Below are 278,860 nucleotides of genomic sequence, written 5' to 3'. Positions count from 1 at the left end.
CGGCTTGTGACAATGAAAAGTGATAAGAAAAATATAAAATAAAGTTTTAAAATAGAAGCATTTTGCAAGAACTCTATAATATAGGTACTTACCTTATTTCAGTAAGATATTATTTCCATAGCATAAAAAGAGTTATTCCAGAATTAGTACAGCTACATAGCATCGGTGTCGGTGGTCTTAGCAATTCGTCATCGTTCGATTGTGTGTGTTTGTTTGCACATCCCGACACTAATGGCTAGTTGTTGGACAGTCATTATGCAGCTGCACTCCGCTAAAACCACTTTCTGCAACGTATGATTATAGCCTGAGATTTTTCAATGGACATTTGTGTTGAGACGTGAGAAGATTTCAAAACTAATATAATAATATTTATAATATAATATTATTAGGATTTTTTTAGTCTAAGATTTACTAAATTTACCTAAAAATATCTAGAAATTAAGTATTTCTAATAACTAATTTCTAGATATTTTAATACCTATGAAATGAATTAATATGTAGGAATAGTCTTCATTAACACTACATATTTAAGCAAAACTTAATATTACACAAAATTTTCTAATCAAAATCCTAATTATAATGTAATCAAGTTAAAGCTTAAGGCTTAAAGTTCCCTTTCCTATCAAGTCAGATTGCTGAACAAATTGGATCTACATATCCTTGATTTGTTGAAAATCGTCCTGCGGAATGCGAAGTAAATTACTATTTATCTGATATCGGCATCCAATCGAGATATGCTTGCAAATTTTTAATCGTTATTAACTTCTTTGGAACGAGTCGGATGACATTTGAATATTTCTCGCATTGCGGCGCGCATTAAAATGCATGAGATGACGTTTGTTGTGCCGATATCAGACTCTAATGACCGAAAGTAATCGAAAAGTGATTTTTATTAATTTGCCCAGCATCTGCCGTGCCACCCAAGCGGCCACTCCGGCTAAAGTAAACTACTGTTTTGCGAAAACTAAGCTGTAATTTAACATCGATGGAGCCTAATTTTCAGTTATTATTGAGCCCCTGGCGTGGACGAGATTGAGAAATTTTGAACGTTGTTGTCTCAATACTGCTATGGTAGACACTATGATTTAAAAGCAATAGATATCTGCAGGATGACATGGCAATTTCTATAGCAATTATAATTCTTAATTCCCCAGATTGACAAATTATGAATTAATATGGCCGCTGTAGAAGGTCGATGTAGGCTAATTTCATGCGTGCTGTTCTAATTCTGTATCTGACATACTGGTACTTTGATAGGCAAATATCCCAGAACATTTTTATTATTATTGTTTCGCCACAAGACAAGAATAAGTGAAAAGCATCGTCATAAATTGTTGAAGCGGCCATTGTGGCTTTATTAGTTATCAATACCGGGGCGGAGGCTTCGACTTGCATATAAATTGATGTCGGATCCCACCAGTTCGGATTCTGAGTGACGGCTCCTCGTTACCGAAAGGTCGATGCTTGTAAGGCTTTTTATTATCATGGGGTTCCTTCGCAGGGAAAACCTACTGTTAGTTTGCAAAACAGGAAAATTTATATACATATAGGTGATATTTAGAGTTAACTATGATGTCGACATTTATGATTGACATTATCAATATTAATTAACTCGAAATTTAATTATTTCGGGAATACAAGATAAGCATAGAAAACGTATCTATTTTGTATCCTGCCAGTTGCGAAATAATTCAAATAAGTCGCACAAGTAAACTTCTTTAAAATATATTTTATATATTTCACAATATATATCAAAATAAAATGAAATTGATAACTGTCATAGCAGTCGAGAAAGTGGCGAAAGTGTTTAAAGAGTACGGAACCATCGTAGAAAACGCGCTCAGGCCGTGCTACATATTTACTTTTTGCTTTATTTCTATATGTATCAGTAATGCCGTCCAATTAATCAGTCTTATGACGTGACACGACACGACGTAATGAGAGTCCGGTGATCGGCGCAGGCGCATGCTAATGTTTGCGAAAAAGTATTATAAGCGCAAATATCACAAGGTATTAATGTTTTTACTTACTTACTCGTACTTACATGGTCATTGTAACCTGGTGGTGACAGGAATTTTCCAAGCTAATATTAAAACTAATTAAATATTTTAAAGATGTTAATGCAATTTGAACACAATTTTGGTTTTTGACAGTTATTGGTTTGTTTATCCTAATAAATTATTAGGGTAGTTTTAAATAATTTTCATCTTCATAGGATAATTTGTTTCTGATATTTACTAGACGGTAAGATTATTTATATAATTACATAATGAATCAAAATAATATGATTTCTTTTGCATATAGTTCCGGGATTATTTTTAATATTTAATTTCAAAAATAACATAATTTTGTTTAAGCTGCGTGTTTCCCAATTCCTCCTACGTGTACCTAATTTAATTAAGCAATCGAGGTGGTCTTTGCCTGGGTAGCAATTTAAACCAGGCCGAAACCAAAACAACGATCTTCTGGGCGTATAAGTACAGATAATTTTCTTGACAAACTTCATTATCAGCGCTTACATACTTACATATAGGTCCTTCAAGTTTTGGGACATACGTTTGTTATTAAGTCTTTAACTCTTTACCTCTTTACTTAATATGAAGTATATGCTAAAACAAGTTAATTTCATGACCACATCATGGAATTAACTTGTTTTATTAATATAAACTAAAGATACGAAATAATTACTATACAAAAAATAAAACTAGAATAAAAAATACTAAATTAATTCAAATAAAAAAATACTTGTTTTAAATATTATAAAAATATGCTATTTAATTTAAATGTATAATTGTATAGAATGGGCAGGCCGAGTGGATTTCAAAGGCAATTAAATTAGACAACAACAATATTAAATTAAGTAAGTAGGTCGTATTAGTAATTAGTATGCACAAAAAGGTTTTATTTTTATTTTATTTTATATTTAAAACCACGTGCCTTTTGATATCTTTTTAAATAATGAATATACTCATGCTTTCATATTTTTTTCTTCTGCACGCGGTCGTCGACATCATTAGTATGCATATCTAGATGTTAAAGTTCGGATGTATTTATTTTTGACCTGAAATAATATGTTTTAAGTTAAGCCACCCACGATGGATCCCTAAACTAAACAACACGTGTGGTCAAGACGAATATGCGGCTTCGCAAATCCGTTTTAGAGAGAAAGTACCAGTTTTGAAGGGAAGTCAAGAACTGTTTAAGACATGTTTGTTTCTTTTTTAAAATAATTTTCTCGACACTATTCACACGAAGGTGTCATAAACACTCTCTCTGCATTTATTGCCACAGCACGCTGTGTGTTGAAAATAGGCAGCAATAATTAAGTATATAAATGATGGTAATAATAGTACATAACAATTGTTTTTGAATACGAAAATTGTATTCAGAGTTAGCATTTTATGAAAACAAATATTGGAACACATTCTGACCTATGCGGGAATCCTATTGGCTTAATTAGGTTTCCAGCAATATTAAAAAGAAAAACGAACATCTTCCGCCTCTCAAAAATGGTACAAAGAATAAGCCTTAGAAATTACAATGGTTTACAAAGTAAGACAGACAAAGTAAAATATATAATATTAAGTTATAAACTTATAAAATAATAGGATTGCTAAGTATACAGTCGGGGATATAATTAGCTAACCATGTAATTATTACGTCCAAAATAATCAGAAAATTACTTATTACAATTAACAATATATAATTAATTTTAATTATTCGATAAGAAAATAACTCCCGGTTTAAATAGTCCATTGATTTAGCGCATGTATGTTTAATTACAAGCACGCTTGTCCGCGAGCCAGCTCATATCGATATTATCGCGATTCCATGAGGAGGTTAGTTACCGAATCGATTTATTTCGAACACATTTATCTATTTATATAAGTTGTCTTTGTAATGTACAATGGTCTATAAGAAAATTATAATAAAATATTTCCCCACTTCTATAACAATAAACGTCACTTCAGCTTTTAGGTATACTTAGGTCACTTGGTCAAACTACACCTTAACAGTTATTACATAAAATTGCCCTTTAAAGTATCCAATTACACCGTCGAAGAAAGCTGGTATCATCGGATCAAATTAACTGAATTGATTAACCAATTGAGTTAAGCGCAATTCAGTTTTTGTTTGAATCGCGCCGCGAGACAACTAAAGAACATCTTCGAGGACACCACAAATGGGCAAATAAATTTATTTCGTTGTAAACTGTAACTTATTATGTACGTGTCGGCATCTTTTCATCTCTGATCTGTGGTTTCCAATGTTTCTGCATTTACTAGGTTGTAGGTACCTGCTTACCGTGACATCACTTTCTTTCTAAACGGTTAGATAAATTTAATTAATACTACACTATTTTTAGAAATAAGTAGCTTTTACAATTCGAATAGAGAAAGCTCCTGCTTTTTTTCATGATGTTTTTAATGTTTAAGGTTATCTCGGTGTGAAATACGTAACTGTTAAACCACAACCTGAATTCGGTAATCACACGTTGTTTGTGCGTTGCTTTGTAATATATTGCATGGAGTTTCGCGTTAATCGCCGCTCGGGCCATTACTTAAGGCGACGCCTCTCTACAGAATGGCGGCGACATTTCGATGCTTAATTACCATCGCTGTTAATGCGCGTGCGACTTAAAATAAAACGGCCAGGAATTTTATCGTGCCGTCTCGAGTCCATAGGCTTCGACTGAGTGCCTGTGACGCTCAAACTCTTTGTTGATTGTCTGTTGTTAACAGTCTATAACCTGAAATTGCAACTCAACATTAAAAATATATTTTTTTTAAATCCTCTTATCAGCACATATTGACACGACACAATATAGTATAACGAGTGCCGTTTATTATGATAATGAATGAAAATACTTAGTTCAGGATAAAATGTTATAAGTGGTAATGGCGAATAGTCCATATCACGCTGCTACACCAAGATTACTTGATGTACTAAAAGAGACACTAAAATAAAGCATAGTTATTAAATGATAACTATAAGTCATATTGAATAAAAAATACTATAAAATTAAATACTTTTGGAGAGAAGTTTGACAATAATTTGCAGTCGTTTACGACATTGTATAGACAAAACAAGTATACTATGTGAGGTAATTAATTGTCGCATAATAAAATGTAAAAATGTTATAAATATAGTTATTTCTCGTAAAATTGGCCGGTATAAAAATAGTAACGATGTTCTGAAAGTCATGCGAGCTGTTAAGGTCACTAGGATTTACTATAATAGTAATTTAATGTTTATGACTATTTTACGAGTGAATAAAATCTAAATTTATAACTGGCCAATTATTGACAGGATGCTGGCAAATTATTTCAATCTCATCGTATACCATTGTCGCTTATCCGAATTACGTACACGAATCCTCAGTAGTAAGGATCCCTAATAGTAATCCAGTAGTAGTACTGAAAGTATTGTATAATCTGTGCTACTACTTATATTGTAATCTGAATTTTTATCGAGGGTATGAACAACACAGTCAATAGAAATAAAAACCAATTAACAGTAGCGCACAGCATAAATCGCCGCTTCTAATACCTTCATTAGTTCTGCCCTACTTTCATACTATATATATTTATTTATTTTGTATTTCATACTATAACTTTTATTTGACTCCTGAAAACGCACGTTGCCGCTGCTGCTTGTTTTGGTTCTTAGGAAAATGTAAGCATTCCGAATTGGCAGATGTCAATATGATAAGGAACCCATTCGATGCCATCTGTAAATAAATCCTCAATTGCACGTGAGCATTTTCAATGAAAATATTTATTTTATGCACTTAAAAAATACGAATCTAGAGCACACACCTCCGGCATTTCCCTATGTGCGATTAGCCATGAATTCTCATTTTCTTTTCAAATACTTGAAACAACTCATTTTATATGCATTTTCATATCTAATTCATATAATACATTTAACAATTCAAACAATTTAACTAAGTATTTTCTTTTAAAGTAATATATGGGTACTAAATGAAATAGCGTAAGAAAATAGGTATGTAATTAATTTACTTTATTAATATATTCACTCAAAATGTACTTACCTAGGTTGCCTAAACGCCCGACGTATAGGTATGGGATAAATTACTGAAAAGCGCATAAACCAACTTATTAAGGTCTCAATGTGGTGTCTTATTTTCTTCTATCGATTTATATATATATATAGGGTGCTAGATTCGTTCCCATCACACGAACATGATTACAAATAAAGGAAATCGAAATCTTTTTTCAGTGCAAACGATACACACATACTGCAAGTGGCTGATTCCGTGAACCTCGAATGGGCCGTTCTTGTCACGATCTCAATGAATGCTACATACAATAAGCATACAATATGATTTCCAAACTCGGAATTGCTGGATAATTTTCTTCCAATTATTGTTTCATTTCCTGGATAGTCAGTTTGGCAAATTTCTCTCTTCATTTCTTAAATATTTTTATAAATATAATTTTTCGATATTGACAAAGTAGTTAGTTACTGATAGAAACTAGAAAAGTTTTTAGACATTTCATTTTCAGTATATAAGTACTTTATACGAAATTAACTCCTATAATTTCAAGAAGATTAGTTAAGTAGATTAAGCCTGAAGAGGTAACAAATATACTTTCGCATTTATAATATTAGTTACGATTATGATAATTATTGAAAGTCTCACACATTTTACATCACTCAGTTGAAGATAAGGTCTACGTGAGTGCCCGAAGGTGCACCACAATGTTAACTCACTAGTTGATTTTGTGAGAGAAAGGAAATTTTAAACAACTCAACAGATGGACATGCAAAAGACTATATTTATTTATTTACTTATAAAGTCATTCACTGCACTAACAGTTGCCCAAGGCGTGCAGTGAGCCAAAAATATACATTAATTATTATTATATGACAAATAATTTATATACGCACACAAAAATCGTCTCAAATTGACACTTATAAAAAGTAACGGGTAGTATGAGATAATGATTGATATGCTAACTTCACATAAAATATATGCAACTCAACGTTGGCGTGAAGGATGCACTCAACATGCTCTTAGATAACATCCGTGCTTGTCTATACTGTATGATCCGTGCCATTTTACAGATGATACATCTTCTGATAATAAAATACAAAATATATTTCGTACAATATTTTTTTAAAATGAGTCATGTTCTCGATCATTTCTCAATCGTTTGTATAAAACCTGGCAGCCTGATCGAATCGTTTATGACGATTCCTTTGGATTGCTAAGAGATTACATACACGAAGCGTCAGTTTAAGCCATTTGCGGTCTATTTTAGACCAGTAGGCTGTAAATAAGTAGAGGTCGTGGTGGCGTAGGTGCTATTTAGCCCTCAAGGTGGTAGGGTCCGCTTCGTGACTTACCGCCGCGCGCGCGCAAAAAGGAACAAGATGGCGCGGCCGCCTTAAAAATGTTAAAATAAATAAAATGCACACGTCTCGGCTTATCTGGCAGAACGGCGAGGACAGTGAGGCTCTCTGGAGATTCCAATGATTTTGGTTAAGTTATTTAAACAATAAAGAACAAGCAGAAAGATATGTGAACGAACATATTATATACTATAGAATATAGATTTTTTTTAAGTTTGTATTTTCTGTGACAGTTAAAAAAAAACAAAAAGTAATACTTTTTGAAAAATAAGTTATAACATAAATACCATGGATTTTAATAAGTACTTCGTACAAAATACCTACTAATTCCATGCTAATTACACAGACATAGACTAAGGTTTTTTATTAATGATTACAAACAATATTTTAATTAATACCATGCATATAGCACGTATATGATTTACACCAGACCAAAACCATCTGCCATCAGCCCTCTCTAGTCAGATACCATTTAATTGGCTAACAGGAAAACGACGGATTGGACTGGTACAAACTTTAGGTAATAATAAAAATAGAAAGGTATAACATATCTAAAAGTGGGTTAATGTATGGGCTGATAATTATGATCATGAATAAAAAATTGTTGTTGTATGATTGTTGTAAGCATCCATAGCTAGAAGAGATGCTAAATTCTAAAAACGTTTTGTTGCATTTTTTACTTCATACCTATCTATTTTGGTTCACTTTATTATTGTATATAGCAATAAAAACTGAAATACAAATAAACACCACCGAATAGAACAAAACTGCTTTCTATAAAATAATAAATGCAAAAAAGCCTTCAGCCAGCATTCGTGGCGTGTGCCCGAGGCAGGTGTACGACCGGTCTCCGGACTCTCAGGGCTGCCAGGGACCACAGATAAATATTAATACCTACTTGTGCTAGATAACTCATCATATTTTCGTCTAGCGGTCCGTCCCGGCTACGCTCACCTCCATAATAAATTAGACCTATTCAGGAATCACATCTATCTATAGATGAAAACTTTACAAAAATCCGCTGGCAATTTTTGAGTTTATCGCGTTCTTACCAACAGACACGACAGGGGATTTCTTTTTATAATATGTAAGGATATTACATTGTATTGGGTGTAGAGAAAGTATTATTACAAATGGAATTTTACCACAGTTTTATGTTCATTTGAATAAAGCAGACTATTTGAAAGCAAATGTTAAAAATTGTATTTTGTCGCTGTTTTTCGCCTTTTTCAGTGTCTGTAAGATCAGTCAAAAAGTTATAAATAAGTTAGGTACATTTGAATTACTTTATTAACTGACAGATTCTACTATTGTTATTAGACATCATTTAAACTAAGTAGTAGAGTACATATATAGAAAGCTGTTGTAGTTATTACTTGTATTTCGAGATTATAGCATACATTTACCATTGAAGAAAATCCAATATAGGAAATTAATTAAAAGTTAAAACGCAATCTTGCAGTTGGTGATAACTTTGAGTCATATTTACCTTTACTTCAGCATCGTCAGCACAGCCCTGAATAAGAGAATATTGTACACAGCGCAGTCTAGGAGTCCTGCCCAACGCCGCCCATCTGACAGCTGTAACCCCGAGCTCGACTTAAATTAAATGTCATAATTAAAATAATGGCCAGAGAAACCCTAAGAACAGATTACAGGAGGTTCAGTGATTAAGGAGGTACCGGATTAAGTAACAATTTTATAGTTACTTTTGGGATGAGATTTGTTCTGATTTGTTCCGATATTGTTTAATCCAGCCATTAGGCCATACTGCTCTGAAATAGAATCGCCTTTTTGAAACATGAGTTTACATAAATAGTCAAATATACTATTTACTAGTTTCCTAGCAACAACTTAGTTAAACATTTTGAATTATTTAAGTATTAAAATCTACAACCATTTAATACATATATGTTTAGTAAACTACTCTCGAAACTAGACTCGATGACTGGCGTTAGCGTTTGCGCAAAGCTCTTTACCGAGTGCAGATAAAGTAGACAAGCTTTCAACTGACGCACATCATGTTGTCGCGGGCGGCGTCAAGTGCAAATTATAAGATAAAACATCGTTTAATTTAATTTTAGCATATTCTTTTCAAGTTTTTCTTACAAACTAACAAACATCTCGCCTCTTCCGTTCCGCCTTGGATAACAATTCCACTCATTCAGCATAGCAACTTTATAAGTACTATTTTTATATTCATTTTCGACTCTAATTAGCCACTGTCAAAGATAATAAGGAGTAATTAAATTACGATTATTAGTGTCACTCTTTAAGGGTTAATTAAAAATAAAAAGTGGCATAAAGTGCAAGCTAAGCCGCCAGAGAGGCGCTTGACTTTGCAAATCCGGTTTTGCGCAACGTCGACCTTTCTACCGCTCTCCATTTGTTTTTTCTTTCTCAAAACTGTCTTATTTAAGTTAATTAAGTGAAGTATAAGATCGTGACTAGCTCTGTGGGAGACTCTGCCCGAGATCGCGAAACGTGACGAGAACCTATGAAGCCCGCTATTCTTTATGTCACATTTGCTATAATTTTTACACGATCATGTTTTTTATAGAAACATGGTCATTATATGAACGTCCTGGCATAGAAAGAAAAAACAAAAATAAACATAAAAAGCAACTCTTTCAGTATTTTAATGGTCATAGGAACCAATTATAACAAAAAGTTGAAAGCCTATAACTAGATATGAACACTGTGTGAACATAATAGTGTGGCAGTACTTACAGTTTATGTGTCAGTTTTAGGACTCAAAGCAAAAAAATGCAAAAAAGCTATGCAAATATGCATTTGTCAGGGCCGTATCCTCAGAAAAGTACATGGGCAGTGAGCACACAATTTTAATCTGTGCTGTTAATCCAGGGCCGTAATGAGAGCACAGTTTTACTGCGGGCCCAGTGACTTATGGCCATCGTAGTACGTCTTATTACAGTTATTATCCGCTCGAGGCTTTTCGAATTATAGAATAACAGGTCTGAGAAATGTTTTTTATCGGTCTTCAGCCCAAGGGGAGGAGAAACGTGTTATACTGTTCGCGACCAATACCTTTAAAAAATATTCTGCGTTTAAAAAAAATATGTAAAAGTGTACGATGCACAATGTTGATATCATTGTTATGACAAGCTGCGCTGAGCAGTATAGGCCTACTTTCTTCATTTTTGCATTAATTTTATAATAATAAATTTAAAAATAGCATTGTTCATTAAAATACTTGCTAAACTAAAGCTTGATGCCGCCTTTAATGGTAATATGCTAATAAACAGGATTTTTTTTCAATATTCTTGAGATGTGTAAAAATTGCACTATCATCGCAAATGGAACATTTTATTGCTGTTATCATCCAGTTTGACACAAAGCCGAGTACTTACCGCCTCGTCTTGCCTCGATCAAGGGCTTTTTATTTTTTACAAGGCATAAAATGGCTAGTTCTATATTTATGAGTACATTATCTCCTGTCGTTTAATTTATCAAGGTTATTTAGTTGTATATATTCCCTTTAAATTAATAAACGTTCGTAATAAATGACTATTTTTATGTCAATATAAGTAAGTACCTATATAATTTATTGAAATATGTCAATTACATTCCGAACATGTTTACTTTATGCGGCGCGCTGTATTAGTATATATAGTTTTTTTAATTATAGCTCAAAGTAGATAATTTTATTATATATTTTATGCATTAATATTACCTTTATAATTATAATATTATAATAAGCTCATTTTCATAACATTACGTAAAAGGATACAAAATGACAGTGAAAATACAAATATTATCAAGAAATAAAACTCGAGTGCTTGTCAATCTCGTCGTGAATCAGTTACGCCATTCCGAGAGTCTTCGAGCCCTGCCTTCCCGAAGCGAATCAATTTACGAATGATAGGCAAATGACTCTTAGCGAAAGTCTACGCTCAGTTAAACCATTTAGTTCCATAAAGTTATTTTATATCAACTTCGGTAAATGTCACATTATTATCAAAGGTTTAGCTTATTTTGATTACTAAGGGTGAGTTGCGCGCTGGCAAAATTTGACGTTAAATTTTAATTGACGCTCCGCTGACGTTGAGACAAAATGGCGTATTTTGCGCTTTTCTGCGCACTGTAAAGTTAACGTCAAACTTGACAGTGCAACGCACCCTAAAGCAGTTACAGAACCTACATAAGATAAAGATGTATTCATTGCCTCAAATCAAAAACAAACGTTATGCAACGTAATTATTTATTTCCGGCCCTTTAGCTTTAAGAATTAGAATTATGAAAGAATAATTATAAAACTGCAAAAGTGCCTGTAAAGGTAATTTCAGAATTTGTTTGATATTTGGTATTGATATTAGATTAAAAAAATCTAAAATAATCCAAAATAATCTAAACCTTCACATGTAATTCATCAACGTCACGGAAAATAACAAGAGTTGTCATTATCCAGATGAAGATAATGTTGGTCGTATGCGCATGCAATCAAATCGCTGCATAATCTCGCAGTAATCACTGGCTGCAGCTTTGTTCCGATGCCCGATGCTGCAAATGCAACCGCAGACGCTACTGGAATTACCTCCGCAGATTTAATGGTAGAATCCACTGAAAATTGATCCTTTGGAAATGGATTCGTTCATGAAGATCGTACATATCATAAGTAACTTATCTCAATTTTCTTAGCTAATATGACTGTTTCTGTTATGTTACTTGATTTCGGTCATATAATTGCGTGACTGTATGTTGTTATATTGTGATTTATGCTTTCTAATTTAGATTTCAAAAGCAAATTGCTGTTTCTACTTTGTGACAATGATAGGACGGCGATCTGATGATTTTGCTTAAATTTCTGTAGATTTATTAATTATTACCTTTACAATAATTATAGTACTCATTATTCATTAGCAAGAGTAAAACATACATTAAATATGCTTGCTGCTGCCTCAGTCAAGAAAAAGGGCAATCTGGAGATTTTTCTAAGGCCTATCTAAGCCCTTATGACATTGGGCTTAAAACCTATAACTATTTGATATGATTTGATCCAATTTTTATTCGAATACGAGTATTTGTCCGTAAACACAAATAAACGTAGTCCGAGTTTCGATCCATGGAGTCGAACAATTTCGCGTATCAACTGAATAGAAACGCTGCATAAGAAGTTATTTCTGAATAGACAAATCAATCACTGATGACGTTCATGCCTTAGACAATCACCGCTTTATTTGCACTCCGTGACTGAAGAGTCCTCACGCACCACGCGTAAGTATACCTTCACAACGACCACTGTACGCTGACCCGCGATGTTTTTAGATTGTTTTGCATGTGCTCAATGTAGAGGGGTCTATGTTGTGTGGATGTTGTGTCAATTGAGTCGCTGTTAGATCTAATTCTCAGTTGGTTCAGACCGTCACGACATGATCAAGGACAGAACAGAGTAGGTAAGGTTCTACGAATATGAATTTATTTTTTTGTAATTTTACTACTTTTGACAAAAGTGTGATTTGGTTTAGTCCTCTTCTTGATTCTGAATAAAGTCAGTAATTGTGTCACACTAGTGTAACATTCTCTTTTTAAACCCCGACACAAAAAGAGGGATGTTAAAAGTTTGACCGCTAAGTATCTCTGTCTGTCTGTCTGAGTACGTGGCACTGTAGCTCATCAACAGGTGAACCGATTTGGATGCGATGTTTTTTATTTGATAGCTAATTTTATTTTTATGCGGTGTTTCTTAGATATGTTTGATCAAAATCGGTTCTGTCGTTCAAAAGTTGTAGCGAAATTAATATTGAAAATCGGGGGTTTTTTAATTTGTCTAATTAATATTGAAAGTCGAGGGTTTTCAATTTGTCTAAGACATAAACTTGTCATAATACATGGTGTATTATGACAAGTTTATTAGTAACAGCTTACAGTCGTCGACTTATTTTTCGGGAAGTTGATTTTTTTTCCATGATTCTAATCTAAAAAGAGCAATTGATTGAGGACGACTTATTGAATTTATGAAAGCGAGACGAACAACATCCGTTCTCACTTTAATTTGTGAGTCGACCTATGGGGTCTGCGAAGACGGCGGCGGTAGGCGCGGAGAACACGAGCGCGCATAAATTATAATGACGCCTGTCGCCGCTCCGGAGTCTGAGAGCAACTGACGGAACTAGAATGTATACGATGGCAGCTGAAGAAGCAAGAATGACAGACAAATCAGAGTGGGCGTTAGATCAAGTCAAAACTCATATAGGCACAGTCAATGTGCGTCAAACAGACATAGTTGGTGGTTGATGTTGACACTATTTATACAGAAGGCTTCTTGTTTGCAATGTTTAAGTATGTTCTTTGTCAGGCATAGTTGATTGTCATACTTACTGCTGCACAAACATCGAATAGATGAGTATGCTGATTACCTATTTGTTGATTTATTTGAAACGGAAATGTATTAGTATGTCTGTAAAGAGGGTCGTCGTTATAACTATGTACGATATTTGCTGTTCACTGTTAAGACTGATTAGAGCATCATGACTTCACTAGGCATTTTAAAAGTAAGATTGTATGTGATGTATGTGTAGGACCTTATAAATTGTGTGGTTTAAATATATTTCCAAGAAATCCAAAATTGACTTCGAGTATAATCTGATATGAGCATAGCGAGGAGAAATCACAACACAACAATATAAACCGGCAATCACCTTTTATTCATCGACGATCGTAAACATGAGTCAAGCGAGATGCTCTTCGTCGAGGTCAAGCAAGAAAGCCTTCCGATTAGATTACGTGGTGCGGGCGTGCGCAGGCGCAGCGGCGCGGGCGGCGCGTGGCTGGGAACCGGCGGCGCGCGCGCGTTCTCACGGCCTCGCTGACCCGCGCCGCGCCCCCCCGTCTTCCTCACACCCCTCTAACAAACTAACCATTGTACAGAAAGATGGGTTAGCCATAGTACATTCTGGTCTACCTTTGTCGCTTTGCCGTGGAATGTTTTCAGCCGAAGCACTAACAGCGTAAAATAACTATCAGGTCTCTGATAGCTCTTTGTTAAAGCACAAAGCTCGCAGAATAACGTGAAATCTCATATCTCAAGATTTCGATCAAAAAGCTGAATGCTAAGAGGAGAGATCAGTTGACAAAGAATGTCCAGATGTAGATATCTATCACTACTAGACACAACTGGAGTCAGTCAAACATGATTAGCAAACACAATGATCAGGTCTTTTCAATCTTCTCATTCACAAACCTAACTGTGAAATCGGACTGAACTTGTCTGTAAATTTTAAACACGATATTTTTTAAACAGCTTCTAGACTAAGTAGGAAGGGCGTAGTGATTGTTATTTACATAAAACTTACATAGGAAATGTTACCTGTTTGCTTCATTGATTTGTATTTTAACCGCGTGCCGCGCCGCATGGAAACCTCGCCTCGCGCCTCTCACGTCGGTATTGTTACACTCTTCCTAATGCCGCCGCTCCATACTCAACTCAACTCAAGTGAGTAGCTTTAGTCAACTGCCTCAAAAATATGGCATTTATTAGATGCAGGTGCGATTACTGTTAATAGCACTCTTAATATTGGTGTGAACATCATAATATAAGAAGCGGATTTTGCATAAATATGCAACATTTATACAATGTGCTCCGTCTCTTTGTTATGGCCGTCATTACGGGTTAATGGGCGCTGCAGTTAAACACTGATGGAACTTGAGAAATTCATACGCACTTCAACAAAGATACTTTCACATAATCAACCGCTATCAAGCGTACACGGCTTGCCCGTGTTCCTTAGTAATAACTCAGGCATTTCATATTTTTTTACACTTAAATACTGGACGGCATCCTCCGCACTCCAAAAAGAATTTACCAAGTCAGACGGTTTCCCACGACGTTACTCCTACACTTATTACTCTGGTAATCACTACACGGCCGAGCTGGTTACATTTTAGCTTTTTGTGCGTCATTTCTATTGCAATTTAAAAACTTCTTGGGTTCATAAAATTTTTATTTAAAATATTATTTAATTTATCGTAATGCCTTCCCAACGTCAACATTGTTACAATACGTTAGGTTTATCATTGATTTCACTCATGAATGTGAATATTTATGTACAAAAAATTTGCATGCATTGCTTATGAGCAAAATGTTATCCGCTATGTCTGAGCTCGAGAGCATGCGTTCTCGAGATTATCGTCATAACGGATAAAATTTTGGTGTAAAAAAATTTAATGTAGTGTAATACGCAAAGATAGTATTAACATTTTACTACAATCGGAATGTGGTTTAGTATCATAATGACTGAGTCTACACAGAGAACCTAGCTTCTTACATGCTCCAAGAAAGTAAAAATTGAGCCTTAAAGGAGTTAAACGTTCATTATTTAGGTATTATACTGGATATAATAAATACATACCATCTACAATCAAATCGCATTATCTTAAGAACGATAATCATTGATTTAAAACATAAATCGAATATGTAATAGGTAATTTTAATAATTTTCACTCAGCTTGGCAGTTCTTGCGGGTCTGACCTCGGCTGCATCTTATTTAAAGTTGCATCCACTTGCGCCGGCGCACGTACCGAGCGAGACAAGATGCAATCTCTCTGCTTTATGCGCAAGCCGACGCAGTTTATAGCCAACCCTAATAGAATTATAAATATAAACTCTTATCTTGAATTTCTCTTTGTTATATAATTAGCTTGCACTTGGATTAAGGTAAGCTATTGCCAAGAGATGGAGATGTATATTTTTATTAACTATCGCATTACATAATATTATTAAACACCTACCTCCTGTCTATATAATTATGTGAGTATTTCACCATTTGTAAAATTACACACCTAACAATTTACTTATGCGATACAATTTACTTACTAAGTATAAGTATATAATACTAAGTATAAGTGTTGAACAGAACATTTTAATGTAACTAAAACTAATTTAGCTTCATTACTTACTTGTTGTCGGCACTCGACTCCATAAAGACATTCAAATTTGAGTCCTATGACAGCAGGATGAACCGATACATTCGAGATGAGAGCGACAGAGTCAGATGTATTGTTTTCATACTATTTGATATCTGTCATAGGAGTATAGGAGTTTAACTTTCGAAAAACATTAAATTACCTGTTCGTTTGTTATTTATTTATATCTAGCGAATAAATAAATGTAAAGTGGCACGGTGCCATCTGCAAAATACATATTCACACGAAATCGAAATTAGCTGTCTTCGCGAATGGACAATCCGAGTCGAGCACATTAAACGATTCCATATTTGGGTTTACCTTAACCATTACGGTTAAACGTCTGATCTTAAAAATGCAACGTTAAGGACATTCGAGGCACATTTACATAAACAAGGATCGTGACACCGCGAGATGCAAGAACAATATCCCGGCATAAACGAGTGGCGAACTGAGCCAAGTCCACGCACGGACCGCATCTTCATCTACATGCTGTATGGTTACATGTACTGCGCCCTGCATCTCGGTTAATTTAGCTGCGATCGTTGTAAAATGTATATTACATACGCCACTTAAAAGTATCTTTAATTTATCTTACTTTTGCGTATATTTATTTAACATATACTTAACTTGAGGTTTCACTAAATATATAATTTAAAGATCAATCATATTGTAAAATATTGTACAAATTTGAGAAAGATGTTCTCAAATTTAGTCGTGTTGTTTCTCGCAGCGTTGCCCATAGATAAAAGAATAGCAGTCCGATACGCACATCAGCCTCCATACAAAAGACCTCAACGATTGTGTAGTGGCGTAAACCCGTGACCTCACGCATCCTCCCTCCAATCACGCGTGTCAGACTCGTGCGGGGTAGCAACATAGTTCGTAAACTCGTAAATAAACAAAACAAGCTCGACCCGAAATTAAGTGAGTCGCAGCAAAAACTCGCCTACCTACCTGAGTGTCCTGAGACCGCGCATCGCGTTGTTTTGGGACCCGGCCTTCTTCATTGATGCTAAACGCTATCTATAACGCTGGATAGAACAGACAATAAGTGCATTTACTTTACTTTGAGGAAATATCTAGGACATGTGTCTTTGAAGCAAGATTGTAAATGGATATTAAGCTTACATTGTGAGAATTACTTCTATCGTTATTATGATAAGAATACTATCAAATCGTAACTAAATGTAACTAAATCAGTACTTAAACTAAATCAGTAGGTTCGTACATTTTACTCCCTTCACATAGCTTTGACAATTGGGAGCTTTTTATTTTTACCCAGCAGCAGCAATAAAGTTATCCATAAAGTCTAGGATATTTGTTTATTAATATTCGTCAGCGGCTCCACGTTGTAAAGGAGCCGCCTACTGCGTCTAAACAAGATGACGCCGAAAGCGTCAATATAGGACGGCGACAGAGATAAATGATACAGGGCCTGCGAGATGAACAGAAAGGTACAATCCCTTCTATGCTAAGGGTTATGTCAAAGGCGGCGGTAGCTCAAACAAGTTATTTAAATTCGGTGGTCGGGTCCTACGCCTACGTGCCGCCAACAAAATCTTGGGTTCTTTAGATTTTTTGCTTGTTTTGGAAAAAAATCTGCCTGATTATGAGCTGCCAACACGCCAACTCACATGCTATTTTCTGAAACTAAAATATTGGTACAAGTAGTTACAAAAACATTAATATTTACGTAGTGTCGAAAAATCACGACTCAGGAAAAGAAAGAAATCTTATATCACCGATCAAATCAACGTGGTTTGGAAAATGAGGAGCATATTTAGTTAGATCTAAACTATTACATACATAGATTAGGTAGATGGGTATCGACCCGCAACATAGTCCGTTTGTGCGCAGAGAAAGTCGTGGGCTCGCAGCTACTTATCAATAAAGCAATCATCGGGACAGAGTGACCAATTACGCGTGTGTCGACTCATTCGTGCGTTCGAAAATTAAAATTTAATTGATGGCGCACCGCGGCCATAACTCGCGCGCGCGCCACCCGGTGGCATGCCATTTATGCAAAATAGATTGTAATTCAATTTGCGCCTTTGTAGTCTATACTCGTATGAAATAAGGCAGACAGCAATTCTGTTTTAGAAGGTTTTATTCCACTTCAGCCAGGTGTATAATAATATATATAATCTAAGAGGCATTATGCCTCCTACACATTGACCAAAGATTTATTTATATATTGGCCAAAGTCTATGGATATTAAAGCAAACATTTTTATTCCGTCGTAAAGTAGAGGTGTGAAACGTTCATACAGTATGAAATATAATACTGCAAGTATTATATTTCTAGTGTAAGTGTTATATTTTTTATATATTTTTTTTTATATTTAATAATAAATAGTTCTTTATTCTCAGCTGCCACATGCTACGAAAATCTCGTAAAAATACAATTGACATCCAAGTACCTCCGCCAGTTACAAACTGAACGGATTCCTCTTAGCGTAGGACAATTTTACGGTGACTATTAGCTACCTTTTCATTTTACCACATATCCTTCCATCACTCACTCATGTACAGCAGGAGTCTGACAGAGCCCTCACATTGTTCGCCAAGACTCGTAGGCCTTTAACGTGGCAGGGCAGGGCAGCTAGCCGTCTCGTCGACGTTTGTTTGTGTTCCGCATAAAAGGTCTCCCATATAACGACACGCTAAGTGGCTGAAAACGTGCATCCTCTATAAGGCTGCGTAAATGGATCTTGCCGAACGGACTGCTTACGACAATGATTGACTTTTAAATGGATATAAACACAGGCAAATGAACGTTTACTGCAGTGTTCCTTACCTCTGGTGTAGATAGGGAGCGAAGCGAGTATAGTTTTACTGTTTTATTCTCAATTAGTATCGATATGTCTTGGTATATTTAAAAGTTTTGATGTTGAAAAACGGTGATCGGTCGCATTCCATTGCCACAGAGGTTAGCTTGGCGGCGAGGCCGGTTAAGGCAATTTGTTCGGGATTGTTTGCCGGCGCGAGCGCAGATCAATGGTCCAGCGCAGCCTCTCTCGCATACAGATGAACCGCCGAATACCGCTCGTCCTCCCGTGCTCCGCACTGACGTAGGCTTTCTATTATCTTATTTTAGTATGCTTATTGCTTTATATGAATTGAACTGTATGTTCTTATGAGGTTCTTAAAACTTTGATATTAGAATGTGTACTTACTGCTTATAGAAGATTTAATATGCTTATAGAAGATCTATAGGTACTCGTGAATGTTATGCAACTTGGACAAATCCTTGAACTTGAAAGTTTACTGTTCACTTAGTAGATCGACAAGAACAAACATATATTTTCTTGGCGTCAATTTATCTCAAAACTTATTTTATCGATGAATATGTTCAAAAATTTTAATCCACGTATGATCGTATCATAAATTATCCGCTTACATATAAAATCTGGAAAGTAATGATGTAAAAGTATGATTAAATTGTATGCAATTTACTCTCATTGCACGTGGATATAATTTAGTACCTACGGTTTCTTGAGGTGAAAAATAAGAAGTGAATGGGCTTTTTCAAAAATCGATTAAGAGAGACATGATTAAAGACAGAGTTTTTGTGCTCGTTCAGTGCTCCTGCGCCGCAGAGGCTCTCGTGCGTTAAAATGTTTGCATACGCAGTGCGCCGATAAAGCAATCCCATGGTAAATAATTACATTAGCCAGTATCGTTTTGTAAACCGTGACGCTATAATTTTCATTCAGCTGCGATGGCGAGTGGTGTGATACGATGACATTTATCGATGCGATGCGCAGTGGTTGCGCCGGCGACAACATGCAGTGATATTAATGTTCCCAATAACTTAAGTGTTAGGTAGCATGCCTGCCTTTTATTGCTGCAAAACTTGAACATACCATTTTGTATATCCTTTATATTTTAATGTTTATTTATACCCGAGCGAATTATATTATTTGTACTTACTTTTTATCATTTTATTCACGACTCTGCTTAATAAAATAGCTAGTCGGATGTTTAAAAATATGTTTTAAAAATAAATGTGTAAGCACACAAATGGCATTCAAGTGAGTTATCGATTCGATTAGTTGTAAATTGATCTTATCTCGATCAACCTTTCCTGATGGCACGTGAGACGTCTTAATTGAAAGAATCGGCGAAATATTGCAGGAACAGACATGGACATAACTCAGGTAGTCGCTGGCGCAGGCGCGCCCACCGACGCGATTTAATTACAAAATCAATAATCGGATTGCGCATTCGAGTTAATTGATTGTCTCTCGATAGGACACTGTAATCGATGTGCGTGCATCTCTACGTCCGCACCAAGTGGAGCAGAAACTTCAGAAATAAGAATAAACTGCTGCGCTATATATTTTCGTAGTTTTACATAGGTAAACTTTAAATAATTGAGACCCAAAAAATATATTTTAGGGTAAAATGCAAAATGGATAGACCAAATAAGTTTACTGCAAACAGTACTTACCTACAAAAGTATAACATATAAAAAAACTTTTATTATCGTCAGAGAGTGAAACTGACATGCTGTACCGATCCCAAATAACGTGAGATAAGGGTAGACGGATGATGACGAGACGAAAAAATCATGCCCGTGCAGTAATTCGTTAAGGAGTTCTCTCGTCGAAATCTGATCCTGTGTGGACACAAAACGTAAGCACAAAATTTTAAAATTGAGTTGTTCAAAATAGAGTGGATTCCAACAAAAAAAACATACATAACCTTCTACATGTACCTACATAAATAAAAGCTTGTAAAAACATCCTCATCTCAAAAATAATATGTGACTATAATAATATGCTATAATGGGCTTTCCTTAGATTACAATTTCAAAGAAACAAAGAAAAATCCTCTTTATTTCAGTCTTTATTTCAATTTATGTGGAACTGATCCACGGTTCGATTAAAGGTAGGTACACTGAGCGCGTGCCCGGCCGTGCAATGTGGCTTCTGCTTTTTTGCTGTTATTTTCAAAGGTACTCGATGTGCGACGCCGATAGCTTTGTGCCTAGCGAATAAAATAAAATTAAAATAACTGTTTGGTTTTTAAATATCAAGATTTCAAATAGAAATAACTGAAATAGGATAATTGCAACACTTGTTGAGTTGTTTTTAAGAAAAATGCAAAGATTTTTTTGTAAAAAAAATGCTTTTTATAAAATAATATGTTAAATAACGCTGCAACTACTATAGTAACTGTAAACCTTCATAACGTATGATAAGAGAGATCTCGCAGATGACTTTTTCCGAAAAAATTAACAACCCACCAATCAGATCATTTTAAAAACAGTTTTTACATAACTGTACAGGGTCTGTTAATAAGAGCCTGTTCGTTTGTGCCTCGGGTCATTAAAATCACATCAGCAGGAGATAAATTATTTTATTAAATGTCGATTCACACCTTTGGCCCTGGCCAGCGTGTCTAATCGAGGGCCTTGCATGTTTTTTTACGGCTTGGGCTATTGTTGCGGTAAAAAATCATTGTGACTGTGGTCCTACAGGTAGAATGACAGGGACTGGATGAAGCTGACCGCACACGTTTAGTAATTAGGCCCTTTCCGCCATTTTCTCACATCAGTTTCTTTCTTTATCTTTTGAATGGCAGTTTTATTTCTTGTCACGATATAAAAGGCAAACCCTTTCACCCAATATCAGACACAAGGTAATCAGACAAAGAAAAGAAACGTGGTATAGAGGCATTATTTTATGGTGGTTTAATTCCTTCCATGGTTAGTTCGTTATCTTCGATCATGTTACGGTTTTCCCAATCAAGCCAATTTTAAGGCTTGTTTTTATTTTAAATCGTATAGGCCGATAAGTAATACCTATCCCATTTATCGAACACTGCATGATCATATCATGGTCCGCTGCACTCATTCTCATAAATTCAGATTCGTTATCTCGTTAATTGAAAGCGTCATTCCCGTCATTCCATACGATGCGAATCTACTTAGTACTAACTTGGTTTCTATATTATTATTATAAAGGTATTTATAGGTCATAATTATAAATTTAATTTATAAAAGTAGTACAAATATTTTAGGGTATCAGTCAATAATTCTGAACTTTAATAAACATAAGACAGCACTTTGGAATAAAATGACGACCTATATACCTATATGGCCTAGTCATCACGCCGGACTGTCACATCGGAGGTCCCGAATGCGATCTCCTATGTGGGCAAGACGGGAAATTGTGTTTTTTATTATTGATTAAAGATGCATGATTTATGAAGATTATTTACTATTGTGTAATAAAATCATTGAGTTTCCCCATTTGACCTTTTCACTTGATGGGTTATCTTATAAAACAAGTCTCGAACTTATTATTTTAGGGCAAACACGATCTGTGTGATTGGTAAAAAATGAACTTTCCGCATCCGCATGTCAAATGTCCAAATTCAGAATGTAACATGCTCGCTTTTCTTATTGTCCCCGCCCACCGGGTCTCCGTGTTCACAAGCTGATTACCGTTGTCTCGTCTTGTTTTTTGTCTCTGTTTCGCGAAGGTAATTTGGTGCGAAGTGTCAGCCTTCCTGTAAGTAGGTAATAATGTTTCTTATTGCTCATATTCCATATTTGATCAGCATCGATCAGAGTTGATCTCAGTTCTTTTTAATTCTTAATATGTCATGAATTACAGTCAGGCTAACGACAAACTTCTGATATAATATTAGGTACCTTACATGTACTTCTTTAGTATAAATCTCTGAATTGTTTATCAGAAGTGCCCATTAAACATACCAATTAAACACGTCTTTGATAAAAACATAAAATACAGTATTGGAGAAAAAAATAGGACTTTTCTCTTCTTTGTTAGTTCCTCAATAAATCAATCAGTTATAAAAAAAAAAACTTGTAACTCTATCACCACCAGTAATATACCTACAAAATACATAACAATGACTGGTCATCATAATAGTCCGGGAGGTATGCCAAAATAGCCTGAAGTGAACCAAGCTATAAAATCTTCTCTGCTATCTAATCCTCTTTCAAATCAGTTTCTCTATCGTGTCATGCCTTTTTGAGTACAGGAATCACCTACCAATAAATGGGGACAGTATGCAATTAATGATTAATGACTAAACAAATGGGAAAATAAGTTCACACATTAGGATTTACCCAGAGAACTCAATTATATATGTATCCTCGACCCAAGGTGAGCGAGTGACAACTGAAATTATCTCAATAATTTTTCTGTGCATAGCTCTTGGACTATTTGCAATGAAAGTGCGAATGCGCTCGGTACTTTATTACTCTATTTACGATAGTAGTAATTGCAAAGAGGAACCTACCTGTCTTCATTTTGAAAGGCGAGGCTTACGACACTCCTGATGACATGTTATTTTAAGCAAAATCATAGAATATGTAATAGAAGACGCATAGAAGATTCACTTTCGAACAAGAGGAAGACAAAATGTAAAATTAACCTGGGCTCGAGCGTCCATTTAGATAGTAGAAGCTCACCTTACGTGTTTTTAAATATTTAAAACGAAATTTCAAAGAAATCAAAGCATGCACGTGGCTAGAGCATCAGCCACGTTTGTTTGTGTGAATGAAGACAATTTTGCTATTGGCTCGACCAGATCTTACGGAAAAGGCCCCATGAGGGGTGTGGCGGGTATCACTCATGCCTACACCTCGAAATGACGAGACATTCTCTTGGCAAAATGCGCTTTGTGATCCGGTTCATAATTTGCTTTATGGCATTTCGTATTGAGTGGTGTTAGAACCTCCATAATTATGGGTATTAAAGTTATCGAATTGTATCTGGGACGAACAAAAATAGCTGGATTATTACTGAGCTGTAGAATTTCATGACGGTTCAATAAATATTGCAATTTTAATGAAAGAGGCCTCAGATAATTAGGTGTTGCTAAAATTCTATGATTAACATTTAAATTACTGAAATAGTAATTGCCAGTCGCATTATTTATTTACAAATTCATCTTGTTTTACTATTATACCAATACCTAACAATAAGAAACGTGAAAATAGCCTTTGACCTTTGAATATAAATTAAGGATATTAAAATAATTTACATAATAAGTAACATGAGCTGAATTAAAAAATAATACAGTAAACAACAAAGGAAACCAATTATTACATCACTCAATAAACTAATAACATCTTCATCAATTGCTGGTTACAATTATTGTGCCTATTACACCTACGTAATGAATAGTCTCAATACTCTCAATAGTTAATAATGATGTTACCTTCACGCAAATTAAGAGGCAGTCAATGTAGTGAAGCGGTTAATTATTGACGTAATTACTTTTGGATATTGTGTTATTAAGCTTAATGGTCTACTATAGAAGGCGGTTGAAACAAAACCTGATGATCTTGTAACTTTAATATGCCACCACCCACCGTATTACAAACGCCTAACATGATTTGCAAAATGTTAATTCTTATTAACCATACCTTAAAAATATGTAATACAAACTCTCCGTGTTTGCTTACAGCCATTGCTTGTAAATACTTAAGTAATTTTCGTCAAAACCTGAATAACAAAAATAAGTACTACTGTTTCAGTATTTAGCAGGTTTATTTAATATTTTAGCAGTCGTGTTTTTTTAATTTCATGAATTTGGTTATTTAATCTGAAAAATCTAATTGTGAATCGCAGAAGCGATAGATCATATCACTTCAGTTGGTAATTGTGCGTGCTTGTTCTAAATTGATTTGATTGCTATCTTCACTCGCGATGTTAGTGCCCAATAGATTATCTATAAAAATACACAGCTGCTTCTCTCGTGTACTTCGTAATTTATTTTTCAATTGACTAGGCTTTGATTTCATTTTCTAAATAGCTACCGGAATTACAACCACACACTACTATTTTTCTGATTTCGCTACAAACGTCGTCATCGCACACTGACCGGCAGCTACTCGTAACAATTATTTCTGCATTGTGTCTTGATTCGCGATCTAGGGATTGACTATATTTTACAAAATAAGTTGTCCAAATCCGTTCCTACAACGTTCCCTGTTTATATATGGTACTTAAAATTAACCTACCTAATTAACGAGGATAATCGTCTTTAGAAATCCCTTCTTTTGTCTTTTCCTTTTTCAGGAATAGTCAAAATGGGTTTCTGTGGCCATTTATGATTGGCTCTTTATAAGGTCAGGAATAAGTAATCCGTTGAGTCCTGTGGAGTGACTACAAATTATTGGATTATTTAATTTAACCAAATATTCTAAGACAATGCATATCCGTTGGAAGCGCTGGGTATCGCGACGCAATCTATTAGAGGCATCGATTCAATTAGCTGCTCCGAACAATAGTCGTGGCGCTGGCCACCGTGTCGTATCGAAATAATAACGACAATACAGAAGGATAGACTCCTTTTCGATTATATTTTAAGGGGGTCAATTGAACGATAAACATGATATAATTCATTGAGTTGAGTTAGATGACTTGACAAATATGCGTTAAAAGTATATACCAATAACAAAATTTCTTCTCTTCTAGAATACATAGTTTTATTTCCTAATTAAATTAACTGTATTAGTTATCTTCTCAGTTTTTGCTAACACCGCTTTTTTGCTTTTATGCCACAATCAAAAGCTGTTGATTTTTTTAAAGTGCTAAATTGGAAGGAGAACGTCTGTGTCACAGTTCTGTGCCGTTCGTCGCTCGCCCGTGACTACCGAACAATGAACAAACACGATCCAAACAATTTAATGTAGAACAATACACAAATTCAATAACGACCACGCCAATTTCGTCTAACTGTAACAAGAAATGACCTCAAACGGATTTTGTGCGCATTGACCGCAACATAATGTACATTTAATTTAGTTTTTTAAGGAAAACCCATCAAAAAGGTCATTTCGAATTATTTACGTTTCATTACCGGAATTATGTGTACTACTTTAAGATAATTTTATGACTAGCAGTCACATATAGTAGTCAATAAATTATTTTACTTAGTTTTATTTTAACTGGATAGGTAAGCTAAAACCATAAATGTGAGACAAACGACTTTCATGCCGAAACCTAGAATTTCAGCAATCAAAAGGGAATTACATGAGAGACAAATATTCCAGACTGTACAGTATTCTAGACAGTGCAAGACAGTGCACTTTATGAGATCTTATCATAAACCTCGTAGGTTTATGATAAGATCTCATAAAGTGCGAGACTCAACAGTATTATTTTTACATTAAATATTTTTATGGTATATTTTATTCTGTGTCGGGTATGCGAAGCGGCAAGGTAAACAGAGCAATCCATAAAGATGAGTCTGCAAGGATTTATCTCCCGGTCGACGACGCGCGACGATATAACCCTTGGAGGCAGTTGACTGCCGTCGGCGCGTGGGCGTCTCACCGACCTCAACACAACTAGAGAACAACAAAAACATTCGGTAGGTATCTCATTATCTTCTTTCTCAAGGTTCATCTACTCGGCGACCCTCGAATGTAGACAATCTTAAAAGATTTCATGGGATGTGCTCAAAGAACATTTCCCAAAGATTTTTAGTTTTACCCAGGTTTATGAGACACAGAATTCCGCGGTCAAACCAGCTCTCATAAGTTAGATCAAACATAAGTTAGATAAAATATTATTTGCCAATTATCTCGTCTAAACAAAAAAAAATACCTCTGCGTAAACACGTCATTTTGTTATTAGTTTCCATTAAGTGTCGATGATAACATAGTTCAAAAATAAATTTTACTACAGTATTATCTGAATAATCATTGTTGATTTGTCTCATATTATAGGGAGATCGATAAATTGTCGGAGCGCTAAGGATCTCTAGTGAAACGTTTACCTAAGTTATATGTACCTACATACATACAGTGCATTCTTAGTTATGTTTATCTGCTTAAATATTAGCTAGCTACACTTAAGTGTCTGCCTTGACGGAGCATTGGGGCAGGGCCCTAAATTGAATTTAAAGTATAGTCTTTCTGTAGAGTTTAGAATTCTGTAATAGGAACTGTAACTATGTTAAGTGATAATATATTTCTTCGTCTTTATCACAAAGGTTTATTTTTAGATTATGAAAAGCCACGTATCTATTTAAACTTTCTGTGCTATGAGACATTTAGCTCTATGAAATAATATAACACCAATAAAAATAAAATAATAAATGCTTCATCATGAACCCGAGTACATATAAATTATTATTGCGAATAAGAGATTAAATTAATTTCTGAACCGCGTAGGCTGATTATATAATTCGCAAGGAGTGTATTAATTGGTGCATTTAGAACAGAAAAAATAGTGTGCGCCGTAATCTTGCATAAAGTATGTATAATTTTCTTAGTAAATTTTATACCTAAGTAGACAAATATAGAACTATTCGATTGTTAGTTGATACATGTGGTACTGTACAAAATTTGATACAAAGAACTTCTAAAGCTTGTTCTAAGAAAGAATAAATGCCAGTTTATACTTACTATTTGTAAATTGTTTTAATTACTTTAGAAATGCTGAAACCTGATACAGTGATTAACATGAGGATCCTGATGAGACTGATGACGAAATACCTACGAAATACTTATAAACGATATATTTTAAAGTATTTTTCTTTCATTAACATTCTCAAGAAGCTACCAATACAAAGTAGCTACCGTAAAATTTTTCCTTTGTATTGATATGGTCAGTGGAGTCTCATTACGGACATGCGACATTTACGGCGATGTCGGCAATCGGTCCGACAATGCTGACATTGTGACATTGTCAGGATTTGTGACGCGATGCGATCCGTGAGCGAAAGAGTAATTGGAGGTCTACATTGAAATGAGACCAGAGTTTGGATCCAAGCAAACATGGAAATCGAAAAATATACAACATAAACGATTCTTACAAGTTAGATTTTTCTTTCTGAATATCCATTCTTCCATACAAATATTTTAAATGCTAAAGTCTGGCCGTCTCTCTGTCACGCATTGACATCTAAACCACTGGGCCAATTTTTTATGAAATGTGGAATCTACTAACGATATCTGAGTTTATGAAGGAACCGTGGGAGGTGAGGTAGAGATGAGGGCAGCTATACAGCTAGTTAGATATAATTTTCAACTTGATACCTTTAAGCATCCCTTAGAAAAGGGTCTTGGTAGAGACAGACAACGAAGTGATCCTATAAGGACTTCAATTTTACTTTTTGAGATATGGAACCCTAAAAACGTTTTATATTTTACCATGTCAAGATCTAAAATAAGCATGTTTCAGAATATCAAAATGCTATTAATATTTCACAGTCTTAATAAGATATGTATTCTTCACGTCAGGATAGCCCTGGCCTTACCATATCTAGATGACAGCTCGCTCGCGTCTCGAACAAAGAATGATACAAGAAATAATTACGCCCATTCATCGGGGCTCATTAAAATGAACCAATCGCGTTGTCGGATATCCACAAAAGGAAAACGGGCAGGGCAATTTGCCGCGGCGCCGATGTTTGCCCTTGCTAAGGGTTGGTCCACATTGTCCGGCAAAGTATACTTCCTGTACCAAATATCAGCATATCATATGATATCATCAGCCTGTACCATATACCGTGAACCAATACTATTAAAACAACGTCAAAATACGAAAAATTAACGAAAACGAAAACATTGTTTAGTTGCAGTTGGTTGTCATCCAACTCATGGTAGAACGTCGCCCTCTGATATAATTAGGGGCGAGCAAGCCCTTGCCATACCATACAATCAGTACATTATTGTGATACACATCACTAAAGACATAATATGTGTAAGTACAATGTATATTAAAGAATGCTTACAAAATATTACTGGGGTAAACAATGTCGCGAGTTAATTTAACAGATAAGAAACAAACATCCATCTTACTTATTTCTATAGCAACTAGCAACCCCAATGATCGACATAACGAACGTGTGATGTTGCTAACCGTCTCATGTGTAGCCACCCTAAAAGATATGCATAGTTCAGAAACCGCTGAATTCAATTAAGTAGATGCAAGTCCAAGAGATACCAATTTATTTGCGATCGTACGCAACAACACGCTTGTTAACTGTTAGGTATTTTCAGTCCTAGGGAGTTAAAAATAATAAACATATACTGTCAGGTATATGTTTATTATTTTTAACTCCCTAGGATACTAACTAGGATTTATCAGCTATAAGACTTCAGCGATTAATTGTTATGATTAATTTATATTGCGATTATGACTGACGACTTTCCACTCCTGTGGAAATAGTATCCAATTTCTTGGTTAATACCAACTTCTTGGTTCTACCCATGTATAATATTTCATTTAAATGGGTTCATCGGTTGAAATATTATAGAGTGAAAAATACTTTGATAGAAGATTCCAAAAGATGTTAAGGTTGCTCCTTCCTTAAACTCATTTAAAAGAAAATACCTCTTGTCACTTCCAATACAATGGTATTATATAATATATATTTAGGATAATATGTATATAATTGAAAATGTTTTTATATATTAATAGATTTCTCTCTTAGTTTTAGTACGTTATTACTTCTAACTAGAGTGCTACTGTATACATGTCCTTTCAACCTATCGCCGGTTGAGATCCCTACATGGGAAAAGTCGTATCATTCTTGTTCCTAGATTCTTGTTAATACAAGAAAGATACATGTGTACAACTTACAACAACAACGTAAAACTTAATTTTATGTATTTAGAAACGTCGTTGTACATATATCTTTCTTGTATTAATTTTGATTAATGTACTTATTTTCGTGCAATAAAGTTATTACAAACAAAGAAACAAAAAAAAAACAAGATTTTAACTCCATAGGTCTACAATATTTCCTACTCAGTATAAATTACATAGGTAGGTTGAATTGTCTGTGAACAGACGTACAAATGTCAGCCAGAATAGGATAATAAAATCGTTTTAATGTAATAAAGTTAAGTATTCAGTTCCATAGACATTCGTAGAACAAATGTTGCTGCATATCATGTTAGGTACCTGGAGGTTGCTGGTAAGTATAACAAGTAATCCTGTTTGTCCCGACAAATCAAAACGATGTCTGAGGCGGTTGTCACCGTCTCCCGTGGAGAAAATTGTCATTACCAGCGCGCAGTAGCGAAGCGAAGGGCGGCATAATTGGTCAGCTAATGAGACCCAAACCGAAGTTTTTGGGCAAAGTTCCGAAAATCAATAAAGAAGAACAAATAGAGAATGGAATTTTATCGCATTATTGCTAGGTGTCGATTCTTCAGCAGCAATATTGTAATATACACAGTCAATACAATTGTTGATCGATCCAAGTACAAAGAAAACCTAAGACAACACAAATAAAATTAATTCTTTCTCAATCTTGGTATATAAAAAATCATCGTTTGGATAAATGATGTTAAGAAGTTGAAGTTAAGTTTTTCTTCAGCATTTTACCATACCTTACTTACCTAACTACGTCAATTATAGTGGATATACACTTTGTAAGTATTTAGCACCAATGTGCTAACCACATTACACGACTTATATACTTATACATTTAACGACAACATAAATTCAAACGGCTACGAGGCTTGTAATGGTCTCTTTCATTATTCTGTTTATTATATATTTGGCCCATAATTTTGCCACTGATCTGCTCTTCTGACACATATTATACAAGTTTATAACATTTTATAAGTTTTTAACATAAAGCCTAGTCTACACGATCGAAGTAAGTAGTACGGTAGGTACACGCGCTACGCACCGCGATTAAGTGATTTTTTTTTTGTAATCTACACCAACTATTCACATAAATAGGTACGTATTCTACTAATACCTACTGTATGATTAATTATACACCTAGATACTGATAACTCTACTCACATTGTTCGGAGAGTAGAACTTTGTCTCAACTCACTAACATGTCGCCTGGTCGTCAGAAGTCAGTATTCCATCGACTACAATGCCCGTGTGGCCCAGGGCTAAGATTTTTGTTATGCACATAAAGTACTAATTACAAACATGCAGTAAAATTCGCAGTTAAAATGCCTATAAATTATAATGTTATTTACAATGCCATGTACTGCTTATATCTTTTCCAAGTTATATTTCACGTCATATAATGATGTTGTAAAGTACAATTAACGGAACCCCTTGCGTGAATAGGTACGTAATTTATCATAGTTGTAACGACAACGAGTAGGGGAGACCGGGGCAAGAAGAAGTCCGGGGCAAGAAGAAGTCCGGGGCAAGACGGGAAGTATGCTTTTGTGCGTGGCTAGTAAACACAACAGAGTCGAAAGCAGCGCCAGTTGCGCGTAGAGCAAGGGCCTCACATGAGTACGCGCAGCGCGTTCGTGTCAGTTCGTATTTCGCTGTGCGACAAACAAAAATTGTGTTTTAGAGAATTTTTAAATTTTTTTATTAACTTTTAATCAATGAATACAGCAGTAAGTATCAGTGCTATTATAATATTATATTACTAACATATTGTAGCAGTGGTAACATGATAATTAATATTGGTTTTTCGTGTATAAATGTTGTAGGTTAGAATTGCGATGTATTTTTGCAAAATTAGTCTGTTGGGGCATAATGAGATAGTGTCCCGTTTTGCCCCGTTAATTTCAATATATTAAATGTTATGTTTTTGTTTCCAGTTAAAATGGTATGTAATTACAAACGTAAAACAGATCGTGGAACGAAAAAAGTATGAGAAGAGCAGTTAGAGCTGTGCTTTTTGAGACAATGGGATTCCTTCGGGCCTCAACTACAAATGGCGTGCCTAAATGAACCTTGGAACGACGGGTAAGAATGGCTCGAAGTAATCAAGATGCTGAAACTGATTCAGTTAATGACTATGGCAAAAGGAAATTAGGACGGTATAAAACAGTTTTAATGAAGAACAGGAACAAGAGTTATCTCGATATGTAAAATCAATGGAAGCTCGTCTAGTTGGTCACTCACTCAACTCAAAAATCACTGGAAAAGAACTTCCCATTTTAGCTTTTTTTCCAGTTAGCTGAGCGCAATCATATTGAAATCAAAGACTGATAACCAAAAAATAAACAAACAAAAGACTGAAAAAAGAAACTTGCAAAGAAAAACACTGGAAAGAAAAGATCAGTCAAACATAATAAAAACAAAAAACGCAAAAAAGCAAGTGACGCCGATACTAGTTCGTCTGAAGTCGATGAAAATGATTGTGCTTGCATATATTGTGGGTACCTTTATACAAAATCTACTGAAGGATGGATTATTTGTGCTCTATGCCAAGGCTGGGCCCATAATTCCTGCGCAGGTAAACGAGGAAGGCGAAGAGGCACACAGTCACATATGTGAACATTTCCAATCAGATTAAAATGTGTACTCGTTATGCCCCATGGCATTTCCCATTTTGCCCCGATCAAGGGGCAAAACGGAATTTTTTAATTATTCTATTTAGTTCCTATTTGCCTAAAAAATATGTGATTTAACGCCGTAAAAGATTATAATTATGTTAATTGGAAGTATAATTGTTAGTTTTATTGTAAAGATTTTTAGTAAACCGTTTGATTTTCATATTATAATCTTTTTTCTCTTAAGTACCCCATTTTGCCCCGGTCTCCCCTAATTCCGTCACAGGAGTAGGGAATCGGAATTCCGAATCTGTACTCCTATGCTTCCGTCGAGGACTGCGCTGCTCCTGCTGTCCAAGTTGTGTTTAGATACAATTATTTTTATATAAATTGTAACAATGTTGAGTACTTATGAAGATGAGTCTTCTGAAGATATGATTTTGAATTTATATTTCTGAAAAAGTTTTTCGATGGCGAAGGCTAGTAGATAAAATAGTCTTCGTCGTTATAAATAGGCTCGAAAACTGGTCGCCACTATTTGTCTCTAAAATTAATTTCGTTGATGTTTCTCAAATACAAAATTAAAAAGCCTATTGTAAGAGAGCAATTAAAAGACATCTCTTCACCCGAACAAAAACCGATCACGTACTTGCATCGATCTGGCAAGAAGCGGCAATTTTACTTGGTTGCACGTATACCGACGACGACCAGTTTTTGCTTCCCGTATCAATGGAAAGCTGAATGACTGGGATGGGGCAAAAAGCTGCCGCGTGTCGACATTAGTATGTGCGGTGGCGTTCGAATGTAAGCATTAATTTATTGATGATAACATATTGAATAATGCACGCTTTGGCATGCCGACGTTTGCGGAGCACGCGCGCCCTTCCTGCGCCTGTGCATACGTGAGTACACTGGCGGACATTGTCAATTAACGCGGAAGGTTTAATTGGAGATATATACTTGAGTTTTTCGTGATTTTCCGTATAGCAAAAGTGATTTGGTTATGGTTGACACTTTTTTGTTAAAACATTTATATTAATTAGGAAATTATAGAGTCAAATTTAGCCCAGTGGCAGTCGAAGTATTTCGACTACTATGATTGTTTTCTCGAAATACTATATCCATAAAATAGATAATATTATGTTTTGTATGTAAGTATATACACCAAAATACCGGACGACTGTGAGTCGATTTCATGTACCTACCGAGGTTCCGAAAAGTTAAATACCTTACCCGTTCTTGAAAAAAAGAGGTCTAAATTCATAAAGTCAAACGTATTATAACCACATTATTACTAACAATAAAATAACATAATGAAATTATTAATTAAGAACCTAGTCATTTAATAAAATATACCTCACACTCAACAAAAATAAGCGACACCAATATTCGGTAACCGTAAGATGCACCAAAAATTCATGAGATCATTAAAATACCTACCAGCCCCGCATAAATTCAGACGCCGCCGCCGTCTGCAAATTCACTGGCCATGGATGCCGCAATCTATCAGAGACACTTGTTAAAAGCAAGTCGCGATAACTTCGATATTTTTCGATGTAAGTGTCAGACGCGTCGGTATTCGCCGAGTAGAGGCAGTTTGGTGATGAGAATTAATTGCATTAACAGTGCGTCACTTGTCAATGTCCCGCAGTGTACAGATAATGGGGGCTGCATAATGTTATACGATTAATGAAGAGGCAGGAGTATATGTTTACCTTTGCAGAAGAAGTTAGTAATTACGTTAAAGTACTTTGGGACATTTACTTGTTACGGTCAAGCCTTTACATCAACGAAGGAAGCCAACAGATTTATCTTTACACTCGATAAAAAATAAGAAATTTTCATGCTAGAAATAGGTCTATCAAAGAAACTAGTTATCCTTGTTGTTCGCCTCCGCTCGTTGAATGCGATGCGATTCATCACTCCTAACCACCACATTAACATTACAACCATTCACAGAGACCAAATGAAACCATTCGATGGTTACAAACGGCGCCCATCCAGCGATACGGCAATGATTTATGTATTCATTCTCTACAGCTCGATACTTACCGCTTTCTATACTCACAAGGTGAGTTTGCAAGATAAAAAGATATGCAACTCCTTCATGATTCCATAAATTATGACTGTTCTGAGGGATGTCCACTGCGCCTCGTTTTCAAATGAGACAAATTCACAAAAACTGCCGAATATCACCACGGCAATATTCCATGGCATGCCAATTTTCCTGAAAAATATACCTAACAAAATATTATGTGATTTCCATATCTATACCAGTACCAGTAGAGTACCAGTAAAGTTTCCACATAAACGAAATATTTATAAAAACCCGGTCTTTAATCAAAAGACAAATAGATTGTATCGAGAAAACGAATTAAAAGTTATCTTGTTCGTGCGTCCATCATTTAAAATATCTGTCTAAAACTTGTTCTGATATGTCATTGTGGACCACTCAACTAGGTAGGACAATACAACTGCCGTGGATGTGAATATCATACGAGACCATAGATCAACAAAAAAGGAAAAAATCAAAAGGCGAATAAGGGAAATTGAGACTTGACATCTGATAGACAACAACAAAGATCTCAAATAGGATTGACTTCAGGCGGATGGCCAGTCATTAAGGAACAGCCAAATATTGAAAATAAAACTAGGTATAGTTTTATGCAGACCCCGGGCTTCGAGGGCCACTATTCCATCAAATAGAGTCAGCATCATATGTAAAAAATAATAAATGGGACCGAAAACTGGCAACTACTATGTAATCAATATTTAAACCAATAATTTACTCTTAAAAACCTGAAAGGCTGAAACATTATAACACATTTATAATTAATTTATCATAAAATAAGTGGGTCTTTTTCTATAAAACAATTAGACACTGAATACCGGTAGTTGCGCGCGCGCATTTATGTTTATTAGGACAAAACTGGGCGCTCGGAATCCCAAGCATCGAGCATGCCGACCGCAGCAATTTAGTGATGTTAAACTATCGATAGCGTACAGACCTAGGTAGAGATGTTGATATTATCGATACGAACTATAATATCTAAAACTAAAATCGTTATGAATTAATTTCTCAGTAAGTACGTTTAGGTAATTCAAACATCAAAGAGAAATTACTTATTAAAGTTAGTTAATGAAAAAACATATATTCCAATTGAATCATATTTTTTTCAAGCAGTAACCTATTGGGTCTTTACCAAGAAATAATAAAGAATAATTAAAGCAAGTGAGATTTAAAGTTTCTTTTAAGAAAATATCGAGCATGTTGTAGCGCATCTTGATCTCGAGTGACATCACATCACTTCTTGGCAAAAACCAGCCGGCCCACCACAACTCGCCAGTTATTTGTCAAAAATAAAATTATGTCCTGATTATTATTTCAAGGGGTCGGCATCCGCCTGCCGCCAGTGCAATTCGCTATCGCTGATGTACTCGATAAGGCGACAATAAAATAAATAAATAATTCATACACCAGACGTGAGTATGGATTCGCAAGAACGTGTCCGAAATGTTTTATCGACTGTTTTAATAAAAGGGAGCAGATGAGATAACGTCGTTTTTGAAATGTGATTGCTCCGCTTGCAGTTCAATTAATAAAAATTAATCAAAGAAGACGTTATGTCAGTAAAACTCCTAAAAATATAATTAATTATTGCACAATAATTATTCCTATTTTATGTTAATATGTTTTTGCATGACCAGATTAGGCTTGTGTGATGGACAATATAATGTAATAACAACTGATGTAACCACATTTATGCGAATAAAGTATTGAGTATTGAGTATACCTAGTTTATTGGGTACGTGGGTATAAATGCAGACAGACACATAATATACATGCCATAAAAATAATTTTATACTACATTTTGATAAAACTATAGATTGTTTGAAAACAAACAGTAACAAATATTACAAATTTTGGCTAAGTGTAAGCGTGTAAGCTTACTTAGGTACTGTCAGTAGATGGGTTGTTCATTTATTTAAAGAGATATTACTTTTACATTAAATACTCAATAATTTAAGCAATGTTTCAACAAATGTTTGACGACCTCGGTGGTGCAGTGGTAAGGTTCTTGCCACTGAACCGAGAGGTCCCGGGTTCGATCCCCGGTCGGGTCATGATGGAAAATGATCTTTTTCTGATTGGCCCGGGTCTTGGATGTTTATCTATAATATGTATTTGTTATAAAATATAGTATCGTTGAGTTAGTGTCCCATAGCACAAGTCTCGAACTTACTTTGGGGCTGGCTCAATCTGTGTGATTTGTCCTAATATATTTATTTTATTTATTTATTTAATGCTGATGACTTCGCTAATTTTCTTATTCATACAATAAGCATCAGGGCATCTCACCACACAACAGGGGATTTTACTTAGATGATGTTAATGATGAATAATAACATATTCATCGAACGCAAGAAACAATACTGTTTCATTGGGGATTCATTAAGTGGTACATAGCAGAGGATAATTACTCCCAGAAAAAACGCCTTGAGTTGTCGGCCAATGGAGTGGTGGAGAGGAGGTCAGGAGGCGGTGTGCACGCCGGTGGCCAGCGACTAGACACCAGCCTACTAGTAGCAACACCACCTCTACGACAATGTTCTCTTTGTAAATTCAAAATTACAGATCGATAAATATATTTTTTGATAAACAGGTGAATAAGTCTATACCTTACCTATGAAAACTCATGTCTGTTAAAAATAAATTATTTTTTTATAAATTACTCAAAAAGTACTGCAAGGATTTCCATGCGGTTTTCTTCAGAAGATAGTGTGAATCCTGAGAAAAGTTTAGGTGTATAATTTATTTATTTTACCCGAGCGAAACCGGGACGGGCCGCTAGACAGAAATAAATCTCAAATCCGATCTGTCGAATATATTTAACTAGGTGTAATATTACAAAAGGCTAATTAAAATGTTTTTGGAAATATGAGAGATGTTTTAAATTACACACACACAAACATTGGTAAATAAAATCAATTAAAACAAGTAATTGTCATCTTAAAACAGGAAAAAAACAAACAACACTCTGTGTGTTGTGTCGCACTCTTTTTGCTCCAGTGATAACCTTGCGAGACGGGCGGCCCAAGAAAAAGGTGCGCGCGCCATAAAACGGTAGTCCAATTATTTTATTTACGGAGTGTATGAGGCGTATATCAAAAATAATGTTGTGCGCATCAAAGAGGCCGCGGAATGAAGATTTGCCCCACAAAATGTCAACAAGCACCGGCACCGACAAAGGCAAGCGGCAGGCAGCCCGCCACGCTTGTTTCAGAGTAATCGGTTAATTGTGCAGACCAGTCTGCCTACTACAGAACGTCTATCATTGCATTACCTTATTTATAAGGACAACTTTACTCAGTTGTCTCATAAAATCTTCCCAAATGATGTGTGTTTTCCAAACAGGCCCAACTTACATTCAAGATGTCTTATTATCTTTATGTTTTATAAAATAGGGTAGAGATGCAAGGTCAGAAAATTTAAAAATATGTATGGTCTAGATAAGAAATATATATTTAGGATCATTGTAATAATTCATAGGCTGTGTAACAATGCCGCTAGATCATGATACGAAGATTTAAATTTGGTTGGAAAGTCCATTTAAAAAAAATAATAAAATAAACCTAACAATTATAAAAAACTATAATTTTGAAAATATAGAAAGATAGACACATATTCTAACTGAATTGGCTACATACTAGGCTATGTATAAAATGAAATGCATGTTACTTGCTTGAATAACCCAAATGATTAAATGTCACTTTAATTGATCAGTTTTATCTATTTATTACGAGATTTCTATTTTTTCAGCTCAATTGGATGAAGATGTGCTTCAAAATAGAGTTGCAAGATTCCGCCCTAGCCCTAATAGACGCAGGTAGGGACGGACATACATAGTTACAACAATGCAAGTTAAATAAAGCTTGTAAAAAATATCTGATTTGAGTAGTTGAAAAGTAGCCAATTTTGTTTGCTTTATGGTGCAAACTTAACGACAACAACTATATGAGCCTGATTCAAATCGTATGCGACTTTTATCTCGTGTTTCAAAGGAATGTAAAAAGATCAGGACAAAAATAGCTTATTTAATAAATGTACTAACTTTAATAGATATTTAATTAGTACTTGCTAAAATATAAGTAATAATTTACTTATTCATAGGTTCATAGTCACAAAAACCTTCAATGTAATAAAACCCAAGCCTTTGCTGGACTACGATAAGCAACTGGAGACTGGTACACAGCCTGTTATTAAATTACCTATTTATTTAGTAATGCGATTTTCTCATTTACGCATATCTTGAGCAAAGCTTGATAAATATTAAAATTTGTGCTGATTTCCACCGGACCACACACGAAGCCGCATGTTATCTCCTTAAGAGCGCCATATTTTAACAGTTTACTACACGAATGACATGTGACGACTGGTGTATCCCCTTCCTTTATCTGTTCAACAAAGAATCCGATTAATTCTTGATTAAAATAATTAGCCATTCGCCACGGAGATCTACGCTGCGCCAACTGCGAGAATGATGAGCCTTCGCGCATGTCAATAATTTATGTAGGTAGGTATTTTAAGCAAGTGCATTACATACTCTATATCCAAAATAAAAATTTACTTATCTCGATATGTTGATGATTTTGACTAATAATAAACAATGTTATTAATATTAATGGAAATTGGTAGGTATCATTAATTAGTACCGAAGTATTGTCAAATGACTGGTAGGTACAGGTAGTTTAAGGCTAAATGGTCTGTGTCGTTATACGTCTGAATTTTTCATGAATTCTAATTTTAAAATGGTTACTGGCTGTTGAAACTGAAAACCTTATAGTAACTATTACTTTTGCACTAAGAGAAAATTTCAATTATAATTATAAAATCCAGTTTTAGTTTCGGGTAATAAAATTTTAAATTAATAAACATTATATGGTCTGTTCAATAAACGAAACAATAACTTCAACAGTTTTATCTGTGTTAATTAACATCAACAAAACCAAATTTACGCTAATACATTTCAATGAAAAATAGTTATTACGTATTCAACATAAGGTGCATATTTCAGACGCGCATATTGGTAGAACATCGAATTCCTTTGAATTAAATTAACAACAGTTTGAGATGATCTGATAAAGGTTAAACAACACTAAAATTACAGTTAAAGGCTTGCAATAAAAATGAAGCACCGTGTTGGGCACACTTGGTCGAACGAATGGCGGACGATTTTCGTTTTGTAGAGCAGAGCTCATTCAATTTTGCTTTTATGAATTTATAGTATAAGCAAAATAATTTTATTTGACTACCTTCTATGGTTAAGTAGTGTTTTAATTTTATACCCACAGTTTTGTTTATGGGTAATTCACTTTGTAGGTAAAAATTGTCCATTACAGATATTTCGCAAAAACAATAAATCATTCTTGGACTTGTATTTTTTAGTCTTGACTTCGTATTATATGTACGCATGTTTTTTCTTTCAATGATAAAATTCCGTGAGAAATCACCTTGCATATTTTTTTTAACGATTCACACTATTCAGTGACCAATTCGCAGGTGTCGCTTTGTGATTATTATTGGATGGACGAGGGTGCGCCCCACACCATTGGGAGATTGGGAAGGTGAAGAATACCCTTTTGCCGTGGGAATTTTATTGGGAGGTTATTGCTTAAGTAACCTAGAGTAAAACCATAGATTAATCCTTTGCGGATTTTTGAAGTGCACCTTTATCTTATTCTTTTTTGTTGATATATATATAACCACCCATAAGGAAACTTTCTAATTTCAATTTTGATTAAATATAAACGCCAGGATAGCATGCCATAGGAATTAAAATGGGTGCCTGAAAATCAGCGTTATCTCCAAAAAATTATAGTTGGGGATAACAGAAGCTGAGACATCTGTCACCTTATTATTACAAAGTGTACTTATCTATTAAACATTTTATAATAATATAGTATAGATTACATCAATGTAACTATTAAAGACTTCGATCATGGTGTCATATGATTTATGATTAACTCATGATTATGCAAGAAATATTTAAAAAGCTACCCTTTCTCATTGTAGTTAACCCTTTCCTTTATGCATCGAGGTTTTTGTCTAATCCCCCATCAATGACTATTTTTAATGACGTTTATGAATATGCAAAAATAACAATTAGGTGATCAATATCGTCAATACTTGCATTGATCTTGATTTTATGAATAGTCATCTTCCGATCATTATGTTCGCTATGTGACCTATTGGCAGATCATTGTAGTGGATCATTTTTCTTCGAGCACACCCCAGATATTAGAGGGATGTATAGTCGCGAGGGATGGATTGTATAGTCGCGAGATTATTTCGCACCTGGTAAGAAAATTGCAAAAATTCTATTTGTTAAAAAGGTTGTTCTCATATATTTATCTAATAAAATGATTAACAAATAAAATTAATTTCCATCATGGTTTCATCCACGAATTTATAATTTTATTTACTAGTTGCCTAACCCGGCTTCGCATTCGGAAAACCATAAATTATACATATGACGTCACGTGAATAAATTATACACCTAAACCTTCCTCAGGAATTACATACATTATACATCTTTTGGTAAAAACCGTATAAAAATCCGTATTTTTTTTTTGTATCTGTAACTTTCATGTGTCTATTTTGTATACTATATACATATACCTACTATACAGGATTTGCCCAGTGGTGAGACACTATTAGGTTATTAAAATATATCACTATAAATCCATTCTTATATTATGAATGCGAAAGTGTGTCTTTTTGTCTGTCACGCATTCAGAATTAAATCGCTGGGCCAATTTTCATAAAATTAGGACCCAGGACAAAACTAAGTGGGCCTCACGGTAGCGGGCGGAACTGCGGGCAACTTTTTTGTATTCACTTGAATTGGGGTATATACACGTCGTTTTATTAATAAAAATTTAAACTTCACATTATTATTTAAATTTTATTTATATAAAATCACAATACTTTTTCATACAAACCACATGCTGTATTCAACATAGCACTTATATTTCTTATCACCAATACAATCCTAATGGAAATAACGCCATATATGGCTTTTTAAGCTAATACAAAATGAGAACATACAATCATTTATAAAAATAGTCGTTTTTAATAATGAGAGTGTATTTTATGAAGGTTTGAATTTAGGACTGGTGCCATACCATTCAGCTCCAAAAGTAATACCACACTATTTATTTATTCACTTATCCACCGGCCTGGCTATTGACTCTACAGCCACCAGTGCCAAAGCTGGCACTGCCTTGTGTACTAGCTCCCATTGTTCCACTCCAATTTCAAAATAAATTAGCAGATCAATGGGAACATCTATCAAACAGTCACATCCCTCGATTTCGGAATAATTTCAAATGGGTGTACCATTTTGTTGATTCTCGATTGTTCTGCTATTTTTATACCGTTTGGCCGATATGGCAAAAATATATTTATACATTCTTGGATCAAAACTGAACAGTAAATGAATGTTATCAAAACAATAAGTTTCAGAGACAAATGGTAAAAATTAAAAATGCTATATCTAGTGTTAAACGCGATCCAGATTGAGGGGAAGTGTGTGTTCGAAAACAACTGCATGAACATACTTGGTTCTGCTGCTATGGTAATACTCAAAAACAATTTTAATCATTTTTGATCAAAACTCACCAATCCTATATATGTTTAAATAAATGCTTTAAAGTCTTGAGATCCAATCTTGTACGACCTTGATGTTAGATGGGTCGTCGTCGTCACCGGTGGAGGCCGAGCTCTCAGCGACGTCGACTCGGCAGCTCAAGTGGGAGAACTCGAAGTCTTTGCCGAGCTTGCCCAGGTATGTGGAGTTGTTAGACTGCCCGGGGTCTACAGACTGCAGCTGGCTGGACTTCGTTACACGTACCAGATTACTGGAAGTAGAAATACAATAGAATGTGAAAAACCTATAAGCCATTGAGATATCGATTTTGTTTTTAATTTGATAAAATAAATTTACACTAACGCCGCACTGCGCTCATTAACAGTTTTATTATATTAAATTCAAAAAAATATACTTATTTGCAAAAATGTAGGTACAAATGTATAGTATTCAGCAATGTCATAAACCTCTAAACTATTTCAAAAACTTGCAACATTTTTTTTTACATTTATTATGGACTTAGTTCTTTATAGGCACATTTAATATTACATTTTAAATTAAATAATCATTATCAGCAACAGAAAACTTTATTCATAACTATAAGTTGAATACATATTTAAACTTACAGTTCTTTTTCAAGGAGACTCTTAATGACCTGACTACCCTTAGCGAGAGGTTGGTCCTGTTTGTTGCACAGGATTAGAACTGATGGACTGTTATTTTGCACTACTGGATCCACTAATATTGTATACAAGTATCTGAAATTAAAAATATATATTCAATTTATTTTAAAAAAAATCAGTTAAAATCCTAAATTATATTAAAGTACAAAAGCTATTTAATCCTATGTCTTACACCTCTAGATAATTTTACAGTACAAAATGAATACAATAAACTTATATATAAACAGCCTTTGGTAAATGGGTTCTTTGTGCAGGCCAGTTAAGGCAAAAGCTATAGACCTCAGAATATATTTATTTCTGCTTTACAGAGAAATCATAGGTGTAGAATGGGAGGACCGATCCAATCCCCCGTCTGGTTTGTTGGCTTCTCCAACAGGCAAAATAGGTGCAGTCATTTATTATTTTAAAAATGTACACTTACTCAGCAACATCTCGTATTTCCTTTTGAATTGTGACAGAATCAACAACATAAATGATTGCTTTAGCACTGTTCTTATATTGGTCAAAGAATTTGTTACGTAGTCTCTCTTGCCCAGGTAAATCAACTAGCTTCAATGTGTTCTGCAAACGTTTAATTTATAACCAATCAAATGAACACTAACCATGTTCTCTGTTAGAACCTAGATATATAAGAAAAATATTTTCCACATCTTTTATAAAATAAAATAGGGAAGAAATAGGTTGATTACATAATTATCTCTTTCATATATCCAGTTGTGAAACTACAAGTTTGCTTTTATAATAGGCTGCCATGTAGAGACTTCAACAATTTTATTTGTATATATCACATTTTAAATGAAATAATTAAAAAATGAAAACAGTGCTAAAAAACTGTCAGCTATATAGATATGGTTTTTATTGTTGTGAATACATATTATATAAATAAAAAATTTATACAGAGAAAAATGTATCCTATGCAGCCTTCTTTGGGTCACATTCTCTTCTAACAACTGAGCATATCAATGTAAAACAATCAGTCAGTATATTAATTATATTAGCCCTATGTTTTTTGTACTGGCTGTATAACATAAGGAAGTTAGTACCTATAACTTAATGCGTGAAATGGTTCTAGAATGGGAGGATTGATTACCCATCTTCTGCTTACACTGGCGTCCCCACCCAGGAAATAATAATAATAATTCCTAACTTACATTACTTGTGATGTACTCTTCCACATTCTCTTTCATTGAAGTAAAGGTTTGTCTGTATTGCGAGTAAGAGAGTTGCACAAACAGTAATGTCTTGCCGGAATCGGAGAGACCAGTCAACAAGACTGATCTGCGCGCATGGCGCCTCCGAGTGAAGCACCACCAAAATACTGCAAAAATAAAGGTTACATTTGTTAGTTGCCAAATAATAACATGACATTCATATAAAATTTAAAGAATATTTTAAGTTAAAGTATGTTTTGTCTCATTCTGTTAATGGAAAATAATTTAAACAAAGTGTATGTAGTAACAAAACCTATTTTAGCTTTTTTTATAAATCCAACCAAATATGAAAGTTTCAATTGCAAAAAATTCAGTGTTTTCTTTTTCAGGCAAGTATCAATGTTTTTACATTAGAATGATGATAATATATTTAAATCTATTATATAAGATAGTATTTTCTTTTAGTAGAGGGAAACAATATGCCAATTTCACTACCCATATAATGAATCCCTATCGTTAAATCCTACTAATCATGTGAGTGAGGATGTTTGATTAGTAGTCCTGAAAAAATCTACGCAATTAATTTGGATAAAATATAACATAATTGTACATAGAGTATGTACATGTATGTATTGTTTTCATTCCGTTAATAACACGGGAGCTAAGGTCCGACTTGCTGTTAACTATTGAATGTATAAAAACGTGTATGGCACATGTATGTTCATTATAAGTTATTCCTTTGTATGAATTATGGTTAATTCTGATTATTAAGAATACCTAAAGAAAATATGTATAATAATGTAACATTGCATAAAACACAAAATATTTACCTAAGGTAAACACAAGTACAATAACACTGAGTAAGGTTATGTATCGAGGGTCGTTCAACATTGGCTCAGTTTGTATTTTCTCCTTGACTACTTCAGACTCCATTGTTTTTGCAATTCACAAACTAATTTGTTTTTATCAAACTGTCTCGTGAAATTAGTAGGTACCTATTTAGTTTGAAGCGAAGAAATCTTTTAATTTCACTCTTCTTGCGATAACCTAAAAATGTCATTTGTCGTGACGTGATACGTGTGTGACGTGAATTCGTGAATTTGATTTGTTACTGACGTATGACATTGATATTTGTTACTGACATATTGCACTATCACACACACTTTGCAATTTGCCCTTATCAATTTGTTATGCATTTTAGGGGTGTTGATACGGATGAGGAAGAGGATATTTTTTGAGGAAGAGGAAGAGAATGATAGGAAATTAAAAAACTAGCGGACCCAACCCAAAAGCCGCTGTCCTGTCTGCACATAACTAGGTACAGTGCCTAAATACATACACAAAAATTAATAAAAAGGGCATGTGGCGGGAGGGGAGGTCTCGCTCGCCCGTTCAGCCCGGCATCGCGCTGCGGCGTTTGCGTTGCCATGGATATGTGACGCGCATGCGCAGTGAAATTCCTCATAAATTCCTCTTAAATTTTGAGGAAGCGGAAGAGGATTTTTTATTTATATAAAAGGATGCGGTAACGGTTGAGAAACCCAAAATAATGCGGAACTTCCGCATGATGAGGAAGCAGAAGAAGAATCCTCAGCCCTAATGCATTTCTCACAGATAAAAACTGAATGTTCATAGATCTGTGGCGTTTCTTTCTGTTGCAGCTACACATTGCAACAAAGACAAGTATATCGGATGCATAGAATACGTAGTAATGTCTGTTTTCGATAAAGGGCAAATTTTTCATGCTGAAATAAATATGTATATCCCGTATTTTAGGTTATGTTTTTGATGGTTGGGTTGGATGTTGCTGTAATGGTAATAGCAAGATGATGAAATAAATAATTAAATATTATTTTCGGTTACTATTATTATGTAGAAATATATATGTGAAAATAAGAGAACTTATATTGAATCTACACTCGCGTGTTCCTCAGGATCAGTATGATTTGGACGAACGAATTAGAATTGACATTTCTAGAATTTTTTCAAGCAGAACCGATATTGTGGCATTAAAATTTAAAAGAACAAAAATAAACTTAAAAACCACGAAGCTTGGAAAGTATATAAGTACCTTGATGGTAATACCCATTGACGAATTGAAAAACAAAACAAAATATAAGCGTAATTATAATATGCAAATGCGCATAGCAATAAGCTTGTTGCAACAGTTACTTCTGCGTCCATCAAGTGTGAGAACTGTATTGAGAACGTTGCGAGTGTGTATCCAAAGAAGTTCTCACCGAGATTCTTCCCGAGATGTCAAGCGAGATTCTCGCGCGAGTGTGAAGCGCCCATTACGACTGGCATCAAGTTACAAGCTAGCAACTGAAGCAACCTTGTTTAACACTGCACACTTTGCAATTCGCTTGCAACAGCGAAGATAAAAATTTACTTGACAGCTAATCAAAATCAACGTCAATATTCAATCAGTAGTGTTGTGTGTAGTGCGTACATGCGTACCTCAAGTACCTAGTCATGGATTTAATAAGTAGGTAGGTACTTCGGAGTACCTACTAATTCCATGTGCGTAGTGCGTACCTACAGTCTGTCCAGACTTCATTAGAGCTTCAGTTTTACCAGTAGGTAGTAACTGCCACTGACTCAGTGTATCCAGTGTTAGTCAGTGCCGATATTGCATGACTGCATGGGATCTAGGCAACTGTTTCGCTCTGTAACTTTTACCACATCGGTGAATTTATCACGGAAAATGAGCATCGATATTGGAGGTAATATGGATTTTTAGGTGATACTTTGTTTTATTAGCATTAATATTTATATTATTTATGTGTTTACAAACAATATACAATATTTTATAATTCACTCAACACCACAGAGGTTTGTAAACAACTACAAATTTTACTTAAATTAAGGAAAGGTTAAACTAAAATATTAACCTGAATTATTACTCAATTAATTTAAAATGAAATTTACAGCTGCCACTGCATCTCAAGGATAATGTTTGTCATTTTGAGTAAAAGTTTATGGACACTTCTTATATGATTGTCCTATAAGAAATTAAAAACAAATTATAGGTATTGTATTTTTTACTTCCAGGAATGAGAATTAAATATAAGGATAAGAAAGATACATTTTTAGAGAAGCATCTAGTTTCAAGAGAGCCATTTGGACAATTTAAAGCATGGTTTGAAGAAGCCTGTGGCAGGAAAGAGATTTTAGAGCCCAATGCTATGTGTCTGGCAACCTCATCTAAGTGAGTATAAATCTTATCTGTGTAAAATTTTATTTAAAATTAAATATTGTACCCAAAAATAATTTGAGTTGTCAATATCATTCAAACAAATGAAACTAGTTAACCAAAGAAATAATCTAATTTATGAATAGACAAACTGAATAATATTATGTTACTGAAGGAGATAAGATAAATTTTGTCTTCCAAAATAATATTATCAATGTTTTATTTTCTTGCCAAATGTCTTATCTTTTGAACGAGATCATATGTATAAATATTTTGTTGTTACAGAGAAGGATATCCCTCAGCAAGATTTGTTCTTTTGAAGGGTTATGGAAAGGAAGGTTATAAATTCTTTACTAACTATGGGAGTAGGAAAGCAAGGGAAATGGTATGTAAAGAATATTGTATATTATATTTATATAAATATTTGGGAATCCCATACTATTTTTATCTCAGTATACTATCTTACTAATATTATAAAGGTGAACATTCATGAAGATGTATGGATTCATTATATTAAATTTATTTCAGAATGAAAATCCAAAAGTAGCTGCCACATTTTACTGGGAAGTATTGAACAGATCAGTAAGAATTGAGGGTCATGTAGAGAAACTCTCAAAAGAAGAATCCACAAGATATTTCCATACTCGTCCTGTACCAAGTCAAATAGCAGCTTGTGCCAGTTTCCAAAGCACTCCAATAGAGTCCAGGGATATATTGTGCGAAAGAGAAAAAGTATTAGAAGCAGATTATTTGATACCAGGAAAAGAAGTTCCTAAACCAGATTATTGGTAAATATTTCTCATATATCACATAAAGGAAATCTAATTCAATAGTTTTGAATTAGATTTCCTTTATGTGCAGTTTAAGTAGATAAGCCATCCCAACCACCTATGATAAGATCTTTTAATACAATTTTATACCTATTTTGTCTTATCAAAAGATTGGCACACTGTTGACATGGTAATTAAGACATCATTGTGTTCTTATCAGTGGCAGAGAAACTAAACTATTTTATTCATAAGAAGTCATTTAAAACTGTTTTTAAAGTCAATACACACTATTTTAACATGTTATTTTGAAATTATAAGTATTAGCATTAATTGATGAATGTGAAATTATTATTGCTTGCATGGTGGTCTAATTTACATTAAAATTGTTATTTTCAAGGGGTGGCTACATCATTCGTCCTAGGGCAGTGGAGTTTTGGCAAGGTCAGAGGGACAGGCTACATGACAGAATAAAGTTCAGGAAGCCAAAGGAGGGAGAAGTGCCTGATGGCAAGCTACTGCACCAGGGAGATGATGGCTGGGTGTTTGAAAGACTTTCTCCTTAAGTGAAAATGTCATTTACTATTTATAATTCTGTTGTTTTAGTATTTTGAGGCTGGCTGGTGTGGCTGGCATCAATGTTAAGTTTTTTGAATTTTTAAATGGTTATATAATTTTTTTATGAAAATATATTTTGAAAATTGTCTTCCATAAATAAAAAAATATTATAAGAAATAAATGTTTATTGTTATAATTTGTGAGTTATTTTTAAAATTTCTCTTTGTATACCACCTGTACTTTTCCAACAGATTTCACTTTGTAATGCCCCATTGTTTTCCAGTTTTTGTTCAAATTGCCTCACACCACCTCCCACACCAAAATAACATGTCTTAGCTGCTAAGTACACTGCTCCAGTTTTACTTAGTCTCTTTATGAAAATGTTTATGAGTTTGTCATAATTGTTATCATTATAAATAGTTTCAGATGTGAGTATGAGGTCATACATCTCACTTTCATCATATTTGTTATTAAAAGAAGCCCAGTCGCCAGAATAAAATCTACATCTTTTTAGCAATTTTGCAGTATCTTCTTCCTCCTCAATGTTTAGTAAGACATTTGGTATTGTCACATGTTCCAAGACTTCTTGATTCTAAAATAATTACATTATTAGTTTGCCAAAATTGATAAAAGAATTTTGCAGTTTATGTATCAACCAATGTCAAAATATTAAATTGTTAGATACTCACATAATCTTGAAATGTTACATTTGCTCCATTTATAAAGGCATATATTCCTAAAATACCAGCTCCACATCCTAGATCCAAAACTCTGGCAGACACAAAATTGATTTTATCAGAATTATTTATCAGATATTCAACCAGATCATATGTACATTCCCATATCTTTAGACCTCCTGAAAATGAAAAGTTGTTGTAATGAAAATAATACATAGGTCAAAAATCTCAAAGATTTTGCCAGAATTCTTTAATGTGTGTATACACATATTTTATATGTTTCACATATTTTAAAATACTTAGTTTAAATTTTCAAGAATTTACCTTCATATTTGCCAACAACAAGGTCACTATGATCTTTTTCAGCACATTCTGTAGCATTATATGTATCATTTGTACTTAAAATGTTAGCAATAGCTTCACTAGTGACAACATGACCTATTTCAACATCTCCACATATAAACATTTTAGCATGTTTGACTATGCTATCTAATTCTTCCATTTGATTTGTTGGAACAACTTCTTTACAGTCAAACCAAGGTATGTATAAAGTATCTGTTGCTAAAATAAAATTTTCTCATTAGTACATAATAATCCTACTACTATCATAAATGCGAAAAATTGTGAGGGTGTCTGTATGTATGTTGTTAATCTTTCACGCAAAATCTACTGGACCGATTGTTATGAAATTTAATACCTACACGGGTAGAATATAACCTGCAATAACACATAGGGTATGTTTTATCCCAAAATTCCCACGGGATCGAAGTCACGGGGCGCAGCTAGTTAATTTATATTTCTTTGTTGTCAAGCGAATAGAATAGGTACGTAAAATAGATAACCTAGAATTTTTTACCCCAGCTACTTACTAGACGATTCTGCCACATCTTCTCCCGAAAAGTTGAACTTAAATGACATTATGTTTTATTACAATACTTGTATTGTACAACATTTAATGAATTCAAAATTTAACAAAGCAAAGTAGGTTGGGTGCCTAGTTGTTGTTAGTAAATAAATAAATCTAATATGTATACGACTTGACAGTGACATTTTACTACTATCTAAAATGTGCACGGCATTGCTTGGCAGGTTGGTATAGCCATCAAGTTTTACCGTGGCCGCACACTTTCGGAATCCGAATAGGGAGTATTACTGCGCATTTATCCCGCCAGAGTGCAGCACTGCCGCCTTTTGCTAAGCAAAAGCCTGTCAAACAAAAGCATTGCCGCCTTTTGCTAAGTTGATGAAAACGTTTATTATAGAGTACTTCATTCATATTTTCCTTATGTAAACATTCATTTGTGAAAATATACAACAGTGTTGTATATTCGGGTGCCGAAATATTGGGAAACATCGTTTTCCAAAAGATAAAAAACTACTAGTGTTCAATATTTAAGGAATGATAATAAAAGTATTGTGTTTTACACTGGACTTAAATGATTTAGCAAATTCGTGTTGTATTTAATACTTTGTATTCTGAAGCATACTATTCAATAATCCACTAATCCTTCTTTTTTTCTTTTTACCTCGCACCACGATGGCAAAGACGTTTTTTAATCGTAAATTTTCAACAATAGGTATTGATAATTAGTGCTTCTGGCCGCCATTGGCAATGTTGTTTACCTAAGTTGTACCAGTAGCGCTATCTTCGCCGAGCTTTGCGTAATATTCCCTATTAACTTACGATAAAATCGAATAACTTCACATATACGACGATACATATTTGATTTTTAGCTTCACGTTTATCAGCTCTTTGTCGCCTTTGAGTATACTTCGAAGACTTCAGTTTTAGACCATGAGAAAACTGAAGGGCGGTTAACTGCTTCTGAAAATAATAACACCATTTTAGGTTATATTCAGCATTATTTGGTCAACTGTGGACTGTGATAACAAATTAATAAACTTGATTTTGACTGAAAGCCTTGCCTGTATGAAGTTCATATTTTCATAAGTCGTCAGGTGTTCCGAGAATATTTTTGACCATTAACTGGCTCGAAGATATTGCAGCGTGTTGCTATTGCCCATAGTTTCGAAATTTTGTATCTTTTGGTTAATAATATTTCGGCACCCGAATATGCAACACGGTTTATATTTTCACAAACGAATGCTTACATAAGGAAAATATGAATAAAGTACTCTAAAATGAATGTTATAATCAACTTTGCAAAAGGCAACTTTGCTTTTTTTTAAATTTATTATCTTATAAAAGATCTTACAGACATTATGTAATTAACTTAGCATAGTGAAAGCACTAAGGTTTGAAATAAGCTTTTTTTTAACAAGCTTTTGTTACCAACAATTATACCGTGTTGCACTTTGGCGGGATAAATTTATGCGCAGTAATATTCCGAATCCGTAAACGTCATCCATTGATTCAGAAACCGAACGTATGCGGCCGCGATAAGAAAGAAAGGTCGGACCACAGATGAAAGATAAGGAGTATGTACCTACTAATTCCATGGTGACCCACAATATAAAATACTTACATAGGTCCGTACATATACGTATAATAGTCATTAACTAATTTGTTACACCCAACCAATGTTTTAATTTTTTTTTCTAACAGTGTAATGTAACTTTGTAAACTTGCGGCATGCTGATAATAAAGATTTAGCCTGTATCATGGAATTAGTAGGTACTCCGTTGTATGAAGTCCTTACTAATCCATGGCCTGTATATTAGCCCACTCTATATAATATTATTTTACTCTAACCTACTGGGATATTATGTAATCTGTGCTCTAACTTTGCTATAGGCAACCTATTTGCCTATAGCAAAGTTAGAGCACAGATTAAGGATGCCTATGAATGACGCCGACTATGTAATGTGAATGCGAATGGACTAAACTCAAATGAGGGTAGATTTAATTCATAAACAATAACAGTTTAATGTACTTTGTAAATGTGTTATATAAGAAACTTTCTAAAAAGTTTGCATTTTACATCTCAAAAGAAGACAGCCAAAGAAAAAAAAATTAAAAAGTGCAAAAATATATTTCAACGTCAAACATTGTTAACCAAAACTGGGAAACAAATTAAAATATGGATTTAGTGAAAGCTGATGAATCAATGATGTTGAAGGTATACATTAATACTATCTATAATTGTTAGATTTCATCCTGGATGATGTGAAATAAATTTTATTTATAAGTGCATTATTTCTGAGGCTGTATATGTTTATTCGTTTGCCCATTCATTAATTCGTCATTCAAAGTGTGTGTATCGCACGCGACGAGTCGAGTAGTTACTGTTAAAATAATAAATCTATATTACGATATTTTGAAATTAATTTGGGGTTTAAATAAATTTAAATCCCTGTAAAACCATGACAGACGTTGCGAAAAAGGTATAGTTTTTGTTATATTTATTACAACTCTGAACTGTTTGACGTGACGACTGACGAGAGTATTGTGATTTTAGTGTGCGTGACCTTAGTATAATTTTGGATTTTTTCGTGGTATTCAAGATTTTAGAAAGAGTTGCAGTCATTCTTTGGATTTCTATTGTATTATTTGTCAGTCATCTTGTGTTTTTGTGGTTAGAAGCAGTTAAACACGAAAAATCAACATAACCTCACTGTTTTGTGCGGCCATGGAAGTATGGGAAAACGCTTCGATGTTGAAACACATTGCGAATTAACCGTGATCTTATGTTGTAATTCGTCTCTTTACAGGTTCAAGAGTACAAAGACTCTCTTAAGCAGAAGGCAGAACATTTAATAATTAAAGGATTTCCAGAAAAAATAGTAAAGTTGAATGAACTTTTACAAACACCTAATTTTCAAAATCGTAATTTAACTGATGTTCACCAGGTAACCTACATGTTTTTCCTTTGAAATATTCCCCAGTAATCAATTGGGAATATTTTCATCTACGAGAACTAGGTACATTACCTAGTTCTCGTAGATAAAAATGTTTTTTTTTTCTTTACATAGATACTGTTTTATTTCTGTTGCAATCACACATACAACAATATAAAAAAGAGAACAAAATGTTTATAGCTTAGTAAAACATACAATACACCATATTATGATGTTCAAATGAACAAATAATATACTAGTTATTTATCTTTATGATACCACTAGTTGTAAAATTGGCCTTATGAATAAAGGTTAGTGAATAGGTATAATAGTAATCCTATAGAAACCTAATAACTAAACAGATAAAAATGAACATAAAAATAGATGGAAGACATTTGCCTACAGCTTAGGTAAAAAAAAAACCATACCATTCTTTCTGAATTTGTAATTTTATTGTGTGGCCCCCTTATAGCATTCAGATTAATGCACTATGTAGGTATATATATGGGTGTCTCACCCATGGGTGAAATTGTCCCAAAATGGGAGGACAGATCACCTGTCTGGTGTACTGGAATTCCCAACCAGGAAATAATAAAAATCATATTCCAAGGTCTGTGTTTATTCTTTTCTTAAATAATAGTCAGGCAGCTTCTGCAGCTGATGCATCTTTATCAGGCAGCTTTTAGGCAGCATTGAAAATTTTATTGTAAATTTACTTTATAAAGTCACTTCACTGATATTAATTAACTTTATTTTAATTCAGTTTTTATACAACAATGACATATTATTCACTTTGTTCAAGTCTATTAAAGGTTACAAGGAAATGTTTATATTTTTAAGATGGATCAGAAGAAACCTAAAATGTATGAAAAATTTATATCTATGATGTCCCCTGTTAACATTTATCAATATCAACATTTTTTTCTATTTTTTTACCCTGGGTTTTGTAGCATCACAGCCTGCAACTCAACAGGTTATAATTATGTGGAGATATGAGAGATTAATATAATTGATATGCTCTCTGTTTCAGGACTTAAACATTCCAGTGCCACCTCCAGCGGCGCCTTGCACTGAACCAAATGCGAAGAAACCACGGCTGGACACATCAGACGCTTCAAGCAACACAACTCTAGACGGCTCTAAAGTATATGCTCTCCCAAATGGAACAGTACCTTGCAACAAACCACTTAGTGACCTCATACACCTTGTCAAACCTCACATCAGAGAGCTGGTTGAAGATTCCAATCTAGTAAGCTTTTTTTTCTTTCTTCTTTTCTCTCATAAAAGTAATTTCTTAAACTTAAGTTGTAAAATATATGATCAAAAACAATACAACCAACCAATAGTAAGGGATGAAGCTATGCAAATGAAAGAGAAGAAAGGTAGCTTTTTTTTTTATATACATGCACACCTTTCTGTTGATCTGTTGGATCCAACCAAGTGGGTGTGTCTGTTACTAGTACCTATTACTAATTTATCAATTACAGTCATCATAGAAATAACTTTTTTCTTATACATTTTTCCTCTAAAATACCTGTTTCATGTACATCTTCTGTGTCATTCGTGAGAACACTGGCAATAAGATGAATCATATTCAAGTATAATTTTGCTTTGGAAAGAGGAAAATTATATGCTTGCTTTAAATTTAATTGGTAAAGCATATCACATGAGCTTCAGCAACCTACTGCTTTCTCACTTCTTACTTACTTTTTTAGCTGAAAATGTGGATCTCATTTATGATTCCCAAAATTGAAGATGGCAATAATTTTGGTGTATCAATACAAGAGGATACTCTGGCAGAAATACAATCAGTGGAGTCAGAAGCAGCTGCATTTTTCGACCAAATCTCACGATACTTCATATCAAGAGCAAAGATTGTCTCCAAAGTTGCCAAATATCCACACATTGACGACTATAGAAGAGCTGTGAAAGTGAGTTCCTGATTATAACATTTTTTATAAGTCCAATACCAGAACAGTATAAAATTTTATATTAACTTGACTGCTTTACGTTGACATCAATGTCACAATAAATTTTTAAGTACCCTGGTAATTATACATTTATGTAACAACATAATCACATTATGATATGATAATGTGATTTTATTTTTTAATTTTATTATCTTTTTCTATAGGAACTAGATGAGAAGGAGTACCTTTCGCTTTGGTTGGTGATGTGTGAAATCCGCAACCGCTACTGCTCCCTGCACGATATCGTCATCAAGAACCTCGAGAAGATCAAAAAGCCACGCTCATCCAATGCCGAGTCTCTATACTAGCCTCCTCATCTCAATTAGTGTCTCTTAAGAGATAAAAGTAACATTATGACAAGTCCGATTAACAACTTCTCACATTTTATTCACTAGATGTGAGTAATATTAAAAGATTCATGGTCATAGCTGATTTTTTTACACCGTATTTGAGTTATACCGCACCATTACCAACCTACAAAATAACGTTATTGAATAGTGCGCTTTAAACTTTCCTCTGTAGACATATTTTACATTGACAACACGAGATCTTCAAGCAAGTTACTGCTACTGTTATCAATGTAAAGTATGTCTAAAGTAGACGCTATAAAGTTTACATTTCAATGATCATATAATTACTGGATGGAAGTGGTTGGGTATAATTTAGACCGTGTATCCTTAGCCTCCAGGTGAGGCAGGTTGCATCCACATTGCTTCGACATTGTCATTGGTCATGCTAACTTTCTCTAGTCCCAATTATCTTGATTGCTTTTGTTCTGTTAGAGTTGCTATATAACTCTAGATGTTGCCTGAACAAGTATTATATTGGTAAAATCATTATATTCAATGGATTAATAAATTTCTTTAGATGATATTCATAAATTTATTCTTATATTCTTATGGCCTAGTATGGCCTAGTATATCAGGAATATATCAGTTAGGGATGGGCTTGTTCGTATAATAGTTTAGAATTTTCTAGAATAAAACTTGTAGTGAATAAAATGTGGGACTGTGTTGCCCACTGGTTTTATAGCAAGCTGAAATAGTGTTTACAACTGAAGTTTTACTCGGGGATAAATTCACAAGACATTTTATATTTAGAAATAACTAGCAAACAACAAATTATTGACTTCTTTGTCATAAATATATGGCTGAATGGTTTTCACCGATTCAGTATCACTATTAAAGGCAAGGAAAATAAATGTTCACTATTGATGTCCGTGGGACAAATGTTGTTTCAGCTTTTCTGCAGTATTGTACAAATAATATCCCTATTTTTAATATCAATATAATAATCTGAAAATCAAGTAGGTAAAAATGAGCTAAGTCAAATATAATATTATTAATCTGAAGCTGAATATATTATTTGATTTAGCTCTTACATTTAAGATCGTATTAGTATGATTGTAATATAAAAATATAAGAGTCATACCTAGATGCGAATTTAGAGTTAGGAAGTTACAATCTGTATGAAGATTTTTAAATTTCAATAATCACAATTCCCGCTAACTGACGTAATTTCGACATTCCCTTATAATTATTATGAAATTTCTATAATGAGATACATATTGTATGTAGCACACCATATTAACATACCTCATAATTTTTTATTGACTGTTAATAAAACCAGTGTGATGCAAATATTCCCGACCGACATCAGTGGTTACTAGACATAGATTATAATTTTAAGTGCGAAAACGTTTTATGTACTGGCGTAGTCCATACATTTACAGATACTTACAGTTTTCCTAAGTCGATTAGTATATTTATTTCACTTAGAAAATTTCGGCTACGAAGTGCCTGTAACTGTGAAGATTCCGAATGACGAATATCGTCGACCTACAGATTAAAATAAGTGATAACGATTGGCTGTTTGTCAACATTTAATTGAATAATATACCCAATGTCAATAAAAAAACCATTTTTAATGTGTATTCAGTGTTTTATTTTTCTCTATGGATATATTTTAATGTGCTTACGAACTTATAATCATGTATCTTTCAACTACAAGTTGTACTGTCCCTTTTGACAATTATTGTAATCAAATGGTGCAAGCTAAAATTCACCTACTTCCACGAAAATTCATTAGTATAACAAGTATGACATCTTCATAGTCGTATTCCTCATGACTGAGGGTCGTGGTCATTACATGGAATGAAACACACGTAACAACTTGGCATTATTTTATGGAGTTTCCTCACGATGTTTTTCTATGAACATGAGAGCTTTCGATCCTCAGGCGGGGGTCTTAACCATTACACCACCACCGTTTCCACCATGACCACATGGTGCACCTATGATCGTCTAACGAAAGGAATAGTTTTGGATAAAGGATTTTATTATCACGTGTTGAATGCAACAAGATCTATCTGACGTGTCGTCTGGGGATCATAATGCGACCATTGTTTTTAAATTCTTACCGGATGTTGAGAATCTGGGACCCACGGAACAAGGAACCCTAAATACCTACTTATTTGTTGTTGAACACCACCTATATGGTCTATTTTTGTACCTATTTATTTGATAGATACTGGCAAAATACGTTTTTTGTGACATTCACAATCCAAACTTACCATTTTGACGTAACTTTTTGGTTTTTTATGTTTATTTGGAAACTCTTGATTCGAGAATTTTAATTATATTATTATGATCTTTTTTAATACTGTGATATAAGTGATGGCGAGTGATATTGAGAAGGGAAACTTTGGCGATAGCGCCCAGAATGAGCACATTAAAGATTTGAACGAAAAACAATCTAATCATGTTTTTGACGGAGCAGGCGAAAATATACAGTACCATAGTGACACCGACTCTCAGGGGTCGAGGAAAAGCAAGACTCGATACATAAACCCCGCCATTTATATCGAGACAGTAGAAGCTTCTCGGTCAGTGACGTCACTGCACGCGGAGAGCTCATGTCTGGAAGTGACTCCCCACCCTCACACCTCGTACCGAAGTAACTCCACGCCTTTTCTCAGCGGACGCAATTCAAGCTCGGACTCTTCAACCAGTGTTCAAAGAAAGTCTTGCCGATTGGTTGAGGATGATCAGTTATCCGGAGATGATGAGGAAGAAGAAGACACGCCACGTAACCATCGCACCTATCGCGAAGACCCGCAGGACACGTTCAGACTGTCAGTTGCCTCGCTATCGACTACCACTACGGCTAAGGAGGAGCGCGAACGTAACGAAAAGAAGAAACAAGAGGCGTTTAAGCAGTGGCTCGAACGAAAGGAACAAGAAGTTTGTACTATTTTTCACGAAACATTTAGGTATCTGTGTTTTTATGTGCATATTAATTAATGAAAAATGTTTTAATAAAATTATCTTTTATCAGCGACGCCAAAAACTGCGCATGGAAAAGATGAAGAACCAACCAGTACCCACCACGAGCACTGAACAGCGCGAGGAATCTTATCGGCAATGGCTCGAGCGAAAGCGAACTCAGACCGAGCGCCGGCGAGCGGAGGAGATCATGCGGCGGTACCGGGAGAACGAGCGGTTAGAGCGAGAGCGCATCAAACGCGAGCAGGAGCGCTGCGAGAAGCTGAATGACTGGTTCCGAAAGAAAGAGGAGGATATCAAAGGTTATGTTTGTATTATGTTTTATACTAAGTAAGGAATCAGAAGTACAGTCCATCTAGGGAAAGCGGTCACCGACGCGGAATGGACGCCTTTTGTACTAAATGTGTCACGCATTCTTCTCACGCCCTTAAAACTCCTCAGTAGTTTTTAGGGAAAACCATGGTAATACATCGATATGTGCAATGAAATCCACTTGAAGCGGTTTTTTCTCTGTATATTCATTTACGTTTGAATAATTGAGAAAAAAAATCATATGTATGTAGTTCAAAATGATGACTGTATTATGAATGCAGCAATGAAAACCCGTGAGGAACGCAAGTCTGCGCGCGCAGCCCTGGACGAGGAGAAGCGACGCGCGAACGGGGACCGCGCGTACCGCGACTGGCTGCGCACGAGCAAGCACAAGCCGCTGCCCGTCCCGCTCAATCAGGGCGAGCTCAGTAAGTCACTTCACTATTAACTACAAAATTATCTGCGCCAACGGTTTTGATCCCGTGTGAATATTGGTATACAGTACCTTATGTATCTCATAAGGCTGTTCGGTGGCTCATCTAAATCTACTAGATTGATTTAGATGAGGATCTAAATCAATCTAGTAGATTTAGATGAGGTAGTAACAAACAATAGTACATTTACATATTCATGACTGGATAACTCGCATTTTTGTAATAAATGAGTATATACATAATGCGGACTTAAGTCGATGGCATTTCTACTACCAAACACAGAGAGTATGTACTTAGTGGTTGTGTGGTTTTATGCACATGAACTTTTTTTGCAGTGTACCTAGGCAGTTTTCATGTGTACGTCAAATTATTTTAATGTTTAAACCAACATTTCAAATACCTATCATTTATTAGCGTAGAGAAGGAAATATCTACCTGGTTTAAGATTTATTCATTTATTACCAACAGGCATGCGTGGCTCTGTCTCTCAAATGTACATAAACCCGATCCCTTGGCAGTCTCCTACTTGATGATGACCGTCTGTACATCCGTCTATGCTGAGAAACGACGGTTAGATAATGTACCATTTTTTAAATATTTAACTAATTTATTTTAGCGATATACAATAATAAAATACACAATGACTACTGGCTATTGTGTATTTTCAAAATCAAGGAGATTGATTGTGTTCAAGTAGCGGTACCTATTGATTAGTAAAAATGTATTTTAGAATAAATTTTAATTTTTAGATTAACATTTTCTCAGGATTATTAAATACGTATCAGGGCTTTTCTCATAAATGTATTTTATTAGTTTGGTTAAAATAAAAGAAGATTGTACTTTAAGTTGTTTTTAATTCCCTAATTAATTTCAAATAGGGTCCCATCAAGTACAAACAATATGTACCATAAAAAATGACGTTAAAATAGTGAATTTCCATTCAATGTTTCTATACATTTACAAATGCAACTAAATAATATTGCTATTGCAATAAGTGCAGCATAAGAAGCCTCTATTATTCTATCCCAAATACAGACACCCTGCTTTTAAAAAATCATCTACCTAGTTACGAGCCACAGCCATTCAAGACTACATATGTATGTCTAAATTCTACATTGTTTTTTATGCGTCGTCGTCGAGTCGAGGGGTTATTTATCATAACGTCGATTCTTTGACATTTTGAGATCTCCGAACAATATTGATTTTGCTTCAATACACTTCCTCTTCTTCCTTTAGCCGTAGTATGTCAGACTTGTTCATGAAGTAGTAGGAGGGCTGTCGACCCTTCAGGTCCTTAAGGACTCGCTTGGCTCCCGCTCGGATCAGCAGTCTGCTTAGCGACTCAATCTTCTCTACTCCCATCGCGTAATGCAAAGGCGTGCGTTCCAACTGTAAAAGTATGAGAAGAATTTCTATTAGCGAATACCTGTGGCGAATACCAAGGGTTCTTAGTGAATTTAACATCGCATTTATGTGACTATAAATAAGGCAAGTGCTTCAGATAAATTATTCTGCCTTTTTTGGGTCAAACACAAAATAGTTTTAAATGTCAACCATAAATCGGTTTATGAAATTTAGCTGTTGAAATAGCTTCGGGATGTAGCACACATTAGTTTGCTTTTGCACACTGATTAAAGAACTAGTTACTGCTACATACGTTATCTCCAATCCGTAGCAGTTCAGCATACGTTTGCGCCAGATAGGCCACGATCTCTTCATTCTGGGCTAGCACAGCGATGTGAAGCGCAGTTCTGCCGAAGGTGTTCTGACTGCGAGCCAGTGTGCGCCCACCCTCAGCTGACAGCATCTCCTGAACTGCTGGCAGATCACCATGTCGCACGGCGCCGTGGAGGGCCTCGCGCGACTCCTGACAAGTTGTGTTATTGTAGCGATAAAACGATACATAAAGCATAAGAAGTCTCATGGCGTGGCACGTGTATACATATCTATACTTTATATGGTCAGATTTTTTCGTTGTCTTAGGGTTGTCCTTGCATCATTAGCTATTGGCAGATATCTCGACTAATGTAATTTGAATCGGATGGCTGCTAGATAAGTCCTTTGTCACAACCGGGACACATATTGTTAAGGTTAGTAATTTGCTAACTAAAGATTCATCACTACTTCAACAATTTTACCTCAAAGGCTGGTATGGAGGCGAGTAGACTGCCCATCTGGCTGTCCCCTCGCTGCGCGATCACGTCTGTTATCGTCACGCCCTCCTCATCCACCACGTCTAAAATGTGGTCGTAACCTTCCAGTAACAGCTCCATTATCTTTTCAGAGTTCCCTAGAAATATATCGGTATTTGAAACCACAAAAACTACAATGTTAGTGGAGCCTAAAGATGTATTTTACTGTACTCGTAGAAGCAGTTGATTATTTAGTATCTAATTTCAATCAAGGTACTACTGCTACGGTTCTGCTACAGCTTTGATAGAATGATATTACAAAATCTGATGCTATCCTTCGAGATATATAGGTACGAGTAGGTAGGTATATAGTTTATTTACACGTTGCAGGTGTCTTACAAATTAACAAGTGAGTCTTACCTCTCGCGGCGAGATGCAGCACCCATCTGTCGATTTCGGCGGTGTTGTCCAGAATGTTGGCCTGTATGGAGACGTCCCGTGCGGTGCGGTACAGCTCGTCTCTGTAGGCCAGGCTGATGTCAGACTCTTGGAGAAGTTGGAACAGAGCGTTGCGGGTGTGAGTTCTAGCGGCAGCAAAGTGCAGCATGGATTGGCCGTGTTCATCCTTTAAGCAAGTATATGGCGAAATTAGGTTTATTCAGGTTAAGAAAAAAGTCTATATTTTTATAGTAATATATTTAGCTTCAATATTCTAAATCAATTTTTATAATAGGTACTTACAATAGTTATAGATAGAAGAACGAAGGAGCAGCATGACCTATGTATGTATGCATGCTGTATGTGACTATGACTATGACCATCATACAATCGCAAATGGTATATATGAGTTACCTCTCTACCTTTCTGCTTGCTTCTCCACTTACAATACAGAGAAGGGAGAACATAACTTACTCTATTAGCACTACTGAAGGCTGTCTCCGGACCATCGGGGCTCACTTCGGGCTGGGGGTCAACTGTCACGACATCTATAGGGCGGTGTTTGGTGGCAGTCTTGGTGGCGCTGCGAGCGACCTTAGCCGTCATCTTGGGGACGTCGACCTCTGGCGGCGGCTGCATGTTCTCCACCTCTGCAGCCTGACGAGTCACCATCAGATTCTCCTGTTACAAATGGCCAGTATGTGATTTAAATTTGGATTTATATTGTGCCGGAATTTGAAAAATGTATAGGTACTGAATTCAAATTGTATACTAAATTAAATGATAAGACAGATAAAATGAGTTGGTTATTTAGCGCCGGTAGTCACATCTGGCCTTCTTCTATTATTAAGTTTACATTAATAAAATGATACTCGATCGAACAGGTCTCGTCTCTTGGAACCCCGGTTTCGTCTCTAGGAACTCCTCGCGGAGCAAGTACATTTAACTAAGCTAAAACGTCTTATTAATTCAAGTTATTGATTGTTTATTCCAGAAATGTAAGCCACATTAATAGACCGCGCGCAATACCTGTAATAATGGTTATGGGCCTATAGGCTCTAAGGCTTGATACCCTTGTACCTACATAGCGAGGTCGTTAATATCCACAGACATAAATACTCTTTAATAATGTGCGACAAATATATAAATAAATAGTCTGATTACAATAAAAAATCTGATTGATAAACACTGCGAGTTCGTAGCTTGCTACGTAATACTTTTTTCCAGTAGAACTTCGTAGCATCATTATTACAATATTTAAAACGATGTAATATTCCTAAGTAATTTAAATTACTTGTATATTTATACAAATAATGAAAAAATATTTATAGCTCACCTGCGTACCTAAGTGAGGTTTTTCTTGATCGGGAAAATTGTGGAGGAAACTCGCTAGGAACGCGACGGGGTCCTTGGGTTTTACGTTAGCCACTTCGGTCAGACCTTTGATCAAAGGATCGCCGAGAGCTGCAAAAACGTCATCCACGTAACCGTCTTTGTCATTTTGAAACAATTCCATTGCAACTTCACTTATAAATAAATGATATCGCGCTTACACTTTGCCAGGTATCTGCCTTCGTCGGTTTGAAAGATGGGAATGTCCATGTGGCCATTAGCAGCTCGGCTCGTACCTGAAACCGATCAATTATTCAGCGTGACGGAGTTGGCCTTGCCGCGCTAGTGTGGGTTCGACATGTGTTCGTACTATAGGGTTACCATGAGAAAGTCCTGAGAAAAATGATTCTCTTTGAATCCTAAGATTTTGCTGCAATATAGATAACAAATTTCTTCCATACTATTTGTGCAATAACATCAAAGTCTAAGTCTAAGCTGTTTTAGTAATAATATTTAAACACTATTCTATTTTCTACAAAATCTGCCGGCCGTAATCCCGAGAATTGCCTAAAAATCCTGAGATCTCAGGACAATTTTGGAGTTATGGTAACCCTATCCGTACACAGCACATTGTCAGAGCGGGGTGGTGGGACTGCCTGCTTTTGGTGGAAAAATGTACAATGTTCGATTAATGGGTGGTCATAATTGATATGACCTACTAGTATCGATCCTTGCCGTGTCATTACGGAACTGAACCTGATATTGATAAGTATTATTGCAGTTTAATAGTTGTGTACTGATTATTTTCATGGCTTTCAGTCATTAGTTAAATTTCTGATTTTAGAGAAGCATAGCTGTATGTCTATTACTCGTTAAGATAAAAATGAAGTCGATGGTTTTTAATTTTATTTAATCAAAATATTTTAAAAAATATATATAGTTTTAAATTTAATAAAACGTATAACAATATTTCATTTCGTTGATGAAATCAAATGTCCTTTGGCTAGGGATTTGTAATTGTTGTTAGTAAAGTGTACATATATTAATTCCAGCTATATATTTATAAGTAAGTACAGTAGATCTAAGACTACACACACATAATATCTAATGTTGGAAAGACAAGATTGGCTGGTGGTGAGCGTGCAATAAAATGTTAAGCAAATGTTAAAATTGTTTGGTGTAGAAGCGTGAACGTTGCAATTACGTCACTCACTATGCAACTCACACGGACACGCGAACTCAAAATTTCCACGAAAACCCTTATTGATACTAACCTAAAATATAGATAGATGATTACAGATATATAGTTGTTGTTCATCTTCAGCCTGTTTTACCACCACCTAAATCTTTCCAACATTCGATTTACTAAGAAAATAAAGGTGTAAATATAGTGATTAGTCAGTTACTAATTAAAGCTAATTAATTGTTCATTTTAGAATTTAGGATGTTTTTCCGGACTTTCCAAATCAGCTAAGCTGCTCCGTTTTCGTCTAAAAATATTTGTTAGCATTGTTGCAATGTGCGCTGAATTTTGCAATGATAAATCTTTCTCTAAATGCAGTAAGTTTGAAGAAGCAGTCGAGAAATCATTGAAACAATTTGTCTCTGTAGTGCTCAGACATTGGTAGTTACTTATTCTAACTATATCTGCACTTAAAGTTTCTCGATACTGCAGTCCTCTCATTGCACATAAATGCTTCATATTATCCGAATCTTTGGACAGGCCAGGAAAGTTGATAATGAGGCTGAATCTTATTCCTGCACCCAAAAATGTTGGCCTGCTGCTCAAGTGCCCAAGTTTTGGATCCCAGACAAAATCAAGTCTTTGATGCAGATGCGACATAATGAAAGACATTTTACTAAACGGAAGACCTATCTCTCCTGGGGAATCCGTAGGTGTTGATACGAGTACACGTAAGTGGTCATGCACATTAATCCAAATTGCAATAGTTTTATCATCAGTTACAAAAACACCGCGCCCGTACGGCCAGTGTCGACCATGCAAGCGAGTACAGTCATCAATTTCTTCCCTGTCGCATAATGCTATTAATAATCCACTAGAAGCTAAGGCAGCGCATATTTCAGAAGGTTTTTCTAAAACCTCATTTAAAGTATAATAAGTTCCACCTTTTTGATCAGATTCTGGATTAGATTGTTCACTAAACTTAGCAAAATCATCTTGCAATAATATAGTTGTTATAATTCTTTCAATGGTTTCCAATTTTCCTACCTTTAAGTTCAATGGTAATTCAAAGCCGTTCAAGTTTCTGGAACACTCAATAGTACCGGAAAGTACAAACTCATCATTTGTATCTATATTTAATTCTACAAGTGGTTCTGATGCTGAAGTCGTCGATTGTATTTTGGCAAAGTCAGATTGAGGATGTATTTGTAAATCCGAGTTGACGTTGATGTTGTGTAAATCTTTTATTAAGGGAAGTAAAAATTCATGGAAAACTTCATAAACATAATAATCTGGCGCAGTTATGCCTCCAGGAAAGTCTTCTTCGACAGTTTGAATAATATTTCTATTGTCTGGTAATTTTTTCACAGCTGGCCAGATTACGTCAAAAAGATCATGGTCAAGTTTCGTTGTTCTGTGTTTAATTATTTCAAAAATCGACCGTTTAAGGAATCTTCCTAGAACTAGCGGTGGCGTGGCTCTATTGGACGATGCTGAAAGTGGAGTTCGAACCGGCCTTGCAGACGCTAAAAGCCGGTAACAACGCTCGAGGGTGTCCAGGGCTTCTGGAGTATCCAAAGCGCGGCGGGACGATACACGGTCCTCAGGAACTATACACACTCAATGATTACATATGTCACAATAATATTATCATAAAAGTTATTTTATGACTAAATTCATACATTACTTACTTTTATCTGACAACATTTCTTGGGCAAATTCTTCTGTTATGCCGTAATCAGTCATTAATTGACTAAACGGGAGCAAGTCAGGATTTTTCAAATAATCCTCTGCCGTTCGTCCATTCTGTAAATGTAATATATGTGAATTACTATGTTTTCATTAATCAGATGATCAGACATATTATTTTTAATTGAAAATTTAATGATTCATACGTCATCTAGATCTTTTGAATTGGCACCAAGTTGCTGCAATAAATTGTAATAATGTCCATTATCTGGGAGAACGGCGGCATAATGCAAGGAAGTTCTTCCTTCAAAATCCACTGCAGATAGTGTTTCCGGGAATCTGTATAACAAAAATAAAAGAATATAATTGTAATACCCCAAGAGGTGTGATTGTAATGGAATGATTACATAATAATCTTTTAAAATGTATTATGTACATTGTACTCACCTTCCTCCTAAATATTTCATTATATTTGTTTTCCCGAATACAGTGGCCACGTGTAGAGGAGTAGCACCATTTGGCGATATGGGGTCTCGTGCTATTGCAAACTTTCTTCTGTCTAAAGCTGCTTGTAGATCTCTAATATTTCCTTCTCTAGCCGCCAAGTGAACTCTGTTGATTTTTTGCTGAGAATGATGAGCATTCAATTAATGAATTACCTGTGGTAAATACCTGATTGAATAAATATAAATATTTAAAGACTTTTCGATTTACATGGATGGAAGATCGATGGATGAAGTAAATACTATCTAGATAATGACATATTAAGAATGTTAAAATATATGTGTTCATGTATGTGTAATTAATATTAAACTGTTATATTTACCATATACGTAGGAACATTGTCCAAGAATGCTTGTAACTCTGAGTTTCTTGATCTTCTGCCTACCAGTCTTGAGCCCTCACCATTTAATACCAAAGTGGCTAACATTTCCATATTCGCACTGTTTATTAATTCTGTGATTTCAGGATCTATTTCATGATCCTGTGGAATTAATGAATGAAATGGTTAGTTGTGCAAAAATCCTTGATTTTAACAGTGAAAGGCATCGCGGGCTAACTTCAGTAAAAACATATAACTAAGAAGCTCGCAAATCATCATGACACAGTGGTTTTAAGAAGTGTCTCTGTGCGCACAAAGTGCTAGTTACTTCTACTTATTCTAAGAACAGCACAACCAACTATTGAATTTACATATTACCTTCGAATATCAGTCGTTGTAACATGCTTGTCGTAACATTTACTGAATTATACTTACAACAACAAGAACGTCGCCATGAACAGAATCTTCTCTTTGTGCTATACTTGCATCTTGCGAGTCCTGCTCAGCTTCACCACTAATAATGCCTGATATTAGACTTTCTTGCATATTTCGGCCGTTGGTGTCGTTTCCTTAATTAGCAAATAATTAAAAAATATTGAACTTGTCAGGGACCCTTGTTTAACTGATGAAAAGTATTAAGTTATGTTTTGATTGTTGCGTGTAAAGTGCCAGAAGAGATATCTGTGTTACCTCTCTTGGTACTTTCTGTGTCAACTGTTTTATTTGCCATTTTATTATATGTAATATTGTTTTCTGGGTGTGTATCTCCTTGAACTTGTACATCGTCATCATCTTCGCCGTCATCATTATTTAATTTACCTTCATTTCCTGTGACATCAGAATCTTCTTCTGTTGCATTTTCTTCCTCGTGATCTTTCCCATCTGCTGTTTCCTCATTTTCATCGTTTTGATTAGTGTGACTATTTTCTTTCTCATCATTTTTGTCATCATTACTATGTTCTTCAGTACGTGAAATATCTTCTTCATACATATTTTTGTGTTCTGTTTTGTTGTCATCGTTTTCATCAAAATCTTGATCTGCATGATCGTTTTCATTTTCATTGTTAACCAACTCATTTTCACTTTCATTTGCATTTTCATCTGAAACAATAGACTTCTCTACGTTATTTTCAGATACATCATGTTCAACATTATCATTCTGTTCATTGTGGCCATCTTCAGAAACATGCTTATCTTCATAATTAGAATCACGTTTTTCCTCCACTTTTTCACTATCGGAAAAATGTTTTTCTTCGTCTTTGTCATCTTCGGAATGTTGTTTATATTCATGGGCTTCGTGGTCATCAACAGGATTCTTTTCATCATGTTGATTTTCTTCGTGGTCATCAACAGGATCCTCTTCATCATGTTGATCTTCTTCGTGGTCATCAACAGGATCCTCTTCATCATGTTGATCTTCTTCGTGGTCATCAACAGGATCCTCTTCATCATGTTGATTTTCTTCTTTTTCAGTTTCATCAGTATTTCCATCAGTATTTTCCTGTACTTCCTCATCCTAAAATGCATAAAATGAATATACATGCAAATGTTAACCAAGAAGCAAAGCAAATAAATTGTAAAGACATTCCGTGAACGCATCTCATGCATATCTCACCTTTGTATGATCTACTTGTTTATCTAAGTCCGGTAAATCTTTTATGAATTCTCGAGTGCTACTAGCTTTCATAGCTTTAGTAGTATGAGTATCAGTGCTATCTGATACGGTTTGTGTATTATTCTTGGATGATATATTTTCATTTGATGCTTTTAAATTCTTCCTCCTGGATTTCTTATTCAATTCTTGTATAACCTCCGTATCTAGCAGTTTCCAGTCCCACGATGATGGATAAGCACTTGAAGGAGTTCTAGGTGCATCGGGTATCGCTTTTAGGTTAGATTTATCTATTTCCTGGGGTCTATTTATATAATACCCTGGAGTCTTATTTTTCTAGAAAGTAAATATAGTAGAGAAAGTTAGAAAGTATTTCTTATTTGTGATTGAAAAAAAGTATTATAAAAATAAGTGTGACCGATATCAGCAGAGAGAAGTGATGAGGTTGAGGTAGATAAGCGTGATAATATTTGTTTTATTAAGATAATTTTTCCACATTGTGATTAGGAACAATAAAATTGAATATTGTGAGAAAATCAGATCTTATCACAAACTCGAAATTAAATGAAAGATTTTGAATAGATACAACTTTTCTTAACTTTATTAACTAACTTATCCAGTTGTGGTCAGCAAAAATATGTGATTTTCGATAGGTCTAAGAGGAGGTTAGTGTTGAAGACTCACGTTATCTGTGGCGGCCTCATCAGCTCCCATGCTGACGAGCATGTTGTACGTGTGCTGCTCGTCTCTGACAGTGGCTGCGTAGTGGAGCGGAGTGCGACCGTCGTTATCGATGTCGTTGATGCCTTGTGGGTATCTGTCGGCGATGTACCGGAGTATACCCCCGTGGCCGAGACCAGCAGCCTAGAAAAAAATGTTTACTTTTTATTCTGAATTTAATTTGCCCGTCTCAATATAACTATAATTTTCTCCTACTACAAGTTTACCTACTACTAACTAACTAATGGCTGAAGGTGATGATTGAACAGATCACAAGGAAATTTATATAAAACGAGTGTTATGTTTTATTAAAATTAGTAAGAGTAACACTTACCTTATGCATGACTGTCATATTATGGGCGTCCCTGCTGGACAGCGCTTGCGGAGGCACCGGGTCTCCCGCGTGCTTCATGAGGCCTTCAAGGTCATTCTGTATCACGGAGCTGTGGATTTCTCGGACTGTATTCTGAAATACGTGATACCAAATCATTAAGATAATATTTTCCATGTCTTCTATTTCTATTATTCATATTATTATTATAAAGAGGTAAGAGTTTGTGAGTTTAGGTATATGTTTGAGGCGGGTAATCTCCGAAACTACGGAACAGATTTCAAAAATTATTTCACCATTAGAAAGGTACATTATCCAAGATTGTTATAGGCTATATTTTATCTCTTTAACATTTCCACGGGAGCGAAGACCCCGGCAACATCTAGTAGTTTATAAAAGTACATTTATTTTTAGTAGGTCGTTATTTCTAAATATTTACAAAATCCCCAGAAGCTTCACAGGTATCTTTTCGCATCCTAATTCTAAATTAAATAATACTAGCGGCCCGTTCCGACTTCGCTCGGGTAAAAACTAAATAAATTATACACCTATACTTTTACGAATCACACTATCTATTGGTGAAAAGTGCAAGAAAATCCGTGCAGTAGTGCGGTTTTGAGTTTATCGCACAGACAGACGCGGCAGAGGACTTTGTTTTATAATATGTAGGGATTTACCAAAGCTACAAATTACTAGAGCATTTCATAACTTACTGACCATGATATAAGGCACGGCTTCCAGGAACTTCTTGACCACAGGCTGGCTAGACACCTCGCTGAGCAGCCGCGCGCCGTGCCCCTCCCACACCACGCGCTGAAGACGCGCCATGTCGCAGTCGTGACACCATATTCGGATGTTGTGGCGTTTTATCACCAAACCTTTGAACAAGTTGCCGATTTCGACGATGACTATTTTGTGGAAACATTTTACTCGAAAGAAAGAAAATAATAAAAAATATTATTAGCAACAAATTTCAATGTTTTTTTTTTTATATATTAAATATGAACGGGAACCTTTCGAAATTCATTGCAATATCGCCGCTATTATCGCAGCATGAGGTGAGAAGTGCAGGGTAACTCTATTTGTGAATTATACATTTTTAAGAAAAATCCAATTTAGGTATGTGGCATGAACTATGAAATCTCTCAACTCTTCATTTCACAATTTCCTACTAAAAATAACGTCAGTATACGCAGAAATGCAATCAATAAAAAAGTTCAAGGTGGTCATTTACAAAAGGAAAAGAAAGGTTTTCATATGAATTATTAAAGTAGTTGAGTTGAGGGTTACTGCGATTTTTTCACCCCATTTAACGGCTTCGTAATAGTGCTACTGTTATCTTGAATCGGTGGAAATATCTGTTTGGCTTGCCATCAACCAAACAGAAAGTTTTGATACTTATTGAAACAAGGGGAAGCGTTAGCTCCGTTACACATGTCTTATTTTGAAGATTTTTTTGAATTCGTGAATATTCTTAAATATTGTGTGTGTAGTATAGGTATCCTAATACGGATACCTATACTTGTACCTGTGTCTTTTTACTCATATTGAAGTATGAATGAAAATAACTAGAAAAATATATTTTTATGGTACTTTTTACATAACCCCGAATGTTATGAATCCTCTCAGAGTAAATTAAAATATTTTAATAATAATTACACAATAACAAAACACTGGTCGTAAGCACTCTTACTACTGCTGAAGAAAACCTAATTTAAAAAATCAAATGAATGTCTAAATAAAGAATACAGATGATGCTGTCTATCTGGATGTGGGCGGCTCAAACTGATTTTGTCGATACATAGATAATTAATATTTTACAGTAAACGCCAATGTAAAATACAAAGTACTTCATGAATACTGTGTTCTAATTATCGGTCGATACCATAGCTTTAGGTATTATTAGTGTGATAGACATCGGAAGGCACGTGTGAGCTAGACCTAATGGTTTGATGGGCTGGTGCGTGCCACCCAACGAATCACATTGATTTCTAACAATCAAATGGGGTTGAATGTGTCACCTGTGTAATTGAACGCATGTCCCCATTTCCAGAATCGTCTCTAATATTAAAATCTAGGTATTGGGTTATATTGAATTGGAAACGTAGATCTATAAGTTATAATGATATAGTTTGATCAAATTCACTTATATGTCTGAGTTTGTATACTTACGTATCGTGAGGTAGCATTTTTCGTATAGATAGTGACTGTTGTAAAAAGTGTTTTTTATATAGTTTCTCATAATTATTAGTAGGTATTTTTTAATCCTGAATGTCAATTAGGGTTTATGTATAAGGGATCGCAGTTTTAACATAAAAATATTTTTTTTATTGTGAAACTTTACACGTGTTCCATATTCATAAGTAGGTAGTTCTAAAGTGACATATCGCATTCAACACGTAACTATTTCTTATTTTATGCACGCAAGTAAAAATAATTGCATGCAATATAATTTTTACAACAAATGAATTAATGATGTATGACAGGTAACTATATTCATAAGTTTTTCTATACCGCCTGATTCAGTCAGCTGACGTGGCGTGGCTTGACAGGACAATAATGTAAGTACTGTCTCCTCGCGCCGGTGTCAAGGGCAGCCTACATTATTCAGGTAGCCTGAACAGACAGACAGCTTTCAATGTTTAATGACGAATCGATCGCCATACACCTGTCAGCCGGCCCCACTTGTCTTTATGTGGGATATCGATTACACTTCCAAGTTATTTGTTATTTTTAATCGAATTGAGAATCGATTTTATATTTATAGGAGACTAGTTGTTATTCGTAGCTCCGATCGCGGTAGCATATTAGTTTGACCACGGTTTATAAACTACATCTATTCCAAATTTTAACAAAATCGGCCCAGGTAAACATGGTATCCAGGTAACTATACAATGCATGCAAAAAAAGCAATAGACATACATAATTTTTAATATTAGTATGGACATGGTTTGTACACTATCTTATGTTAGAATCATGAATGCCAGCATTCTGGGCATGTTGCCTCGATGCGGCACGTTTGAGGAGTAGTTTTTTATTTGTATGTATGTTGATAATTATTGACAATATACATTTTGAAAACCTGGTTATAAGTCTGCAGACTTATAACTTATCTGCAACACTGTACGAAATGTAATTTTTAAAATTGTACAATTATGGAAGAAAAATAGATCAATGTCATATTTTTAAACAAACTTTAGCAGTTGAAAACTATGTGTTGCGCCAAATTGAAATTCGGCGTGCACTGCAGGCCCAATATAACATTACGTCAAACATAACTTTTCGAGGTGAACTCTGCAATTCTAATTTGAATACATTTACGAGTATTTATGTACCGTACAATATAATAGGTAAAGGTTTGAGTATTTTGTTTTTGATTTAGTAGGTACCTATTAAACTCGATATATCTCATACATCACTTAATTCATTTACAATAATTTGTAATAAGACAGTGAGGTAATTTGTAATAAGAACTTTCAGAAGCAACAAGTTTGCGTGTGCAACGTTCCGAGATTAACATAATCGAAACTTTTCTAAACACAGCTCTAGTCGATAAAAATCTTTGTAGAATTCCTCTACCTTTGTTGATTGTATCGGCATTGTATACTTTCATATACACGGACTCAATACAAATAAGTTCACCAAGAATGTTTTAGATATCGCATGAATAATGCGATAACATTTGAGATTAGAGTGACTTATTTTAAGGGTTAAAACGTAATAAGGTGGGCGTCAACTTTACATTATGGAGGTTCCATAAAAAATAAATATTCATGACCACGCAACGCCGCGCCTTCGGAAGCCAAGCCTTTATCTGCACGCTAATAAAATATGCGAGCCAAGAGTGCCGCTTTGACGAATGCACGTCACACCAGATTCTAATCAGACTAATTATTTTGTTGAAAGATCGATGATTGTAACGACAAAAGTGTTTATTTATTAATCAATGTTATATTAGAATTACATAAATATATACACTAGATAAATATACTTTTGAGAAGATTATATCTTGTAAATTTAAAACAAAAAGATATTGATCCGGTATTTTATCTATAATGTTGGTAACCTATTACATACCAAAATCATGTAATGATCTAACATAAAACACTTATTACTTACTTATAAAATTGGTTCTAGAATTGTCACAGGTGAAATAAAATAAATAATAATCCATAAAGTATGTGTTTTTTATGTAACCATTTTTTACATAGCGTATAAACTTTAATTTATTATGCTTTTACTTGATTAACGACCCGGTAAAGCTAATGTAATGTACGGCTCGAGGCATCTGAATGAAGAAAACATATTATTCTTGATGTGATATAATTTATCATCTGCTGTTAAAATATCAAATTAGTTTTCCACTACAACTTACAATTGTATGAGGTCGAATGGGCAAACTAGTTAGTTTGCCTTCGTCCGAGATAAAATGATGGTTACAATAAATTTACAAGTGAACCATTTGAAAGTACCTGCTTGCAGGGAAATTTATTAACTTTTCCGGCAATTTCAACAATTTTTTTTGTATCTACTCATGTTATTAGATTTTCAAGTGATTGAGGATGTAATAAATTAATATATAATCTCGCTAAATCTAACCCTTCTATTCTGGAGATAATAAAAACAAGTAAATTGAATTTGGGATCGCGTCAGATCGGGCCGGGCGGGAGTTGATAGGTTAAAGGATTTTGATGAAATTAGGTATAGTAATGGATAATACAAGACATAGACAACTTTTGTCCCGAAAGTCCTACGGGACTCGTCCGAACAGATCCACGGGGAGTAGCTAGTATTACACCAAAATAATTAAACATCACAATTTACGAAAAATTTCATGAACAAGAATTTCTTAGCAGTGAAATATGGCTTAAGGTTAACTAAGATTACAAGTTAGAAATAAGGTTTTATGACTATAAAATAAGGTTATTTTAGCCTAGTTTATGTTTTGACCTCAAGTCTCATTAGCACTTTTATTACCCACCGACATTTTAGTCAATTGTTTTTACAAAAAAAACAGCTTCAATTTAACTACCGACACAAAATAAGGGAGTACATATACATATGGATAAGCATATAAGATTCAAACTCAAAAAGTTAATTTTCCATCTTGACATGATCGGGGATCGAACCCTAGATCCATAGTATTTATTTATAAAGTAATATAATAGTAAAATATTTCTAGAAACAAAAAGGTAAGGCATTTGCCCACAAGTGGAACATTTAGATTATAAAAACATGGTTTTTCACAGATATGTCTATTTAATCAACGTTTTTACTAAAATGCTGCCACTTTATGTATATAGTTGTATATTGTAGTTGAAATCTGAAATTTCATGTAAAAATCGAGTTTCAAAAGTCAAGTTTTTTTAAATGTTTCCTGCCATACATGTACGCTAGTACAAATTTTATTCATCACTTTAGAAATTTTATGTGGATGATTTAGTTTATAATTTCATTAATTAATTTATAATAATTTTTAAATGTTTACCTGCTCACAACTATTGAATTTATCAATGGTGGAAACTACAATATGTGTTATTATTATCTTTCTTTATGTTTGAGGCATTTGTATGCTTCTCAAATAAATATAATTAATAGTTACAAACAACAAAAATATAATTAATAGTTATGAAAAAAATGTCTGACCTGGTGGGTTCTTAGTTTCCCTGGCCATGTCGGGCGAGATGGGCAGCGCCAGCAGAGTGCGCGCGGGGCCGCGGTAATGGGCCGGCGTCCTGCCGGCCGCGTCCCGCGCGCCCCGCGCCGCCCCCGCACCCTCCAGCAGCGACGCCGCATGTGCTTCGTCCCTACACACCGCTGCGTAGTGCAAAGGAGTACGGCCTGCCTGAAGATGATGATGGTGATGTTGATAAGGAGGACACGTCATTTTTAAACATTTACTTTTTATAGGTATGTTTATATCAAAAGCACAGGAAGGAAAGTAAGCTTGTGGAGGAAAGTTTTAAAAATCGAATCTTTTATCTCTTTCAACATTGAAGTATTGAATCTCGTTCATTTCTAAGCATAACCCACACATATAAACATGAAAATTCATAGGTTTCGACTTAAGTCGGAACCTGTGTACATTTAAATTCTTCGAGCTCAATAACTACTTAATACATGGCGTGCGCGTTAATTGATCCTAACATACAAATTCGGCTTTACTATCGCATATAAAATTTCGTCTCGTATGTAATGTCCAACAATTGCATTCACTTGTAACATAATATAATATACCATACTTGCTACTCACAGAATCCTTCTGATGCACGAGCATGGGATTCTGGCTGACGAGCCACTCGGCGATGTCCAGGTAGTCGTAGAATATCGCCTTGTGTAGCAGCCCGACTCCGGCTTCATCGCGGCACATCAGGTACTTTCGACGGTTGTATTCAGAGTCCAGGAGCTCCTAGAAATAAGCCGTCTTAGAAGCCAGATCGGCATTTTGGTTAGTGTAGGTGCCAGTGACAAGTGCAGGTGTTAAGTGAGTACTAGGACTTGTACTAATAAGTGCATGTCCAGATTGTGTTCTTAACACTTGAATTTAGCACTAAATAAAATGTAAACTGGGCTTTCCACTCTCTTATTTATACAAATATTTAAATGGATCATATCGTTTCAAAATACATATTTACATTACAAATTAGAGGGCGGTAGACTTAACAAGTACAATATTAGCTAAGATAAATTAGCCCAGTAATGGAATAATAATATTTGGATCAAAATATATTTCTCCACTATTTAGGGTAATAAATTTTAGATCGTATAGGTCGCGTAGCACGTGCGTAGCATTGTCGTAGAAGTCGCGTAGCAAATCGTAGCTTATCCTACGAGATAGTGCTACGACCTAAGAGACAAGTCTAGTTTGGAATAAAAACGAATAAAGTTTTGTATACCTTTATTAAATTGACAACATTTTTATATAAATATATATAGCTATATTAGGAATCCCTTATGAGGTAGAAAAAGCTAAGAATCACTAAACCAGAATGTCAGTTTAGGTTAGTGTATAATTATTGACAGAATTTAAATTATTAAATAGTGATAAATTCTACCTGATTTTTGTTATATTGCGGGCCGAGAAGCTGTTAGTACATTCTATATTTTTCTTTGAGTTTTAGACCAGCGTGTAAGAATTTTACATTTCACGCAAAAGACATAATGTCTTTAGCATATTCAGGAAAATGGGCAGAAACCAAAACTCTACGTCATGTCTCTCTGGATGGTAATATGTAGGATGTCACACTAGGCCACTAGGGTAAGCAGCTCGCGTGACCGGGGTAGAGCCTTCGCAGACTGAGGCTAACCCCGCGTCCTCATTGAGACAACGCAACGCAGCGCTACGCTAACGTCAACATTTGGCGTGTGGTGTATATGGCTGTGTCCGGTATAGACTATATAGGACACTGTAATAATATCAATATATTTCATATTATCGCATCGCGCCGCTTTGTCCCAATGAGGATAACACGTAAGACAACCATGCCTAGAGGGAAGCTCCTCGTACCAGTAATACCTGTAGTTCCGCGAGCGAGCCCCTCTCAACCGCAGCGTGGAGGGCGTCGCACTTGGCCACCAGGGTGGGCAGGTGGTGTGACAGGGGCAGGGACTCTGCTTCTGACAGCAGTCGGTGCCCCTGCCCCGCTAGCACTGCTCGCTCCAGTCTGACATGAAGGTCAAGTAATTCGTAAAATATATTATACAAAATAAATTGAATGGTTTTTTAAAATTCTTTTTATTTTTTTTAAATATCTGCTTAGGTATATAAGTTCGAAAATAGTTACTATGAAGGATTTTTTTCAAAAGATTTTGCGAAATTAGTTAATAATATTCGAGTTACCTGTTGGCGGCCCCTCCTCTAGCCCACTGCCGCAGCTGAGCGGCAGTTACTACGCCAAGTACTGAAAACAAACTCAAACGTCAGTAAATCTTCATTCTTATTAAAATAAATATTATGTAAATAAATATTTTGATTAGATTGATTGAAATATTTTGGCAAAATATACATATTTCTCGCAGTCGTATTTTAAAACAAGTGGTGTTTGTCTTTCATGTTCAACTTTTGATCGTTGTAAAAACCCTTTGTGGTATAATTTGCACACTGCATTTCATTTCTATGATTTGATCACAGATATAAAAACATTGATATAATACACGTTTTATATATTGAAATATTGTATTTTTGAAAAGAAAGGCACTGTCGCTAAAAACAGTTGTGCGGTAAATAGAGGACTGAGCATAAGGAAGGTAACTGCCGTTTGCGTCCAGTTATCACGGTCTCTGATCGCACCTCGATCTGCTGATAAACTTACATACAGAGTGTCCCGTTCATTTTTATTGTATTTTTCTTATAAGTATTTATATTTTTTCGAGCAGTGACACCTTATGTATTCGCCTGTTATCTTCGGGATATAACTGCTTCAAGGCTACTGCTTGGTGAATCCATTTAGCGTAATGTGATATTCAGTAGCTCAGCAATTAAGTACGATAATTAGAATTAAACCTACATGTGAATCAAATTATTAGATCTTAGTGGAAAGAAGCAAAAGGCAATATATGTAGGATATACGAATATATGAATGGAATACAATAAATATGAATTAGAACAACCTGTTGAAAAGATTAAACTTAAATGCTAATTTCTTATCACAAAGATCTTTGATAATGCATTAGGCTGTCTATTCACTAATACCTTTTCTAAAGAGTTTTATGAAATCCTTTCTATGGCTGTTACTTGTAATAACGGAGTAATACTAATATATTTCTTTTATGTATGGTACTACCCTTAGTTCTCTACATTTACATGTAGGTTTATTTTTTTTAAAATTTTATTTTAAGGGTATTAAGTATGTATTTTTATGAAAAAGTGTAGAGAACTTGCATTTCCTGATTAAATGAACATACAAAGTTTTGTAAGTATAGCAAGCTTTAAAAGATTGCAGAAAGTAGCCAGCCATTACGAGTTGGCAGATTTATAGTTCATTTCTAGCCTATTTCAAGCTCACAGGCGTGGGTGCCTCAACTGAACTTAGGCATTGCGACCCTGCTAAGTGAATTATTTGCAATCTTAGCAGATACGAGTGTATTTTATTGCAGAATGGACGGAAACTCGGTTACAATCTTTGTGATAAATATATAGTGCTCGTGGTCCACCCAGATAAACTTCACAGGTGAATTTCGACCAACGCCCGATTTTGTTTACATTTAGGGTATCTTGGGTTTAGATTTCGGAACTACGATGTCGTGGATATTTTGTGATAGATAAGTTTTTCAAGCCTTCCTCTTTATATCTCTATAGCTATAAGGCTATCGACAAATGTTCAATTCAAGTGGAAAAATAATTCGTGCAAAATAAAATTCGGCATCCCTGATTCAGACCATTGGCACACATATCATCCTTGAAGACATCAAGCCAGCATTTCTTTGGTTTGTCTCTTCTGCCAGGGCCAAGCGGGAGCGGCATAGCCGGAAATTTGTTCCCTAAGTAGTGTAAGTTTATAAAGACATTTTCGCTGTCTTTTAAAATTAATAAAACAGTAAAACTAAAATATGGCAGACAATGAGCTAACAAATTTACAATACGTATCCTCTAATTAAACTTTTTTCGGGGTATTTATTTGTATCATATAATTGTAGGCACATATCTCTCTACATATTCGCCTTAGTATAAATATCACATAGCATGTTTGAAGTAAAAATAACGTGTAACTTTTTTATTACAATTTACCACGGGGTAATTTATGCATTTTCCACAAAATGTCATCTAATATTTTACATACAGTTGCACGTAATTACTTAACCACTTGGAGCATTTCCAATGCACACAAAACACCACTAAAATGACCTTAAAATTTGCATAAACAAGAACTTGATATGTTTATTCATCATTGTTTTACGTATTATTTATACTCCACATTTTACTACATATTTATTACGTGTTCTACAGAAATGTCTCAAATTATAATTTTGAATTTTGTTTTCTCGTATATTAACTCTCGTATAAATTTTCTTATATATTTTTTCCCTTTGTTTAGTTGCACTTTATGGCACCACCTTGCTAACTCTGTTTGGTCTACTGGTTGATTGGTATAGAATGCCATATGGCGTTAACTCCACCTTTTGTATATATTTTTTTTGTAATTTTGTGCAATAAAATTCTTAAATAAAAAAATATGGTAGGTACTGTCAATTAATAAAATAAATTAGACAAAATTCGAATATCTTTATATTCGATTAAAACCAGGGCAGAAAAGATACAAAATAATTGAAAACACATGGCATAGCAAGCCTTATAATTTAAATTAGAGGGTGTCCATTTGAAGGCATAATTGTAAATTTCATCAAAATTACATACACAAAAATGTAATTCTTATCTGATCTGGCGAGGTAAATAATATGTTATTAAGCATTTATTAAAAACGTAATTTCCATGAAACCAAAATATAAGCGGAATATCGTATTTTCTTGTCCTTACATAATTTTAAAAAAGAGTAGTGTCTATCTAACAAAAACTACTGGCCAGATTTTTGTACAGTTTCATCATTAGATGGTGTGATTCCTGAGAAAAATTTAGTTGTATAAATTAATAATTGTTGCAACCGAAGCTGGAGCGGGCTTGTTCGATATAATTGAATACTGTATATAATTTCGTGTCAATCTTTTTCATAGCAATAAGATAAAAACATGAATTACATATACAAAACATTCAAAGATTATACATAGCTTTTAGATAATGAAAAACATTACAGTCATTATATTTATTGTTGCGGATGGTTGATAGCGTTAATAAAAATGGTATCGAACTACGTGTTGGAGCCTAAGCGGCTGACGGATTAAATATTCAGGCTAGGCTTCGACATGGAAATTAGGTCTTTAGCTACAATACATGTGGATAATTGCCGGAGCGGGTGAACAGCCTGGTCGTCGAACCTCATCAATATTTGTGTTCATTGCGCACGATACTTTGTCACAGGTAACCCGGCGTCCTGAATGAGAGACGGCACGCTGCACGATGTGACGCGCCGCCATTTGTGTTGTTTGATTACGGTGCAGGCGCAAGTAAATAAAAACATTTAATCGCGCTGCTTTGCCGCTTTCGGCGTTCATCTAGGTCGCCGGGTGACGTATGGTGAACTAACTGCTTTATTGGACGCTAAATATCAACGTGAACTAATAATACATATACATTTACGAAATAACTTATGGGAAATTAAGCAGAGAAAGCAGAGAAACAAATTTCAGGCGCTCCAATCTCCAAATTTACTTTAGTTAAATTAAACTGTATGTCATTGAAAACATTCGATTCATTTGGAAACAAGAATTCATATCAAAATTACCTATTGATTTACTAATACGATTAGGTGATCTCCTGAGTCAAAGAAACGAACAAAAAATCTTGACTAAAATGGTTAAAAACTATTTAAGTTAGTGTTAAGTTACATAAGTAGTATCGCATTTGTACCGCGACTTATGCCCCGTTTATGCAAAACGTTTTGTGCACGCTAAGGTCGCTCGTAGTCCACTCACGATTATCGGTTACTTTTTCTTGTTACACTCATTATTTCCTTGTACTCAACCTTTACCATTATTTTGTATAATTCACAATTGCTATATTAAGGTCATTGCAGTAATCAATATAGAACAAGCTGTCGGTATCGATGAGAAACGGGGTATTCGTTTAGTAGTGTAGGGAAGGACATATTGATTGGTTTTGTCTGCCTATTGAATTATTAAATCATAATATAAATGTACCCAGTTAGCTATTCATTAAATTAAAAATATAAGCAACAATTTCAAAATATGTCCCTGCAATTATAGAACAATTTGTACATTAGGTACTATTACATAGATTTGATTCTTGATGCTTGTTGCAAGGTGCATTTTACTCTGAACCAAACTAACTTTAGATGGAAAATGGAAAACATTTTCGTTGTAAAATACTTAGTTTAAATGTTCAATGAGATTCTTATTTTTGAAGCGTTTTTTCAGAAATTTGCCTTGATTATCAAAGCTACAAAGTACTATAATTTTAGGGTAAAAGAAAGATAAATTTTCCTTTCATCAGCACTTGATCACAATCATAATATGTTTCAGTATACCTTTTGACCATGTACTTTATTGTGTACTTACATGTTATATTACTGATAAAAAATTATACATAAATTTATATTTAAAAAATGGTAAGCCCTTCTGGCATAATAGGGACCAACACTGTTTGAATGAGTTTCTTTCGGCATTTCTTCTCAGCAGTGGTCGTTCCGAAATGCTAGTAGTTTATAGCTTTGGTAAACATCATTTAATTTAGAATATGACGTGAAAAAGTGCCTGTGAAGGCCTAATTTCTGAATAAATGATTTGATTTTGATTTTGATTTTGATCTCCACTTTGCACAGTCTTCGGCATCCTTAGTAGTCAGACAATTTAAAGAATTAGTAACAACCAACTACTAGATAACTATAATAAGAAACAAAATATGAAATAGTGAGTTGTCGACATATACGAGCATCGTCAACATTACAAATCGTTCCTAATTTTGTAAAACGCCTGCTGAAGGAAGGCACGCGATCCCGTTGTTTGGACGTTCTCTCTTTCTTGTGTTTATGTTTAGTCCTGCCAAGTTTTTTTATTACCATCGCAATTTTGCTGTCTAGACCAAAGAACAGGGAGGGCAATATGGTTGTAAAGTGAAGTTAAATTGCATTTGTATAGCAAAAATTTGGAAGATAGCGAGTATTTATTGCGCTCATGTGCTACTTTTTTCTGTACAGGCTATGCTCAGGATTTTCGGGATCCTAGCCATCCTCTTGAAAGCTCTATCTTATACAGACGTATTATTTCACAAGTTGGATTGATGATTCCCGAAATTACCAAAGAATGGCCTCAAACACAAGAATTAGTAAATTACTAAAATATTTAGTGGCTAGTGGCGTACGGGACCAGTTGGACGCGAGTCACTATCCTTCTAGACCATGACATCAGATGTATATTTCTTGCTGCTACTCGCGTCTTATGAATTTGACAAGAATCGATAATACCAAGTTTCATACGTTTGGGCGGGCTGTAGTGCACGTAGATACCGTTTTTCTTGTTGGCTCTCTCCGACAGCCACTTCTTCACGCTCTCCATTGCAAACCCAGTTGGACTTGATTACAAGTCATCATTAATCTTTCTTTAGTTTCAGAAGCACTTTCGAAGTTGTAACTGTAATTGGCGAAAATTAATATATTTTGTAGTTTCACCTGTGTAAATTATTATCGTTACAGTAGGAAATTAAAATGACTGCATGGATTTTCATGCGGTTTTCAACAATAGAAAATTCCTGAGGAAAGTTTATGTGTATAATTTTTTTCTAGCAACGGGCCGCTAGGTAATATATACAACATACTTATATAAATATGTTGTAACGAATAATCTAGTCTAGAAAATATATTCAATAACAAATATTTACCCTGAAGCGGTGGTGATGTATGTTTAATTTAGTCTCGCTTCCGATGATGGAAAATATCGTGAGGAAACTTGCACTCTGGTTGATTATCAACTTGTGTGTGAAATGGAGAAGGCAACGGCAAACCACTCCATTAATCGTGCTAAGAAAGTCGTGGTGATTCATTACGTAATGACTACAACCTCGTATTCCTCGTGTTGTGGTCTACCTATGAATAAGAAGATTTACGCTGACTGGCCTGACTGTAGTTATTTTATTCTTGCGAGCTCGTAATTAAAGAGTTCGTACATACGAGTGCAAACAGGTTTTTCTAATATTATTCTGCACTGCAATTTTTTAATTTATAATTTTTTTACACAAATACCTTAGTATATAAACTCTTAGTAAGCTCTTGGAAGACATCATAATGAAAATATAATAAATAAACTCTCCTTTACTGGAAATCGGTTAACAATATTTTTTACCGAAAGAAACACAATTAAAATAGATAGTCACCAACCTTAGAACCAAGCAGCGACAATACTGGACGACGTTCTTCTAATGACAAATATTATTTAAAGGTAACATCGCACTGGATAACCACGGCCATGAGTACGGAGCAGGTGTGCAGTCAACTGATACTTGGTACTTGACACGATTACTGTACTGCGTCCTAACGACGACGCCACAATAGGTACACCCTACACAACAGTTTGTGAATAAGGCTTTATCAGCATGCCTCATTTTCTTAAACACTTCGAAGTTTAAAAATAAAAAAGGCTTTTCAAATTTTGCTATCAGCAGAAACTCAATTCTCGCGCGTCCCAATCGGACTGCGATTATATTGTTATTTAATTGTCTTTATTATCTCCTGACTCGGAGAGTTAAATTTTTTCACTAACAAAAATTTATTAAGATACAGTGCACAAGCGCAGAGCCTAAGTAAAGGGGATAGCCAGAGATGATGAAGCGCTGTGGATGTTTTATGTCCTACATGGGTTTCTTAGGACTTAGGCAACAAGTTTGAACTTAGTTTGCAAAACGGAAGAACCACCTGCACACTATGTCAGGTAAATCAAGTAAAATAAGTACAAACTAAATTCGCAGTGGAGGTTAAACGTAAATGAACTCTTTTTTTACATTTTTAATTATATATACCTATCTCAGGGGGTATATAGATCGTTAAGGAATCTACATTTCTTTATAACTACCTGTTGCCCGCAACTCCACCCGCGGTAGCCTGTTTGATATCAAAATTAGTTCAGTCGTAAAATTGATAGACAGAAAAACTTTCTACAATGTTAATATGGACTTACTGAAGTTAGACATTGGTAAACTTTTGAATCATGGATTGAATAAATTATTTATAAAATCTTGTAGGTGTCCTTAGCCTTAGGTACATATTATAAAAAGAAGTCCCCTTGTCGCGTCTGTATGTCTGCATGCGACGAACTGCGAAAACGCTACTAAACGGATTTTTGCACGGTTGAAGTGCAAAAATCCGTCTAGTAGTTAATTACGTCCGTCTAGAAGTAATTTACTATAGTTTTACCCGAGGGAACAGCCGGGACAGGTCGGTAGTATTGTGTAATCCTAAAAAAGCAGACACCCAAACTTTTTGCGAAGATTGTTCGATGATTCAGCTTAGTTTTTAAATAAGAGCCGCCGATACAAAGCCGCACTGACATAGTTATTAATGATCTAGCTGCGCAGAATATGTCGGTTAGTGAACTGTTCACAAAAGCTCATATTCTCTTCTCCTAATTGAAGTTATAGAAGCAAAAAGACAATGTAGACATTATTCTGATTAATTCATTAATGTACTCTCTATTCTCTATTAGGTAGGTATTATTTTTTCAAGTAGAGGAAAGCAATAAATACTCGTAAAGATCAATTACAATAAAAAGCTCTTTAAAATATTTGAGCGCGTTAAGTGCCGATTGGATTTTGTATATGATAGTTAACAAGCTATAGACTACCTCTATGGCTTTGGACACTTGGACTATTACAGCTGCTGTCCACTGAACTCTGTCCCCGGGTCTAGGTGAAAATTAACTTTATCAGATTGACCTGAGTATTGGTGGTTATCTATATACCTAACGGCATATATTTTACTATTTCTAGATATACATAAATTGATTCTAGAGTGATATTATAGTCGAATAAGACTCTCATATTATCTGAATAAAGGAACTATAAGTGTTCCATAAAAGGAGTCTCGAATTCTGAGACTTTTTCGATTTGTCTCTAATAAAATCTCGAAATACCCACGGGTACAAGAACGGAATTTTTAGTTTATATTGAATGGATATATTGTAGCAGTAACAATATTGTGTTTATATAATTGTATGCTAATAAAATGTTTGTAGTACATAAGTTCAAGCATTTGAAAAAATTACTTCCTTTTCGTTAGGTAAGAAAGACAAGTAGGTTTCATAATCAGTAGCTAAGATCTCAGCCATAAAAACTAAACTACACATGAGTGAATACAAAAATTAATGAGAGATAAATCGAAAATCAGAATATAATTAACTGAATCAGCAAAATTTTTATTACTACATTGTAATTAATCCGGTGTTTCCTGATATTTATTGAAGTTCTTCAAGTATTAGTGTCAGTGTGACAAAGATCGGAGCTATCTGTGCGTGTAGAATTTAGATTCATATCAATTTTGGTGGCTGGTTTATTGTCGCTCTGCGATCCTGATTTTGCGGAATTTGTGTCAGCTGAAACAAATAATATAAAATTATTATCGTAATTATTATTACGTAGTAAAGTATTAGATCGATAACAAATTCACGCAACTGGTAAAAACCTGAAGCAATATTTAAGTATTTAAATGTAATACGAATGAAAGAAACTAATCTTGATATTTTTGGAAAAAAAAGATTTGTGTAGTTAACTAGGTACCGCTAGATATATTAGAAGAACATCACTTTGATCATACTCGACAGAGTTTGCATTCAGACGAATGTAAGACCTAAAGTATATAATTTCTTAACTATCATTATTTTGTTTAAATAAAATTATCAATATTAAATAGATAACGGCTGTTCCGTTTAATTTATCGTACCGTAACCGACACCGACTTGCAAATTATAAGTACTATATACTCATATGTTCTCGAATAATACAGACACTTACCATTTTTTAATTGAACATTTAAAATTCTGTGATATAATTCGTTAAATTTCTTTTGACGTTTCACATTAGATGGTGTGCGCACTACTAATGTAGGCAGTAATATATAGTGTTCAAGATCAGGTTCATCTTTAGTTTGATATTTTCGTCTTGAATTTTCTTTTTTAATAATCAAACGTGGATTTTTTTGTTGATTTTTGTTAGTCGATATACTGCTGCCACTATTTAAAGTGTTAACTACATTTCCTCTAGTGGTGGTCGTGGGGACTGTGCCTCTGTCTAGTTTGGTAGGACTGGATGAATGGTAACAACAGGTAGCTTCACGATTGTTAGGAGACCGGTGCCCAGCATAACTTGGCCCAGCAACACATTCTTCTTCTTTCATTGGTCTCCTTCCTCGTACTTCTGGAAATGTCAAACGATCATGGCTTCTGTGACTTTTACGAGTATTTTCATTTTCACGTCGCCTTTCTGTATTTAAATCACTCAATGTAACTTCCCTATTTTCTTCGTGCCTATCCTTGTGACTGGCTACTATGATATCTCCAGTTTTGCCTACGGGTCGGCAGTTTTCATGACGGTGGTTTAATTTAACAATTCTGTAATGTCGCCGTTTTCTTCTTTCGACATGAGCTACTCGTTCTCTTAACAAACTGTCTATAAGTCTTTGTAACTCGCACCTCATATTATACCGGTCTGTATGTGGTAGTCTACGACCTAAGCGAGCATTTGGCCAATGGGTCCTGCAAACATCCTCCCATATTATATCACTGAGAACTCCTTCTCTAGAGGGTGTCAATTTTATTCCGTCATCCCGTGGCGCAAATTCACCTTGAGCTAAATAATGAACTGTATCCATGAGTCTGTAATCTCTCACAGGATTAAGTTTGTGCCGTATTTTGTGAACTCTCTCGGCAGCTATTTTGGGAACATCTTCTCGTTTGCATGGTACCGATGCGCACTGGCGTCGACCTCTAGCGGTAATGCCATCATAGGTAGTAAAATCTCTTCCATATTGCTCTGAATTATGCTCTTTTTCCAAAGTGGCAGCTTTGCTTGGAGACAGTGGTGCCGTTTGTTGCTGATTGTATCTTTGGAACGCCGACGTCTCAGGAATGTGACTGTATTGCTGTATATAACTACAACCCGGGTGTGCTGTCGCAGATATATTTCTCATTGTGAGACCTTTCGATTCTTCATCTGACGAAGATAGAGGCATATTAGGATCAATAGAACGAAAAACCCTTTCTTGTCTCAAAATTTTTCGTTCTAATGTTTCGATTCTCTTATGTAACATATTTAATGTACTATGGGAAGGCAAAGGCGAATTTTCAGGTGGTGTTTTGGATATTATATGAGTAGAAATATCAACTTTGTCGGGTTTGTTTTGTTTATTAGTTATAATGTCAGCATTAAGATAATTCATATTTGAAGAAGTCTGAGTGCGTGCATAGTATTGCTCTGGGCATTGACTAACTGTCTTTTGACATTTAGCAAGGAAACATTTCGAAGCAGTTGTTGACGTCTCTACCTGCTCAGAACTAGACCAAACTTTTCGACATTCAATTTCGCTTTTATTCGTCTGCTTCTCAGGTATGCAGGCTATCGATTTTAGAAACTGATCAGAATCATCTTCACTGTAGCCTGAAATAATAATTCAAGACAAAAATGAGATGTAACGGTGAAAATAAATAAAAGCAATTTCGTGCTAGCTGAGGTGCTGTCTTACGAGTCACGAAAGAAGAATGGTCTCCAATTGCTAGTATTGACCCTGACTTCTCGGATCCCTGTGGAAAACCAAAATCAGTATTACTGTATATATTATTTCATATAACATCTACTATTATTGGATTGAAATGCTATACAACCTTCTTACTACAATATCTACTCTTCTCCGCTATGTATATAGTTTTAATGGCTGGCGTTTGTCGTGGCTTAATGGACACCAGAACTCTTTGAAGAGCAGGATGACGAGTTTGTCCCTTTTTAAGAATTTCTAAATCTGAACAAAACAATTATAAAGTTAATTTCCTTTTGTTAAAAATTGTACCTATATTTAAGAACATCACTATTAGAATAAAATTCACCTAATAGCAGCTGTTTTTTTGACAGATGAGGCGCAGCCCCAACAAGCCCGTCGTAATTTACTTCACGTATTAGTTTTTCTTCTCGGATGGATATCAATTTTTTCTTTGATGAAGTCTGTTTATTTTCCATCACATTTTATTTTCCTCTTGCCCGGCATAGCTATAAAATCAATACATCTGAAGAAGAAAAAATGCAGCAAACAAATAATTTTGAAGTATGTTTTATTGAAAAGAAAAAAATTATATCATCTTGACAGATTACAAGAAGGAGACCTCAGAAGAGAAAATTGACAACTCTATTTTGAATCTATGGTTCCCTATGTAACCATCCTTCATGACCAACAAGAAGTTATATATTTCAGCCACAAAAAGCCCACAACCATTGTATACATCATTGTATGTGTGTATTTTCAGGTGGAAATAAGAATTCAGTGCATAAAATTTCATCGAATTGAGGAATATCCAGTAGTTTTTGCGAATAATAGTAACAAACTTCCATTCTAACACCACTACTAATCTTATATTAGTGGGACAGTAGGCTTGCGTTTCAAAAACTATCTGCAGTTAATATCAAAAATGTTAAAGTATAGGTATATAGGTACCATTTATTTATTTAATTCAGGGCGTTCATTTGTCGTTCTTTCCTTCAGTTTGGTTTATTTAGGATGTAAAAAAGACAGAACTTCATTTTGATATAATAAATATCTTTATATCATCTCAATTTAATAATCATAGATAAAAAAATTAAATTAAATTAAATCTTCTCTCAAAATTAAATAAAACCTCAAATTTTATAATTCGAAAATAGAAGACATTGATAAAAAACAAGAAGGTCGAGTGTCAAAATTTACAAAGAGTGACGTTTCATCCATTTGTAATAATTAAAAAAAATAGCTGGGCAACAATTTGGTGATAAATTTGTGAGGTTTTAGTGAATTAGGACGAATGGATGCTTGAATGAAATAGAGGATGTCAGAACAAGAGAAAAAAAGTGGGGGGAGTTCAGCTCCACTGGTGGTGGAGCCGAAGACGGCCAGCAAACACAAGCCCATCAGGTCCACTGAGCTTCAGGAAGAGACCGTAGACCTCCACCGCAAACATTCTCGAGGGCCCGTTGTTGAACGTAAGTTTCAGTGCGTTTCTCTGGGGGTACTTTTGATCGTCGGAAAATTACATAATATTGATTAATTTATCTATACTGTCATTAGAAATCTTTGTAACTACTTAGTATAGAATACAATGTTACCACCTTGATTGTATGTATTCACACGATTTTTTCAAATTTTAATTTGATTTTATTATTAATATGAATGAAAAATATAAATGAAACTATGCAGATGAATTTAAAATTTAATTCTTTATCACATTTTGGCATTCCTTGGTAGTTTAGCGTAGGAGCCCAGGGTTCACTATTGAATTTAAAATTTATTTTGTATAATGAAATACAAACATTTAAAGTTGAAACGAAATTTCATAGTTTTATACATTTGATGTATAGTGCGATTGATGTTTTAAATTATTTTCAGCATTTGCTGAGGACTCTATAGATTCTAGTCAAGATCTAAAAGGAAGCGATCATGGTATGTAATGAGCCAAATGTAACTAGTTTAATAATTTCTTGTAACATAAGTTTATGCTAAAGAGAATAAGTGGAGCTCCGAGGTACAGCGGTACGAGCCTAATTGAGTTCTTCCGGGTTTTATATATACGTCAAGCCGCCTGGCCTGACTCTATTGCAGTCGTTAAAACCTTATCACATTTATTAATACCTAAAATAAAATAAATGTTTGACAAATTATCATCTCTTCCATACACAGTATATTCTGTGACTTGATGCATTGTATAATTGAAAACTAAGTACTTTTATACACATTAGAAAGTGTCATGCACTTTTTAATACGATCCTTTATCTGGTGAAGCGTAGCAGTTTAAGATTATTTTTCAGTTTTTGGTAATAAATAAAATATATTTTTTAAATGTGATGTGGCGCTAATGTGCGGGCAGGTATGACCTTTAAACCCATCCTGTCGTTAGGGCCCGCGTGGGTGGCACGTATGGCCCATTCTCCTTATCTATTTAAAAGAAAGGCCAGCATTGTAAATAGGCTAATGATTATTTAAGTTTATATAAGAAGTATTTTTTTTACAGAAATGTCAACCGATAAACAAAAGCAAACCATATCTAAGAAATATTCATGTCCCACAAGTAAGCGGGGACCCTCTATGGAAACCATCACCTTAGCTCCGGTAGACATAGAAACCAAGGTAACTAAAGCTTTGACTTTTACAAAGCTCAGTAGCTAGCAGATAACTGATTCTGAAGAAGTACGTTATAAGTAATAACATTTCGTCAAGAATTATTATATGCGTGCCAATGGTGTCGAATACTGAAGACAATGCAAGGTGGAGGAGACAATGAAGGAAAACGGCCCATAGGCTACCCAGGCTTTATAGCTAAGGAAACAATCGGAAAAGCGAGATTGATTTCCGGAAATGCGAGATGAGAGATTTTAAAATGCTTAGTAAAAAACCTTTTCCATTTTCAATCACTGTTACTTTTTTTAAATTCCTTACAGTTTTTGTTATCATTCATTTATCAGAATATTGCGTTTTTGGTATCATTCATTTATTAAAATATTGGCACGACATCAAGTCAGCACTTAAGGATTCCGCCATTTTTGCTAGTGGTGGAATCGGCGTGGCCAGGCATTTGTTCCCTACGTAATTTGTCGCAACGGCCCTTTAATAAATACTTACATTAAATAATTTATTTTGAAGCGAGACTCACCATCATCGCAGCATCAGCAGCCTATTCCAGCGAATGTGGAAACGGTCGCTTCTCAATCGGGCAACTTATTAGCAGTTAAACAAGATGTAGCGGAGAAGAAAGGAGACGAAGACAGCATAACGGAGGAGATTACAGAGTTGCGGACCACAGATGAAGCGAAGAAACATTCCGAATGGGTGAGCATTTTTACTGAACTGTATGTATGTATATTGTACTAACATAATAAAGCTGAAGACGTGGCACTCGATCGCAAAGGTTACTTCTGCGTATAATAGTCACATTTATGAGGAAGCTAAAAGAAATCTAAGAAAAAACAATAAAAACTATAAGAAATCTTGAAAATCCGACGGCTACGAAGTCATGAGGCTCAGCTAATTTGTAGATTAAGACAGAGTCTGGATATAGCTATGCATATTTTGAGACAGCATACTTAATCATACCTATATTTTATAGGTAATACAATTAATTTCGACTTCTGTCTTCATTTCATTATTTGAAAATAATTTTACGTTTATACCATTAATCATTTTTTTATCTAAATGGTTGGTTGTAACATGTTTTACTATAATAAAATTTATTCGCACCTTATTGCTTCATCATGTATAATTTTATGAAGATATTTTGTAAACTTTTTAGTTGATTAACTTTGTCATCCATTCCATGGTGAAGCAATAATTAAATTAAGTAGTAAAACATCACATATTAAAATTGCCTTTATAATTTATTAAAACGGAAAGCAGGGGAAGTGTATGAGCGGTTTCTCTGCTAGTATATTATCACTGAAGCTGAACTGAGAAGAGAATTTGACGTTGTGATGATTACACATCTCCTCTCGACCTCGCTGCGCGTTTCGCCGGCTGCTTGCATCACAAAGCCTTAATAAATTTGTAGGCCTACTCGTTATTCTAAATTTGAAGAGCGCGGCAGCCCGCCATTTCTGACACCGGTGCTTGTCTACATCTAAGCAGTATCGTACAAAGAGTTGTCAATGGAAGGTTAATATTGCATTATTGTTATAGTCTGACGATGAGGAAGCGGGCGGGCTGCCGCGCAGCGAGTCGCGCGCGTCGCGCATGTCGCGGGCCGTGCGGCAGCTGCTGTGCTGCGGCGTGCGGTACGAGGCTCCCTCCGAGGACGACATCTCTCCCCGGCCAGGCTACGCTACTGGGATCTAGACCCCCTCCAGGCCGACCGCCTCACAAATACGCACATACTCGCATGTTACTGTAGCTGGCCATTTCCGACCGCCGCGTGAGCACCTTCCCTGCTGCGTAATCCCTTTAAGACATAAATGAATGTAAATCTACCCCATCACCTTGTGAGTGTGTGGAACGCCACGTGTTGAGTTAGCGACGGCGGGTGGAGATGGCCAGCTGCACAATCGGAACAGTGTGACGACATCACGTAAACCTAAGCCCTGTATATAATATAAAAGGAATTATAAAAATCTTGAATTGCTTTGAAACGTAATAAATATCAAAAGTTCTGCAGAAATATCGCCGGATTTGACCAAAACCAGTTTTCAGTTTTTGACAATCTCATTGTTAATTTATTAATAGACTATTATTATGAATCTTACTCTATTAGTAGCATATATTCATACGTTTTAATAGTATTAGTAATGTATTATTACTAAGAATAACATACAGTTATTGATGTATGGTGATTGTAAATTAAAGTTCGTTTCTATTAACAATCCAAATGTGATTTCATTTTCACAACTTAGCAATTTACTATTTAATTTACAAAATATCACATATTTGATTTTGCACCTTGCAAAGTTAATGTATTCCAAGTATAAATTTCTAGATTCGAAGGACACTAATACAATTCTGCAATCTATTCGTCTCGTTCTAACACTGGAAACGTACCTGTGATAATCTCCTTCCAAATTTTCAAACCAAATCTAACACTTTTTCGTTCATTATTCACTGCACAATTTTATCAAGGCAGCAGTGGTACAAATGCAATACAAAACAGGATAAAAATGGTAAGGAAAATTTTCAAGAAAACAAGATCGATAATCCACATTTGGTTTCTTCAGGCCAAAGGAGATGTTAAAAGACCCGATGAGAAAATTTCAGCGCCTTCATTTAAATATTCAAGAAAAACTGATGAGGTGGTAAGATTATAAAGAACTTTTTTGGATATCATAGGTATTTGTAGTTATTTGGGTCTAGGAGAGTTAGATTAAAATGTATAGAATAAATAATAATTTTAAATTTATTATAAATTATAAAAAAAATAAAACTTGTGTGTGTATATACATATGAGATTTATAGCAGTCGCTTAGCTAAAATAAATAGGTATCGTGGCAATGAATAGTCAAATAACTGCTACAAGAGATACGGCCGAATTTGTGGGCCGAATATTGAAACTAGCTTCAAATATTTGACTGGTAATAAAAGTTCCATTTTAGTGTTCCAGTGCCGATAACCTTATTGCAGGACATGGGAGTACGAAGTCAGGTGTGCATGTTGGAAGGCAAAGCTTCTATAGGTCCGTGTTTCCGTGACCTCGCACAGTACAAAGGTCCTTCTGGAATATGCATTTATATTCCAAAGGTATTCTCAGTTTTAAGTATTATTTTTAAATGCAATACCTAATCCCCTCTCGTACAGTATACTATAATACATAATTAGACTTTGTTTTTTATCTCAACTAATAATATAATTTGGTTTTTATCTCAATATAAATGTGAAAGTGAGTTTATGTGATAATTTATTATTTCTTTATGTTTTATCATAATTTAGCACCTAACAATTTTAAACATTGCTATCGTGGAAAATTCACTCGGCTAATTTAAGTATATTTTTTTTCAATTTCCAGAAGGGGCCAAAATGTCAAATGTCAAATTTTAATCCCATACCATCCGTGCTCAATATCAACGTGTCAAAAGTGAGTTATCATTTTATCATACACTGCAGTTACTCCATATCAATGTGTTTAAACTAAACACAAGTGAAGTCACCAACTCAAGTTTTTAATCATTTCAGAAATCTATAACAAAATCTAACAGCCAAATGAACCATACTGAGAAGTCTACTAAATCTACTATAGACAGTTCTATAAAGGTATATAAGTATTATCTAATTAAGTTCTGATCGAAAGGCTGAACGGGTAATGATATGCTTGTCAATAGTCTTGATAACTAGGGATACTGGGGACCGTGCGAAGTGGAGTCGAAAAAGTAAAAAAGCCCTGGCCTCTGACGCTCAACGACTGGGAAGGAACCGGGAAAAAGAGACTTTTCCGAAATATGAATACCTGATTTTTGACTCGTGGGCCCCATAATTATACTTAGGTAAAAAGTATTTAGCGACGTATCTGTGGTAGTCATTTAATCATGCTATTTATTTTTAGCCGGAAAACGCGATCAGTTCGTCATTTTTTGGTGGAGTTAGAATGAAAATCGGAGGTTTGACTTCGAAGATAATCAACGCCTTCAATGTTTGAAATGTAAAATTTATTGTGAACTTTAAATACTTTTTGATATATTTGTGATATTGTACGTTATTGTGATATTTAATAAAACAAATGTTTCTTGCAAATACATTTTATTATCACATGTCGTAAATAAAACACTAAAAAGTAAAAATCACAACAAGTCGACAGAGACGCCTAGGACAGAAATATTCATTCTATAAAAGACGATTTATTTATGTACAGATATAAATCATCTGTAAAACCATTTTCCCATATGTTAAATTTGTAAAAGGTAAAGTAAAAAGATAAAATTGTTTTTAATTTTAAATCAATATAAAAAATAAAATTTTTGAACTTATTTCCCGACTTTCGTCTTTTTCGATGCAATGCGAGAAACAACAATGAGTACAACACTGTTTAAAATTAGAATTTACAAGGGTCCATGGCCTTCTCTCGTATTTTCTGTTCGATCTGGACGCTCCTGGGCACGCGGCAGGCGGGGCAGGCGCAGCTCTTCAGAGGCATCTGGTGCGTGAGGTTGGCAGCGCGCGCCGCGTCGTAGTCCACGTCACGCGGTCGCCAGCAAAGCTCAGTGCTGCCGCACTTGCAGGTCATTTCACGGCAGATCTACATGCATCGATCAGTTGGTATTAATTGGTCAACTAATCATAATATGCAGAAAAATAAAAAACGCGTTACGCATTGTAGACAACTGATTTGACATATGCACAGTCGTCTTAAGTATATTTGGCTATCGTACATGCAAAGATACATGCAGACAGTGGGAAGCCTTTTTGTTTTATTCTATGTAGTAATGGGATTTAAGCGTCTCAAGTCTCTACCAAATTCACTGAATCATAGCTCATAGCTCAAATCTAATTTTTATTTCTTGCTGTGTACAGAGTTATGTGATATTAGAGATACGTGTACGGATACAAGTCGAGGTCACAATCGCACTCACCGAGGCGAGGTACTCGTCGCGACAAGCGTCCGGACAGCCGCAGGTCCAGTTGACGGGCGGCACGCACGGCACGCACGGCGGGCTGAAGCACGTGCACGGGTGTATGTAGCAGTTGCTGCAGCAGCATGACGTGCACATCGCGTACACCTGCGATAATAACATTTAATATAATAAAATGCACGACGAAATAATTTCGAATAAGCTAAAGTTACAGATGAACACATTTTAATTAAAGCATATGAAACGAATATCGTTTCTAAACTAAACTAAACAAAACCATTGTCTTCAATAAATTCACAATGTTCATATTTTGAGATTCTTGGTCTTAACATGCTTAGCTGCAACATATAGTATCATCTCTCATGCATGTCCATTAGCAGAACTCTTTCGTCAAGCCATAAACAGAAGTATGCAAGATTTACAGCCAACCTTCGCTAACTGGAGAGACACCAGAAGAAGAAGAAGTCATAACATGCCTATTTAATATTAAAAACACTTACCAAGCAAATAGCACGGGCAATCTCATTCCGCACATACGGCAAGCAGTTACACAGTAGACAGTTCTCGAATTTGGTCAACTCTGGTATTCCTAAATTTTTTTCTATTCCTGAAGGCCCCAATGTTAGCTAAAAGAATGATTATTAGACAGTTTTTTGGAAAGTAAAACTACTACAGCACTTAATAAATCATAAAAACGCTCAGACGAGATAGAATAAAACAAGGGTTATAGTTGGTTTCAAGGGAAATTTATAACTAAAATACATATACATATGTATGTTGTCACCTTTTTTATTTACAATTTTTTTTATTTGGCAAGTGTACTTTTGTGTAAGGTACTACTTTTGAATTGTTGAATGGGGTTAGCTTAGAAATGCGAATATTTTTTGCGTCAATAAGTGATCTCACGGATGTATTGAAAGAGATAAAATAAAACTGTTAGTGGGCTATGTCTATACATAGGTAGTCTATACATAAGTACAACTAACAGAAGCCAAAGCATTTTTTTTTTAATTTTTGTCAGCCTGTATGTATATTTTCGCATCACGTAAATACTGGATGTAAGGTCTAACTTAAAATCTTGTATAGGTTTCATCGCGATACGTAGCTTAGAATCAGATATATTAGAATAAATTATGACCAGATGCACAATACAAATGCAGGCGAAACCGCGGGCAAAAACTAGTGTATAATTAAATAAATATCAGTTTAATACTCACTTCACTAGCAAAGAACTGGCAGTCGGGCACGCAGGTGCACATGTTGTCGACGTACGCAACTTGCAATATTTTCTTCCCCTGCAGCCCCTTGACTACATTGATGGTGGTCCGGGCCACTGCGTACGCACCGGCGAGGCACGCGGTCTCGGTACAGCAGCCCTTGGCCGCGCACACCGCCTCGTTCCCGCTCATTATACATGACGTCACGCACTCGATCTGAATCGGAAAATAAGCCATATCAGCCAGATCACGCACTGTACAACGGATTAATATTATGTTATTAACTTCATAAAAATATTTTTTTATTGAACATACTTATTATATTCATAAAGATTTAAAATGAAAAATAATATATAAATAAATAAATATATTAGGACAAATATATAGATGCATTGTATACATATATAGATGCGAAGGTCATTTCTCCAATAAATTCTTAGGCTCGCTATACCTTTTAAATTTAAAGAGTGTGACAACATTTTGTTTTAAATTTCACTTCATTGATGCACATAAGGAATGTCTCAGTAATGAATAACCCTGTAGAATATCTACTTAATTAACCTGTTCCTGCGTCATGATGCACGGATGCACGGCCGCAGAGAGCACGGGCACCATGGTCTGCGGGGTCGCGCCGCCGATGACGGGCACGCGCACGGACTCGGGCGGCACGCGCAGGAAGTCCGACAGCACCGTGTTGGCGCGCACGCAGTTTAGCTCGACGCAGCCCAGGAGATACCGCGGATTGAACGCTCCACGTAACCTCATAATCTCCCCCACGAGGGGCACCATGCTTTCTACCGGCTCCGTTGCTACTATGATGAATGCCTACGATTACAGTTGGAAATTCATTAATGTTTGTTATGAAAAACACTGATATTAGTTTTTATACCATAATTAAATAAATTGATCGAATTTTGTTCGAGAATGATATAATATCATTCTTATACATCATCATCATCATTCCCAAAATTACACGGAGCGCAGCTAGTAAATAAATAAATATGTATGTTATAACACATCTTAACACTTATATAAGGATATAATATATAGACATACATAAGATGTGTTAACAATAACGTGTGCGTTATGGATAAGATAATTTTAATATTATTACGCGTAGCACCTCTACGCCGTAGCCTCTACGGGTGGCGTAGCGATTGCTACAATGTTATGTCGTAGCATGTCTCAGTATGTGAAGTGCTTTGGTTGTACCTTGGTGTTGGGGTAGTTGTAATGTTAGCGGATAAAACTATGGTAATTTAATTTCACATGTAGTTTTCCTTTGTCCAGATATCTTTAAAAGAATAGTTAATTATTTATGAAAAATTGTAGGTTACTCACGGTCGGGCACATGTTACAGATCTGCAATGTGATCTCAGTAACAACGGGGGCGTTGTTTTCAAATGTGTCGCAACAATTTCGCGCTACAATCACCACAATACTGGACCCCTGAAATACAAGAGTATCTTATGAAAAAAAAATTGTATGAACATCTACTTATTGATAAATTCATGAGCATATTGGATAAGAAGAGCTTATTGTTGTAAGAGCTTTTTCTTGTTACTATTTATAAGCTCAGGTTGAGTAGCTCAATGGGGCAGTGGATAGCGGCCTGTGATACTGGCAGTCACTCTCACATAGGTCGGTCATTGGATGGGTGACCAAAAATGAGTTATCTTCCTCTGTGCTTCGGAAGGTACGATAACGTGTCCACGTGGCTCAGCTCCATGCCGTACCCGCATGTGGCACATATATCATACAGCGCTATTTCGACACAATACCTTGAGAGCGTCGCATAGCATGTGTCGACCTGAGAATGATGACACTTTGCACTTGGTGTCCACGTGGCTCAGCTCCATGCCGTACCCGCATGTGCCACATATATCATACAGCGCTATTTCGACACAATACCTTGAGAGCGTCGCACAGCATGTGTCGCCCTGAGAATGATGACACTTTGCACTTGGTGTCCACGTGGCTCAGCTCCATGCCGTACCCGCATGTGGCACATATGTCATATAACGCTATTTCGTCCAAAAGTGGACACTGTTTTAAGAGCAGCGCTAATGGCTGACCTGCCAACAAAATACATAAAAAGTAATACTTAACTCAGTAGTGAAGTGAATAAATTTGTAAGTTAAAAATACCCCATATGTGATCTTTCTGCTTTTTAAGTGTGATCGAGAGAGATCATTAAGGAAAAGGCAACATATTGTTATAAAATAATTACTGCAATCTGGTAATAACAAAACTTAGCCAGTGTGTAATCGCACATTGGATAGCTTAATGTTTAGGATGTAAATACCATTTTTTGCAAATAACTACTTATACCATAATCCTGTTTAGTCTATTTTATAAATATTATTCCATTTGTAAATAAAGTATTAAGTACCATTGTCCAGGAACTATCTCAGTGCACGGTAATCAGTTACCTGTAGCTCCAGCCGCGCCGCATATCGTGACCTTCATGCCCTCTGGACAAGTGCTGTATTTCTTCCATGACTCAGTCCACCTCGGTGTCAAGTTTGATGCAAGTCCAAGCAAGTGTCGCCCTCGAGATCCACAGGTTCTTAAAAGACAACGAAAAATTTGCATGTTTTTCAGTTTTTTTTTTTAAACTTTCTACAATCTCATAATTTTGACTAAATTTTTCATTGGATTTTGACTTAACTTCTATGACAGCATTGACTGACTTTACTCTGGGTCTAATCACGTATTCCTTTTAGTTCGTAAGAAATGAGATCTTACGTAAAGTGTTCAGTGTATTCAAATAAATAAATAACACTTTTTTATAGTGTATAATAATTAACAGTTTTTAGTTATAGTGTAATATTGAAATATTGCTTACCTACAATAAAAATCACAATGTTAAGTATTTAAATAAAATTTGTTAATACCTATCACATAAAGTGGCGGTGGGTAGATGTAAAAGTCATATCAGTCAAATAATAATATTTAAAACAACTCGTTTTATATAGGTACAACTAGCTGCGCCCCAAGACTTCGCTCCCGTGAAAATTTCGGGATAAAAAGTACTCTATGTGTTATTCCAGGTTATTTTCTATTCGTGTACCAAATTCACCTACTTTCGCATTTATAATATTAGTTTGGATTAGGATAGATCGTTTAAAATATGTTAACTATTATTTTAAAATTTGGTACTCTTTCCCAAATAACGTCGGCACAATTACCTAAGTATTTATTCTACCCATTATCTCGCGTGGTAATAACCCACATTCACCGACACGCATAACAAATGACAATATCTACGATTGTGACTACTGTTCACGACAAAACGAGAAACCGCATAATGTACCCGGGTTATAGGCATTTAATAGTCTCGCCATTCGTTGTAACATGGACGATATGAATAAATAACGCATGTAGATATTATCTGAAAGTAATGTTCTCGCAGTAATAATGGCTGCACTCTCTGTAAGTAACTAATGACCATTTGATATCAACGTAACCATTTCAAATATAACTTTGAAGTCAAAATGTTCTCGTGTGTGAAACAGAGGTTTTTAAAAAATAATACTAATCATAATTTGAAATCCATCTTTATATCAGTCTACATACTTATGACGCTTATTGGTATATTCCCTTATAGTCTGAAATTTAATTCGAAAAGCTGCAAAGTTATCAGGCGATCAATATATCTTAATGCAATGTGTGCAGTCACTGTCAATATTGCATTGTTAGGATTTCTTTTCTTTCATGTACAACATGTTGTCTTGTACACAAGATCCAGTAGTTTTACTGAAACTATCACAACGCAAATAAACTATATCTTGGAATTGGTAAATTTGAATCTTGCAACATTTGTGGCTTACATTTGGGCCTATAAAAATAGATACAATTATATCAAAATATTAAACTGCCTTTCATCTTCTTGGACGGAACTTCCGACTTATGAAAATCGTGTATTGGACAAGTTGTATATTCAAGTTCAAACTTGTGCTGCAATGGTTGCAATGATATTCGTAATTATGGTGTGTGTGAACTTTTCTAGGGATGACTCTTTGTGGAAGATACTTCTAGTTTCGTTTTCTTTCAACTTGCCTATGATAATACAAATAATAATGATAGCCTTCTACAGCAGCCTCATTCTAATGGCTGTAGCGTCTTTAGCTATTATAAATGAGAATTGTTTAAATTTGATAAAAGATAAGAAATATCCAATGGGATATTTTATTAAAGTGGAAAATCGTTCAGCTACTGTTACTCTGAGGCACCTGGAATTAGTTTACGTAAAAGTCATAGAAACGAAACGGGAGATAAATGCAGCATTCGAAGCATCGATCCTGGTGACTTTACTCCAATGCTTCCACTGCATGGTGAGCGAGTCGTACATCATCTACCACGGGATCGCTGTCAAGAAAAACTTTTCATTTCATGAGACTTTCAATTGTACATTGTGGTTAGGATATCAAGTTCTAAAAATATTTGCATTGGCATACACTGGTGATAAGCTCAAATGTGAGGTTTGTATCTGAATTATGTATATTACATTTGGTTGCTGTAGCAAAATGTATTTTTAAGAACATATTTTTTATCATTTGCTCGTACAACAAGACTCAAAAAAGCCATTCCGTAATAAAATGATGAATTTTAAATTCCTGGTCAGAAATTATTATTACGTTTAGCTATATTTATTCGAAGTAAGTAGTGTAAATACTTTTAAAAACTACTATTAATTGATCTTTTTCTAGGTCTCAAAGATAGGGCAAAATATCCACAATATTCCTGTAGAAAAAATTGACCAAAGGATGTTGCTGGAGGTAAGATTGTAGGTTTAAGTGATAAGTAGTTTTGATTATGTTTAAACACATCGAAAATAAAAGTAGAAAAGTTCTGTCGTATAGTTACTTAGACACTTACATAAGACAGTAATACTGTATGACAATATCAATATAGCTAGGTAAACTTACTTATTTAATTTTGAATAGAAGTTGGTACATACCTTACCAAGTTACCTAAGTACTGATTTTTAACGAATCGACAAAAATATAAATAAATAAAATGTATTTATATTACACACTTTTATTTATGGTACACTCCATCCATATAAATTTCAAATTGGGTTAGTAATAATGCACAAAAACAAAATAAGGCAAAAGTAGGCATTCTAGGCTCTAGGGCTCAACTACACCGTACAAGCAGTTTATTTGACTGCATAGATATATTGGGTACCTACTATAAATAAATAAATAAAGTCTTTTTCCAGATACAACACTTTTCTTCGCTCGTCTTGCATCAAAGTGGCGATTTAACTGTTTATGGCTTCTTCGCTATCGATGCTACTTTATTATTTCATGTGAGTAAGAAGTAGGTGTACTGTTATCATTATATCAATGTATTGTGGTATATTTCTTCAATTTCAGTCAATTGAAAATTTTTAGGTAAGTACTATTCAGTATTATAGGTAGGTAGGTACTTTCATGATGAGAATCTGGAAAAGTATATATAAATAAATATTATATATACGAATACTGGTAAATATTATATATACGAATACCCACAATAGTTTAGAGTTTGAGGTCTACTCATTCATTCTTGAGGTTAATATGTACTTAAGTCTGTGCATTCATTACTTTCATTACATAGGTAGGTAGTTAGTATGTACCTACTACATTATTCTCACTCATCAAAAGCAGCGGGCAATAACAAATTGGAAGGAATCTTTTTTTTTTTAATATACGCCAAGAACTCATAGCTGTAGAATCAAAGATCCACGCACGCACAGGCGGCAGCGGCGTACGCGGATTGATCGGCGCGTGCAAAAAATAAAATTCGTTTCTTTGTTTCAGATACTGGCGTCAGCAGCAATGTATTTAGTAATTCTTTTGCAGTTTGATAATTAAATTAATTGAGTTGAACAAGTATACATAATGCATCTAGATATCTGTAATATAAGAATAGTAGGTATCTACTTTTAGTAGGTATATGTGAAGTTCATTTTGTGTCAGATGCATTTAAATCGCTCCTAAGAAATGAATACTAGGCCAACTCTAAAATGATAGGTTTACAGGAGAGACGATTAAAATGAAAAATGTTGGTAAAATCTATATGAATGTACTTACTACCTAAGTATATGAATTTTCCTGTGCGAGTCTAAGGCGAGTCTAAACTTGAGCCCGCATAATAAAAAAATATTATCTTATTGAATTTTTAATTAGCCTCACTTAGCGGAATGTATCGCCGAAAATCATACTTTAGAATTCGGTTACGCTTCGCTAATTACTGCACATTTATTCCGTCAGCTTTGCCGCCTTTTGCTATTTCGATTAAAACGTTTATTTTAGAGTATTAATCCTTTCATTATGTAAGCATTCGTTTGTGAAAATATACAACACTGTAGCATATTCGGATGCCGAAATATTGGGAAAAATCGTTTTCCATAAGATAGAAAAACTTCGAAAGCTATGGGATACGCTTCACGCTGTAAAATTTTCGAGCCAGTAAACGGTCAAAAAGAAGCTCGGAACACTTCACACGTGAAGACTTATTAAAATATGGACTTCATACAGGTAAGATCTTCAGTCAAAATCAAGTTTATATCAGTTTATGACCACAATTGACCAAATAATGCAGAAAATAACCTAAAATAGTGTTATTATTTTCAGGATAATCCACTAAATCCTTCCATTTTCCTTTAACCTCGCACCACGATTGCGTAGAAGGTATTTTTTGTCGTAAATTTGCAACAATATTGAAAATTGGCGCTTTTTGCCTCCATTGGCAATGTTGTGTACCTTAGTTGTACCAGTAGCGCCATCTGCGATGAGCTTTGCGTAATATGCCCTATTAGTAGGTATTCCGTCGGAGTAATTTCATGTGTCTCGGTTCTCGGTTATAATAATGATCATTAATGTGCGCAATCTGATAGTTTTGCTAGAGAAGCTGTATCACTGTATTCATTATATTGTTTTTCTCTTTGGCAGAGTTGCCAACTCTACTACTTTTTACTAGTATAAATTAAATGTTGCTTATTAGACAATGTTTTACATTCGTGACAAAAGCTAATATTCTGCACAAATCATTAAACTTCCATAGTTTTCTATATACTTAAAATGCAAAGTCATATTCAGAGATGGGTAAAATTCATTAGATTAACGAATGTGTTTATTGTATTGTGTCGTTATGCAACCTAGGCGCGCGAGCTATATAAATAACCACTCTATTAAGGGGCGAATGGTACTTGACTACCCTATTCAAAGTGATTGATCCATTGAGAACCCAAATAAGGCGAGTGAAGTCGATTGTATATCCAAAATAAAGCGTGTTAACCACACACATTAATTAATTGAACATAACCGAGACGTGAATGATCAATTGACCACCCAACCGAGGTACGAAACGACTACTAAAGTGTGTTCTACCAGATGTATGAAAATAATGACATCACATTATTCGTTATACTGACGAATAATATCATGATTTTTCATTATTCTTCATATTTTTTCATTATTCTTCATGATTTTTCAATTATTCTTCATAATTTTTCATTAGTTTAATGCGAATAAATTGGTTGTGGATAATTTTTATGGATTATTCATAACTAAATTTCCACGAATAAATTTTTATTCAAATAATCATTCAAAAAAAGTTACCTAATTCGAATAATATCTCTGTTTCGCGTTCGTAAGTTTCATTTCTGGATCACTTGCTGAATATGATGATTTGTTATATTAATTGATTATTGAACATAACATAAAAGTGTACTTTTTATCGCGAAAGTACACGAATCCCGTAGGATTTGGTCAAAAATCTAATAGTCAATAACGTATTAGAAGGTAGACTGCCTTACATGGGTACATAAAAACTTACGTATTTTTATTTATAAAAACCACGGGTGCAGCCGGTGTGAAATTATGGAATATTACTGCACATTTATCCCGCCAGCGTGCAGCACTGTGTGGTTAGGTAAACAAAAGGTTGCCGCCTTTTGCTAAGTTGATTAAACGTTTATTTTAGAGTACTTTACTAATCCTTTCTGTAAGCATTCGTTTGTGAAAAAATACATCAGTGTTGCATATATTCGGGTGCTGAAATATTGGGAAAAATCGTTTTCCAAAATATAAAAATCTTCGAACACTATGAGAAACCGCCTCACGCTGTAAAATTTTAGAGCCAGTCTAATCCGGTCGAAAATAAGCTCGGAACACTTCACACCTGAAGACTTATTGAAATATGGACTATTTTTCAAAAGCTTAGTTGGCAATACTGTTGGCAAGACCAACAGACAGTGTTGTCTTTATGTTGGTCTCGCTCGCTCGCTCGAGGAGATTTTAATTTTGTTTGATAGAATAGAAGGAAAGTAGGTAAGTTCACCGGAATCGCTGTCTTCGTCGCTGTTTCGTGGAAAAAGCCGGTGGTTATTTGACATTAGTTAGTTTTTGCGTTTCTGAGTTAGAATTATAAATAAAATCTTTTTATAGCTGTTAAATAAAAATTTTTTTCCTATTTTCAGAGTTATCTAATTTCCAATTTCGAGTGTAAAAGTTAAAATGGTAAGTACTCACAAGTACCTATAAAATTGTTTCTATCTTTGATAAATTGTGTTTTTATAGCAATTTGGCACTTATGCATATTTTGAAGTAAATATTCTACTTGTGCTAAAATCCTGAGGTTACCTAGGTTAGGTACCTTCCTACTTCATACCGGCATGCGGTGCGGAGCCATCTTGAGTTTTTGTAATGGCCGGCCGTCGCCATGTCATAGAATCACATGTTTTATTTTCATACTTGTGCGAAGATATCCTTCCTAATTGTCTTCATATACGAACATAAACAGTGTATTCTGTTTGGATTGTATAAATAATTATCAACTTTTGTGTGCTAAGGAGCTATGTTTGTAAGTACAAATTAGGTACTGCCCATGTAAATATAGCCGAAAGGCATCTATCTAATAGGTACCTGCTTAAAAATAATATTGGATATTTCATATAAGACTTTAATATTTTTTTCTAAATATCATTGATTGAATTTGCTGTATACCTAGCTATATATAAATGAGCATTTTTGACATAAACAATATAGTTGACCTTCTGGTGGAGCCAGGTCATATATTTATCTACATGTTTAATTTACGTTGGATTCTTTTCTTATTTTCAGATGGACGGTGGTGTTGTTCACCCACACACCGGGCAAGTGCTTGGTGGGGTCCCTGGAGTAGTGCACGGAATGCCAGTGCATGGCGCTGGTCCAGATGGGGAACACCCCCCACATGGTCCTCGTAGGCGTTACCAGAACCGGCCCAAGCCTCCTAACAACTTGGAACGTCTGCCCCTAGATGAAGCTGCTAAAAGGGTAATATTTTAGTTTTTATTTTCTCAATAAAGTATCACAATTTTTTAACATTATATAATTACCAATGCAAATTTTTTGCAAATTGATGATTATTGTCCAATAGGAAATGGAATCTCTTCCTATGAAGACACCGGTTTCGGTTCTGCAGGAGCTTTTGGCTCGTCGTGGCACAGTGCCTAAATATGAACTAGTGCAAATTGAGGGCATGATCCATGAGCCCACATTCCGTTATAGGGTTACTGTAGCAGACTTAGTAGGTGAGGTTTTTGACAGTATATTTCTTTTTAACACTAAATTACAATAAAAATATAACAGTAGAATAACAAAATGAATAATAAAATGATACTTTTTGTAATGACTTGCTTAATTTAATATATATATTGAGTTAATTTTTGTATTGCTGTAATTGGTGATTACATGAAAGGATTGACTAACAATGTGGTTTTAAGTATTTTACAATATCAAATTAAAATTTCCAGCCATGGGAACGGGCCGCTCAAAGAAGGAAGCCAAGCACTCTGCAGCAAAGGCCTTGCTAGACAAGCTTACTGGGGCTGCTCCAGCCGACCAGTCCTCCAATGGCAATGTGCCTGAAACGTAAGTTTAGAACTTTAAATGCAGTTCATATTTAAAGAGCACTGATGCTTCTAAAATTTATTTCTTCAATTTAAAATGAATCAGGCAAGATATTCACATTATTTAAAACTTCGGTATTATTATGAGCATATTCCTAAAGCTTATTTTGCAAATGTAAATACCTTTTTTTAATCTGTTTACTAATACCACAAATAATTTTTAAACATATGTTTATTTTAAGTCTCGCTCCCATGGGAACTTCGGGATAAAAAGTATCCTATGAGTGTGTTATTCCAGGTTATTTTCTACCCGTGTGCCAAATTTCATAATCAGTCCAGTAGGTAGATAATGCATGAAGAGGTAAAAAACTTTCGCATTTATAATATTAGTCCCAACTAATAATAAACTAATTTTTTTAAATGAATAAATTTTGATATTTGCGACAGTGGTACGGTAGTGTCGTCGTTCGAGGACAAGCTGATGGGCAACCCGGTGGGTTGGCTGCAGGAGCTCTGCATGTCACGTTTCTGGCCGCCGCCCTCCTACCATGCTGAGAACGATGACAATGTTAACAGGCGTTAGTATAAACATATATTATATTACCTTTCAAGTTACCTCCCAAATCAAACCTAATAATTAAGTATATCGGGATAAAATGATATTATTCCAGGTTGTGTACCAAATTTCATAACAATCTATCCAGTAGATATTGCGTGAAAGAGTAACAAACATACATACACACGTATGTGTGTCAAAACAAACTGTCGGATTTATACAATTAGTAGGAAGGATTCTCATTGTTTGTGTTTGCTTGCTTAAATACTCTATCAAATTTATTGTCATCAGATTTTCTCCCACTATTAAAAGCAAAGTCGCCGGATAAATGGACAATAAGTAGCATTTGTTTCAATACAGGTCTGCCTCATGAACGTCAATTTACTATCATCTGTACTCTGCTGAAGCGTCGCGAAGTCGGGACTGGCAAGTCCAAGAAGCTGGCCAAGCGTCAAGCTGCCTATAAGATGTGGCAAGCCCTCCAGGACAATCCTCCTGATGTTTTCCAGCCAGAGGAAGAGGTAAATATTAAAGAGCTTTTTTATAATTTTGACAACAAATCCAGTTTCATTTCAATACAATCCCTTTATCAATAATTCACTAATCAAAGTATTAAAATGAATCTAATAAATTCATTTAATTTACCCTTACTAATCAAATGCACATACAATTGGAAACCAATTTAAATACTTCTCACATATAAAATTAAAATACTTTTTGGTGAACTGTTATGTGGGTCATACACACAATTTATTATATACTAAAACTGAAAGAATTATTCTAATAAAATTAAATTATCATTTCTGTTTCATGATGATATACTTTTTTTTTTAACATTAAATACAATATAGTCGTATTTTATTATTTGCTGATTTCAAAGCTTAAAACATTCAAAATGTGACTAGGACATAACATTTTCTTCTTTTGTAAAAAAATACCTATGTTTTTGGTCTTGAGTATGACCCATGTAACTAAAATCTATCCACAGAACTTAAACATTCATCGGCTGTTTAAAACAGGTGGCTCATACCATTCCTACAAGGAATGTTAGCACTTGGCCAGGTGTTTTACTATCTTTCGGTCGGATCGTTCACAGTGGGATCACATATGCAGGAAAAATAAATTGATTGTTATAATTCGTGTTGTGTTCTAGGGCGGAGTCGCGTCCCGCTATGCCGACCTGAAAGATAGTAAAATCTCCACTCTGACTACCACTCACAGCCACAAAGTGTCGCAGTTTCACAAACACCTCAAACAATGTGTTGGGCCCAACCTGGCCAAGTTGCAGGTACGCCACATTTCAATTATTTTGCATGAACCATTTTTTGTAATATAACTTATGAATGACTAAATGTTTAATGTCAGTGTTATCAATTAAAAATACATGCATGAAGTATTTTAAAAGTGACAATCATCGTTCATTGTAGTTGTGACGGGAGACCGGATTGTGAGTGGAGTTTTCTGGATTGTTTTCCCCAACTAATTATGCTAGAGGTTCAATTGGGTGTCTTAAATTCTAATTTTAAATTTAACCTATCTATACTTAAGATACTATATCACAAATTATAATGCAAGTTTTTGTCTGCAGGTGACGCCATTGAACAACAAAGACTTCAACTTCGTGCAGTTTCTGCAAGAGATCGCATCTGAGCAGGCGTTCGAGGTGACGTACGTGGACATCGACGAGAAGTCGATGTCGGGGCGCAGCCAGTGCCTGGTGCAGCTGTCCACGCTGCCCGTGGCCGTGTGCTACGGCTCCGGCCTCACCTCCAAGGACGCGCAGGCCTCCGCAGCGCAGAATGCCCTCGAGTACCTCAAGATCATGACCAAGAAGTGAACGCCTCATTATCTCGCGACATCAAACAGCGCCTGGTGCCCCACTATGCGCCTCGTTTCATTAAGCCCAGTGATCATATCAGTTACTAAATATAGATACGCCGATATCATAGTGACACTCGAGAGCTTGTGCGGTTGATGTCGCTAGGTTTTGAGCCTAAAACTATCTTTATCACCACTTCCCATTTGAATAATGGCATATTGCCGTGTGCCAAAAGCACTTCGGGCTATGCTTTATAACTGGCATGTTTGCAGTATCTTACTTGTGATTTTTTTCTTTTTTTTACATGTACAAGTAGTTTTTCGTTTTATTTCCATAAATTAGTAAATCGTTTGCATTATTATGTTTACATCTGTGATTTACATGAATTAGAAATTACTTTGTATACATTTTCTATTTATTTCATAAATGGCATGATGCATTTTTTTTTTTCATTGTAAATATTAAATCATATTTTTTTTATTCAGAATTATTTTTGGATAACATTAAAATATAGAATCTCAATAATAACTATCTAGGATGACGTAGCTATTATGGTACATCATCTGATCTCATAATGTAAGGTATAATCACCAAGAAAACTAAATTTTTGGTCTAAATGATAACAAGTGAGTTCTCACTTGTACTATTACTGCCAATGTGCGAGGATAAATTGCATAGCCCGTAAATCTCAACAAAGTATGGAGTGGTCATATAACAAATACATACAAGCTATACTTTGCATAGAATTAGTGTAATTTTCCCAGCGTGGAAATTACTTAAAATAAGAAAAAATAAACAAAAAAAGTAAAAAATATGTATATTAAAAAATACAAAAAAAAAATAAATGTGTGGACTATATTTCCAGTTTAATATTCAGCATTATTTAGGCATGTTTTTGCATTCGTAATTAATGAAATGATTATACTACTCCAAAATCGGTCTTAGCTTTTAATGTATATTATAAACTCGGCATAGCCATTCCTCTTATTTTCTTTTCGTTTGTACAGGTGTCTATTTGTGTTTTATAAAATTAGTTAGTATGGTGTGTTATGGATTTATCTCACATGCTGAGCATTAAACGGAAAAAATATTCTCAGCTTGTATATTGTCTTGTTGACGAACTGCCCAACCTTTGCTTTGTAACAAGATCCGAGAACGCGGTTGACTCACTTGAACTTGGAGCTTACAAAGTGTTGGGTTGGTACTTGCGTATGTTACGCGTGGCATTTGTACGAAGGCAGGATAAGATTGTTTTAATTTAAATTGTACCAGTGGCTGTCTAGGTTTTCATTTATGTACAAGTTGGAAAACTTTGCAGGGAAGCTGAGAACTATGTGTTAGAGTGAATATATCACTGGAATTAGTGGTTGCGGAGTTAGGATCCCTTGCCTGTGAAAATGGGCATTATTTTAATGCAAAGTATAGAGGTTGTAACAATTTCTAACTGTACAGTGTCGTCGTCGGTGCTTGATTGGCGGGCAATGACGAGGATCCTGCACGCACCAAGTTTCTTTTAAATTGAATGGTGTGAGTTCAACCTGCCTTTAAAAAACATCGCACTGTTCAAGTTAGAAAAGACTAACTGGAGTAAAGGATTGGAGTTCTGTTCAACCAAGACCAACTAAATAAAAATGCCCTGACAGTGGGACTTTTTACAATTTTATTTTTATGTTTAGTGAGTCTTGGTTTTACTCGTTCTTGTGGATAATCTCAAGGATAATCATTATTGTAGAAAATCTTCACTATTATGACCTTTAACCTCACATTTTGAGTATTTGTCTAATTGTAATAAATTAAGAAAATATTTTGTGAACATGATATGTAATAAATTTTTGCTGTGCATAATTTCTGCTCTAACTTCAATAAAATTTCGTGTTGCTTGTAAGTTGATTTTGATTTTTAAACCTTTTTAGAGGTCATCACGGCCCAAATATCAGCCAAAATAATATTTAGGAGATCCTTTACAATAAACATCATAATCATATCACAAAAAGTGCAAATTAAATTAGCTTGAAGAAAAAAAAATCATAACCATTTTACACCTAGTAATCGGCTACTTTAAAAAAATAATGTTTTCACTGCATTGTTATTATAATAAACATGGTCTAATGGTGCATCTGACGCATCTTGCTTGATATTTCATTACAATGACATTTTATGTAAATATATATAGGTATCATGTTATCCCAAATCATATAACAAAATATAAGTAGTCTAAAAATAGAGGCGCGGCGGCATGCGGCAGAGAGCAATAACGTATCTTTAAGGGTTCCACTATCGAACTCTGAAAACGGTACGGTTTCTGAAATTAACGATTTTTTAATATAATTTAATATACTCATCCTTAGTTATATCTATTAATATACGTAAATATATGTATTGTATTTGGTAACAAATGTAAAATAAATAAATTGCATTATTTTTCTTGCAATATTTAATATTATGAATAATTTAGTTTCCAAAATACATTAATTAGTATGTAACTACTTAATTTTAAATTTTTTCTTCTTTGTGAATTGAAATTGATTTAGATTAGCTCGACTAGCTGTAAAGCCGGTGGGCGTATTCCTAAATGCAGGCGATTGTGTGACAATCCAGGGCTTTCTTTCGGGATAATCTTCATTTGCCAACAGCAACGTTTCCATTTTATTGGATGAATCATTTGGAAAATTATTTTTTCTGTAATCTATGTCGTCATACCTCATGTTTTCATTACAAAATACTTTATAGTCGTCACTATCTAATTGTGCTGGTTCACGAGCTTTTATGGAATCCTTTTCGGCAGCCTGGGGTGGAGAATAGTTCAAATCACAGAATTCGGGCGGAGGCGGAATTATATCTGGATCATCATGTATTAAACACTGTAATAATGTTTTAGGGTTAAGCATTGAGTCATCTAATTTGTAATCGTTACTCAAAAAATCTTTTGATAGTTTTAGTGTTAGTCGTTCTAAATCTTCATCATTATCATTGTATCCGATTTGAGTTTCTTCAGGAGTGACTGGTGTGATTTCTGAAGCTATTTCATTGTTAGTATTTGTAATTTTGTTAAATACGTTGTTTAAGAGTTGGGTTGAATGCGTTGGGATTTCAGCAATAGGTATAGGTGGAATTTGGATTGAAGAAGAATTATTTGTAGTTTCAGCAATAGACAAAGGAAATTGGGGTAGGGTTGTATATTTTGGAGCTTCAGAAATTAACAATGGTGGTAAGTTTTGCTCAATTTTATCTATGTCTGTAATTTTAAAAGGTCTTCTATTTTTTTGTTCGTTTCTCAATATTGCACTGTGGTATTGGGGCAGTTTCATACTTGCAACTTTTTCATCTTCATTTTTATTTTTTCTGAAAATAGTTTAAATACTCAAATCAACTAGTATATGTACTATATATTACTTACGGTATATTACTTAGGTAAAATCTGATTATTATTATCTGATTATTATTTATATTTCAAATATTTGTATCCACTTCACTGAGGCCCTGTCTATATATAAAATTTATGTTAAGAAAATATTGCAACATTACTTAATACTTTTGTACACACATACATACCTAATGACTCGACTATATTTTTGTAATATACTGCCAAGTGAGTTTTCCTTATGAATATTATCTCTAATTTCTCTTGAAAAAGGTTCCTTTACATCTGACACCAATTTATTCATTTTATTTACTTTCGGGATAATTGCTGGAGAAATATTTTTATTTTCGACGAATTCTAGTTTTAACGCTTGTACAACATTTGCAGTTTCATTATTTTCTATACACTGTAAATTATTCGCCTTTTCAATTATTGACTTTTCTTGGTTTATAGCAAAAATACTGGTATCGTGTAAACCGACACTTTTATATTTATTAAAGTCTTTATGATAGGCTTGTACTGTATTAGTGCTTACTATATGTGGATTTGAAAACAAATTGTCTCGATAACAAGGAACCGATTTATCCGATTTTCTTTTTATGTATTGTGCTAAGTATGTGGTGTGATTGTCCGATTTTGTAATAATGTTTTTTTCATCTCTATCAACGGCTAATTTAGATTCTTCGACATCAGCAGACATTTTCTTCATTTCAGCTGCTTCATTTGTATTTTTTTCATATCCATCAACTATTTTTTCACAGTTTGAAGGATAAGTCTTTCCTTCTAAGTTTTTATTATAATGTTCGTCATATTTTTTCATTGCGTTATTGTTATCATTATATGTTATTGGTTTTATAAGTCCTTTCTGATGAAACGAATTGTCTAGACATGTAAAAGACGATATATCTAAATTATTCAAATTGTATTGTGTCATATAATTAGAGATAGCGTTTTCAGAACGTTCACAATAATTATTATCGGTTTCTAATTTAATTTCGTTATTAGTTACTATTTCAGTTACATCAACATCTAGTTTTATTTTTTTAATTATATGTATTTGGCGATTCACTAAATGGCAAGTTGATATGTCTACATTCATGGCAGAATATTTAAAGTTTCTCAAGTAGTTAGGCTTCACATCTGCTTTCGCTGTTTCTTTGAATTCATTGCAATTATTATTATCTGAATTTTGATACTCGAGATCAGAATTTTCAAAAACGGCCCTTTCATGAATATGACAAATTGATGTATTTTTATCATAATTATCTTGTGGAGAAGATAAATTTCTGTGAAATTCTGGTTCTTCGTGGTTATTTCTTGAATAATAGTTATGCATAATAATTTTGTTACCTATATTTTTTTCGGATTCTTTGTATGACACTGTATTTAAATGACGATCGTTATTGTCGCAATTATTGTCGTAGTCCATTCCATCCGCTTTAGCGTTAGTATGGAGTAAATTAATATATTTGTTTATTGGTAATTCTTGTATTATTTCCATATTTTCCACCGATCGTGTGTGTGGGCTCGGATTATTGTGGACATCGCTATTATGTTTTTGAATTACGTTCATATTTGATTCATTCACGGTTTTATTTTCATCTAGCTTATTCAAATTTAGTTCTAGTAACGGCAAACAACTAACTTTACTATCCTCCTCCATTTTCGTTAGATCCATGCTTTTTTCGGTTCCAATCAATTGTTCGATTATTGCATTTTCACTTTTAGTAGCAGTTCGAGTTTCTTGTAAATATTTATTAATGTGTATTTTTATGGTATCAGAAAATCCAGAGTCAGTATTATATTCACAATCTTCTTCTTTACGAAAGTCAACATTTCTTTCTAATAATTCCATAAAATTGAAATTAGATTTTTTAGGTTTCTTATTAATATTTGCCTGGTTAGTATTTTGTATATCGCAATATTTATTATAACTGGAATTTTCAAAATGTTTGAGATTGTTTTCTTCTTTATATATTTCGCTTTCAATATCTTCGAGAATGTCGTTTATTTTAGAATCATCTATATATTCATTACATTCAAAATTGCCATTATTTACGTTTTCCGTATATTTGTTTACATCTAACTCATTCTTAACATTATGGGAATCGATAATATTATCTGTAGCATCATTTGTGCGATTTAACAATTTGTCTTCTGTTTCAACTGGAATTTCTTCATTAATATTCAGAATATCATGTACAAGTTTATTTGATACTTCAGTAGATTTGTGCAATTCTTTTTTAGATTTTCCAAAGGATTCTTTCAATAACCTTATTTTCTCAGCGAGCACACTTTCGCGTTTCTTTTTTTCCTTGGATTGGCATATTTCTGTCGAATCACCTTTGTTTTTTCTCTTTCTTTCTTTATAGACGTCTGTTATACAAGTTTGTCTCGGTGTTGTTCTATTATTTATCGTATCTTTATTGAAATAACAGCTATTTAGACCAACATTAATGGGCGCTGATTCCAAATCTTTGAATACATACTCGCACTGTGCATCGATACCAACTAGAATTAGAGAAAATAAAATAAGTAACAATGAACACATCAATTACATATCATAATTTTCATAAGATATAATCTACATACTTACCAAATTTAGTGCTTACACAATGAGTAATGATCTTATGCTCAAAACTATGTTTTCTCTTTATTTCATGTGTAATTCTGCCATCGTACATTCCTATCAAATCCTTATCTCTGAAAGTATGTCCGAAGTATTAAATTAATAGATACGAAAATATTTTTTCTAATGGAATAACTTTGAGTGTTAAAATAGTTTACAAAAATTTTGTAACTATGTTGTTGTACTGAAAAATACATTTCATTGTGGAATCTAAGAAAGCAAAACAAACTAGGACTAGGCCGGAGTAGAAAGTTAAGAATAAGGAAATAGGTAGTTAATAAAAATGAAAAATACGATGATGAGTTCTATAAGATATTCATAAATTTTATTACAGCTAGGATGTCCGCAATCACCTGTACTGTACAACTACATGTTAGAGGTATGCAATCAATTAGGTTACCTAGTTTGATGTGCTTTTGACTGTACAAAAAGTGTAGCTATAAGAATGTACGTTGAAGAATGCGCTATAGTAACTGTGTTTTAGAATGAGGCAGTATTAATTAGAAGAGTTGTTAGTAAGTGGATTTATTCACAATGGCGTCAATAGATTTATTCAGGGCCGGCAACGCGCGTGTTTCACTGCGGTGACTTCCCCTCAAGTGTCCCAAGTATGTTTGTCTGCTTGCTCAGTAATATATAAAAAAAGGAAAATATCAGTTCCTTACTGAAAAGAGGTCAACAGTAGCAGACGATTTTCAGAATCTCCCACAACGATGTAACTTTTGTGTCTCTCTCCCGCCGTAAGACTCTCCACGTTCTCCGCCAGGTAGTTGTGGTTCAGTAATGTCAACTGCAACGTCACTACCTTCTCGTCTACAGGCGTCATTGTTATTTGGTATTTTGGTAACAAACTGATTTGTTTACGCAAAACATTGCCGGCTGGGGGGCCTTTATTCATTATCTGTAATGAAATAGTGTCAAACGGTCACTTTGATTCACAGTGTGAGTAGGTAGGTAGGTAAATTTGGGGATAAATAGTTAAATAGACGGGTTATTATGTTAGAAAAAGATGAGAGAGAGAAGTAAGTAGGTATTTAACATTAAACAGTGTCTACAAAATCTAAACAAACGTAGGAACTTAACTTAGTTTTTGGGGAAAATATTGTATACAAACTTAGGTACTAAAAGGTTAGGTAAAAGGTTACTTACCCTCTCTAAGTCTCTAGGATGGCTTTCCTCCAGCAACATGAAGTTGATTTTTCCGGCAGTCGCCAGAAGCGTGCTGAACGTGGGTCCTATACCCTTCAGCTGTTTGCTGACGTAGGGTGAGTTTTCCCACAAGTGAGCTGCTACGCATTTTGATAAGATTAAGGAGTTCAGTACTGCAGAGAAAAATACTGGTTGCCCTGTTATCAGGTCAGGTCGGGTCATGTACGCTACCAAACCTGAAAAATAATTTATAGTAAAAAAAGTAAGCATGTTAGAGAACGTGAAATAGGTTGGCAACGCGATATTGATAGTGAAATCGATATATTTTTCTTTCGTTATTTTATGCGTGTTGATCAATGTAACAGGTAGTACACAAATTATGTTATTAGTATATGTACTTACATTTGCAAACCCTATCAGCTATCCTCATAATTTTCATTGCTTCTTGGTTTATAGATGGGTCGGGAATCGGAAGACAGCCTAAGACGGCTTGAATAACGCTGAAAATATATTAGTTTTTTATATACCTAAATAAATATATTAGTTTATTATATCACATGAATCTACACAAATTATGTGTCGCTGAAAGATTATTTCAGCCGAGATTGCAATCATTCAAGATTCAGTTAGATATGAAAGAGAGTAATTTCGAGAATACCAATTTAGTTTCATTTGGCGGGTGCTGATCTTGCCCTTCATAGGAAATCGTATCGTGGCCGCGTTGCTATTCCTGTTCAGCGCGTTCAAACATCGTCGCTCGTCAACTCGGAGGTGCATGTCAGACAACTCGTGACTTTCGCAAACAACCCAAAGTACTTGCTCTAAGGTCGCCGTGCCTTCTATCTATAATTAATTGCCTTATTAACTTCTCACTATACATTGATTGTTCGAAATATCATAGAAAATAGGATTTTTAGTTCGTGTATTGCGATTATATCGTCTGACCCGGGGCTCTTGGGCTGGGAACCAACCGGGAAAACGCTCAGATAAGAAAAAGAGATTGTAATTGCAAAAATAACAAAAAAAATATTGAAGTTATATTCAACGAGGATAAGTTGTACGTGTAATATAAATAAATGTAAATAAATATTGTTGCCCGAACAAGCTTCAATATTTTAACAGCACTCTATGATACTTTAGATACGTATATATAGGTACTTTAGATAAACCCGATAATTACATTGATAAAAATAATCTAATATTTAATAGCTTTATGGTAGATAAAAAGCAGGTACGTATACACCATGGTAAAAATGATGGATAAACGAAGTGAACGAAATAGCTAGTATTTGATACATGTCATATTCCAATTTAGTCAAAACAAAGATCAATCTGTATTAGTTGACGAAATAAACGCGGTCGAAGCAGCGGGCCAAACCTAGTATTTAAATAACAATACATTTCAATACAAATATATGATATACAAAGTCTTCAACTCGACACACATCAATTTTATTGTAGAAATGAACAGAAGTATTAGTTTTTATTCGTTGAGGAAGGTAAGGAACTCCATCAAATACAGACAACGCTGCGTAAAAAAGATAACAAGATGTAAGTACGTATTGGAAATCCATGTATAAGTAACTATATCTGGTTGTCTTATACTCATTGCTAAAAAAAACGAAATGCATTTAAATTCATTAATTGAAACCTGCCAACTATGTCACAAAATATTTGGCTAACAGGTGACACAGAAATTAATACATGTACTTATTATTGCGTGATTTAGATATTTGTACGTCATAATTATTCCCGCATATATATCTTAGTATACGTATGACTGAGTAGAAACTTTGGATTACCTTCATAATATGCTTCATAGTCTCCAAGTCCAGGTAAAATATGGACATAAGCCGACCTGCCTCCGTAGATTCTATGCAACTGGCTTCATCCATTGATATTAGTCCAGTTGAAGCCAGGCCATTCATAGCCCTTACGCATAGTTCTAAAAAAATATAGGTATATTTCGCAACGTATAATTTCTAGCTACATTGCCATGGGAATAAAGAGATAAAAAATATCCTCGTCTTATTCTAGATTATATTCTACCAGTTTTACAAATTTTAGATTTCCAGTGTCAAGTAAAGTGTTACAAAACTTGTATCTGCTTAAAAGTGTTGAACAAATAAAAAGCCAATTAAATATAAGTGTTAGAATTTTTGCTTCCTGTTACTATAAAAAAGATCTCAGGTACCTACTTAACCTACTAGAACCTACTTAATAATATAGTTTATTTTTAAAGATGCCGTGCATATTTTTTTCCTTAAGTATATATTTTTTATTGGTACTTATTAAAAAAACCAAGAATGGGGACCTTGCAGCCGGTGGTAGATTCTATATAGAACCTAACACGCAAAGAATAAGATTCTATAATTATAATAGGTATGTGATGTTTAAGTAACTTATACAAGTAACAGATTAATCAAGAGGTACTACATGAAATAATTAATATCACAATTACAGGTAATTAAAAATGTAAGAAATATTTTTATTTAAATAAATATGTACTTATATTCATGCAGTATTGATTATCAGCTTTTTAATTAAGTAGATTCATTGCGATTCAGAAATTCCTAATATGCAATAACATAATAATATATCATTACATATAAGGCCTAGGATGCTCTTAAAGCAAAGCAAATCCCATGAATAGGTGACATTTTTCCTATGCATGGTTTTCAATGTTCATTCTTGTAATAAATAATCAATTAATGTAGCTTGTTGACATTATCCAAGCTTTGTGTGGTCTTACAGGGAACTAAACGATCAGATCATAAAAAGAATAGGTAAACACACAGATGATTAACATTTAATAGCTTCTGATTCGACCTTAGGAAGGGACTGAAGATGAGTAATATCATTAAAGCATTCCTAAGGAGTGATATTTACGAACATTTATTACAATTTAGCACAAACATACACTCATTATATGCTGCGACGACAAAGCTGAATACCTTCGTGTCTAAAGGGCAATCTGCATTAAGCGATCCAGAAAGCGAACGACTAGCGGTTTTTGTGCTATCAAGATCTCTCTACAAACATTGAAGCTGTCCTGTCCTATATACCTTTGCTTTCAAAGCGATTGGAGGACAATATATGAGATATAATATTAGCCTCCAATCGCTTTAAAAACTGTTCTGCTTAAGAAATGTAAAGAATCATGAAAATGAGCTTAAATGTTAAAATAATAACTAACTAAAATTCCTGGCAGACTAACTAATTAAGGAACTAATTACATTATATATAATCGTGATCATAATTATTCGTCGACAAGATATCAAAATTGTATATAGTCTTTATACGTTTATCACTTGCACCACCGCCTGGCATGCAAAGGATCAGCGTGACAGCAGCTCATCCATCAATCACAATCCGGAACTACTGCGTGGGCCGGCTGACGAAACGACATTAGCTTAATACATATTTACATAGCTTATAACACCAAAATGACCTAAAGCTTTAACATGTGTCTTTTCTTGCTACCTAAAGGGCTATTAAAGACTTATACTTGAGAGTTAATAATAATTGATCTGATTTAGTTGGTTGGAATGGAAAGACTGTTTTTTTGCATCCCAAATTTTCCATAGGTGTGCACCTATGGAAAATTTGGGTTAGAGCACAGCCAGCACAGAGTTAGATAAATATTTTCTAAACGCAAAAATAAATCTTTGTACATAATAAAGATATACATCTACTTCTATTTTCACTCAAAATTGACTGATTTCAGGTAGAAAGTAGTGTAATCCACCGTAGAGAATTCCGAGGTTCAGACACAAATATACAGATATAAAGACCAAGCTGTTCTCTATGAATATTCGTGGGTTAAGTTAAAGAAATAAATTTTACGAAATATTAAAGACGAAATGTTTAAGTAGTTAATCAGATTGGGAGTCAAATCGTCGTAATATTTACAAGTAATCGAACATCGATAAATGCGATTGCCGGTTATGGAAGTGCGAACTATGCTAACGGAAACATAAATTATTTGACGGTATTCAAATACTCAGAAGCTGGAATGGAGTCACGAATTTCCACTTTGACTATTATAAAGTACAAACACAATACTACCAGCTCACACCACTCATTCTCTACAAACGTCACACGTCAATAAATGATGCATATCTTACTAAGTCAAATAAAGAAATTTGTATTTGATTATCAACATTTTTTGATGACTGCCCAAAATAAAGAGTGTTATGTGTGGAGGGTTTGTTGTTTGTGAGTTTCTTTATTCCTCTATAATTCTTAAATGCTTATCAGATAACGAATAATGTTTTGCGTAAGGATTCCTTAGCATTAAAAATCAACGGTGGATTTTATATGTACTTATTCCATAAATTGTAAACTCAAAATTTGTAACTTTGGTGTTCATATAATACCACAGATATAAGAACAATGTAATGTTCTTTTATCTGTGTACACTTCTTATCTAATATTTAACTGATCTTTGAGGATATTGTTAATAAATATTGAAATACGGGCTTGATGTCCGTCACGTATAAATTATGATTTACTAGGTATATGTACATAAATAAAATAGAAACGATTATCTAATTATCAGAACACTAAAACACAATATATATAGTAGCCATCTTATGTAGCTTCTGAGAATTCAAATTATTGTCTATTACACTAAATCATTTCACGAAATAATGAATTGGAATAGGAAAATATATGTGGAAAATTCTTTCGCAACTAAGTATCTGTTGTCTTTCCTCATCTAAAGGACCGACAATTACTACCATTGATAATTTTCCAACCATTTCACTGTAAGTAGGTACAATTATCTCGTTAGCAGGTGTCATGATTGCGTATTAAATGACACATTTAAAAATGTATAAAAATATGCGGTAAATATCAAAGCTATTATAAAAAATGCTGTTATAATTATTGTATTGTATGATGAAGAGTTATAGAAAAAATACTTGTGAAGGAAGCAATTACTAGTTATTAGAAACTACCTCTAGCCCGCGGCTGGAATTTTTCATAGGGACAGTCCATTATCTCGGGTGAAAGATAGTCTGTATAGTTAATAAGTTACTACATGTATGTACTATTTCAAGGAAGTTGGTTGAGTAAACAAATCGCTAAGCGAATAACAAAATTAATTAATTTTCACTTTTATTCATATAACTGTTTAGGGAAGCGGTGGTGGTGTAATGGTTAAGATGCCCGCCTGTGAATCGTAAGATCCCAAGTTCGAAGCCTATAAAATGTAGAGTATTTTTCATCTACCACCACTTGCTTCCGGTGGAGTAAAACGTTGTGAGAAAACACTGGTTGATTATTATTAACTTGTGTATGAAATGGACAAGGCAACGGCAAACCACTCCATTAATAGTGCCAAGAAAGTTGTTGTGTGTGTTTCATACCACGTAATGACCCTCAGCCATATGGAATATGAATGATTATGAAGAAGACTGAGATGGAGTATCATCAATTTTAAATGTTTAAATCTTTTTATAACAAACTAGCCTATTCTATTTGTCTATAAAACGTGTTTATAGCCTTAGCTATAATAATAAAGTAGCTTGTTGCGATGATTATTGTCTGAAGAAACACAAACAGTAAGCAATTAGTACCAACTTAAATGCATAGATAAAATCCTAAAGTCATTACCGATAACAACCGCGATCATCCTGTCATACTGAAAACAGGGGTTACATTAATCAGAAAGTTAACGGTTAATCCTCGAAAGTTCATGGTTTAGCTTGTTTTATTATTACCCGTGTGTATTATCATGTTTAGTATGAATAAGTCACCACTGAAAGAAAACATCGCGGAAAAAGGCGTTTCTCTACTAATACCAAAATAAATAGTTGTTTAACTACTATGTGACTGCAATAAGTTGCCATCCTACCACCCATTGTTACGCCCCTACTACCAGTCATTTTTAAATGATAGTAAGTAAAACGCGGATCACTTTATTTTTTCCATTTTGTTAATCTATGGTAAAAAGTATACTACAAAATGAACGAACCGAGATTGGATTTGGCTGTATTATGTGCTATTAACTATTTAATTCTACGTATTTATTAATTTTAAATTAGAGTTTTTTTGCTTTTGTTGTTGTAGACAAGATGCCTAGGTAATATTATTAAACTTGTAAAATTATGTGTTTGAAGTTAAACAATTAGTTTTAATATTAAGATTTAGGTATTATTTACTTTGTTGATATGGAGATATTATCTAGTCAGAAAGTCATACGATTATGAGTTTTCCGACTTATAATTATCATATTTTTACATCATTATAAATCTATCTATTTTATTTATTTAATTTAACATAATTACGTTCATAAATATTTAATTGCAAAAAGCATTAATGATAAAACTTAATAATTACCTAAGCATAAAGCCATTATCATAAAATCTTTATAAAAATTCTTACCTTCTATCTTTTTAGAAATTAAATGTAGGGGCGCATTATTAGGCAATCCCAGATATCTTTTCGGGTCCTTAGCCGCTCTCACGTATAGGAAGGTGGACCTCAACCATTGCACACACTGCGCCACATCCCTCACCGTCCCGAGCGCAACTTCGCTGTTCAGATTTTCTGGCAGTCGCTTGTGAAGGTAGCTCTGAAGAGGCTCACTGCCACACACCAGCGCGTCATAACGAGGCTGAATAAAATTTAAACTGGTCAAAAATAATAACAATTTAGAATAAAATCTTAATTCAAAATGACAGACGAAATTTGTCAAAAATATTGAAATCACTGTTTGACAATATTTACTTATTTTGCGTGTATTTATTTTTTACCCAATAATATATTAAACACAACATGGCTTTAACAAAGGAAGAGAAAAAGGCAAAGAAAGAACAGAAACGGCTAGAAAAACTAAAAGCCGAGGAAGAACTTCGCAAAAAGTTGAAACGAGAAGCTCTAGAACGAGAAATAGCTGCACAAGCACTAAAGCGAGATGAAGTCGACAAAACTTGGCGTGAGATGATGCTAAAGATTAAAGAACCAGTCTTCAAACAGGATATAGAGGTTATGTGGCATACGTTTGAAAGAGCTTATGATAAACAAGACCATTTAATAAACTACACTATCAAGCTCATGAACATAGCAGATGATCAGTTTCAACGCACTGTTGCTAGTTTTTGCGATACAATTGATACCATGATCAACAAATTTTTAGCAGATTTGGAAGCATTGTCTAAAGACAATGATATCAGGACTGCTGCATTGTTAAAGATGGGGGAAGACGATTTTACACAAATAATGACTGATCACAATACTGCAGAAACTCATTTACAATTACTTATATTTCATGGACATTCAACAGCTGATACTTTAGCCTGGACAACTCGGGGTGAAAATTTAGTAAAAGAAGATGAAGAGCGTACCAAATATTTAGATGAAAGGGAAAATTTGCGTTCATTTTTAGAAGATAATTACAATGCAATGTGGGATGAATATAAGGCTGTGCTCAAAGCATACGTTCTTGATACTGCCGACAACCAAAAACAGGTGCGTAAATTACGTCGCAAAGAAAATTTAATGGCAGACATTATCGCTTCACAAGGCAAGAAAATAGCAAATAGCGATGGGTTACTTAAACGCCTACGAACCGAACTGGCTGCTTACGAGTCTGGTACAAAACAAGCTGTATTCAGAGACAGACGCAACAGGCATCGAGCAGCCTGCTTCCGGTTGAAACAAGCCTTGATCAACGGAGTTACGACTGATGTCAATCAATTAGCAGTGTTGGTAAAAGAATCTGACACTGCCGTTGAATGGTTAGAACAAGCTGCCAAAAAGGGTGAGAAAATCTTACGCATGGGAGCCCTTTGTCGAAAATTTGAAACTTTACGCGAAAAGGTCTTACCATATGGCTCTCACAGGCCACATTCCCCAACTAGTGAAAAAGATGATATTCGCAGGCAAATATCGCTCGCCAGATTAGGCGAAGATTCTTTGGTCACGAATGCTATCGCCACCACAAGCGGCTTATCACGTATGTGGCAACGTGTAGCTAATGCGGAGCTGGGTAAAAGAGCGTTATTTAGAGAAAAAATGCTTTTGGAACACGAAAACGCCATGATAATGCGCAAGCTTCGCGAGATGAAAGATAGTTCGATTACTCCAGACCCTGGATTACAGTGCATTTGTAGCAAAGCTCCTACGAATAAAACGATTAACCGTCCTAATGCCGTAGACGGTCCTTTGTCATTGTTAAAGTATAAAAAACGTTGATGATTATACGATTATTCAATAAAATTAATTGGTTGAAACTACATTGCTTTCGTGCGCAAACATCACGACGTTCAATAACCATATTTGCTTATTTATGTACCTACCGTGACATAACTTGTATTTCGTAGAATTTCTGTACTACTAAGTGAGTTTTGGATTTGTCTCCGAATCATAGCTGCACGGGCGTCGCGTGTCGCAATGACACAAAACGAGACCCGTGCGAAGCGCAAACGATGCTACTTTGACCTTACCCAGTTTTATATCATAGCACAAGTTACTGACTGATGGCTAATATAAGTATTCTTTTTAGAATATTTGATAATTCGCACCCAAAATAGGTGATATACGTAGGCAAATATTGTATAAGTAGTAGTTGTAGTTGATAAATCAAGTTATACACATTAATATATTAGAGAAGCCTAAGATGGGCGATGTCAGAAACATTGAATTCGAAGTATAATGTTCTAAATCTTACCCTACAAATATTTCCCTTTTCCTTCTGTATACAATACTTTAGAAATCTGCTGTAAAATCATAATTCACGACGTTTTCATTTAAGAAAATAATAGTCTTTAAACAAGACGCTTTTCTTGTAACTTGCTCCACACGTCATTAACAGACGCAAATCTATAATATCATTGTGCCTATTAAATTAAACTTACAGGACAGGCAAAACGTATTCATAACAACAATACGAAAATAATAGTACTTTATTTGATGTGTTGCAGCAACGCCCTTGCTCTTCAGAGCTCTTTCTATTAGGTTACACATACATCCATTTAAACAAAAAAGTCTGTGTACCTATTTCTCTCTTAGGCTTCAGAGTTTCAATTAATTTTTCCAGTTCATTAACGCTAACAGTAATAAGAATACGCATTGTTTTTCTATTTCAGTGTATTTATTTTTAAAATTAGTCAAATCAGTTTTTAATTAACGATTTTCTAGCATAATAGCAAGAAACTTGTTACACGTGCTCAATATATCGTCGGGTAGGTTAAAATACACGTGCAATGGAATACACCCTCATTGACCTCGTTGTATTTTATCCCACTTTGAAATTACTCCAATCTGTTATCTAAATCCCCACTTTAGGGTTTAGTTGGCATTTTTACCATTTTTCATAGTAAAGTTCAAGTAAGATATTGTTAGTTATACCTACTAGTATTATATACTTAATAGTACGTCCAACTAAGTATTCACCCATCATCGTTATTCATATAGGAATACCTGGCAACAATAATATAATAAAGCGAAAAGCATTATAGCATATTTGTATATATTTGTTCATTTGACCGCGTTAATCGCTAGAACTTCTGATTTGTTAAATTAAATTCGTGTATATTCGTTAAAGGGCGAAGCCGCGAGATATAGCTAGCTTATGTATCCTTGAAGATATGAAATTGCGCCAGGATATCTACAGGGCTCACACAATGAAATTACCATTGATTGAAATTATTGGCTGTCGTACGTTGTATTCGGCTTGGATTGGGTCATTATTGCATTCCGTGAGATGAGAATTAAGTACTTTCGTGAAATAAGTATGTATTTTTAAATCGAGAAATATTCTAATACTAGGTATGATATAGGATGTACCTATCGATATTTAGACAAAATATTGTAATTTTCAACCTTGAAAAGTATTAATGCTCACATCCATTAATTGCATTAATTTTAGATAATTATTTTTAATTAAATTAAGAAACATGTTAAACTTATTGAGTTTATAGTAATTTTATCATCTATCTTACATCTGCTAAGTAGATGCCCGGATGTGCCATGTTTTTAAATTACCTAAATAGTTACAAAGTTCTCCGATGGATGCTATTAATAATTATATAGTTACCTATGTAGGTAGGTAACTATATAATATTTTAGATTCATCGGTTATATTTTAGAGGTTAAAACTAAACTTAAAACGATTTTCTAGCATAACATTTTCTAGCGTAAAAATGAACTTTTTGAAGGTCTTCTTCTATAAGCATTTCAGTAAAATGGTATTAGTCAATCAACCGGTATTAAAAATAAAATATCTTCCTATGTAAATTAGGTAAAAATAATTTTCATAATATTAATAAAACCTAAGGTTTTAAAATTATATTAACTGAATCTATTGTCTAAAATAAAAGCCTGAGGCATAAGCACGTGCAAGACAGACAATAGTGACAATTACATGACTTATTTTGGGACACTGCGTTATGTCCAAACAAACATTCAGCAACGGCACAACAAAAATTGACCTTTAGGAAAAGATCCTAAACCACGAGATAGTTGTAATCGGTGTTATTAAGACACAACTATGTGAGTCACTTCCTCATCATGAGCGGAGGTTGACAGATTGGCACACCGCTTTCACTGATATGCTGGATAGCTACAAGGAAGAAGGGCCGCCCTACTTTGCATAATGAACTTTATTGTATGTGACTGGTACATCTGTGGAACTGGACTAATCTGGCCGTATTAGTGTTGTAAGATAGTATGACACGCGAAATGTAAATCTGTGGAGTGCTAATCCATGAGATTGTAACTACGCCGACGAGTATGAGATGGTATTTTCTTTTATTTAAATAGTTTTTTTTTTATATTAACTCATTGCCGCAATGATAGATTTTTTTCTTTATCAGGTATGAATAAATCATACTATTTTATCATAAAGATTGATTCGCATAGAATATGACGATACTATATTTCAAAAAATCTATAGGAAACTATTAAGCTTAATAGCGTTTAAAATATCTATGTAATAGTTTTATTAGCATATTTTTATAAAAATACGCTATCCACGCATGAGCCCAATAATGAATTAAACAAAGGTTCATGGTCACTTAATTCTTAATTGGTTGATAACCGAGAAGGTAAACATAAAGCCGTTATGTTATGAAATAATTACCTACACTATTCAGAAAATCTGCCGAACATATTGCGAAAAGCATTTAGCGACGTCTAATCACGCGATAGAATTCGCTTCATTGATGGCTTTTGTGTGAAGTGCAGAAGAGCATAATATGGCGCAGTCACGGCTATTGACGTGTGATATCGAAGGCTAGATCTGCATGTGTGGAGGGACATCTCGATAGGGCAGGCAGGTTGCGGCATCTTCGTTGCTCTGGGAGCCGTGGGGTGCGTATATAAAGTATGGACGAGGTCGGGGCGCGCCACCAGTCGACTCTACACGCTAAACGACTATTGTCACCAGTACCGATTGTTACACGTGTGTACAGTGTCGTGCAAATTGTGTTTCGTAAACTAAGGTGAGTTTTGGGAAGCTGGATTGTGAGGTGGTGCAATGTGAGATGGCTTAGTGCTCGATTAAATTAAGATTAAATTGAGTTACCTATTCAAGATAATGAATTATATTTAGGTATTTTTTTAATAAATATTTCTTTAATACATACATAATTTGATCGAAAACAGTAACTTCATATATAAGTAGTAAAATATAGTATTCTTTAAGTAATAAAAGTTCGTCAACTATTACTACACTTACCGTGTGTAACAAAATATTAACCTACATTTACATAAGCCGGCATTAAGTGATGTCATAATTTATGCATCATCCACATTTAAATAATGGCTAATTATTTCTAAATACTAAGGTGAGACACCCAGAAATGCCTGGAAACATGAACTCTCAAGAGGAGCGCTCATAGCAACCGAAAATTACTGAAGTTCAAGCTTATCTTTTCACGAAATCAATATGTAGTAATTTTTGTGCCATTTAGGCAGGTGTGTATCACTTTCATGGATTATTGAGATAATAATATTGAGAGTTTACTATCTCAAATATGATAAATAGAAAAAAATGTGCTTTTAAACGTGTTACTACCTGAATTAAATCCTACAACACCGTACAAAGTCATTACGGTTTTGGATGGATGGATGAAACGTACCCTTATTGTGCTTGATCTATTTTCTGTTTCCCAGTCGTATTATATTGCCTATAAAATTGCCGATGAATGTTATCAAGACGCAGATGTGAAACCGATTGTTTACTACGGATTAAGAGAAAAACGTGTGAAACCAGATCTGTATTACAATATTGATTAATTACATACAATTATCGTAGGAAATGAGTTATTAGCTAATCTTATTACGATGTAAGTTTACCTACATTCTACCTAGTATATAGCATTAGCAAACATAAAGTAAGTTATTGCGAATATTTAGTGGAAAGTAAAAACAGTTAAGTGTCAAATTATTAATATAAAGTAATAAATCAGAAATCGGATTTAAAGAAAATAAGGCTTTTATTCAAGAATGTTATGAAAGCTAGAATAAAATATTATTTATCATCACAAAATTAATTTCTATCTCTCATGAAAATTCTGAGATTACTGATAGCATTACAACCATGGATAAAAGAAACATAATACAACATTTCATTAAATTAGAACTATATATACGTCCTTAGACAAAACTACAAGTGTTTTAAAAATGTAGAAATAAAATGCCTGTTTAGGAATTTGTTGAAAATTGAACACTAAATAGATCTCAAAATGTTCATGCAATATGCACAAATACACTTAACAAAGGGGGTCATATTCTGAACAACGTGTATCTCCGTGTAACATTTAATGAACTTTTACAATGATCCAGACGATCTTGAGACAAGACAAAAAAAAGAAGCCAGTTTTGAATGGAAATTACTAACGTTTTTACATTTTTTAATATTCATTATTATATTATCAAGTCATTGACATTAATATCCTCTTTTTTAAGAGTGTGTGTATATTGCTAACATTGGTGCCATATTTTATTCAAGTCGCATAAAGGCATCTGTTGTGACTTAACGACTACCTATCGCCATCTAGTGTCAAGTAGTCGCAAACAAACTCAACATCAACCAGGTCCAGCAGGTAAGATAGTCCCACTTTATCCGCTGAACTACCACCACCAGAGCTTGTAAATAATACATAAACCTACAAAAATATCAAAAGATAAGTTCGCGTTAGATTAATTAGACTTCACAGGCACTTTTTCACGTCAAATTTTATATTCAATAGTAATTTTTCAAAAAGATACAAATTACTGTCATTTTGTAAAAACCACTGCTGAGAAGAAATGCAGTGTAATGTGCATCTATGACCGTAAACCCACTAACATACTTGTTATTGCGAAATATATAATCATCTTAATTCTAAGGGAATTAAATGTCAAAGGTTTCAAATTTTAATTAGATGTTAATAAAAAAGTTGACAGTTGTAATGTGTAGTTACAGTTCTTAGGTGCAAACGTAATTGTTTATCATTCTGTCTAGACTATATTTTTTGTATACATACTAATGAAATGCATGTGCGCTTTGACCTATGCCTAGTAAGGAACGTGGGATCAACCGATAGGACAAATGTGAAAAGAGAAATAATATTTTGTTAAAAATAATGGCATTAAAAATAGAAAAAAAAAACACAAATTTACCATTTAAAAACCAATTAAAAGACTTTTTCTGTTTTGGAAACATTTTGACATTGGCACACATTGAAAACACTTTAAATATTCTAGTTAAAACATTTTAATGTCCTTCTATGAATTTTCTAAATAAATCTTAAAATAAGAAATAACGAAGACGTTATTTCTACTACTTATGTACTAGATAACTACTTATGTACTAGAGTACATAAGTAGTTATCTATTTACTTACATACGTACTTACAAAAGCAATGCTAATGTGTTAGATTCAATAAGTGAGAAAAGTATTAATTTGAAATTCATACAACATACCTGAATTTTTAACTTGAAACGTGAAGCCATACCGAATGCCATTACGAAAATCAAAATGGAGAAACAATGTGCAAACGTTTCACGTCGTCGTGGGAACATTACTTATCTCTTTTATACTCTAGGGTTAGTATAATGTCAATGTAATCTTAATCAAATCTTATCATCTATTTAAACAATATTACTGCGATTACTAGTGCAATCCCAAAGATTTGCGCTGCTATAATATAATGTCGCCAAAAAACAATTGTACCTACTCGTATATTCTGTCTACCAAGTATTCATTTTTATGTAAGTATACCGATTCAACTAATTGTTTCAGATAGGTAATAAAAAATCAACACTAAGTAATAAGTATAGGAATTAATGAAGTAATAAGTAGCTGAATTTTTCTTTCGCCTGCGGCTTCACCTGTGTGAATTTACCTCGGGAACAGACAAATTTTCTAAGATAAATAGTACACTATATTTTTCTCTGTCTACTCACTTACTATATGTGTGCAAACTTTATAGAAAATTGGTTTAATAAATAAAGTGTTGGTAGATAAACTTATCTAATTCTGCAAAACTCATGGATGATAAAAACGAGTAATAAATTTTGAAAATAATATTGAAACGCCCGTGTCTATTCGCGATAGTAAGGCTTAAACGGCGAGTAATAATTATTCCTAGAATGTGGACAGAATGAGCACTTGTTTTCGTACATACGATTTTGGGGCCGAGACAGCACCGAAATTGGATTTTTTATATTGTCCGTATTACGGTGTACGTCATTTAGTCCCCACAAGAGACTATGCTATCACCTACGACGAAATATCGTGTTGAGTATTAAATTGTGATTTTTAAATATTTATTTGATATATGTTTGTGCAGATACCAACTCTATACAATTTTCAGAAATCTTTGGTACAGTCAACCTCATGTCTTGATGACATGTTATGGTCTTTATACTGCGGTAACTTGATATCAGTCGAGTGTACCTGTATATTTTTTACATTGTATAGAAGTATTTGCGACTATGACTAGCTTCATTGTCCACTCCGGTTTTATGAGAGTAACAGTAATTGGATAGCATATTGTTTGTTAAAGACAGGCAGACTAAGGGCGAAGCTGCTAAGGTTACCGAGGTCAAGCAAGGGTTCTTGTCTTATTACTGGCCTGTGTGAAAGACATTTTTGAAATAAAATAAAACTATAGTGTAAATTCAAGTCAGTATAACTTATTGCTGAATGTAACACATTGTTTTTGTATTTTATATTATATATTTGACAGTTTATGTTCAAGATAGAAATTGATAGTAAATTTCAAGGGGAAAGTATTATTTCTTCTTGGAAACCCTTGACATTGGAAAAGAAAGGCAGATAAATAGTGTGTGAATAGAAAAATAAATTATTTGATACACACACATATTTTGTAGTGAAAATACTAAAAAAAATTAGACATTTTTGAACATTTACATTGTTGGAATAAACAAAAGCCATCCATTACGAAGCCATGAAAATAATCTAACATTGAACTGCCGTTATCTTAATTGAAACATATGTGTACTTTCAACAGATCGGCGTAAAACAGCCAATTTACTCTAAGAGAGTATTGCGAAAAATTGTCACATTGCGATTTTGTGTAACTTTTCATCCGCAAAAAGTATAGGATAATGCGCAATCACACGTCTCAAGTCAGACAAGACAAAGCAACTTTACCAAGGAACGATCACGCAAGGCCGGCAAATCTCAATTATTGGCATACCACCGTTGTTTTATGCAGATAACGGTTATCCACATTTTTAAAAATTATAAGCTGTGAGATTAGTGATAAACTGCTGTCCGTGACACTGAAATGTTGAGTTAGCACGCGATGTCTAATAGAAAATTGTTAAACATGAGGTAACAATCTAGGAACAATAACTAAATAACAAAAGTCTTTTTTTTTCATTTTTTTTATATAGATACACAGATAGATATTTCGTACGTAGAAATAAAAACACCACATGTTTTAAATGCAAATAAATAATAATAAATAAATAGACAATAATAAAGTCCGAAAACAAAACCGTTGATTGCATGAGAAGACTAGTATATAAATAATAATTTAGCTTATTATTTAATAAGTTCAAGTGTGTAAAGAACAAACATACTATAATGAAGAGGGCAGATTACAATAGCAAAAAAGGGATTGCGTCAATTGATCTCGAGTACGATATTTAGCCAATTAAAGGTGTATAGCTTTATACGATCCACTGATATCAAGACCTGTTTACATTAGCTGCGATTGCTCTAATTACTTAGTCCTTGTTGTCTACGGTTCAATGCATTCATTTTTCAATTCAATGGTGATGCAGATGCGCATTTTTACCATAGATTATCTTTTAATCGCTCATTGTTTTAATCGGAAGGAATCAGGTTATATTTACATAGTAGGTATTTACCTATGAAGCCCCTGGAAGTAGGATAAGTTATGACCGTATAATCCCGTCAACGTACATCGTAAATGTGAATTAAAATGATTACGTTATTATCTTGACGAAGGAATGCGTTTATTTTATTTAATTTGACGCATATATGTGTATTTATTGTGTCCATCCATGGATCTATATTTCAATACCATTTTGTAGTATTTAGTGTATGAAGATAGTTTATAAGCCAAATATATAACAAGAAATCCGTCATGTTTTTAGACACAAGAAAAAATTGGAATAAAATATTTTTTGTTTATCGCACCAATTTGCTATCTCTTCTTGGTCTTTTGGCTGATTGATGTAGAATGCCTTATGGCGTTAGGTCCACTACATGTACATATTTTTAGCAATAAAATTTTAGAATAAAAATTAATTATTGTCACCAGATGTCGTCTACAAAATGGCTGGTATGTGCGCTTGTGGTAGTTTGCATCAGTATACGACAGTCTGCTGGAGCGCCTGCGCCTCAAGAAGAAGAAGCGTCACCACCAATGCCAGTAAGTGTACCTACTTTTCAGAAACGTCCCTTGGGTAAACCCGGTGTTTTCATTTTTGCTTTGAATAGTTTTTGAGTTGTAGATTACAGAAATAAGCATAGATAAAAATCGATCATAAGGTACCTAAATTCGTGGAATTTTACATATATTCTAATGTCCATATTTAATAACAAATTAATAATTAATAACAAATTAATAATTAGTTAGGTAGGTAGAACCAAAGTCACATCTGTTATCTGGTCCTGTTTAACCTTTAATAATTCTAAGATACTGTACTATTATAGAATTTGTATTACTTGATGTAGACTTCACTTTCATGGCTTATAAATATCAACCAAGATCACGTACCTGTTCTTCTATTCTTCTATATTTTTTATATAAATATCATATTAGAAATAAATAACACCGCGTGATTTGAATGCAAATACTTAATCACTTTTAATTGTAATTGCATATTCATTGACCATATATGACGGAATATTTTCCTGACAAATTTAATAGGCAGGTGGTGTATTAGATATCTAAAAGTTGTCTACCTTAACACTATAACCTGGGAGACTGCGACGCAAGGATGCGCCTCTATACGGCAATAATTTAACAAAACGTGCATACCTTTGACCTACAACGAAGGAGCTCAGAATAATGGCAGAATTACGCCATATGCTGTTAATATAAAGTAACATCAAATGTAACTATGACCACATCCATTACGACTAAAGAGCCTGAAAACGATTTTCTGTTTATGGTAATGCGTAGGTGTATACGTAACGTATTAAACGTAATGTATTCATTTCAACAGTATGCATTTTTTAGCATTCATGAAAGAAAGAAATAATTTATGCTATGTATAATTTTTTGAAATTTTAAAAGTACCGTTGATGTCTTTTGTATGGGGAAATCTATACTATAACTAGCTGCGCCTTGGGGCTCCGCTTCCGTGAGAATTTCAGGAAATACATATTAAAGAAACGCATAATATTCCTGAAGAGTTGTAGAGTGTATGTTTGCAGTTAGTATGTTTGTCCAACTTAACTCGCTTAATGCAGTTACTGATACGATTTGACATGTTTTGTTGTGATCATCATAATTTAATTCGCGCCACTTTCTACGGTATTGGGGTATTGTTTAGGTCTATTCCATTTAAATTCCTCAGGAAGGCAATTAGCGGCCTGACTCGGCTTCGTCCGGGTAAAATCATAATTAAAATGTAGCCTATATTACTCCTGAATGCTTCGTCTATTTTTGTGCCAAATTTCATCAAAATCATTTCAGATTTTTTTGAGTTTATTCATTATAAACAAAAATACAAATCTTTTATCTTTATAATATTAGTATGGATATAAATGCTAGCAGTTTGTAGCTTAGAGAAATATTATATAATTTAAAATTTGCATGAAAAATGCCTGTAAAGATCTTACGTGCGAACAAATGTCAGTCTAAAATGCAATCGTTGTGCCCATCTGGTTGATTTCTTGGTCACCATTAGAACTATATGCTATGCTAATAATGTGAGCACGGGCAGTCCAACTAATTGTATACAATTACGCTTATCCGGGGTCGCCTTACCTAGTGCGTCAGGATTAATTGCAACACTATTATTTAGTAAATCTGTAGAAAATAACTTATACTACACGATAAATAGTTTGTAAAAAAATGAATATATACCTATAAAAAATTACATTAATAGGGTAGTTGCCATTTAGTCAAGACAGATACCTTTTTTATGTGTAAAAAACAAAAAACTAAATAGGGCTTGTATGGGCACAAGTGACGTTAAAAATTTTGGAGTCAAAAAGAATTTTAATTATACTTGGAACAAAAAATACTAATAGTTACCATAAATAAAATTGATCTATTAAAGTGAGTTTGACAATCGAGTTTCATTATGTGAATGTATTTATAAGTATGAGTATTTGTAAGACTATTATTAGCTACAAAACTGATAACGAGATTCTTTACAACTTCTGTGCTAGGAACCATGTATCATACATTTATTGTAATTTTGAAACTGGTAAAACAGCATGGCACAATGCAGTTAACTTATAATGACAAAATATGATTTATTATCTAACTATTATAATATATACATGACTAGATAACCATAAGCCTGAAATATTATAAAAATGTTATTACAAAAACAAGTTCAACATAAAAATTAAGTTTTTACATTTTGAAAAGTTACTTTTGAAGTTCAAGGTTATAATCAAAACCGTTTAAGATAAACTTAAAACTAAACTATCACAAAATATACCTCTTAATCTTTATTTAGGATCAAACAAAGCCACCTTGGCTAATTTTCTCACAACGTTTTATTAGGGCATTTTATAGTTTTTTAAGATAAAATCTAATGAGAATCATTATACACACAAGTATTAAGTTTTTTGTTTTTTTTTTTTCAGTACGAATACAAATACGACGTGGAAGATCAAGAAAAGGCTCTGTATTTCGGGGCCAATGAGGCAGGGGACGCTCAAGGCAAAGTCATTGGTGGATACAAGGTTTTGCTTCCAGATGGCCGCCTGATGACAGTGGAGTACACAGTCGAGGGCGAAAGTGGATTCGTGCCCAAAATAAGTTTCGAAGAAAACGCGAATCCATTCGGCAAATCAAAGTAGAGCTCTATAACAAGACTGCATTTCGACAGACGAATTCATAGTTCAAATTTTGTACAAATTGTGAAACAGTTTTAAATACAGATTGCTGATTTTATGCTCACTGCTTGCTTAAATAAGTATTAATGCTGCGTAACGTTATCAGTCATACCAGTTAACTTCATAATCATATGAATAATTCAGAGGTAATATATAAGGAGGAAGTTTCTTCTATTTTATATTAAGTCTATTTGAAGTGTCTATAATTTGATTCCTAGAGGAGTTACTTAATTCTTATTAATTTTAGACCTCTCTTTGTTATATTATAATATTTTAACAGATACAATAAACCCATCGGAAATTTTCACTGAAATATTTTCGTCATAAAAATAACTTACTTATTTGTAAGTATAGGTATTATAATATATAACTTTGATTTTTTTATTATATCCTCTTTCTATATTAATAAGAAAGAGGATCATAATATACACAGCAATAAAATCAGCATTTTGTTATAAAACGGTATGATCTCTGTCAAATACTAAAATTGGTTGTACAATAACAGTAAACTCAAATGTTACCAATACTGTGATTCAATTAGGAAGAATAAGTGAAGGCCATGTATAAAAATATTTTAGTAAATATATTATCTTATTGTATAATGTGATGTATTAACAGCGGGGTAATAAATATCCTGGCTTGTAATAAATTTTGTATATGATAAACAATATTTTCTTTTATTATAAACCCTAGTTTGTGGACAATTGCTTTAAAAATTAAAAAAAAATATGGTTCCTATTAGAAATATAGGTTCAAGAATTATCTGACGCAAAAGGTGATGGCATTTGTCGAAAAAGGAAACTGAATTTACTAAATTATACGTAGAGCGGTGACGCAGCTACAAAAAATGTTTTATGCTTTCCAAATATCATATCAATTTAAAAATTAATTAATTAATTTTAGTTGAAAAATAAAATAAAAACATGTAAGTTTCACCAATCATCAAATCTAACTACAAGACATATGTAATGCATTCAGGTGGTACAAATTATTTAGACATCAAACTTACCTTATCAGCCGCTCGCGTCATGATGACAGCCGTGGCTTCTGTGTCAAATTGGGGTCTGCCAGCGCGGCCCACCATCTGGAGTACTGTGCTGATGCTGTACTCCTAAAATTATATAGAAGAAGAAATAGGAAACGAATGAAGGCAGAAGGCAAAAACCTAAGAAGTGGTGGCTTGATGTCGGCAAGGGAGATGCTGCTGTGCAAATGTGTGCCAATGGTCACATAATAAAGGTAACTACGCGTGTGAAGTGGTGACGAAAAAGTAGTAAAGTGGACTTCGGGCTTGAGCGGGCGATGAGAGAGATGAGAGAGAGAGAGGCTAGATGACATTTTTATCGAGTGTGACAACTAATCTTTGGTTAATAATAAATATAATTCTAGCTTATATGATGGGTGCGATTGACACAAACATAGATATTTAAATAAATATCCAGAACCCAAAACTGCTGTGCAGCTAAATAGCTACAAGTATAGTGATGAGCTGGGAATTGAACCCAAGACTTTCAGGGGACATTCTCCACAAAACAACATAGTGTAGTGTAGGTGTAGCTTAATTTCAATAATAGCCAATTAGTATATGCATGCATGTTAAACTTAAAATTCTTCACTTAGTTTTCCGTAGTCAAGCAAAAACAGCAATTTTCGTGTTAGAGACACGAAGTCGATTATTTCATTTATAAAATATATATACGAGTATGTACATAATTTGTATTGTGCGTTTTACACGATAATAATAGAAATAATTGTTAAAATGATGAGTTGTTTTTATTCAAACCTATTTGTAACAATTATAAAGTAATCATTATACACATACAACATTTTTTGTGGACATTATGAACGGATCATTAATCGTCATTAAATATTTATTTTAAATGGAAGGGTAAAAATCAAAATAATTTATCATCCACTGAAGGTACATAGACGATATAGTCAGAAAAATTGAAACATTTAAAATGGAAAAAAAGTTATACACATTTTAGACAAAAATTTTAAAAGAGGGGTCTATAAACCAAGGTAATGAATAGCTAATAGCGAATAATAAAAAATATAATAAAAAAAACTTGCTAACGTACTAGGGTGCATAGATAAAATAGATAGATGACAGATAAAATAGTAATAAATATTACATAAAACTCTGAAAGCACTCATCTTTAGATATGAATTCTTACCGCAGACCAATATAGACGTATCAGCATTTTTTAGGGTGGATCTTCTCTATAAATAAGCCTGTTAGTGCATATGGTATTTAATCAAATTTAAGTTTCCAGAAGCATTTAACAATGCCAAAGGACTTTAGACACTGGAATTGACATTTCAAGCATGTTAGCCTCGTTAGTTATCTAACGTGATAGGTCGTTCAATGTGTCTAAATACTTAAGAGTAGGTACTTTGTCTCCAAACGGTTTGCTTGAAATTGTTTACTTATGTTCAATGTACAGGTATCTACTCGTCTAAATTACAATATTTTTTTGATACATTAACGGATACAAAACTCTTGATAGGAATATCAGCTAAGCAATTAAACCTCTAATGTAATTTTCTTTATGACAGACATAAATTAAAAACAAAAAAAAAAAAAACGAAAATAAAAATTGGGTCAACGTTCCCCTAAACCTATAATGAGAACACTTATTTTTCTCCCGATTATCCCTTCGTATGGGGTATGATATGATAGTCTTAAAACTATTATGAATATCTATATACCCATTTCTCGATTTACAGATCCGTTTGAGACAAAATTACTTTAAAACTTAATTTTGTCCGGATCAACAAATGTCCCTTGACACATGACTGCGTTATCATGTGTCAATAACATACCTTCGGAACCACTTGACCAGTCATTTGTATTATATCAACATAATAAACAAAGTTAATAATAATAATAAATTATATACCTGATAAGCACCATTGACATACTGCTGCGTATTTTTTATTATAACCAAATGAGCTGGAAGATTAACACCCATAGCTGAAAAGAATAATTTTAAGTAAATTGTAACTTTCACGTTTCATTATTATTTGCTTATTACAGTTATTAAACACATCGTAACACGACCCGAAACGTGCGAAGTATAGAGGGTACGTGCGCATTTAACACCTGCAATTAAGAATAATTATTTAAAACATCTTATATTTGATACGAAAAAATAACTTGGACTTCAAAGTGCTTCTGATATATCTAATGTTCTTTTCTATAAAATACATGGAAAATATGTTTAATACGCACCCAAAGTTGTAGTGGTGATAAGAATTGGAAGATCTCTGTTTCTAAACGCTGTTTCTATATTGAGTCTCTCTTCAAACAAAAGCCCTGCGTGATGACAGCCAACGCCCGCTAGTACTAAAGCCTAAATTGAAAAACTTAATTAAATATTAGCTATTTTTTTTATAGGATAAGACGGTAAAAGATACGAGTGAACAAGTCGTAGATAATAATTTAAATTTGTCAATGTTAATGTTAATGACAACAAATTTTGAGAAACTATAGAATAGATAGACAGATTATAAACACGTATTCTGAATCTCGTAATTATGTCAATTATGGAAATAACTTATTTTTATCTGGAATAACGACGAGCAATAAACTAATATCAAAATCAAAATCAAATCATTTATTCAGAAATTAGGCCTTCACAGGCACTTTTCACGTCATATTCTAAATTAAATGATGTTTACCAAAGCTATAAACTACTAGCATTTCGGAACGACCAAGGCTGAGAAGAAACTTATTCAAACAGTATTGGTCCCTATTATGCCAGAAGGGCTTACCATTTTTTCAATATAAATTTATGTATAATTTTTTATCAGTGTAAGTGTAACATATAATAGTGTGTAATAGTGATTCATAATATTGAATACCAAGCTAGACCTATCTGGCTTCTTACGTCTAGGACTGAAACAGGTTTTGTTTAATATAGGAAGTCAGAGGTAATGAGGACAAATAGCACAGATCTAGATAGCCATAAAGTGAGGTTTTGTGGCTTATGGAATACTGATTCTACGATATATTAGTACGTGGTAAAAGACGCACTAACTACCTAAAATACCAGGAATAAAGTCGAAGTATGTGATTTTTCATTCACTTACTCCATACCTTAGTTTATCACTGAGTATGCTACAGAGCCTCTTTAGTAAACTTCTATCACTTTTGTGAGCAAGAGATATATTATATACTATAATCTGTTTTGCAAAACAAATTGCCATATTATGAATTAAAATATCAAATTGTGCAAGTTAATTTACCTGTAATTTCTTGTTCTTAATTGTTGCAGCTAGTGCCGTCAGCTTCGCGCGTTGCTCTGGGTTGAAGCTAATGGTGATCTCACGAGATAGCGCTTCTGCTGTTAGTGTCACGCTCTTTCTTGTATTGCAGAATATCTGGTAAATTACTATAGTCAACACCACATCAAGCTTACCAAGATCATACCAAATTCGCCGCTATTACTGCGGCATAAAGGTTCACGTAATGAGTAGAATAGTGAATGAAGCAGTGGAAATAAAAGGCATAGAATAAATAAACTTACGAGAGTAGGTTTCCCGTCGTGATATTTTTGTATAATTGGCCAAAGTTTGTAGTTGAGGATAATGTCGAACTTGAATATGCTGACGCCATCTGGACAAGGGTATCCTTCGACCACCTTTTTCAGTTTGACTGGACGACATTCGTCACCAAACCTGATGGCATGGCAAGATATATAATATAGATATGTGATCCACATATGATATTAATACATTTAGACCCTTATTTAAGTAGTAGGTATTATTAGTATTAGTGGTAGTATTTTGTTAAATGCGCCTTTGTGAGAAAAAATACACACAGACACGATAAATATAGCAGCATTTCATACTTATAATAAACGGCCGGTTTGACGCTATTCCCGAGCCAGGCAGCCACGTCTTCAGGATTACTGACGGTGGCTGACACAGCCACGAATCTGATCCTCGGCGGGGGATCAGGTATTGGCGGGGCTTGTTGGTTGCTTTGGTACTGCCTTTGGAGTTGTTCAATTCGGTACTCGGATTGGGTCGACGACTGGTGAAGTGGATTAAATACAATTAGATAATTATTTTTTTAATATGGTGTGTGGTTGGTCAGACTGGGTTGAACAGTGTGTTTTATAAAAGGTACAAATAGTTGCCTGGGTAAAAATGTACTGTATAAAATTTAACTTTATTACTAAAATTAATAAATTACCTAATTTGACTCCAAGAAACGTGTGTGACTTCACCTCTTCTCACTGTGATACAAGTCCCATATTTTTTTATAACTGAGTAACGACTAACCAAAACCACAGGCAATTTAAAGATTTATAGATCTGTTTTGACTGTTTGATGAACGAAATATTACTTAAGCCAAAAGAGTTATTGCCAGGATAGAAAATGCCAAGTAAAACCTAGCCTGGCCTAACAATTCCACCAAAAATCAGTAGTTATACGGCCAACCAGTAAACAGTGAAATTTTTTCCACTCTATTTCTTATTTGGAACAAACTTATCAATTACATTTTTAATTGCAGGACCAACCTCAATTGTTTTCATTCTGCTGACCACCGTCTCAAGGACCGGACCCCTAGTGTCATCGTTCAGGATATGAACCTCGTCTATCAAGAACAACTTGATCAGCTCCACCAAGCCGCGGTGGTCGCGCCAGCGACGCGTCAACATGTCCCATTTCTCTGGGGTCGTTATTATCACTCTGTTTGAACATATATTAATAATTCATTAATAATTTATGACTTATGCAGTTGATTAAAATTATTGTGTTAGGTAATATCTAACACATTAATTTTGTTAGGTATTACCTAACACAATAATTTTAATCAACTGCATAAGTCATAAAAAATTATTAAAGGAAATTTACAGGAACTTAAATAATCACAAAAAGTTTGTTGCGCACTTGCCTCAGTGGCAAAGAAAATCCCAAGTTCCTATCCCTTTTCACGCTCTATCTACTCAACTAATCTTCCTGAAATAGCATACATTTACATTAGAGTACAGAAAAGGACAAAATAGGGTACTTATCCATGTGGAATTCAAGCGGAAGGAGCCACGTTTAACAGCTAATATTAGGTACGAAAATCTGAACGAAATATTCTAAATAAAGACAACAATGTGAACGCGTGTTCGTATATCGATACAATTTTCAATGTTTTTGTAGAAAATAAATATTTTCAGTGGAAATCTCAACATTTTTTAAGTGCTTGTTCCACGTCTGACTTTAGTATACAATGACTGTGTTTGAATTTTAGACCAGAGAAATGGGATAAACCTACTTCATAATATAAGAAACACCGTAACATGATTAAATATAGCCTGCCGCAATAACTTCCTTAGTCTTTGACAATAAGTAGGAATAGACCGATATTTCAATTTGTCAGTTATGATAAATCATCTATTAGCATAATTCTAAGTGTTTATTTAACAATGTTGATTGATTAAGATAAAGATAAATTGTAAGTATGGTTTACTCGACCAATGGACGAGATTTTTATGGTCCAGCCACTTTAAGACCATTGTGAAAAGTTTCGTCAAAAATATATATTATTTTGATAATAAGAAACTAAACTAACTGGGCGATATAGGCTTGGCTTACGACTGTGCTTCCCTCGGAAGATCAAATTTACTGGTGAATATATAAAATTTGGGAAACTAATTATTATTTGCTCGTCTGAATTTAAATAAATAGTTAAATAAATAACTAGTATTTCCCTTCTGAGTGTACCATTCTTACGATCTATGTGATGTACCTATACTTATTGCATAATGTACGTCATATGATTTCAATCGAAGTACTTTCGACAAAGCAAAACTAGTTTAGCTAGAAAATACTCATTAATCTAACTATAGTAATTACTTCTTCCGTGCAATTGTCTCCCGCCTACGTGAAAACCCTTGTCTCCAACAACGCAACGCACAGACATACGCGTAAATTAAGTATTTATATACTGTTAAAATATGATTTCGAGGGCTAAAGAAAAATTTTTCCGCCTTTTATAAAGTTTTATTTATAGGTTTATATACACACTAGCTAGCGGGATAAAAAATGAAAAAATCCCATATGTTGTTTCACGTTATATTCTGTCCGTGTACCAAATTTCATAAAAATCCGTCCATTCGATTTTGCGTGAAAGAGTAACAGAGCACACACACATAAATCCTCACAAACTTACGCATTTTTAATATTAGTAGGATAGGATATAAAATAAAAAAAAGTAGTGTAAAATAAAAAATATACAATGCAAAAATACAAAAGCTTCCAAAAAAGTACACCCGCTACACACATCGTATTTTCGTAACATTACCCATAATGAAAACATGAAGATTAATTTATTAATAAATATTTACATTTGACACGTAGGGTTTTTGGATCTCCGAATAGCCGAAACCTTTCTCATGAATGTATATAGCTATAACTCATATACCCAAATATTTTTTCAAATAGAACTGATATTTCCAGAGATTACCTCGTTAAAATAAACATCTTTATGATTAATAGAATAGATGTTTAGCTAAGTACTTACCTGTATGGCTTCAAATTGTTAATGTCGACGTCTGTATCTCCCGTGACCTCAATGCACATAATTCCAAGTTTCGTAAACTTGGGATACCATTCCGTTAATCTTTCTGTGCAGAGAGCTTTTACAGGGGCCACTAAAATTATGCAAAATATTATACGTTCATGTTTTTATTTTAATTATTCGAATAAATAAAAGCTTACGAATTTGCCCAGCAGTGGAACATAGCAGGCTAGAAGTCGAATAAATCAACTTGTAAACCATACATTATACCTTTGTATTTCGGTACCTATATAGGTATACATCTATAAATAATATGTACTCAGTTACACACTTACCTAGATAGGTACCTAATATAGTTCGTATTTTTTCAAGGAAAACCTGAGTGTTAAAGCTGAGTAAAGAGTTAGTCTATAAAGTTTCCTAAAAATACTTACTATAAATGATTTTGAAATCTCTATCGTATTTTTTCTCTTCTATCTCCATCAGCAATTGTACAATAGCCATTTCAAAAGCTACAGTCTTGCCCGAGCCGGTAGGTGCGCATACTACCATTGATTTGTCTGAAAAGCAGACACATAATTTAGTTCTCTATACATTGACACATGATTTCCTGATTACTAATCTATATAAATAAATCTGAAAATTGTCAAGTTAAACGAGAATTCGCGGCTACGCCCTACTTTTTACGGGATGAAAATTGATGAGATCAATTACTGATCAAACTACATAGAAGAAACGCATAATTTTGAGAAGATTGATCGAGAAATAAAGGAGTGAAGTGGTACTTAACTAACTCACTTTTGCATTTATAATACTTATTAAGTAATTGCTATTATATTATTATATATATATATTTATAAATTACATTGATCCTACAGAACGACCTATGTATGTTTGTATTTTAGACTACACTACATGAGAATATAGACTCACCTGAATATAAAGCATCTTCTATAATCCTTGATTGCACTAAATTAAAGAATGGGTATGTAAAAATTTCTCTGTATTTAGGATCTGAAAGAAGATAGATTTTTTTATAACCAGGTACCTACCTATTTAGTGGAAGCAATATGATAATGATCATTTTTTGAAATCAGATGAGTAGTAGGTAAGCCTAATTGAAATTTGAACCTATTGTGAAATATAGTATAAAAAGCATATGATTTATAGCAATTAGGTAAAAGTAGGTAAGTGTTTGCTTTGTTTACCAATCTCTTCGATACTTCGAAAATCTCCATGTTGCCCTGTATGTTTTAACGGTCGTCGAACCAAAGGTTGAATTGAATACTCTTGTGTTCTTTGTAAATTATTATCAAAAATTGAAGTTAGCGACATAGGTTGGGAATCAGGTATTTCATCGCTAAGAATATCTGTAAAGCTGGCACTGTAATCAAAATTATAAAAGATAACATTTTAATTTTAAAAGCTGAAACTATCATTACTGTATCCTGTTTTACTCATATTTTCTTTTTACTAACAGATTGGTTTCCATGTTCCATATAATGTACAGTAGGATACTACTGAAACAAGAATTTCATCGGCATTTATTTAATTTGCCGCCAAAGTTTTGAAAATAAATCACAGACTAGACATATTTTCTATTATTATTCAGTTGGCAATATTGTCACCTATGGCTGGATACTCGAATAGGGCACGCAAAGTTCAGCGCAGATGGCGCTACTGGTACAACTAGGGTAAGACAATGGAGGCAAAAATTTTCAAATTATTCAAGATTAAGACTAAAATATCTTCTTCGCAATCGTGGTACGAGTTTAAAAAAAAAGAAGGATTTAGTGGTTTATTGAATAGGCTTAAGAACACAAAGTGTTAAATACAAGACCTGTTTGCTAAATTATTCAAGTCTATTGTAAAACACAATACCTTTATTACAATTATTGAAAACTATTGATATCACATTGCACTGTTTGTGGGATTGGGATATGTATATTATTTTCGACCACCACTTCTTCAACATAATCAATTAACCACTTCCACCCAAAAACTATTCAAATACAAAATATAAACACAAAAAAACCGTCTATTGGGTTAACTTCATTACGACGACACATATTTGATTTTTAGCTTCACGTTTAGCAGCTCTTTGTCACTCATTAGTACACTTGAAGACTTCAGTTTTAGACCATGAGAAAACAGAAGGGAGGTTAACTGGTCCTGAAAATATTAAACCATTTTAGGGTTTTCATTATTTGGACAACTATGGTAATAAACTAATAAACTTGATTTTGACTGAAAGCCTTACCTGTATGAAGTCCATATTTTCATAAGTCGTCAGGTGTGAAGTGTTCCGAGCATATTTTTGACCATTTATTGGCTCGAAAATTTTGCAACGTGTGGCGGTTTCTCATAGTTTTCTATCTTTTAGAAGATTTTTATCTTTTGGAAAACGATGTTTCCCAATATTTCGCACCCGAATATTATACAACAGTGTTGCACCCGAATATGCAAAACTGTTGTATATTGTCACAAACGAATGCTTATATAAGGAAAATATGAATAAAGTACTCTAAAATAAACGTTTTCATCAACTTAGCATAAGGCGGCAATGTTTTTGTTTACCAACTATACAGCGTCCAGTAATATTTCATAATCATTTGGAAATAAATTATATGGGTGACCCCATCACACTTTTTTGAATTGATTTTTTCATATTTTTGGGTTCCCTATATTACAATGGGAACCCAAAAATATTGCTGTCAAGTAATAAGTATGTCATTGTCACGTTTGATTGATGTGATGACAGTTTTGATGGTTTTGACGCGGTGCTGCGTGTGTTTGTGATGTCAAATCAATTTTTACAAGTATTTTCCTCTTTCTGTTCAAGATTTTTGTTCATTAGTACGTTAGGTTCATTTTGTATTATTCATTAATTAATTATTATGCTAGGATAATATCCAAAAGAAATATTAAAATGTAAGTTAATATTACACTAACAAATTCAGTAGATGAAGACTTAGTTTTATTGAAATATGCATGGACTTATGTTACTTAACCAGTTTTTATTATCACTTACAGGGACTTTCTTAATCATGAAAATGCAGACACTATTAGCATCGACACTCTGGCTCTGGAAGAAATCGTCAAAGAAGAAAGAAATAGAGAAATCTCTGAACTTAATTCATTGAGCAAAAAAGTATGCAACTTACACACGAGCGTACTTTACTATCGTAATCCAAAGACAAAAACGGGATCAGTATGCTATGAGGCTTGGAGAACTTTGGTGAAAAAAGTAGGAGGCACACCCAGTGGTTGGAGAGATCTTGGAAGTTCTCTGGGAATAAAGCAGGATGACTTAGATGTATGTATATTTTATTCAGAGTCAATAGAACCTCTTCAGTTTTCATGAATCTCACATAATATTAATGGCACATAATTTGTAGTTTCCAAAGCATTTAACTTATCAACAAAAGCTTCCACTGAAATAAAACCTCATGAATAAATTTGCACACTAGTTGAAATTTATGAGTTTGTGCACTAGTTATGCTGCTAGTTATATCGTCAATATTTCATGCCTTTAAGCACTAGAGTAAGATTGTGTAGGTGTGGATTGATACATATAAACTGTTAGATAATTGTGTGAAATCAGTAAGGCCTATCCACCACTTGTGTAGCATAATTTTTTTATCAATTACTCACAATATTTCTGTTATGATTTCAGTACATAATGAATTCTGTCCAAGAAGATCCTGTAGATGTTATACTGAAGCTATATAGACTTAATGAAAAAGCAACATTAGATAAAATTGTGGATTCATTTGTGAAGATGAAAAGATATGATATCCTCAAAGCATTAGAAGATCCTCTATCAAATCTCTCACAGTGCTTCAACAAAGATGATAGTGGATATCATAGTGACAGCAAGAGTAATGGTCAAATAGAAATAATTTCCTTCAAAAATCTTCCAAATGATTTGCCACCAGCTTTGAACAAGAACTTTATAGCCACTAAAAACGATAGAAACAAGCCTAATATCCCAAAATCCAGTACAAAAACTACAGAAAAAGAAACAAAAAATGATAAGCCAATTCTATTTTTAACTTTTACTGAAGATGGTTTTCCGACGGCTCTTAATATTCAGGAGTATGTGGACAACTGGGTTGACTTTGATGAAGTAACAGTTATCACACTGAATGATAGGAAAGATGAAGTGTATCAAAATCCTGAGAAATTCATAAGAGAATATTTTGAGAAGGTATGCATTATAAAATTATCTTCCAAGCTTATTGCAAACAGATTCAACAAAATACCTATTCACTTACATTACACAATTACTCTTTTTTTTTAGGCTGACTTCATAGTTCCAATTGTAACTCCGGGCTATCTCCAAGAAATAAGATCCAACAATCCCGCCATGCCCAATACAACTGACAATCTGGACTTCAAATATGTAAACTTTATTTATTCCCTAATTGTAAGCCATTATATTCATGCAACAGGGTGTCTTAACAAAAAAGTTAGGACAGTTCTCCCACAAAATGTGGACAGACAGGTGTTTGGGCGTATCAGTATGTATCCAGATCTAATGCCATGGACTTATGAAAAGAAGTTTGATGAGCAATTCAAAGCTTTTTTAAAAATGAAATACTCCTAATTTAAAAAAAATCAAAATGGTACTTGCCTATAGATTTAAGTAATAAATAACAGTTTGTCTATAATTTTATGGATACTGCAGAATTCTAAGATGTATATTTTTTAACTTTGCAAATGCTTTATATAGAAGTTTCCATTTAATACAGGCAAACAATAAGGTCAAAATGTATAAGTCAACCAACATGTACCTGAAACCATGTGGCAGTTGAATAAATTAATTTTGTATGTAATAAAACAATTGTACATTTTTTTATTTTATTACCTTTCAAACCAAAGTAGCAATGAAATAGAACATATTGTTAGCATTTAAAATAAGAAACATGTGCTTAAGAAGAAATTAAGAGTTAAAGATTTAAAAAATAAACTTAGATTAATTATTTCTAAATTAACTTTTATGAATAAGACAGATGAATCCAGTGTGATTCTGTTATGAATTCATGTGAAATTATTATCCACTCACAAAAGTGACACACACAAATGCATTTATGGAGTTTTACAAAGTAGCTCTGATTAATTATTATTTATCTATTTTTCAGTAACACAAATTCAAATAGTTTCACTTGTTACAAAGCAATTAATGTTCCTTTTACACCAAGTCAAAAGTGACATCTTTGTTGTATTTATATAAAAATATTCAACATTTACTACAATTTGCACTTAGCATTAGCACTTAATTTAATCAGTCTAAAGTTAGTAAAAACATTGGGAATATTGAAAATATTAAGTAAATATAATACACATATCTAAGTGAATGATTTCATTGGTTATCTGCTGTGTCCTCCTCATTTGCAGTTTCATCAAGGGTGCTAACATCATTGACATCAATGCCTGTGTCATCATTGGTGTTAGATAACTCCTCCTAGAAATTATAGCCAAATCTTTTGTAATGTATACTTAAAATCATTATTATTATTTGCGAATTTTATTTCACAAACTACAGACTGAAAGATTGATTGATTGAAAGAATTAATGAAGATTAAAGAAAAACATTTAAGAATTTCTAACCATTTGAAAGGACTCAATAGACCTCAATAAAAACTCACCTTTACTATTTCAATGAAGGAATTTGCTTCCTCTAACATCTGTTTGGTCTGGAGATTTTCTTTCTTCAGTTCGGCAATAAGTTTATGAAGCTTCTCATTTTCTTCTAAAGCTTCTTGTAAAGCAACCCTAAAACAGTTAAATTTTATTATTACCCCCAACTAAAATTATTTTACCTGCAATATATTCTCTCATGAAAATTGTGTAAAGCAACTAAGAGATATACAGAGTTAAAGCTGATGCAACAACAGCATTCCCAAAGAGTTGAAGTCAGACAAGGTTATAAAATTAAGAGCCAGATCTACAAAATGTTAATAGTTTATTTTGTACACAAACCTTTGTGCTTTATGTCACAGCATAGAATGTAAACATGCAAAGGTGGGAGAGTCTTAAGTCTAAATTCACAAAAATATGGAATGAACTCTTTACCTCCTTTTTTCAGCTAAAATTTTCCAGTACTTCTCTGAAGCCTCAGGATTAGTTAGATCCTCAACTGTAATGTTGGTGTCGAGGTTTGCTTGGGTCTCCTTTGTGGATAAGTTCTTCCTTTTGACTTCAACATCCCTGAAATTCATTATTTCTTTGTTTTATATGTATGTTTTCCTTTTTAATGTATAATGATTGACAATAACATATACCAAGTGTCCAAAGTGTGTTAAGGAGAAAAAATCATAGTGGATCAAGCTAGCAAATCCTGGTGGATGAGAGGCATTTTTATAGTGTTTCAAAAGTCAATGGTGCACTGTCTGTATAGTGGGACTGATGGATAAAAACAGAACACATGCAGTTCAACTATTTGTCATCATAAATATTTAACTGCACCAAAGCCCAACCCAACCAGTATTTACTCTATAATCCAGACTTGATTTTGAATAGGAAATTTCTCAAGGCAGGTTTGTAATCAATGTTAAATGAAGAATTTATTAGTTGAATAGAAACCAATATTATCAGTAGGTACTCAATCAACTTGTGTTGCTTGAAAACTGCTGATGCATTACCATCCATAGTTATTTGTTACTTATTTACTTGTTATCATAAGTCTAACTTACCTAACTGGATTTTTATTACCTTATTTAACTTAAAAATACAATAACAGATACAACAATGCACAGATCTGCTCCTTATCCAGTTAGTAGTCATTTTGTTGCTATTAGATTTTATTTAGAATTCGACCACTCAGTCCAAACAACAAAAAGCTTTTTCTATATACATACACTATGTTTTCTTGGCTGAGTTGATGTTTTAAATTTTTCATTGGTCTACCCACTAAATTTTCACGATCACTGGCAGTATGTTGTAATGTCTTTAGCGACATCCTAGTGTTCTTAGTAGTTTCCTGAAAAATATTGCATGTACAATTTTAAAGTAAAATATAAAATCATGTATCTCGGACAAAGCCACACACCATTACCATCTATTTAAAATGTTATTGACCCGTTCACAAAAAAAAATTTAATTGTCCACAGTTATTAATTACAATTATGCAATTAGCTAAGGATATAAATTAAAGAATCATGAAATACTTAGCAGTATATTAACCTGTAGATCTTGAGCGCTCATGATGCCAATCGAATTCAAAGATACAAATCTGCAATAACAATAATATAACAAGTACTCAGCATTGTAAATAGGTTTGCAATGAGTGAGAAATCAGAATTTAATTTGGATGCGGCTATGCTTACCTACGAAACCAAAATCTCCAGGAAATAATATTTTTGTTTCTGTCTGATCCGATTAACTGACAGATTTGACAGAATATTCATCAAGAGGTTAGAAAAATTTCCCGCCAACCAAGAGCGAGCGACCGAGCAAACCCATATTGCATTGCAAAACCATAGATGTATTAAGAACTATTTAATACATCTATTTGCAAAACCTAGCCAGTAGGACATCAGTCTTTTTATTTCAGATAATATCACTAGTGACTACCACACGGGGTACCTACTAATAGGGCATATTACGCAAAGTTCAGCGCAGATGGCGCCACTGATACAACTAAGGTACACAAACATGGCCAATGGAGACAAAAAGCGCCAATTATCAACATTGTTGCAGATTTACGACCATAAATACCTTCTACGCCATCGTGGTGCGAGTTTAAAGGAAAAAGAAAGGATTTAGTGGATTATACTGAAAACAATAACACTATTTTAGGTTATGTTCTGCATTATTTGGTCAACTGTGGTCATAAACTGATATAAACTTGAGTTTGACTGAAGATCTTACCTTTATGAAGTCCATATTTTAATAAATTTACACGTGTGAAGTGGTCCCAGCTTTTTTCGACCGTTTACTGGCTCGAAAATTTTACAGCGTGAGGCTTATCTTGGAAAACGATTTTTCCCAATATTTCAGCACCCGAATATGCTACATTGTTGTATATTTTCACAAACGAATGCTTATATGCTTATATAATGAAAGGATTAATAAAGTACTCTAAAATAAACGTTTTAATCGACATAGCAAAAGGCGGCAATGTCTTTGTTTACCTAAATTTGTGTACCCTTTGGTTTGTGTACCTTAGTTGTAGCGCCATCTGCGCTGAGCTTTGCATAATATGCCCTATTCCATGTAAACCCACACTTCGCGCACTGATAAACCAAAAAAATGTCTTTGGTCTTTAAGTATATGTCATTATCATATTGACACTTCTATGATATCATTGACATTGACAAGCAGTCATCAATCAGAGAGTGAGTGGAGTGGTGTGGTGGGTGAGCGACGGGCTACGCGACGTGCAATTCGCCAGTTTCTATTATTTATTTGCTCGTTGCTACTATTTGCGATATCTGCTTTGCAAAAATATCGATAACCAGTGTTTTGCGTATATTTAACTTGACCTAAATTAGATAATCTTCTAATTCTTTTCAATTATTATCGGTATTACTATTGTTCAGTTTGATAATCGCATTTTTTTATCTTATCTTGGAAACTAGTTTATCATTTGTATTCTGTTTGAAGATTGGTGGCGAATTTGATTTGTAAAATGGATACTTTAAGGTAAATATTTTCTATTTCTTTAGTAAAGTAACATGCGTGATAATAGACCGTCAATGTTTATTACCTAGTTAACATACCTACTTACCAAACCCAAAGTCAAGGTTGATAAACATTCCCGATCAATACACTGGAACTATAAATAGGTAGCACTATTACAAACTTTCTTTGATTCTACTATACTAGCATATGCTTAAGTGGGTTAACTATCTCAACTTCATTTTTTACTTATTTTAACAATACTTTATACTTACTTTTTTATTATAACTTTCATTACTTATTTTATTTATTTGAACATGCAACATACTTCTTGGCTAATACAGCATAAAGCCACATTGTAGATGTGTTAGGTATACTCTCTTCTCTTTCTTATATGTGAGTAAAAAGTATATTTTAGATCTTCTATGTAATTGAAACTACAAATATATATATTTAGGTAATAGCTACTATTTTTTTCTAAACTAGTATTGAATGAATAAGTTTTTGTAAAGTTTTCATGTAATCTTTTACAATTCTACTTTTTATCAAAATCTAAAACTACAACTTTCATGCTCCTTGTAGTTGAAATTTTCCATTAATTTCTCTTCTATTATCATACTTTCACTATATCATGCTGCAGAGCTAAAATTTGTAGGTACATAGTAGGTCAACACTTTCTATCCAACTATACTCTGTGTAAAAAGTATAAGTTCATCAATTTACTATATCCTCAATAAATTTCAGGCACTCCCGGTGTATTGGTGACTAAGTTTTGCAATAATTTGTTAAAAAATAATAATGTTTTCTTGACAAACATGTGACAAAGAGAGAATGCACAAAATATGTGACAAAGAGAGTAGGATAAAACAAAAACATTACTACAAGGAATTACTTAATTTATATTTTATATTTCTATGGGATAAAATCAATAAAATGTGTTATATAGAAAAACCAGTTGACTGTAAGAGACCACTACATTGGATAAGTCTGACATATTACAAGTATCTTTCTGGTATTATTTTCCTTGATGTACTTACTTACAGGCAACAAAAAAGATTTTAATTAAATATATTGTATATGCAAATTGTTAATTATCTCTCTTGTAATTTCATAAATAATAGAGTTATATTTATATATCTAATTAGCCATGTTTAAAGGCAAAATAATAAGGACCTTTTCTTCAACATACTTTTAATGTCCTTTATATCATTTTCTGTAAAAAAATGTACAAGTCAATCTGACATGAAACAATAATTTCTGTCATATAATTTGAGTTTAATATTTATTTTAATATAATTTTATGCTAATTACATGTACAATACATGTGATTGTACTTAAAATGAAGTCAATATTTGAATTTATAGCCAACACATTTAAGTCACCTCTAAGGAATATATAATTTCTTTTTATTCTGTTTCAATTATGTGTATCTTTGGGTGAAGTGCGGTTTTGCATTTCACTTCTCAACATTGAATTGATTCGAATTGAGACGCAGCGAACCAATAACATTGTGCAATTGTGACGCAACGACAACCACACTGCAATGTGATTGGTTCACTGCGTCTCGCATCGAATTGATTGGATGTTGTGAAGTAAAATTCAAACCCGCACTAATCCATCAGTATGTATCAAACATACATATTGGAATTGGTTGGAATATTGACAAACTTACATACAGATGCATGTTTTACTTGTAACACTCATATGTTGTGATAATTTTATTTATATTTTGAAAACCAACAGTCATTAGGTAGTACTTAATAAAAATCAGGTGGCCATTTACATAATTTCATTTTTTAAATTCAGGTTTTACTTTGTGACATGGAATGTGGCGACCAAAAATCCTGGACAAGATCTCAATTCTCTGCTGGACTTTCCATCTCAGTTTAACAAAAATAAACCCCTTCCAGATTTCTATGTAATTGGGTAAGTGTGTTTTGTAGAAATTACTAGTTGCGTCCTGGGGCTTTGCTCTTGTGGAAATTATGCACCCTATTTGTATTGCAGGTTATATGTTACCCATTTTAATAGGATTACTATTTTATTTTTTTTTTGTTTAATTATGCTACTATGTTGTCTTTAGATGAAAGAATCAATTTTTTGCATGATAAGGACAGATACATTACAGATAGGATTATAAAGGATTATTTATGGAGTATAGAGTACAGGTAGTCACTTTATATTATTTATTTACTTATTTATTAACTTCTAATGAGTATGATAATTTAGTTGCAATGGTTCATTTGTATTATAGTGCTAACTGACTTAAACTATTTTATTACGTCTAGGTTTTCTTGTAAGTGCTACAAAGCTCAACTGATTTTGATGAAAAATATATATTAGTATAAATAACAATTTGGAGTTTCTCCAAAACTTACCTATTAGATCAAAACTAAGATTATTTTGGGATATTATTGTTGATTGCTAAATTTTTACAGATTACAAGAAGTAAAATCCCAACCACAGAACATTGTCATGGACAGCCTATTCACGGATCCGTGGACGTCAACATTCAACAAGATTCTGTGTCGGCAAGGATACATTATTGCCAAAAGCACGAGGCTACAAGGTATCCTGTTGCTGGTCTATGCACAAATGAAGCACATCACACACCTTAGGGATATCGAAGCACAGTATACAAAAACTGGATTGGGAGGTATGTGGGTGAGTATACAGTTGAATTTTGTAATAAAAACTCAAATCTTGTCTGAGCATTTTCCCTGTTGCTGACATAGAGTGCCGGAGCCCAAGATCCGTTGTGGAATTTATTTGTAACTTTATGAAATGAATTTGCAAATTTCATCAAAATTTGCCCAGTTATTTGTCTACCTCATCTAGTGATTTTTGAATGAATTTTTATAATGGTGGTAGGTTAGCTATCTTAAATTTCACTCATACAAAGCACATCTTTTGTAATTAGACCTATCTATATCCCGGCTCAATCTGCCACTTTGTATGAGATTAGCCGGATTGGGCCGTGAAGTTGTGTGGAAATCTCCTATCTCATTTGGTTACACTCGCACGTCGTCTATATACTTTTTCGGTCTTTGTAATTTTATAAACTTCAGCTATTTTTATGCATAATATTAAGAATTGCTTCTTAATTAACGTCATAGGTTTTTTTTTTCCAAAAGGTTTATTTTTAAATACTTCAATGTGTCAGTCAAATATCTTGATAAGAAATATACTTAAAAGTTACCTACCTAATGTTATAACGACGAAAATAAGTCTGTTACCTCTTCAATCTTTATTTGCTGGAAATTTTGCATACAATAACATACAAGATAAACGGCTCTGCAAATACATGTTCTGAATTTTAGTACTACAAAAAATCTGTAGATGGAGCTGAGTTTATGTTGAAACGCGAATTTTTACTGGGATGCACCCCTATTGTGCAATGGAACGAAACTTACGGTAACCCCATTACAGCAAAATATACACCAAAAAATATAACAGGTGTTGTGAAATGTGTGTAAAATAGTGCAAGCATTTATGTATGTATGCTTTCATCCCTAAAAAATACGACCCCGTGGAAAATTGACGCGGGCAAGTCCGCGAAGCAAGTCAATCCAATTAAGTGAAAACTATTATTTTGACTTAATAACTAAATACATCTGAACTGGCACGTAGGTGTACTCTTATCTTGTATGCTGGTTAATTGAGTTCAAAAGTCCGTCGTAGTAGAAAAGGTGTCGTGTCGTGAGTACCTTTGTACCTACGTCACGAATTATGTAATACGTTTGATCTAAGATCACATAATGTGCAATGGCTATTTGAGACGAAGAAAAAATAATATAAAAATTATTCTGCATATCTAAGAAATTATATTTAAAGTCGTGGTCAAGGTCCATTAATATGGAAGGCGAGTGCCAGGCAATGTTACAAAAACATAGAATAGGTATGTCAGCTGTTTCTCTTAAAGGCGACCTGTCCAACTAAAGGTTACCAACCTGTTACTATATGTCCGTACGACCTCCGTGTCCTAATGGTCACCATGCCGGACTGCTACACGTAGAGGTCCCGGGTTCGATCTCCGGTCAGGTCAAGATGGAAAATGATCTTTTTCAGATTGACTTGGGTCTTGGATATTTATCTATAGAAAAAACAATATAGTATCGTTGAGTTAGTATCCCATAACACAAGTTTCGAACTTACTTTGGGGCTGATTGATTTGATGAAGTGTGATTTGTCCCTATATGTATATTTATTATTTATATGTATATGAATCAATACGAAATACCAATGGAAAAAATATCGAAGTTCTTTTCGGCAAAGAATAGAAGTCAGGGCCTAATCAATACCGGCTTGATTTATCCAAGGTCTTATTTAATTAGCTGCCGAACATTTGTGTTAGTTGGAACTACGTTTGTTAGGTTTTTAAACGGCTGAACTATAAAGGAATCTTGTGGTGCGAAACGACTAAAGACCCAATGTTGCTATGCTTCATGTAGGTAACATCAATTTACATGTTCTGATATTCTTATTCCTTATCATTTATTTTTGTCATTGATGTATAGATTTCTCTATGGATTAAAACTACGAGATAAGTTATATTATTAGTTAGTCGAATAAAAAGAACTTGACGTCCTTGAAATAAACGGTCCTACTGTGGCGTCAAGAACTTATAAACCAAATTGTTTGCGTAATTGTTGCGTATCTTTATGAAGTAAATTATTTAGGTGGCTTAGTTTTATTGCGACTAGAGTGCTGGACACCACAGACATACATGAGCTAATATCCTAATAATTAGGAGTATGTACAAATTATAAAGCTACTGGATCATATATAGACTAATATTAAATGTTACGCGGAACATGCGACATCCACGGCATGATATGGATGGCGGAATACGCCACGTCGGAGCCGTTAATAAGAGTCCATTTTATTTATAGGGCAACAAAGGAGCAGTGAGCGTACGATTCAACATATACGGCTGCTCAATATGCCTCGTAAACTGTCACCTTACTGCGCACGAGCACCTTCTGGCCGACCGCATCAACGACTATAACACGATAATCAAACAACACAATTACCACATCAGTGAGACTTCCAACATTCTCTACCATGAGTGAGTTTTGTGTTTTTGTATTGTGCAATATACAAATAAACGTTTTTGTACTAACCTGAGCTCTTAAAATATACTTTTGTTTATTCTATTCCATTACAAAAATTTCCCTGCTCGATATTAGTTATTTAAACATTCGTATTAACTTGGAGCTATTTACTTGTATACTTATGTCAGCTCCCATTGGACGACTGTATTTAATAAGATAAGGTTATTGCAGTTGTCATAGCAACAACTCATACATGGTATGTGATTATATTATTTGTGATTATATTGTTCTATATTTTTATCTTTGTAAGAAATAAACTAAATTGGAGAATTTACCTACCTTTCAGAGAGCATGGGAGAAAATAACTTGGAGCTTTTTTAATGGAATACAAAGAAATGTTATACATTTACTAGATTTATAGGGATTGTGGCAAAAATATCCTATGTTTTATTCCACTTTTATTGTAGCTTTTCATATTCTATGCATTAAATTATGTGCATTGATTATGAAATATTCTCGCTCACATCCAATATTTTATTATTACATTTACTTATCTCGAATCTGACAAAATGCTTGTGTGTGTGTGATATATAGTAATCGCGGTAAATCAGTTCTTTTTATACATAGTGACAAAACCGACTTAGGACGAAGATAGATATAACTAATCAGAAAAGTACTATCCTGATAAGCTAGGTGATGAGTAATGCTTGTGAAACAGGGCCACAGGAATTTTACCTTATATGTATAATTTATGTACGATGAATATAGTGTAGGTACTTCACTTTTATCTATATCGCGTATCAGCTCTAATACATTTTTTGTCATATTTTAGTTATTAAGACAATAGAATTAAAAACACATTGTTAACCTTTCGTAGCCAAAATATATTTAAATCATCAAAGACAAGGTAGATTCACAAAACGCCGTTAATATAAATTCATATATAGTTCATATTTAATAGGTTCCCAGTCGTAAATAAATGAGAGAGACACAGGACAATCTATCAATAGAATATACAAAACGGATTTTTAACGAACTAAATTTTTGTAACTGCATTACTAAATCGAATGGTCACGATTGGTTGCCAATGTTGCCAGTCAAGATGACACATCACCCTCAATTATTTTCTACTATTTATACATACCTACTGTATATATTTTTGTTGACATTTAGAAAAAAGCCGTACGCGGTGTAAAATCAGAGACGCCTAAGCTCTGCAGCGAGTTGAGATATTGATGAGAAAAAATTGCAGCTGCACAATCCGCTGCTTTATATAATTTGGTTTCAAAATGTGGTTTCAAAACCGTGAATCTGGTATTCTTGACCCATTTATTGACGAATCGGTTAGATACTTATAAAATGGAATTTTGTAACTTTAGTTAAATAACTTCTAGGCTAATTGATAAGCGTTTTCATTGTCCTGTCAGTCACCAATTAGAATGAACGTGACATTGTTTTTCCCTAAGGCGATTAGAAAATGTAACAATGAATATTGAATAAATCTAATTTGGGTCGCGTAATTTTCCCATGAATGGTGAGTTTATGAGATACACGATGAAATCCATAGATTTTTAAATTGACAGATCTTTTTGATTGATGACACATTAATTTGAAAAAGTATCATATCACTGATATTAAGGTAAATGAATATGCAATATAACATATTGGTTGTAAGTTACGCCTGCTAAATAGCAAAATTGAAGGATTGCTTAGAAATAGACTTCCGATTCGCAACGAAAATTAGCTGAGTTTTATGTTATAAAGTTGTGACATCACTCATTCACTCATTGTGACATCTTTGTACCATGTTCAAAGCAATGAACTCATTTATTCATATCATTACTTTAATTTTTAATATTATTTATTTACAGCTACGTATTCTGGATAGGGGATCTAAATTTCCGTACGGACCACCCCACTGGCGCCAGTCCGTCCTCGGAAGAAATCGTGGCCACCCTATCACGGGTAGAGAAGGACAAGTACAACAGCCTACTGAGGCACGATCAGCTGCTAGCGGTTATGGAGAATGGCGACGCTTTCTCAGAGTTCGTTGAACCCGACATCAGATTCCCACCGACTTACAAGTTCAATATCGGCTCTGACGACTATGATATCAAGTAAGTTGACATGTGGATTTTCATGTGAGTGAAGTAAATTCAGCTACAGTGACCTTCGAGTTTCGCTACTCTTGATTCTGTTTGCCCTGTAAGGATAAAGACTTAATACTAAACATATCTGTGAAGTAAATAAGTTTGGTCCTAAACATAATAAATGAAGAGAATATTCAGATTTATTAAGTTAATCTTCAATTCTGTCAAATGAGTCAAATGTTGTTCCTGTTTTGTCTTATAATTCTAGCTCTACTATAAGAACAAATCTACTAGCAATAAAAGATAACCCATCCGTTTTCATACCATTTAGCTCGTTGCTTATCTTGAATGCTAACATAAATACTTGAACAAGATATATATTACGGTTATTATGCGAATTGTTAGCTTTTAAGTTTATTAACAAAAGTAGCATATTAACAAATATTACGTTATATTGTTGTAATGCTGTCCAATAGTCTTAGACAATTGAATAATTTGACGATAAATCACTAGCAATCTGAATCGCACACACGTATTATTGTTTTCGAAGTACACACTTTTAAAGTGTTTATCTATACACAATACGCAGCAATGCATTGATTAGTTATATTTACAGACTGATACAATTTATCAGTCCATATCAATTTATCAAATATAGACAGATACGAGTAGTCTTGGCTTTCAGATACACGACGAATAATTTGGTTAAATGATAAACGTTTTGACCGCAGTCAAATCTTAACAAAGACGAGAATATATTTGATTACCAGTTTTTTTTAGTTGTCTACGTTGCGGCTCCTTTGTCCTACCTTGTTTTATATAGGTTTTGACACTGACGTGCCTTGATGTGCGTCGAATCTCTATACAAATTCTGCGGAGAAAGACGCAGATACGAGGGTGATGTTAATTTTGTTAATGTTGAAAATTAATATAAGCTAAAGCAAACTACATAAATATGAATATATAACTACATATATAGGTGATACTTAAACATACATAAAACAAATTCAGAATCAACTTAATTTAAATCATATCTTTATATGAAATTATAATTTATAGGAGGAAGCCGTCATGGACTGACAGGATACTGTACAAGGTCATCGCGGACAACTACGAGAACATAACTTTACGGGCGGATCTTGTGACGTACAACCACATGCCGCAGTACACAGTCAGTGACCACAAGCCCGTGGTGGCTCAGTATAATATCAAGGTCAGTTGGGTTTTATCCTTTATTGTATTGGTTATTGTCTAGAGATAGATTGAGAATTAAAGTAAGTTATAGAATCAAACTAGACTTTCACTATTGTGTAGCAGGTTCTGAGTAGAAAGGTTCTTTCGGACGAGGAACGAGTTTTTACTTAAAGAACCCATTTGCACATGCTTTTATTCATCACTAGCTGTCCCGCAGCTCCACCCGCTATAGTCTTATGTTTGATCATGGGTTCATTATAATCGGCCTAGTTGTTTAGCCGTGTGTAGTGTGGCAGACAGACTTTAGTTTCTATTATATTAGTATGATGGATTTTAGAGATTGCTTTCTATGTAGTCAGTGAACAGGTCATCTAATTCCCGCTTATAAAGTCACCGTAGATATCTTTATACACGTGCTGACGTTGTGTAGATATGAAAAGTGTCGCTGGTATTTTTCGAGACGATGATTTAACTGACAGTGCAGCGTCCCCTAGGAACAGTGATTTTTATTCAGATACTAGTAAACAAGGCGAGGTGTATTTTTTTCTGACGAACCTAAGAATATGGCGTTCAAATCTAAGAGTCTTTTTAATCACGTCGTTGACTGTGCGAATCGCGTCTCATAGAGAACTGTAATTGCATTGGCCGTACATTGAGCCCATTGGCGCCATCTTTGAAACTTTGATTGATTGATAGTATTTGTACAGATTAATCTTGTTCAGGATATTATAAACAACTTCAAATAGTTCTTCTTGTGTTATAGATCAATTGTTCGACGATTTGTGCCATTGTCATAGTTGAATATAGTTTGGTGTTATAAAAAAGAAATAATGGAAAAAGAATACTTATAATTTAAAACATTTTGTCAGGTTTCTATAAAATAGCCTTAAAGTGAGGGCGCCACTGTGTTCAGTAAAGCTTGTAGTTACAACGCACGCCGCATGTTGCATGTATTAACCGCTAACACGCACTAGGTCCGTAGCGGCATCTCTGCGAACATGATGGAGGAGATCCCGAAGGCTCCCAAGTCCGCAATCAGGATGAGATCAGCCGTTGTAATGCCTCAAGATAACGAAGGTATCGCTGTGCCGTTCGTTTCTTATGTTGGCAACGCGTCGTCTGACGGCCAACAACAGGGCGAACATGATGAAGGCACTAGTGAAGTGCTTATAAAGGTATTTACATTGAGTAAGGATTCATAATTTTAAATTTATATATTACTAGCCAGTACTAGACTAACACAGTACTAATAATCGATTTAGTTTCGGCTATGTTTAGGCATTGAGTGTTTGTAAATGTTGCATGCGTTTTTTTATAGAATCCAAATGTGTGAGTTAATGTGTTTAGACTTATTTAGGTATTATATTTAAACATTTTTATATAACTCAACACTATATGTGACGATATCAATATTTTTTCAATTCGCCGTAACAGAATACGTAGATTTACTTGTGGAGTGGTATTCTCAAAATGATTTCCTTCCTCTTTTCACAAGTCATACAAGATCGATAAGAAGAGTCGCTTACTGTGAAGACCAGAACTGTGTGTACCCATCATGTGAAGCGTGATTTTGTAAATTAACGCGTATTTAGTTGCAAGACGTAGATGATTTTAATGAATATTGCTATTTCTTTCAGACGTTTTCGAATTACACAGAGAAGACGGTGGAATTCGCGCCCATCAGTCGAATTTGGTACATCGGTGACGCTGATTTTAGGACGAAGATAACACTCTCGCCTGACGTCGACGTTAATTCTAACGACTGGATTGGCATCTACGACGTGAGTGATTTCATTTCTTTTTCTTACACCTAGCTCACTTTTAGTAACCGCTTTTAATTAGTACGAGAAACCGTATAAATACATTACATATAAGCTTCTAGTACCCCTTGACTATAAAAAAATATACTTGTTGACATATAATATAAATTGACATTTTTGAAGGCGAAAAATGAACTTGTTTTCCTTTTGGAAATGATTTTCGGGGATCTGTGTGAATTTTAGGGGTTAACTTTCTATCCAAATTTTCCATTCAATTTCACAGGCCAACTTTCACAGCTTAGACGATTACATAACGTACGAGTACATAACCAAAGTGAGTTTGCCTCAAACGCCGGCGGGGCCGGGGCACCCCCGGGTAACAATGCTCAGTTTCCCGGTCGGCAGCGGAGTGAGGACGCCAGGTTTCTACCGCTTCATCTACTTCAGCCAGCCCAATAATGACGTCAGAAGTGTTTTAGGTGAGAAACATTAGTAATCAGTCAGAGTTTGCCCCAAGCTCAGGGGCCGTCCCCGGTCTCCATGGTTGGTTTCTCGATTGGCAGCGGAGTCTGATCTCTGGCTTCTATAGCACTAACCGATGTACCAGCCCAACAATGACGTTAGATGTGATTTAGGTGAACATTAGTAATCAATAAAATTGAGTACAAGAGAAATTGAGAGAAAATTGAGTACAGTCTCTATCTTTAACTGATTACTTCATCATCCATAGAGCGTTGGAGTTCACACTCCGCTTTTGTACCTTTTCTCCTTAGATGGCTTTGGCATTGTGAGATTCGCATATCATCCTGGACAATAGACTATTCCTTAGGGAATATACATACATAAATCCTAATACTAACTAATATTATAAATACGAAAGTAAGTTTCTTTATTTGTTTGTTTGTTACCTCTTCACACTTTATCTTCTTGCACCAATCTTCTTGAAATTTTGCATACTACATGTTTGAAGTTTGGAGAAGGACACAGGGTACCTTTCATCCCGGAGAAATTTACGCGGGTTAAGCCGCGGGCAAAAAGCTAGTAATAAATATTTCAATAATATTTCAATATTTATTTTCCCTAGGTATATCAGAGCCGTTTGAAGTGAGCAGTAAGGAGGACAGATTGGTATCAATAGATCCGTGCGATGAGCCCTCAAGCAGCACGTCCCCCGCGCGAGGCAAGCCTTCCACAGCGACCACCGACATCTTCACAGACTTCTCCGGCCTGGACGTGGCCAAGCTCTCCCGCCACTTCTCCAACGACCTCAGCATCGACTGACTAAGGACCTATCTGCCAGGCTCGCCGGCTAGTAGGCGGAAAGACAACGGCGTCTAAATATGTTGTAAGTAGACTTAGAACGTTCAATTGTTTCAAGTGTATGTCAAAGTATTTTAAATATGTCAAAGCAAAACAAGTGAATGTTCAAGGATAAAAATGAAAATAAATGTCATGAAAATTGTTTTTGATTAAATTATGTTATAAAGTTACTAAGTGTCACTTGTACTTATCTTTTACTTATGTAACAACTTCACAATTGTGACTTGCAATAAATAAATCTAAATCTGAAGTTTAAAGGAAGCTCGTAATCCACTGATAGCATGCGTTCGATAAATTCCTTCGGGCGTCATTGAAGCGACTTAAGTATATACCTATCTGTATGACGTGGTGATTTTAAAACTAATTGAAGCTAAACAGTAAATATTCCATATTATATTACATTATTATACTATTTGTACCATTAACAAAATAATCTTTCTATTCAGCGGACGGATACGTGGTGTTTAGTAAATTATTTGCATAAAAGTCATCTCATTGACTGGCTATAACTTGAATCAAGAGTATTTATAATGTATATTGTAAAGCAGGAACCTTATTTTTAATATGAAATAACCATAGCAAATTTAATATTGTCTTGCTGTACAACAAATTGTATAATAACGTGACCAAGAATTTCCCTTTAGGAGCTAAATTATTATTTGAATTTCTAATGCCAAGATTTTCGGACTTTACCAGTAGAGCTTACGACTTTTTTTATTTGAGGAAATGAAAATACATAGATAATATTTTAATATGATTTTATTAATCCGTAAAAATGGCGCTAAAATGTCACATTTCCCGCAGTTTATTATTGTGATGGTTGTCATAATATATATCATTTTTTGATTAAAAAAATATGTTTTAAAACACTTAATATTTATATAACACATAACACAAGGTATACATAATGTAAAAAATTAAATTGATGTTACAATGTTGAATTAGAAAATAAACTAAGACACGTAGATACTTTTACTTGATTTAAATTTGTATGCTTTGTCAGGTTTTGTAGGAATTTAAATATTGTTAATTTTCTTAAAATATTTACGTTGTGTGATTGTTTTAGTACAATTTATTTTTGTAGGTATACTTGTACAGTGCAATACATCATAGTTAGTTTTATAAAAACATAATGTGTTAAGCTCAAAGGTTTTGAACGTTTGAGCGAGTAAAGATTTTACATTTCGAAAACTACCAATTCGAAAAGTACCCATTTTTTCTTCTTCTTGGTAATACATTTTTACTTGTGTCTTTATAAGATTCTTGTAGTACCATTTTACCTACTTGTACCAGGCTTTAATCATACAGATTTTTCCTCTTTCGATGGATGATTTAAGTAAAATTCGTTACGTTACATTTGGTCGCATCGAAAAGACGAAAATATGGAATTAAATGTTTATTATATTTAAACTTCATTGAAACGAACCTTTATTCTTGTATTCTCAGTGACCCATAAAATATCATAATATGTGGTCGTCCAAATCAAAATGGACCTTATGGCGCCCGGCACTAACGCCATTATTGCTGTTGTTTTGTATTCGAACAACGGCAATAAACACCTAAGTGCCAGCCGCCATAAGGCCCCTTTTGATTTGGACGGCCACATATGTTTGATTTCTGGGAGTTTCATATATCATTCCGAATAATAGAAGTACGATACGAGTGTATGTAAAGTTTGTGCAACATATTTACTTGTTGTGCAACATATATTGTACAACATATATAATATATATATATTTAAAATATACTTAAACGTAATTGCATATCTTATGTACCTGGCTTAGCTAGTGACAATAAGTCTTAGTGTTTTAGCTTGAAGTTTATGTAGGTTTTGGAGCTTGCCATTATATATGAACGCTTTTATTAGTAACACTGATCAAAATAATTACTCAGTGTTGTTGAGTTTATCGTAGATAAGTAAATTGTATTTATAATTGATGATCATGTCTAATTTTTTTATTATGTACAATGTAGTTCGGCAAAGAAGGCTGCCTTTTTGATGTTTATCTAAAATAAAATATGTCTTTTAGGCACCATTTTCTAAGCGTCTATGTACTGAAATAAATGAGTTTACGTTATCCATGGAAATATGCTATTTTGTAGACAGAGAAAACTATAGACCTTTCATTTCGCTTATAGAAGAAAGGGAAGCGCTTATTAAAAATACACGAAAAGAAACGGGACGGAATGTGTGTGTTTACAAGCCTACCGTAACCTGCCACGTATGCGAATTGAATAGTTTCCGTCTTATGTGGTTACGGTAATCCCTCGTCTATAGTATTCCTTACATTTGGCTATTTCAGGAAAATGTTTTTTTTTTATTTTTATAAATTAATTCTTCCATCTAATTAAAAACATCACAATAGGAGCTAATACATAATGTTGCTCTCTCAAGTATTGATTTGGGCTCAAATAACAGCTCATTGTATGTCGACAATAATGTTTAGATACCTATCATATACCTAGCTTACCTAGCTTAAGTGTTGCTATAATTTGTAGAGATTTGATACTTACATCTTTAGGATAGACCTTTTGATTGGACGTAAACTGTGATGGAACAACCATCTTAAAATTGAACTTTTCTAATTTTGTTTTTATCAAAACCAAGAAGCTTATTTTCTTAAATTGTGTACTGCCGATTTTATTTTTAATTATTAACTGCCAATTAATGCTACGTAACGACAACTCACTAACCCCTTCAAAATATATTTGTAAAATAATTTTAATATCAAACTTTATGGCCTATTTATTAAATTAAGTTACATAGTTTTAAAAAAGTCGAAATTTGGTCTTAATTTAAAAACCAAATAATTATAGTGTATTGTTTTCGAAATTATAACAAAAAATCTATGTGGCTCGTTTAAACATAAAATAAAACTCTTGGCTCAGTTCACATATGAAGTAACCATAGTTTTGGTTATAATATCTGGCGATACGTTAAAAGTATCTGCAGAGAAGCTTACAGAGTAGATAAAACACAACTTTTTCGCAAAGGAAACATATCTCTAAATACATGCCCTGATAACTAGTTAGACACAGATTTTTTATGTTTGTTAATTGTTGGAATAAAAAATATATGGTTTTATTACGCCAGGCAATTATTCAATGTAAGCTTGGATGACGAAAAAGAGTATCCATAGAAATAAAGAAAGAAAATGACAATTTTTATTTTATTTTTTTAGACTTGTATGAAAAGTCGAAAATGTATGTTCCGTTTTAATTATATTTTTTTGAAAGTTGTATTCTATGTATCCCAGTAGGTACATCAAAATTTAGCTTATTGGGAAAATTTTGCTGGTATTTAAAAAGCCATCTTGTAGCACTTGTCACACCCTCAACTTCACAGAATTCTGATCGTAATATCAGCGTTTGTTTTATGAGTTATGATGATAACAATACTTTTTCAAATATTGCCCTGTGCTGACATTCATATGTCTATATTTACGGCTTTATGAAAGCGACGTTTCGCGCTCCTCCTAGTGTTATATATTAACATGGAAACCGATGGAAACCACTTGTAGAACATTGTTTATCATGTTATATCTATCCTGCGATGTTCTTGATGTTTTACGACTACCCTTTATATTCACAAAATGTTATTGATGTAGATAAACATTCCTAGTAGTTAAAAAAATCAAAGCTTCCTTAAAAAAAATAGTTTGTTTCAGGCAAACGACATGATGGCCCAATATAAATATTAGTAATTACTTAATTAAACTTTGTTAGTCCTCATAGAAAGTTACTTTTTACCGTAATACCGTATAGTTATTGTTACCGTTTTCATCTAATTTATTTTTCTTGTTATAATTAACTACCTGAGCTTGCCAATTATGTACTTAGTTATTGTTGATGATGTTATACAAAGAAATATTAATTATTATTGAATAGTGCATTATTAAAAATAGTTTACTTTATCAACTATATTCAGTCACAAGTATTATTAATATTAAGCATGTAAGTTTTAGAAATTCACTACTAAATTTGTTATCACGTATATGTGATCTTGTAATACCTATATATACCTATAAAACCGTTTCAAAATAAAAAAAATATTAGTTCACAAATATTACAGCGAGTAAACTAATTGCATTTTAAATCAACGTATCGATTGTAGTACAAAATGTTTATTTGTAGTCATAACAGTTGTAATTTACATGAATACACATTATTTAGTTGTCAAACTAGTTTCATTCCGTGTCCAGGACTCCAATTATATCCTCAGTCCACGCCTTCTGATAACGGTAATATTTGTTGTTATCAACAAAATCATAATGCGATAAGTGCTACGAAGCTCGGAGCCGATGTTTATCTACGAGTGAGACGCCGTTGATGTCGAATGCGTGCAGCGACTCCGTAGCTTGTAGCGTTATCGGAAAAACGCGGGAAAAGCGTTTTCTACCGTCCAAGGCTCAGTCGGCTCGCGCCTGCCGTGAGAGATGGTCGTCTCCGTGCGCTCGCTCGCTCTAGCATTCGCGGCGATCGCGATCGCGACCGCGCGCGCCCACATATCCTCCCACGATAACATACTCCGAATACAACTTTGGGACGCCGAGGGACTCAGCAGAGACCCCATCACGACCCAACCTCCTCCCACCAAAGCTTCGAAACATAAGTTGAAAGTAAATTTGGATTTGCTGAATAACGAAATGCTGGAAGAAGGATACGGAAGTTTTGGCAGGTTCACCAGACACAAAGTTAGACACAAGCGTCGGCGGCCTCGGCAGAGTGGCACCGATCTGCCTTGGAGGTTCCACTCGGGGGCCGAGTTGGTGAATGTGGCTGTGTATGATGATGGGGTACCCTGGAATGTGATCGAAGGAGACTCGAAGTCCGTGAATATCAGTGATGTAGTGAGTGCGAGTGCGAATTCGGGTGCGGAAGAAAAGCGGGAAGTCTCCCCGCCGATGACGCTGCGTCAGGACGAGGACGAGGTAATGAGCGAGGGCAAACAAGCCGCACAACGCGCCCTTTCAGCGTTATCGCCGCCCGAGGTGGTTAATAGCCATTCACTGAACTGATAGCCTGCGTGGCTGCCGCAGGGAATCCTATTCACGGCACCTTTTCAGAATAAACCCTCGAGCGACGATGCGTTGATAAAAGTGAATACCCTTCATTGTTTTTAAAATATTTTCGCACCGGCTGCATGTAGATTGTATCACCGGCGTTGACACGGGTCGAATGGAGTAAAATATTTTTCATGGAGAGATTGGCTGTTTCGTGGTCCCTTATCGGAGATATGCGAGTGGATTATCAGCGACGAGTCCGTCGTGTTTATGTAGCCGGTGACTTTGTTGATATTTTTATGATATCGAACGTGAATTGTGATTACGATATAAGTTGTGGTTATATATGGATTGTGATTATATTTTTATTAAAGATAGATATAAAGGTGAATCTTTTTAGAATTTCAAAAGTATATAATATACTTTTGAAATTCTAATACTCTACTTACTTAGGTGATGATTTTTTAATAAAATTATAAACGTCTATAGTCAGTTATTACGTGAAAGAAATGGAATTTTTTATGTATCGATACTTCGAGGTTTAGTAGAATCAATTGCGACATATCTACTTACAAGTAACTTAAATGAAGAAAACATTAGCTACATTTAGTGATTTCATATAAAAAAGTTACCTCATGCAAACATTTTTATTTAACCGTCCATAAAATTATTAACGATATAAAATAAATATTGCAACCTCACATTCGCAAACGCAATATGTAAATGATCGCAGATTTTTCGAATTACTCGTGAAAATTACAACACATTTGCTTTTCACCCTCGATACTCGACATTTGAATAAAATGTTCATACATGAGCGGCCTCCGGTGACCTTTTCAGGATCGCCAACCTTTAGGAAACTACCGGGTCGGCACATAGTGGCAAGGGATCACCTAGATACTTACAACATTAAGTAAACACATTTTCAATTAGGGGGCCCTAAACTTAACGAAAAGAATTGCGTAGGCTGTACAATGTCGTTAATTTTGCAATTCCTTTATATGCTGGCATCAGTATCCTAATTTCCTGACTTGGTTTACTGACTTATTGCAATAATAACACGGGAAATTTTCCAATTTTTCTTGCTATCTTTAAATCCTTATCCTTAAATACACATTATTAAAGTCCGCGTCAAGCCGCGTCAATTTCAAGCCGGTTTCACCAATAGATTGTGTGATTCGTGAGGAAGGTTTAGATTTATATAAATTATTATAATTTTACCCGAGCGAAGCCGGAACGGGTCTCTAGTAAAAATACGGAGAGTCGCACGAATATGTTTATACATTTACATTTGGATTACGTGTGTTTTATGTTAGTAATGTGACGTAATTTTTTTTTTCAATATAATTAGATAGGTCTGGATCAAAATCCAGCGTCATATCCGTGTAAGATTAAACAAAATCTTGATCTAAAAGAAACGTTTCGAAGTAAGTACTTAAAGTGCTTCCTATAAAATAGTTAATTCTATTCATAGATAGTTAATGAGTTTCTCTATCAGCTAATCCCACGTCACCTGTGCCTTGGTAGGTAATGGCTGCCCGTTCACCTCAATTATGGGTAAATGGCCTCATCAGGTTATGGCGAACTTAACTACACCTCATAATTTTCCTATAATGAAGCCATCCCAACCGAAGTATAGCTCTAAACGCCTGCTCAGTATCACAATAAGTAATATTATGAATGCGAAAGCTAAGATTACAATCGTGCAAAATCTACCGGAAGTATTTGAACTAACCTTTTATATCTATAGGTACTATAATTATAAAGAGGTAAGCTCTTGTGAGTTTGTATGTTTGAAGCGGGTAATCTCCGAAACTACCGAACCGATTTCAAAAATTATTTCACCATTAGGAAGGTACATTATCCAAGATTGCTATAGGCTATATTTTATCTTAAATTCCCACGGGAGCGAAGCCCCGGGTAACATCTAGTGTAAAATATATATAATATTATCAGGCGGTGGCGTATTAAAAGGAGGTGGCCCGTGGTATTTCCGCTCTAAAATTGGGTTACTTCTCATCTTTCCGTGGATGATCAGGCGACTGCAACATGCAACAACAACAATGTAGGTAAATCACAGAATTCATAATATTTAAAGCCTAAAATAATATAGGTACGTTTTCCAAGAGATTATCCGAGAAATCGGCGATGAGAACCAATTCAAATTGCGAATGCCGAATAGCTTGGTGAGGTAGATTTTCTATGACATGATTCGTCGTGTGTCGGAAAACCTGCGACATGTTTTTTTAGCTTTAAACGAGGTCTTAATATTTGGTTTATAATAATTATATTAAATTACCTACTCATTTTTAGGGTTCTGTACCTCAAAAGGTATATATAAAAAAGGTTTTTGCTTTATAAGTAGGATCATTTTGTCCGTCTGTTCGACCGTATGTCAAAATCCTTTTTCACAGAAACACAGATAATATATTGAAGATAACAAGTTCTTTGATCTCTGATTTCAGCTTCAATCAAACTTATACCTAAGTAAAAAAATATGATCATTAGGTATATCGCGTATTTTACGATTTCTCAGGGGAATCAAAATCTATAGGGTAATAACATGGACGGATAGGTACCTACCTAATGTACCTATTTATAAAACGTAGATTAATATGTCTAATACAGATCACGGTCTATAATTTCCTTTAATAGATTTGCAGCCTGTCTAACATTTATTTAAAGAATTAATTAATTTTTACGACGTTTGATCGCATGCATTGAACGACAAAAAAAATGTGCATCGCAGTCATCGCAGTGCAGCGAGATCATTATTATCACGTTGATTGAGGTCCTGCTACTATCGATAGATTGGCTATTCGTTCAATATTAAAACTATTAAAAGTCTGAAATGTCTAGATTATTTTTATAGCTAAATACTTATATTTTGCAAATACGATACCTACTTTATCTGTTACTAGGTTAGATAACCTAGATGATGTGCGATCAGTTAATGATGGGCGAGTTATCATAAAATTTATAATAACTCGCCCATCATTAACTGATAAGTATGACGTTTAAGAATAATGGTGGAATAAAGAAACTCACATATGTTGCCACCACGTTATCACTATAAGTTTTCTCTTTATTTTCTGTAAGTATTTTTTCATTTATTTTGTTGGGTGCAATAAAATTAATTCAAACAAACATGAATTCACTGAAAACACAAAATAAACTTATCTTTTGGGCAGACACGTAAAAAAAATGGGACTTATCGCAATCTCATGAGCTTCACAGTTGACTGTACCAGACTGTACCTATGGCAAAACGTGAATTTTGATTGGCAATCACGCTCGACATACGTTCGGCACGTAGTAATCAGCAGTGCGGGCCTGACCGCGTCACGCCCGTCGCCCGCAAGCCCGCCGGACACCGATCACTCGGATATTAGGCACAAATCAATAATTTCCGAATGGACCCCATCACTTGATCACTACGTCATGTTCATTAAGACCCGATTGATTTTGAACGGCTGTAGACAGAAACGATTGCCTATTTATTTGAATTCTGTTGTAAGTAGTACTCATAAAAGACAAATTTGACGGTTGTTGAATTTAAAATTATAATTTAAAATCATAATTTTATACCATTGAAATATACGCGGTTAATTGCATATTAATGTTGGCATAAAAATCAACTGGTTTTACGGGATTAAGTATAAGGTACAATTTAAAAGCGAAGAAAAATTATTTCATCAACGTTGTTTTTATAAAGTCCTCAACAGTTTAATATGATGCAAGCTAAGATCAGAATATGATGTGAGGATATTAAAATTTCAAATTAATTAAGTACATACTTTGTATGATACTTAGTCTCCAGCAAGTATGCATCTTTGTTAGGACTCAATTCACTGTAGTAGGTAGGTAACTAAAATGCATTACAATTATCTAGATTGCTGTAAATACTCGTAAGTACATCAAAATTTTTCTACAATTCATAAATCATTATCCATTAAAAGTACTATAATATATTAGATGGATTTCAAATATAGAATGTATAATATGCTAAAGCTAAGCTAGTCCATTACTAAGGTCCATTATTGGAAGGAAATATTATTATTTATCGGCAGTTGTAAATATCTTCTTAAGTTTTTACCTTTACCATCATTATGTCGGCTATACATTCCTCAATACTTTGGCGAATTCGGCATACATTGCGGTAAATAAAAGCTCTCATATAAACTACGAAATATTTATTAATTCACGTCGGCATCTGTCAAGTTCAGTGATAGTGTGTGTGTGTATGTTACTGATTAAAATTATGCATGAGTCACACAAGTCACACTAAAAATTCGCCGAACTTATCGTTGTTTTCCGTGAAGTGGAATCATTGTCGTAATTTGTCCTTTATCAAACCAACATTATAACATGAATTTACGAGTAAAAAATACTATTCGGTTGCGTGACACAAGCTATGGTTACTCGTGAAATATTCAATTTAGTAACCAAAATTGACGATTTATTTAATTATGTAGTCGAAATTTGTTATTACAGACGTAAAAAGTTAATGAAAAGTACTTACCTACCTTCTAACTAAACGATCGTAACTTGCGATAATAAACGATCCCTTTAAGACGAAGCAGTAAAAACTGGAATCAAACATCTGCCTTAAAAATATGGTAGAAAATAATTATGTGTTCGCGAGTCGTAATAATAAAAATGATGAAGAGAATATTTCCGTAAAAAATATGGGATTGTTGGCAACATTACAGTGCCCTCACGTTCTTTTATTTGACGTCTGTGTCAATCAGAAAGTGATCAGATCGCGATTATGATCTTTATTGTGATTAAAATGATGTCTGTCTATATGGTTATGATGCCAATGTGTATAGGAAAAATATTCCACCTAAATAAGTACTTACGTAGTTAACATTATTTCTGTGAAAATAAATAGAGGATATCGTAATGATATTGTGGATCCATTTTCTGCGTAATCCGCGATAATGCCACTTGAAACTTCCTATTTCCGTGTATCTATTCATATCTATTTAATCAAATATGCCATGTGCGTCAATATCCCAATTTCACATAACTATTTTAATCAAAAACAAAATGGGATGAATATTTAAATACAATACTAATAAAATCATGTTCTTAATAAAATATATTATCTCTCTCTCTCACTCTCTCTTTCATCTGAGTTCGTTTCCTCGGGTCCTTGCGCAGCTGTTGAGCGTTGGAGCCTAGGTTCCGCTTCCGTCAGCGCGTCCTTACGAGCACCATTTTTAAAAGGGAATAATATAACTATTTAGAATATTAACTTGTAATTTCGAATAAAGGATCTACTTCTATATATTATATTCTGTATCTTATCCACGCTCCAAATTGTTTGCCGAACTTTGGCGGTTCGGTATACATTACTGGTCATTCATTGCAGTAAATAAAGTCACTCATACTAACTACGCAATTTTTCATTCACTCATACTAAAACTGCATATAAGTCAAGTGCGAGATTTTATAACCAAAACATATATTTGTATCTAATCCCAAATAATTGATATTCATGACATCGTTTGTCTTAATTAGTGCCGGTTATTGGTTATAACATAAATCAATCGAATGAGGTTTATCCCCTAATAAATCCTTATTGAATGTATTAACTTTCTTTCCTCTAGCTGCGTATAGTCGGAGGGATGTGAGTTTTGATTGCGAATTCTTATTTTTCCTTCTGTTAATATTATAATGTACTTATGTAAAGATTAATTTTATTATTATCATCTTAATTGACCCGATCTTAATCTGCTTCATGCGCGGATAAAGTTGTTATTATAATATCGATTAGGTTATATCCATTAGGTATTATTTGTTACATACCTATATATGGTTGATCCAAACTTTTTTTACAAAACTGTTTAAGACGTGGTGGCTCTTAATTATGAAAATCAACCTAGCTTAGCTTATATCCTGTTGATTATATTATCATATATATATCGACATTAATACTAGATGTATAACAAAAGGTTAAGCAATGAACTGAAAAGACAGATATACATATAGATATCTGACATTTCCTTTACATAATTAAGCCCGTCCCTTGTTTTAGAATTGCCTACAGAGGTAGGATATTGAATGACAAAAACTCCCCTAGGAGCATCCCCAAAATGCGCGCTCCCGATTAAGTACGAAGACAGCTAATTTGCCGCGTCAAAGGCAAGCAGAGATTTATGAAGGACTTTAAGTGATTGGAGGTATCATGTGTTACATACAAGCTTTATTACTTACTTTCCATGGGTTACTTGTCAAAATGTGATTCAGTAAAGGCACATACGGCATTTTTATTAATATAAGTAGTAATAATGTATTTATTTGAGACATGCGTTAATTGTTAATGAACCATATAATGTTTTGATGTCATTTGTTTTTTAAAATATCACTTAAAATAAAGAAAATAGAAAAGAAATAAGAAGTCAACGAAGAGCCTAAGTATCAAATTATAAATATAATACCTGAATGAAAGTTAGATCTAGTTAGAACCAGAACTAAAAGACTAAATTAAAAAATATATAAAAAATCCTTTCCTCTTTATTGATTGTAAAATCAAGGAAACAAGTCTAGATTTACGTCCGACACACGATAGAATTGTGGACATGTTCATTATTTCTTATTGTTATGTCTCTATTAGATCCGTGGGCGTGCTTGTACCCGTCCCATTGTTATTTATAGCATTGAATATCATTTGAATTTTAATGACGTGTTTTGTACAAGATTCTTTCTGTCTTTTTAATTGCTTGGACCTGACGACCACGGTCTGTGGGTGACGAAGAAAAAAACGAAAATGTATACATTCTAATGTTTCTTTTATAATTTGTATGTTCGTTTTATGATTCTGGGGCTGACGTTGCAAATTTTTATAAAATATTTTATGCTGTAGGCAATTACAATGATCAACTCAACAAAAAAAATCTAATCGAATAAAGATTACTTAGATTTTTTAGAAATGATTTTGTGTTAACTACACAAAATCATTTCCACTATCCACTATCTATTCCACGCTATATACAGGTCGTTTCTAAAATATTTTTGTGTAGATATAAACTACTTTAAAAAAAAATGTGGAAAAAGTAGAGTTCCTAACTATAATTTTATTGAGAAAAATATTTGTATAGATCTTTCATGCAAGACGCAAAAATATCATCAATACAGGTATTTTTGTATTGCTAGTGTCTCTTGTGCACCGAGTGGTCTGTGAGTGGTGCACACTGCACAACTCTGCTCTCATAAATCTAAAACTTATAAGTAAGGAAAATTTTATACTGCATTTTGTAGTCTTTTACTATTTCCTGGCATAAAAATATTATTAATAAATTAGTAACAATTTTTTTTATTTAGTTAGTTAGTTATTTACGTGCGAAAGAATGAAAATGCGTGCGATGTGCGCAGAAGCCGTTTATTGTTTAAATAAAATGCGTTATTAGGTATTTATTATGAATTTTTGATAGATAGAAGTATAAAATAAACATTTGTCAAAAATATGCAATCACATGTCTTGTTATCATTTAACATAACTTGTAACTCATCTCCTCATACTATAGACAACATAATTCTCTGTATCATTAAAATATATTTTAACAAAGTAGAGCTATTCTATTTTATTAATTGTAATATTAAACAACCAACAACTACATTTTCCTTCTTCCATAATTAAATGCTTAAACAGAATTAACAACGCCATTGTGTTGTACCTCACGACTGTATCTCAAAAGCTCTAATCAAACATTATGATGATGGAAGAAAATAGCCAGACTACATTACTAAAACAAAATAAAAAGAGAGGAACCCGTTCAGAAATTAACTTCGTTTTACGCTCTCAACCTCTCCTTAAAACCTGGACTGGTGTTCTTCGGAACAACTTAATTATCTGGTTTGAAACATTCATTAGGAGTAAAGATAACCTCAGAGGCTTTGCGTCCTGCCCTCCGAGTTATCTTGTACAATTTTCAATTATCTAGTCTATCCATAAAATTGACTTCGTGATCACATTGGTAGAGCAAACTGAACTCTGTAAAAATAACTAATACAAATAAAGTGATTGATTTTTAAAGTAAATATTTTTTCGTAGTATTCTTTAGACGATCTACATACGTTGAAACAGAAGTATATTTACTAAAAAGAGTGTGCAATGACGTATTGAAATAATTAAATACCGTAAAATCTTAATAAAAATTCCGATATCAATCAATACGTACATTCGCCATCAAAAGTAAGGACATCGAGACATATTTGGATAACTAGTTATTATGCCGACACGACAACCGACATTTCAACAATGCACTTTCATTAAATATTTTTTTGTTTACACTTAAATGGCACGGTGAGTATGGAGCTTGTTCGAATTAAGACAGTACATTATCCACATTTTTAGTGCATTTAATTTTGATCAGAAAAATTATTTAATTATTGGAAGACACTTAGAAAAGCTAAACTGTTTTACCGCTAAGACCAAATTTGACCAGGTATTTTAATATTGCAAAAATAACATCAATCTCCTAATATTATGTAGGTACACTATTTTTTTCTTATTAGGTATACTTATTAGGTAAGTATATATTCATTTATTTGCTAATCAAGTGCATTTAGTTTTTGTTCGCGATGTAAATGGATAAGTATTAAGTACTTACCTAATAATTATATTTTTTGCCCTTGTTTTCAAATTACACGTAGGTATACCTATTACTTATTTAACGTACAGATGGAATTTGATATACGGTGGTGGTGATCGCGCAATGAAATTGCATAAGTTGATATGGTGGTGACTGTACGAACATTCTCAATTTACCTATTAGAATTATCAATTTACTTCTTAAAATATTGTTGCATTGAAGTCATTAATCGTAAATGTTTTATTGACCTCTCATGTCAAACAAACAGTAATAGCTTAAATGAAACAAACAAATTATTTTATAACCTTGGTACATTCATCTTCTTTTGAAATCTATTCGTTGGTGGTAAGAGCACAATCAGTAGAATTGTGCCCAGACAATAAATAACAACTCGGACTTGTTGAGAAGTCGACTAATTAAGAGGCAGAACGTTCGACAATGCGTGGGCTGACTGATATGCCATCTTAACGATGCACCTCACTTTCAAATAAAACAAACCTTTAAATGCAACAGTATAACATACAAAATGGAATGAAATCTCTGATACACAATATTTCGTGGTACCTACTGATTTCAATAATTGTTAATGCTAATGAAAAGTCAGGTATGAAATATGTGTTTAAAACGTCGGATATATGCAAATGAAGATTTATCGGCTTAATTCTGTGCGTATGTAACGCTTGGCAAAACAACGTACGAACAGAAAAGTATAATATGATGTTTTGTCTTTAGATTATTTATTACTGAAAAATAATTTGAAGGCGTGATCTTAATTACGAGGTTTTGTCAAAATCCTTTTATCCAGTGCTCATAATTTATCTAAGTGCCTGCTTATGTTGTTTACATGTAAAATTCGCAAACTAACATTGGTTGCCTGGAAGAGATCCCTGCATTATTATGTATGTACTTTTAACGTGTTTTTTTATACAATATATTACAAACAATTCTTTTTTATAAGGTACATTAGCATGACTATATAAACACCAATTTGCAGCACATAATTAATCATTAAAATGTAAATTACATCATCTTTTTTCTTCATTAGAAACAATAAATAAATATTGTATTAATACAGAAATAAATAAATTAATAATATATTAATTGTAAGTGATTAATTTGGATTGATCGCATTGTGTAATTATATTTTAAAGTAGTTGTTTGCTATGACCGGTGATACATTTGCCGCTATTTTTGTGAGCGATCAGTCCTTTATGGTTTAAAAAAAGGAGAGGAGAATAAACGCTGTTGAAATGTACGTTTTATTATTTAATTTATATCTTATTCATTACATAACACTCGTTATTAGAAAATTCAAGTAAATCTATAATATATATAAATAGTAACGCGGGAATATTTTACAATTTCAAATATGCCTAATGAACCTATAAATTTATTTGCCATGATCCCGGCTATCCTACAATAGTCTTAACTATGGGCCGTGGGTTACATTTTCAGGAAAAAAAAACACAATTTTAGCTAACAATTAAAATAACTCGTCTCGACGTTTTTACGTTCGTGAAATGCAATAATTATAAAGTTACGTTTGCCGTTCTGTCCTTATTTTGTGACATAACTGTGAAGTCAGAGATAGATTCATATTTTAATGTATATCGCATTAACTATGATAATTTGATGTTAATTTGGCTGAAGCTTAAATAAACTTTGGGTTATGAGATTCAGCGACGGATTTGGGTCGTCCCGGTAGGTATGTGACGAATATTTCCATTACATATAAAATACGTATATTTATTTACTGAAATATGGTGTCTACCTTATACTTTTTTTTAAAATAATGTGTTTCACATTATACTACAACTAAAGAAAGAGAAGAAACCTTATACTTACTTGAAAAATAAATGTGTATTAACTGGTGACAAATCACACAGATTCAGCTAACCTCAAAGTTCGAGACTATTTTGTAACATAACTAGCGGGTAAAACCATAATAAAAGTAAGCTATGATACTCCAGAAGGTTTAGTCAAAAGCAGCCTGTGCTGCTGTGTAGTGTGTGTAGTAGTGAGTTTGTTCATTACTGTTTTTTTTTTCAAAAAGCAACCCCGAAATGACTATGGTAGGGATGAAAGTTTGTATGAAAGTCATGTCTGTTGCGCTTCCGCATAGAAAACCATACGGGCAAAGTCGCGTGCTAAATTTTGTTTCAACCAAACCAGTTTCCAAAGAAGTTAAAATGTCGCTTGTGTTTACAATTGTTTCGAATGTACTGTTCAGCGTATGATTGACTGTCCTGCCTAAATAATCGTGATTTATTATGGCCATCCTTATCGAGAAATTCTATCAATACTGTTCAATTATAATTGAGATGAATCAAATAAAATGAAATCAAATGAAATGTTACCTACCTACATCTGACGAAACAATGGGCCCGACTTTTTTTGTTTAAATAAGATTGATAAAAAATAATTCCATAACAAATTCATTTTTACTAAAGTCAATAGGATAGATGAAAAGGTCAGAGAATAGGTATATATAATCTAGATTATACATAGGTAGGTATACATAGGCAGGTATGTATAATCTAGATTATACATACCTATTTTTTACAATTCTCTCAATTCTCTCTCTCTTATTAAAATAACTTTAACCATCATAAAAAATAAAAAAATATAACAACTTTTATTAAGAAGTCATCACCATAAACGTAACGTAGCTGTCGAACAAACATAGCTTACTTAGCGAACATTTTAGCACGTTCTGACGACACTCCTGCATGTCATTTATTATGGAGTGTTTGGACAAATCCAAAAATGTGTGATTTTATTTTTATAATATTTCATACCTAAACTATCTTTGAAAGCATTATCATTAACTCAGTATTTTTTTCACTGGTGTCAAAATAAAAATATGTTAACTAGCCTATTGGTCTTTTTTCTGATTAAATTATTGAAATAAATAAATTTACTCGATATATTATAAAATAGCTTTCTAAAAATGAAAACGGGTAAAAATAACAGGGTAGTAGATAATGTAAAATATGGATATTATAGAAGGAGAGAATAGAAAATCCTATGTGATTAAATAAGTAAATACAAATATTTATCGCGGATTAAGAAAAGAGAATATATATAGCTTTCACAAATATATTATTACGTGGTTTTAATTTTGAGATTTTAAAAGTTAATTTAATAACAGAGAAAGTTAATGATTATTGTGAGGTTTTTCAAATGATTAGAAAAAAACAAGTGGACGGGACAAGTTATTGCAGACTTTATAGGTGCATACATTCAGTATCACGTCTATATATTTTACAGGATAGACAACTTATAAAAGCGAGCTTATTGAATAAATGCCAGTCAGCATGGGAGAAACAAACTATTTAAAAAAAGTCAAATCGTATTCCATGTTAGGCATTAATAGTGGTACTTACACAGTCGCAATACGTGTCATATTTCTGTGTTTCGTTATTTTAAGCCCTGGCGGGTTGTCGCGGTAAACTAACAATTTATGCATGGCCGTAATGGGCTGCCCATCAGGCTTGTTTGCCAAGCTTTCTATGAAATTTTATTCGACATTCTGTTCTGTAGTCTTTAGGCTCCCCTCGGTTTTCATGTCAATACGGCTTGTTAAGTGATTTTCAGAGAGTTTAGAGTTACCTACTCTCCTGCCTTCTAGTTATGGATCTGATTTAAGATATTTAGCTAATAAAAATACGTAAATATATATATATTTTGTTATAATAAGCTACTAAAATGAAACAGAAATAAAACTTACGTACAAGGCAGACTACATTAATGTTAACGGCGTGAAAAAAGTTATACAAGTTTGATTATATTATAATTTTACGTAAGTACTGTAATTGTTTAATTATTTGGGATTAATTAAAATCGAACTCGATTATGTCTTTTTGCGTAAAATAATAAAAATTCAACCTTCACAAATAGTTTATTTTATTTTCCAAAATACAACAGCACTTTAAAAAATTATAGCTAACATAAAATTAACTTAAAGATATTGTAGAAATTGTAGTTCGTTAGTCTATAATATTACATACCTAAATTGCACAGTCAAAGAACGGACTCCCTGTTTAGAAAGCCGTTACTATATTATGTCTAATACAATACGGACAAGTAACAGATACGTGGGCTTGTATAATATGTAATTGTCTTGTCTTCCTTCAGTGTTAGATGTCAGGCCAGGTCAGCCACAACGAAACAAACATAAAATATCACCGTTTGCCAATAAACTGGATACCAAGTATTTACTATAAATCAATATTTATAATTCTCCTTAGTGGTAGTTAAAACGTAATGACTTACAATAGGTGCCCACATATTATGTAACACTTCCTGGACTAACATGAAGTCTGTGTTTTGTGCTAAAAAGCTCAGCTGTTCGGATTTGGCATGGAAAGACGAAATATGTACTTCTTTCACTAGTAGATATTTATTGGAAGTTGATGTATGACAGGTAGTGATGTTTGTAAAATAAATAAATGAAAAATTGAGATATTTTACAATTTTTCGTTCACATGACGCATGAGAGCAAGGAGCATGCTTTGTCTTCCGTGTACTATAGTTACTCGGGAATGTGGTGAATAGAATTCTTCTTTTATCGGCTTCCTACAAGCGCCGGCTAGGGCTGGCAAAATTAGACTTCAATACACAATAAAATATGTTTAACTTTTCAACAAATTGATCAAGAAAATTGGAAATAAAAAATAACACTTAGTGATATTAAATTATCTAGAATTTATCAAAAAGCATATCTTTTTGATAAATTCTGTGGGATAAGGGAAAATATATAAATACTAGATGTTGCCCGGGGATTCGCTTCCGTATCTCCGATAAAATATCTTAATAAATAATGCACCTTTCTAATGGAGAAAGAATTTTTTAAATCAGCCTCAAACATACAAACTCACAAACGCTTACCTCTTTATAATAATAGTACCTATAGACTTCATGCACAAGATAAAAGCAAATAAAAGTGAAGTAACTTTTCTAGCTAAAGTAATCTACAAAGCGTTGATAAGAAGATGAAAAATATTAAAGTTGAAACAGAAAAGTTACGCTCCGGCGGAAATTTGACAACGCAAAACGACGAAAGAGTTTTCAATTTTACACTATCATAGTTCTGTTCATGTTACGATGCTGGCAGGGTTAGTTAGTTTCCTCATTATCATGAAAAGTTAAAGAGATGAGTTTTACATGTTTTCATAGAAAACTGGCATTTTATTTTAGATACCTGCTGAACTTTTCGATTGTGTATTAAATTATGAGACTAGTTACATATTTTGGAATTGAAAATACAAATTATTTCTGAAGAAGATTATGGATTTTCAATTATTAATATTTTGTCAAACGTACTTACTACATAACTTTATTGCATTCAAGTATTTATATAGTGTGCTGTAAAGTTGAAAATTGCGGTGATGGTTGATCATTTCGCGTTGTGTTTAATTATAAATTCAATAAAACATTACAATTTGATATAATATATTTTTGATTATTATAATTATTATACGTAACATATATTGAGCCGTATTGCAAGCAAATAAAGGTTAGTTTTAGCAATGTTATAAATATCTAAAATGTTTCTGTTTCTATTTTTGTTTAACTAATTCATTTTATTAAATAAAATGTTTGAGCCATAGGTTGTCTATTATAAAAATCTATAGGTAGTTAGAGCAATTACTTTTTGTGTACTTTTTTGTTTACTTGTGTCAGCCCTGCCATCAAGACACTGTGTATATGGGGCGCAATATCGCAGGAGTGAGTTCGGCACGCGCCTGCCTCATCGTGCTGGAGAAGGAATGCCTTATATCACAAAGAAAGGTTTCATTTCTTTGGGAGACATGTATTTATATTATCTAGCTACTATATAGGACATTTAGTTAAACATTAGCGAATCGATCTAGTTAGCTATTAGGTATGAGCTTGTCACATTAAACTTTTCTATAGATTTCCTCTATCTTTGTAGTTGGTTTCCTATTTGTAAGTTTTATATTTAGATTGTTATGTTGTGTACGTAAATAAATTGTCATTTTGTAATATTATCCATAGTATACTTCATACTCAGTAATTCGAGCTACTAGGCAAAGTTAAACTTAAGGCTATTTTCTTTCTAAAACTGTTTATGCTTCAGCACCGGATCGATTTAAGTTCTTTCGAAATAAAGCTCCGACCTTTAAACCACTGACGTTGCATTACTATTATGCAGTTCGTTATTTATAGTTTCTGCTGCACTGCTTGGCGAGGTTGCACAAAATTTACTGAGGCGATAACACGATATTATCATACCAACCATACCATACATTCTCGACTCTTCGTTTGCCCAAACTTGCTGACTGCTGACTGCCCTGACGTCAACCTCTTTGGGGATGCTATTGTTACCCATCAGCTGTAAAGGCATGTGTCGCCTCGTACGACATCAACGGGATAATTTGGAGTGGTCCTATTCCAGAGCGGTATATATTAGTATATGTTTTCTATGGTTACGGGATACAAAGGAAAATTGAACTTGGATAGGTATTATAAAGTATTTACTCAAAGCATGCTTGATTCGATATCTTACTAAAATCTCGTACATAATAGCTATCTATGTCTCCGAAATTAATCAATATAGAATCTAAGCCGATAAAGCGGAGTGCTCAGTGGCGTGCTACTGTTCTATCCTGTATTGTCAGAGTTCCCGCGGGAATGTATTGTGTCGTTCCTGATAGGGGCAGTTCGATTAGCTCCCTCAATAGGACGTGTGTGGACTCCGCCTTATAGCTGATTGGAGGAAAATTGGACGAAGATTTGATAAAAGGAAATTTCACGTACGACCCAACATGGATACTTTTGTTGTTATGCGGATTTAAATGGAATCCATTGGCCCGCGATTCCACTTTGTCGCAGATAATGTTTTTTAATCCGTTTTATTTTCATTAGGTTGTGTTCTGGAAATCCATTTAGTTACTTGCCAAATACTATTACTGAACTGGACTAAAGTCGAAAGTTTAAAAACGTAAGTAGGCATTTTAAATATTTAATTCTTTTTATTTTGATAGAAAAATAGCGGTTGAAATCAAAGTTTTAAATATTATTGTGTATAATTTTCACAAACAGAATACTGCAATAAAAACATTTTTCATGTGAAAAGCACAGAAATATGACATTCCATTTCATTTCATTCACAACCTGAATATAATACCATAAATTTTATAGTAATACCTGTACTTATAAAATGCTAGCTGCGCCACGGGGCATCACTTCCATGGGAACTTCGGGATAAACATACCTTATGTGTTATTCCAGATTATATTCTACCCGTGTACCAAGTTTTATAACACATACATCCTCACAAACTTTCGCATTTATTATATTAGTAGGATTCCATGGGCATTCAACCATTGACAACCTCGGTGGCGCAGTGGTAAGGTTCTTGCCACTGAACCGAGAGGTCCCGGGTTCGATCCCCGGTCGGGTCATGATGGAAAATGATCTTTTTCTGATTGGCTCGGGTCTTGGATGTTTATTTATATATGTATTTATTATAAAATATAGTATCGTTGAGTTAGTATCCCATAACACAAGTCTCGAACTTACTTTGGGACTAGCTCAATCTGTGTGATTTGTCCCAATATATTTATTATTTATTTATTTATTCAAAATATCTAAACAACAAGATAATGCATACAAAACGATTTGACATGAAATGCAAATAGGGTCTCAACCAAATGTTGCCGTGCCCTGCCTGATCTATAGCGGGCACGAAAATACACATTTGGGAGGCAAATTACACCCCTAATGTTGTTAAGATTATTCTTGTTAGGTATGAGGCAGCGTAAGGCCCCTTCTTTTTTCATAAGGAAAATATTTTTGCCACGCTAATGTCGTGTCTCGGTGTGTGATTTTAACAACGCAGTATGGGATTTTGCCTTCACGATAACATTTCGTACTGTCAATTGTGTAATTTTGTTGATTACTCATTTATTTCCATTGTAAATGCTGAATATACGGGGCGGACTTCGACGGAATTTGGTGTACGGGAACAGCATATTCTAGAATAGCACATTATAATTACTTTTTATCCCGGAATTCTCACGGGAATGGAGCCCCGGGGCACAACTAATTATATATTCTAAATGACTATGTAGTTTAGTATTATATAATTTCTACTGATTTAATAATAAGGTGTACCTGTATAAAAATGTGGTCTTAGTGCATAGCAACAAAATGCCTATGTGTGATCTTCAGAGTTTTCTTCAATATTTATTATCCTTAGCTTAGTCTCCTTATTTTTAATTTAATTAAAAGAACGTAAAACTATTTTGGACAAATTTGAGACTTAAAATTGTCGTGCATTTTGATTTGAAAAGATTAGACAAATACAATTTGTAGGCATTAAGTTAATTAACTAATGTTTGGCGATATTTCTGCAGTGGCAACTTGCATTTGTACTTCGCACAGACATCGATTCTGTCACTTATATTTGTTTTGTATATGTTGTACAAGAAGCGACTTTGTAAAAAGATATCATGTTTGTAAATACCATTTATGAATTCATTTCATAAATATACAAATTTAAGTTGCTTTATTCAAAGTATGGCAAAGTAACACTGGTGTCAGATCTTATTCAACTAGCCTAAAGGTATCTGACATGACATATACGGTCATAAATTTTAAATCTCAGTTGAGGCAAAGAACGACCTACCTATATACTTTTCATGGAATACGAATATAATGGCAGGTTATAACTGAAGCATTAAAAATAAAATAGGTTACCCATGTTACAAATAAAATATTACACGTTGTTGCTATGAATCTTTCACTTTATTCCCGAAGGATCCATGTGTTAAGTTCTAAATAGTATACTCTTGCTAGAATAAACTAGTCGCCTGCGTGTAGAAACATGTAGGTAATTTCTAGAAACTAGATCACTCCTCTAGGGTACATCACATAGAAATAGTTTTCTTTCAGAAAAATGGCTCCCAGATTGTTCCTAGCACTTTAATAGATTAACAATATGTATTCAGTTTCATGAATATTACGGTTTCTAGTTTTTGAAAAATGAACTTTTTCAGATCGTTTTTATGTCCCACACAAGTCTCGAACTTACTTTGGACTTTGGGGCTAACTCAATCTGTGTAATTTGCCCATAAGAAATTAATATTATTATTATTATTTAATGTGACATTATTTACAATTTAAATATATTTTTTAATAATTCTTATTTATGATTTTGATAATGTAATTTAATTGTAAGTATTTGAAATAAACATGATATTATTTATTTATAACGGAAGAAATATAGAAAAAGGAAAATATTCACATCTTATATCGACAAGATGTGCTCCTTATTTATTTACATAGCCGAACAAAGAAGTCAATTTATCCGGGAACATATCCTTCCGTAACCAAACAATATATGAATTGAAGAAAGCTTTATTTAGTAGGTAAATATGCTCCACATTTTAACATCATACGAAATACCCACGTATTTACATACACGTGTTTTCTCTGCCTAAAAACATTTTATCATCCGTTTATTCTTTCGTCGTAATCCGTCCCTTCATAAACCGCTGTCAAGAAAGGTATTCACCACTGATTTAAATTTAACTAGATATACTCGTAGCAACTAAACTCAAACTATATAATCTGGCACTATCCTTTTTTCATAATTATAGTGATGGAAATTTCTAACTGGCGTAATGGTTTCGAGTTTTGCACATTTGAATCCACAATATATTATATATTTTGACATTTCTTACAGAAGTAAGAAATGTCAAAATATATAATATATATAATATATAATAAATATATAATATATAGTAAGAATACTAATATGATTACTTGCATGAGAGATATCCCGAAATCAGGTTTAAATAAAAATGAAGCTCTATATGTGACCAACACTAACTTTACAGGTACCTAATTAGAAGTTTAGAACTCGTATGTCACGCGGTATCTAGTCTAATATAAATCTATGGTGTTTCTAAGCACAGGTTGTGTTGCATGAATATTTCATGATTATATTTTAATTACCCGCTACTCCTTTTCTCAAGCTCATAAACATATTTAACGTGATATCCTAGCTTTATTTCAAAAGGAAATAAACTTTATAAAGTCGTGATATGAAAATGAATTCAGAGGTGATTATCACAATAACTTAGAAAGTAAACCGAGCAGGTGTATTTTCATTTTTTAAAGGTAGTATTTAAATTTTTTGGGCAATTTATATAACGACTCAGTTTGAGATTCCTGCAATTTTTTAAGAGTATATTAATTCATCCTTATCTGTAATCGTATACGAGGTACAGGTAAATTCAATAAAATTATAGGATTAAAGGAAAACCGAAAATTAATTACGTATATTTAATTTTTATTTAAGAACAGCTGAAATTAAGAAAGCTGTATTCGAGTAACACCTATATATTATCGTAAGAATGAGATATCGGGTTAAAGTTCATAAATTCAGCGCGAGAATGGACCACATTTGGGTAAATTGCAGAAATCGACTATATTATTGACTATATTATTCAAAAACTTGAAACTAGGACAGGAATGGAAAAAATAAAAATGTCATTTTCCTCATTATAGTCGGGCCGGAGACTAAAGAATTGGCCGCCGAAAGGGAACAGAGGGCAAATTAAGGAAATTAACTTTTTATAATAAAAGTCCGTTTCTCGCTTCTTGCAAATGACGCGCCATCAATTTGCGTGATGTAATTAACTACGAGAACAAATACACTTGGATTTTTGTCAGCTTACTGATTATTTATTCATGTAAATTATGAAGCTTTTAATTTGATTTTATTGCACGTTAAATTTAACGTCTGTAAATACTTACCTACGTGATAGGTACGCTCTATCAGAGAAGGAAGTGACAATCAATAAAAAGTCAAACTTTTAGTTTAGATTTTGCTAACGTTTAGCAATATCGCGTCCCAATAGAAGTTATTATTTACAGAATAACTATTCTGTCAAGAATTCTGTACAGAATGACTATTCTGTAAATAATAACTTCTATTGGGACGCGATACTTTCGATATAATGATTGCATTGATTAGAAGGATTGGTAAGAAGTAGACTTACTTCTTATCAAAGGTTGCAATCATTATATCGAAAGTATCTAACTATAAAGTTATGCGATTATAGACAAATATTCTAAATTAGAAACTTAATAAATTAATCATCCTTCCGTGGGTTGAACCATAAGCAATATAGAAGTAACAATTTTATTGACCGGCAAACAACCCGGCCAAGTAACGTTGTTGTTTAATTGCCATCATGATTCTCAGTGTTTCACTTCGGCTCGTTGTATTTTCCTTTTATTGGTGTAATATTCATGTTGCGCACTGTAATTCTGTCATGTATTTTATTACGATTGTAAAGTGACGCTTTTATTTCCCGAGTTGTAATTATTTCAAATTCTTCAACATTGTTTAAGATGGATTGTTATTGTCATTTCTTTTATAGTTTACGATTTGTGTTAGGTTGGAAACATATTTTTTGTGACGCTGTTAAATTCGTAATCCACCACCATATATTATTCTATTTTAATGTAACCGCTTGGTTGTAGGTATTATGGGTAAGACCATAGATAAAATAAATATTATTTTTTTATTTATGGGTAAGACAAATTAATACTTACAAACACGATATAAAAGAATATAGTATTTTGTAGGTTCTAAGTTCAATTTTGAACCTATTTATAAAAATACTATTTTTTAATATTTGTCTTAAAAGAATCATTGGTGAAAAAGACATAAAAATAATTAAATTCACATTTAATCGACATCCCAACACGGATTAAACGATTAGCGTGTATTACCACCCGATTCATGGCTAGTTTACACACATCCAACCATCGACAATACCTGTGTTATGGAATACGCCATATTTCACGGCCATAACCGTCCCACTAAGCCCACGAGCCCATAAATTTATGGTCCGCGGACAGTCCGCTCCAAATAAGACCATTTAGAGCGAGCTATTTTCAAACTTGACCACAAATGACCCAAAAAGAATCAACGGTAGTTTTATTAGGTAGTTTGTTTAATTAAGTTATAAGGCCATCTTCAGTTTAAGACCTAAAATATTTTTAAGGTTTTATGATTTAAATGTTTACGTAATATCAACTCTGAAAAATCTATCCTCGTTACTGATAAATTGATTTTTCAAAACTGTATTTAAATACTTTTCTAGAGTGAATACATAATTAGGCTGTTCATTTTTGTAATAAAGGTGTGTAAACAAAATTGTGCAAAAATGATAATGTGTGTGACATGGCTATTACGGAACTCTTTAAAATGATGACTTATAAGTACTAGAATAAAAATATGGTATTTACTTTGATGAAAAGCATTTCATAAACAGATATATATCAAGAAAAAAGTTGTCACATCATATTATTCACATTATGTACACAGGAGCTGTCAGTTCCCCCGTCACATTTACTTTGTATACTTTGGAAATATTATATTCCGTGGAAAAAATCACTTTACCTGAATTCAAAGGAGAAATGTCAAATTCTCGCAAAAATAGGCCGTGTCAAGTTAGAGCTAAGTCCCAGTCCCAATGGCCCGCAGCGGTGACGATTATGTAACCAAAGTGTGCTTCAGTTCTCAGGGCTGTCAGATTTATCAGACTATTTTCAACATTTATTATATTGCTTGTAGACGTTTCGTGTAAAGTGTAGCAACTATACTATTTAGGGCTGATATATTTTATATTGAAAAAGGACAATAAAAAGATTGAATAATTTAGTTAGACAATGTCATCTTAAAACAAAAGACCTGACGATTCAATCTCTTCTACAATGACTTAGTTTAAGAACTGAACCCATGGATTTAATAAGTACTTCGTCGGAGTACCTACTAATTCCATGACTGAACCATCAGTTCGAAAAAAAGAATAAAAAAAATACTTATTTCGAAACCAAGGAGTGAACGACCATAGGATCGATTTGGTCAAAAATAGGTATAATTCTTGAATTATATTTATTTTTATGAAGAATACATTTTGGCTAGCGACTGAAGTAACAAGCTTTTTTTTTATTTGGTGATGAATGGTAACTAGGTAGATAGGTACTTAGTTTAATATAAAGAGGTATTTTATCTGAGTAAAGCAACAGTACTTTTCTATGAGTATTTATTAAATGGATATCTCCACTTCTCTATCATCGCTTTGATAAAATTCTTTGTTACATTGAGTGCCATTAGCATTATCGCTACAATAACAATATTGATCATTAATTACTTTGTAAAAAAAAGATTAAAAATATACTTTGACCCACATTTCAAAAACCATGAGGATCTTTGGATAAGTAGTGCTGTTATTATACCTACTGGTTTTAACTTTTATCTAGCCGTTGCTATGTCGTACAACAATATCCCATTGTTTTTAAAAAAACTGTCCCATAATTACCACTTAATGACAATTTGACCTTGAAGCCATAAAGCCGTTACGAAATAGAAAGTAAAGTTATTCATTTTAAGAAAAAAGAGCAAATATGCGTCCACATTGTATATTGCTTTAAAAATATATGGTAGTCTTGATTTATGTATTTTTATATTGTGTGTTAACCCTGTCATAGACGGCACGGGATGAAAGCGCCAACGACCCTCGTCAAAAGGAGACGCCGCGTTCCATATTTTGTGCGAATGACCGAGGCCTTATGCTGCGATTGTGAACACGCCCTGTCATTGTTTTGTATGCAAAACGACAAATGTTGATCCTAATTTCATAAAATCATATTTTAGAATATGTGCAGGTTCGAAAGCATTATAATCAAAAGCGAGGATAATTTTGAAGATTTCATCGTTTAAGATGCCAAAATACAACATCTATACTTGATTGTAATGTATTATTTATTTTCATTGAAACTAGATAAAGTTTTAGGTCAGAGCTGAATATTACAGCACATCCTGTGCCCCAGGCCCAAGACACTTCTAACCATAAACGTCCATATTATATTAGATGATGTTCCCCTTATAGCTTTTTATGCGCTTTTCATATTACAACGCAACTTTTTCTCGTCTAAATTTGAATTATAGATGTCGCTTGTGTTCTTTTTTGACGAAGAGTGTCTATTATTATTCCTGAGAAAAATGACTTAGTCCGGACTGCGGTTGAGACGAGATGAGACGCAAGGATCAATAGACAAGTTCATGTTTTACTATGTCCAAACTGACCCTCTTGCAGCTTATAAAGAGAACCATAGTGAGTTACATATTTTGGCAGCAGTTACTGTAGCCTAAATTATGATTTAAATTTATTTAATTTGATTGCCATTTCGACTCAAAAAAGAGACGTACCCAAGAATGATTATGTGAGCTGGGATGTTGATCTCATACGATCAATAATATAAGTGTGGCACTTCGCAGAATCTCAAGAGAGCTGTCTGAATTAAATGTCCCCTAATAAAAAATAATAAAATAAATGAAGAGAATATGTGAAAAAAAAATTGGCCTGAACTTTAGATATGGGTTCTGGTACATTTGAAGACAAAAGTAATTTATTTCGCCGTCATAGATGATTAATAGAAGTTCACTTACTTCAGATAAATCGGTATGGGAATGCACTATCGTACGTCACAGAGTATTGCAACTGTCCAATATCGCTCGAGGGAATAGAGGAGCGCGCAATGTTGCGATAAATCAAACGCAAGTTGTAAGGCGGTAACAAATGCTCTGGACAACAGAGGTCGGCTATCTGTCGCCGCCTGATTGCTGGAGATAAAGATTTTCGCATCACAAAAATTACCAATAAAAACGAAAAAAAAAAAATCAAAAATTCCTAGCTGTGTCATAAATGCTAGATGGGTTCCCACCGCGAACGTCTGTATGAACACCGCGCTACTTAACGCGAGTGTAGATAGTTTAATTTGGTTTAGTTCAAGGTGTGCACCAAGGCAGATTCCATGGTAATGAACCTTGCTTGTAGTGATTCTATCTGGTGCTGCAGGCCCAACAAAACCAACAGGTTCAATGAACGCAATCACATATTTTGAGCACAGAGCCCATGAAATATTGACGGAAATGGTACTAGGCAAATGCTGATTAAACACATGTTGTAAACATGTACATTATAGTAACATAGGTAATTATTAAATTAGATGTGCTGCTAGACAAAATCCTAATGAAATATAAAAAAAAAAACACTTCAACTGACAAATTTTTAATTTATGAAATTTTTGGTTTAAGAAAACTATGTATGCTACAAGAATTTCTTGTTCTTCTTGGCTTCATCATTCGAGTAAAACAAAATTCTCGCGGAGCGCAGCAAGTTCCTCTACAAATATTACCTAATATAGATTAGTTTGACCGTACAAACCATAGTGTAAGGAAGTTTTCACGCTGCTTGCTAACAGTGTTTCAAATTCGTAAATACAGTTTTGTAACTATATTTCAATATGAATCAACACATTTGTTTGCAAGTTTATTTTGCTCTCAATGCAATACAGTTTTGATGTAAATAATAGCTCAAAGTATTTGCAAACCAGTTATTAGCTATCTATTTATGATTGTCATTGCTATATAAAATCAAGTACTTACATACCTAGGTATGTCAATTTCTGTCAGGATTAATACCAAAACTATCGTACATATATTATATAACTATATATAACTACTGAACATATATATAACTACTGAATATCAAATTAAAGACTTTTTTTAAAAAATCTTGTTTGCTTTGATTTTGACTAAACAAAAAGCGTAGCTGTTTTCTGATTAGCATTATTAAAATGAATGAATAGAAAAGGGTTCAATGACATTTTCATTATGATAAAAAGCTATTAGATTTTTTTTGTCTCGTAAAATATTTTTTTAAATTAACTCAATGACTTTTGATTTTAATGTTCATAATAGGCCTTTTTGGTGAGTTATCTGCATGTTAATAGTGTATTACACACGTAATATTTTAAATAAATCGCATTTTATAGTTGGAAGAAGGAATAGTATTACTCCTTTTTGTAGATAAGTTCGATTTGCCTGAAAAAAAATATATAAATAGAAAATAGAGGAGATAGTGGAAGAGTTAGGAGCTATTCGAATGGAAAACCTCCAAAAATAAGAACATTGTTAGATAATTATGCTAAATATATCAAGAGTATAGTGTACACACATATATCTCAACGTTTTCAATATAAAAGCAGATTCAGAAACTAGGTTTTGCCCGCGACTTCGTCCTCGTGAATTTACCAACAGTAATTTTTCCGGTGTGATAGGTATCTATGCAAAGGTGTGATAGGTATATATTTCAAGAAGATTGGTTGAGCAGATAAAGCATCAATGTGTAACAAACAAAGTTACTTTCGCATTTATAATATTAGTTAGGATTGGACTGTCAATGACATATTTTCACATCGTAATTTCTCGAAAACTGAAATTGATCAATGTGGTTGTTGATCAACAGCAATAATGATAGAAAAGGGAACGTAAATTTATATAACAGCATATAAATCTGTATATTGGTTTTTTTGTTCATATTTTGTTTTTCTTAGAGGTAATGATAATCTTTTATTCTTACTTTGTTTTTACATCTGAGGACCTTTAAATGGCCGAATGTTTCTTAAATTTAGTACCTATTTTGTATGTATGGCTGTTGGTCTATCTAATAAATAAATTAAAACTAATACAATCAAGAATGTCATACCAAAAAAGGTGCTATTAGCATTCGGACTGATATGTTTTAATATATGCTTGATCAATAGGAAACATTTGTAATTTGTGGTGTTGTGGTGGACAGCTGCAAATTGAATATCAATAGCGGGAGATCTCATTACGACTGAACACTGGATAATTAGGACTCAAATACAACATTGCTCATATTTTTGTTATTTATAATTATAATTTATATATTTATAATTATTATTGTTATTTTAAATTATGATTTGAGATTAGTTTTTTCAGTAATTAGGCCTTTATATAAGCTTTTTCAGGTCAAATTTAAATAATATTTGACTATCTTAATAAAAATACACGAACTACTACTTAATTAAAATATATAATACATTGTATTATACTTTGAGTTGTTGTATACATAGATATAGTAAATACAGTTATGGGTAACTTAGTTACTTAAGCATTACATATTCACAGGTAACCGACCATTGTTAGGCAAACTTTACCACCCATGGATTGCCTCTTCGAAACAAACGGTTATAATTATTTATCTTTCAAATATTCCTTGGTCTTTTAACGTTTAACGCCCATAAGTCAAAATTACGAGAGGTATGTTGCTACAAACAAACGAAAATTTAATTTTAATATTTAAAACTACATGTTGTAACTGTACTTGATGATCCATCCCCATGATTTTAAGGTTCCCTAGTTTAAAGCAAAATACAGAAAAAAATCATGACAAACTTATATTTCAAATTCATTTCATACAAATTTAATGCAGACGCTCGCAAAATGTTGATGAACACGTTTTGTATATCTTTGCATATCTAGAGGTGCTGCTTCTGTGCGTAAATCCGACTTGCACTTGACCGGTTTTTCTTTCATTGATATATTTCTTTAGTAATACTTATAGTAAATAAAATTAACCATCATGTCATTGATTATTGTTGTACCATCATTAGCATCTTACTATTTTACAATGTGAATAAGCGACCGCCATAAAGCGGCGGCAATAATTACGTAATTTACGGTACATTTACAATGTCAAGTTTTACCCACTTGTTATGTGACCTTGTATTTTTGTATGTGTTTTATTTTGTCAAACAGTTTACAGAGTGGAACATATTACATAGTCAAACCTTTTCTAATCAAATTTCGAGATTTATGTTGTATAGTATGTTGAGAGACTAGTTTATGCTCGCGATTCAATCTAATCTATCGCGAAAAAATTTAGACAAATGGTCTTAGAAGAGTCTAGATTTTTATTTTTTTTACATTCACAAAAATGAATCGTTTGGAAAACGAAAATAATTATTACAATCGGTATGTATAGTAGAGATTATAACATTACTGTTTATTTTATCAAAATGTAAATATGTATGCAATTGATGAATAATAAAACAACGCGATGATAACGGTGCTCTGTTCAAGAGGGCTTGCCATGTATGCCTGATTAGGCGTATTATTGTCTAAAACTAATAATTATTACTTTTTTATATTTAAAAGTATTTTACATAGCCGTATTCGTATCTGTAAAATATTTTTAAGCCTGTAAATTTGTAAATGAACAAATTGAAAAGTCACATATTTAAAACGTTTCAATCGTATATATCTCACAGAGATCCTGAAAGTCGACATCGGTGAATTGTGTCAGGCCTCGTCAATGGATTTATATTTGCAGCTGCAATTAAAATAAATTTTATCCAATACGAAGAAAACTTAAAGGCAACAAGCACATTATTCTATCTTCTCTATATCATGGAACATTCGCCGTTATTACCGTGGCATAGAGTTGATTTTATGTCCGCCGGCTTGTGAATGATTGGTCATAAGATAACGGAAATCAAGGATAATCTATTCAATGTCTAGTATGTGTAGGGGAAGCCCGCGGTTATCACTGATTATTTTGTGTTCAGTCATTATACAAGTCCTATGTTTACTTTTATATTGCGAAATAGTTCACACTCCACGTTCCACTTCACAATTTACCATTTAACATAAATTTTTATTTATGTTTGATATTTCAAAAAGTATATTTAACTCATCACTTATTCTGAATAAATTTCATCAGAAAATAATGACATAGGTTAGCTGATGCCCGCGGCTCCGCCCGCGACAGAAAGTGGCCTATATAAAAAACACATTAATTAATTGTTCTGTTTTGATGTGAACGAAAGACAAAAATCAGATTCGAAATTAGTAGTTGATAGTTATACCTTTACCATGTTTTTTAACAAAAAAAATAATTAATTACAACAATTCTTAAAGACTGCTCATATATTTTTTTTATCTATGGACTGCTCAGAGAAAATGCAGAAAGAAATGAGTGTCTTTCCAATACTGTAATGAGTTACAGTATTGGAAAAATAAAATATGCCAAAGGGGCTTTCTATTATTATTTTACTTTTATAAGATTTTGTAACTAGCCAGCATCATGGCTAGCAATATAATCTATATTTTAATAGTGTATAAATTACTTAAGTCGCAATTGAGATCAATGTCATTGACATTGAATAATCAGCAAAAGATGCAGCTCTATTGAACATATGTAATATTATATTTTTATTTATTAGTTAACGGGTTAGGTTATTGACCTTTTTAATGAGTTTGAATATCAGGCGGAACTGATTTAAATTTGAAATGACGTCACGTCATACTATGATGTCATTTTGTAGTGAATCGTAACATTTCCTAATTAGACTTTATATCGCCAAATTAGAGTCGATTTTGTAACGTTACTGTGTGATGTATAATGAGTAAAGGGGTATTATAATGGCGGAACAAATGCCCGTGTTGCTATAATAGTTCCCAGAACATCTAACCATGACTGCTGACAAATTGGTCTGTTAGTGTACCTAGTTAGCTAGCTCAATCATTGTATGTTGTAGATACATATTTTTTTATCAACTCAAGGAAAAAAGTTTATGGCCTTATAAAAGACCAAGCTAGTATAAAAATACTAGCTTCGTCTTTTATATGACCTTATATTTTTCCACAATAAGTTTGGGTGACGATTTAGAGCACAAAATCTTTAGGAAATTTAAAAAATTTTACTCTTCCGTATAAATTGACCGATCTGCTGATTGGAGTTAGTATCGAAAACTGCAGTCAGTTGAACAGATTTGAACTTAAGTTTAATGATGTGAAACCTTTTATTTTTTATTTATCTGGAAAACAGTTACATAGAAAAACAATAAAATGTAACTTAAATGTTACAAAATCTCTCTATGCTTATGGCATTGTCAAGCAGCAAGACTAGTAGATTAGGTACTATTTGAGTAGATAAATATGATTAATTATACTTAATATTCAGTCTATTATATATGTATAGACCAGAGCCTATATAACAGATAGAAAATCTAACCTCTACGTATTTAGACTATTTCTTTATAAAATTATACGCTCCTTATTACAATAAGTAAGAATTCACAATGTCTACTACTCAAGGCTCAATGGATGGTCGTGCTTCGCAGCCAATAGGTTTATGTACCCAGCTAGGTACACCTAAGATAATACAAGTACATAGTGATATAGACTTAGCACATTTTCCTAAACGTGCCTTGTGTGACGTGACCAATTGATAATTCATTTCCAATGTCAGTGACAAAATGCCAGGTGCAGAGTTATTATCGTAGGGCCTGTGGAAGTAACGTTCGTTTCAATTTGGCCATTGTACGATTCGTAAAATATCGCCTTTTATGCCTAAAAAATTAGACCTTATACATATAGAAGTAAGGGTCAGTCGAAAAATGGAGCGTTTATTTTTATTTAGCGAAATGTGGAAATGCTTTTAAATCCTGTGGACAGTGATGGTTTTAGTGTAGTGAGTACTTGTGATTTCTAATTTGGGGTCATGTTTTTCACAGCAGGTTTTAAGGTAATTACATTTATTTATATTTAATAAAAATATGTTTTAAAATTGACTATAATACTACCATAATGATACAGTCAACAGAAAATCGACTTATATTTCTTACTTCACTCTTGGGGTAATTTCGGAATTAGCTTTTCTAGGTTACATTCTATCAGTATACTAAGTATCATCGAAATCCGTTCAGAAGATGATCAACAATCTGATACACATCAAATCTCATTGTATTTATAACATTAGTGGGTTTAAAATTTATGACTTGTAGATATATGCTATTTCTACAAACATATACGTTATTTTATACACTGTCTTATCGTAATAAATAAGACGCCATTAATTCCAGAAGCCATTACATTAGCTCATATTTTGTGGTCATTGACATAACGAAGTTGTTTGCCGGACAAACAAACACCTTGTTATATAACACAAAATAAAAATGATACAAAATTATAATTTTCTGTAAGGTGATTTTAGATTAATTTATTTGATGATTCACTGGTCGTCAAATAAATTAATTAAAGACTATTAACTTTCCCGAATACCGAATACAGTACAAAATCTTTTTATCGAAATAGGTAGGTCACCTTTTGTACTAAGTACCAATGAAAAGCAAAAAAGAAAATTGATTTCGTCGAAAACGACTGATTGAGACGAACACACATAACTCGACTTAGGATACACGCAAATCTTTGTGATTTCGTTATTTTGTAGCAAAAATAAGATGAGTGCATTTTGTTGACCAGTTTTCGTCATTGTTTGATAAATTTGGTGTCGAACCAAGGTTTCTCATGTTCTGATTTAATTCACTGTTTTGGCCAACGCGCCATTATCAAACCATTCCCAGGTATTTTCCATATCTGATGACATTTTGTACACGGCAAAAGTGAAATAAAAAAAAAAATTAGGCATAGAGAAAAAAAAAACTTATGTACTAGGAGTTGTGAAAAAAAAATGTAGAAGGTTCGAAGTTCGAATATCCCGACCGGCGGGATAGTTATAATAATACATATCCGTGTCCAAAGTCGCCAAGCTATACCGTGACTAATTTCGGAAACACTATGGTTTTGTTATTGATGAAAATGATATCATGAAATTTATTCAGTGAAGAGGTGATTCATAATGTATTGCGGGAGTGTTAGATCTATTTGTATCTAAAATTTAACCAAGCATACCTAGTTATCTGGTAAACCAAGTATACCTAGTTATCTGGATCTGCCCGCCTATTTTCTACTATTTGCGTAAAAACACGATAAAATTAATTTAAGAGGATAATATTATCTATCTGTATGGAAGATTTCTCATGAGTTCAACAAGAGAAAATGATTCTTTCCTAGAAGACACTGCGCACCCTTTTCCGAGAACAAGTCGTCAGCACTTAGCGATGCCAATCATTTCTAGGAAACCACACCGAAGATAAATGACATAGTAATGGATATATAAAATTTCGCAATTGCTCTAACATACCTACATTAATTGTTTTTTGGAATTTCGTGAATGAATGTATATATTCTAGAAATTCCTCTGTTGTCTTTTTTTTTTTCGTTTGAATCAATTTCAAAACTTTACTTACAATGTACTAGAATTTGTGCCGCTCTTGTTTAGGACCTTTTTATTTTTTACTGAGATCTGAATGAGAATGAATAGGAACCTAATTATGGTTAGGTTATGTTTATTTTCAGCATACACCTAAAAATTATTTATATAATAACATTGTAATACCATTTTGTAAAAATAAACAAATCTTTTAATGACTTGTGTTAGATATAGTACAATTGACCAAGTAAGTGTGATGATAAAATAAATTTAACAAAGTTAATTATCTTTCTCTCTCTCTCTCATCTGATTGTATTCTCGGCCGTTGAGCCTCGAAGCTCAGGGTCCACTTTCCTACTTTTTCGTCTCAACTTCGCAAAATAAACAATAAAGTTAATTGACACATGTTAAAGTAAAAAAATCTCTTAAGACTTTGAAAAATTAAAACAAAATGCGAGTTAACAAGGACAAAATACCGTCTAAAATATTCGGACACTAGCCGTTTTCAGATAATTATTCACTGGAGGCAGAAATCCTCTACGAGCGTTTGAAAAATGATACGTCGAGGAAATATGCCCGGGATCCTGCTATATTATTAATAAAAAAAATTGCCGACATCATTCTTTTTTGAATTTCCAAAGTAGCAAGGTTAATGTTAGTGAGACCTAATAGAATTCTACAAGAAAATAGACAAACAAAAAAAACAGACTGTGGGGACTGAGAAGGCTTTTTGCCCAGCAGTGGGAGATGCTATCCAAAAAAATTATTTGTTAAACAATTTAGTAATTTTAGTGACGAAGTGAATATTTGTCATGAAATAAATTGTTCTTTTAAGCTATGTTTTCTCTATTTTTTGCTTAACGAATAGTTGTTGACGTTGAGAAAAATTTTTTCCATCAATTTATGACTATTAATCAATTTTCGACTAACTTCGATTCCAAATTGGGTTCAATTATACATATTACTTATACAAAAATAAAATTCTTTAGTTATTGATTACAACTTTATTTCGATATTATTTTCTGTGGCTCACTTTGATTCAGCTGCTTTCTACGTATTTGCTGTTGAATAAAAATCGTTCATTTACATAAAATATTTTACGTTACCAATTTCTCTAAGAGTGGAATGTAGTTGATTTAAAATACTTCAAGGGTCTAGAACAGATAGACGGAGTCTCTCATGCGGCGCGTGTTTGAAAAATGATATGTCGTGAAAATTGTCGGAACAGCTGCTACAGCAGTATTGTTAACCTAAAATGATGCCTACAGTGCCTTCTAGAGTGCCAAATTTTAGGCACTATAAATTGGGAATTTATTTCTTGAAGATATTAATACGTACGTGGATTATTTTCGTAGAAATATGACAAATGTAGGTTCTTTAATTTTTTTTCAGAGAAAGTCATATATCGATCTTTAACATTTTAAGATAAAAAATATTTTTTGGCAATGGTTATGCACATTGCAGACTTTACAGAAATGTAAATAAATACGTAGAAATAAATACGACAGTAAAAAATTGCTCAATAGGTCAGCAGCTATGTTATGTAGGTATATCTTATTGAAGCCAATATAATTTTAATCAAATTTGGTTTGTCTAGTAATGTTTTGATATGATCCTTTGTTGGTCGAAATAAATAAATTATTATTATGTTATGAAACAAAATAGATATAATAAACAATATTTTTATTAGGGTGGGTTGCACCGTCAATTTTGCGCAGAAAAACGCAAAACACGCCACTTTGTATAAATGTCAGCGACGCGCAGATTAATTTAAAGCTGGTGGAACTCACCTTTAGGAATTAAAATTCTGTTCACTTTTTGTATCAGTAGTAAATTTGTAAATAGGCTGCTACATTAAGCGTAGCGATACAAACCAATATTACAAATGACAATTGCATCTGCAAATGCAAAATGTTACGTGTTTTCACCCCACTCCCAATGATATATGGACAGGAGCGGTTCACTGCTAACGCGGTATAGCTAACACAATTAGTACTAATGGACCGAATTGTTTGTTTTTACGTCGAGAGAAAACCACATAGTATATTTTAAACCTAAAACAAAGCATTCTAAAGCATAATTTTGTTTGCATCATCGGAATCGCCGTCATTAATATGAGCAGAGTTTTAATCACGTTTTTAATAGGTATTTTATTTAAGATTTTTGTTACCAACCGCTGGATTGTTGCTAACTTTTAAAATTGCTTCGAGTTAAGCAAACTATAATACGAGTAAATGTTGATTATGCTATTTATATGAGTATTTTTGACCAAATATGTACGAGTACAAGAATAAATATGACGAAAGACCAAACATGCGATATATTGTCATATCATTGTACGTATGTTTGCGTTGCCACACCTATGGCTTATCAGGCAGGAGTCATTATTACAAAATAAAATATCGTCTAGGTACATTCGATTGCATTTTTAATAACCTGATTTATCATGACTGGCATCCTACAGGTGACCACTCCTATATTTTCACAAGAATTGATAGCATGGTTGGACATGGGCGTCGCCAACCATGGGGAGGGGGTGAGGCAGCTGTCTAAAATAATATGTAACTAGCAATCTGTACTCGGTCTCACCGCGTTTAATTTTTTTATATAAAAGGTTACTCCATATACACCGTGTATACCTATAACGCCCCACCCTGCCTCACCGTGGCTGCGCCCATGTGGTTGGAAGTTTTTTCCATCTTAACTTCTTGGTAATTTGTTTTGTGGTCAAATAATTACAGACTGCAAACATACAGTACAACGAAAATTAAACTTATCAAAGCAAACATGTATACTTCTTTTGTTTATTTTTTACACTAGCTATTACCCGCAGCTCCGCTCGATTTAAAATGTCTCGGGTGCGTTTGTCATACAAACTTTCTCCCCCATTTCTAGTTTTGGGGGTAGAAATTCGAAGAAAATGTGGCCTATATTTGGACTCGGGTTATCTATATGAACATCTGTATACCTCAATCAAAATCGGCTGTGAAAGCATGATAGTCAGACAGACAGAATTTCGCATTTATAAGTATGGATTGTAATTGTAAATTTTGTACTCAATGGAAAGTTACACGTTGTGGACATTCCATGTACGTACGTACTTGATTTACTCTGTCAATTTGGTGCTATATTAGTCCTACTTGAATAGTCGACAGCACATCAACCTATAGCAAATTCGCCGCTATTATCACAGTGTAAAGGTTAATGTATGATTATTTGACATGCGGTTGACTGTACACGAGGCATTATTATTTGGTGTTGACTGTAGGTACAAGTGGAAGTGGCTGTATACAAACACGGCATGATCTGTTTGCTGAACCCACTAAGAGGCTTCTGTTGCGAGTTGACTCGTTACACACAAGTTCGCACGACAGAATTGGTATGTTAGGTGTGTTTTGTGCTTGCGAAGATAATTTCATTCACAAATGTTTATGGTTGTACACGGGACAGCTTTATTTGTTTTAATATTGAGTAATTTATGTTCGCAACGCCATGTAATACTATAGATGTAACTATTTAGGATAATATTTCGCAAAATGTTTGATTCATCGCTTTTTTTGAATCGATATATAAATTCGAGCGCTTATTTTTTGGGTAAGCCTATATCGTATAGTATGGCTAGTTGTTCAGTAACACACAGTTATTTAAGTCTTAAAATAGTCTTGTGAAAGCCAAGATGCAACAATTAACATTTTACAACGTTCTATGTTATTCTCAAACAAAGCCCGTGCAATCTGAGAGCAAACCATCAATTTTAATCGATACGCCACAGGCCAGCCCTTTGAGACAAAGGATCTTATAAAACCTGTCCGCAGCAGATTCGGAAACAATGCTATCTAACTCCACATTATCTGGCCTCAGGACACTCCAGCTATCTCCGATACTCCAGTAATAAGATAAGCATCGAATGGTTATTTCTAATGTTGTTTGATCGTGTTATCTAAAACTCCGTAAATAAGATAACACCGTATTTTATATAGCGATGTGTACATAAACGTAAAACCTACATCAAGGTTTTTACGCTTATCGCTACTAAAGTTGAAATTAGATATTCCGTAAAATTATTGAAATGTACATATAGTAAAAACGTTGAATTTATATGCAGTTAACAGCATGTATCGTGTACATATTCATTGGAAATTCGTTGCTATCACCGCCGCACAGAGATGTAGGGTAATTTGACTGTACTATCTTTGCCTTTCGATTGTTTATTAATGTCTATACAGCAATTATATTAAAACAGAAAATATTAAAATATCTCGTGAACCTTTTTATAGTCAGCATAAATTTAACAAAAGATCGACACGAAATAGAAGGAATCACTTTCAATAAATTTTTCGCAGTAAATTCAACCAATAATGAAATTATGATTGCTAAGTGCTAAGATGGCCAAGAATACTCGAATGAAAGGCGAAAAGAGTGGAAAATATAATAATGGATTAGCCTAGCGGGGGTCTGCAAAAATTTATACAGTTTATAGGCATTTATTGGATTAAGAGTTTAATGTTCAATCTCCCGCGAAATTTTTCGACGCCTCTTTCGGCCGACGCCGTCGTAATTAATTTTGTTATTTGGCATTTTTTTGCGATCCGGATGAAGGATGGTCGTTTTGTATTTATTCGAAATCAATACGCGTATTTTGTTTTTCTGGAGTTTTTTTTTTATTTTTAAACTTCAATTATTTCAAATATCTGAAACAACTAATTTATTTCAGGTTTGGGACTTGTGATTTCTTGTACAGCATGTAAATTTTACGCAATATCTTATTATATTATTATTATTAGCCGTAAGTAATTCGAAGCGTAATTTATTTATTGCTTGAAATATAAGCCACTGTTTGGTTTTGGCGAAAAATCAATGGCCTACGTGCTTTGTTTTGGAATTTATTGCCACCCTCTCAAATTTGTTTTCTTAAGCCGGCGATAGCTTATTTTCTCATTTCCATGATGAATATTTTTTCAATTTCACCCTCCACCGCGTAAATCAATTACGGTTAATCTGCCTTCAAGTAATGTGTACAAATATGTACTTGCACCATTTCGTTTAACATAGCATTTTGTTAACATTTGCTAAATACAACTTCTACAATATGCAAGTTTTCGTAATTTTTTTCATGGTACTATTTCATCAATTAATTGTGAATCGAAATTATAATTTAAAAGGTTTTCCCAATCTTATTATGCGTCAGTTTCTTCAATTAGCCATTGTGCTATTTACCGGTTACTTCCTCAGGGAAGGAACCAGAAAATTGCATTAGATGACAGGGATAGTGTTCCTTCCATTGTTATTGTTCTCGTTTTCCCATGAAAACCATTACAAAGACTATTAAATACATATTCCAAAGGCACGGAAATGTGGGTGGTTACCCTGCGGCTGCGCAGATAACCATGCGTTACAGATTAAGCGCTCTCTCTGCCGCAAGCCAGCAGTTAATCTGTGCAATCAAATGTTATTCAATAGCATGTCGACGCGCCTTGAGGTAGGTCATAGTTTAACAGATACTTCGATAGTGGAATTGCATATAGTGCGGCCTAGACTTACCAACACACTATTTGAATTCCATTTTATACAGTTTTCTTCAAATATAACTTCTTATATTTTATTTTCGAAGTTAATTTCTCAAATTGTACTCAATAATTTTTCGATAAAATCTGTAATGTATTTTGGATATCGGTAAAGAAATTTTTTCAGCTACTTTGGCTGAAATATCAATCAGATTGATCCGAACATAATATTAGGTAATAGGATATACTTTTTAGTATTTACGTAGATAAAATTAAACCATGAAAATACATTTAGGAAGCTTTCTTACCAGGTAATGACTGAGCCTTTCCGGCTAGCGGCTAAAAGAATCTTCGTTTGAATGTTTCGTTTTCTGGAAGGATAGTTTAATGTTGTCACTGCCTACTCTAATGTCCAGATATCGACGTCTTTATCAAGGAAAGTGGATGTCAAATGTTAAATGTCCTACTCAAATGAAAGCCGGCATATCTCAGGGACACAGTTTATTTATTTACAGTACGCTCGGCGCGGCACGCGTACAAATAGGCTCGTTAGTTAGGGTTGCCTATCATTTACTTAACCGTTTCCCCAGTCGAGCACGAAATCCTTATGTCTTATTGATGTAATTCGATTTATAAACCGTGTGGAATTTATTGATGACCATTTCGCATTTTTTATTACTCGACTTTCTCATCTCTGATTTTTGGTTTGTGTTTTACTAGCTTTTGCCCGCGGAATTTTTCCCGGATGACTGGTGCCCTATGTCTTTTTCCGTACGCTGAAGTAGATGAAGCGTGAAGAGGTAACAAAAAACATACTTTCGTATTAGTTGGGTATTATACGAAAGTAAGTTTTTGGGATTGAAAAGTTAGCATTGCCACAGATTACTTTAATACATTCACGTTTCGTAACTTTTCATTTGGAACCGGATGATTAATAAATCTAGATTATTATCTAGGGTAAGCCGTATCTTTATCTCTACAGTATCTACTAACAAGTATGCGAGACGTTTTTGTATGCCAATAATTAGTTTTATTCCATAAAACCTATTAGTTACAACATTTAGATTCTCGTGATGTTTAAAATAAACCGAAGCTAGCCGTTATCTTTTAATAAGTAACGTGTATAGCATAGAAATATCACAGAAATGAAAACTATATAAGATTGTAGAAGGGACTAATAAGGAATATAATAATTTTTTGCCACTCTGATAGAAGCCTTCAGTAAAGATTTGAGACCATGCTCCTTAGCAGGTGATTCATTCACATTTAATTTCTGTTGAATTTTATAATTATACATTTTTGTACTACATGTTCACTGTTTTTAGCGTTAAAGCAAAAAATATACATTACTATGTTATTTTGATAAATAGAGTATCTTGATAGATAGATAAAATCTTTATCTCTTTTCAACTTTTTTCAATTTGTATCTCTGTTCAAGTGTTAAATTTACACGTGTTATGAATTAATTGTAATTTTACCATAAGCTGTGAATATTTAAATTACCCAATCTCCAAAGGGTTGCCATTGCAAAATCGCACCTATACACCTTAGAATACCTACCCGCGTAGTAGTTTAACATTTGCAAACTTAATTAGGTTTTCTAAGAAAAAGAAAATGTCGACGGTGGTACATCAAAGTTCAATTCCTTTACTATTCCGATTTCTGTGGCCAGCAGTTTGCGTGGGATGTTATCTGTATCTGTCACCGGCGAGCTACCGTCGCCGGCGCATCGATATTGCTCGTCAAGCAAAGATAAGCCGAACAAGCTATTAGGTATTAACACACTTTATGGCTATTAAGGGACCCGTGACAGGGTGATATGACATAGATCGTTATATGTCTGCTTAAGCTGTCACGGATTTAATCTTGTTTGTTGAATTAATTGTATGCCTTATGTTTGGATAAGACTTTTTTCTTGGAGACGCATGAAATAAAATTATCGTTCCAACATGTTATTATATTCGTATAATACGTTAGTTTTAATCAAATTATTATACTATCTTGCGACAACAAAGGCTATATTTAATTTTGTAAATACAAATATGTATGGAATTTAGCTGAAATTCGAACAAAGGAATGAATTGTTTATAATCTCGGGCGGAGCGGAGCATAATGTTAATCTCAACTATTTAGCGCGCCAAGATAAATTATTTTATTCAGTAGATTAAGAGAAGTGTTTATACCGTTTAATTTGGAGGGCATTGAATTTCGGTGTTATAGATTTGGTTCCGTTGTTCTGTGACAAGTCATTGAAAATTGACTTTCTATATTTAAGGAGTGTAGTGCCAAAAATCCACGCATCCCTAGGAATATGGTTAGGGTATTACTCGTAATCATATTTCGGGGAGGCCCGAAATATGATTTTAAGATTTGAACTTGACTTGCATTTTTTTGTAAATAGTAAATACCTACGTTTAATTTTGTGAGTAAATACATTTAGTCGGTAAATATTAATTAATAAAACGTTTAACACTGGTTTTTTTTATCATCTCGAAGGACAATTTCAGCAACAAGTTAAGTAGGTACCTACAAAACATTCCCACTGGGACAAAAACAATGCAATTTACATGAAGGACGTGTTCAGGACCTTGGACTCGGAGTAAATAACTAATAAACCAGATAACGCACTCTGAAGATGCCACTTAAGGAGATTGCTCCAAGGCTCAACGCCACATCCATTCTACCAAGATAGAATTCAGTTAATATGAGCATTCTTCCCAAAAAATACTGCCCCCAGTGCCGAAATAAATATTGTGAAGTACAACTCGACAACAATGTTCATATTGTTCGAGTTGTATGGCAGATTAATTACAGTTCCAGATCTGTAGAGTGTTCGTATCTTTTTGACATGGATTACATTAGTATAGGGTGTTATTAAATTTAAATTATATTTTTATTTCCTGTGTCAACTAACAGTGACAGAACTAGTGATGATTTCCAACAAGACAAGTTCGAAAATGTTTGTTATGTAGGGTTTTCATAGTGCTCATACAAAAAAATAATATTACAACACGCTTATTGCGAGGTTTCTATTTCGACTCGATCTCGTTTAATTTTCGCTTCCAACGAATCTCGTATTGACGTTGACTTTAATTTTGCATCACGTCACAGTGTCACAATAGCTACTAACGTCGAGTTGTGATTGTAAACTCGCACTATGCCCTTAGCTGGCGCAATGTGAACAAATCATGTGTCTACTGCAGGCGCGGCCTGTGATATATCAGCATTGCGAGCAGATAATGTTGTCTGATGCTAATAAAAGAAGCCTTTTGTTGCTGTGATAACGTTTGTCAGGTTTATGTTCTGTGCGGAAGAAGGCGATTATACTTTAGATATCGCATATTAGTTACTTTTTTCTCCTTTTACTGTAGATAAGTGACTATTTCTATAAATTTGAAATCTCATTTTTGTCGTAAGCTTTTATTATTGTCATTTAATTTATTGCATTCAACTTGAGACAAACAATATGTTCAACCCATTTAGGAGATCCCTTGTCGGGAGTCGATTTTGAGTGCCACGCGTCGTCAGGTCACGCATATCATAATTTTAGCTTAATCGGTTAAAAATATCCGATACCAACAGAATTGAGCTGGAAGATTCCATTTGAAAAACAGGTTGTATAAAACTTGCAAAAAACCAAAATGCATAAGATCTTAAAGCTACAGTTTCCGGAGAGGATTTTTGAAATATATCACGTCTTTTGAAACATTATATTTTAAGTTTTTCGATGGAATCACGTTTTGAAAACTTTTGTCTCATTCGGTCCCAGTCTAAAGTGAGAATATCGTATAACGACAACTCAATAGAATATTATCTGTCGGAAAAACAAATAAAAAATACAGACTGGATCTAGTCAGGTAGACAGGTAATTAGTAAAATTTGAATCTTAATTTTATTTTAATAATTCGCCAACGCCTGTGCGAATATCGGAAAAGTACCTCCAGTAAAGTAGTAAAGTACATCCATGTACCAAGTTTTGATTGAAGCAGAATTTGATTGATTGAGTAACAATATCGTCACAAACTCATATTTAAACTTTTGCATTTAAAATATTTAAAGAGTACTATGAATAAATGTTATGATCAAAAAACTATGATTGAAAAGAAAATATAACAATAATGTAATACAAATCTAACATTTTGTGGAAACATCGCTTTTCCACAGAGATTTTTCAAGCAGATGAAACGAAAGGAAATTAATACATGTTATCCGGAAATGAAATTCATTCTCTTTGTCCGCCCTCATGTTTGTGCGCCATTTTATTTCATTTTGTAACAAATTTTTCTGCTTTGTAACATAGTTATGGAAAATAAAATAAAGTTACGTCATGGCTGCAAAGGTTTATACTTGTGATTACTTTTATAAGGTTTTAAGAAATGACAAAATGATTTTTGATCCTCTGTTGAGTGTGGTCCACACGACTAGTCCACCTAGTTGGACTACCAGAAGACTATTGTTTCTTGCTGTGGATTGTAATAAATGTAATCATTAGTTTTATTCTGGTCGGATTTTGTACGTAACATATACGTTGTCATTGATTTATCTGCGGTTTTTCATACTTTGTAGTTAGTTAATAGAATTACCAAATACCGTAATTATGTATTTCCTTATTAAACAAAGTTCTTTGATCAAGCTTTCATAAACACCTGAACTGAACTGAGGGTATCGACCCTCGAGAAAATTTTCGTAATTAGCTAAGAAATCTGTTATCGACATCGTATTCAAGAAGGTTATTCACGATTATAACTCACGTTTGACCTCTCAATAACGTCAATCGGGAGTTTGGGAGAAGCAAAAGTTTCGGGTTGGCCAAATATTTGTCCGGTTTCGTCGTGGGCGGATCCGGATCCGGCGATGCCAACTTGACGGAATATCCCACAAACCTTATAAAACAAATTGTTTCGACATTTTCAACCAAGTTTTGCTACGGGCTCGTATTTTTCTTTTCATCTTATGAACATTTTGTTTTGCTGTTTTGTAAAGTTTTTTTTTTCTATGTTCCCTTGGATGCCTTTGGGTAGGGTTGATTTACATAATGCGTTCACTCGAGAAATGTCCAGAATGTTATATTATAAATATGTACATTTAATTGATTTTTCCAATTTGAAACAAATTCAATGAAAATTTGATGAAGTAAACATTAATTTATTGCAATGTAAGCCAGATTCGTCATTAATTTATTTATGAATGTTAGAGACGGCACGGAAATTAAATTTCCATTTTTTATAATTTAAGCGATTGTTTTTAATTTTTTTTTCATCATCAACAAATGATTTATCGAGTATATTTACTAATTTGATTTATATCCTATTAATATTATAAATGCGAAAGTTAGTGAGGATGTATGTGTGTATGTTTGTTACTCTTCGAAAAATCTACTTTACCGATTGTTAAGAAATTTTGCAGACTAGCAGAATATAACCTGGAATAACATATAGGGTATCCCGGTTTTATCCCGAAATTCTCAAGGGATCGAAGCTCCGGGCCGCAGATGCTTATTTATATAGATAGGTTAAACCCGCCGCAGGTTTCGATGATTCAAATAAGCAATTGCGTAGGCCGTACCTACCTTGTTATCATAAAATAAATTTCTAAATTCCGAAAATACCTTTTAACTATTACCGATAAGTTTATTCATCATTATTTATATAATTATGTCACATAAATGGAACGTGTTAGTATCGTAGTGCAAACCCTCGTTTGATAATAGCTTTATCAGCAATATCAAGTATTTCTGCGTACTCAATCATATTTTAAATAATATTTTACTAAAAAATTCTTCAAATTGCACAAGAAGGAATAACAATAAAATATTTAGATATCATTTAGTACTTCCTGTCAAGTTTGATACTTTGATTTAATGACGTTGACAAACGTAAAATAATGTAAAATGTACAGATAAATGTGTGATAATGACATGTAATTTCGATAATAATAGTCATGATAACAAGATTTTGTGCTACTGTAATGGGAAATACTTTATATGATCCTCTCTTACGTCTCGCTTACTAACCGATGTTTATCTACTATTGTTTATCTATTGTGTCTCGATTTTACGCGCTAGAAGAGTTAAATAAAAATAAATAAATCCTGTAACTTCTATTTGTATGTACAAAAATTGCATGACAATATTTACGTGCAAAAATTAACAAAATTAATCGATTGCTCTTGATGAAATTTCTGCTTTAATTTTGTTTATTCTGAGACAGAAAACCGATTGAGAAAAAAACCCAAATCGCAAACGATAAAAGACAACTTCATGGACATTAAAGTGATTTTGAATTTAAATATCTGTTTAATCGTAGTATAACAATAAATAAATTATCCCATGGTTATTCTGATACCAAGCTAAGTGAAAACCATTAGTCGACTGAGCAGAAATAATGTAACGTTCCAAAATAAACGAGTCCAATTAAAACAGTTCCATTATAAGTAACAGTTATCTTAGTTCGGCTCTCGCGCGCAATTGATAGAGTAAACACTAAGTTAATCTGATACGAAAGCCTACCCACGGTCGAGGGCCTTTCTTGCTTCCGGGATTTCGAATGAATTTTCTTGAGATAAATTCGTTTGAGTTTTTTTTTTAATTTACAACAAGCGCAAATGATGGCCAGTAGTTTAGTTTTTTTTTTCTTTTACAAGCAAAAATAATAATTTAAACTTCAAAAATATATTTCTTATGGAAGTCATGTACTTTCCATAAATATCAACAAGATCAGCCCAAAAGTAAATGTAGAGAATAAAAAACAAGTAAAGCAAGAAAATATTATCATAATGATCCATTGTTACCCAAAATAAACAAGTTTACAAAATTAAAACCTTAAACCAATTAATTCATAATATTGTTAAGTATATTTAATTTACGTTTTAATTAATGAAGTAGTAAAAGTCAAGAGCCAAACACAGATAGAACCTGTTCACTTCACATAGTTCCTCTTTATAACTCGTGTAAGTTCTAAATAAACGACAAACAAAGGGACGTGATCCCGCACTTACGTAACTTTTTCCTTCACAGTCGAGAGAAGCCTTTATGTGCTAATTAGATTTTGGGTTTCTACGTAGGTACTTGAGTAAATATCGTTTTGATTTGTGGGTTGGAGATGGAATTATATTGCTGTTTCTAAATTTTATAGATTTTCAGAGATTTAAAAAAAATATATCGACGTGGAAACAGATCAAACCGTTTTAATTTTCTAGCTTTTATCCTGTTTGAGCGATATTCCCACAGGAACAGTACTTTTTTTGGCATGAAAAGCAAGCGTTTCAAAATTGCGATAAAGCGTGAAGATTTTTTCTATTTCTTTGTGTGCCTATTCGTTACTGAATATTCGCCATCAGCTCTTAGCTTTACCTTATCCAGAGCTAGTCTGAATAATTGTTCAACTTACTGTTTAGACTCCCGTCCACTCTCTGATGTTTTTGAGGCATCTTGCATCGCCCCCCACTTTATGCTTTCCGCCAAATCTGGAGATGGTACCGGGAATTTTTCAAAGAAGGACAAACAAACGTTATTTTATATTCATAATATTATATACGGATTAGTTAGGATAATTAGCTATTTAGAGAGCCGTTTTATGTGAGCCGTGTCACGTTTGATAGGTTCTACATCGATCAATTCTACCCATTATATTTCCAGTAAATCAAACAATAAATAAACACAGTCAAGACACGAGCAATCCCTGGCTGAGCCACCAATCATGTCTGTTGACAGAGCAAACAGCAAACGATCGGACAAGCGCCAGCCTGCGACCGCTGCCCGTCGTAAATGTACAGCAAATAGCAGGACGTGATTACCCACTTACTTACACTTTGTTTTATAATCAAGTAGTATTTGACATGAAAGTTCATTTATGTAAATGTATTATTGCATCAGAGATTACAATAGTATGTAGTTTTTGTAAAGGTTTATACTTATATTGTATTAGTGTCATGAAAATGTCATCCTCTGTAGATTTTCACTTTGATAGATTCGATCGATGGTTCGGTAAGCTGTTTAGCAAAATATGACCCTATGAATGTTGTGAAACACTTTGATTGGTGGATTTTATTACGCTCAAATGGATGCGCTCCAGAGGAATAGATAGATAGATAGATGATAATTCCAGTAATTTTTATATTGTCCAATGCAGTGAGTCGGCTTCATAGAATACTTCGTTATTCTTCAGATCTTATTTTAAAGCAACCACGTAAAGTAGCAACACATGCACATCTTGAATTAACATAAAGATTAAAGTTTAGAAAAAATCAACCTTAAACCAACATCAGAAGACCTACTACGAAACATACAAACACGTAGAAACACGTTTAAACGTCCACATGCTGTCTCTTTTTCCCATATCGTGTACACATGGTGTAAAAAAGTGTGAACGCAATGATTTGCTACGTGTTGTATATTTCATGGCAGCCTTCCAGATATATAAAGTCAATAAAAATTATAATTATATGTACAAGTCACATAAAAAGTACGAAAAATCTCACTCTTTGTTCCGAAAATATAAACAAAAAGTATATAGTATTTTCTATCAAGGTCTAATAAACGGTAATGCCTCCATTTTCGCATTGTCCCGCCCCGACCGGAACCGGAAGACGCGGCAGAGAGCGTTTGTGTTAATTAGATTCCCAGTTGGGATAATTTTAGGTCAATTGACTTCTTAGTTGGATAAATAATTGGATTATGGTTTTATAAGCACTAGCGGCCGTAAGTGACTTTTATATTTAATTATTTATAATTACTATTTTTATGTAAACTTTTATACGAAAGTCTAGCTGTCATGCATTCACAGCTAAATTGTTGTGCCATTTTTGATGAAATTTAGACTTGATATAGTTAAAAACCGGAGGATATCGCAGGCGGAGCTGCGAGTAATATGTATAACCTACCTAACACATAACTATGTGAGTGAAGATGTAGTCACGCCACATAAAATCTACTATACAGATTTCGTTTGAGGCGTGATTCTATAATCTCAGGATTAAATCATAGGATCATCATTAGGGGCGCATCAATCCTGAGATTATAGAATTTTATAATAATATATTCCTAATATTTCACATAAAATATTTTAAAAATTCCTTAGTCGTAGATAGCAGTCTGACGTTTAGACCTGGGTATGGATGCGATGTGATACTTTCTAAGTTTTCGTATCTACATATGTGGGATTTTAGTGACACGACGTGGTTTTTGTATGGAAAGCGTCGTTACACAATCAACAATCTTTTATCATTCAATTAAATTATCGATCTTTTATGATAAACGCAAGGTGAGATATTACATTATTATGGTGTAATTTATTATGTGCTAAATTGCATTAGTGCCAAATAAGAAGTGCGATATTAACAACCTAAATCAGCCGAGTTATATTGTAACACGCGTCACGCGTAAAATCCGCGTATTGAAGGCGTTACGTGCTACGTGCGCTTGTTAGAGACGTGATCGACTCATAATGACGTCGAGATGAGACGGGAGTCGCGCACTAAACGGTCGACGACGACGCCAGCATGGGAACTGACGTGATTGCGTAAATTGACTATTATGGAGAGAGTAACCTAACTGTGTGACTGCTATGAAAAGTTCACTGAAGTCGCAGTGAATATCGCTTATTACTTTCACTGCGACAGAACTTTTACGCGGTACATTGTCGTCAAGTAGTTTTATATATATATATATATAAGAGAAAAGAGAATGTTCAATAATTATTGGAACATAGTAATGATTACATTAGTACTTAATTGCGGACCTACATGGTTAGCTATGTTTAAGTCTGTAGTTTTAGTCTCTGCTACGGTTGTCTTTGCTAAAACTGATATTGTTATAACGTATATACATAAATACATATGGTTGCAATATTGGTATTTCATTGTTCAAATCCATCATAATATTCTCTCATTATAAGACATTATACAACCAAAAATCCAAACGGGAGCTGAGCTAATAAAAGATGAGGAAAGTTATGGATAAGCAAATAATTTGATTTCTTGAGTCTCTCAGTCTTTAGAAGTACAATTTTCCTTCCCTTGTGTATCAAAATTCAAACATTTTCGATATCACAATATAACAACCCTCTTCACTCCGCATTTAATTGACGAATATTGTCATGTCCTTGTCAGATTTGCACAAGAGTCTCGACGGCCGCTTTATTTTAAATTGGGTCGTGGCCTATAAAAGTCAATGTACACGGTAAGGACAAGATAATTATGGTTGTCGTTCAAAATGATGATAAATTGGACGGATCTTATGGCTACTAATCAAAATTCAACACAAGCATTTGAACTTTGGTTTCATGAAGACATGTACTGAGGTCGGCCGACATTGTTCTGATTGGTCACGTATATGGTAATAGTGCCATTTGTCTCTTTAGATCGAAGTGATATTTGGTAATGAACGTGTATGTATAAAGTATTTTCAGGTATTTCAAAACATCTTCCCTGATAGTAACATTTATCTCTTACAACATTTAAAATGTTATATATATATATCATACAACAAAGGGAATATTATCGCGATATCGAAATTCTAAAGTACAAAATTGATCTTAATAATTAAGGGTAAGTTGTATCGTCATTGCATTGATTTTAACCTGCGCGCCGCTGACGTTTGGGCTTGATTGACATTGCGTTGTTTTGCACACGTTAAAGTTAACGTCAAAATTTACGGAGCAACCCACCCTAAGAAAATAAACGGTTGGAGTAATTTCGAACATCTTTTGAACGTATTTCTACTATTAAAACATGGAATCGGATTAACGTATTTTCAACGGAATTTAAAAGTCATCACATATTGGTCTACAAATAAAATTATTTATTACAAGATGACTAACATTTTAAGTTTTTGACAAATGTTTTTTTTTTCAGGAAGAAGGCCCAAAGCTGCCAGTGGTACCGAAATGTTGCGCCAGCGGGCAGAATCTGAGTATCAGCCACGACTCAGAGGGAAACGTCAAGTCCGAGTGCGTTCGAACCACTCTAACCTTTTCGCCGATGTTCTACAAGACCAACGACACACATCTGTGGAGTTACGAGAGCAATCTCTATGAAACCCTCGTTGGAAACCCTTGCCTTTATGACAGGTTGGTAAAATGGACTCGGTGGCATTCTAGTAAATTTTACGTCGACTTAGAAAAACGCAAAGTACGCCATTTTATTTAAATGGCGGCTGCGCACAGGTTTATGTTAACATCAAAGTTGACTGGTGCAAGGTGGCAATCTACTCTAAATGACAAAATTATAATTTATAATTCAAGATTTAAAATTAATTGTTTGTTATATAATATATTTTATCTATATCGACATTTTTGATTTTAGTATATGAACTTACAGTTCATCCCAAAAAAATTATTAACACCAACTATCGGATAAACAAAACCATAACACTCGTTGTTTTCAACGCTCGATGAACGTTTAGAACGATTGTAAAGCTTTTCATCGATAAATTTTCCTTCCCCATGTTAGTAAAGTTTGAAACAAATTGTACACAAAGAATACGTGAAATAATTTCTGTAATGACCGTTAATAAAATATGTGCCATGGAATTGCCACTTACTACCGGGTAATCACAGAAAAGTATGATCGAAACAGGAATTTTAAAATAAGCATAAAATATTTGATAATTTTGAGCGAATAATTTTTTTATGGTTAGACATAATTTATCTATAATTAGTAGCTTTGTTACCACCGAAATACTTAAATAATACCCTTAAAGAGGACAAACAATGAAATGAAAATAAAATGGACAATTTCTTGGCCCATTTTTTGTATTATTAATCTATTTTGGTATTCTTTCAGATATCGATTAGAACCATATCAAGACAGTAATGATGAGTTTTATCTCATGGTCAACGGTTCGTTATTCGTCCCTTTCTCGACACCTCCGTTTTTGGGCACCAAGGACTTTTGCATGGAGACATTCTGGAACGAATCAAATCCAGCAGGAGTGACTTTGCCTTTGGTTTGCTTCACCGCATCCTCGGCTGAAACTACCACTTCTGTTACTTTGATTGCTTATGCTATAGGTAAGAGATAAATAAACAAATATATTGACATTACTAGCTGTTGTCGACAACAATCTACTAGCTGTTGTTGCGAGGCGCAAAAAGAAACCAGTTTACTCCCATAAAAACTCTGGCGTAAACCAATCTATTAGTTGGGTTTGCGCCGGGTTTTTTGGGAAGAAATTGGGAAAAAGCGTAAATCTCAATCAATTAATCAATATTTTCTTACTAATGAAAAACAAATTTCCAGGTTTACTAATATCTGTACCGTTCCTGCTTTTCACGGCGTTTATCTACACTTACATCAAGGAGCTCCGGGACACTCACGGCAAATCCCTGGCATGCCACACAATCTGCCTTGCCATCGCGTTTCTGTGTTTGGCCACCACTCAACTCGCTGGACATGCTTTTCCTATTACCGTGTGCTCGGTTATGGGTGAGTTAAAGTCCAAAACATTTATTCTGAAATCAGACCTTATTATTATTATTACCCAGATTAAAGGGCACTTTTTAACATCAAATTTTTAATTATATAGTACCACTAATAATAGATGTTCCACAGCTCCACTCTATTTATGAAAAAAAAAGTGTTATTTAAGCATTGAATTGAATGACTATTTCACATGAATAAGTATCAGCAAACGACGAAAATGCTACACATTACTTTCCAATTCATTAAATAACCTTTCATATTTATTCGGAACGCAATCCATTCTACGGACGAAGTAATAAATTCTAAGAAAATCTATACTCATTCATGCGTTACAATATAGTCCTCAAAACCATATAAAAATCAAATTTTAATACACACAATATTGAAATGGTTTTTATTTGATTAGGTACCTATGTTACATTTTTATAAGAAGATGATTGACTCCGAAAATTCAATATAGAGATAACATATTTAGATATTTAACAGGGTCTTTATTTATAAGCAAAAAAAATTAAGCCATATTGAAACATAGCATACTGTATTATGGCATAACGATTTTTAAGTATAATTAATTAAGCATAATATTTTTAATCAATAATTTACACTGTTTTATATATCTTTTTATTTATCAGTCGACCGCACATAAAGTTACCCTGCCTGGACCTATATGCGGCGGTAATAGTGGTAAGGTAATAAATAGGTTTGAGCAGCTTGATGTGAGGTTGACTGTATATAACATATATCCATGTTTGACCTCGGCTCATTAACTATGCATATTTATTCTAAATTTCGTTAAATCCAGCGTATTCTTATTAACCGTAAAACTGTGACAAGGTTTACAATATTATTAAGGATACTGTTCTTTTTACAGCCTACCTCATCCAGTTTTCGTTTGTGTCATGCTTCTTCTGGCTCAACGTCATGTGTTTTGATACATTCTTAAATGTTAGGTAAGTTATACTAATTTTCAAAATTATACCATCTACCTAAGTTTGCGTTCAGTATCTTTGATTATATAGTCTCTAGGAGATGGGACCATATTATTTCATATATTAAACCTTTTTTTTCATACCTTACATACATTTCATAATTTATATGAAGCTATTTAGTAAATTAATTATTTGAAATACGTTATTCTTTTTCAAGAAAACATTAATAAGTTTGCGTTTTTTCAGGCGCTACATTGACGCGTTACTTACAAGGAGGAGTATGAGAAGGCGGTTTGCTTGGTACTGCGCATACGCAGTCATATTACCCGTAGTCCTACTTATAGTCACCATAACCATGGATCTGTCACCGGCAGTTCCAAGCACTTACCTCAAACCGAATTTTGGTGTTAAAGGTTGCTGGTTTAAAAGTAAGTACATTTACAATTTAACCGACAGGATTTAGAATTAGAGTAACGATTTAGAGTAATATGTTTTCACTGATTAATTTCAATTATTGATGACTCAAAATCACGTTACAACTAAGGGAAACCAAATTTACGAAAATATACTCTCAGCGCGAATTTTCATTATATTAGATTTCTCCAAAAACAAATATATGCATGCTATCCAGCAAAATATTGTGAGTAGTTTATCTTAAGTATCTAAAAACAACTTTAGGCGTTACTAAATAAGGTTTATTTTCCAGCGGACCAGGCGGCATTACCTTATTTCTACGGGCCTGTAGCGGTCATCCTCATCTCTAACATCATACTGTTCATGATGACGTCAAGGGCCTTTGCCGTTCATTATGATAAGCTTAAGGACGTTACGCGTGAGTATTTTTTTGTAGAATAACCAAAATCTCGTCATTTTGAAAGAAAATTGTTTAAAAGTCTGGCCCAGGGAGTGTCCACGAGACGAGACGGTGGAAAAGTAAGAAGGTGGTCGTTGCCCATCAATAGTCTAATAATAAACAAGATCTAATACGTTAGTATGTGGTATTACTTACAGAACGTGATTGAAGTGCGAGGTACAACAACTTTTTTGTTTAATGCATAAAATAAATAAATGTACATATAATCAATTTATTTAGTTCCTCACTGGCCCAGTAAGTAATAGCAGTTAGACTAGGGCTAGTGGTTCTACTGTTTATTTGGACCACCGCTTAATAAAGGCGTGGGTGCAAATAATTTTATTGGAGCATTAGGCAGTTGTATTTGGAATTTGATAAAAAATAGTAGTAGGTATATCTGTGAGTATATAATATTGATTCAGGTTACAATAGCCATGATGTAATAGTAACATAAAGGAAAATCTAAAGTCTTATTTATATTTACGTTGTTAATTGATTTGCTTTTGTATTTTAATTACTATCAATCTAAACCGGAACATTTAATTATGAATGTGATTGTGTTAGCCATAAATAACAATATTAAATATTACTCTTTAATTACTGAAGTCATAAACTGAAGTATGTTATAAAACAAATCTTAACAATGAAAATTCCCATTAGGATAAATGCAAGACAATGTTATAGCAGGATGTGAGATCATGTCATTAGCGAGAAGACGAGAATACGCAAATAATGTATAACAATATTGTAAAGACTACATTACTCCACACAAGCCAGCTACATTACGCTATAAATACGAGTAAATTGCATTTTTCAGGGAGTCATATCCATTGAAGGAAGTTGCATTTAAATATTATAACTTACGAGTATATATGTGGGAGAAATTAATCTTGAGACTCTTGAATAAGTTTGTATCAACTAGAATTTCTAGGTAATAACAATATTCTGCTAATACTAATTACTTTAAATAGGTTTAGGTATACATAATAATGTGAATCACATATACTTAATTACACAGAATGTAACATTCGAAGGATGGAAAAATTACTTGGAGTAAAGAGTTAATTTATTAATATTATTAATAATATCACTGTAGCTTCCGGACAAACAGTCAATATAAGTTTTTTTTCGAAACAGCCTTAGAGCTGGCGCATTCAGACTTCAGCAACTCCGACGACTGGGTGCGCATGGGCACCGTGCTGGGGCAGCCGCTGCAGGCCAGAGAGCGGTCAGCGACCCCACCGCAGGACCCGCCCGGCAACTTCAACCTGCGGCTGAAGAGATACAAGAAAATGTAAGTTGATGTAGCAATAGAAACGACTAGGTGCGCATGGGCACCATGCTGGGGCAACCGCTGCAGGCCAGGGAAAGTATGTTGGTGTAGCATCAAGTACTCGGACGATCTTTCTTTGTCTTATGAGGGGTAGACGAAGCCAAGCAAAATTTTGTTAGAACGTTGATATTTTATCTATACTACTACTAAGCAGGGAAATAGGCAAGCAAACCTATTTAAATAGTATTTAAGTATTATCTGCAATACCAGCGGTATCACATGTGCTTGGCCGTCTTTGTGGCCTAGGGTCTTTTGCTACAGCACTATTTCATTGAACGGACAATGAAAGTATTCCTGTTTCCCATTTCATAAATTGGATTGGTGGAAAAGGTATTCTGAAATAATGTCAATATTTTTGAGTTTATTTTGTATTTCCCTCATGACGCTGGGAAAAACCAGGCACCTGGGACGAGGGAGGCTAAAAACAATTACTCGTCGAGCTTATCGCCTATGAGACGATTCTCTTTAGTACCATATCCAGAAGTATCTACACGAGCTTGTTTAATTTTTTTTTCTTTTAATTATAAAGTATTTAGTTTTCAATATCAACCTGCAAATAAAAGTAAATGAATTGCTCAGATTCCGCAAGTGCTGTATCCTGTCCTTCATCATGGGTTTGTCGTGGGCCTTGGAGGTGGTGTCTTGGGCAGCGGGCGCAGGGTCCTCCTCTGTCTCCGTGTGGTCCATGTTCGATCTCATCAACGCTCTGCAGGGCGTCGTCATTTTCTGTATCTTTGTGCTGCAGCAGCCAGTGAGGAATATCGTTATGGTGAGTATACTTTATTCGTCTATCGTGGCCTTTTTAGTCTAATGGGCAGTCAGTGAAATTTTGTTGTTTGAAACAACATTATTGTACACAAAAAACAGTAAATTTGAAAAATAAAATGTAAGACGATGAACTTATTCCATAGAAAATATTACGAAAAGCCCAGCTTAGCTTAGCTCTCTGGTGTGATAACATGGCAGTAATATTTCCTTATAAGATAAATTACGTCTGTTAGTTCTCGTTTTTAAATGCCTTGCATAGTACTTGCTTTGGATTATACAAGCGTTGTATGATAACTTTACTATGTTGACATTACGTATTTGTAATTCCCGTTCACTTATTTTTACCTGTTGGGTTTCAATAATTAAAAACAGATATTTCTACTTGCATTCAGTATCATAGTCATCATTTTAGTAGTCAAAGCTGTTATAATAATATTAAAAAAAGATAGAAACTATAAAGGAATCCGCTTTTAATTTGTCTCGGAGGCCTTGAGAAATTCGATTATTCCCTTGTATCCGCACGTCATATATTTATAGATTGAAAACGTTACTAACCCTATTTTATTTCCTTTCAAACAGTCATCAAAACTCTTCAAATCATGCAGGAGGAAAAAGGACGGATCGGAAGTGTCTGTAGTGAGTGAGAGGAATAGCATTATTAGCCCTGGGAAAAGGGACTACGTGTAGTGATATACTATGATAGATTGGACTGTGGAGACTGATTATAGTGACAGTATTATAAAGGTCATATGAGTATTTGGTTCCAAATGCAAAGTGTAAACAGCCCGTAAAATCTGACGATTAAGTTCCTCATTTTATATTAAAAATAATATATAACATTTTCTTCATTTCATTGCTATGTCAATGCAGTATTTTATTCATTCGATTCAGTGCCTAATGTTATTTATTGCTACATCATTATAAAATTATAATACCATAAAAATGCCACGAAATACCAGATTGTTTGAGTTATGAGAATATAAAAATATAATGGTTTCTTAATCATAAAGTTACCCTGTAATCGTAACGGAGAGATCATATTATAAATTGCAAGGATAATTTTTCGTACAGTATTACGATATTTAAGTAGTATGATTTAATTTAAAACAAAATTATTTATTTATTCGCTATTACGTTGTTTAAAATAGGCTATACTGTTAGAATCTTAAGATGTAAAATTAAAGATGTAAGATATTTTTCTATGTAAATTAGGTTATTAACATAATTATGACCAAATTGTGTACATCGCGTTTTTTTTAATGTATTTTAAATATACTTTCATATAACATCTAAAAAAAAGTATTTACTCCTTTAAAACAAAATTTGAATACTCATAGACAGATTGAAATCATCCATTTTAATCCATTAAAAATATAAAAATACGTACCGCCCAGTTATATTAGATTACTAATGTATAAACATAACAAAGTAATTAAGTATATTAGAGGAAAAACTGCATAAATATGTTAAGTTTATGCATATATCTAAACTAAATATACCTATATATGTATAGTGCCATAATGTTAAAGCAGGTAGATAAAAAGATGGTGCATTTCATTTCGAGAAAAGCTAGTCATAACAAAGTAATATAATGATGTTGTACGTAGTCATAGATTTGTTTTTAATTTATTTAATGCGCATGTTATTGTGGTCAACGCGTGCGTACACTACCTACATCATTGATTCATTTCTAAGTTACGTAAAAATGTGTTTAGAAAATATGTGATATAAGAAATAGGTAATGATGTAAAAAGCTTCGGGTAATCTATTGTGCACAAGTTTATGTTACAAAATAAACTTCTATCTTAATTTTTTAAATACGATATTTTACACAAAAAAACAATTCTATATTAGAATGACAAAAAAACATTTTTATTTCATTTAGCTACATAAAAAATATCATTATCAAAAAATTTTAACGTTGGGAATTACTTCATGAAAAATAATATTAATATTATTTAACATTTTTATAAATTTTTTTTTCACGATATATATATAATATTAATTTTCAAAAAACTCGGATCGGTCGCTGTCCATCGTCCGTTTTTCTAATATATCTAGTATTGTCTGCACTGGTCGTTTATTTGTGTAAAATATTACTTTGTTTACAGATAATGCTAGTTTCGAGGTTGTTTATAGTGTGTTCAGGGCGTAAACATGATAGTGCGGTTAAAAATTTATGTTGACACATCACACAACTGCCGCCATATTGTGTAGAAAAGGTTAGAAATTTCTATTTTTTGTTTGTTACCATGTTAAGGCTTATCTTGATTGATTTATATATTTTCACTGTATAATTTCAAAATCTTATCTTGCATAAGAAGTGTAAATGATTCTTAGTTAATTAAAAAAGTTATTACTTAGTTATAATTATTCCATCGATTATTTTTGTTATCTTTAAGATTGACAAAAACAATTAAAGAAAACAATTAAGTATTATATTTTTTGTTAATTTTACTGTTTAATAGATTGCGTTCGCATATAAAAATAAATTATAAATAAGACTGGTCGTTTATGGAAATGGAAAGAATACGTAATAGAGTTATTAAAAGACCATTACGTATAATAATATAAGTGAAAACAAAACGACGAACATGATAAAACCAAATAATGGATAGTGTCAGTAATTGAAAGTTGTTAAGTGAATAATAACAACGACGAATATTATAATAGCAATTTTATTTACTATAATTTTACTTATACGAGGTCACGTTTTAAGAAGAAATGTTTCTTTTTTCAAAATTTAAAATATCCACGACAATAATTAGATTTAATGTGACCTAATTAAGTTGCATTTCTACTATTTTAATATTTTCAGAATATTACCCGAATCTAATATAGTTATATATATATAAACTATAGTAGTTATTGTATAATTCTATGATTGAGCTATGATTTTGTAAATTTGTAACTTACAATAATCGGATTAATTAGCGTATTATGTGTAACTATGTAAAATAATATTGTTAAATGTTGATGCGGTTTTTAAGTGAAATGACAATTTAAGATGATGTATATTTGTCTATTTTGCAAAACATGACGTTAAATAAACAAGCTTTATATAAAAGTTGTTCGTGTTTTTATACCCCTTCCTTATGGCGTTAAATTAAAAATCCTTTAAAGTCAGAATCTTTTAGGGTAAGTCATATATAGGTATGAAGTACTTACTAAATCCATGGTCTAAGTATCCACATTTTAAAATTTCGATTCGATTTTCAAACAACCAAGACACCAAGCTGGACAGGATACCGCGCGAGATACAACCAATAAAATATAGTCATTTTTAACAAATTAAATTCTATTGGTTGTTCGAAATCCAGCTATGGTCCGCTCCATTCCGCTTTGGTAGAGTTCTAGTTTTACTGGCCGGACAAACATGCCATTAGTGCCATCACACGTCAATGTCAGCCATCTGGTGCCCGATAGCATTGTGTGAGACCTAAAGAGGACTCTTTACAGTTAATATCCAAATCCTCTTTAGAATTAGATTTTCCTCTTAAACCAATCAATGTATTATTCGTAATAAATCCATTTACGAGTACTGATTTATTTATTATTAGCTATTCTCTAACAGAAACAGTAAACTGCATATAGTATTCCTCTTAATAAACCTAGAAACAGAAAATAGACACGGAAAATTCTTCCAACAAAATCCATAATTGAGCGTCTGTGGATTATTAGGCATTAGTACAATCGCAAGCGCCATGATCCACATAATAATAACGGAGCATAACTTCGGATCTGGTATTAATGTTATGCCTACAGTACCCTGTAACTCCCGTTTCAATTGGCATTTCCAATAATAACAAAGGGGGAGGGGTAGGTTCGGGGAGGGGGAATTTCCGTAAGCAGACGTTAATCTTCCGGAATTCCGATGAACGATATCCAGATCGTCTCGCTGGAGGAATTGGGAATTTGTTTTGGGGACTGTGAGTGAAGCGGGAAATGGCGGAGTGGAGCTGAGATCTCCAATGTTCGAGTGGATTTAAAACATTGAAGTATGCTTTCGCAAATTAGGCTTTCAATAAGAAATTCCGAATAAAGATTGAATACTTTTAACACCTATTTGTCCATGCTTCAGATCTTACATGAACCGAATGTTATTTAAGTATAGCTTAGGCAGTTCAGGAATACCAGCAGTCCAGAAATTCAAGTTTGACGATTTACACGCTATAGGTATGTGTAGGTAATGGTAATTACCTTTCTCTTTTAGGTTGTTTGTATGTCTAAGAGAACAGTGTTGTTGATATAGCAAAAATGAAATATAAAATATGTGAAAATGCAAAATTATATTGAGTTCTTTTTTGTTGATGTTGTGTTTTAAAAGTAAACAATGATTGTAAATTAATTATAATCGTCATCATCAACAGCCATTTAATCTTCCCCACTGCTGGGGCACATGCTTTTCTTATGGATGGATAAGGAGTACGGGCCATGACCTATTATGCGGGCCCAACGCGGATTGGCGGCTTTTAACGCCTGCAAATAAAACCGTTCCCAACAACAAACTTAACGTGTCTTCCGAAGCACGAAGAAGCTTAACATAATATATTTTTGGTATTTTTACCCATCCAATGACCGACCATTATGAAAGTGTCTTAACCGCCATTATCATAGGCCGAGCGCGCTAACCACTGCGTCATTGAGCGTAAATTATTATTTAAAACTTTTGCAATTTAAAAGATAAACATTATGTTTATCCTATATTTGAAATAAATTACCGCAATATTTTGACAGATGATCCGCCAAGTTCCTCTTTTATCAAATGTTTATTAAAACACCCTTTCAAAGCAAACAATGATCACCATCTTAGACAAGGCGTGAAATATTGCGTGGAGAATTTGGCGAAGGGTGAGAGGGTAACTAAGGGATAAGGGTTAATGTACACGTGGCATTTCTGGAGGGCGCAAGATTTACCAAGGATTATGTCTTAGGTTTGAGAGCATACTTTGATCTTTGCAAAACTAATGAGGTTAAAATAATGGAAAAAAATGGAAACATATATACAAACTACGATGAGACAGTACCTGCATCTTGATTTGTTTATTCTATTTTTTTTTATCTGACACATAAGATTAATAGGATGATAATTGACTGCGTTTTTTAAAATTGCTAAGTATATCAATCGTCCGTATAATTACAAATTTTATTATCTTCATAACATAAAGATTACTGAGACTAGTGACTGAACTCAGCAGAGCTCGTATATCAGAACTACAGGTCCCTGTAGGACAACTAATACTTGTTTAGTATTTTTAAACCAATTGATATACTTATGTTTTTAAATAAACAAGAGGACATTTTGTTACAAACAATGGAATATTTATTTTCAATAATTATGTACGAGTGCCGTATTTTCTGTTTATTTTTAATTTGGTAAAAAGTGTTATATAAATACAGACATAAATAAATATGTATCTGGCTCTTAACACTCCATCTCAGTCAAAAAGCAGTTACAAACAAAATCGCATATGAGTGCCATTTGCATTTAGGGGCGGAAATTGCTAGTCCAGCGCGAAATGCAAAAGCTGTTATTGAAAAATCATTTTGTTTGAACGTATTTTTGTTCAAACGTTTACTACAAACTATTTTATAAGCAGCAGTTACATTGTTGTCGTTATTATTTTTTAGAACCTGTAAATCATTGAAATGATACTAACAATGTATGTAAATTATAGTAGGTACATGGGCATTTTTTTTTTTAATATTGCAATAGTAGCTTTAATGAGGTTGGTACAAAATTTTCACATAATGTAATGTGACCTAAATCACAAAGATGTTTAAAAAAATATCTTCACAAAATTTCCGATACCTATCAAAAACCTACTTGCTGCCTTATTTTTCGAAGTCGGTATAAACCCATATCTCTAGCAGTGTGAGCGGCACCTTATTGCCTCTAACGCAAAGTGTGATTGATGTGCTCTTATCTGCGAGGTGCAGCTGAAATACCGACACGTTGCATATTTCGGGACGGGAATTATGGGAATAAAACGCTGCCAATGCATTAGCCGGTATAGCGATACCGGCTAATGCATTGGCAGCGGGCTGGTTGTTTTTTTTTCAAATTTAGAAAGAAAAATAAAGCAGAAAAGTTGAGACTTGTTATCCTGAAATGACTTCTATGTGGCGGTGATAGTAACGAATTTGTAATAACTTTGTTATGTAGGTAAAAATATACAAGGATCTATATTTATGATTGTTTAATCCTCCATGCTGAAATGAATGGATTTATCAGTGAAAAGTAAGCCAATAGAAAAGTTTTTCTTTGAATATGGCATATGTTGTAGTTTTGAACAGAACAAAATGTGGATTAATTCAACATTCTGCACCTGCGCGATGTCACCCAGGTGCACAATGTCAAATTTTGGTGATATAATCTAAAGTGTAATAAACCAACATGTAAATAAATATTAATTATTTTTTAAATTAATTATATCAATAATAGAATTATTTATTTATTATTACTCACAGCGATAAGGCCGCTTTTAGCGTATATGATTAATTTGTGATTGAAACTATACCATTTTTTATGCGCAATAAAATGTTATTGTGTTGTAATCCATCTTTTTGTTTTTCTGTCTCAATTTTCCTATAAGACCGAAAAAAGCATATTATACCTACGTGTCAAAAATATACTTTTCTTTTTTCAAGAAATATTATCTCAAAACTTTCATAAAATATTTATAAAAGAGACGAAGTGTAAAATATACAGATAAGATGGGGCACCCGCCAACGCGACGCCATTCCACATATCAGTGTATATATGGTAAGCACTATGTACACTCAACAGCACATCAACCTACCCAAATTCATTGCAAACTCGCCGCTATTACCGCGCCATAGAGTTTACAGACTGTACAGTCATCTACATGTCGTGGTAAATTTTCAATGAGGTTGATGTGAAGTCAATAGTACATTTCGGTGGAAAATAACAAGAAAGTACAACTACGATAAAAATAAATATGACTATTTTTATTTTTAATATATATTTTTCTACAATGATCGGCATTGACTCAAAATAATACGAAAAATTGTTATAAATGTCAAAATTTATATTAATGGTAAATTAGTAACAACGGTAATAACCAATTTATATAATAAATTACTTTCAAATCAAATATTCAAAAAGCATTAAACTAAAAGCAAATAAACGAGAAGGGAAAACATTAGCAAAATAATTTTTATTTTTCTTATACAATTTTCGATATTTCAAGTACAATTGGCTGGGATACGTAGCCTGAATGATTAATAAATTATGTAACGGTCAATTATCGTGAGGTGGAGTAGAGGGCGGGATTCTCGGATTTATCCCCACTTACTACATTACCGATATAAGCAACTGTCTTCCGGCCTTATTGATTTTCATAAAACTGGCCAGATATAATTCGATTTCTTATATGGATGATTACTTATTCATTGGTATTATGTATCTACATGCTTAGTCGATGGTACTGAACAACTTTTCGTATGGAAGCCATTTGAAAATCACGATTCAAAAAGTCAGCTGATCCATACATTTTTTTCTCAATTTTGTATAGAACAGCTGAATTTTTTTTCGCGATTTCGGAGTTACCCCCATACTAAACGTTGTTCAGAATCATGGACTGAGCATATAGACAAAATATTGCCAATGTATTAATAGTCAGCATGTATATTTTCTTATATTATTTTTAAGAATTTCTTTACGTGGGCTCTAGAAAAAGTGTCATTGTTTTTAAAAATTTTGTTTATTGATTTTCAAAACACACACTCTCTCTCATCTGAGCGTGTTCCCAGTTGTTTTCTCAGCCGTTTAACGTCGGAGCCCAGGGTCCGCTTTCCTGCTCCTCCAATTCGCACGTTCGCTGGCAGATATAATGAGATATCCTATAAATATATACTGAGCTTCTTTGCGTGGGCTCAAGAAGGTGTGTCTTTAACAATTTTCAGCAATAGTAGGTATTTAAAAATAGGTCATAAAACCCGCCCCAGCTTTTTTCTTGCCCTTTCGCCTAAATTTATTATCCTTGGGACGTCCTAAATAGCTTAAAAATAAAGGTAAAGTTTGTAGTATAAGGATATTTATGCACATTAGTTTACGACTATTTTTGTATAATTCGATATACAAACGCTAATGTTCAATACGAGTGAAACTCGTTCGTAACTCGAACGCAAGTCTCCAGTGTGCTAGTATTAGTGAATAGTGTCGAACGTGTTTTATCTCCGCGAGCAACATCGCTCATCCGCATCTGTTCACCCTGTTTCGCTACTAAGTACAATGGCTTTGACGCAGAATGTTTACTTCGCAAAATGTCAACTAAGTAGTAAAAAAAAAATCCTTTCGCGGAAAACTTATTTTGCATAAATGAATAAATTTGGATTTTTAAAGAAAATTCGTTTTATTTTTGTATCAAAGTTTAATTTTAGTCAGTCCGTCGTGATTTTATTTAAGAGACATTTTTCAAACAAGATCTTTTGGCCAAAATATTATTATGCAAAACCAACTTCTGTGAAAGAGACAATGTGAAAAAGAAATACTTTACGACTAATAGACATTTTACAAAGCATGTGATGCTATTAGTAAAAATATTAAACAAGCCAATAATTTCGTTTAGGCGCAAAATGACTAATTCACAAAATGTTCCTGAATATACTACATTGGTAATATTGATCGAAATATATTATTATATCGTTTCATATTAATCACAAATTTATTCAACACAATAACTTATAACTCATCAGATAACAGTATTTAAAAAGCAAACAAGAATATGAAGTTGCCTAGAAATTAAACGTAACAGGAATCAAATTGTAATTCGCAAGGCAAAGTTTAACATTCAGGGTCGAGCTTGCTAACTAAGTAAATACTGAAGGAATTTGATAACATATGAAAGAGCAGCTAAAATTAATATGAAAAGTTTGTTAAGAAATTAATTTAATAACCTTCTCTGAAAAGGCAACTTTGCCATACTTTAGGAAAGTTTGTTTAATTAAGTGTATATAGTTTGCCAATGAAAACGCTCACTTTTCCACCTCAATATGTGAGTTAGTTTTCTAAGTCGTAAATGGTTGTTTTAATGTTCGTACTAATTATGCAAATTTACCGCAGTGCAAGTGAGGGAAGTAGTTTGTGTTACAGAATTTAATGGCACTTGTTTGTTTTACAATAATGGAGCATTGTGTTGGAATCAATATTTCATTCGCATTTATAATATTAGTAGGATTTCTAGATGAATATTCTGAGAACAAATAACAATAAATTCATCGTTTATTAAATGAATTCATAGAGGTAGTATTTACTTTCCCTGACGTTTAAACAGTAAAATTATAATATGTCACTGTTTACACAACTTCAAGTATTATATAATCTCTGGCTCTACTGTGTCTGGACCGCAACGAAGAAGGTATAAATACTATTTATTATATTAAAGGTATAAATATTATGTATAAATATTATTTCAAATTTCAGTGTCTAGCATAAAATATACAAATAAATCGACATTGAATCATAATTAGGATCATCCTCGATTAAGTCACCTTAAAAAAAATCAATACATCACTTTAGGGGCTACGATGATACGGGCAGACATGCGAGACAAATTTATGAAACAAAAATTGAAAATAAAATCATCGCTCGTGAGTTTCCAGGAAAATTTCCTCAAAAAATACCTTGAAATAAAGCACTATGTCTCGATAAAGAAAGCTGTAAATAGCGCCTCTGAAAATTGAAGCCACAAAGAAAAGATTAATGTTACAGCTAACTTGCAGTACTTTTTGTTTCGCGCGATCCAATCATATCGCACACTTGCAGGTCTTCGGTTGGTGAGACCCAAGGTAACTTACTCAATTAGACAATTTGTTTAAATTTTTTATTGGTTTTATTTTTAAAAATACAGTTATAGTAAAATAAAAGTTTCAAATCAAATAAGTTTTTAGAAAAAGAAAATTAGTTGTTGTGTTTAAAACCTGGATGGGCTGACACTGAAGAACATGAAGAACATTTTCACATTTTAATATAAAAGTTTTTAAATTTTTTTTTTAAATTATAATTCAATATTTTAACATGAAGATAATAATTAACCTGATAAGTAATTGTAACCTAATCAGTAATTTTGTCTTAACACCGATTAGTTATCTATGGCCAAAATGAAGAGATTGATGGTATGTCACCGCGAGATACGGCAAGGCGGGAAAATATTAAATATTACGGCACTTGCAAGAAACCATTGCTGATATTAACTAAATGCTGGGGGAGATAACTCTGCCGGCAAAGTTACGATAATAATGCTTCATTGTTGCAAGTAAATAATGCGTGATTTTTAAATTCTTCTTATCAAGTGTGTGTCGACTACCTACCGACATCTAGTGGCAATTAGTCACACATACATTAGATGTTGAATCATCATTTTCATGAATCACGATTAAGAATGCAGAATAATTTTAAAGTTGAGAAAAATATCGGACGTATACGAAGAAAAATATACTTAACCCCGTTCGAAAGCCATTTTGCCGATAGTGCGGCGCTCGATGTAATCACCAAAATGACTTCTAATTAGGGTTATTTAGGGTTTTGCTAAAAGGGTTGACAAGCGGAACCATGAATGGCTTTTTGCTTCTGTTTATTCTGATATTTTTTATAGAGATTTCAAGTCTTAGTCTCATTAAGTATTTAAAGTTATATATATTATGATCGTGGCCTAAAAATAGTCATACTATTTTTAAAACCAAGATTTGAATTCGATATTCAAAACAAGAAAAGGACTTGTTCAAAACTTTTATGTAGGTGCTTAAAAAAACAGAATGTGTGAAATGAAAGTGATGAGTAAAGTACCTAATTACAGATACGATATTTAAAACCAATTACAAATAATTACAGAACCTATTCCAATTTAAAATAAATTGTGCTAAAAGTAAAGTTGATATAACTGGATTTAACAAAAACGAATGCGGCCAGTGTCGCGCGCGATTATGTACCGGATGTTGTTCGAGGGAGGGCGCTGACGTCAATTTCCGGGCGCGCGCCGACGCCGGATACTGCGAAAAACTTGTACGATTATAATGACGTTCACGCCACGGGAAATTATGAAAATAATTATAATTTGGATTTCAGCGTGTGGCATTTTTTGGTGTTAAATAAGTTTTTATTAAATTTTACATAAATGAAATAATAATAATATCATTTATTTCAGATAATTTAAAAATCCATATTTTGTTAGTAAACTATAACCTATATTAGTAAAAATTAAATATACTATTAAATTATTACAATTAAAGTAAATAAATTAAAACTCACAAATAACCCCGAGAGATCACTCGAGCGTATGAGTCTCGAGGATCACCCTTCTCACAAAAGCCGTCCACAACGGAGACGTATGCTAACGTCCTCAGAATGCAATTGGAACCACGAAATTAAATCACCAAATTAAACGTTATAAATTTAAATTAAGACATGAAATAATTTTGTAAGAAGACGAATACATAATTATATATCAACTGATCCTTCGCTAGTTGAAAATAAATTACAAACTATGTAAAGGCAATAAGGCATGTTTTTGTTCGTCAGATAGAGTATAGTTTAGATTTAACATATTTGTCCTTACAAGGTCTAACAGTAAATATATGTAGACATGAATATAGTACATATGTCTTCGAAATTTCTTTACGAATAGTTCGTATTTATTTAATATCCAATTCGATTTGTAGACAGGCAGGTATTTATTGTGCCTCAAACATGTTTTACTAGAACACGATTTAGGAGGTCCAATAAAGAAATTGATTGATTCTTAAAGCTCTCGTCTTTTTATTTATCTGTTTCTTGTGAAAAGACTGTTTTTTATCAGATTTTTATTATTTCACAATTTGATTCTAGCTTGTTGTGTATACGAAGAAATTTATATATTTAACTGATTGTCAACCAGATACAATAGTTTAGATGTTCCAGGTAACATAAATTATTTTTTTTTCTTTTTTATTTTACTATCACTTTCACCGATTCTGTTCTAAGGACTTCTTAAATACATGAATACGCTACAATACGATTACAATTTGAGTACCTTATGATAGCGTACTCAAATTCCTGAAAAAAATAAAATTAGAAATTAAGTTACCCTTGAAACGTAATTCCTAAGTTTAATATACTTAATAGAAAATGATTCAATATAATCAATTCTTAGTATTTGGTTATCCTACCTATAGCACACTAATTCCACCTTCATATTCAGCCGAGTGCCCGTCGCCAAGCCTTTAAAAGCAGCCCGTGACATTCGTGAGCCGTTCCCGAGCCGGCCTCAGGTTTAGAGACAATCTGCCTCTGCATTTGAATGCCAAACGGATTAACACTAGGTTGGAGCGAAGCCACATGGCCGGCTATATCTTTATTTTTTGTTTTTGACACGTTGAAACTTTAAATAGGTTTCTACGTGATTGGTAACGAACGACCCTAGACATAAACCTATGGAAGACAAAAGTGTATATGTGTGCAGACAAAGACCCCCACGTTTGCCCAGCAGTGGGTGAGACACATATACAGGCTACAAGAACAACTCTAAAAATATATGTTATAATTACTTTAAAACTATTACAATCTAAACAAGCTACAAGAAAGATTTTTAATAAATTATATTGGTTTTTATTTATATATTTCTTAATAATTTCTAAAATATACTATTTATTCATAATACCTTTTATTTTACCTATTATTAGTATTATATTTTGCAAGTTGCGTCACTGAAGTTTTTTACGGATGTCTGTTTTTATTTTATAATTTTTTCGTTTTATTCTCAAGCCACCATGCCTCCTATGCCTCATGGTGCCAGCTGAAAACCGCAGCGCTATGGTTTCTGCCACAACAACACGCTGAGCTGGCCGCCTTTGCGACAATTATACTTACTGTATTGTTAATTTTAAGTCGCAAAGTTAGTTGTAAGTTTATGTAATTTTTTTGTCGAATAAAAATATTTTCTTTCTTTCTTTCTTTAATCATATTATTTTGGTCTAGATTTGTAAAGTATTCGACATTTTAGGGGAGCACCAAGTAAGGATTATCGAAACTTCCATGGGAACACGGAAAAACTTAATTTTTATGACCGTGCGAAGTCGCGAGTAAAAATTAGTGCTAATATATATACCTAAATCCAAAACGTCTGTCATTAGCTGTAAAAAAGCATTAGCTTCTATTAAAATATATCATTTGTAAAGTATTATTTATTTTCAAAACTGAGAAAAATATTACCTAAAAAGGATAATTTTAGTTTATAAAAGCAATATATAATCGAATAAAATACAACCTTAATTAAAAATTGTTTATTTGTTTCGTTGAAAACCGTTATGGAGGAGAAAGTTTTGGAAAGGTCTCAAATATTATTAGGTCAACAATGCTACTCCAAACAAATAAACTTAATCCCGGCTTGATCTGCTACAAAACAAAAGCCAATGTTAATAAACTGGATTTAGACCATCAAGCCTTGGCCGTAGTTCTAGTGCGGGGGAGTCTGAAACGGTTCTCCGACAATTGCTTCGTCTACGAACGAATCGCCGACAGAATGTCTCCTCTATTCTCTCGACGAATCGTTCGTAGACGAAGCAATTGTCAGAGAACCGTCTCAGATCCAGTGCCAGACTTCCGGTTGCCATTTTTAGTGTTTGTTGAAAAGAGGCTTGTGTTATTTCCATAGATTTTCATTATTACCTATATTTAATTCGAACTGAGAATTAACTCGGAATTTAACGCCTATAAACACATATTGGTACGGTGTGTCTACATATTGGTACGGTGTGTAAAAAAGCAACTAAATTATCACGACAGGAATTGACAATAAAAGTACTAACCATATTAGGTCGTCGTGAGGAGATAATAAGAAGGGTAGGGCTTTTCCCCATGAATTGTCATTTGATCTAAAAAGCGAATATATCATTTCTTTACAGTACGCTATCCACGCTTTTGTCAATTTGGTCCATATTTTACGAATAAGGTATGTATATATAATTATTCATTAAAATCTAAAAAAAAATACACCTTTCTTATTTGAACTCGACCAAAAAAAAAAACAACCAGTAATTTGATACACACGATTTTCGCGTGACTTGCCATGACGTCACTATCCCGTACGGTAATTCGTAGTCCCATTTAAAAAGTTGCCCGTAAGCCGTAAGCCTGTCGGCTCAGTCCACTGGAGCGAGATAACACCTTTACGTATTGTTGTACGCATGTTCGGATCGGGGAAGTGAATTTACATTATGTTGTCCCGTGAATTTTTTATGACAATAACATTTTTTTTTAAACACAACTGATGTATAGTAATAAACATTTGAAAATCAAGTATCAATTAGTATCAACTAGTAGTAGTTAAGTCATCACAAATAGGTATTTAAGTATCACCTAGTAACAATGTAAAGACATTCTCTAAAATGTTGGATTAAAGGATTAAATACTATAAATACGCTCATTTTTACAATGTTTTATCTAAGTTGACATGTTATTTCTAAAGATCTCTTTAACGATAATAAAAGCTTGTGCCAATAATGGTATTTTTGTAAAAAAAAATATTTTCCCTTTCATATAGTAATTTCTAAAACATTTAAACAGTGATAAAGTTCAATAAACCCACACACTCTAATTCAATTTGTTTAAATCATAAATTTATTTATCACGTAATTAACTTTAGTTATAAATAAGTTTTATTGGGTTCTTCGAATCCTTTGAAACTTTCCAGTGAATTGATTTTCTTTAAACTTGGGTGATACCAATATTTGGAATAACACTAAACGTACTTTTTCTACTGAAATTCCTACGGTGTTGAAGCCCCGAGGCACAGCTAGTTTATCGTTAATTTTATTTTTCTATCCTAACAATTTAGAGATGGTTCCAGAAATTGCTAATTAAGTTGGTAGCGCCAAAGCCCAGAACTGACTGGTAATTAATGAACTAGATAACTAGTTTGTGTCTAGAGCTTAGAGTTTTGCCATAAAATTAAAGATTAAAATCGGAATGCTCAGTAGACAGGCTTTCATAAAGATAACTGACTTATCTTTGTATAAATAAAATTAACCTTACTGAAATACAGATTTATTCAGTGTTTGCTTCAAATATAAGTACTTATATAATACAAGTTATTGAATATCTTACGCAATAAAAGGTTCTATTAGGTAAATTATTGATATACAAGAAGTACTTTGTAAAAAGGCATATTATTAGCATTAAAGGTAATATAAAACAACCGAGATGCGAAAGCAAAGTTTCATGATTTCGACACTGATTTATTCACTCATTTACTGATCATCAAAATAGAACTGGTACTTCCTAGACCTCGAGAGCCGAAATTTAGTATAGAGGTACAGTTTAAAGCCCACATAAAGGGTCACATAAAAATATCAATAAAGAAATCGTAGTACCGTAGTCTTTGCTTGGTTTTACCTAGAGTTTTAATCACTTTTTATAGAACAAACAGTTTTTACAGAATGACTTGGCTAGTTTTTACAGAATGTTTTTGATGGGCTAGACTACCATTTAGCCCTATGATAGATAGGTTGATGCGCGGTCTACTGTACAAAACTTTGCAGTATTGTTCGCAAGCAGTACTAAGTTTCGCAGTATTCAACGTTGTGGCTCAACCCCTATCCTTATTTGCCGCAACCATTGTCTTTTGAGCTCTAATTTACATCTCTGCTATAGTGTGAAGATACCTAGATCATTAACGACTAAGAACAGGATTACATTAGCTCTATTAGTGTTTCAGTTCTAGAATAAGAACACACTATATTCTCTTGGCGGACACATGACATAGGCAATAATTCCCAAAGACAGTTGGTGTTAAGCAGGTCGGTTGATAAAAATATATCACAATCATAAAAAAATATAAGGTTATTTTTTACGCTGATCCCGGGCTTCGTGGCGTCACAGTCTCCGACAATAACGGGATCAGGCGGAAATGAAAGAGAGACTTATACTATTTAGCGATATGTAAAATTCATGTAAGATCCATTATTATTTATAAAAATTGACGTATTATAAATCATGTAACTACCTAATATATAAGCATAAAATAATTATATAGGGTAATTTATAAAATAACATCAACCTTGCAGGATTAAAATGTTGACATTATAAACAATGTGCTGGAATCAGCTACACACTATAGCGACAAATACCGAATGATGAATATTGCGTAGTTTCTATGAAAGCTTATATTTACCGCCATGAAAAACCAGCATTATACCGAATCCACCAAGTTGTCTCATTGCACCGCATTAATGCCGTGCAACCCACGGGTTGCACGGCGCTTTTATTTATTATATTTATCGCTGATTTATCGGCGGTTATTTTTTATCGCTGAGCACGCTCAGCGTTAAAAAATAACCTTGAAATTTTGAAGATTTGGCTGTGATTTTGTAACAGCCAAGGCTGACGCCAATCATCCTTTTGGAGCCACAACGCTAGTATTTAAACAAAGGTATGAAATTTAAAGTCAAATAGTAGAAAAAAATCATTAAGTTTTCATTTCCTCTGATGAAAAATAACAAAACCGAAATGTAGATAGTAAAATTTAAGTTTGTTGAAATATATCTGGAACGATTTATATTTAAGCACTATGGGGCTTCCAGCCCAGCGAAGCGGTTTATCTGAGTCATGGAAATGAGGGCACAGCTTTAAAAGGTAGGTATTAAATTCAACACATATGATGTATGTGGATGACAGAATATGATGTAGTTTCGCAAGTTTCATTAAGCACAATCGTCCTTGTCAGTGCTTCATCATCTTTGCGTGTCGATAGCAAATCTACAACGTTCTATTGGGTCCTAAATATAATCCTAAATATAGCCAGAAATACTTCTAATACAAGAAATTTCAAACAGTATCCTAAATCATTAAACGTAACATCATATTTAGCAAAAATTTTTCTTAGATTATATATTTTTTAATAAATAATTCAAGGCACAAATAAAATAAACCTTCGAATTAAATATTGTGAACTCTGATTATCTTATCGATATTTCACAGTCACATCATATTAGTCAGATATATAAAACTTGCGGCTCTTCCCGGCTTTGCCAGTAAAAACATGATAAATTATACACCTAAACCTCCCTCAGGAATTACACTATCAATTGGTGAAAACCGCATAAAAATCCGTGTAGTAGTTATTGAGTTTATTGCGAACAGACAGACGTAGCAGAGCAATTTGTTTTATAATTTTATTTATAAAACTGTGTACTGAACACAGAAAAATCTTTGGACGAAATAACAACCAGTATGCAACGATAAAATCAGTTTATATATGCGTGCACAAAATTACGACTCGTGTATATTCCAAGTTTCTGGATGTCCAGTCCAGGGCAAGATTCCAAGGGAAAATAAAAACTTCATAACATTTGAATGCCATGAAAAGGCAGCCGGCATGTATTATTCATATTACGAGAGACGCCAGGCGAGCGCATGTATAAATTTCCCTTTATAACTCTACTGAAATTATGAAGTAGCGGTTAAAATGACTCATTTGAAAATATGTTGTGTGTATATTTATACTGTATTAATTAATATAATTACGTTCGGAGCTGAAGTAATTACAACATGTTTTTTCTGGACGAATGCACATACCTACTTGTATGAAATTTAATTTTGAACGAATAATTATTTTGAAAATAAAACTATATTTATTTTGAAAACAACCGTTTTAATAACAGACTTTTGAGTGTGTTATTGTAATAAAAATATGTATGTGACATATTGCTACAACTAAATATATCTCATGATGTTTTCCTTTACCGGTAGCAATACGTACTCTACTTATTAGCCAAACTACTATGTGTTAGATCGGATATACCTAAGTGTAATTAAATGTCAACAAAATGAAATAAATAGTGTTAATTTAAACTGCGATAAATGTTCTCAAATATAATTTGAGTACGTCTTAGTACGTCTTCCTATTAAGTGTGTCATTCATTAACACTGGTATATTTTCAAGTCTCCTAAACGCATCTGATATGGTTTTACGACTATCTATATTATTTCATATCATGGCATAGCAGGCACACTAGTGAGCTAAGTAGTCAACCAATGTGCAGGTTTCCTCACGATGTTTTTCTTTACCGGTAGCAATTTGTAGTCGCACTACTATGTGTCAGATTGGTATACAAACATATGTGGCAGCGGTGGGATTCCGACCTAAGAGATTTAGTTCACAGTTTACAGGTCACAATCTTATTATTGAATCTGTGGTGATTCAGTTGTTAGACTGAATCACCACAGATTCAATAACAGTTTCATAACAGGCTTCCAACAGAGTAGTTAGCAAAACAGTCAAGTTACGACCGTAGTAATCAATAAATAAAGTTTATCAAAACAAGAGCGGACAGCATCATGGACTTAACTTGAAATAAATTAAGGGTGCCACAACATTTTGCCACTTTGCTCCATTTGTCTCGCCCCATCATTTGTCTGGTTATTTGCTTAGACCTCATCTGCCGGGGACAGTGAGGGGAGAAGCAAAAACATCTTGACACTTTTAACGTGCCGCACACTGAATACTTTTGAAAATGTATATTTAATTAATTATTGTATGTTTTTTTTTTGGTTTGAGAATAGACACCAAGACACCGAATAGAGTAAGAATAGACATTAAGATTTAAATACATTTATTTGTAATTTTGTTGTTGAAAAAAAAATTACTAGTTTTTACCCGCGGCTTCGCCAACGTCAAATTAATATCACGCCTTTTAATGAACGCGACAGCGCTTTTCTACTGACTTATTTTACAAATATTTACCATTTTTTAAAATTTACATACTAAAAATATACTAATGTTTACCAATTTTCAGCATTTTATCTTGAAAATTTAGGTTGAGGGTAATTTTTTCTCAAAAATTTGAAACACGTACAATATCACGGCATCTGACATAACTTTTACGACCGACTTTTGTATCATGGCATAGCCGGCACACTATTGAGCCTTAGTCAACCAGTTGAAAATTTGGATTTTAGTTCTTTACAACAAATTAATAATAATTTGTTTAACGAAAGAGTTTTATATATATTGATATGCAGTTTTATATCTATTGATATGCTTGTCATATAGTATATACGATTCTAAATTTTAATACTATGAGATTATAAATTCATTAAAATTTTTATTCACAGGTTGCTCCTTTATCCTAAAGATAATGACGAATAAAATCTACATACACACAAAATAAGAATATGTTACACAATGACACCATACGAGTATCTTAATTTTTAAAGTCACGACAGATTTTTTAATTTTAAGTGTGCGCGCGGTTCAGTCGCCTTTCATCATATGATTGATCACTTTACAGTGAAGAGCTGATGAATCTACTTCACTTGGGCAACTCTTCACAAATCGCGAGCAGATCGCCGGAGTATTTTGAAGGGAGATGCAGTAGACCATATAGTTAAAATTAAAGTCTTTTTCTACCAGTCTACCGACAGAATGAAGAAAGAATATAGTAAACGGTAATTAATTTTGAGATGAAAAATTTCTGGAATTGAGCGGGAATTAAACCCACGCGGTAATTAATTTTTCATTCGATAAGTTTCGGTTCACAAGATTTTGGTGTGCAAATGACATTTTAATCGCACAAAAACTGATAAAAACCAATTTAACAACACGTACTTTACGAGGGCCAATTGAAAATAAAATTGGCACTAGCTCAATTTTCCGCCTCAATGAATGCAGTTCGGTGCAGTTGTGTGCTATACACGATGCACTTTTGTTTCTTCCTTTGAAACTTACTCCAGGAAGTATGGCAATTGAAACGATTCTTTTTTTTCTTTCCAAGACTTTATTGGGTTAGAAGCGTTAATTGTTCGTTTTTTGTACTTTTTATTGTAATTCTTAATAGTAACAAATATGCTTTCTAAAAATATGGTAATTACGAAAGTCATTACAGAGAGTACTAGGTACTTCTTGTATAAGACTTTATAATGAGCGAGCTAGCTATCCGTATCCATATTTAAGGGAGATAATAGCATAGTATAAGCACAGAAGAGTCGCAACTTAAAAGCCACTGGAAAGCTTGTATAACACATAAAGTAATTTTTATCTCCAAATTCCCACGGGAGCAAAGCCCCGGGGCGCAGCTAGTAAGAATTACGACGAAGGAGCCTTCAACCAAAAGTAGCCTAGTAGTAGTAGTATTTTATGTCACTCCGGCTCTCGAACTATCTCTACACAAAAATCACCTCAACCCAATAACGAACGATTTACAAACAAAACACTCTTAGTGAACTTATTTATTTATTTAATATAAGGACCGCTTACAATGTTTACATATATAATATTATAGTTAGTAAATTGTACTTGCAGTAATGCGATACATAAACACCACAGCAACACAACATTTGACATACTATAGCGATACAATAAATACTGAAGTTATAAGCATCATAGTAAATATAAAAAATAATGCAAAAATTTATTACGACTTATGGCAAATGTGTTCATGACATATTTCATCAAATTTACTGTGAGATTTTATTTCTTGCGTGATCAGTCTGTAGTGATTATTTGCATTACCACAGAGTAAAAAAAATACGAATGTAGATTACGTCATCAAGTAAAATAATGGACACACTGAGGCTGAGGGCGATAATAAAAAAGCTTCAAGTAAATTATTCAGCGTATTCTGAAAGTAAAAGCATTCTTCAGAGGTACGTCTGTCCGTCCGAATGTCACTTTGTATGACAGCCCGTAGGTTTATTTATATTTCACCCGAATATTACTATTATTTTCGGTTTTTGTGTCCGTATTTCGTTTTGTGCCAACACACAAACTATTACAACTTTTTTAAAATTTTGGTTAGGTTATTTTTAACGTGAACCACTGCTGTTTCGCTTTTGAAAGTATACATATTTCTTCTCTATCACATAACTAATAATTTAGGCTTTCTCTTATTCATTGTTCTTTTGACATATTATAAGGAATCATAAATCTATGATCATCTGAAAATATTTTTTTTTCAAACGTGATTCTACTATTTTTACTTATGTATGTATGAGTTCTTTAACTGTACATCGCTCCAAATAGACCTTAACTTTAACAGTAAGTATTAAAATATAATAAAAAAACACTTAAAAAGATATATTTAATGTAATGACCCTCAAGCTTCTATCGGAAATACGCCCTTTCCGTGTTGAACCACTTAATGGTCCAGGGTACTTCAGATTCATCCCTTATACACTACTAGCAGCACACTCCGGCTTCGCTCGGCAATAAATTATTCTCAGAAATTATTATTGTTGAAAACCGTAAAAAAATGTATCCAATAGTTTTTGCGCTCTCAAACAGACAGTCATTATACGAGGATTTCTTTTATAATTGCAACGAATGAAAGACGGAAGCTGGCTGTAGACTGATTTATTGAGCTTGACACTGACAGTTAATAACATCGTCATAAAAATACAGAAACAAGTGGCCAGTCCATGCCACAATAATCTTTAGGTTCTAGGATAAAATAGGACATTACCAGATACAATACTGGGTATAAGTTGGTATCAACTTCCCGATTTTGAATGGTTTATTTGAATGCGCGATAAGTGTCTGTAATTAATTACTTATATCAGTAAGTAATTAATTTCTTTTTGTTTTCTAACCATCCATGAAAAATATTGGCTAACCATCAATAAAACACACAAAAATCTTCGTAACGCATTCGAAACGGATGAATTGTTTGATCGCAATTAAAAGTTTTTGAACGTTATTTACTGTGGAACGGAACAAAGTGGAGTTGTTGCTAACATCTGAAGTTACGTTTTCAAATGCTGTAATTAATTGTTGAAAATACACCTGCATCCTTCGTTTGACTCGAGGCTTTTATCTTTATAAGCAGAGGACTTCATTTTATAATATGTAAGGACATATTATAAAATGAAGTCCTCTGCTGCGTCTGCTTATCTGTTGGCGATATACTCAAAATCGAATGCATGGTTTTAAAAACGTTTTCACCCATATATTGTGAGTAAAATTTAGGTGCATCGGGATGGGCCGCTAGTTGTAAACAATTTACACGTTGTAGTTTTAATGTCCTAAATTTACCGCAAGTCCAAATAATAAACATTTGTGCCAATGGCCCTCGGCAAGAACTAATGAATCAAAATAACTATATAAATAAATAGTATGCGGGAACACACCAACGGCTATTCATTTTTACTGCTTCATATAATTTTTACGAACATTTTACGAGTTGTCCGTCTCCGCGTCGGCATTCTTATTAATTTTCTTGGCCTGTTATTATTAACTATCATATAAAAGGCGTAAAAACACTATAAACATAACTAGGTCATCTTTAGAAACGAATTAGAAACAAATGATAAAAATTAATAGAATAGCTACTTACTTTTTGATTCCAGCAAAAAAATAAACATAGAATGGGTTGCATCCATTAACTTTAACCTGCATACCGTGATTAAAATGGCGTTATTATTACAATTACGTAATTCGTTAGTAGTATATTACTGACTGATGCACTTCGCCCAAGAAAGCTGTGAAAGCATCTAGTTGAAGTTATGGAAAATATTATTTTCCTAAAACAAAAATCCTAAAAAGGATCTTTTTTTTATTCACTCGGACAATAAACCACACGCGCTGTATCAATTCATCGATAGGTTATTGAGGGGGGTGATTTTATTAAAAGATTCATATTGTTGAAAGTCAATATGAAATCATGTAGCTACATTATATAATGTAGTTCCTTAAGAAGGCATAATCTTTGATTTATGGGATATATAATGGCAAAAACTGTACCGCATTTATCTCAAAGCATTTTTCAGAAATTAGACCTTTACAGACACAAATTTTGTTATTATCTTTTGGATGAAAAAAAAAACAAAGTCTTTATTTATTTATTTATCAAGCATATCATAAAATAATTGTTACAATACATATATCTAAAAATGTGTTTCCATGCCACAGATTTTTATTTTTTATTTAAATTGAAGTGAGAATGAGATAAATCAGGACTTGTTTTTGGGTTTCTGGTGAACAATAAAGTGGAACTTATATCTAAAAATAGGTTCTTTAGTATCAGTGTGATGGGCAATGAGTTCACTCATTGTGCGCACTGTGATTGATGACCAGGTAAAAGGTATATTGAATGGGAAGTCCTCCAAGTGGAAAAGCAGATCATTGAATTCGTAGACTCCCTGAAAAGGTATTATGATATACTTACATATCTAAGCAAAAAATGTGACATAAGTATATTGCAGCTACACAGACATAGGTACTTATAGTCTTTAATTATAAAGAGTAGAAAACAAAATGAATACTATGAAAACACTTTGTGCTTTTGGCTGGGGTTACTATATCAACAAATTTTGACTACTAGATTTGGCGAAAAAATGAAGTTCTTTAAAAATACATATATCGTGGTTTAAAAGCAATTTTCTTGCGGACGATCAGTTTACAAATCAATTTAATATTATATCAATTTTATTTTTTATAATCCATTGCTTAAATTATGAAGGCTAGATTTTACTAATCATTTTATATCAGAATTATAATATCCTTCGTTTTATTATCAATAAAATGTTCCGAGGTCAATATTATCTGCACATTATATTTAAGTAAGCGTGAAAATTTTTTGGTTAACAGAACTATATGGATTTGTATCCAATTTAGAATGTAACTTATTTTGTGTTAAAAATAATATAAAAATAAAAACTTACAGGTCTGAACGGACATGTATAATTTTGTTTTTGAACTTGGTTCATGAACATTTTCCCCAAATAAGGCTCGTTTGCCAAGAAATCACACAGTGTGAAATTTCCTTGTATACCGAGTGGCACATAGTTACCTCCAATATATTCATAAATTTTCAGATTTACCTGTAAATAGGAGAAGGTTACACGTGTAAATTAGCAGATTATGTCGGGAACAAATGTTTGTTGAAATATCAATTACACAATATCACGAAAAATATTTTCACGTAACGTAGCGACGCACAGTGTCACTTTGTCTCAATGAGCATAGGTATATTATATTAAATTAACGAACCGTCAAATTGTCTCCACAGCCTGTTAGTGATTCAACATAAAAGTCTATGTAATAAGGACTGCCTCTGCCTTTCCTGTGTACGGTAAACTTTAAATCTTTTATATATTTAGGATTAGTATATATTATTTCTGGCTTTTCCGGAACGATTTCCAAAGCCTAAAACAAGACATTAGGAAATAAAGAAAACATTATTTTAAATATAGAAATCAATTTACTGAATATTTTATATGAAGATAATAATAAATTCATATATTTCAAAACACACAAATTTATATAAATTTTAGTTATATGAATTTGTAAATAAAATAACTCTTACACACTATTTACTAATAAAAGTCATGTTAAAAAGTAAACTATAAATAAAAAATAAATAAATACCATTGAAATTCCGAAAATACAGAATAAAATAAACACCCGAATCATGGTCAAGTAGTCACCGAATGAGTAAACAATATTTTATATTGATCTCATGAATAATACAACATACTATCATATTTTTATATGATTAAATACGTATTAGTGTGAACTAAGTTACACAAATTTATTATTTCAGATAAATTAGCATCATCAAATATAAATTAGACGAGCGAATTATATTCTGTCGCTTCCTTTTTCCATTATTATATATTTTGTTAACAGATTTAAAAACTACAAAGATTGCTACTACAAAAGGACTTTTTAAGTACCAATTTCTCAAATCTGGAGCCAAAAATCCATATGCATACTTCCGTACTAACATTATAAAGAGAAAAGCTTTGTATTCTTGTTATTTGTCTGTAATTAATAAATTCAAAAACGACCGAACTGATTATTATGAAATTTTGTTCAGAGATGATATCACGAAACGTTCAGGAGTATAGTTTTATCCGAGCGATGTCGGGACGGACTGCTAGTAATATATTGAAGGTCTTTTAATTTATTTATGCTCTATGAAATAGAGAGCTTTTAAAATTAGAGATTAAAAATTTAATTATTATAAAGTGAATTTAAAATCGTTCATTTTGTAAATTATCATAGATTTTGACAGAACGTGCTATCAGTGTGTCTATCGTAACTAGAAGTTCCTTTGTAGTTCCGAAAGTAAACCACGGTAGGTAGGTACTACGCTTTATTGTAACCAACTTTAAAAAATTAATAGTTATAACATGTCCCACTGCTGGGCAAAAGCCTCCCCTCTCTCTTTCCACTTTTTGGTTTTGGTTCTTGTAACCAACATTCAACAAAAAATCATTTAATTTATAATTAATTTATTGTAATTTAATTCATTATTATAACTTTATTGTAACTAAAATTCAATGGTATTCACAAATCATAACAGTGGAGGAAGTTATCATCGCTCCGTTACAAAACCCAACATATTTTGATATTATTTGAGCTTTTGCTCAAATAATATCAAAAAATGTTGGGTCCCGGCTACTTGACCGTCCCGGCTTCGCTAGGGTAAACTTATAATAATAATATAAATACACCGAAACCTTCCTCAGGAATCTCGCTATCTATTGGCGAAAATCGCATGAAAATCCGTGCAGTCGTTTTTGAGTTTATAGCGAACAGACAGACATACGCGGTAGAGAACTTTGTTTTATAAGGATAAAGATAATTGGTATTAACATGTATTTAATCAATATACGGAACACAAATCTAATGATTTAAATAATTACGCATTTTGATATTAGTTATGTGTTTTTATGTTACCTATATAATAATAATAACGACACAGTACCTATATATTATAACCCTGGAACGACACAAATAATTTTAAATTGCTATAAATATGTAGTATTCTATACAAACATACTGTAATATTAACAAGATGTACTAAATAAAGAAATGGATGGGGTGGACAGGTGAAACTACAAGAGCTAGATAAAAAATAAAATTTACCATCGACAAGAATTGTTTAGAATAGTTTATTATCAAATAATTTTTGTTCATACGTACAACTGTCATACAATAAGTTTTTTATATAACGACAGGATACATCTGACAATTTCGGTCAAATTATTTTATTTCTCGGTTTCTGGGTGATTGTGAACTGGAAGTTGTACCTGAACACTGGCTCTTTGGTCTCTGTGAGATGGCCAGTGACGTCACTGCGCGTGCGCACGCTGATCGACGACCAAGTGAACGGGATGTTGAACGGAAAATTCTCTAGGTCGATGACCAGATCTTTGATTTGATAGGAGCCCTGAGGAAATCAATAAATGGTTTAAGATTAGGCCATATATCATACCATAAATAGCTTTGATTTTTGACCAACAACGGCCTAGCGGGGAGCGCGCGTGTGTTAAATTATTAATTTCATTCTTACGTCTATTGTATCGCTGTCAGCTGTTTTTGTTATAAAGTTTAATGTATGGAAAGAACTAATTGCTTAATTTTTTTTCCATACTAATTTTTGTGCGCTACTTACAGCTTTGAACGGGCACGAAGCATTTAGTCGTTGTTGAACTTGAATATTGAACATTTTGCCTAAGTATGGTTCATGTTCTAAGAAGTCACATATTTTATACTCTCCTTGTATTCCTGTCGGCAAATAATTGCCACCAATATATTCATATAGTTTCATAGTTATCTGTAATGTAGAAATTACTTTTTGTTATTTAATTATAAATCATATTAGCGAAAAAATCTTCTTCATCATTTCGGTGTTAAACTTTGGTGAAATTCATTATAACAAAAACTATTTTCATGTATCCCCAGTTGGGGCCCTGATCATTTTAATGAACGGATAATGAAGAATGGCTTTGAGGCAAACCAAATAAATAAATGGAATAACACTCAAATGGTCACACTTTACTAAACAATGGACCCAAAGACACAACACACCCAGAACGCTGTGGGAATCGAACCCACCATCACATTTTCATCAATTTACTTTATAAAAGAAAAATATTTTAACAGATTATGCCACAAAAATAAAGATTTTTTTTATAGAAAGTATACGGTCACAGTTTTCTGGATTTTGTCGGCCACCGTTTTCGTTTTAGTCAACTGTGATTACATGGTGTGGTAAAAAACATACGACACTTTTTAATGAAATTCTTAATTTAGTATGGCATACGTAATTTGTAAAGATAACTATTTATTTCGCTAAGAAATTGAATTGATAACAATGTGACGGTGGCGCTAGCGTTTGGGTACATTATTCTTTGTAAAAATCAATTAACTAATTGTTCCAACAAAGAACAACACACCGTCAAGTTATTTCCACATCCAGATAAAGTTTCGACGTAAAAATGAATATAATAGGGGCTTCCTCTTCCTTTTCTTTGTATGGTGAACTTCATGTTCTTAATGTATTTATGATTGATATATTCTACTTCTGGCTTCTCAGGAATTACTTCTAAACCCTAAAAAAAAGAGGTAATAAGTATTAAAGATCTATATTATATAGGCAGTATATTAATTATAACGTAATTTTAAATTATAACGTAATTTTCGCTGTGATTTCCACCCTCCATATGGAAATGCGATATCGGTGATCTTATTTTAATGTGGAACCACACGTCACATAGTGTAATCTCTATTATAAATAACGCTATTTTTTTTTCTTACATGCTTATTATAATAATTCAGTAAAGATTTTTAGAAAATAAATGCCTGCTCACCTGTACAATCCCAAAGATGCATAATAAAGTAAACAACCAAATCATGTTGGGATTTTTAATAAATTTAAATATTACATAATATACACATGCGCTCAATCTATTTGAGTGTACATGAAAATGTGCTTAAAAATGTATTAGTTTGACTAAATAAATGGTTTGTGTCATTATAAACAAATTCACCATGTTAATTTTAGAAATGTTCCTTCCTTTCATATTATTTTTTATCATGTGTACAGTGTACAAACAATATGCTGGTTTATTAAAATTTAATGTAGTCCCTTTTTATAACCAAAATTCAATCAAGTTTTTAAGTACTACTTACTTAAAAATAGTTATAACTATATTCTAAATATATCTGGAAAAAATATTCGCTGTCTATCTCACACACATTATTATTACATACTGAAAGGTTAAAATTTACATTAACTATATGGCACAATTTTTTTTGATGCATTGTGTAATAATGGTTTTAGTTTTCAGTACAAGGACCACTGATACCTGAAATACAGGCTATATCTAGATCAGAAACAGTTTAAAAAAATAATAATTTTGTACTTAGACGTGTAACTTTGTGGTCAATAGATTGTTATTAGACTATTAATATTAATATAATCAGTGATTTTTTTATTATTACTTTTCCGACAACAAGAAATTGTATACGAAATCATTTCACATTAATCTCGTGAAGCCATGATTATATTACGTAAGTACCTTGCTCTAGGTCACTGGTTCAGGTACGAGATGCGTATTTCTTTCAGAGGTTTTCCTAAACCACACCGTGCGTTAACTCCGTGGGGAAATAAAAATGGATGTTAAGTGAAAACATACTTTCAATAATGTTTAATAATGTAAAATTTGTGTAGAATATCATTCTTCGGTGATATTTCACTCTACCTTTAAAGTATTCGCCATACCTTTAAAGTAACATTAAACTTTGTAACAATAAAGTCAAAGGGTGAGATGCGCTGTCAGGTTTGATGTTATTTTAACCGGCGCGCCGTTGACGTTTAAATTTAATGGCATATTTTTCGTTTTTCTCCGCACGTTAAAGTTAACGTCAAAGTTGACATTGCAACCCTGGGTGGGCATTAATTAGACATGTATATTTATTATTCTATTATATACTTATTAAAAGTATATAATAAAATAATAAATATACCTGTCTAATTTGTATCACAAATAGCGCGGTTTCACACGCGTAAAATTTTCTCGGGAACAGTTTTTTTCTCTGTATTAATTAAAATCAGATTGGAATAATTGGAATAAAATATTCATAGCGCATTTAAAATACCTACACGCAGCGCCAAATAGTGTTTATATTGCAAAATTATAAAACGTAGTATTTTGCAACCCCTATTACACCCCTTTAGGGAAAGAATTTTAAAAATTCCTTTCTTAGCGGACGTCTTCTAGTCATAATATTTCTTTCTGACAAATTTTAACTTCATTGATATAACATTCAATAAACATATTTAAGATAATATACACCTATAAGATAATACAGTTTTTTCGCAACGGGATTATTCCGGGATGTAAGGTGTGTACCCTATGTCCTTCTGCATACTCTTAATTATATACGGAATTTTAAGAGTGAAGAGTTAACAAACAAAGATACTTTCTACTAACTTTACTTAAGCATTTATAATTTTTACTTGAGACAGCTTGTTTAAAAAAGATTTGTATTTAATTTTACAGTCAAAAATTACAAAAGCGCATTTGAAAAATCGTCACTCGCAAGAACCTTACTAGTTAGCCTGGTGCTGAAAAAAAGTTTTCTTTTATTTATTTTTGTAAATTGTATGTTTGTACTTTTTTTTTACTTATTATGAAAGTTTAAAAGTATAGAATTATGACCTTTGACCATTTTGAGGTCAACTTTCCAAAAATAGTAGCCTATGTCATTCCTGGATGTTTCGTCAATCTCTGTGCTAAATTTCATCAAAATCGGTCTACTAGTTTTCGAGCTTACCCGTTACAAACAAAAAAACAAATTAACAAAAATTCATTTTTTTTTATCTTTATAATATGGATATTATAAAGAAAACCGCCGATTCCTTCTGCTTTTGCAATGTCATAAATAATTGGTGTCAGAAAATAATATCAGTTTTTGTTCACTTATTGGACACCAATTCTTTATTATCGTTTAAGAAAACGGAAGCAAAAACTACTTATTAAGGTAGATGAGATAAAAAAATATGATAACCGATTTAATAATACCTATCCCCTTTTTGGTTACAATTTTTCGTTCCAAAATAGACGCCTCAATTAACACACTTTATATATCGCCGAAAAATCCAGAGCTGCCAATAACAGAAAAAGTATATTGGAAGCCAATTCATATCGAGGTTAAAGCCAATTCAAATATTCGATAGACGTGACACAAAACCAATTTGCAGCTAAAACCAGAAACTCCACGGAAACTATCCGGGGCACTGTGACATACGGGTGGGAGTGGAAAATAATAAAACTGGTGGAGAATTACCAATTTTCACGTTATGATGTAGCTTCGATGTTGCGTTTTGAAAAAATCATACCGCTTTTTTTTAAATTTCTTTAAAACTGAATCCGAATTTCGGTTTGGAACAAGGATATGCTATCAAGAGGCCTTGTGTAGAACCCTTGCAATAGACATAAATTGTTTATTCTCGAGTATCGACTAGTTAATTTTTGTAGTAATTAGTATTAACTAATTATACCGAAAATTAACTAGTACCAAAAATTATTAGAATAATTAATTATATTCTATTGATTTTCCTTCCCTAAAATTTACGCCTTGATTTCCGAAATTTCTAAATCATATATTCCGGATGGAAAGCTAGTGTAACATTGAAATAAAACATGTGTAATTCACCAAAGTAGGCATATAGCTAGTATACTGGTAGTAAAAAGGATTGGCCTGCAGCCAAACATTTAAATTGAAGAGAGCAGACGAGGGTGCTTATGTCGCTTCACAACTATTGTAACGTTTAGGACTCTATCAAAACAGGAAAACGAGAAGACATTTCTTTGAAGCTAATTTTACACATATTTATTTACATCTGTACAAATATTTTGTGGTAAGAATGGAGACAATGATAACACAAGTTTATTTATTGTACAAATAAAAAAAAAACAATTTTCAATAATTATATAATATATGAAGTGTTTATACACTTCATTACAACTTTTGCACGGCTGATAATTAACTAGGAGAGCAGACCCCCAAATAAACTGGGATCAAAGCTAGGACCATGAAGAAGTTTTTATCTGACCGAAGCCGGGATGGACAGCTAGTATTAGATTAGGCCCTAGGATACAAACATATTCCTGTGGATATCCTACCGAGGCGACTACATAGGAACACATTAACTTGGTAGTTGATAGGAAGCAATAACATTTCCGAAGAGGGTTCATGTCATTTGTTTGAATTTTCTGTCTTGTAATTCAGATTATTTGCTTCTGTCATGAGTGCAGAAAAGCCGATCTGTTCTAAACCAAACACTAAAATGCAACTTCAAGCGAAGTGGCAAGCAGAAAACAGTACTTTTCATCTACCGTACACAAAAGGTTGCACCGTCAAATTTGACGTTGATTTTAACCGGTGCGCCGCTGACGTTTAGACAGAATGGCGTACTTGGCGTTTTTCTGCGCTCGTTAAAAGTAACGTCAAAGTTGGTGCAACCCACCCAAAGTATGTCAATGTTAAGTTACGAAACACACTTGTTTAAAATAGCAAAACATTCACGTTGCGAGAGTCCTCTAGCTCGCAAATGGAGGATCGTTACTGGGTGAGAGACATGAAGAGCTCTCCACGCACCCTGTAGAAATATTGCGTGCCCTAGTTGCGGCCCTAGTTCCTTACAATTGTAACATGGATCCGAATTAATGAGGACGTTTGCTTTTCAAATGGCTTTTAATAGAGGAAAGAAGTTTTGTTTACCTTTTTTACCTCATAAAATGTATAGTAGCAGAAAAAAATATGATGATGAATGATGATACTGATGATGAAAAAATTATCCTTTTCTATTACATTCTGTTAGTGGCATTGTCTGTGTAGATCGCTTTCCTTTGTTATGCAGATTTTTGAGATAAAACTTTTATTTTACGATGTTCATGTTTTCTGTTACTATTTGAGTAAGTACTACGAGTAATTTATGTTAGCGGACCCTGGGCTACTACGCTCAATGGCTGAGGAAGGTACCGAAAAAAACGCTCAGATAAGATAGTAGCTACGATAAACTTAGGTTAAGACTACGAGTAACTTTATTCTGACATTTACTATAATTTAACGTTCTTTTATTTGTTTAAATATGTAAGTTTAATCAAGTTTTCTCAGAAAATTGTTTATTCAAATGTATAAAAACACCATATCACTTTTGTTGTTTGATGGACAGTTTAATTTATATTTTCGGTTAGTATCGCATAGTCAATTTTTTACGCTCTATACCTCTGTTTGACGAGGGGAGTATTTTTCCGCTCTTGTTTCGACCATGAGGCGAAACAAGGGGTGAAATAAATAAGGAAAAAATGTTATTGTAACGTTTGAATGACACAGCTCAATTGGATAAATGTTTATCGTTAGTTGTTTCAGAGAGTTTATAAATCAATAAAAAATATTTTATCATGAAACTTTTGTTTTCTATTTTTAGACTAGTGTTAGCAATAACACACTCGAAAAGAAAATTACTGATTTCTTATATAATGATCAGTCTGTAATATCAATTCAATGATTATAATATGGACAAATCACAGAATATTCGCAAGTACTCCATGTTATTTATTGATAGTAACGAGTCAGGGACTGCTCGGAGATCCCCTTTCAACAACGAGCCTTTTGGAAAAAACCCGCCTCTTAGCATCCGAACATCAGGAGAGCATTAGGGAATGACTTTCCTTATATAAATTGTGATAGTCTGAGATCCGACGACGAAATAACTACATTCATATGTATTTGAAATAGAGCGAATGAAAACATACATGTATGTTATATACCAGGCGTTTGATTGTGATATTATTGATAATGGCCGCGCACTTTGATTATGGAGAAGCTATTTGGAGCAAAATAAATTGAATTGTCTTATTTATCTCTTACCCTCGACATTTTGTATTAATATTGTTGTCTGTTAGCCAATTATTGCTTAGATTTGTTAGATTTGGAAGTATCTAGTTTAATTTAAAAAGTCGCTTCCCGCTGTTTGTCTGTCCCTATGTATGCTTAGATCTTTAATACTAACTACGCAACGGATTTTGATGCGGGGTACATGATAGAGTGATACAAGAGGAATATATTTTGTTATGGCTTTACCCGAGCAAAGCCGGGACGAGCAGCAGCAATAATATTTAAAGGAAACAGAATTGAAAATCCAAAAAAACAAACTCACATTTTTTTCTCTTGATTATGGATTATGTAATTTTTTAAGCAGTCATTTAGGGGTTGAAACTGTCATAATCTTGGAGAGGGGAAATATGTCACGGAAAGATTGCAGCCGCATTTTCAAACTCTTGCCCCCCATAATTAGGTGTCTCATCATCAATCATTTTTTAGATTCATCCGTTCTGTCGTTTTGCATTGATTGTTGAAATTCTACCTGTACATGTGAAGAGAAAATTAGGTATAGAAAATGGTCACCACAGACAAAGGACGTGTGCAACATGACAATAACACGTGCGTTGCCATTCTTGGCCTATATTTTTGAGAGATCACCTTGTAATTAAACACACCGTCTCTCTCACCCTTCACTGGAACACAACAATACAAGCTGTCCTGTTTATGATAGATAATGATTTACAAAAAATCTCGTTGCGTTCGGGTCTGTGAAGCCGCAAAGCACGGGGCCATCGTAAAAAATTACCTAAACATTTTGAATTACGCCGGCTGCCTGCCTGACGTCAAACCTCCTTGGGCATGCCATTGTTGCCTATCAGCTGCCTAGGCTCTGTCTACTCGTATCTACGGGAGGATAGTGTGGTAATCACCATATACAGCGATAATGTAATTAAGGTACGACTGGATTCTAGAACCCAAAACTTATAACGTTGGTCCTTTTTAGACAGCCCTAGCAATGGACTGCTGATTAAATTTTTGATAATAACGCCTTTCCTAACTTTTTTTTAAATTCTTTATAAAGTTTTTATGAAGTATATTTTATTTTGGTATCGGGATACCAAAATAAAATATACTTCATAAAAACGAGAAGGGTTTAAAGCAATTAGTTTCGCGTCTCCGTTGTGTGTTTAATTATTGTTCACATTTATTTCCACATTAGGTTAATGGCAAAAACCAGTCCCTCATTCCAGATAAATGGTGTATCCCGAAGGTTGGACAGCGGTCGCCACTAATATAAAAGTAAGTGGGAGTAGAACTAACTTCCTAATGTTATTGACTTGTGTTATGCTTAGCTAGGTTTAGGTAGTCATAGGTACTCTTGCATTCTACCGCGATAAAATTATTAAATAGTAACAAGAAATAGAACTTTCAAAATTAAATACTGCACTTGAGTAAGAACAGTATTCAATTAGTAAGTAATATAGTTTTCTCTTTTATAATTTTCTATTGATTTTGTTTTAGGTATTCACTTTTGATCTAAATAATCGGTAGAATTGTTGATAGATCTCTAAAGACCCAATGTTAATCCTATTAAGGAACATCGCAGCGGATTGGTATTTATAAACGTTAAAGTTTGGATATAGAGAATGATAATAATATGGATATAATAGAGATATGATTTTTGTACTAATGCAAAATTGACTGGTCGAATTTCTATAAAATTAAAATAATAATAACCAGGAAATGTATCCTATTGTAATTATGGTAACTATATGATAAATAAAATTGTAAAGGGCAATAAATTTTGTCCTCCGTGTTTTTTCCTTTCAGTGAGATTAGAATACCACTTCTGTCTTTACTTTAATTGGTAAAACTAAGCTTTTGTTATATGTATCATCGCTTGTTTCATTTTGCGACAAAGAATCTCGGCTATTGTGATTATATCTCTTACAAAGTTAATGATAGCTCGGGGATGTTATTGTTTTGTCCACTCATTTGTTGAGCCTTTATGGGAATCTAGCTATGATCCGGGACTATATACATATACTAGGATAAATTTTCCCCAGAATCAAAAATCCCAGTGTCAATTTCGTTGGTATTCCGAAATATTTTTTAGTCGAAAAAACATAGACTGTACGAATGTAAAAAAAAATAGGTTTTATTTAGAAGTGGATTTCGGGCTTCAGACATGATCTCATGACTCAGATGAAGATATCCTACCGACTTTAATTCAAAAATACCATGAGCAAAAATTTTCAAATTACAACATCAAAGTTTCAGATCAAAGCTAGGTAAATATGTATTTTATGTTTTATTCTTAAGTTAATATTCAGATTCGTATGTGTGAATGTTCAATGTTCAATAATCACTATATATCATTCCAAATGTAGGTATTTTCGATTCGCCCCCATTATATCATTTACACACACCTTCTTTATTAAGTAACCTTTTCTTTTCAACACCCTTAACCCACGTTCGTCGTCAAACAGTTCATTTAACATTGAATCTAAAATGAAACCACAGACATTCGCAGACTTTAATAAACACATGCCGTCCGTGTGTCGCGTCGGGCTTTTACAACATAAAGTCAAGAAGGCGTGATTAATTCCAAACCCTTAATATCTTAGTTGATTAAATTCCTTAAGTTACAACCGTCCTCAAATGTCGTAAAGTTATATCGATTAGAGCACATAATTTCATTGGCAACTTGCACGGGACTCCACTCATATATGGTGCTATATTTCACCCAACTTCGGTTCGGTTCGTTTTGATATAAAACGATTTAGGTAAGTTATTTTCCTTGGGTATCAAAGTGGTGTAATGGTTAAGACGCTCGCCTGTGGATCAAAAGCTCTCAGGTTCGTATCCTACTCGTTTAATATGAGTTTGTATACCAATGTAACTCATATACGAGTATAGTAGTTTTCATAGACCACCACTTGCTTCCGTTGAAGGAAAACCTCGTGAGGAAACCTGCACACTGATGGACAGTTTAGTTCACTAGTATGTATGTGACTACATGCCACTAGATGGCGGAGTACGTAGTTAGTCGTAAATGTGATGTCAGATGCCTTTAGGCGACTTGAATAAAATTGATAGCACTGACATCAGTGTTAGCAATAACACTTTCGATATGATGATGATTGTAATCAAATCACATTTGTGATTTCATTACAATCATCACATGCTTGATTCGTTCAGGAAAGATGTCACTTAGTGACCCATTTGAGATAACAGAGGAAAAGGGAAAGTAGATCACAATGGTTATTTCTCATGTCAGATAAGTGAGCCTGGTATTTTTTTAATTCATGACCCCTATAAAATGGTAAGATTGGTGTAGCCTTTTAGTTCACGCTCGGCCCGATCGGATTGCGATCCTATTGTTGTTCAATTGTTTTTATTATCTCGCATCGAAGGGTTAAATCAGTTATCCGAGTGAACACTTTACCAGATGGGCACAGGATTGTCATATTAGTAAATTTATTTTCTACCTCGCCAAATGTGCGTCAAAATGTAAAACGGTGAATGAATATAATATAATATTATTTGTCACTTGACTATTTTTCATTCTCAACGGATCGACTTTTTGTTTGGTACTCGTACTAGGTATGGGATTATTTTATCAGTTATGTTTTGATCTTAACCAAATAACTTTATGCTTTGTAATCTAACCTTAGTGTCTTTAATTTTCAAATTAATAAGATGAACACAATTATTTTTCTCGAGTAATGCTGCTATTTCAACTCGAAAACAAGTACTTATCTATAAGAAAGTGGCCAGTTATTTTTTCAGTTAGATTTAAAAGTTTGCAAAATATAATAAATTTCTTTGTTGTCATAAACATTAAATTCAGTACACGACATCAGTAAGACCGGCGAATCTTTGTGCCAACGAAAACTTATTGGATTTCTCACAGATTCTTACACAAAGGGAAATGAAATCGATATTTTTATTTGACAGTGATTGCCGAGATACGAAGACGCAGCCGGAATAACTATGGCGTGGCGGTTCGCGTTATTAAATTTTTTTCTTTTCTCCAATAAGAGTATTTAAACCGAATAATTCAGTTTTGTATTTTTTATTTTATAAAAAAGAACTGTCTTCAGTTAGACTAATGTTATACAGATAAAGGGTTCATTAGTTTATCCTTATTTCACGTCAATACGTAGCATTGGATTCAGATGTTTTTTGTGCAGAACGCGGGTAGGTAAGGTGGAGAACTGGATAGTGACCTAGGTTACTTTTTCCACGGGCAGAGTTGCGGGTAACCTGGAGATAATAACAATCGAACATTAATAGGACCGCAGTCGGATCGAGCCGCACGGGAATTGATAGGTAAAATAGTAGATTGCACCAGTCATAAAGTTTTAGCCTTATTAATTACAAATCTTTAAGGTTGATTTAGTTCATTGAACAAAAATATTGAGTCGAGGGCCAACATCCTAACATCAAAGCCGTCACTATGGTTCTTTCTAATAAATCATGACACCACAATCTACAATCAAACATCAAAGTGTGAACTGGCAATATACCGTTATCACAAAATGAACCATCCGAATTAATTGCAATTTCAGTGTTATTACTGCACAGTCCTGAGGAACACGCGAAGATGTGATTCCACGAAATAATTAAAAATACTCCACCGAAAGATAAAATCTTTCTGGCGATATCACTGAAAAGTTTGTTTTACCCTCCTTTTATTTGAACGTCTTCAATTTCAAGTTTTAATGAGTAAATAACGAGACTGCGTTTCTGAGGATTGCTCTTTTTGCGAGAGCTACCTACGATTTGTTTGTACCACAGATCAGCTGGGGCGAGTAATTAGATTTTTGGGGTCCTTGTTTGGTTTCTTATTACCATCACAAATTCGTACATCACCAGTCTAGGGCAACTTCAGAGATTTTGCTTTATTTTATTAACACCGAATTTTGTTTACATTATTTTAAATCAATTGCATTATACAACGAATTTCAACGACATAACCATAATGTATATAATATAAGTAAAAACATAATACGGTATCTTTATATATTCATGAATATACAATTTCACAATTATTTTTTCTGACTTTAATTCTCAGTTGATGTGCAATTGTCTTTATTATCTCTAAGGTCGAAGGGTTAAATTGACTTGCAATTACGACTTGATTATTTAGAGATGCTTTGTATAGACAATGTACTGAACCTTAGTTTTTAGTCTCTGAGCTTGAGGATCACAAATTCTCAAACCAGCCACAAAATTCACGGACTCGATTTCGGATTCTTCGATTTTTTTCATCACACGCTCGCGTAACTATACGATAACATGCGGTTTTGTTGTGCTGGACCCCAAATAGCTACGCCACTGACTAAACTAGATAGCTTTATCTTATATCGACAAGTTCTACCAATGATAAACGATCTTCCTCACCCGATATTTTGTTTTGAGTTGTCTCCATCCATCTTACCCAGTAATTAATTAGCCGAACTTGCCTCCTCATCCAGCCCAAATACATTGTTACGATCTGCTCTAATTATACCACCGAGAGCTATATTAAAGGTATGTTTAGGTTCAGTAAGTAGATAAAATTAATTAAAGATATTTTATGTTCCCGTTCTTGACTCCTTCTCTTTCATTTTCAAATGTTCCCGGTTATATTCAGAGCTGTGACGCCCCAAAGTCAAGGGTTGGCGTAAAAAATGCTATTAAATTTGGAAGATTTTGTTATGATTTTACAACCGGCCTCCGTTTGGCGTAAACTCTAATTGGGAATGCTATTATTGCTTAACAGCTGGTAAGGGTTTGTGTCGGAGGCGGAATCACACACTACTTTATACCCTCTCGTGGATGTCGCACAAGGTGACTAAGGGTAAAAAAACTTGACGTCTGCTGTTGAAAATTTCAAGCCTGTTCGTTCACATCTCTCGTGCGACGTCCACGGATATGCCTCTGGATTGATCACTCTGCTTTCCCGTTGGTCTATTTCGAATAAAAAACACACGTTTCATACATAATGAGTTTCAAGTTTACGCAATAGTAATTGCACATACTACTACTATGCACAATTGCGTGATATTGATCGAGACGGTTCGAATATGTTAAAGCTTGCTGGCGACATTCAGAGCCTTGAATTATTGAGTAGGATCAGACTGGAATATCTTGTGCCTTCAATATACTTCTTGAATTTTATACGATACTAGTTTTAACTCGAGGCTAGATTTCGTTATTAGCAATTTGGTGAACTTAGCCAAAAAAATAGCCACTCAATTCAGGCACATTATAATAATGAGTACCTACTGCGTAGTTTAGGTAAGTAATTGTTTCATAGAAAAACTACAAGAATAACATTTATAGATGCGTTGCAATAGATATCTTCAAGCCGCGCAGAAGAAAGCAAAATACGCTATTTTATCTAAACGACGCGACGACGGCGCGCCGCCGGTTAAAGTCAACGTCAAAGTTGGCTGGTGCAACTCACCCAACGACCGAAACATAATGCAGTTGTAGAGTAGATAAAGTAGTGTCAGGGCTTGAGTAAAATCCAACAATTGTTGTTAAAAAGAAGCTGGAACAAAATGCTAAACAGTACAAGACAGATATTCTGATAAAGAGCCAAGTTTTGTACGCACTTGGCAGGACCGCGTGAAACGTGCAATTTTGTTTTTGGCTGCGTTTTTATATAAGCGAGACACCACTTTTGTTTGTCCATTTGTCTGCCCAATCCATTGATCTGACGAGGATTAAAAAGCTTTAATTTCTGAATAAACGTTTAAACATTGACTCTTAAATTAATAGTCCTTGCCCTTGATTGACGTTAGCAGTTTTCGCAGGAAGATTAGCAGCTGGTGCTTTCTATTCCAATCGCTTCCAGAGCAACATGGAAGCACAGAATACTTTAATATCAAATTATCTAAGCAATTAGTATCTACTTATTAAAAAACCATGTTACATATTACCACTGTCCAGCTGCAAATAAATTATTCCAAACCACGAATTAGCTAATTAAATTACGTTGTTGGAATACCTAATTGGTATTTTGTGTCTATATAACATTAATCACTACACATATTCTATCCTACTAATATTATGAATGTATGAATATTCATACATTCATACATACATTTGTATGTATGTTGCATGGTTTTGTAATATCCACAATTTCGTAAAAACTCATCAAAAATATATTGTGTTCGCGAGATCGCTACTAGTATAAAAATAACATATACCTATATTCGTAGCGACAAGTTTATAGACATTCATAAATTTATATATATATACATATATAATTTGTTAAATAAATAAAATAAAACAATGTTCAATGATATTCTGTAATATTTTACAGTCCAAACTCCCAAAGGACCCTATAATTTCTTGGCAGGGAACTCTACCCATGGATCAAGGAAAAGGAACGGCTACCCTTTCACTATATACGATACACCTGGAAGTGTTTACGGCTTTTGCGATCTTCAAAGTGCGTGTCAAATAAATATTCCTTGGAACACATTGCTTTATGAACTCTTGTCTGAGTTGATGTGTTTGGCGACAATAAAAATACATTTATTATTTTATTTAACATATCTCAAAAATACAGGTGACACACAGGGTCAGACTTGCGAGATATAGGAAAATATGGAAAGAATTGTAGGAGGCCTATGTGTCATAAGGACACGCTGAGAACAGAAACTCTACGTGAACTGATGTGTTATCTATACTTATAATAAAATTATAGTAATAAGTTTATTTGGTAAATATTTCAGCAATAAAAGTTATTGAAAATTGATTTATTTACCAAATATAAGTACTCGTATTTAGAAGGATGAAATGAAAATAGTCGATAGAAAAGTATTTTTTCCATACGGCAGGTAACAATTATTTTAGGGAAATAATAAGAAAATGTAATCGCTATACTATTATTATAAAGAGGTAAGCGTTTGTGCGATGTTTGAGGCGAGTAATCTGCAAAACTGCCGAACAGAAAGGTACATTATCCAAAAATTGTATAGGCTATATTTTGAAGCAAAGCCCCGGGCAACATCTAGTATTGAAATAAGTTTATAGTCCTTTTCTACAGTTTTAATCTTTATAAATAAGAGTGAGTCGGGGTCTCATGTTTTTTTGGTCGATCTTAGTTAAATATAATTTACAAAAATACCTGACTGTAAATACTCTTTGAATATTGCGCGGAATATTTAAACGAAATCGTCAGCGTGAAACATTAAAGTGTTCGGAGGAAATCGGGAAGAAAAGCGACATTAAAAGTAACTCAATTGGTTAGAAATGGATTGGGTGAAAGGGAGACTAATGGAATTTATTCCACATGTCTACCCGGAGACGGGAGACATTATATATTCACAGAATATCTTGACTATACATGGGAAGTCATTTCTTACAGCGCTATTTTTGGCGGTGTGGATTGTGTTTATTATTTTTGAGCGAAGTCAATATATACTCCTACCTATATGTATTATTTATTGGAATAAATAATACATATAGGTATATGTATTATTTATTGGAATAAATAATACATATAGGTAGCAAAAGTAAATCATATCCCATGTAGGACATTCCAAAATCAAATTTTCAAACGAACAAATATGCTATTAATATAAATAAAATAGATTGTTCAGAGCCACTTGGATGATCGACTCTAAGATTGAAATACAAGTCTGAAATTTCTCGAGTTGCCGTCTAGACAGGACTAGACTGGACAGTTATCAAAGCCTACTCGACTTCGAGCTTCAATAGACTGAAAATATTCTGTAGAATTGACAAGTCATATACGATGAAATATTTTTATGTAGTTTTAATTTTAGACTTAAAATAATATTTTTATTATTCATATAGTTTTAAGTACGTAAGAAAGGGATTTATCTATCTCTGGACCTTTTATATATATATATATAGAGTAATTACTGTGAATTGTTTAGGTGTATATCTAACTTCTCCAACCAATCTATAAAACCTAATCCCTTTGTCAGTGAACGAACCCTTGATCGATTTTATAACAATAGGCCGGCCAATTCACGTACACAACTTATCTATCGTTGTTATATCGAGAATTGACCACTAAGACCCAAATATAATTAAAGGGCAATAATAATAACTACTATTATCTTGAACCATAGACATGAGACAGCATATAACTATTTGAGAATATCTTCTTTTCGAGATGGATATAAATGAGGAAGCATTCGACGAAAATCAGGTTTTATTTTTTTGACTGTAAATTTGAAATGAAGTTTCGTTTAAAAATGTATTTGGGAAAAATCTGGCAACAAACTCATGACACAAACACAACACAAAACCCTATACTATGTGGGTAAAGCCACAAGGCATAGCAAGTTTTTTTTCTGGAATTATGTTTAGCTATGTAGCTTCCACGTGATTGAGGCACATGGGGCAAAATCAAGAAATCTGTTTCGTAGTCGTCAATATGCGTGTCAATAATTTGACAATAATTTCGCACTAAATAAGACGAAGCAGGCTTCGGCACATTATGGCAGAAGAAGAAACCGGTAATATTAGATTAGATTATATTAAAAGACAGCTCTTTATAAGCATAAAGAGCTGTCTTTTATCTGGTTCACAATTGATAACGTGCTAAACTGTATTCTCTCAGTACGTTTGTCATTAAGCCTAAATTGGCATGCAATTATCACAATGAAGCGGCGATCAGTCGGGCCCAGATGTGGTGTAATTAGCGAGTGGTCTAGTTAGCATGACAAACGACCTGCACGTTCGTGTATCTACTGTATGAGGTGCTTACGGAGTGTAGGTAATATGTTTTTGGAGTTATTCTCATGTACAAAACGTTGAACCACATCTGGGCTCGACTCTCAATTTGTCCTATGTACATAGTGGTGTGCTTTGCGTTTTTCTGCGCAGGTTAAAGTTAACGTCAAAGTTCACTGGTGCAACCCACACCTAAGAGAAATAATAGCTAAGCTTGGCATATTGTTGGCCTATTTATTTATACCTGTATATTTTCTGAATGTAAGGGGAATACGCATGAGTGGTGATCCGTGAATATGGAAATTATTCAATTTCCTCACACCCACAGCCTACATCGTTGGTAACGGAGCTGGTGTGGGTATAAAGACGTATTAGCGCTAATGTTATTTAAAATCAATGTACTCAATAAGAAATAATCTTTTAATTACACTCAATAAATCATTTGTTATGATCTAAATAATATAATTAAAAGACAATGTGATGCTAACTTATGAAAGATATTAAATCGTGTGGGTACTTTAAATTTATATACCTACCTTCTTTTCAGAATAAGTAGGTAGGTAAATTGATCTTATTTTTATATGATCTTGTCATAGCTAGAACTTTGAATTGTGTCCAACTAAGCAAATTAAATTTTCTTAAATTCTTTATGATATTAATAAATAATAACATGCACTTACATACAGTCACCTGCTCAGAATAAGTCACCATGCAATATCTACTTATGTGGCGGCAACATAGGAGAATTTTCAATGAATTTCCGTTGTTCGATGTGCTATAGACTGTACTGTAGATTTCAGGTTCCGAATTACATATGAAATAGTGGGTCGTCTAATTGTAACTTTGCCTCAAACAGACAATTAAAATTATTACTAGAAACGTAAATTCCTATGTATATAGCTTAGGTCCGTCTAGAAATAAGTACATTAGGGGAACTAATTTTGTTGCATCAACTTTCCATCTAAGTTTCAAAGTTTGTACTTAGATTTTAGTTTGTACCTACATTGAAATTCCATTAACGGCAATGTTGTGGGAACTGTAAACTACAATATTCTTTAGGTAGGAAGTCTCTTGATCGTGTGTTAGTATCTAACTCCACTATTCACATGTGTTGTCCTCGTCTTAAATTTAACTATTCTTATTTCAAAAGCAATCGTTTTAGCAAAATGGGGATTCGTACAAACTCGTAGAAGAGATCTCACAATGTAAGAAAACCTAATTATGATAAATGCCCAATTAACGAATTCTTGAGAAAAGCGACTAGGTAATCAGTCAACATATAGAGGCAGAAAACTCCTTCAAATAATAAGGATGAAGTAAATTAACCGATAAAAATCACACACGGAAAGCAAGTTTTAAAAGGCCCCAATAAAGTATAGGCCAGTGTACGTGTCTTCTGAATTTTGGCGCCAGATGTTCGAATTTCGAGCGAACCTTTCGTCTATAAATTGATGAGGACTACAGATACCACACTATCATAATATTTTGTTCAAACACAGGATGTTTTACATCTTAGCTTAGACACCATTATTTTATATATATATATATATATTGTAAAATTTTACCATGTACATTTATAATTTATTTATTAACTTGACGAATAATTAATTTACAGATAGTATTATAAAAATATCTAAAAACAAGGCATAATTTGTTGAGAGAATACATTAAAATAATGTTTATATTTGATGGTAATATTGTATTCCCAGTATTTTTTTATAATAAGTGTATATTAACTTTGTGTGTGTATATAATTTTATTACAATATATTATATATATTTTAAAAATTATTAACGGTGTGAACGAGCGTGGTATATTTCTGTACGGTGCATTGTGACAATATAGCCTCCGGAACAAAAAACGCAAGCTTTTTCCATAGAACTATCAACACGTTTTTTTTTGCCTGTAGTTGTGAGTGTAGAGCGCGAACTGGCCATATCAGTATGATGTGTGCCTGTTAAAAAGAAAAAGAAATGTTTTTGTTTTATGAAAGTATGAAAGTTTCATAGCGTAAGTAATAATCCGTAATAAATAAAATTGAAATGTATGTGTATGTAATTAAATTTTTTTTGAAATTGCATGATATTTTTAACCCGATTTCATTACCTAAACACTTTTGTTTTGTTTTTGTATGACTGTCTGTCTGCTCGGGGTAATCTTCAGTATTTTACTTATCAAATTATTTTTCCAAAAAACTATAAAGTGTGAATAGTATTTGATATCGTTTATATAAACATGCTGGGACAGCAATCTGCAATGTCATTGTAACGTTTTCGTTAAAGGTAATAAATTAGTTTAACTAACAGATTGTTGACGAAGCATTTTTTTAAATTGCTTTTATTTTTCTTTGCAATATTTAATTTGGTGAATAATTCCAACTAGTTGGACCGGCGGATATGTCAACGGAACGTGATCGCAGTACCAATCACTCGCGAGTTTTTTATATTCGTTCCTCTCGACAAAATGCATTTTAATCTACGACTATAGTGACCATTTAGGTTTATTCGGTAGGTACAAGTTTTTTATATTTTTAAGTCTGGCATATGTCAAAAATTTGCCTATGGAGTTTCTTCTATTGCGCCATAGCTAATTCCTTCACTTCTTTGTACAACACCATCTAGCCTCCAAGCAATGAAATCTAGAAATAAAATGAAAAATTAAACTAAATTTAAATTGGATAATTATTGATAAATTGAAGACTAACACGAGCACGAAGGTTATAATGACACGGTGCTTTTATAACTTGCTATGATTGTAGTATTTTCAGTCATTTTATTGATTTCCACAGGTGTAGGTTTTCGTCTCTTCACATATATAAAATAACGTTCTCTATCGCATCTTTGTGTCTGTCTGTTCGCGACAAACTCAAAATCACTGCACAGATTTTTATGCGGTTTTCACCAATAGATAAGTAGTGTAATTTTAAGAAGGTTGAGGTGTATGATTTATCATATTTTTACCCGAGCGAAACCGGGACAGGCCGCCAGTAAATTTTAATGGACATGTGACACTGTCTGTTTCACTTTCACGGCTAAACCGATGGACCGATTTCAATAAAATTTATGGTATGTATGTAGATGAAGACCCCTTAAGTAGGCTACTTTTTTCAAAAATTGACCCCTAAAATGTATAAGATGGGTGAAATTTTAAAATATTTGGTCACCCTTTCGCAACTGCACTTCGAATGATTGGTAAATCCTTATCAAACGATGCGTGGCCATACATGTCCCGAACCTTTTGTGTGTCAACAAACGGTTGTGGATAAAAATAAAAGTCCTATGGAATGGCCGCCAATCAATTTGCGATTTTCGAAAACCGAATATATGATAGCAGAGAATTCCTTACGTCATAATTGTAAACTCTTTAAATTGCGCAATATATCCATATACAACCTAGCTCCTAATCACTTAACAAAATTATAAGGAAAAAATATAATTATCCACGCAATAGGGTAATCCCAATTGTGAGATATTGACTGAAAAACGTAAGCATCTTACGTGAATGTGGGTGTACAAAGAAGTCCTCTTATTAGGGATTGAGCCCCCATTCCTGATTAGTTCGGGATTGGGTGTAATTTTATTCCATAATATTATTTAGGAAGATATTTAACTTCCTTTCATCGTCGGTTATAAGTGGGTGGGTTCGTCTTTTCAATAGTATTATTGAATTAAATAGGAGCGCTCTTCTACTTACTTACGTATTAGAAATTATTATATGAATAATTAGGTTTTTTACAACAAATCACATTTTTGATAATAGTCAGAGAGAATTTATTGCATGCAATAATCTACAAAAATTTTTGTTGAAGAGTTTCCTCGTCAAAATCAGATGGATGCACTATCAGGCCTCGCATATCATCATAATAATGCATTGTCATCCAAACTAAACGTGTAAACAACATTTCAGTCGGCTGAAAGTATATGCTTCAAAACTGAGTTGTAAAATTCCACCCGAACAAACATAGTTACATTCACACATACATACACAAATACTTAAGTATTATAAAAAATAAAAGCAGTATATTGTTGGCCTATGGCACTTTCGTCACAGACAAAATGGCACCTGACAGAATGGCACCGGTGTTGCCTTTGCATTTTACAAACAGAACCAATCAATATTTTTTCATAGAGGCATACAGGGGCCGTGTATGAAAAAATATTGATACCCGTGTAACATAACGGGTGACATTTTCGGTGCCAAAAGCGACATATAAAGGACTAGCTGCGCCCCGGTGCTTCGCTTCGATTCGATTTTGGGATAAAAAAATAATATACATACTTACATACACACATACATCTTCATAATTTTTTGCATTTATAATATTAATAGGATACTGGCTGAATATCCACTAAATAAATAAATAAATAAATATATTAGGACAAATCACACAGATTGAGCTAGCCCCAAAGTAAGTTCGAGACTTGTGTTATGGGATACTAACTCAACGATATTATATTTTATAAATAGATACATATATAAATAAACATCCAAGACCCGGGCCAATCAGAAAAATATCATTTTCCATCATGACCCGACCGGGGATCGAACCCGGGACCTCTCGGTTCAGTGGCAAGAACTTTACCACTGCGCCACCGAGGTCGTCAAAATCGTCTCACTATTGTTCCTAAACATGAAAATTCTGAAGTATCAAAGCTTAGACTTATTTATTACATTAGTGAAATCTGATCTACTACCCTCTTTAGATACAACACGTCAATAGAATATTATTAAGGGGTATATTTTGAAGCTTAATCTAACGACTGGACGGAAAAAGAACGGCGATCTAACATGGAGTTGAGATTTTTCTAAATATAAATATGTTGGGGAGAATTTCGTCGCGTCATGCGTATCATAAGGTATTGAACAAAGCCTGACCAATGACTGGCCAATGTTGAATGATTGAACGAAAAATACATTATCATTTTGAATCAAAACTCGATACGGAACATAACATAAATAAATAAATAATATATATAAGTCCATAATTATTTTTGACAAAAATTATGTTAATTTTCGAATACAAAATGTTTTGTTTATAGACGTAAACGCGGCGAAAAATGTTTCTATCCTACTAATATTATAAACGCAAAAGTTTGTGACGTTGTATGTGTGTAAAAATTCACACGTTTGTTAATCTTTCACGCAAAAGCTACTGGACAGATTGTTATGAAATATGGTACACGGGTATACTAATATTAGTTTTAAGTAATAAGTTTAAGTTTTATGGATAAATCTGTAAATTAGTGCCGAGAAGAATAAATATTAATATTATATTTCTTTATTATTATAGTAAAATTACAATGAATTAGCATATAGCTGATCAAATGAAACCAAAATACCTACCAAATTCTCTAATGTAATAAAAACTTCTTAGAGTACACTACTTTTTGGAGACCACTAAAAATAAATTGTTGCTATCAAAAATAATGAAATGCTATATAACTACATACTGAAACGCCGGTAAAAACAGTGAAGCATGCAACACGGAAATGTTCCACTCACAGCAAAATGAATATCAAAACGATACAATAATTATTTGACGTTATTAATTAACCCCTGCCGTTTCCTGCATACCTAATGTATTTTAATACTAACCAATCCTGAAATGTAAAACTGACACGGTACATCATTATTAAAGCTCTGGCCTTCCCTATGGATGGATAGGAGATTAAAATTTTTAATATTCAAACTACAAAAAATAATGAATTGAGTGTGATTTTTCCGGAGTCGGAGTTCAGATTCATTTGGATTAGATTTATGGACTAATGAATCTGAACTTTCATTCATCCTATTTTTTATGATAGATTCTGTATATTCCTTAATATGGACAGATTGGAGAAAATCTTTATTTTCTGATATTTGTTTTACCAAAATATGGTATACTTAATATAAATATATACCCATCAGGGTTCATGAAGTTTCTTTACAATTTCTTTAGTAGAATAATGGTAGAACCATTATTCTTTAATATTTTATTAGATAAATTAGATTCCTTGCATTGTCCCGGGCGACATTTTGTTTCAAAGGTTTTATTTAAAGTATTTCTACATTAAATTATTAAAATAAAATCAGAATTTAAGTGCGTATAAAGCTAGTTATTAACTAGCTTTTTCCCGTCGCTTCGTTAGCTTGTATTTTCACCTCCAATTATAGTTAATTGGAAGTGAAAATACAAGCTAGCTAGAAAATACAGTTTTTTTTTTAAATATAACAACAAATGTAGTCATTTGTTGTTTTATTTTTGAAAAAATAAGTAGTCTAATGTTTTAACCATTCCAGTTCGGTCCAGCGGTTTAGTCGTGAAAGCTGAACAAACGGACAGACATTCGAATTTTTATTAATATGGATTAATTATTCATTTCATTTTCGAAATTATTCAATTAGAAAATAACAGTAGACCCAACACTAGCTATTCTATAATAATATGCAAGTAGGTACATCTTCCTCTTAATATGCACTGAGATGCATTGTGTTATATTCAAGCCAGTGATCGTCAAAGGCAAGAAATCTGCCAAAATTATTCAATTAGAATATTTAGTTTTAGACCATGGAATAATATGATGGATGGTTGGACCTAACCTAGAATTTTGCTACAATTGTAGCAATCTTTGTGGCGTAGTGGTCAATAACTGTCCGCTATCTGGAGGTCCTGCTTGTGATGGTTAATATTTGGTTGTTAATATTTACTTGTGATTACAGATTTTTGCCTGCGGCTCTGGGTGTGTTGTGCCATTTTCAATTTTAGTTTCCATCACACCCAAGTTACTGACACGCTACAAGTGCTTGGTGCTTAGTAAACTAGTCACCGGCCAAAAGGCCGTTGAGTGTTGTTGCTAAGATAAAATCTCTATTTACGGAATTTAGATATTTGCAAATTCAAAATGTCTGACAGATTTCTTGCATTAAAAAAAAGAATCGTTCCATTAGCATTAGGTTTAAAATAAGATTTTCCGAGAATACCTATACCTATACTACAATCGAAGACCTCAAAATGTTAATTGAAATTTGGTAATTCATTTGACGTAAAATATAAATAAAATCGACCAAATCAACAAATGAATGAATGCATTATTATTTATCGGCAAGTAGTAAGGACTCAAATGTTTGTTAGTAATACATATAAAAATACGTAAAGACATATCGTTATTTTAAAAAGACCATTCAAATTATTTTTAATCAAAAATTATATTTTCAAAAAAATAATAAACCTATTGGCCAGCTACACAGAAGCGTGGCGATCACGTGCTTCATATAATCATAAAGATCGCTACACTGCAATTATAGTCCGATAAACCTTTGTGGTTAACTTATAATTTCAAGAAATTGAATTCCGGCTAATATGCCAATCTGCATAGTAATAAGCGATTAAAGTTCTGCTGGCAACTTGCGCTTTTAAATCGAGATTATTAAGTAAGATACCACGGCTTGAAGTATGTAATTATCTTGACAAAAGAAAAAAAAGGGATAGATGAGAACGTGTAAACGTGAAAATATAGACAATAATATTTAATTATTTATATCAATTAATATAATTGATAAACAATTATTAACGAAAAATGTAAGTATCTTTAATTTGCTTTTTATTTTGGTATTTTGCTATAATTTATAATAATAAACCAGTCGTTAATCGCAGCTCAACCCGCGTAATCAATAATGGCCTGGACAGCGACGGCCCTTTTCTTTTCTACCCATTTATATGAATATTGTCCACACATTTTATTTTTAAAACTAAAAAAAATAATTTTATAAAATAATTGTGTGTAAAGGTATCATTCACAGATCCTCTTTGCAAACTTGAACAAAGAGACACTTGGTAGGAAGTATTATACTGAACCAACCTGCTTTCCTTTCCACTGCACTTGAATGTGATAATGATGCCTATTATTGAATTTCGAAAATACAAAACAAAAGCCTATCTTGTGGTAAACTTTAAAATTTTACAAATTAAAAATATTTTGACTTTCTTTCAGATGCCATTGAAAGGAGTGCCCGACGGTGAACAGCAAAAAATGGTTTTACTCATGCCAGTAAATTGTTTATCGATATCAATAAATCTGTAAGGCCAAACAATCGGTGTTTTAGAAATATATTTAATTATTTCGATAAACGACGATTAATTATTATTCGATCATAGGTTAATAAAAGTTTCTCTCATAAGCACTATCTGATGGGACCCCGCGTCACTCCACGGTCTTCAAGATAATGAAATTAATTGAATTAAATCGTACATTCTTGGGTCTTCGTTGCTTTCATACGAACTATTCATAGTAACTTAAATGCAATGTTCATGCATTTGTCATGTGCAGCCGGCATAAAACATGAAGTACTTTTTCAATATTTGTTATGGCACGTCACATCGATTCTAAAGAGGTATCTAGTATAACGGCTCGTTTCATTACAAATCAAGTCTTTTGTCGTCAAACAGAAACGGACTCGCTGCGCTGCAGCGGAGTAATTAAATACCTTTTAAGCTATTGTCTATAGATTTCCCAATCGGATTTTGAAATCATTCGGAATCGAATTTTAAAATATTTCAATGAATTCTGAGATTATAAAATACTACTAAATACTAGCTTTAGCTCGCGACTTCGCCCGCGAGATCCGGGATGAAAGGTACCCTACATTTTTTTCCGTGGGTACTTAAAACTACTTGTATGCAAAATTTCAAGAAGATTAGTTGAGTGGATAGAGCTTAAAGAGGTAACGAACAAATAAAATTACTTTCGCATTTATAATGTAAGTTAGGATAAAAAAAATTAATGGCGTTTATTGGCTCGGAGTAATGTCGCTTTGTAATTTTGTGCTTATTGTTGAATTTGTTGGAATCATACGAAACACATATTTTTCATTATATCATAAATAGGTAAATAAATAAAAAACATATTTTAAAGTTTTTATTTAACTTAAATGCATGTTAAATTGTAAAGCTTGCTGCCGTTGTATAAAAAATATTCATGGGCGTGACATAACAAAATGACGTGTTTTTCTCATATATTTATTGAAAGAGCTCCAAGAATAGAAATCAAAAGTATTCATCAGTCATAAACAAATTAGCAAAAATAAAAATCAATTGTAAATAACAATATATGTAGCTCTTATCATTATTATAATGAAATCTATACTTTTCTGTTTTTTGGCTTTTGGATAAGGCGACCGTGAAATATCAAATGTAAAATAGGTTCTTTTGTTTTAGTTACATCAAATTTAACTTCAACTTTTGCTCTTATTTCCACTGCTTCGAATGTAAACGGCAATTTGATTGGAAGATTATCCATTACTAATTTTATTCGGGGAAGCGCATAATAGCCCTGCAACGGGAAAATTATTCATATTTATAGAAAGAAATATTAAAGGTGATATAATCTAGTCATATCTATAGCAAGAATGTGTTAGTTTCTCTATAAATAGTAACTAAATCAATAGGTTAAACCAAGCCAAGTATTACTGCGATTTTTGTATTAATACATATATAGACTTTATATGAGTGACCGACACGCACAGTCAAATGCTCAGATAGTCAAATGCTAAGAGTAACATTGATGAGATTGACTGTACATAATAAGAAGTGTCACATTACGCCGAATTCATGTTATGTCGATTTCTATATAATAAGGCCATCGAATAGTCATTAAAGCCTATTCAAGTTTGGAAGATATCGCTCTCAATTGTATATAAATTACTAGCACTAGATAGATTATCGAAATTATATGTAGGTAGGTATGTTTACTTCGCTTATGTTACTAACCGAGTTAGTTATGAGGCATTCCTAAGGATTACCATTCTTATTTTATTAAATAATCATTTTTTAAAATGATATCACAAGAAACGACGAACATGTAATACATTGTAAGTCAAAAAGTATAAACATGTTATGATCGAACGTACATAATAAATAAAAGTTGTTTTCCATCTTACCGCAGGAACAGGACATGTACTCAAATTCTTTGGCAGCTGGCTAATTACCATCTTCCCTATGACAGGTTCATTGAAAAATTTGCATAACCCATACTCCATTTTGAACAGCAACGGTACATAATGCCCTTGTATATTTTCAAAAGTATCAAAAGAGACCTGTAAAGAAATAAACTACTACTAATTTAATTTTATTGAGTATTAAAAATTATTGATGCATGTTTAAGAAATTAGTTTTAAATAAAATAAATCTGAATATGTCGCATTCACAAATAATACCAGTATTTATGATCAACGGTTCAACGGTAAAGCACAATGAAAATAGTGAGACTCATCCTTGAAGAAGCTATAGAGAATCTCCTCAGAGCCGCTTTGTCTTACTTTAATTCATTTAAATGAAATGTGTGCCCCAGCAGTGGGGAAAATGGTGGTGATGACTAAACGTATAATTAATTCTTACTGTGACATTGTCGGCAAATCCGGATAAAATCTCCCCATAAACATTAACAAAATAAGGGGTCCCTCTTCCTAATCTTTTGACTTCTACTTTAAAATTTTGCACATAATTTGGATTTCGATACGCGATCTCAGGTTAGGAAGGGATCGCTTCCAGACACTAAAATAGAAAAATATCAACAGAATATCAATATTTAATAGCACGGCAAGTTTTGTATAAAAAATGGTGTAGATTAACAGTTCAGTTTCTTACGGCCATTTGTGTAAAAAGTTATAAGAAAATATTTCACCTCGATTACACATAAAACATTACACAAAAAAATAAACTTCCCAAACATTGTCTCCTCTTGCGTTTGATGTAACTATAAGTGTTTGATAGAAATCAATAACTGATTGTTATCAATAAATTGTTTTCATTAAACGTAGGTATTTTATAAAAATTGCTTCCAATTTTCAATATAACAATAGTTTAATAACGTTTAAAACTGTGTTGCTGGAGTAGCCGGAATGGAATTATCTATACTTATTATGGAATACCTATATACTTATAATAAAACTGTAACTGGACTATGACTCGAAAAAAAATTGGAGAGGAATGTTTAGGGTCACTATATAAACCAAAACATTTTTTTTTGTCTGCCTGTCTGTGTGTATGTTTGTACGCGCATCACACAAAATTTACTAGACGGATCTGAATGAAATTCGGCACAGAGATAGATTGTGGCCTGGATTAGAATATAGGCGAAATTCTATCCCAAAAGGGGAAAAATAAGGAGTGTAAGTTTGTATGAAAATTCGTTATTTTTGAAGTGAGACCCGGTTAGAATTTCAAAAATAAGTTTGTAATTATTTATTTTCTTATTGAAATTCGAAAAAATACTTAGAATTTTAATAAGAAAAATACGGATAATTAGTTTTACTACCTTATAATAGATGGTGCACGGATTATTAGTTTTAGTACCTGATAATAGATGGCGCGACATGTGAACACATAAAATTGAAAAATAAATCGCGCATGAACCAAGTTATTAAATTATTATTATAGTTCCCATTAGTTTAATTTTCTGTTAGAATAATAATTAACAGTTTATTTTATATGCTATCGAACTTTTATCACTGAATATAGAAGCTGAACTCGCTGCAATTTAAATCTGATACAAGAAGGCGCCACATATAAGCAATTAAACCAGGATGTCGAGTATCCGTCGGAAAATTATATCGTCAAGCTCGAAATACGTATGCACATAGGACCTTTTGGATTTTCGATTCGAATATATAATATATTACATACAATATAAGATAATACATTTTTCGATTATTTCTTTTGTCTTAAAATTATCAAAACGATGCCTTCCCGAAAACGATCTAATCTTTATACATAAGTAAAATATATTGAATTTTCTCAATTTGGCTAAATGAATATACTCAACAATATATTCCCCGCACCGTTCCTGAGAAAAAGGATCTTGACAGGCGGACACACAGATAAGGGTTCCGTTTTTACCTTTTGAGGTACGGAACTCAAAAAAAAAATTTTTTTTTCTTGTTACCTAGTGTAATCTTATTGACACTTTTACACACACTGTTAATATTCAAAATAAAATCGGAAATCACGTTTCAAATTAATCACTATTATCTTCTATAATTTCTTGTTTCTGGGCTTCTGAATGGCTCGTCCATGCAATAAAATGCTAATTATAGGCTCTTTTGTTTTCGTTATAAAGGCTTTAATATCTAGTCTTCCTCGTATTTCCACTGCTTCGAAGGTTAAGGGGAGATGTAAAAAATCTACATACGCCGTAACTTGTGGAACAGCGTAAAAGCCCTGTAATCAAACATAATATAAAACAGTTGAAAAGAAAAATTATGTACATTGTATATATTTACATAAAAAGAAAATTAGGCGATAGAGTCATAGTAATAGAGTAAGAATTAAAAAAAAAATCTTTCTGTATATCTGTTTGTACACGCTATTCTCCGGAACTACAGGACAGATTCGAATGAAACCTTATTTTGTTATATAGCTATTGGGCAACATGTAGGGTATAAATGATTTTGAAAACTGGAACACCTGTTGGAGAACCATGATGGACAAGCTAAACTTTAGGAAATAAAGAAAGACGTTGCTCAGACTGGTAAGCATTTCCTATTGAAGTATACAAATCGAAGATCTGGAACACCTAAAGTTATATTTTTTTAACAGTTTGGACATAAGTTACCTTTCTATATCGAAGGGTGATTTATCATTGAAAACATGCCTAGACTGGCTAAAACTCCCATTTTTGTATAGAATATGCCATCGGGCTTTTGTTATTATTATTTCTCTCTAATGATTTTGATTCCTTGCCAAAAATTGTTCCTCCACGCGAACGAAGTCGCGTGCACCAACTGATGCTAATTAACTGGCTAGTTAATTATATATTCAAACACATTGTCTATGTGTTAATTCCCCTTAATTTGTAATTGTATTTTAATGGGATTTTAATAGTAATTCTATCTCTATATCATATTCAGCCATTGAGCGTTGGACCCCAGGATCCGTAAAAGTAAATTTACCGTGAGTAAAAAATAATACTTTAATAATAAAGTTCACTCTAATTAGATATTTTCAACAGAAGTAAAATAATGAAATTATTTAGTTAATCAAAGACGAGAATTAAATAAATCTTTATGTAAATTGAACAGTTTCAGTATGTTTGCGATTTACTGTATTTTGATTTTTATTAAAAATATAACAGACTTCACAGGATATAACTTATCATCTACAAGTTCCAAGTTTTTGTTTTTAAAAAAAGAAAAATGTTTTATATTAGAAAAAAGTCTCCGATTAAAGACTAGTTGAAAAATAGCCAATGGCCATGGACCAAATAGATAGTATGCGTGGTCAGACAAGTAAGAATGCCGAAACAAGATCTTGCGAAGTAGAGAAGAAAAGCGGGGATAAGCTCAGGAAGATAAGATATTTAATAATACAATTAGTAAGTTTCTTACCGGAGGTATAGGACATGACGACAAATTCTTTGGCAGTTGTTCAACTATCATCTTCCCTACAAACGGTTCTTTGTAAAATTTACACAATTCGTATTCCATTTTGAAGAGCAACGGTACATAATGTCCTTGGATATTTTCATAAGTATCAAATAATATCTATAAGATAATTCAAATAATATTATTATGCGTAGATACATACCATTAATAATCATAGCAATAAGGTTCACGCCCTAAATTAGAACCACATCGTATCTATATTTCTTTGGACCCACGCGACGACTTACAAATAAAAACAATTTGAATCTAATTAATTTTTTATGTGTAGCTCGGATTCAAGGCGTCGCAGCCGGAAATATAAATGGGAACATGCTCAGATGATTGATATGTTACACCAAATCTATGGTTATTATGATTTATCTTCGTTTAGTTCATACAGTTTTGTCCCGAATTGTAATTTTTAGGTTGCAAACAATAATGCTTACTTTCGCCCAAACTTCAATTAAATTAAAGCAGAGATTATTTTACAAGTAATCTCTGTTTTTTTCATATAATTGCTTTAATTTTATTGTGATAATCTTACAATCAGTAAAATATTGATACTCATCCCACATCCCATTCAATTGTTGATTAAAGTGCTACTAACGATTTTTTTGAAAAATGGATAGACTCAGGAACGACCAAAGATCATATCGTTACTGTAAATACATTGATTTTTTCTCACCGTCACATTGTTTCCAATTCCAAATAAAAGTTCTGCATTAAAATTGACAAAATAAGGTTTTCCTCTGCCTTGTCTTTTAACATGTATGTTAAAGGTTTTAAAGTATTTTGTGTTTAGGTACTCAATCTCAGGTTTTGAAGGGATAACCTCGATACCCTAAAATAAAAAATCTTGTTTTAAAACTATAGAATAGATCTTTCACAAGTTATAGTTTCAGTTATACCTTGGTTTAAAGGTCACATCGTTTTTTGCTCTCATTTAATTAAGTCGTCCACACACCATCACCTACACATTGCTTTATTTCGTCGATTTGTCACAAAATATATATATATATATTTATTTTTTCTATCTGAAAAATATGTTTATTTTTCCTTCACAAATATATTTCGGTGAATTTGACAATATAGGTTAATATGTGAGTTATGTTTGAATGAATATCAATTATAAGGAGTGCAACACATACATCGGTATCCAATTATGACACATGTCCCATAACATTTATAACACACCACGACTTTTGAATAATATCGAAAAATATATGTACCTCTGTTATCCACATCACAATATAAAGAACGAAATACGTTCGTGCCATTTTGATGATTGTTGAACAAAGAGACAGCTCATTCTCAATTGAACTCATCCCAACTTCATTATGCTATTATAAATATGATGATATATGTAAAAATAATTATTTAAATTACCACTATTAAAATAAATTAAGTACTAAACTAGTTTTTATTTCCTATTTCCTATTTATATATTTTCATAGAAATTTACTACGCTTAGATAATGGGAAATAGTATTGAAGTTGTAGTATAAATTCAAATGCCGAGATATAAAAGGTAAGTTTTTCATTATGTTGTCAAAAAATCAGTCAATTTCATCGGTAGTATTACTTGTTGATAAAATCTAGTAAATTGGGAAAAAAATAACTCTATTAATGGTAATACCGCTCCGCGAACCAGCGACGTTTTAGCGTTGAATTTGTCAAAATCTTCACAACATTTTCAAGCTGTATATAAAACCACTGGTGGATATATGTGGCCGCCCTTTTTTCGCGCCACTTTCTACGGTCCAGCGCTAGGCATCGCTTCCCATGACCCAAACAATGTCATCTGACCAGCGGCTTGTTGGTTTACCAACCACTCTCTGTCTATAATCGATCGTGTTTCTTCTAGTTTAACTGAAAATCCATACAGGTTCAAACAAATAACGGTAGAAATATTAAAAAGCAAAACATGAATAATAACATGTAATCAACTACAAAGTACTTCTACTATGGGATTCGTTGAATTCACTTGCCTTAAACCAAAGTTGCTCGTATACTCTTACATAAATTCTGATAGCACAAAAGATGACACTGAAATTTGAGAATTATTCAATGATATTTATTTTCTTCTGTAAGGACTCAACTTGCAAATAAAATATTATAATTAAAAGGAAATCTAAATGCAAATAACTTTTACAATAAATAAATATAAAATTGAGAAATACTAATGAAATAAAATTACCCTACACCTAGAACAAAACACAAGAAAAGTGATATAATTATGAAGGAGCCAAAATGTTTAATGATTTAGCTAAAGACTTAAAAGACATAAATCTTTATTTCAAGGAAAAATATAAATATAAGTTTTGTAAGTGGATTAAATTTTTTTGAAAGACCTACACGGTTTTGTATACGTTTTATGTTGTTTGCACATTATTCATATAATAGTTTTAGAGTCATTTTAAGTGAATTGTAGTATTCTTTATGAGTCAATCTTGAAACCTAGCTTTTTGAGAAATCACTACCTAAATAGCACGAAACAAAGTCCCTTCCCGCACTCTGTCCCTATGTTTAAAACTACGTAAGGGATTTTGATGCGGGTTTTTTAAATAAATAACGTGATAATATACATTTATAATATACATAATAAAATGTACACTAAACCTTTCTCTTGAGGTTTAGTGTATATTTTATTACGGCTTTTCCCGACCGACGGGACGGGCTGCTTGTACATAAATTTAAGTTTGATATAAAAAATGGCCGTGAAAGTCTAATTTCAAGTCAATTTTTTTAAATAAAAGCTTTAACTTAACATAAACTTTACGGTGTTGAGACCTAGACATTTTAATGATCCCAAAAATCTATCTTTCAAATAATAAGATTTTTACAAAAATTACATTATTGACACAACACAAGATATATTATTGAATTTGATGTATATTATTGAATGTTTGACGTCAATAAGTGATGTATATCATCCTAAATTGAATAAAGAATTTTGAATTTGAATTTGAT

General features: G+C 33.5%; 20 protein-coding genes and 1 long non-coding RNA gene across 45 annotated transcripts; 11 read left to right on the top strand and 10 right to left on the bottom strand.

Annotated features, from left to right (window-relative positions):
- Positions 1-41,464: 41,464 nt before the first annotated feature.
- Positions 41,465-45,080, bottom strand: SrpRbeta (Signal recognition particle receptor beta). Its single transcript, XM_053753960.2, has 5 exons — positions 44,833-45,080; positions 44,003-44,169; positions 43,273-43,412; positions 42,795-42,926; positions 41,465-42,439 (listed from the first exon to the last, which is right to left on the bottom strand). The coding sequence occupies exons 1-5, from the start codon at positions 44,933-44,935 to the stop codon at positions 42,229-42,231; spliced, it is 753 nt and encodes a 250-aa protein (XP_053609935.1). The 5' UTR covers positions 44,936-45,080; the 3' UTR covers positions 41,465-42,228.
- A 1,353-nt stretch (positions 45,081-46,433) lies between these two features.
- On the top strand, positions 46,434-48,719 carry LOC128674949 (pyridoxine/pyridoxamine 5'-phosphate oxidase-like). 2 transcript variants are annotated; one of them, XM_053753962.2, is made up of 5 exons: positions 46,434-46,728; positions 47,057-47,213; positions 47,484-47,583; positions 47,727-47,986; positions 48,366-48,719. In XM_053753962.2, the coding sequence occupies exons 1-5, from the start codon at positions 46,647-46,649 to the stop codon at positions 48,529-48,531; spliced, it is 765 nt and encodes a 254-aa protein (XP_053609937.1). In that variant the 5' UTR covers positions 46,434-46,646; the 3' UTR covers positions 48,532-48,719. The 2 variants fall into 2 exon arrangements, with proteins under 2 accessions (XP_053609937.1, XP_053609938.1); XM_053753963.2 differs by having other exon boundaries at positions 46,471-46,494.
- On the bottom strand, positions 48,691-50,257 carry LOC128674948 (uncharacterized protein). Its single transcript, XM_053753961.1, has 4 exons — positions 50,070-50,257; positions 49,525-49,761; positions 49,213-49,379; positions 48,691-49,115 (listed from the first exon to the last, which is right to left on the bottom strand). The coding sequence occupies exons 1-4, from the start codon at positions 50,116-50,118 to the stop codon at positions 48,714-48,716; spliced, it is 855 nt and encodes a 284-aa protein (XP_053609936.1). The 5' UTR covers positions 50,119-50,257; the 3' UTR covers positions 48,691-48,713.
- A 1,834-nt stretch (positions 50,258-52,091) lies between these two features.
- On the top strand, positions 52,092-56,901 carry REG (Proteasome regulator gamma). 3 transcript variants are annotated; one of them, XM_053753690.2, is made up of 5 exons: positions 52,092-52,280; positions 52,873-53,010; positions 54,029-54,247; positions 54,714-54,929; positions 55,133-56,901. In XM_053753690.2, exons 1-5 carry the CDS (start codon positions 52,242-52,244, stop codon positions 55,274-55,276), a joined length of 756 nt encoding a protein of 251 aa, XP_053609665.1. In that variant the 5' UTR covers positions 52,092-52,241; the 3' UTR covers positions 55,277-56,901. The 3 variants fall into 3 exon arrangements, with proteins under 3 accessions (XP_053609665.1, XP_053609666.1, XP_053609667.1); XM_053753691.1 differs by having other exon boundaries at positions 52,263-52,545; XM_053753692.2 differs by lacking the exon at positions 52,092-52,280 and adding an exon at positions 52,586-52,796.
- A 637-nt stretch (positions 56,902-57,538) lies between these two features.
- On the top strand, positions 57,539-59,843 carry LOC128674873 (uncharacterized). The gene is made up of 4 exons (XM_053753853.1): positions 57,539-58,210; positions 58,305-58,554; positions 58,846-58,992; positions 59,467-59,843. Exons 1-4 carry the CDS (start codon positions 57,644-57,646, stop codon positions 59,526-59,528), a joined length of 1,026 nt encoding a protein of 341 aa, XP_053609828.1. The 5' UTR covers positions 57,539-57,643; the 3' UTR covers positions 59,529-59,843.
- LOC128674872 (uncharacterized protein) lies at positions 59,839-64,315 on the bottom strand. Of its 4 annotated transcripts, XM_053753850.1 has the most exons (8): positions 64,175-64,315; positions 63,122-63,196; positions 62,905-63,032; positions 62,043-62,249; positions 61,551-61,755; positions 61,137-61,288; positions 60,656-60,865; positions 59,839-60,387 (listed from the first exon to the last, which is right to left on the bottom strand). In XM_053753850.1, the coding sequence occupies exons 2-8, from the start codon at positions 63,168-63,170 to the stop codon at positions 60,208-60,210; spliced, it is 1,131 nt and encodes a 376-aa protein (XP_053609825.1). In that variant the 5' UTR covers positions 63,171-63,196; positions 64,175-64,315; the 3' UTR covers positions 59,839-60,207. The 4 variants fall into 4 exon arrangements, with proteins under 4 accessions (XP_053609825.1, XP_053609826.1, XP_053609824.1 ...); XM_053753851.1 differs by lacking the exon at positions 64,175-64,315 and having other exon boundaries at positions 62,913-63,032; positions 63,122-63,141; XM_053753849.1 differs by lacking the exons at positions 63,122-63,196; positions 64,175-64,315 and having other exon boundaries at positions 62,905-63,115.
- A 17-nt stretch (positions 64,316-64,332) lies between these two features.
- Positions 64,333-83,326, bottom strand: LOC128674871 (uncharacterized). Of its 4 annotated transcripts, none has more exons than XM_053753844.2 (17): positions 83,202-83,326; positions 82,305-82,458; positions 77,099-77,159; positions 76,766-76,922; positions 75,512-75,667; positions 74,905-75,103; positions 69,976-70,136; positions 69,262-69,393; positions 68,892-69,071; positions 68,211-68,543; positions 67,415-68,111; positions 67,031-67,164; positions 66,599-66,757; positions 66,220-66,398; positions 65,979-66,111; positions 65,775-65,889; positions 64,333-65,693 (listed from the first exon to the last, which is right to left on the bottom strand). In XM_053753844.2, exons 2-17 carry the CDS (start codon positions 82,381-82,383, stop codon positions 64,333-64,335), a joined length of 4,236 nt encoding a protein of 1,411 aa, XP_053609819.1. In that variant the 5' UTR covers positions 82,384-82,458; positions 83,202-83,326. The 4 variants fall into 4 exon arrangements, with proteins under 4 accessions (XP_053609819.1, XP_053609820.1, XP_053609821.1 ...); XM_053753845.2 differs by having other exon boundaries at positions 76,775-76,922; XM_053753846.2 differs by lacking the exons at positions 67,031-67,164; positions 67,415-68,111.
- A 1,861-nt stretch (positions 83,327-85,187) lies between these two features.
- On the bottom strand, positions 85,188-88,229 carry LOC128674908 (uncharacterized). Its single transcript, XM_053753895.2, has 5 exons — positions 87,910-88,229; positions 87,691-87,824; positions 87,552-87,609; positions 85,826-87,466; positions 85,188-85,407 (listed from the first exon to the last, which is right to left on the bottom strand). The coding sequence occupies exons 1-5, from the start codon at positions 88,037-88,039 to the stop codon at positions 85,283-85,285; spliced, it is 2,088 nt and encodes a 695-aa protein (XP_053609870.1). The 5' UTR covers positions 88,040-88,229; the 3' UTR covers positions 85,188-85,282.
- A 494-nt stretch (positions 88,230-88,723) lies between these two features.
- LOC128674910 (uncharacterized) lies at positions 88,724-94,271 on the top strand. Of its 6 annotated transcripts, none has more exons than XM_053753899.2 (9): positions 88,724-89,032; positions 89,436-89,489; positions 90,058-90,173; positions 90,687-90,872; positions 92,741-92,815; positions 93,144-93,260; positions 93,526-93,594; positions 93,693-93,770; positions 94,060-94,271. In XM_053753899.2, the coding sequence occupies exons 1-9, from the start codon at positions 88,879-88,881 to the stop codon at positions 94,150-94,152; spliced, it is 942 nt and encodes a 313-aa protein (XP_053609874.1). In that variant the 5' UTR covers positions 88,724-88,878; the 3' UTR covers positions 94,153-94,271. The 6 variants fall into 6 exon arrangements, 5 of the variants coding, with proteins under 5 accessions (XP_053609874.1, XP_053609873.1, XP_053609875.1 ...); XM_053753898.2 differs by having other exon boundaries at positions 92,741-92,818; XR_008405210.2 differs by having other exon boundaries at positions 88,725-89,032; positions 92,741-92,818; positions 93,677-93,770; positions 94,060-94,204.
- A 33-nt stretch (positions 94,272-94,304) lies between these two features.
- Positions 94,305-98,989, bottom strand: LOC128674909 (malate dehydrogenase, mitochondrial-like). Of its 2 annotated transcripts, XM_053753896.2 has the most exons (8): positions 98,733-98,989; positions 98,212-98,375; positions 97,642-97,749; positions 96,862-97,125; positions 96,301-96,516; positions 95,584-95,709; positions 95,084-95,230; positions 94,306-94,749 (listed from the first exon to the last, which is right to left on the bottom strand). In XM_053753896.2, the coding sequence occupies exons 1-8, from the start codon at positions 98,893-98,895 to the stop codon at positions 94,546-94,548; spliced, it is 1,392 nt and encodes a 463-aa protein (XP_053609871.1). In that variant the 5' UTR covers positions 98,896-98,989; the 3' UTR covers positions 94,306-94,545. The 2 variants fall into 2 exon arrangements, with proteins under 2 accessions (XP_053609872.1, XP_053609871.1); XM_053753897.2 differs by lacking the exons at positions 98,212-98,375; positions 98,733-98,989 and adding an exon at positions 98,082-98,196 and having other exon boundaries at positions 94,305-94,749.
- An 808-nt stretch (positions 98,990-99,797) lies between these two features.
- LOC128674792 (putative gustatory receptor 28b) lies at positions 99,798-102,164 on the top strand. The gene is made up of 4 exons (XM_053753687.1): positions 99,798-100,784; positions 101,013-101,081; positions 101,528-101,617; positions 102,111-102,164. Exons 1-4 carry the CDS (start codon positions 99,798-99,800, stop codon positions 102,162-102,164), a joined length of 1,200 nt encoding a protein of 399 aa, XP_053609662.1.
- Positions 102,165-104,434: 2,270 nt separating this feature from the next.
- LOC128674603 (interferon-inducible double-stranded RNA-dependent protein kinase activator A homolog) lies at positions 104,435-110,446 on the top strand. Of its 9 annotated transcripts, none has more exons than XM_053753286.1 (9): positions 104,435-104,624; positions 104,774-104,813; positions 105,417-105,611; positions 105,715-105,868; positions 106,091-106,208; positions 106,634-106,764; positions 107,103-107,263; positions 107,896-108,030; positions 108,331-110,446. In XM_053753286.1, exons 2-9 carry the CDS (start codon positions 104,811-104,813, stop codon positions 108,577-108,579), a joined length of 1,146 nt encoding a protein of 381 aa, XP_053609261.1. In that variant the 5' UTR covers positions 104,435-104,624; positions 104,774-104,810; the 3' UTR covers positions 108,580-110,446. The 9 variants fall into 9 exon arrangements, with proteins under 9 accessions (XP_053609261.1, XP_053609264.1, XP_053609258.1 ...); XM_053753283.1 differs by having other exon boundaries at positions 104,549-104,691; XM_053753285.1 differs by having other exon boundaries at positions 104,581-104,674.
- A 545-nt stretch (positions 110,447-110,991) lies between these two features.
- On the bottom strand, positions 110,992-144,233 carry LOC128674888 (uncharacterized). Its single transcript, XM_053753871.1, has 21 exons — positions 144,220-144,233; positions 143,950-144,125; positions 143,675-143,755; positions 143,176-143,301; positions 142,745-142,874; positions 140,748-140,919; positions 140,073-140,257; positions 139,749-139,899; positions 139,468-139,602; positions 138,452-138,572; positions 138,120-138,193; positions 136,226-136,327; positions 122,091-122,322; positions 117,503-117,645; positions 116,359-116,543; positions 116,103-116,200; positions 115,701-115,936; positions 115,217-115,452; positions 114,519-114,625; positions 112,114-114,433; positions 110,992-111,903 (listed from the first exon to the last, which is right to left on the bottom strand). The coding sequence occupies exons 1-21, from the start codon at positions 144,231-144,233 to the stop codon at positions 111,045-111,047; spliced, it is 5,883 nt and encodes a 1,960-aa protein (XP_053609846.1). The 3' UTR covers positions 110,992-111,044.
- On the top strand, positions 122,394-123,943 carry LOC128674602 (dynein regulatory complex subunit 2-like). Its single transcript, XM_053753280.1, has one exon. The coding sequence runs from the start codon at positions 122,484-122,486 to the stop codon at positions 123,900-123,902; it is 1,419 nt and encodes a 472-aa protein (XP_053609255.1). The 5' UTR covers positions 122,394-122,483; the 3' UTR covers positions 123,903-123,943.
- Positions 126,998-135,884, top strand: LOC128674604 (cuticle protein 10.9-like). The gene is made up of 3 exons (XM_053753290.1): positions 126,998-127,150; positions 132,455-132,565; positions 134,965-135,884. The coding sequence occupies exons 2-3, from the start codon at positions 132,455-132,457 to the stop codon at positions 135,178-135,180; spliced, it is 327 nt and encodes a 108-aa protein (XP_053609265.1). The 5' UTR covers positions 126,998-127,150; the 3' UTR covers positions 135,181-135,884.
- A 1,282-nt stretch (positions 144,234-145,515) lies between the features above and the next one.
- Positions 145,516-147,587, top strand: LOC128674906 (uncharacterized). The gene is made up of 4 exons (XM_053753893.2): positions 145,516-145,672; positions 145,775-146,057; positions 146,418-146,951; positions 147,045-147,587. Coding segments are annotated over exons 1-4 (1,125 nt in total). The 5' UTR covers positions 145,516-145,670; the 3' UTR covers positions 147,351-147,587.
- Positions 147,588-147,592: 5 nt separating this feature from the next.
- geminin lies at positions 147,593-150,213 on the bottom strand. The gene is made up of 6 exons (XM_053753894.2): positions 150,073-150,213; positions 149,930-149,978; positions 149,605-149,726; positions 148,820-148,954; positions 148,393-148,519; positions 147,593-148,208 (listed from the first exon to the last, which is right to left on the bottom strand). The coding sequence occupies exons 2-6, from the start codon at positions 149,948-149,950 to the stop codon at positions 148,107-148,109; spliced, it is 507 nt and encodes a 168-aa protein (XP_053609869.1). The 5' UTR covers positions 149,951-149,978; positions 150,073-150,213; the 3' UTR covers positions 147,593-148,106.
- An 868-nt stretch (positions 150,214-151,081) lies between these two features.
- LOC128674662 (inositol polyphosphate 5-phosphatase K-like) lies at positions 151,082-162,912 on the top strand. Of its 2 annotated transcripts, XM_053753399.2 has the most exons (10): positions 151,082-151,390; positions 153,173-153,292; positions 153,805-154,030; positions 156,259-156,434; positions 158,292-158,537; positions 159,570-159,723; positions 160,679-160,879; positions 161,342-161,485; positions 161,748-161,943; positions 162,549-162,912. In XM_053753399.2, the coding sequence occupies exons 1-10, from the start codon at positions 151,377-151,379 to the stop codon at positions 162,743-162,745; spliced, it is 1,674 nt and encodes a 557-aa protein (XP_053609374.1). In that variant the 5' UTR covers positions 151,082-151,376; the 3' UTR covers positions 162,746-162,912. The 2 variants fall into 2 exon arrangements, with proteins under 2 accessions (XP_053609374.1, XP_053609376.1); XM_053753401.2 differs by lacking the exon at positions 160,679-160,879.
- Positions 162,913-167,114: 4,202 nt separating this feature from the next.
- On the top strand, positions 167,115-221,015 carry LOC128674875 (G-protein coupled receptor Mth2-like). The gene is made up of 10 exons (XM_053753855.1): positions 167,115-167,715; positions 214,716-214,930; positions 215,646-215,872; positions 216,102-216,287; positions 217,156-217,234; positions 217,460-217,641; positions 217,920-218,045; positions 219,204-219,360; positions 219,979-220,168; positions 220,747-221,015. Exons 1-10 carry the CDS (start codon positions 167,221-167,223, stop codon positions 220,852-220,854), a joined length of 1,965 nt encoding a protein of 654 aa, XP_053609830.1. The 5' UTR covers positions 167,115-167,220; the 3' UTR covers positions 220,855-221,015.
- A 22,049-nt stretch (positions 221,016-243,064) lies between these two features.
- On the bottom strand, positions 243,065-244,294 carry LOC128674887 (uncharacterized). The gene is made up of 3 exons (XR_010370049.1): positions 244,149-244,294; positions 243,821-243,979; positions 243,065-243,298 (listed from the first exon to the last, which is right to left on the bottom strand). It is a non-coding gene; the product is annotated as an uncharacterized LOC128674887 (long non-coding RNA).
- A 1,850-nt stretch (positions 244,295-246,144) lies between these two features.
- Positions 246,145-247,804, bottom strand: LOC128674886 (uncharacterized). The gene is made up of 4 exons (XM_053753868.1): positions 247,760-247,804; positions 247,346-247,501; positions 246,562-246,723; positions 246,145-246,336 (listed from the first exon to the last, which is right to left on the bottom strand). Exons 1-4 carry the CDS (start codon positions 247,802-247,804, stop codon positions 246,145-246,147), a joined length of 555 nt encoding a protein of 184 aa, XP_053609843.1.
- Between the last annotated feature and the right edge of the window lie 31,056 nt (positions 247,805-278,860).

The sequence above is a fragment of the Plodia interpunctella genome, chromosome 13 (genome assembly GCF_027563975.2).
Source record: "Plodia interpunctella isolate USDA-ARS_2022_Savannah chromosome 13, ilPloInte3.2, whole genome shotgun sequence".
Taxonomy (NCBI): domain Eukaryota; kingdom Metazoa; phylum Arthropoda; class Insecta; order Lepidoptera; family Pyralidae; genus Plodia; species Plodia interpunctella.
The sequence above is the reverse complement of the archived record's forward strand: the minus strand, read 5'-3'. Positions and strand labels throughout refer to the sequence as shown.

Coding starts and splice junctions, on each gene's coding strand:
- LOC128674603 (XM_053753282.2), top strand. Junction 106,765..107,102: donor CGATGACAATGTTAACAGGC/GTTAGTATAAAC, acceptor GTTTCAATACAG/GTCTGCCTCATGAACGTCAA. Junction 107,264..107,895: donor TTTTCCAGCCAGAGGAAGAG/GTAAATATTAAA, acceptor GTTGTGTTCTAG/GGCGGAGTCGCGTCCCGCTA.
- LOC128674948 (XM_053753961.1), bottom strand. CDS start 50,118: ATGTCATTTAAGTTCAACTTTTCGGGAGAAGATGTGGCAGAATCGTCT. Junction 49,762..50,069: donor AGATGTGGCAGAATCGTCTA/GTAAGTAGCTGG, acceptor ATTTTATTTTAG/CAACAGATACTTTATACATA. Junction 49,116..49,212: donor ATGTAACATTTCAAGATTAT/GTGAGTATCTAA, acceptor TAATTATTTTAG/AATCAAGAAGTCTTGGAACA.
- LOC128674602 (XM_053753280.1), top strand. CDS start 122,484: ATGGCTTTAACAAAGGAAGAGAAAAAGGCAAAGAAAGAACAGAAACGG.
- LOC128674873 (XM_053753853.1), top strand. CDS start 57,644: ATGGCGAGTGATATTGAGAAGGGAAACTTTGGCGATAGCGCCCAGAAT. Junction 58,555..58,845: donor GAAAGAGGAGGATATCAAAG/GTTATGTTTGTA, acceptor TTATGAATGCAG/CAATGAAAACCCGTGAGGAA. Junction 58,993..59,466: donor GCTCAATCAGGGCGAGCTCA/GTAAGTCACTTC, acceptor TATTACCAACAG/GCATGCGTGGCTCTGTCTCT.
- LOC128674888 (XM_053753871.1), bottom strand. Junction 136,328..138,119: donor ATGTCAATGGTGCTTATCAG/GTATATAATTTA, acceptor ATATAATTTTAG/GAGTACAGCATCAGCACAGT. Junction 111,904..112,113: donor AAATATAGTCGAGTCATTAG/GTATGTATGTGT, acceptor AACTATTTTCAG/AAAAAATAAAAATGAAGATG.
- LOC128674908 (XM_053753895.2), bottom strand. CDS start 88,039: ATGGAAAATAAACAGACTTCATCAAAGAAAAAATTGATATCCATCCGA. Junction 87,825..87,909: donor AAAAAAACAGCTGCTATTAG/GTGAATTTTATT, acceptor TGTTTTGTTCAG/ATTTAGAAATTCTTAAAAAG. Junction 85,408..85,825: donor AAATGTTCAATTAAAAAATG/GTAAGTGTCTGT, acceptor TATTTGTTTCAG/CTGACACAAATTCCGCAAAA.
- LOC128674949 (XM_053753962.2), top strand. CDS start 46,647: ATGGGATCTAGGCAACTGTTTCGCTCTGTAACTTTTACCACATCGGTG. Junction 46,729..47,056: donor AATGAGCATCGATATTGGAG/GTAATATGGATT, acceptor TTTTACTTCCAG/GAATGAGAATTAAATATAAG. Junction 47,584..47,726: donor GTAGGAAAGCAAGGGAAATG/GTATGTAAAGAA, acceptor AATTTATTTCAG/AATGAAAATCCAAAAGTAGC.
- LOC128674604 (XM_053753290.1), top strand. CDS start 132,455: ATGTCGTCTACAAAATGGCTGGTATGTGCGCTTGTGGTAGTTTGCATC. Junction 132,566..134,964: donor AAGCGTCACCACCAATGCCA/GTAAGTGTACCT, acceptor TTTTTTTTTCAG/TACGAATACAAATACGACGT.
- geminin (XM_053753894.2), bottom strand. CDS start 149,950: ATGAGCGCTCAAGATCTACAG. Junction 149,727..149,929: donor TGAGCGCTCAAGATCTACAG/GTTAATATACTG, acceptor AATATTTTTCAG/GAAACTACTAAGAACACTAG. Junction 148,955..149,604: donor CTCAGCCAAGAAAACATAGT/GTATGTATATAG, acceptor AATGAATTTCAG/GGATGTTGAAGTCAAAAGGA.
- LOC128674871 (XM_053753844.2), bottom strand. CDS start 82,383: ATGGAGAGCGTGAAGAAGTGGCTGTCGGAGAGAGCCAACAAGAAAAAC. Junction 75,104..75,511: donor TCGTGCATCAGAAGGATTCT/GTGAGTAGCAAG, acceptor CATCATCTTCAG/GCAGGCCGTACTCCTTTGCA. Junction 68,544..68,891: donor ATGAGGCCGCCACAGATAAC/GTGAGTCTTCAA, acceptor TTTACTTTCTAG/AAAAATAAGACTCCAGGGTA.
- LOC128674792 (XM_053753687.1), top strand. CDS start 99,798: ATGTTCTCGTGTGTGAAACAGAGGTTTTTAAAAAATAATACTAATCAT. Junction 100,785..101,012: donor GTGATAAGCTCAAATGTGAG/GTTTGTATCTGA, acceptor ATCTTTTTCTAG/GTCTCAAAGATAGGGCAAAA. Junction 101,618..102,110: donor ATGCTACTTTATTATTTCAT/GTGAGTAAGAAG, acceptor TCTTTGTTTCAG/ATACTGGCGTCAGCAGCAAT.
- LOC128674872 (XM_053753849.1), bottom strand. CDS start 63,084: ATGGAATTGTTTCAAAATGACAAAGACGGTTACGTGGATGACGTTTTT. Junction 62,250..62,904: donor AACCTCACTTAGGTACGCAG/GTGAGCTATAAA, acceptor CATTTGTAACAG/GAGAATCTGATGGTGACTCG. Junction 61,756..62,042: donor CCTTCAGTAGTGCTAATAGA/GTAAGTTATGTT, acceptor ACTTGCTTAAAG/GATGAACACGGCCAATCCAT.
- LOC128674875 (XM_053753855.1), top strand. CDS start 167,221: ATGGTCGTCTCCGTGCGCTCGCTCGCTCTAGCATTCGCGGCGATCGCG. Junction 217,235..217,459: donor GATACATTCTTAAATGTTAG/GTAAGTTATACT, acceptor GCGTTTTTTCAG/GCGCTACATTGACGCGTTAC. Junction 217,642..217,919: donor TAAAGGTTGCTGGTTTAAAA/GTAAGTACATTT, acceptor TTTATTTTCCAG/CGGACCAGGCGGCATTACCT.
- LOC128674910 (XM_053753898.2), top strand. CDS start 88,879: ATGTCAGAACAAGAGAAAAAAAGTGGGGGGAGTTCAGCTCCACTGGTG. Junction 89,033..89,435: donor TCGAGGGCCCGTTGTTGAAC/GTAAGTTTCAGT, acceptor AATTATTTTCAG/CATTTGCTGAGGACTCTATA. Junction 93,261..93,525: donor TATGCATTTATATTCCAAAG/GTATTCTCAGTT, acceptor TTCAATTTCCAG/AAGGGGCCAAAATGTCAAAT.
- LOC128674909 (XM_053753896.2), bottom strand. CDS start 98,895: ATGCAAATTTTTCGTTGTCTTTTAAGAACCTGTGGATCTCGAGGGCGA. Junction 95,710..96,300: donor GCCAGTTCTTTGCTAGTGAA/GTGAGTATTAAA, acceptor TCATTCTTTTAG/CTAACATTGGGGCCTTCAGG. Junction 94,750..95,083: donor GCGACGAGTACCTCGCCTCG/GTGAGTGCGATT, acceptor CGATGCATGTAG/ATCTGCCGTGAAATGACCTG.
- REG (XM_053753690.2), top strand. CDS start 52,242: ATGGATTTAGTGAAAGCTGATGAATCAATGATGTTGAAG. Junction 52,281..52,872: donor ATGAATCAATGATGTTGAAG/GTATACATTAAT, acceptor GTCTCTTTACAG/GTTCAAGAGTACAAAGACTC. Junction 53,011..54,028: donor ATTTAACTGATGTTCACCAG/GTAACCTACATG, acceptor TCTCTGTTTCAG/GACTTAAACATTCCAGTGCC.
- LOC128674906 (XM_053753893.2), top strand. Junction 146,058..146,417: donor TAAAGCAGGATGACTTAGAT/GTATGTATATTT, acceptor TTATGATTTCAG/TACATAATGAATTCTGTCCA. Junction 146,952..147,044: donor TAAGAGAATATTTTGAGAAG/GTATGCATTATA, acceptor CTTTTTTTTTAG/GCTGACTTCATAGTTCCAAT.
- SrpRbeta (XM_053753960.2), bottom strand. CDS start 44,935: ATGGAGTCTGAAGTAGTCAAGGAGAAAATACAAACTGAGCCAATGTTG. Junction 44,170..44,832: donor TGTACTTGTGTTTACCTTAG/GTAAATATTTTG, acceptor TTATTTTTGCAG/TATTTTGGTGGTGCTTCACT. Junction 42,440..42,794: donor AGTCTCCTTGAAAAAGAACT/GTAAGTTTAAAT, acceptor TTCTACTTCCAG/TAATCTGGTACGTGTAACGA.
- LOC128674886 (XM_053753868.1), bottom strand. CDS start 247,804: ATGATTTGGTTGTTTACTTTATTATGCATCTTTGGGATTGTACAG. Junction 247,502..247,759: donor GCATCTTTGGGATTGTACAG/GTGAGCAGGCAT, acceptor TCTTTTTTTTAG/GGTTTAGAAGTAATTCCTGA. Junction 246,337..246,561: donor CTTCGTGCCCGTTCAAAGCT/GTAAGTAGCGCA, acceptor TGATTTCCTCAG/GGCTCCTATCAAATCAAAGA.
- LOC128674662 (XM_053753399.2), top strand. Junction 156,435..158,291: donor TCCAACATTCTCTACCATGA/GTGAGTTTTGTG, acceptor ATTTATTTACAG/CTACGTATTCTGGATAGGGG. Junction 161,486..161,747: donor ACTGGATTGGCATCTACGAC/GTGAGTGATTTC, acceptor TCAATTTCACAG/GCCAACTTTCACAGCTTAGA.